The sequence below is a fragment of the Molothrus aeneus genome, chromosome Z, assembly GCF_037042795.1.
Source record: "Molothrus aeneus isolate 106 chromosome Z, BPBGC_Maene_1.0, whole genome shotgun sequence".
Lineage (NCBI taxonomy): Eukaryota > Metazoa > Chordata > Aves > Passeriformes > Icteridae > Molothrus > Molothrus aeneus.
This window is the reverse complement of record NC_089680.1, coordinates 33,723,867-33,934,423: the sequence shown is the minus strand read 5'-3', so window position 1 is coordinate 33,934,423 and position 210,557 is coordinate 33,723,867. Positions and strand designations below refer to the sequence as shown.

Genomic DNA, 210,557 nt, shown 5'->3' with positions numbered 1-210,557 from the left:
AGTTCTCTGGTGGTGACACAGACAATGGGACTCTGCACAGAGAATTAGTGTGGGCTTAAAAACATTAAGTAAATGATGCAGAATGTCTTCAATGCTGAATGGAAAGGGAAAGCTGGGTTGAGGAGTGGTTCTGCTTTAGGGTGTTTTTATGGGTCGTGTTGGTCTGGTCGGTCTCTTCCTCTCCATGGTCAGTAATAGTTGCTCCTGGAAGGCAATTCAGTCTGCATCTCAATGCTGAGTTTTGCAGGAGTGTATGAAAACTGTAGTAGAGTTAGTTTATGTCATTCCTTGCACTGTAGGTTGTCAGTCATCTCACTTGACTTCAGGCATCTTTTCAGGGTAGGATGGATTTGGAATTAACATGAAGTTGCTGCTTCATTCAGTGTCCAAAGTTTAGGGGTCATCCTCCTGTTCTCTACCAGTCCCCTGCCACTCCATAAGTATTTTCAAATATTGTTTGTAGACTTACTGTTTTGATTTTTTCATTTATTACTGAGAGAAATTTTTGGAAAATGCTTCAAAATAAATTGAAATAAAGGCAATTTTGTTAAGTTCTCATTGTAATAAGCTGATATGCTTAAAGTTATGGTAACAAGTCTGAAATTGAGCAATTAATTACTGTTTTATAGGCATAAAGGTATTTTGTGGGACACAGATTGAATGAAATTCTTGATTTTAACATTTTCTAGTTAGCTTCACATATAAAAACAATAGAAACCTAAAGTGTCTACGATACATAATGATAAATGTGTAGATGAAAGGAAATTAATTTGCTCAAATTAATTGGTAAAAAATTTTCACATTTGGCTTTGTCATTGTTTACTGTAAACTCCTGTTATGGACTTTATTGATTTATTGCTTGTTTGGCTGTATGGTGTTTTTTTCGCTAATTAAAAAAATAGTAATCCCTTACTTTAAGGAGCAGGAAGTCTTTCATTTTGTTTATCTGATTTATATAAATTAAAAAAATCCTTTGTGTCACATGAAAGGTTTCTCACAGTCCAGAGAGCTTTCTGAGAGAGCATGTTTCATGAGTACTTTATGTTAATTTGCTCTATGAAATATTCATGTAATAAAAATACTATAACAAAGATTCTCAAATGAAACATGTAGATTGTAATACACTTGGCTTTTAAATTCAGTCAAGACTGGATGTGTGATTTCAGCTTTATGGCAATATTGAGCTTAAGTTGGCTATTCCTTCTGTTGTGTGAGATGAGTATACAGCATGAAGTAGATTAGACTCTGAAAAGCATATGGTTTCTTCATGGAAATAGGAAAGATGCCAATGAAATAACTGTTAGTTTAATAATGGATCATCTTTTAGTACTTGGAAATAATTTCTAGTAACATCAAAACTAGAAAAGCAATAAAACTAGCCTTTGTGAATGGCTTATGCCCTTTCCTACTAAGCAGTGAAGGGATTTTTTGTCTAGGTATGTCTGGAAACATTTGCTACTTTTTAGCACATTACTTACTTTATATTTTACAGAGTTTACCTCTTGATTTCTTCCCCCTCCAAAACAGGCATTCCTCTGCAAACTGCCTTCCCCAAAACAACAGAAGACTGAATTTGCAAACATCTGTACTTTAGTTGCTTTTTATTTCCATTTTGTCAGTGTTAATTTGTAAGAATGGTCTTATGGAAACTGGAGAGGGCTAATTATATAAAGTAGTTATTTATAAGTTGGATTGCTGAAAGGAAGAAACATAAGAAATGTCCAATGTCTATGAAAAATAGTTCTACTTCTTCAGAAAGAGCTTTCCCTCTTCCTCTCTTTTTAATAGTATAATACTGAAAAAGAGTAAGTATGTCTTTGTTAAATATGCCATTAACTTCAGCTAAATTGACATAATGTTGACAGTTATTATGGGAACTGTTTCAAAACTAATTATGCTAATTAGAACTTAACTACCAGTAATTGCATGTATTCAAACAGCACACCAACACCCTTTTGTGTGTTTTATTCCCCAGATGTAAGACAGCCATTTGTTGTCTGAGAAGCTGCAAAATTACTGCATAGATAATAAATGATAGTGAACAAATAAAATACATTCTTTAGAAGCACTAATTGGTTAGATAAGTGAATGACAGTATCAATTGTGCTTAGCCAACCCACGTAATTTAAAAAAGGCTTTTATTTAAATGTTTTGGAATTGTAGGAAATTTTTCAAATCACTAATTGTCTGTGTTCAGTTTTATATAATGAATATCAGGTGTAGCTGAACTTATTTTTAAGTAAACTTCCTTGAAAGCAAAAGGGAACTGCATCTGAAACTTGGGTTTCTTTAAGTTTTAGTTCTTCCTGTCTAGGGATTCAGGTTTTCAATGCTTGAGTGTGAGCAGGTAATTAATACTCTGACAGTTAATGCAGTGCAAGTACAAAGATGGCACTTGTGAGAAGCACAAAAACTATATAATATTGCCAAAGTAGCCAGTCTTGGTTTGTTATCTCTAATCTCCCCAAAATAATTAGCTAGACTTCAGAAACACAGAGTCTGAACTGAGGAAATAGATTGAATGCTAAACCACTGTATAAAGCTGAAAACCATATTCTTATTTAACTTAAAATAAGCTTAACATCTAAGAGTAATTACTGAAAATCTTTTTAAAAGTGAGGTTTTTCATTCCTATGAAATGCTAAAATTGTCAAGTAATGATAGCAGGTTTTCTATGCTTCATTTGCTTCTCACTTTTAAGACTAGAGAGCTGTTGTCCCTTGTGTACTTTATTCCATTTATTCCTTACCCATGAATATGTATTTGCTTTCCTATTTCTTTGTATTTGCCTTTTAACAAATACTTAATTGCAGTTCTAATTCTGTAGATAGATCTAATTTAGTAGTAGCAAGAGGGAGGTGAACATAAATCTTCATAGAAATGCCTATGTGCTTTGTATTTGTACAGAACAAAAGGCCAGAGTAGACGTGGTCCAGAGCTGTGAAACTATAATACTTTGATGAGCTGATGCAAGAAGTTGGTGACTGGGTAGTCTCTTCCATAAATACAAGTATATCTCTACTTGGCTCTATCATTGTTTTCAAAATAGTCATGGTGTACTTGAATTTACAACAAAACTGTAGATTCAGCTGCTTGACAGAATTCGAGATACTGAATCCTTTCCTAAGTCATCTGTTTAAAATTAGTGGCTTTATTAATTCTTATACTTTCTTGCTTGTTCTTGGGTGTGGATAAAATACAGATGTAGTGCCAGCTGGGGTTAACATTTCTCCCAGAGAGAGCTTGTGATTTCTCAGAATTGAGAACACAGCTTCTTTGTGCTGCAAATTGCCATTAGTTAAATAATAATGGGAAAAGTAAGTAAAATAATAATCTCTCAGAGAAGACTATCCTAGGTTAAAAAGTCCTGTGAGCATATGCAGTGTGTTTTTCAAAAATACCCCCTTTGTGGTGAAGTAGGTCACTTCCCATCAGCCTCAGTTAGCTTCCAGCTGTCAGGATGTACTGAGCACGAGAGAGAACTGAAAGGAGATATTGCACAGTTTATTAGAGGTGAATGTAGGTATAACCCTCTTCTGTATCCTGTTAATGATACAGAATGAATAGAGAATAAATACATGTAGGAGCTAAGCAGGACATCCCTGTTTTGCATGAGTACCGTGCTTCTGTTTTCCGGGTGTCCCAATAGTCCCAATATAATAGTCTTCTTCCTTCATGAGAGACTGAATGGTGAAAAGGCTCACTGGGACCAGTTTCTAGTTTTAGATAATCAAGAATCTAGGGCTGTTAAAATTTTTGTTGGCTGAGGATGTCTTTGTTCTTCTAATGTAGGACCCACATGGTTGAGATAGTAAGCTAGGTTAAATATAATGCATCACCTCTGGAACTGAAGCATCTGACTGTGTGTCTGTAGTAGTGGCTCTGGATAAGGGCTTATTCTTGTCTGCTGTAATATTTGAGTTGTCTGTGTGTGGTGTTAGGGATGGTTATCTTAAATCTAGAATTGTGTTGCCACTATCACTTAGAAAGTGGGAAAAGTGGGAAGTGTTAGGAAAGTGAGGCTGTGAACTTTTCACCCAGGTAGAATTGGCCACATGAGAGACAAAGGAGTAGTGGTGTTTTGCAGTAAACTATATAACCAGAAGAAATCAATGTGTAATCATTTATAGTATTTGAAGTTTAGATGCCTTTCTGGGAATAAAACTTCCTTGGCTTGTTGTTGGACTTAGGGGATAACTGTGTAAAATGATAATCTGTGATTAACAAGGGATAAAACTCAAGAATATAGCAAACTTCTTTGGCCTTAGACCAAAAGGTTCTGCAGCTCCTTAGAAGGTTTATAGATGTGGAAATGGAAGGGGGATAAAGAGGTTGGAAAGGACATGAAGAGCAGGAAGAAACTGGAAGAATGACTGACATTTGGGAGGATTGAGGAAAATTTAACCGTAATACTGTCTCGGGTTCCATGCTGTCTTCTGTTCCCTCTGGTCACAAAAATCAGACTATTGTGAATTCATTGTCTGTCAGTTAGCATTTTAATTGAAACACTGATACATCTACAGTTTGTAACATTTGATGAGAAAATAGTAAACAACAAGTTGCAAGGAGATCTTCCTTTGCTTGAGGAGTTCTGTGCTCATGTAGGAATCTAATTTGATTGGTCCATTTTCCAGTCTCAGAAGTATATAATGGAAGTTTAAACAAATTTCAATCACAGCTCTATCTTTAAAATAAACTGAGACAAAGTGGGCATGGGGAATAATGTGATGAGTGTAGGAAAACTGCTGTCTATACTTCTGTCTGCATTCAGGATATGAAGTGAGAGGTGTTGGTAACCTGAGAGTTCCCTGTGTGGTGTGGGTGAGTGTAGTAGGTTAGGATATTGTTTGGCATTCTTACAAGGCAATTACAATATCTTTGACTTTCTTAGCAGTCTTAGGAATTTGGTACTCATGCATAATTAGAATAGGTTGATTAATTAAAAAAAAAAGGGGCAGAGGACAAGATACTGTTCCACTGACCTGAATTTTAATAGCGATACTCTATATTGTTAAGAAACTTAATTTTTAGCATTGTAAAAACTTTATTGCTAGTGCTGCTACTGCTATAAAACCTGATGCCTGTTTTGCAGTTTCAGTTAGCTAAAATGCAAATACTAAAATTCTTTGAGCTTCCTAGTAAAGTTTGGCCTTTTAAAATGATGGGATTGTTTGGAAGCTGATGAGATGTATTCCTGTCTGCTAATTTTTTTTTGCTGTGGGGCAGCATCCTTATATTAAAGGATAACGAAATAGGACACAATTCTAAATTGGTTAAGTAACATTTTTATTTTCCTTCCTGTAAGCTGACATGTTCTTATGCCTGTGGTGCTTGCAAAGTGACTGTAATATAGCAGAGGATGGAAGCAAACAGTTTGGAAACAATATCTCTCATTCCTCAAGCTGAAGTACTCCCATGGTTCTGATGATGGCTGTAAGTCTCAAAACAAAGAGACTCAAACTGAGTTGAATGACATTGCTGACTTACAGGCACTGGAGCAGGGTGGGGAAATGTAATTTTTCCAGATCTCTGGTGGGAATGAACATTCCTCCACATTTATTTATTTAGTTAGTGTTTTTTAAGTTCCACAAAGGTATCTAGCAAGAATTTTTCTGAACACACAACAGAGTACTTTTGTGTTGGATGGTGCATTGCTACTTTTGATCTCTTACAGTTTTAGGTTTAACAGCAACTGCTGTTTTACTGACCTGAAACTTTAAGTGGGTTGACCAAAACAGTTGGCTTTGACACATGCTGCTGGGTATTTGTAACTCTGGTTTTTAGTCAGACTTTCTTGTACATTCATGTGAAACCAGATGTGCTACTGTAAAATGCACTTTTGTCCTGTGGAGGCAGATGGGAATGTGGACTTCGGTATTTTTTACCACACCTTACCTGTTAGTGTTCTTGCAGTCTCTCCCTTGTTCTGGTAAATGGTGATTTAATTGTTCTGGCTTCACTGGTGTGATGCAGTCACTGTGTTTGCTACCTCTTCTATACCCTGCCACAATAGTCTGAAGGTTTTTAGCATGAAATATGTTGTCACCTCAGTAAAACTAGAAAGTATTGTTTGGGGTTCTTTTTCCTTTTATCACAGTATGCCCAATTGTGGTGCATATGTCTCTATCCAATTTAATCAGATTTTTAATAAAGCAATAGTACAGTAAGATCATTGCGTCTATTAAGAATTTTCTTTCATGGTGTTGTGGAGATTAAGAAACTAGGTAAGTGCTCAAGTTGACCCGATGTCACTTGAGTAAAATATACAATAATCAGCAGGAGATTGGTTAACTGCTGCTCTCTCATGGATACATTTAACCTCTTGATCATTGTGAAATAGCTGCAATTATGGAAGATACTTCATATTTGGTCAGTTAAATTCAGAAATGATGGTTGGCTTTGTAAGCATGGAATAATTTTAAAGTAATAATATATACTTGGCTGAACACAGATTCCTTTTGCTGTCTGTTGAGTTGTCTATTTGAGAGAGGATGAAGGTGGTAAGAAATGAAGTTGAATTATGAGATTGCCTGCTGTAAATGAGGGAGAAAAAATCAAATTAAGTAAGAGAACTAGCCTACAGTGAAGTTGGATCTCAGTGTATTTCATTATTCTCATAAAAATTTTTCTTTCCAGTAAGAGCATATCCTGAACAAACATTCCTAGCATGAAGTTGCTTTCCCAGAAAGTTGTAACTGTGAATAAATCTTTTTGGTATGCTTGTTATATGTCCTCTGCCTATTAAATATGGGATTGCAACTAGTGATCATTAGGAGAAATTCCCTTTTATTCCAGACTCCCTTACTTTGCTGATTTGTAATGGAACTTCTGTCCATAGGGAGTCAAGACTTCAGCAACATAAACTATTTTCTGAATTAATTTGAATGTTGAAAAGCCTAACTATTGCTCTCTAATGAAGGAGAGTGTTTTTGTGAAGCAGCTGGACCATGTATAGTGGAAAGTATTGAATCTTATAGTGGAAGAAACAGCCAAAGCACACTAAGAAAAATTATGTGTCCTTAAGAGAAAGTACATCAATATATTATCTCATTGAGAAAATGCTGCATTATTACAAGTGTTGAGATTAAATACTACTAAAAATGAAAAAGGGACGTCAAAATAAGGGAGACTAGATGCATCATTGTTCAGAGTGATCTCAGAACAAGAACTGACACCTTTCCAAAGTTTGATAATTTTGATAATTTTGGTTGGAGTGGAACTTGCCTACTACTGATTTCACTTGAGAATCAAACTTCTGAGTGTCTTACAGGTATTATTCTGAATGTAGTTGCTATTACTGTTTTGCCGTGAGTTTTTTTTAAGAATTTGTTTCCTTTTCCATTTACAGAATGTGAAATATTCCACTGAGATGATTGTTAGAAAAGGCTCAGCTCAGAGGGGTTTTTATTCTCTGAAAGCATAGCTATATGTGTGGCACTTCAAATTCTAAGATTAAAAATGGCATAGCTTCTGTATGTTTGATGTTAGTTTTTTTTTTTGGGGAGATACTGAGACAAATAGTTCAGCAATTTTTGAAAAAAAGAGAGAACATTGTATGTGTATTTCAGTTCTTGCTGAAAGGAGACCCATGAGAGATGAGTACCCATGAATACCCAGACTGTACTTATGATGTGCTTGTCTTTTCAGAAAGAAATTTCTTTTATGTTATTGTGTAATTATGGAAGATATAGAGAATTGGAGGGCTGACTCCCTTTTTGAAATTAACAATCTAGCTATGCCTTTTGATGGAGTAAGAAATACAGTATTTGATGGAAGAGGCAAAATGGATGAAGCTGGCATGTCTGTTGTGAACTGTCTTCTTGTATATGTTCTGTCACTGAAAGAGGAATTGATTAACTTCTTTCAGTAACTTGTTTGAAAAATTGGTTTTCTTCTGCAAAAGTTATTTTTCTTGTAATATTTTCATGAGGGATTGATTACATGAGGTAACAAATCAGCCCCCTCCGAGTGAGTGAGCCCAGAACAAGTTGGTGCAAGGAGGATTTTGTCCGGCAGGTGGCAGAGGACACGGTGCGTACCTGCTCTCCATCGAGCGTGTCTCTTCCTGCATGTGTAATGGGGAATGTTGGCAAGGCACACCTGCTTTCATGGGATAAAGTACTTTATTTTCAAGAACGTTAAAATACAAGTAACAGAATCAGTAATGTTTTCTTTTATTAAGAAACAGCAGCAGTCAAACCTACTTCCTTAAAAGTAATAAATTGTTGCGCACATCTGCTGTGGTTTGCAAGTTGTGTAGGTTTATCAGCTCTAGAAAAAGAGAATTAGTGTCTTGCTAATTGAGGAATCTTGAATTTTTCCCTGCTTGTGATATGTATCCTTAGTAATATACAGTGAGAATAATGAACTGTCTATTAATGGAGACATGAACCTGGTAATTGGGGTGCATCTTGGACACTCAGGAAGCCAGCCTGGCTTACCTGAATGTGTGTTTGTGTAATGTGTTGAAGTGGAGCACAAATTAAATGGTGCTCTTTCAATCCATGCAGTGATTATTGCCCAAATGTCTTTACTTCTGAAGTATAGAAGAGATGTAAATGGAATAATGCACTTTGTGTGTGTGGGTAGGATTGTAATACTGAAGGAGGATAGAGGAAAAACTGGTGAGAACTTGTGGTTTTATTGTCAGGTCAGCAATGCCTTCTCCGTGCTGTAGCTGCGGACTCAGAGGTGCCTTGAAAACATTTGGCTGGTGGAGCATGTCTGTTTTCTTCTAGGAAGTAGTGGGTTAACATGTTGCACCCTGAAAGGGAGCTGTTGGTTTCACATGGAGCATTTATTCTTTACTTTTTATAGGCCCTCAGAAGGAACATCAGGCAAATGTATACAGGAGCAAAAATGGCTATATAGATTAAATAGTGTAACCTTTCAACTTTAAATAGTCAAAATATGTATTGCTCACAGTGTCTAAAATTGTATATGAATTACTGGGCCTTCTTAGAGTTGATTGTGATGTTGGGAATGTAACTTGATTCATTAGTTAAATTCATTAGTTTCTCAGAATTTCAATGTATGTTACTAATTATTAATAAATTTGCTTTATCAATCTCAAATTTAGGCATGGCAACTTTACCTCCTAACATTCTAAAGTGTGAGAATTGCTTTCTCAATTTCTTAAAGCAATGCGCAACTTCATATGATATTATTGTATAGCTTCTATGGGTAAATAAAGTATTGGAAAATAAATAATGAAAACTGAATGGTGGATTTTCTTTACCCCATTCAAGTAGTTTGTGATAAAGCTGGCCTATATTCCTGCACTGATTGAATATCTTAAATACGCTTTCCTGTTAATACTGAAACAACAACTTTTCCTGTGGTTGTATGAGAAAATTCTTGAAAAATAAATGGCAGAGCTACAGTTGTTTTCTAGTTTAGATGTACAGACTGAGAAGGTATCTGTGGCTTCGGGTGGATTTCAGCATTGCTTGTCTTGGTGATGGTGTTAAGTGTTGGTCTGTCAATTTTTGCTGCTAATTTTGATTAAATGTCTCACTTCTGGTGCTGTAGCCAATTTTAGTGACAGTTCAGAGATAATAAAACTTCCAAAACTTGAAGGAACAAGAGGCAGATGGATAGAATTGTTTCCATAACCCTTTTCTCCTCAGATAACATTAAAAACATTGCATTAAAGAAAACTCATGGGTTGTGTAGATGTACAGAGTGACACTATAATCCTTTGACTTACTTAAGATGGCTAGATGTTGATCTGTATAAAATTCTTTAAAGGTAATCTTCATTTTGTTTCACCTCCCTTTTGTTTCTCTTCTATCAGATCGATTTAAAAAAATATATGTTCATCTCCCATCTCCCAGCACCACACATGGATTTTGCTTTCATGCTTCTGTGACATCCTGTGATGATGATCTGGTATCCATTAAGATTCTAATGAAATCCCTTTTCCCCAAAGCATTGTGGAGTGACAGCATGGATGGTTTGGTGTGGATATATATGTATGGGACAGTTGAAAACTTCTGGGTGATGCTTTTAGAGATTTTTTTTGTGTGTGTAATAGAAAAAAAATGTCCTGTGTCTGCATAAGGTGTTTAAAATTCAGTGTAAAATACTCAGTGTAAAATTCCTTTAGGAACTGAAACTGTTTTCAGAATACTACAGAACAGGAATGTTATCTAGATTATTGCTTAATCATATGCAGAGTATGATTGTGGAACACAAAAGTGGCTCAATTTTTTTTATGACCATTCAGAAAAATAAACTTGAGCTCCTTTGTGGAACTGTTATGTTGTCTTCCCTTGACAGTTTATTCTTTAAACTAGTACAGAAGCACAGAATAACGTGGCTGGGAAGGGACACACAAGGATAATTGAATCCAACTCCTGATCTTGTGCAGAACACTCCAAGAGTCACACCATGTGCCTGAGTGCATTGTCCAAACTCTGTCAGGCTGGTGCTGTGACCACTTTCCTGGGGATACTGTTCCAGTGCCTAGCTACCCTCTGGGTGAAGAAACTTTTTCTAATATCCATCCTAAACCCTCCCTGACAGCTTCATGCCTTTCCCTCAAGTCCCTCACTGGTCTTGAGACTGAAGAGATTGGTACTTTTCCCTCTGCTTCCTCTTGTGAGGACGTTGTAGACTCTCTCCTCAATCTCCTTCAGGCTGAACAGACCAAGTGACCTCAGCTGCTCTGGCTTTCCCTCCAGACTCTTCACCATCTTTGTTACCCTCCTTTGGACACTCTCTAGTGGCATTCTGTCCTTCTTACACTGGAGCACCCAGAGCTGCCCCCAGCACTGGAGGTGAGGCTGCCCCAGTGCAGAGCAGAGCAGGACAATCCCCTCCCTTGCCTGGCTGGTGATGCTGTCCCTGATGCCCCACAGGCCCCTCCTGGCTGCCAGGGCACTGCTGGCTCATGTTCAGCTTGCCATGGACCAGGGCTCCCAGGTCCATTACTGTGGGGCTGCTCTCCATTTAAAACCACAAAAGCAGTGTTTGCAGGAGTTTGTTTCAAACCCATTGTAACTATAACACCCAGGGGAACATGCTATGGTATACTCTAATAGTTCTCTCATCTCTAATGTGCTTAGAAAAAGGCTGCATAAGAATTAATGTTAATCACTTCCAGGTATCTGTAGTTGTAGTTCCCTTACCTTGACTTGTGAAATTATGGCGGTTGAAATACTTTAATTTTTCTAGTAAGTTAGTTGAATAGCTTATCAGTGGACAAAAATATGATAAAAAGCTCCCTTTTTACCTGTGGTGGAAAAAAGTTCCTGTTACTTTGGGTAGCAGGTTATCAGAATATAAGGCAATTATTTCATTGCTTGTTATCTATTCTAAGCATATGAATTCTCACATTTAGGAAGAAAATAATTATTTTTAAAACTCAGTGATGGTGACTGGATGCTGTAGAATATTTAAGGTATAGGAAATAGCCCTGACAGAGATAGATTTAGAGGCAGAGTACGGATGAGTTTTTTCATGGTGCATAATTAATATGATTTATCATATGCTACCACCATGTGTAGTATGAGAGTGGCAGCCACACATGGGATATGTGTATGCATAAAATTAAATTAAATCTGCATTGTAAAACTCTAGTTACATATTCATATATAGTTTTGCATGCTTAGGTTTTATCTGGTTGATTGGCTGATTTCAGTAATTACATCGATTTCTAAATTCTCTTGTTTTGTCAATCAGTATTATTTTTAAAGTGAAGCTTTATGATTAATGCAAAAAAATGGCAGTTGAATGAAGATAAAAACTTACTGGATTTATGTAATTGTCCTGAAAACTATCTTCTACCATGTTTCTTTGCAGCTTTAAATAAACATGGGCTTAGGAGTATGTGTCTAAATTAATTCTGAAACATCTTTCACATTTAATCAGGTCAAATGCTTCATTTATAGGGGAGAAAAAATTTTGGCAAAATTGGAGGTTCGTTACTGTTGTCCTAAAATGATTTTGCCTTCCCTGATGGGGGGAAGGAAAAATGTTTTTTTCATTCACTGTATGCATTTTATTTTGTGGTGGATGTACAACTGAATTGTGCCTTTCTGCTACAAGTGATGTGAAAGAATATGTGAGGTATTTTGCTGTATTTCGTATATATAAATATTAGGATAATTATATTAAAACATTTCAAACAGCATGGATTTTTCTTCTAAAACACAAATTCTTATATACCACAGTCTTACCTGCCATGGTTTTGATGGTGAATATAACTGAAATAATAAATAAAACTGAAAATAATGAAAGCCTCCAGAAAAAAATGTGCTATATGCATTTTTAAACATGAAAATGCACTTTTGGCAATAACTAAAGATATTTATAAATTGTGAGAAAATTCAGTGGATGCTTTCCTTCTTGTGTGCAAACATCTGCTTTTCAGTTCCTTCCAGTACACCTTTATAAAATGCAGCACAAGCCTAGGAAAATGCCACTTCTAGAATTGATAGTGAACGCACTTCTCACTGAAAGATAGTTTTATACTCTTCTATTTGGGATTTATCTCATCTTTCACTGGAAGGCAGTCTTCTCTTTGTTTCATTCTTCTGCCTTCCAGTATTACTTAGGCAGCTATACCAATGACCTTCAGCATATTGCAAAACATGTTACACTTGCACTCTGTAGTTCATGCATGCACATCTGTGCTCTTTGTCTGCCTATAACACTTTCTGTAAATTGTTCTGCTATGAAATTATAGCTTCAGTGATACTTGAGGGGTTTTGTTAGGTTGTGGACTTTTTGCATCTGTGCCTGTCAGTGACACATTACTTGATCGTATGACTTTCTTATGCTGTTGTGCCAGTACTGACCTCTGAGCTAGATGGCATGGGGTACTTTTAATTCATACATACACAGTTAAATACACAGTTAGGCTGAAATGATGGCTTCAGTACTTCAGTATTACTTAACTTTAAAGGAACTGATAAATTGACCATTGAGAGATTTTATATTTCAGTGATTAAAATAAAACTTGTGCAATATGAATAAAGATTGGGTGTAAAAATGCAAACAACCTTGCAGCTGAAACTTGCAGTGTGCCATGAGAGACAAATGGTAAGATTTTGCCTCTCATCCTTGAAACTTCACAGTCTTTGGTTAATTAATTTTTGCCACCCTTACTGGAAGCATGCAACAGCATTTAGATTTTCATTCATTTGCCTGTGTTGTTTTTGGAAACAGAAACACAGAACAGATCCTATGTGAGGACAGCATGGATGCAAATGATTTGGACAAAGTTTTAAAGTGTTATAAGAAGAAGGAAGATGATATTTTGAAATGGAAAAGGGTAAACAGGAATATTGGGTGGAATCCACAGCAGATAATGTAACATTTTTTCCCCTCTGTTTCAAGCAGGTGAGGGGATCTAGTCACTTTTCAGTTTGATTCTGTAAAGCAAAAAAGTTTTCACTAGGGTCAGCATGCTGCTTAAAGAGATACTACTCTTGAACAATGAATTCAGGATGGATGAGTAGCATTTGTTACAGAGGAAGGCAGGATGGTTGCATATCCCCTTCTGGCCTACAGATTTGTAAATCTATCAGTGTGTTTGAGTTTCCTTGTCTCCCTCTTGTGGAACCGGAGTTTTGGTCAGTATGAGTATCTCGTTTCTTAACTAAAGTACTGCTCTAAGCCTGTAACTGAAGTCTGTGGCAGCTGAGTTTTAAGCCATTGACCAAATATGATGGATGCACTTGGAGCTGGAGACATGGAGGGACAGGGAAAAAGAAACATGTTCACTTAATGTCACTGTGTAACTTAGATAAAAATTGACTGCTTTTTAGAATGATACAGAGAAATGTAGCTTAATAGCAGAAGTTATATATTTTTTAATTGTAATAAGTGTAAAACAATAACTTTAATGCATTTCAGTTGCATGAAGAAGAGTTGAGGGTTGGGGGCAGGGATACAGCAGCCTTTTCTTTTGCTGTTCTTCAGATGAGCTGTTACTGCTCAGCATTATCCTTTCAGCAGTCCTTCAATTTTTTTTGTTCTAAATGCCTTTGCTCCTGGCAGGTTTTACCACTATGGAATGTACATGGACTACTTCTCAAAATGATGCAATATGACAGGAAATCAATATTTCTTTTTCGTACTAGATTTAAGGGTGTGATTGTCGTAGCCTCATCTTAGAGTGTTAATGGATGAATAGCTAATAGTATGGTGACAGCCTTTGGGGGGAAAAAAAAATAAATCAGTGATCTGTTTAACCAGCAGCTTGGCAAATAGGAAAACTCCCACTGCCTTAAAATCTGCGCCTTAAAATCTGTGCTTTCAGACATAACCTTTAAGGATCTAGCACCTAGTTTTTGACGGAGACGAGTTTTTCTTGCACTAGTCGGGTCAGCTGAGCTGATGAGAGGCCCTCGGGCGACAAGCCCAAGGTCACAGCCGGACCTGCTAGCCGCGGTGCCTGCACCCCTGAGACAATCCGTCCTCTCTCCGCGGGTTCTCCGCAGCCGCACTTGGGAATCCAGTGGGGCGCGGCTTCTCACACGGTGCCGTTATAGCCCTGCTGCCGTTCCAGCCTGCAAGGAAAGGGAAGCTCGTTCCCCGTGGCTCGGCGGTGCCCGAGCGGCCGCGGGCGCGGCGCGGGCGCTGCGGAGCGGCCCCGGACTGCGCCCCGAAGTTGCCGGGCGCGCACCTCGCGCGGTCACGTGCGGCGGCGGCGCCAATCGGCGCGGGCGTGATGTCAGCGCTCGGCAGCTGCGGGGATGCGGAGCGGGCTCCGGGCGGTCCGGCATGGCCAGGCGGCGCCGCGCGGCGTGAGGGCGGCGGAGCGCCGGCATGGACGAGCCGGGCATCCTGCGGAGGCGCGGGCTGCAGGTGGGGCGGGGCGTGGCGGGGCGGTGCGCGCTCCCCGCAGTTGGGAAGTTGCCCTCCTCACCTGCGGCGGGGCGCGGTGCCGGCGGGGGGACACCTGTGGGCGGGCGGCGGCGGCGGCGGCCGGGCTGCTGGGGGCGGGCGGCGGGCTCGTCCGCGGAGCCGGCGGTGCAGCCCGTGCCCGGGCGCTTCCCGAGGAGCCGAGAGCGGCGGCGGCGGCGGCGGCGGCGGCGTGGTTCTCCCCGCCAGCCGCGCTCCGGGCCGGGCAGCGGACGGGCATTACCGGGGGGTGAAAGTTTGGCGGGGCTCGGCGCTCCGGGCGGCTGCGGCGCACTTTGTTGAACGGCGGAGCGGGCGCGTCTTCCTTTCCCGGGCGGCTTTGGGCTGACTTTTCTGCTGGCGTCCCTTAACTCTAGAAAAACCCGTATCCCAAATAGAGCGAGGGTTATGACACAGTGTTGATACCGTATGTTGTTTGAAGCCAAGACTCAAAGGGTATATCCTTCTAGGATAATGCATAAGCCGCTCAAATAATTAAAATGTGTGCAGTTATATATCTATTGGCAGAAAGTGTATTAATAAAGAATATGTGACTGGAGGCGAATAGACGGTGTAGTTACTTTTTTAATGTTTCACCAAAATGGAGCACCACCTCAAACTACATCATTACGGCCCATTGTTCAGAAAGCCCCTTTTCTCAAGTAGCTCTCATCGATGAATGTACTTCCTTTCTTTTGTTTTCCTCCACATCTGCAATTTCAATGGGAGGAGGGTGAAAAGGAAAGTCTCCATACATTTGGGATCGTTATTCTTAAGTAATATAAACCCCCATAAAACGTTTAACATGCACTGAACTTGCACAGTTCTGAACTTTTTAGTAAGACGCCGTTTTTGATCAGTGCTTTCAACTTGGTGCTGATCCAGTGCGACAATTTTTGTTAGATAGAGGCGTACAAGTCGAATCTCTAGCATGTTGTTATGTAGGATATGGAAGTCCTCAAATCCTCTTGGGCCTTTTAAAGAATCCAATAACTTTTCTTTAACTTTTTGTACGATAACGCTTGCCTGCGGAAAGTAATTTTCATTAAAAAGTTAATTTAGTCAGTCCTTATGTCTTAAATATTTTCTGTCATTGATAGCCAAGTAGGGGGGAGAATCTCTGCTGCAGGTTGAGACCGCGGATGACAGCTTTTAAAGGATATAAGAGTTTAAAGAGGTATATCTTCATAGTGAAACCGGATTTCCTTCTCTTAAACCTGCTCTAATCCATTTAGTAGTGTAAACCGGATTTCTTCCTTTTGAATTGAACTGCAGTCTGGTCTGATTAAGTTAAAACTTAAACCTTTGTGTGAAAGAAATGTGTTGAGCTCTGCAGATGTTATTTTTATTTTATTTTCTGTAACTTTAACAAAACAATTTTGACTGAATACCAAAAATATTTTACAGCTATTTACAGTCACCTAAGAATATTGAGAGTTATACAGTGACTAAACCAAGTAGCAGAGGGGCCTATTCACACTAGCAGTGCCTGCAGTTTTTGAAGATGTGTACTTTATGACTGTCCTTAACACCTGGTCCTAGAATGGAGAAAATCAGCCAGTGGTCAGAAGTGTTAAAATTGACGTATTGTCATTTAGAAAAAGATCGGAGGGATAGAAATGCTGTTTACACTTAAGTTGTATTCATTAAACCATTAAAGTGAATCTGTCTTTATATTGTCCTCTTGCTCTCCTTATGTTCTTCTGTTGCTTTGTTTCTGTCTTCATCTGTGTTCATGCAACTAGCCTAGAGACTGGTATGATGATCTTGTGAGCTGGAAAGGAGGTTATATGACAAAGGGTGTAGCTGCTGTTTTAAGTTTTGTTAATAAATATTAAGTGTCTGAGTTGTTTACTTTGCTGACCTTTTGATATTATAGTACATTCCAAAATAGTGACTTGGTTATTTTATAGTCATAGTATATGCTTTTACCATAAAAAAACACCAACCCTAAATAACTCTCCACTCATTGTTTTCTGTGGGACTAATCCATGTATTTTGTCCCTTCTTCTTTTTTCATATGTTATTGATACTCTCGTGTAGACTATTGAGTATATTCTGAAAGAAATTAACAAAAAAACCCCAAGAGAATAAAAAAACCCCAAAACACCCAAAAACCTCAAAATGAAAAAACACCAAACCCAAACAGACAAAGCCTCCCGCAACAAAACACCCACCTCCCCCTCCAAATAGCAAAACAGTGACCCCCAAAAATCAATGGAGGAAAAGAAAAGGAAATTTTGTGAGTTAAGACTGTTCTGAAATACCTGTGGTCTTCAATATAAGGTCAGATAACTTCATGTAACTTTGTCAGTTCTCTTGGTTAGAAGTAGAAATGTTAAAAGCAGGTGAATATGCTTAAAAGCTGTGTGCTTTCTTAGGTGAAGGTGCATTTAAATTAAACTGAGGATACAATGATAAATAGCATATGAGTAAATTAAAAATGAAGTTGGTATAACTGCTGGTTTTCTTTTTGCTTTGTACACAGTTTGCTTCAAAGCTTGATTTACAGGACACACAAACCATTTCCTTTTAGATGGGAACCTGATGTAGTTGTGTTTAGTGCCTTGTACCATCGTGCTGTGTTTAAAAAAAAGCCAGGAAGTAGCTTGAATTGAATCTCAAAATACAAGACTTAAGTAAATATGTAGACTTGAATAAATCTTGTTTCAGCTTGATATGTAAAAGATTTCCTGTTGAGGCTTCTGAGAGAAAGAGAGCCTTTAATTGGTTGCAACCTGAGTACACATACCTACTTAATCTTACTGCAACCTCTTTCTTGTGTCTAGCTGTGTATTTGTATTCATAGAAGAATAAAGGCATCTGAATCTGTAGTATATCCTCCTTTTCAATGAGCAGATTCTGAAGATTTAATTGCAAAGAACACTTTTTTTGTACGAAACATCAGGATAAAATTGATAATTTCTTTCAACTTCTAAGTTTTTAAAGTGCAGTTTAGTATGGATTGAAATAACAATTTCTTGCAAATAAATTTGAAAAAGGTGAAAACAGCTAATTACTTCTTGCACATTATTAATTACATTCTTAGTTGCAGTATGCTAACAGCCTGTTTGTAGTTGTTTGACTAAGTAGTGTACTTCCTATTGCCTTAAACTAACGACTCTGAACCCAGACATGGATGGTAAAGGTAGCACATATTTCCCTGAATCTGTAAGATATGGGAATGTGGGAGAAAACTTAATGTCAGAAGCAGCCAGCTTCAGTCATGCTTCCAAGTGCTGATTAAGCTTTCACTTTGTCAGAGAGATGCTTTGGACCTTCACTTTTCCTTTTGCTAATTTCAGTTCTCCCTTAAGTGGTTCATAAACAGTGTCTTGTAAATCTTTGGGTAATTACATGAGCTTTTTTAATTAGACTTGCAGAGAAATTGACCAACAGCAGAGAAAGCAGATGTACATGAAACCTCTCAAATGTCAAAGAAAATGCTGTGTTTATTTCTTTTCTTCTCTCTAGGTATATAAACACTTTTTTTTTTCAACGCTGGAAAATTTTCATAGGGAATCTTCTTTAAATTCAGGATGACTGCACTGCATTGTTTGCAGTGATATGATTATAGTCAACATGGAAAATTCCACTTGGAAATCTAATACATGCATTGATTTGAGGGGGCAATGGGTATGAAGTAAAAATAATTTAATCACAAAATTCAGACTTACTGCTGTAGAAATGGAAGTAGGCAATGTAAAGGAAAATGTGGTGTAAATAGAAAGTTGCTATTTTTGTGGATTTGAGAAAATCAATTTATACCAATTCCATGTGTTTCTAGAAAGGATGGCAAGGGGCACAGTCATTATGTAGCCTTGACTACTCCTTTCTTCTGTCTTCAGTACAGGAAAACAGTTATTTTTGCAGATAGATGTTTTGAAATGTGGTGCATAAATTGTTGAGACCTTTGCAAAAAGTCATACTTACAGACTTTTCTAAGTGCTTGCTTATTGGCTCAACGGGAAATGCTTTTACTGAGAAATCAGAAAGAAAGGAAAGAACTTCATGGAAAAAATGGCCTTACTCACAACTCCTAAGCAGGTGATATTTCTTTGGAGAAGAAGGTTTACTGAAAAGAATTCTTTCTGAAATACTGAAAATTGATGTGTGAAGTAAAAGGGTTATCTTGGAAGCCACACTCTACAGGAGAGGAAAGGAAAGAGGTAGGCCGTAACTATCTCTTCTCTAAATGCAGTTTGTGTTTGGGTGCTCTGCTGAGGAAAAGAAAGATAAAAGTTGAAGATCATTAGTTGGAATTTGGCCTGGTGTCTCTTGCAAAGTGAAGAAAAAAGGGTGTAAAAGTCAGTCTTACAGATGAGGTTCTGGCAGGGTTCTTAATTTTCACTGGTTTGAATACTGTATATGTCAGTGTTCTTCTGTAGCCAAGAGAGACCTTACCCATTGTTTCTGCTGGTGTTTCTGTATTAGTGGAAATGGTTTTACAGTATCAAAGATGAGTTGTGTAACTGTGAATCAGGTTTCATGTATCCCTCTGCCTCTCAATGTGTGTGTGTAAGAAAAATTTTGTGGAGGGCATGGAACCAGAGAAGGATTTAAAACAAACAAACTAACAAAAATTGCAGTTTGCAGTGGATTCAGATTAGTCAGTTAAGAAGCAGACAGATGTAACACTTCCAGTGTGGTATGGGAATAGCTGTGTGTCTGCACGCTGCATTAATGCCCTGCTTAGTAGTTGTGCCCAGACCTGCCTGAAAGGGGCCACACTTGCAAACTAAACTTTTCTACATTTACTAAAACCTCAAAAATTTTGGAGTAATTGAGCTACTCAGAACTACTTAAATTGTGATACTTGCTCTTTCATTTTATGAGTGCATTGCATGAGCAACATACATAGATGTAAAATGTAAAAAAACCCTAAATTTTTTTGGTGGTTTTTTTAGAGCCATATTTATTTTTGAGTCGTTCTATACACACTGTTATAGAAAACAGGGCATCTTAGGTACCTAAAGTTTGAATAGATGGTTTCATGGCTTAAATAGTGATAGGCAGTGATAGCTGCCGTTAGAAAGCTAAAGACCAACCTTCTAAGAGAAGAGATACTGAGATAAAGAACGTATTTCCTCTCCTTCTTAGCTGTCACTTGTGCAGGCCTAATAGAGTGTGCAATCTCTTCATCAGTTTATTCACCTCTACTTTCCAGACATTCATGCATTGTTATGTTTGTCAGGCCCTCTAAAAAACTTTGTGCCAGACGTATTTTGCTGTTATTGAGCTGTGAAAGCTTTTCTGAAAGGGTTAATCTTTCAGATTAACACCCCCACCCCCTCACTCTGTCTTTGCTTTTCTGTGTATTGTGGTCACTTTATTTCGGAGTCCAATATCAAAAAAGGAAAGAGAGCACCATGCTGCATTCAGAGCTAAAATATTTGGTGTGGGGCCAAACTTGGTGCCTGTAGTCCATATCACACTTCTTACTAATGCCTTCTGATAATTGTAGCAACATTTCTTGATAAAGTCTGCAATATGTCACAAAGCTGACTGACTGTTTTGTATTAAGTTTAGAAGGCGAAACATAAACTTAACATTTCTTTGTGTCAAATCCTTCGGTGAGCTCAGTGGTAGAGTCTCTAATGATTTGAACTGGTCACAGTTGTGTTCTAAGGGTCATAAAATCAAGCAGTTTTGGCATCCTCTGTGTACTCGTTAGCTCCTATTTCTGAGTCATTTGGCTTATCTCCAAAATCTACTTGTGTGGATTTTTAAAATTTATTTTTTTCTTTGCCTGTTTTGTTGGTAACAGTAGGAATAATAGCTCCATGAAGGACAGTAGCTTATTGAAACAGGATTTTTTAAATAAAGTTCCATGAAATGTCCTTGGTTTGACAAATGGTTTTACTTACTTTGTCACAACTAAGGAAACTAGTAATTATCTGTATTTTCTTTTCAAATCTTTTGTAAGTTGCTTCCTTTCAATTTGATGCAGTTTTGATTATGATGCTGGTTCATGTGTCATATTTTACATAGTGATTTTAGATTTGCTTTAACCAACTGATAAAGTACATTTGCTTTAAAAGTCAAAAGTTTTAGATTTGTTAAGTTAGCGGTTTTCTCAAAATTGCCCACAGGCTTTCAGATGCTAATAATTCCTTCTATTAGATTGAGGCAATATTTGCTTCAAATTGCTTGTAACAGTACCAATTATTCATTTGAACATTAAAATTACATAAAAATCTGTAAGTTACTGCTATGATTTCAAAGCAGAGCATTCAATACCGCAATTTCATAATTGTTTTTGATCTCGTTTTTCTTGGCTTTACTTTTCCTCTTATACATGTAGCACTAACTTCTGCAATGCTAACCTTATTCTCTGTAGGATCCTTGCTTCATCCAATGTAAATCAGAACATCATTGTCTTCTGTCAGCAACTCTTGCTTTCTGTAATCTTATTCAATTACTTTGTCTCAGTTTGTAACTCGTGTTCCTCTTGGATTCCCTTCATTCAAGTCCCCCTTGATTTTAGGTCTAAAAGTTTAGTGCTTCTCAGTGGCATACAATAGCTGGGATTAGAGACAGAAAGGATACTTGCACTCACTGTCTGTGCCCTTGATAAAAAACAAGCTCTTCAGAGACTTTAGCAGCTAAATTCCAGGTTTTTACAGTGCATGTTTTATTTGGAGTACTTTGTCCTTTATGAAATTCCTTTGTTTTGTGTATATACGCTTGGCTTAGTTTCATAAGGATGTTACGTAACACTTCTATGACATCTGATTACCCTCCCCAACCAAGACATTATTTCAAAGCTATGAACATGCACATTGAAAAATGTTACAAGTTTAAGCTTTACTATCAGAAATAGGAGATCCGGTTTTAGCAGCACAATGTGAAATATTCCATCCTTGTCTGGGTTCTGTAAAAAAAATGTTGCAAGTGATCAAATCTGAAGAAAATGTTTTAGTAATCAAACTTACAGGATGGTCTGTGATTAGAAGATGAGCTTGTGGTAACTGGTAGTTACTGTTGTGAAGCAATACATGTTTTTTGAATTTCACTTTCAGCTGTCTGGAATCTGGAAATAGTTCAGCATATCTGCCCTGTAAAATTGACTGGAGTGTATTGTTTTGTGGAAATAATGTCATGTCTTCTGATAGTATTTTAGTCCTATAAAGCTACAGCTTGAAGTGTGCATGTTTCCGCATGTGTTTTGTGTATTTGAATATTTTTGCTATTCTCTACAGATTAATCATGTTATATCAAATACAGAAACATATCTGGAGATGTTTTTCAGCTAATGTAGATTCTCTCCTGTTCCTCAGTGTAACTTTCTATGTGAAAACTGAGGAAAATGTGCTAATTGTATGAAAGTGTGTGCTTGCTTTAACTTCTGAGTTCTTTTGACGTGAAAAGGGTTTTTTAAGGTGTTTTACCACTTTGCTTTAAATTATGCCACTAGAAGAATACCATTTCAGTTGCTTTAAAAAAAGCCTCGTGGTATGTACCCAAGTTGTGCAGATACATTAGGGGAATTCAGCAGTCAGAATTTGTGTGCAGAAGAACCTGGAAGTATTCCCCAAACTCTTATCTTTTATGAATACAACACTCATGAGCACAGCTGGAAAATTTAGGTTATGAGTGGAAAATTGATTTTAGGACTTCAGTGCCCCTTGGGAACCCAGCTTTTTAGTTTTAAATTACTTTTTTTTTTTTTTTGAGATTTTAGTAAATGTCGAGAAGTTCAATAAGGAAGGAATAATATAAATGAAAAATTAGAGCAAATGTTTGTGACAAGAGTAAGAGCTACATTTCATGTTACTCTGATTCTATATTCATGTGCTCGTCTCTTTCAGTTTTTCAAGGCAGAGGGATGTAGTTGTGTTTTAACATTGAAGAATATCACAGTTTATTTGGTGTAAGCAAAGTAGTAGTCAGGTATGGTGTATTATTAGACTGACAATGATAAATAGAAGGCTTTAACATTCAAGCATTAAGAACATTTTAATATTTGTTACTTTAGTCATGAGTATTTGCTACTGTCTGGAGGCAACAGTTCAAAATTGTTTTCAGGACAGGGTAGCCAAAATCTACAAATTTTTTGGGTTGATTGGCAGCAGAGAAGAGCATATCACATCTATGACTTGAGTAGGGGGTATTACTGCATTTACATGCTTTGTTTTGTGGTTGTGATAAGAGATTTAATCCTTAACAAATGTATTTGTATGAGGTAACTGCAAAGACCTCATTGCATATGACTGTGATCTTCTGAAGAGACTAGTGCCTGCTAGACTGGAGCAGCATCTTGACTGACTGTTGCTTCAGTGTAATTTCTCAGATAGTGGTTGTCTTTCTTGCTCTTAGGACTTTGCATTGCTTTACTCCTCATATTTCAGCACAATTTTTTTTCATGAGTCTTTGGAATTTGTTTTATGTTGCATGCAATTTGCCTAAACAGCAATGCCAACTTTGTTTTTCTCCGTTTTGTCTTCTGGCATTCTTTCTTACATTCTCCTTATGGTCACAGGAAAATGCTAGTCTTATCTAATTGAGATTGAAGATCAGGACTTGAATATTTTTGAGCATTTGTGAGAAGACTTCGGAACTGATTTTTTTGTCTGATTTTTTATGGTGTTCAGGGGTTTTAGAGTAGAATAACAAGAGAACAACCACCTTTTCCGTGCATGCATTTTGTTTTCTACATTTCTGTTCCTGTGTATTTATTTTTGTATGCTTAAGGCTGATGTCTTTTAATGGTTCCTGTAGCACCTTATGCCTCTTCCTTTATTTTAAGAGGAAGAACGGAAGCTTCCAGTTAGTTTTTTAGCACTACTGCAAAATGTAGTAGTGTATGCTTTTTGATTGCCTGTTTCACCCTAAAGACACCTTCAATTATTTCAATATGATTTCTTTCTGATGTGAAGTCTATCTTACAAATCAATACTAACCTCTTCTGATGCTGAATCCAGTAAAGCTGGTCTGGCTTATAGGTTTGTGAGGTGTGTTTTCCAGTCTTCAGGCTCTCAGGAGATACATGGGGAAGATTCAGTCACTTTTAAATGGATGAGTTTCTGCAAAGGAGCTGTTCTAGAAAAAAGGTCTTATTTAAAGCACCCATTTTTCTTGTGTGTTCTCTCTAGTACCAGTGAAGAAATGAAGTAATCAATGAGGATCCTGTCAAAAATTAGTTCTTGCCCTTTTCTCCTTCAAAATGGCCCAATGTTCTTTGTTCAAATGCTGTAATGATTGTCTGCATAGAACCGGATGTGGTTAGGGAGAAGAGGGGAGTGCCATAACTAGGAGTGCTAATGGGAGAGTGTCTGGCACACTGATGTGTTAGACTGCCAAGCAATTTCAGCAAACACGTTACTTACACATTTTTGTTACTCAGAATTTAACATCTGTTGCTGTGCTGCAAGAATGGGATACAGAAATTTACCTGAGATGGTTTTTTTGTCTGCCAGTACTTTCTGTTGCTAACAGCTTAATTGCTGCAAGATGCATTCCTGGCCTTTGGTTCGTGTTCTGTTTGGGAGATAGCTTTCAAGGGTTTGTTTTCTTACTGTTCAAAATTGAAACTGCACATGTGTGTTGTTTTTTATTGACATGATATTTTCCCTTGGCTGTAAGGATTGTCAGTTGTGCCATAATGTGACATTGTTTGTCAAATAACTGACAAACAGTTATGACTGGTTTTTAAATTCCCTAACTATGTCGAAATCTTTCTTATTTAGCTGTGCTTTTTTTCTGCTGTGAGATGCCTCTGAAGCAGAAAGAGCTTTCCTGATCAGCCTATAAAGCTTGGCTCAGAGCCTAGTCAAGTATTACACCAAAATTCAAATTCTGGGGCAGTGGACATCAGCAGGAAATGAACATCTTAGTAGTTAAAAACCAAGCCACACCAATGAACCCCTCCCCCCCCAGTAAATCTCAAAACATTTCGCACTTGCTTGAATCTAAAGCTGAGAGAAAAGGACTGTGTGTTACAATTTATAACATGGTCCTGCCCCCACACTTGGCATGCTGATTTGCCTACTGTCTGCTGCTCTGTTTTATAAAAATGAGTAATTTGAAATTGGCATATTTTGAAGTCATGGAGACTACGATGCAGGGTTATACTGCATTGTTTGTTACCTCTTGCACCAGCAGAAGGGCTTGGAGACATTTTTGGTTTATAGTATGTTATCAGAAGAGTAAGTTCCAAGCTTCTGAACACTTGCTGGTCTGTCTTTGCCTAAATTGATTCTCATAGTTTCATCATCAATCTGTTGCATTATTTGCATGTCACCTTGAGTAATTCAGCTTTTCCACACTGTATACCCTTTAAGTGTTGGTGAATTTTCAGTATCATGGCCTGTAAGCAGAGTATATTCTGCTGTCTAGTTTTGTGAATTTTTGTGAGAGCAAAATGTGTACAGCCTCCCTCCCTCTGTGCACATCCCTGCTACCTCTATCTCTCATGAAGTATCAAATTGTTCTAATAAGTTGAATTAATCTCTGTGAGAAAAAGGCCCCAGTGCCTGTAAGGACTACTCTTTTTCCCTCCTTTTTCATTATGAAAAGCTGATTCACCAATCTGCACCCATAACACTCAAAATTTGAATAATTTACCTTTTGAGTCTCCCTAGATCTTTTGTTTTTTCCTCTTTCCTAGTCTCGTGTTATTGCTGAAACAGGAATAGCATTTCATTATCTCTGGTAAGTTGAAACAGAGAGAAATTTATTTGTACAAGACTGCAAGGCTACTGGTGACCTTACAGCAGATAAGACATAACCTTATAACAGATAGAACGTAATAGAATAAAACAGATGTCAAAATTTTATCTACTAAAACACTTCAAGGATTAAGTATGAGATGATCATAACTGGATGGACCCAGTCTAATCACCAGTAGCTTTTACCAAGCAGATATCTGATAGAGATGGCCTTGGTGTTGTTCACAGATCCCTTCAGCAGGTAACCTGTGCCCAGAAGCTGTGTAGAAAGAAATACTAATGCTGATGTAGCATGCTGACTTTCTGAATTGTGTCATATAATTAATAAAAACATAACTGGGTAATATGGTAAATTAGTGTTGCAGTGCTGCTGTTGAAGGTTTTAGTAATGTGAAATTACTTGATTATGTAGCCATCCCACAATATTTACTGCTTCCTGTGCTATATCCTAAAACTACTGAGCTATCAGAAGTTGAATGGCATTCTTTGTTGCTGATATCTTGGCCCTTTTAAGGCAAGAAAGAAAGAAAGAGAAAAATCAGACTAAACACATCACATTCTAACACATAATTTTTGTTCCTAATTTTCTTATTTACTTTGTCCTTTCTTGTATTTTTGCTGTACCCTCACAGCTGTGTTTACATAGCCCTTCTAAAGAGATGAATTGTAACAGAGTAACATTTTAACATTGCAGTAGAAAGAAAGAAAAAAGGAATCTTCAGAGCAGTTAAAAATATACAGTGTAGTGGTTTGGTAGTTGAATAGAACAGCTGCATCTAGTGTGAGACACTATACAACAGGAGGTAGATTGCCATGTAAAGGAAAGTAAAAAAAGGTTTAGATACAGTCTTGGCTATGACAGCAGGTCTTGGCCATAAGTTTTTGCTGTAGCTGTTGCTAAACTCAAATGTAGGATGCTCAGTCGTTTCTGTAGCACACCTCTATGTATCAGTCACCTCTATAAGACACTTAAAGATGTGGCAGGGACTTGATGGGGCTTGTGCGCAGATGTATCTTGAGATAGTCCAGGGCTAGTCTTGGGGAAGGAAGCATGTTTAGAACAATCATGGTTTGAGGGCACGTGAGGAGGTATTCTTCAGTATGACACTCATTAATGTAAAAACATCGAAATAGCCTTGTCAGCATAAGGATTTGCCCAGCTTGATGTGGATGGAATTGTGTCTGTGAATTATTTTTACTTCAGTGCTAAATACTTGCAGATCTATCAGAGACCAGCTGAGGTGTTTGTTGGTGAATTCAACTCCTCTGTGTGGAATTTTTTGCCACTCTTATTTCAGATCTTGGTCTCGCAGTTAATAAAAATGGAGAGGAAAAAAAGAGGTCTGTGGCCACTTCATTCTGGAGGTAGAAATCTCTTCAGATAAGACCACATGCTTGTGTCACTTGCTATTTTTGCTTTTCTCTTGATACTGCTGTTTTCATGAGAACTGCCACACAGTGAATGGTAGCTGCTCTTAATGGAAACTGCTTTTGGTATCTGTATTAGAGCCTATACATAGCTGAATTAGCTACCAGCCTCTTCAGCCAAAAGCATATTTTCTCCTCACAGCTATTTTCAGGCTTCTGTGACTTCGAAATAAACTACGTGCAATACTTGTTGCCCCTGTCTGTGTTGCCTTTTTTTTTTTTTTTTTTGTGGGGTGTGTGTTTTTGGTTTTATGTAGTTTTTTTTGTTTTGTTTTGTTTTTTCTTACCGCAAGTCATGTGTTTCCCACAAGATTATTTCTTGGATTACTCACCTGTTAAATGAAATAAGCCTCTGTCTCTCTGTTCCCATGCCGATTTTTTGCATGCCACCTAACTAAAATACTAAAACACCTTACCACAGAATTATTTAGGATCCTTCGGTTTTTCCTTTAGCTGTCCTTGTTGATGTGAATCGTGTTGGCTTTTGCAAGGATTTAGCTTTCTGACAGTAGTTTTATTATATCAATTTATAATTGCAGCTGACTGCTTCCTCTCTAAAGGACATTCATCCTTCAAGGGTATCATGGATCCACTGTATGTGCTTTACTGGTAATAACTGCAGTGACTCTGAATGCTTAAGTCTTTTCAGCATGTAGGTTTTATTTTGGTGTGGGTATTTTTGTTGTTGTTGTTGTTGTTGTTGTTGTTGTTGTTTTCTAAAGATTGTTGTGTCTTTGTGACATTGACTCTGGCTTGTCTGCCCTTATTAGACAACCCTTTATGGAAGAGTACCTACTGCTGACATTGGCAGAAGGTTTCTGTTTTTATCAGCTGAAATGCAATACTAAGGAACATGACATTATGATGCAAAACTTGTATGCATACAGTCTAATGTCTCTAATGCCTTCAAATGCTCTATATCTAATTTTTCCATAGTGAAAGAACCAACTTCTTTCCAGCTTTTTTTAATCTCTTGTTGATCTTAGTTGAACCTTCACATATCCTGATGATAAACTATCATCCCTACATGGGATGGTATTGCATGAAGTCTACCCTGACTGTTTTGGGCTAAAAAGTGAACTGTTAATATATTCTGATTCAGGATATTGTACTGGATGGCATGGTTGAAGGAACAGCCCACATAAACATTTAATAGTCTGAACTCTGACTTTCCTTTTTCATAGGAGTAATCACATCAATTTAGGTACACATTTTTGCTTCTGAAATTGTATTGGCGCTGTATTGGGTTTTTTCCTGTGTTCATGCCAGCTCTCAACTGCTTCTGGAAAGCATTCTGAAGGAGAGACAGGAAAGAAAGAAAAATGTGAATAAGGGAAGAAGAATTCCATGTTTCTCAGTTAAGTACAGGATCCCATGTTAGAATAGCTAATAACCATAATATGGGAGAAGATAGGGCCACTGAAATTCAGCACTTTTGCTAGCTTATGTCCAGGTTAAGCTGACTCTACCATTGTTTCCAAACTGTGATGGAAAGGAGACCCTTTTCAGGCATCTGTTGGTAATTATATAAAATTTGATGTTAGATTATAATGGCAAGGGCATTGACAATTTTTAAAAGAAATTGTTAAAGAAGAAATGTAAAGGTCTTCCTTACTGTCTTCTTTACCTTCTGGCCATTGTACTTACTGCTGATTTTAGTCCATTACACCAGTAATGGAATGTTACCAAAGTACATTGCCATCAGCAGAACAGTTTTCTGTAATTGTAACCAAGTGTTAGGCAAGTGTTGGGTAATTACTTTTTCTGTAATGCTGGTTCCATTGATTAAAGCTAGTTTGCACTACTTCTGTTGTAGATTTGGTGAATTGTGACGTTATCCTCCTATGGTGGCTGTAATCTTTGATTATTTCCACTGGATCTTTTTGAGCTACAGGGCTGGTTCTGTTCTGTGATGTCATGCCAGAAGTTGAAGCCTTTTTGTTAAGGAGGTGTAAAAAACTACTTTTATAAAAATGCTTTTTGAAAAACAAGTCTTGAGATGTTGAAAAATATTTGAGTAGCATTGTATTTTCATTTAAAAACACTGTGAATATCTTTTCAGAAATAGGAGCAGGTCTGTCTTATATTTTTAAAATACTGTGACTTTTTTTTCCCAGGGAAGACTCTTAAGAGAACTGTGTATTGGTTCCGAAAGAAAAAGGAAAAAAAAGAAAGAAAAAATAAGTCTTATAAATTTTCATCCTCTGATTCCTGTGATTAGAAGAAGGCTCTTCACCCATATCTTCTCCCATTCAGACACATACTGGAAATAACGGACTGTAGAGTTTGTACTTACTACAGCAATGAGGGGCTTTCAAAATTGGAAAGTTTCTGGAGAGATTGACGCAGCGTATTTGAAGTTTCTTAGGGAAGACACTAAATGTTGCGCTTTTGACTCTTGGATATTAAGCAGGTAGAGGATTTGGAACCAGTATCTCATATCCTGGAAAAATCTCTTGTTGTATTGCACATGTAATGAAGACTATCAGTTTCAGGTTATTTTTCAGATGAATGCTCTTTCAGGTTTTGCTTTCTAAGAGAAAATACTTACCTTTCACCTGTGTGTGCCTGGTCTTTCTCAGTTTTCTCAGGCAAGGACATTAATCTCTGTAAGGTGAAAGTCTCTAGAATTTAAGGTGATTATTGCAGGTCTGGGTAGAGAATATGAATCTAAAAAAATCTTATTTTGCTAGAGGAGATTTTGATGTTTGTGTTGAAACATAAATCCAGTTGGATGGGGTTTTTGTGTTTAACTGTGTAAGTTGATACAGAAAATGTAAGATAATGTGTGTACTTTGGGAAAGTGAAATGAATGTTTAACTTTAATATGTGTATCTGAAAATGAAGTAGGCATGTGTACATGTGTATATATGTGGATTTATAGGAGACAGCATTATTAAATGTGTGTGAATAATACATCTAGAAAAGCCTTGAGAGGCTGCTTTTTAAAGAAGATGCTTAATTTTCTTTCTGATATTTGTACAGTGGTATTACTTAAATCGATGTAATAAAACTTTTTCAAAGTTAGTGAAAATACAGTTCAGTTAAATACTCTTCCTCTCCCTTCTCCAACATCTTCCATTCCATCCCCTCCACCATCCATTGCTCCCCTTTCCTCTGTTCTTCCTCTCCTTTCTTCATTCACTGTCAGGAAGGGACGCCTCAGAAGAGTCATTTCAGCTCAGCACGCCACCGTCAGAGACTAGTGGAACCATCAGCTACAAAAGTGAGTGCCTTTATTGAAGGACCATTTCTAAAATGGAATGTTGTGTCATCAGAGGGTTTGTTGCTAGAGAGAAGCTCTATGTACTTGGTGGGGGATTTAGTTATTTTTACTCATCTGCAAGTAATATAATCACTATATCTAAAGGTGAACTGCAGCACTGAATTGATTCCTCCTGAAGTGCAGCAGTTGTTTCTTTAACTTAAAAAAGTTGTGGGGAGATTTTGTTTGTATCTGCAAACTGTATGAAAAGTTCCACTTCACTTTTATCAGTTTGTGTGGTGTCTTTTTGTAAATCCTTGTGCAGTTCATTTGTCTCATTCTTAAACTGCAGAAGGCTTTCATTGAATAAAAACTTGGCAAGGATATGGAAGTAATCAAACACTTCTATCAAGCACTATGAAGCAATACGAAGTTTCAGTGTAAAAAAAATAGACTGGCATCAAAAGATGATATGAGCAGATGCAATAGCAGTACTTGCTAGTTCATAAGGCTGTTCCACTTTTTTAGAGTTGTACTCAGAAAACTTGATAGGTTCACTGAGGTTGATTTTACTATGTAACTTTTAATGAAATAAACTATAGTGCACATTTTAGAGCATCAGTGTTCACCTGTATTTATTTTGTGCTACTTTTTTGTGATACTTCAGCAAATATGAAACTGTGTATCCATTACTATCACTGCCTGGAAATCCCATTTTTCACTTTATTTGAGATACTGCAGAATTGATTGCAGTATTTACATACAACTTGTGATACAGGTTGAAGTAAGTCTGTGATAGCAGTCCTGGTTATGAAAGAAAAGCCCTGGTTCTATGTTTTGTCTTATATTTTAATTAGGATTCCAAGTACTGTTGTCATACTGATTCCTTCTGTTTTTATATGTGTTAATTCATTAGGTACTAGTAATGTTGACTTTTGCCATTTCTTTCAGCATGTAGCAATGTTATCAATACTAAGATATCCTTTTAAGGGATAGGGCTTTTTGAGGTTTAAAGAGGCAAAAGTAGGTCAAACACACACACATACCCCAAAAAAAACTACCTCAAACCATATCTATCTATCTATCTATCTATCTATCTATCTATCTATCTATCTATCTATCTATCTATCTATCTATCTATCCACACACACACAGGTATCAGCCTATAGTCTTGACAAGCCACTTTCTGTGTGCATTACTGTTCACTAGAGTCAGGTAATTTCTGCAATTTGTAGAGCCTCGATGTGTAAAGGAAAAATGTCTACTGAAGTGCAATTCTGTGGACATATGTGTGCTAGGTTTTGCTCCCTCCTCTTACCTAGTTTACCTGCATTTTTTCACCATTTTCACCAGTACACTACTGTCTGAATATACACTGTCAAATGTATGTGTGCTGTCAAAACCTCACTGTGGTAGCTAAGAGTAACCTTAGTATTTGCTCTTCTATTTTGTTTGGGAAGGAAGGACCAGAAAGGGTCTTGCTTGGTGTTTATAGAGTCCTAAGCCAGTGTCCTTTATTTTCTTTGCTGCTGGGAGAACATCCTGATGCACTGGGAGCATGTCAGCAGCTCAGCTCTGCTAAATATCAGCCAGCATCCAGAGGGGGGCTGTTACCACAGACCACATCAGCTCCACCTCTCCCCCTACAATGACTGCCAGCAGTTTCAGCATGACCAGCTGCTTAGAAAAAACTTCTCAGCACATAGTAAGAACACTGCTCTGGTTTAGTGCTTTGTTTTGATTAAAATATGTCAGAGAGAAGGAAGGAGAAGAGAAAAGAGGAAAGAAGAGGGAGAGGAAGAGAAAAGAGAAGGCAAATATGAAGCACTTTTTTAGTGCCAGTGGGAGCGAAGAGAAAAATTGCAAGTTCATAGTTCTCTGTGATCTGCAGGTCACTCACATAATCTCCCTCGCTGTCCAGGCAAGAGACTGGTGAAAATCTGGAACAGTGGTCTTCTGAGTCCCGTTCTTTGGTAACATTTCACTGAGTGGGCAGTACTTAGACATGGCAAGCCTATAAAACTAACAGGTACCTGTACCCATCTGTGCTACCAGCCATGCCTTCTCTTCCTCTTCTCTGGTGCACATTTCTCAGTGAAGAATAGATGCCAAGCTTTATGTCCTAGGTATCTCTGCTTTTCTTCTCACCCACCCACACCCCTTGCTGTGTTCTTGAAATCAACAGTTGAAAGTACTGTACATCCCAGGTCTGGCTGAGGTAATTTGAGCTATTAATTTCTTTGTTTCCTCTTTCTTCCTGCATGCTTTCTCCCTTCTTTTGTGCATGGGTCACATGCAGGGGCTTGAATGATTTGTTTTGGGCTCATGGAATCATAGAATTGTCAAAGTTGGAAAAGGCCTCAAAGATCATCAAGTCCAGTTGTTAACCCAGCACCATATTCACCATTAAACCATGTCCCGAAGTGCTGTATCTACACATCTTTTAAACACTTCCAGGGATGGTGATTCTGCCACTTCCCTGGGAACCTTGTTCCAGTGCCTGACCATCCTTTCAGTGGAGAAATTGCTCCTAATACTCAATCTAAACCTCTTGTGACATAACTTGTGTCTAATACTTCTCTGGGTTTTGGATCTGGGAGACGTCATGTTAACCTGTGGCCAGACCCCACTCAGGTGGGCCCAGCTGATGGAATGTAGAATCTGGATTTGGCCTTGGCAGCTCACCAGAAAGTTTTGGAGTAGGGATATTGCCTGGTGATTATAGGACAAGGTGGCATAGTTTGCTGCTCTACATGGGACATGTCCTGGAAGTGGACATGAGAAGTGTGAAAAGGTGATTTTCAACACCTTTTTCAGGACTGTTGGGGCTGTACTGCATTTCTACTCTATGGGCTGAGACTACTCAAGAAAAGGAAGGAAGACAAATTGTCTTTAAGCAGGTATTGCAGCTGATTACGTGCTGGTTGGAGGAGAAACCCTGAGCAGATTTGGCTGGCCAAAGTATGGCAAGTGCACGGTTAATCTGATTAACTGATTAAGACTGATTAACAAAAGGGGGGAATATGGTGTTCTCCAAAGGCTCATCTGTGTTCCAAAGACATGCTTCAGGCAGTGTGTAATCCTCAGTACTTACAATTCAGGTCACTATGAAAGTAAAGTAGAGAAGTGCTGTTAGCACAGGGCTTCAGAGAGACAAACTATGTCTCTCCTTTGTATTCCTGTTGCACTTAGAGAACTACTGTTGTCTGTCAGCCACCTTCAAACTGCTGCAAGTCAGTAGGAGTGTCATCAGAATTCATCTTTCCTGTTGTGTGGCAAGATTGCCCTTACCAGTTGTTGCTGTGACAACCTGACCAGAAAGCACTCTGCCTCAAGGAATCCATTTGCAAAGCAGCTGGTGAAGAAAGCCCACAACTTTCCCTCATGAAGTTGTAACTCAGCTGGAAAAGTTGAACTCCAGTAATTTCAAATGGCAACATCAGTGCAGCCTATCTCCCAGTCCTACCAATGACTTAAGCTGCATCCTTGTGTCTCTGCAGACACATCTGCTGCAGTGCCTTTTGGCAGCCTCCTCTACTGCTTGGGCCTACAGATCATTATCATTCATTCTTGGGCTATGGGGGAGTGAGGATGCTCTCCTGATCAAGACTAGGAATATGGTTGAGAGTCAGTTTACAGGTAGTTCCAGAGCAGGAAGCTGTAGAAGGGCAAGTCTGGCAAAACTTCTCCAGCTGTTTGTTTTGTCACACTCATTTGTTGCCTCAGGAAGAGCTACCAGTTGTTCCTGGTGGTACAGGTGTACAGAAGACTCATGGTCTTGTTATGCCAAACCAAGGACTATTTTGCCTGCTTTTGGACCAAAGATGGCAAGTTGCCATCAACAAATCTCACATGCTTTTCTTTAAGCTAGTTATTTCAGCTCTCCTAGTTTAAAAAAACACACTACCCACGCTCACACACACACATGCACACACACACACACACACACACACACAAAATCCCCCCCAAAAACAAAGAAAAAAATTGAAACCAAACAAACTTGTTACTTTGAAAATGTTGTTTTGTATCTTGGCACTGTAAAGACTGGTGGGATCCTTTTTATTCCTTTTCCCTTCCTGTGCAGCAGCTGTTTGCCCAGGTGGCAGGATGTAGTGGAAGCTCAGCCTGCACAGCTTGCAGGGACTGTTGCCTGTATCAGGGATGCTATTTGGGCTTGGGGCAAGATCATCACAAACTTGTAAAGGAATACTGGTTTTGTGCCTACATTCTGCTGGGCTTTGTTCTGGCATTTAATTCTGCATGTCCTGAGTTTCCTGCATCTGCCTCCTAATCTCATGGTTACGGGAGAATAGTTGTATTTGGGAGACTTGGAGGCAAGGCAGTGTGTCTCATGAGAGCAGCAGCAGTGCTGTGTGAGTCAGAGGACTCTGAGTTACAAATTACCCAGAAGATCTTTCATCTGTGGTCATCTGATTGCAGTGATTCACTTGTGTCTGCTTGTCCTGGACCCTGATGAAGTGCATTTCTGGGTCAGTGATTTGGGTGACCCAAAGCAGCAAGGAACATGCTATATTGACTTAGTGAGAGTAGTGTTTCCTGAGGGGAGAGGATCTTGGCCTGTCCTGTCAAAAGAGAGTAGAACTGTTAGGTTATGGTGCTGTGAACTTCGACAGCTATGAGCTCATGTTTGATCTAATGCAAATCAGGGAAAGCCAAACTTCAAACAATTACACAGTGATAGAATGGTATGGATTGGAAAGGACCTTAAGATCACTAGTTCCAATTGTCCTGCCATAGGCAAGCACGTCTTCTGCTAGACCAGAGCTCCATTCAGCTTGGCCTTGAACATGTCCAGGGATGGGACATCTACAGGTTCTACAGGCCAGCCTGTTCCAGTGCCTCACCAGCCTCCCAGGAAAAACTCTTTTCCTAATTGTAGGAGCATCGGGGGTAGGATGGTTGGGACGGACGGAGGCGAGAGATCTCTGAAGCCTGGTCGTGGGACTTGTGGTTTATTGCAAAGGGCCTGGGTGCAGGGCTCTGCTGGGAGCTGCAGCCTCAGCTTGGATCAGGCACGAGAGAAGAGAGGGGGAGAGAGGATGAGAAGGTAAGAGAGTAGGAGAGTGAAGTTCCCGTTACAATACAATAAATCTTCTTCTGTGCTGAATATTCTATTTCTCACTAACCAGTCTAGTACAAATCCTATAGCATTTACATACAGCCTATAAGAATCATTACATTACCATACTGTGTTACATTTTAAACCCTAACAACTCCTCTTTGGACCCCTTCTGCCAAGCTGGCAGGGTCTGCTCTGACCCTTGGACCTGCCTGCAAGCAGAGGGTCTTGTTTCATCAAAAGGGGATTACCTTCAGTCTGGCCACACCATTGTTTTCCAGTTGTTCAGTAACTAAGGTATCTCAAAGCTTGCTTTCATTTCAATCTTGCTTATAGTTTCTATATTCTCAAAATCTTTTGCCAGACAATCATATTTATAAGGCTTTCCTGTTTCATCTTCCCCAACACCTACTACCCAATCTAAACCTGCCCCCTTTCAGTTTGAAGGCATTACTCTTTTTCCTCTCAGTACATGCCCTTGTAAAAAGGTGTCTTCATTGTTTTTAGACTCTGTTCAGGTACTGAGTACCTGAAATCTTCTGTTCTCGAAAATGGACAATCCCAATTCTCTCAGCCTTTTTTTCATAGGAGATGTGCTCCATCCTTCTTGTCATTTTGATGGCTTCCTCTGGACTCGTTTCAACAAGTGAGTATCTTCACTGTGCTGAGGACCTCAGAAGTGAACACAGTATTCCAGGTGGGGTCTCACCAGAGCAGAGTAGAGGGACGGAATCCTCTCCCTGGCCTTGCTGGCCATGTTGCTTTGGATGCAGTCCAGGACACGCTTTCTGGGGTATGTGTGCACATGGCTGGGTCATGTCCAGCCTCTCAGCCACCAGCACCCCCAAGTGCTTTTCAGCAGAGCTGCTCTCAGTGTGTTCATCTTGAAGCTTCATACTGGGAGTTGCCCCACCTTAGGTGCAGGACCTTGCATTTTGTCTTGTTAAAACTCATGAGATTCCCACGGTCCCACTTCTTCAGCCTGTCCAGGTCTGTCTTGATGGCTTCCTGTTCTTCAGGTGTGTCAGCTGCACCACTCAGCTTGAGGAAATCTGCAAATTTGCTGAGGGTTCACTTGATTCCTTTATCTGTTTTCATTAAGGATGATATTATATAATGCTTAAGGACCCCTGAGGGACATTGCTTGTCACTGTATGTTGGGATTCTGAACCATTGATCACTGCCTCTGCATGCGACTGTCCCAGCCAATTCTTTATCCACATAACTGTCCACCCACTGCACCCAATAAATCCATCTGTCTCCACTTTAGAGAGATGGATGTTGTAGGGGACTGTGTCATAGGCCTTAGAGAAGTGCAGATAAATGATACTTGTAACCCTGTCCTTGTCCATTGATGTAGTCACACCATTAAAAAAATGTGAAGTATAAAAGATGCTGAGACACTGGGGATTCTGACTTGTCTGCTTGATCTACAAAGCAGAGTTGGTTCTCAGATATACATGGAAGCAATATAGATGTAATCTCTAAATAGCTTTTGCTGTATTACAGTGCATTAATATATTTACATTAGCTGGTGGTACCTTGAAACAGAAGCTTAATATAAAGGGTTGCTGGTTAATTTGTTTGCTGGAGCTTTTTAGTGTGTCACAAATGTGGACACAGGTAGACAAAATTAAAGAAAGTGCTCTAGTAGTTATGATCTGTAAGACAAAATAAAACATGCATTTATAAAGCTGTGAAAGTTAACAGTTAAATAAAAGCCAATTTGATATGGGAGCATGGAATTGAGAAAGAGTTACAAGGGAAAGCATTCAGACAATTTTCAAGCTTTTTTGTGTTTCAGTGCATAAATAAAGCTGTATTCAGATTAGGCTGCAGGTGTAAATTAGGAACATCTGTCTAAAAATTATGAAGGATACTGAGAATTTTGTTAGCTTGGAAAAAACCACTGTAGAAGAGTGTATTTAATAAACTCCAAACTGTGAAGAGAGAAGACATTTCAGCACAGATAGTTTGCTTTTGCACTCATTCTGGTGTGAGTACCCTATCAATTAGTTACGCAGCCAAGTAATCCCTCAACTCCCACTGAACAATTTCTGCAGAACATTTTTTAAAAAAATCTGATACTTGCTTGTTTATAAAGTAATTTCTGAATTTAAACCAGTAATTTATTGTACTTTTTGAACTGATAAAATTTTTCTACAACTGTTTTCTCTGTCTTAATGGCTCATGATTTGTAATTGTAAAGAAATAGTTTGCTGCTGAGAACCATGTTTCTACCTGTTAAACCTAGACTGAAGGTCTTAAATAGTTGAGAGGTCTCATTAAAAATAATGATTTATATATGGATGGTGATAATAAATAGGTAGATGGATCAGCTGCTATTTTGTATCATTTTAGGCTCCACCTTAAGCATGTTTTAAAACTACACTCCTAAAATTTTACTGCTTTTTACCATAAAATTAACACAAATCAGAGAGTCTTATTGTTAGAGTAGAATATTAGTGCATTGTGTTCATCATAGGATCTGCTCATATAAAAAAGAAATCATTTAGTAGACAGGGGAGTGCAGAGAATGAAGCACTATTCCGTAGCACTACTCTGTGGCAACAGCTGACAGAAGGTTGATTTGATGGCCAATTGATTGCTAGAAAGTTATGTTTACCAAAGGTTAGAGAGTCTGGTAGATGTATAAATAGAAACAGAAGATATGTTACAGTCAAATATTATGGATGGGTCCTCCCTGGCAAGTTAAAATTGTCTTCCTTATAAAATGATTCTCCTGGCCAAGTCAGTGTGTCAGTAGTGTAATACTCATTGCACTAGATAGGTTTTGTAACATTCTACACCAAACTGGGGAAAAAAATCCACAGTACTCCCTTTTCTCCTTACTAAAACTTTAATTCTATACAAGGCAATACCAAGTTATAATTAGATATTTTCAGCTGTTACTTCAGATGTGTGATCTCCATCTCAGTGTTGCTTGCATGCTTCCCAGTTGATTAAAAATAGAAGTAGCTGTGGCAGAAATAGTATTATAAATAGTTTGGCTAGAATAAATGCTAGTATGTATGCAAAAATATATTACAGAAATTTAAAGTCAGTCTTAAAATATGATTAAATTAGTCAGCATGCAACCTCATTTATGTGTGGAATGCATAGTACAGACACAAAAAAAGTGGTGAAGTGGGACCAAATAGTGATCTATATTTTGAAATGTCAGCCTAGAACTGGGGTTGGGGAAATGTTGGGTCATACCAGAGTTGGGAAGTATTTCAGCCATGCTGAGGTCAGGTTTGTGTCTTCAAAAAGACAGGTGTGGTGGTTTTTTTTTTTTTTTTTGTTTGTTAGTTTGGTGGGTTTTTTTTTTTTTTATTTTTGGTTTTTTTTGGTTTTTTTTTTTCACAGAGAGAACTGTGTTATTCACAGAATCATGTAGTTTAGAAAAGACCTTTAGTGCAAGTCTTTGACCTGCTGACCGACTGGTGCTATGTCCAGTCATTTCTTGAACACCTCCAGGGATGTTGGTTCCACCACCTCCCTGGGCAGCCCATTCCAGTGCTTAGGAACCCGTTTCTTTCTGATGTCCAGCTCGAGCCTTCTCTGGTGCAGCTTGAGGCCATTTCCTCTCATCCTGTCTGTTGTTGCCTGGGAGAAGACGCTGACCTCCACTTGGCTATACCCACTTGTCAGGCAGTTGTGGAGAGTGATAAAGTCACCCCTGAGCCTCCTTTTCTCCAGGATAAACAATCCCAGCTCCCTCAGTGGCTCCTCATAGGACTCACTCTGTAGATGCATCACCAGCTTTGTTGCTCTTTCCTGGATACACTCCAGTACCTCAATGTCCTTCTTGAATTGAGGAGCTCAGAACAGCACAGGATTCAGGGTGAGGCCTCAGCAGTGCCCAGCACAGGGGGACAATCCCTGCCCTGGCCCTGCTGGCCACAGCATTGCTGATCCAGGCCAGGATGCCATTGGCCTTCTTGGCCACCTGGGCACAGCCTGGCTCATGTTCAGCTGCTCTCACCAGCACCCCCAGGTCCTTTCCAGCCACTCTGCCCCAGCCTGTGGAGCTGCCTGGGGTTGTTGTGACCCCAGGGCAGGACCCAGCACTGGGCCTTGTTGAACCTCACACCATTGGCCTCAGCCATGATCCAGCCTGTCCAGATCCCTCTGCAGAGCCTTCCTGCCCTCCAGCAGATCAACACTCCCACTTAATTAGTCTTATCCATGAACTTACTGAGGGTACACTTGGTTCCCTCATCCAAATAATGGGTAAAGATTTAAACAGCATTGGGTCCAGTACTGAGCATTTGGGAACCTCACTAATGACTGTCTACCAATTGGTTGTGGCACCATTGTCCCTAAAAGTGTTGTCACCTCACACGCAGTAGGCCTGTTTACACATGGAGCTGAGGTATTTGTTTCTTTCATATTTGTGCTTAGATGAGAGCTTTGTGGTAAATCTGAGAAACACCAATTCTTGAAATTTTACACTGTGTATCCACTTTGGGAAACAGTGGGATGTTGGCTACAAGATACCTACTTCTTGCATTAATTAGTTTTCTAAGTTCTATTGGTTGAATTATTCCCTTGCTTCTCATGCTGATTAGCCTGCATGCTCAGTCTTGCCCTTCTTTTTAGTCAGTGGGTTTCTTGATCCCTGAGTCGAAGGTCACAATCCCCCCCCTGCTGAATTGCGTTTTACCCTGTTGTCTCAGTGTACAGCTGCTGATTGAGCTCAAGTTCCCCGGAGCCTGAGGACAAGATGCTGTGAACTGGCACCAGTCCTTTGCACTACAAAGTGCACGAGGCTCTGGCACAGCCAGGTGACAGCAGAGAACAGCAGGAGCTGATGTCTCAGCTCAGAAAGGCCCCAGACTTGCACAGGGTATAAAAGCCCAGGTGGTCCTTTGTTCAGTGTCCTTCCTTGTGAGGCTGTGAGGCCTGTTTCAGGGGTAAGCCAAAACCTGTTCTACAACCCTTTTCTTATTCCATGTAACCCTCTGAGTAAAGCATTATTTCTGACCCCTGCGATATCAGCACCATTCATCACTACTCTCTGGGCCCAGCCAGCCAGCTGGTTTTTAACCCAGTGAAGAGTGCACTTGTCCAAGGTGTGGGCTGACAGCTTCTCCAGCAGAATGCCTCAGGAGACAGTAGGCTCCAAAGACTTTGCTGAAGGGAGACTGCATCCACAAACTTTTTGTCATCCCCCCAGGCAGGTCACCTGATCATGAGAGGAGATCAGGTTGGCCATGCAGGAGCTGCAGTTGCTAAATATATGCTGTCTGATCCCTTAGATGTCCTGTGTGTGCCATGTGATAAGGTCATCCCATAAGGTCATTCAAGGTCATCTGATAAGCTTCCTGGTCACTGAGGTACGTCACTATAGATGTACTTATTTTACCTACTTACTGTTGGTAAGCATGGGAAATGTGGTTTAGATGAATGGACAGTGGGGTGGACCAAGGACTGGCTGAATGGCAGAGCTCAGAGGGTCAGGATCAGGGCAGCAGAATCCAGTCGGAGGCCTGTAGTCAGTGGTGTTCCCCAGGCATCAATACTGGGCCCAGTCTCACTCAACTTGTTTATCACTGGCCTGGGTGAAGGGATCCAAGGTACCCTCAGCAGGTTTGCTGATGATCCAAACTGGGGATGGCTGATACACCTGAAGGCTCTGCTGCCTTTGGGCTGGGCCTTGGTGGGCTGGAGAGTTGGACAGAGAGAACCCTAACGAGGTTCAACAAGGGCAAGTGCAGGGTCCTGCAGCTGGGGAGGAATAACCCCAAGGACCAGCACAGGCTGGGGCTGCCCCACTGAAGAGCAGCTGTGCAGAGAAGGACCTGGGAGTCTTGGTGGATCACAGGGTGGCAATGAGCCAGCAGTGTGGCCCTGTGGCCAGGAGGCCCAGTGGGATCCTGGGCTGCACTGGGAAGAGCGTGGCCAGCAGGTCAAAGGAGCTGATCCTCCCCCTCTACTGGGCCCTGGTGAGGCCACATCTGGAGTGCTGTGTCCAGCTCTGGGCTCCTCAGTACCACAGAGACAAGGAGCTCCTGGAGAGGGTCCAGCAAAGGGGCACAAAGATGATGAGGGGTCTGGAGCATCTCTCTTAACGAGGAGAGACTGAGAGAGCTGGGCCTGTTTAGTCTAGAGAAGAGAAGACTGAGAGGGGATCTCATCAATGCATATAAATGTCTCAGAGGTGAGTGCCAAGAGGATGGTGCCAGACTCTTTTCAGAGGTGCCCAGTGCTGTGACAAGGAGAAATTACACAAGCAGTTTAACCTCAACATGAGGCAGGACTTCTTTATGTTGAGGATAGCAGAACAGTGGAACTGACTGCCCAGGAATGTCCTGAAGATGTTAAAAATTCAGCTGGACACGATGACTGGACCAGATGATCTCTGGAGTCCATCCAACCCTAGCTGTTCTGTGATTCTATTATCTTCACTAATGAAATTAGTATGGAAGATACACTGGTGCTTTCCCTGACTCAGATAGCTTGGTGGTGTGACTGCAGAAAAAGGTGAAAGCTGATATATTAGCCTGCCAGTTTAATCATATAAATCAGTATATGAACTGGGAGGAATTTTTTATACTATTCCCTCTTGCAGACTTACTTTTGGACTTGCTTGTCTCCTTCTGGTTTAAAACCATCTAGTAAGTGCAGATAAAAACTATTGTTGTCTTTCCTTTGCTTTTGTTTCATGTTGAATAGATACAAATCTGAAGGTGTATCTTCTATTCTTTTTTTATCTTTATATTTTGTGAGGGTCTTTTGGACTAGTTGCACAAGAAATCTGTGCCTTTGGAAAGTTCTTCCCATTAATTAGCAGATATTTCATGGTAGAAACTTGCAGACAAAGATATTTGACAGAGATACGAATTTGAGTAACAGTCACTGATCCTGTTAGACCTTATTAAGCTGGTGTAAATAGGATTATCAGTCAAAGGTAAAAGGAAATTTAAGAAATGTAATGCTTGCAAAACTTAATACAGTTGCTGATATGATTTACTGTAGTTTCACTTGAAACAATCATTTTGCCATATTGAACAAGGAGGGGAATGGAACTGTCTATAAAATGGCAATAAACCAAAAAGACTATCTGGGTCCTAATCTCATTTGATCTAGAGTGTTAGTAGTCCAAATAAAAACTATAAAATATACCTGACTTTATTGCTAGCACATAGAGAGGGACCAGGTAATGATATAAATTGTGGAAAAAGATTTATCACAGTTACATGTTTGCTTTTTTTATGGAAGAACAATTGTCTTTCCACTGTGTTTTTTAGCTGAAAACTGTGTTTAGGGTGAAACAGTGCTTTATGTCAAGAGTTCAGAAATTCTTACACACAGTGGTACAGCACTAGCCTAATAATTAATATTGTTTTATCAATTATTATTCCAGTGAAATTGTCAGTATTAGGAAGTTGGGGTTGGGCCTCAAGATAGTTGCTGCTAGACATCAGCTTCGTCTCTGCATGAGAGATTTTAGACCTAAGATTGATACAGATTGGTACAGGAGATTTGTGTGTTGTTGAACACATTTTGATGCTTTCAGATAAAAATAAAAACAGCAGACTCATAAGGGTTGTATTATGTTCCCTTTCTGATAGGGAAATGAATATTTAAAAAAAGCACTGAAATTCCCAAATTACATTTTTTCCTGTCTTCCTGTGGTGGATACTCAAAATTGAGATTGCAGCTAATTAGAGAACTTGGATATATCAGCAGGGAGAGCAATGTAATATCAATATGGATCATAGGATTTTTGTTCTATTATCTTTGGAGCGGTTGAAATAAATTTTTCTTGTTTTGGAGTGTGTGTTGATTAGTATTTGAATATTTGTCAAACAGTTCATGCTGGTGGTGTCCTCTTGCCTACCATATAGGAAGAGGAATAGTGACAATAGCCTTCTGCAGTTCAGTAGCAAACAAGTGTGGCAAACAGACAGGACAAGGCAGGACATGTAGAAAAGGCCCATGAGTAACTATGTTTAGATTGATCTGGTTTAGGGGATCTCCAGATTTTTCAGGGCATTTAAAGCTCTGTAAGAAACCAAGCTTCAGCTGAAATTGAACAAGCTGAAAAATCAAATGTTAGGAGAAACGTGTGACTAGAGTTTTGAAGTGAAAAAAAAGAGTGTGCATTACGACTAACCCGTTTTCAGAAACGAGATTAATATTTACCTAGTTCGTCTCCAGACAGTCTCACTTTTTCCAGTCTAGCCCTTGCTTGAGAACTTGAAACTTTCTTTCACATCAGTGGAGTATATTGCTAATAAGTTGTGTGGAATCAGCTGAACTGATCAAATGTGAATTTATAAAAACTGATTAAAATGTCAACACTAAGCAAAATCTCTAATTTTGATACTTCTAGTTGCATAAGGGGCAGAAAATCTGGTATCATAAGCAGAGCAAATATAAACTATCCTTTTTCTGCAAAAGATATCTCTTTTGAAAGTGAAAATATAATGTTTTGTCATTGCTGTTCCATGTGATTTTTCTGGGTGAAAAAGTGAGTTACTTGTGCCCTTTATTTTTGGTTTTCCCCAAGTATTTCCCTTATGTGTGAAGAGCAGCTGCAGAGCTCAGTCCTGCAGGTCTGAGGGTGGGCATTGTGGGCACAGTACTGCTTTGACTAAACACCCTGATTCAATTCTGCTGAGCTTAAAGCTTAGTTCCAGTGAACTTTCCTCTTCTGGCTTGGTCTCCTCCAACTGATGATTGTGAACATGTTAAGGTAGAGCAAGGCCTGTATTTTGCTAGTGCTAATCAGTCCTGGCAGAAAGAACAAATGTATTTTGACATTTTTTTGCCCCTTCCATCCTGTGCAAAATGACTAACAAAAACCATTGCAACCAAAGCCTGAGCGTAGGCAAGTCTCTTCTGCTGAAGGCAAGCTTAGTCATTTTATCATCTAGTTACTGATTTCAACAAAAGTCGGCAGGAGTTTCTGAATTGTATAATGCAAAACATGATTTGCATCTGGGGAAAGGAAGGCATCCAGATTCTTGTGGGCATAATGGTCTAAAGCAACCATGTCAAGAAATTCATGCTGGCCCACTGTGTGCTGTAGTAGTTTTTTTTTCTTTTGCTTTTTAATAGTAGGCAAAATCCTTTGTGGGTAAGCACTGCTTTTGGTTTGATGAAAGATTCAAACAAAACTTAGAGAAATCACTGGCTTTAGTTAAACCATGGATTTACGGTTTTCCTGTTCTGGTTATCCGTAAAATTGTTTATATTTGTTCAGGTGAACACTTGTACCATTAGCTGGGATTTATGTCTTGTCCAACTTTTTTTTCCTTTTTAATCTCCTTTTCCCTTAATATATGGTAACACTTTTAAACTTTGTTGATGGGAATATTCATGTGAACTTGGCAGCTGGAATCTGTTGAGTATTGGTGTTTCAAACACTTCACAGTCCGTGCATTTTCTCAATTAGTCATGTGGTGATGTACTTTGCCAAGGGGTGAAATAAAGTGTAGGACAGCAGGTCAGAATCGAGCATAGATTTTCTAACACTGTGTTAGATGAAATGATTTTGTGCACTTGGAGGTGGAGAGTTCATTCAGAATTTTCACATGTTTTTCTTAAAGAAACATGGTTTTTTATTTTTTTAAATTGAGCTGACAGTGCAACATAGCGGGCAACAATCTCTTAAATAACATTTTTCTACTATGTTTTAGTGTGAATTATTTGAAATAAGGAAAGATCACACCACTAGAAAATGAATGCAGAGATTTACAGAGTTAATGTTGGAACAGTCAAATTGCTCTCTTTTCAGAAAGGCTTGTGCTTCTCATTGAAAGGGGTTTTTCACCTTTTACTATTTATGGTAGCTACTCTTAAATAAGCTGTGCTGCATTGTTGTCATAAGGTAGTTGATGTGTTCTGCCACTTCTGCTTTTCATGGAGAAAACATGAGATCCAGCAGAGATAATATGCATAGTTTGCATAATTCCTAAATGCATTCCTGCTTCTCATTTGGGCAGGAGGTTACTGATTTGGTAGGGCTTTTTTTGTGATGATTTGGTATGTCCTTGAAGCATTGAGTATTATGGACTCCACTGGGGTAAACTAGGCTTGCCACATTTTCTCTGTTGATGGATTTTATTGCCATAAACGGTATGTTTGTAGCACTTCTGATTTACTTATTTGTTTACTAACTTTCTTTTTATTTTTTTCCCCTGCCCATGTCAGTTTGGTTATTTTTTCTCTTTCTAACATTGAAAAATGATACTCAAAACTACTTCGAGTTTAGGTTACTACTTCTTTTCAGGTTTTTTTACTTTCTCTGAATAAACTGTTGTAGTTCTTTGTCTTCTGCAAAAAAACTGCAAAAAACCTCTTAATTGTTCTTCTTTGTTTTCTGTTAATTTATTTCAAAATCTAGTTGGGAGTGTTATTGTATTGTATCCCTAAACAATATTTAACAAGGTAAACAAAGTTCTTTTGCTTACTAAATGTTATTACCTATCCCACAGTTGAAGAGTCTTCAGACTATAGTGTATTTCATAGGAAAATCCTTACTTTTAACTTGTGGAATCCTTCTGAAATGTTTCATCTTCCGTATGATCCGTATGGATCAGTGTTTTTAATGCTTTATGAGAATTTCTAGAATACTACGCAAAACAAAACACATTTAAGTGCTATTTACTTAGTTGAGTCTAGTTTATTATAAATCTTAATGTTGTATCCGGTTCATCTGTAGGAAAATAGATTATTCAAATTGCTCTTGTACATGATAAAGTGATGGCTTTCTTTTTGTTATATGGTTTTTATATATAGCCAGTTTGGCATTCTTTTTGATCCAGTTAATTTGCATTTAAATTGATAATTTGCCTAGCACCTGAATGTTGCTTTTACATCACATCTCAGAATACACAACTGACACAAAGATATGTTTCTCCTTTGAAGGATACAGTCAGCAGTGCCTGTAACAAAAGCAGGGAAAGTTAACTAAGGAGATAAAAATGAATTGCATAGAACACACAATATTGAATTAGATAAAATGTGGTTCTCCCTGGCCAAGTTGGAGCTTAAGTGCCTCTTCACTTCTACAGTATATTCCGATTACAATCTGTGGTGGTGTTGCTAATTTTCAACTTGAAGTTTGGGGATGTGAGGGGAATAAGTTATCATGCAGAATAGCATCTTTAAATTTTGAAACGCACAATTAAGAATGTGCAGGATTAAGAATTAAGAAGCATTGTTTTGTCTCAAGGAGTGTTTTACTGAATGGAGTCTTCCTTGAGTAGTGATAACGACCTTCCAGAGCTTGCCAGTGCAGAAGTGGCAATTTCTGTTCATGGAAATGCTTGTGAAGGGATTATCTGTGATTTCAGTTGGTGAGAGTGAACTATAAGCAAGCAAAAACCCTGGTAAACTGGTGGCTGTGTCTGAATGAGTGGAAAGAATCTGTAAGCCTTCAGCTAAAAGACAGAACATCAGACTTTACTGTAAGGCGTGGATACTGCCAGGTTCCTTGGCAGCAAGTATGGGAAAGGAAAGATAGTGATTTTGACTTAGCCAGTGAAGAAGGTATTTGGTACAGTTGTCCTGAGAAAAATGGATATAGAATTGCATCTTGGACAAGTCTAGAACTCAGACTGCTTAGAAGGAGGTATTGCAAACACAAATTCACTTGGGTCATCTGAAAGGAAGAGCAGTTTTATATTAACATCTGTTTTGAGAGAAATCACATCCAAGTGAAAACACCTTGACTGACAAAGAAAGACCTCAATGTATTTTCAGCATCTTTTTGAAAATTGGTGAATCCTGTGTTCAACTGCAATTTTTAGGGTAAATAGCCACTCCTAAAATTCCAACCTGATGTTAATAGAACACTATTTCTGAGGCAAAGGCTTGCTATTCCTGGAACCAGGAAACACTTAAGGTTGTCATAGAAACAAAGGACAGCTTTGCGAAACAAACTTGGAGCAGAAGATGCACATTTGGTGTGAGACACTACCACTTGTAATTTGTGGTTGATCTGTCACAGACATTGCTGCTCTGTGATCCAAAAGAACCAAATGCTGGCAAAGTTGGAAGCAATAAAATAAAAAGCATAACCTGCCACTGCCTTGCTTAGGAGGTATTTAGAATGGATTAGTGCAATGACTTGATATATTAATCTTATAAAGAGGTCAAGATTAGTTTGTAAAAAGCTCTTGCACAGTGTAATACCTTTCTCTGATAGATCGAAACAATACTTTACTTTGTCACTTGCACTGTTTTATATTCTTATGCCACATCCAAATGCAAGATCTGCTGTCATCCCCCAGTTTATCTTCAGCAAAAACATAGTAATTACTTACGAAGAAATCCTTCAAATTCATTCCTCAAAGCACTAAGTCTTGCTGTCATTGATGATGATAAGAAGGTGAATTGTGTGCCATTGCTGATTTCTTTCCTTCCTGCTGTTACTAATGCAGTGAAATGTTACAATTTTAAGCTGTTAAGATCTAACACAGGTTACCAGAAAGCTGTCAGATATTTAAAATTTATGATGGATGGGGTAGAGCAACAGTGTTTAAAAAAAACAAAAACAACTCCTTTTATTAATTTTATTATACTTAACACCTCACCAGCTGAAGAATGCAACTGAAATTTGTTTTGAAAGGTGCACTTTTCCAGACTACTTTTATGAGCAACTCGAAACTCTGAAAAACTTCTTGAATATTTGAAGATTGCAGTTGTTGGAAGATGAAGCAGATTTACTGTGATTGCAAAATCAACCTTGTATTAACAATATGAGCTGTGTCTTTGGTAGTTTATGAATGTTGCAACTTTTTACTGGTTGTTTAAAATTGAACCAGTAACAAGCAGTAAGTTAATGACATTTTTTCTTCCTTGCATATAGGAGACAAAATTCAATATTTTAAATTTTCTCTAACTTGCTGGTAATCTTTACAAGGAATGTGAAGAAGTTAGTGTTTTCTAAGTCTAACCTCTTTTGTTCAGATCTATTTATGTTGGTTTTTTTTTTTTTTCTAAAGGTAGTGGGATGGAGGCTTTGACCCAAAATATGTTTTATTTGTTTAGTGTGATGTGTTTATAAGGCTGAATATCTGCACTGTGGTGAAGATACTGAACTTGTGCATACTGAAGTACCTTAGAGGTGTGTAGGACCAGGGGAAGAATCATTATTATTGAAATAATCAAAAAGCATTATTCTTGTCAAAACATGTTATTGATAGTAAAATGCTCAGAGTAGAGAGTTTGAACTGATTGACAGCTGCAATTACATTCAGTATACCTGGTTCTTAATGCTACATCACAGCAATTTAGCACAGCTTGCACAGATCTCTTAAACTGGAGGCAAGGTTTATTATATTTTGTGACAATAGTTTTTGAGACACACAGGTCCTCAAGGGCAAGAGTCTCTGGTCCATTAAATCTGCTGTATTTTATTGCAGTGGAATGGAACAGCCCTAAAACCAGCCCAACTTGAACTGCCCAGAGGAGGATTCCATGTAGGGCAAGGGCAGAAGAGAACAGTGGGATCCTCTGGGGCAGAGCTGGTGACTGAGAACCATGCGGAGTTGTAGCGAAGGCATCTTATTCTCTTTCTAATGCCCCAGGCCCTTGCCTGCTAAGTATGTGATCCAAAGGTCCTGACCCTGCTAAGTTTTACCTTCAGCAGTCTGCATGCTTTGGATGCTGAGCAGTGGAACTAGGGCAGACAGGTCTTCTGGGTCTTCTGCTGAGGCTTTCAGAAATGAAATACTGATGTACCAGAAAACTGAAGTTGATGCAGGTCATTTGGAGTTTAACTGAGATCTGAACTGGAGCCTTGCAAGGCTGAAGAACTGAGTGACTTTTGGTTTGGTATCATTTGTCCCTCATTAAAGTGGCTGTGACAAAAGTAAAAGTGTTGTCTTTAACTTTTTAGTACAAATAATGTTTTGTATACCTAGGAAATAAATGATTTCTCTAATCTAAGTTATAAGCTAGACCTAAGTCCCATGTAGAGTGTGTTTATACTTTTCCCACCTGTTTTGCATAGACCCAGTTGTGGAACTGTGTTGTACTGTTGCAAAGCTACCACCATGTTGGTGACCCTTCTCAGGAGGGAGAAAGTCTGTAGTGACACAGTCAGTAATCTCTTAATTCCTTCAGGCTGTGGAAAAATCTTTGGGGTGGATGAGTCCTAAGTAACACCAAAAAATCATGTAGGAGCTGTAATAATTTAGTGTGATCTGAGCGTGAAAAACATGCTTCAGTTTACTACATTTTAGTTTACTTTTTTTTTCTTGGAGGTACTCCAGCTGGAGAAGCATGAGAGAAGTGACCTTTCATTTTAACATCATGGTTGTAATAGATAGGAAAAATGAGGATAGAAATATTATCCAGGAAGGATATTTGTTTTATTTCAGTACTTCTTTTGTTTATATGTATATTGTTTTAAAATCCAGCCTTAGAAATGCAACGTTTTGTAAATTGTCTTGTATGAATTATGTACAAGTGGTTTTGCTTTATTTTTTCTGTTTTACAGGGGGTGGTCTTGGCACTTTTAACATCTTTAACAGTGAGCCACTATTCTTCTGGAGCTTCATTTGATAGTCAAAAGTAGTGCTTCATCATGGCGTGCATGAGAATGTGCCAAGAGACTAATGTGACTTCAGGTGTCTACAGAAGCCAGTGTCTCTTATTTGCACTGCTGTAATAATGATAAACTACAACCAAAACACTCCGATTGAATCAAACAAACAAAAAAAAACCCACACAGATTCGTAGGAAACAAATTTAAAGTACACGTTGCAACTCAAACCCCCATATACGACTCTTGCTCATACCATTTGGCAGCTTTCCCACAAGCATTGTCTATTACAGTATGACAGTGCCTACCATTACAAGTTACATGTTAGAAATAGAACACAATGACATTGTAAATATTAAAGAAAAAAACACAAAGGGAAGTACGTGGGTTCTAACTTGCAGTAACATTTTGTTCATGATGAATGTGACATTTTAAATTGAGGGGAATTACTCAGCTTCATAATGCAATATTGTATGCAGGTGTAACTGTTCTTTTGTATGTAAGCACATGTTATGCTAGAAGATTTTGTTTTAAAATGCAAATTCTGAACAGTTGCTGGAACTTCCTAGGAAGTACGAGAATTTGATACCGAGGCCCCTAATCCTGCTCTCCTGTGCCTTTGCATTACGATGTCTAATTGCATTGTTTCACACTATTTTTTCCTTCCTCATTCAATGAACAGGATGGGCGGTACTCAGGAATTGAGCTGCTACTTGATATTTTAGTCCTTATCATTTAGTTAGCAGCCCAGGCTTTATTTACTGCACACCATTTAAAACTCTCTAAAGAATACATAATTATTCATTCCCTTATGGCCTTTTATCTAAGGTGCCTGGCTGGACTATTTTTGTCCATTTGATTGTATTCTCATATGTGTTTTCTGGTCAATACCTATAGCTTTATCAAACCACAGAAGTTGAACCATTCTCATTGTCCTGATTAGAGCATATCTGGGAGAAAACCTCCAGAAGGGGTTCCTCTAGTAAGCACATTTAAGCAGGCCCTCCACCAGCTGGTTTGGGAAGATTTCCTGGGAGAAAAGTGGAAAAAACGTGTTTATTTAACAGGCAGAGCATTCAGCAGCACAAAAATTGAACAGTATTAAACAATAAAACCTCTTGCCAATCTGAAGATATGACAAACTCAGAAAGCCTCCTTTGTGGGCTGTAGCTCAGCTCACTCAGTCTCTTATCAATCCCTCTGGTGCTGGAAATGCCTCAGCCCCGGCTTGGCCCAGTGGGCCACAGGTGCTCTTCTGGGTATTCAGTCCAGAGCAGGTTTAAATGGTTCCAAGAAGAAAAAAAACCACAGTCCAGGGAACTTGTCTACCTCAGCTAGCTAAGAACTAACTAAAAGCAAAGGAAGGCTTTGTCCCGCCATCTGTCCGTGCACAGACAACACAGTCCAGGAGCAGAATGTGGAGGAGTGAGTGCAGTGTCTGAAAACAAACAGACGAATGGGGATACAATTCAGCATCATAAAGTCACCCCAGGACACACATATGCAACCTCATCTTTCAACAAGGATGATGTCCTTCAAATGTATCTTGACTGTGTATCCTCTAGGTCAGATAAGTTGTCCTTTTATTTGAATGCAGTTGATTCTCTCTGCTGGGCATGATTGGAAAGATAATGCTTGACTAACGTAGCATTCAGGTTCATGTGAGAAATAAAAAAAAAAAAAGAGGGTAATTGAACAATGGAACAGATTGCCTGGAGAGGTTGTGGGTGTCCATCTTTGCAAAATGTTCAAAATGATGTTCAAAATCCAGCTGGGTGTAGTTGTGATTAATTTGTTGCAATTGCCTCTGCTGTGAGTAGGTTGAACCAGAGGATCTCCAGAGATGCCTTCCAGCCTCAGCTATTCTGTGATTTATGCAATAGATGATAATATATACTTGTAGTATATATATTTTGCTTGTTTCTGATAGGCAAAACTTTATGGATCTTGTGGCTTTCTTCTACACTAAAATAACAGAAAAACGTTTGTTTTGCAGTTTCTGTTTGACTAGGAGGCTATCTTGTCAATACCGTAAGAAATTGTTTAACTGTTAAACCATAGTCTGACTGACTATATAACTGTTCTCAGCAAAAGCTGTAGAAAAGTTTGTTGTTATGCTAGTACTTTGCAGGAGATTGTAATAAATTGTAATTATTTGTTGTGGACCAAACTACGTATTTAATCTTTCTTGGGTTTAAGACTATAGTGTAGAAAGCCTGGTGGCAATGGTCTCCTGTTCAGCTTGTGATCATGTAATTAACAACTTTTGAGTATTGGAAAGAACTTAGTTTATCTTTGTCAGTGACTCTTACAAATTTTAGTAGTGTCACCAGTGCATCATAGCTGACTGTAAGGCTTGTCCATAAAATCTGTCTATTGCTTGAAATACTTTATTATTGCTGCTGCAAAAAGGTACAGACTTTTCCAAATGCTAACGTTAATATTTCAAATAAGAAAGGAAAGTGGTACATGTAACATCTTTTAGTGTCCCAATATACCACTTTTGTCTCTCTGCTACTGATGGGATGAGAGGATTGTGGTACTTGTCTCAAAAAGACTACTTCAAATGAAAACATTTTATTGTTAATACACTGTAACTTTTTTCTGTTGCAGAAAGAGTTGAGCCTTCCAAGAAGAGGAAGTTTGTAAGTATATGAAGTTTTCTGCTGTTGTGTTTAGATTGTAGTATGTATTTTTGACAGTTTTAGAGTAGACTAGTTTTCTTTTCAGGGCAGTTAAAATGGCGGTTAAATGTGGCAGTTGTTCTGCCTGAGAATACATACAAAGAAATGAAAATTGTAAATGAAAACCTATGGGTTATGCAGATCCACCATTTTTATGCTGATCTTTTAGAGAAGCTATTGGGATTTTAGAGAAGCTATATGAGAGATTTCCAAAGGGATGCAAAGTTTTTAAGTTCAGAGTTTTGTTTTCTATTAAAGATTTTTCTTGTTAAAAATCAAGGAAGAAACATGTTTTCTTTGTGAATGATATAAAAGAAACTTGTCATGCTTATGGAACTCCATGAACAGTCTTGTTGAGAAGGTAGGATAAAAGAATAGATGAGTTTACTAAATATATAGGATTGTTAAGCTACTATTTTGATTATGGAAAGACCATATATTCTTGTATAAATTGTTACTTATAATAATATGTACTCAGATGCTGTGTTCATTTGTGCTTTGCTTAGATTTCTATACCTTGGCTTTGATTCTCCAGTGGTTTTGAGCTGTTTGTTTTTAAAACTTGTATTTTTTATTTGAATCTGTGTAATTTCTTATTCTGTATTAGTAACTTGTTGAGAAAGGATTGGTATAAGAACATCACAAAATATCTTAAGAAGCAAACTCTGTTCACTTACTGCTTTCTTTCAAAAATGATACTATAAGATGATCTGTAGCTTATTGGTGACAATTTTGATTAAAACCCTGTGCCCTTGCACAAGAGGCCAGTTATTGGTTTCAACTTGATAGTGCTGTGTAGGTTTTAATGATAGCAGGTGAGATATGTGAATAACTGAAACTGTAACTTCTGGGAAAGTGCAGTGAAGTGCTTTGTTGTTCTGACTCAAAGAGCATACCAGAAGTCTGTACTTAATAGGATATCTGCTGTGTTGGAAAAGACTCTTATTTTAGGTTTGGATGCATGAGAAGTTTTATGGTATACAGTAAGCAAGCCCATTATGTAAGAAAAATCAAGAAAATAGAAAACTAATTTCTTGACAAGTATTTAATTATTTAAGTATTTCAGTGACAGAGAGAAAAACAGTTAAAGAAAATGATTTTTGGTGCATTCTTCTGGTGTCCTTCGTGCTTTATGTTAACCTGAAACTGTTGTGTGGGTACAAGACTGCCTCTGTTTAACTCTGTTAAAGTTAATGGCTAAACTGCTGTTCACTTCAGCCAGAGCAAAAAGTGGCTCTTGGAACTTGACCTTGCTTATTCTTGCTAGGATGTTTGACATTAAATGTTATTAGTTTACTCCAAATCTGAAAAATGACTGCATCTCAATCACCTCAGTTGCATTCACATACATACTGGTTTAGCTGATCACTGAGATACTAGTGTGCTTTTTGTGATGTTGCTGAGACTTTATTAAACTGTAGTAGAGAACAGCATCTTGTCAGCATAATCATATCCAGTTATTGAAGTGCTTAGGTTTCTGCAAATGGTTGTAGTGAGTTCACCCTGGCTGGGTGCCTGGCACGTACCAAAGCTTCTCTGTCACTCCCCTCTGCAACTGGACATAAGTGAGAAAATGCAGTGAAGGGTTCATGTGTAAAGTAAGGTAAGGACCGGGAGAGATCAGTCACCAAATACTGTCACAGGCCAAACAGACTTGAATTTGGAATAGTGATTGAATTTATTACTAAAAGAACCAGGATAATGAGAAGTAAAATAAATGCTAAGAGCACCTTCTCACACCAATCCATCCTTCTCAGGCTCTGCCTTTCCCCTCTCAGTGGCACAGAGAGACAGTGAATGGAGGTTATGGACAGTTCATCACATTGTCTCTGCTGCTGCTCAGGGAGAAGAGTTCTTCCTCTGCTCTAGTCTGGGGTCTCCTCCATGTTCTCCATGAACTTCTTCAGCATGAGTCCATCCCATAAGCAACAATTCTGCATGAACTGCTCCAGTGTGGGTCTCTTTCCACAAGGTGCTATCCTTCAGGCACAGTCTGTTCCAGACTGTGAGTCCCCCCACAGGATCACAAGTCCCACCAGGACCCTTCTCCAGCATGGGCTCCTCTCTCCATGGAGGTCCCTGTCAGGACCCTGCTCCAGCCCAGGCCTCCCACAGGGTCACAGCCTTGTCTCAGGCATCCACCTGCTCTGGCCTGGGTCTCCTCCAGGGGCTGCAGGTGGATCTCTGCATCCCCTGGGACCTCCATGGCTGCAGGGCCACAGCTGCCTCACCATGGTCTCACCACAGCTGCAGGGGAACCTCAGCTCTGGCGCCTGGAGCACCTCCTGTCCCTCCTTCACCAACCTTGGTGTCTGCAGCGCTGTGAACAGGGTGACCCCAACGTCTGGGAATGATTGGCATCTGACTACATTGATTCAGAAGGCTGAACAATTGCTTTATTAAACTGTATTATATTACATTATACTACACTATACTGTACGGTACTGTACTGTACTATACTTTACTATACTAAAGATACATACTAAAGAAAAGCTTGTGACTGTCTCCAGAGAGTCAGGACACAGCTTCGAGTGATTGGTTAACTAACATAATCAACCATCACCAGAATCCAATTACCAAATCCCTTCAGGTAAACAATTTTCCTAACACGTTCCACATGCGCAAAAACAACTGGAGCAAAGAATAGCAATAAGAATTGTTTTCTCTTTCTCTGAGGTTCCTCACTGCAATTTGCAGGAAATAGAATTATCCTTTGGAAGTTGTTCCTGCCTGTTTCTATGAAGAGAGCTGCAGCTACATATTGTCGCTCTGCTCTTTTCTGGCTGCAATTATACCTGTGCAATAACTTTTTTTTTCCTTCTTAAATCTGTTACCACAGAACTGTTTACATAATTTCATTTGCGCAGCCTTGGTGAGCGGCAGGTCTGTTCTGGAGTTGCCTGGCATTGGATCTGCCAGACACAGAGAAAGCTTCTAGCAGCTTCTCCCAGTAGCCACCTTCTAGCTCCCCTACTACTAAAACCTGGCCATGCCAACCCAAACAATGGTATTTTAAAATTACTTTAATAGTGCTTAATTAAAAGGGCTCACACTGCTGAGGTTAGCAATAGCTGTGGGGTTATGTGCATGGGCTATGATGACCGCTGTATTTGTATATTATATAAATGTTGACATGAAGGTTGAATTTCAAAATGTGAAAAGTCCTATGTTTTCCTTTATGTAGACATCTAGAGGTCTTGAACAGTTCCAGGCAGGGACATCTCATACTGTCTTTTGGTGCTTCAGGCCCAGTGTCATGCCGAGGACGCAGCTTTAAACAGGACAGGGAGAGCTATTTCAGGGGTGAGGAATCTTAGCATAGTTGGCTAATCTGAGATGAAGAGTTGTGGTTGGCTGAGAAGTGAGCTTCTCCATGCTTGGAGCACCCTCTGGCTGTGTTGGCTCAACTCTTTCTCTGGACACAGGCAGAATTGATCCAGGTTGCAACTTGCTTCATGCAGTTTCTTTAGCATGTTAAATTGCCCAACTGCACAAATGCTTCTTTCTGGCAGCAGGATGTGGTGGCTTGGAGGCCAGATGAATGGATGGGAGCTTTCTCTCAGGCTGACTCCAGCAGCAAAAAGACTTTATATAAGCTTAGCCTGATTGTAAATCTGCGTGGCTGTTAGTATCCCACTTTGCAAGTCCATTGGAAAACTGAATAGGAGTATATTTTTGCACACTGCTACAATAGGGATGGGTTATTTATGTCTTGATGGAATATTTTTATTGATTTTTTTATTTTCACCTAAGACTTCCAACCCTAACCCTAGCTCAGTTGGTTAGATCATGGTGCTAATAACACCAAGGTTGTGGGTTTGATCCCTGTATGGGCTGTTCACTTAAGAGTTGATGTGATGATCCTTGTGGGTCCCTTCTAGCTCAGACTATTCTGTGATTCTGAAATATCAAGGAAGATACTTATGCTTAATGTAAAGCCAGACTCAGAAATACAGATTTAATTTGATCAGAATTGTGTTGCTGTTTGTGAAGCACACAGATCCTCTTATGAACCAGGGAATGCCTGATGGCATTTGCACATCCCTATCCAAGGATGTACACATGCACACACACAAAAATAGGTGAGCATAAATTTACCAGTAAAAAGGTACTATAAAGCTTTAAAATACTCTCAACATAGTACACATAATTTTTCACTGAAAAGGGACATGATGAATTACATTAAAACAGATCATTCCTTTTTCTAACACATGATGTGATAAATCATAAAAGAGGATGTAAGTGGGTAAAATCCATAGATTGTGTGTATTAGGGTGGGGTCTAGGGGTGACTTAGTGTGAGTGCAGTAATTGTGTAATTAATGGTTGTCTGGCATTGGCAAAAGTGATCGATGTATATAAGCATTTTTAAACCAGCTTTGGCTGTGTCTTCTTGTTCGTTTTGTGAACAGAAGTTGCATTCTCAGCGAGTGGCATTATTTGTCTTTGATTTTGTTTCGGTAAAGTTTCAAAACTGTATCACATACACAAAAAGAACAAATGACCATATAACCACCTGTTTTATTCTACTGCCTGAGAAAGTTCTTACGCATTGAGAAAACTGGCAGAAGAACATCATGTGGGTAATCACTACTAGTCAGCATAGCTTGAATTTCTAATACTAAACCTTGAAAACCTGATATCCTGAGGCAGCTTCTTGTTCATTGTTTTTTCCACAGTGTCATTAATTTCAGGAAGTTCAGTTTTCTTCAGTTAAGGAATGTCTGAAATTTGTTAAGAAAAAATGTTAATCACAAAAGGAGTTGCAATGTCCCGATGAATTGTATGATCTAGGCTGCTGTATGCTGTATTGATGAATTGATTTCAATTTGGCAATGATGCTACAAAGTTTTGAATAATTTCTTAATTTAGAGAGGGAGCTTCTTGAGGCTGTGCAATTCCTAGTGTGCACACAGTTACTAAGGATCTGTAGGACTGGAGTCTTGGTGGGGCTCTGGGTGGAGTACATGATGGCTTGATGAATCTGTGCTTAAAGAATTGTAATGAGAGGCTGTTTTATGTTTGTCTCTTTTTTTTAAATTTTTTTTCCTTCTTTTTTTTCTGTTTCTTTGTTTTGTTTGTTTGTTTTTTGATGGGGGTTAAAGGTGACTTGACTACAAATAAATGTATGCTTTTACCTTAAGAAAAGAAGCACTCAGCTTTTTCTGGACAATATATTTTTTCCTCTCTTGCTAATAGTATCACCTGTATTCTAAATATCTGCCCTCAGAAGAAAAGAGGCAGTTGCTGAACATCAGGGATCTGCCAGCATTTCATCTTCAGTTAGGCATTCTGCCATTACAGATTTTCCCCCTGAAATTTTCAATATTACTGCCATTCCATTATGTAGAGTATAGGCTGACTTTCTATGGATGTCATGAAGAGCAATCATGAAATCCCAGTGAAACACCTCTGTTTTGTCTCAGAGGAGGAGGGAAGTATTTTTTCCCCTAACTCTTTCCTATGAAATACAGACTTGAACGTATTTTACTGCTGTCAGTATTCTAAACCTGTACTGTTGCTCATCATAAAGGACATTAGTGTATTTGTTACCTACAGTTATGTGCCTATAGACAGACTTGAAAGTTTTAAAGGAGACATATGTCAGCGTGGCAGCGGGGCCTCTGTTGGCCATAGCTGGGAGTGTACCTGCTCTATAGTTAGGTTGTACTGGCTGTGTCTTTTGTATTTTGTGAACATAATGTTTGTGGCTGTGGCCATTCTTTCCCCTACCACCACTTCTGTCCCTGTCTAAAACTTCTGGATCCTATTAATTTCCTTTCACCCTACTATCTGCTGCCTCCCTTCCCCCTGGGAGTTATGCATCATGCTAACTGTGTTTCAAATTTTTGTTGACTGAATGCAGTCCTTTGCATGCTCTGTTTTGCTGGAGGTTTTCTGCTTGTTTTTTCAGCCTTTGTGTTAAGCCAAGTGCCTTCCTTGCAGGCATGTCCTCTGGGATAGAGCAGTGGAGAGCTCGGGCAGAGGTCCTAACAGAGGTTCAGGCTTGCAGAATTCACTCTGTAATTGTCGTTTTCATATGGGGATAGGCATGCCAAGAACCTGGTTGCCAAATGCTTCGTGTATAGGAGGATGAGTGATGGCTCCTGGGAGTAAGCTGAGGGGCAGGCAGCACATGCAGTTTTTGAGAGGGGTTGATGGCTCACCGGAAGACTGGAGCTTGCAGAAACTGAGTAGGTTACTTCAGCCAAAAGCATAGGTGGCAGGAAGGTGGGTGGCTTCTGTGGCAGTCTGAAAAGGAAAGTGGAGGTTAAATAGCAGCAGGACAGAGATCTTCTTTTGTAGGTATGGAGAAGGAAAATATCTCATTGGCATGATACCATTTTGTTCCATAAGGGCTAACCAATGAGCTCTGCCTCTGTGTACTCTTTAACCAGTCTTTGCTCACTGAGTCAAGGCAGCAGCCAACCTGGCATTCGCGCACATTCCCTCCGTCTATTTGCTCTTCTCTGCCATCTCTGTCCTCTTGTTTTTTCTCCTAAACATTGTAGGATTTCTGCTTCTCTGTCATATTTTTTCCTAGCAAGCCAGTCAAGCTTAGACCTGTGAGGCTTAATGAGGTGTGTTGCAGCAGATCTCACAGGCATGTGAAAAGGTCAGAAAGGGTGCTGGGGATAAGTGGATCTGCATTATTGTCGTGCTTGCCTGAAAAGGGTAGCAGATAACTGCCACAGGGAGCAAGTGAGTCTAAAAGGCTGACACAGGGAGTTTCTTACTTTATATTCATTGTTTGTTAACTGCCACAGTGCAAAAGGCAGCGTAATTGCATATAATCACATTTCCTCAAATCCCAGTGGCTTCACTCATGAATGTTTAGTGTGGTCATGCCCCTGAGCAGTGAAGGCAAGCATGGTATTTGAGACAAACATGCTATCACAGGTGCTCCTGACACAGGGCTAAGTGTGCTGCTGTAAACAAGCAAGTTCCTGCTGTTCTAGCCTGAATGGAAAAGCTCTCTTGTGCCTTTGTAAACGTTGTGCAGGGAATATGGACATTGGGAATGCTTTTTTCCCCTCTGCTACATGGTACTACTTTGCCATCAGGTGACTGGACACATACCAGACTTCAACACAATATGTCATGGAAAGATTTTAGGTTCTTGCTCTATAAATCATAACTTTGCTGGCTTTTTTTAAAAGTCAAATTTTACCAGTAAGCCATACCAGCAAATGTGTCTTGGTGGGGTGGAGGCATGGGCTGGGGATATTGTGACTTTCAAGAGCCTTTTGCTTTGTTTCTTGTAGGGTAGAAACACTAACAGGAGATAGCACTGGGCTGCAGGTGTAATAATCCTGGACAACTGGTTGTAGTCATTATTTTCCATTAGTGACCTAGGTGATAGACTAGATGATGTTCATGAAGTTTGCAGCAGCCAACAAGCTGGGAAGGATGCAAGTATGTTGAAATATAGTATGGGGTTTCAGAATCATTCTGACAGCCTGGAGAAAATATACCAAGTAAAGTAGAAATTCTACTCCGGCAGAAAATTCTGCAGATATGCAAGACAGTTGAATAGGAGTTAGTTTTCAGAAGTGATCTGTGAGGTTTAAGATACCACAGTTGCTGTTGGAGAGCAGTGGGTATCTTGTGCTGGGAAGCTGATATTTTGAGCTGCAAAGCATGCAGCATTATTCTGTCCCACACAGAACTTACAAGGCCTTATATTGAAGTGCTGTGTATTGATGTCGATCAGCTGGAAACAGATGACAACTCTCAGCTGCTTGGAAAATTGGACATGGTATATGGAAAAATATTTACTGTGCTGGGGTTATTTATTTTAGAGAGGGGAAGGCTGAGGGGTGTTCATGAAAGTCTTCCAGTATGTGGAACACCTGCCATGAGTAGGAAGTAAAAGTGTTTTCTGTGTTTTTAGGGTGTACAGTAAGATTTAATGTGTTTAAATTGGATCAAGGGGATTCATCTCAGACATGGTTGAAGCAGTGTCTAAACAATGTAGCAGAGGAGTGTGTAGCTGGGAATGTTCTGAAATCACTGTCAGTTTTTAAGAAAGATGAGACAAACATCTGACTGGAGCAACAGGAGTAATATAGGTAAAATGGACCTCTCCTGGGGAAGAATTTGTGACCACTTGACTTTTCTAGCGCCCTTTATAAATGGTCATTATGTCCATGGGATTATTTGCTCAGACTTTCTGCTGAAACCTGATTCCATATAATACATATCTGCTTTGATGGAAGAAAATACTGTCTCATCAAGGACAACATTATTAATTTGTACTTGTCTGTAATGACAGAATTCCCTGTGGAAATGTGTATAGGGCTTTATGTAAGCATAAGACAGATAAGGAAAAAAAAGATGCAAGCTTCGAATTTCTTGAGGTTTTTTTGGTTGTTTTGGTTTTGTTTTTTGAGGGGTTTTTTGTGTTTGTTGTTGTTGTTTTTGGTTTTTTTGTGAAAGACTGATGGTTCTCTTTCAGCTGCTCAACTCCATTTGGAGCACTTGCCTACTTGTTTGTTTAATGACAAAGAGAACCAGAAGGTGAATTAAAAAAAAATAAATAAATTGAAGCATACATGGGGTAGCCTTACAGAATTTTTGGGAAGCTTCTTCTTCAGGCATATATGTATTCATGTGCATGATAAGGTCTTAACAAGGAATCAGTTATCAACCAGCCAAAACAGAGCTTGGTAACTCAGTATTGGTTGTTGGTAGATGGGTATAAGGTTTTGCGAGAATCCAGCTGCAGGCTGGACTGTGGAATCATGAATTTGTGCTTTAACTTTTTGAAGGAGATATTCAGATACGATCATGATCTTAAAAAACAGTTCCATAGATGTTTTTTATGTCTTTGAGGTTTTTTCTGTTTTCATTCTTTTGACGAAAAAATACATACAGGAAAGCTAAATGGCATCAGTTAGCACTGAAATACACCTTAAATGAAGACCAGATGAACAAATGCTTATTAAGAGCCCGGGTTTGGGTTATCCCTGTGTAACAAGGGTCTTGTCTTTAAAAAGAACAACTGTTTAAACCTTGTGTAATGAAGAACTCTTCAAAAAGTAGATCTATTTTTGCCACTAATTTTTAATACTTTTTTTTTAAGAAAGGCAATGCAGACTGAGATCATAATTATTATTAACATGTAATTTCTCAAGCTTTTTACCGTTTTTAGTTTAATGTCTGTTGACAAGAGACTTTATTGGTTGAGCTATTTTTATTGCTTTCTAATTTTTAGAAATTTTTATTGCTTTCTATTTGCTTTTTAGAAATTTTTATTGCTTTCTAATTTTTAGTTTTATTTTTTTTTATTCTTACAGTATAAGAGTGAAATATGGTAGGAGATTGTCCAAATCTGAAGTAGCTGCTCCGGGAGTTTTCCATAAAAAAAAGTTGGCAAAAGGCATGCTGTGCCATTGTATTGACTTAGTATGGGGTGTTGTTTTTGAGCTTGCACAGGTGAAAATGATGCTGCCTACTCAAGGGAGATGGGGCACTGGTTGGTGGAATACGAGGAAGGCTGCCTTAGCAGTTTGCTAACACCTCTAAAACCTCTAACACCTCTTGCTTGTGTCATCTGTAGTAACAGTTAAGATGATATTTAGACAAAGAATAGGGAGCTTTTTCTCTCATTTTTTGGCCACATAACTTCATTATTTTTATATGTCTTCTGAGCTCTCAAAATTGCAGGACCAGTCTGTATGAGTCCGGCTTTATCTAAAATGCATCTGTTCTACACACAAGGAGGCTGTCCTGGCTGTAGGGAAAGTTTAAGAAGTACCTGTTGAAACTCACTGTGGAGGAATGGAAGTGGGTGAGGTTGCAAAGAGATTTTGCCAAATCTTGGCTGGTAGGTGTTTATTGATTCCTTTCGTCTGCAATGTTTTAGGATCAGTGTTTTTAGTTAAGATGTTCAATGTGACAACCAGTTGCTTGGTTAACTTACAGCAGTTTTGTTATTTCTAAAGTTTAATTAACATTCCTAATAAACACATTCTTTAGATCCATTCTGTTTTTTAGCAATACAGACAATACCATAAAGCTCTCAGCAGAATATGCTACTAATTTATAAAAAGTTATTTTAATATATTTGAGTATAATAGAGTCCTTTCTAGAACTGTAATTTCAAAACAAGTCCCTTGCAGAATTGTATGAGTTAGAGCTCTAAATAGACTCTGTCATATTTTGCAAGACCACCTAATCTTTTACTGTGTACTCCAGTGACACATTAATAAAATGTGTTATTGTAAATTGCTTACCTGTATCAGATTTATGGATATGCCTTTAAATGTCAATAGATCCATGATGTTAACAGGACTTGGGGCTGGAAGGAGTTGTCTAGTATGTCCTTCTGTCATGGCATACCAAACAGTCACGGCTGTACCCTGAGAGATCATAGTGCTTTGTGCTGGCATGTATTGAACACAGGGACATGCAGGTTCTACCAAAATCTACCCACTGCCCTGCAGTGACAAGGAATTTATTTCTGCATGCCATGCTGAGCCCATTGTGCAAACTGAGATTTGTGGGTGTGGGTGAATGCAGACATCTTCTGTCATTGGCATCCACTTCCTCCCTTCCCTAGGAAAACTGACAGGACAGCTCACCTCCTTATGTAAGCTGACCAAGATGAAGCACTCCTTGCAATTACAAATTGGGCAATTATTGTGAGTTTGACCATATGAGTGAGACACACCAGACAGGGATCGAAGGAAAAGGATTGCTTTCTCCATCTGGTTTTGCTTCCTTAGCTGTGACCTTTCTCAAATACTAAGGGGAAAAGTAAGAAGTAGCCAAACAATCCTGAATAAACTGGCCAATTAGATCAATATGAAGAATACTTTCTGATGCTTTCTGGCAGATAGCTAAAGCATGAGGTTTGCTTTATACACATTGTGTTGGTCTGTCTCTTGACTTCAGGTAGAGGTAACAAATGGGAAGATTCATATTTCAGACTTTTTTTTGTCTGCAGTTATAATCTGCCCAGGCATGCTGTGTTGAAAGACTGTAAAAAGAGATTGTGTGTGTGTTTTTCATCCCATTCCTCTTGTGCTGTGTTTTGCATCTCACTGATGCCAAGAAGCAGTGTTGCACTTAACTGCAGTGTTGCACTCAGTGCAGGATGCAGACATCATTCCTGCTGGAACTTCTTTATAAACTTCGGTGCTAGCAGTGAAGCAGCTGTGCTTGCTGGAAATGCACGAATGTGTGAATTGGTGTGGTAAACAGATTAGATGACAGAAATTCAGGTCGTTATTCTTTGAGAGTTGATTACTAACCCTAGAATACCTTTGGAAAGCATTAGCCAAGACGCCTGCAGATCCAAAGGATGCATTGACTTGTTAATTGTATTAGTGTAATTGTTGTTAAATGTTACAGAATAATGAAAGCCAGTGGCACCTGCATTGTTAATGGTGTTATTGTGTTACCATTATTTAAGGGGAAAAAGCAAGAATAGTCAACATCTGCAGAAGAGAGGGACTTTGAAAGCATACAAGGTTAATAACTGTGCTATGGAAGTTTGTGTTTCAAGGAAATAAACATTCTCTGTGCTTTTCTGGTTTTGCTTGGTTTTAACCAGATGTCTGAGATTGCTAAACCAGAGGCACCTCAGTAAAGACATAAATGAATAATTTGAGCCATGTTTTCCTACATAATGTTTTATAAATTTGCTCTTGAACTAGCTAAGAGGAGACCAGGGTTTGCATTTGCAAAGGAATAAAATGCTTACAGCCCTTCAGTGCTGTGAGTGACTTTTTGTTTGGAATTCTTTCCAGATGAGACATTTTCTTTACAGAAGTTGTGTCAGTATAGGCAACATCTGTCAGTATTCTCAGGTTAATCTACATTTAGCTTTTGTAGAAACAATAATCTTCCTTGCTAACTTTCGCTTCCTTTCTCAACTCTGTGTTGGTGAGATGAAATCTAAGCAGTGCAAAATTAAGAGCAAACAGATGTTTTGATCAAGCTTGAAGTCAGCTTTCACTTGCAAGGCTTCATCTAATTTAATTGCTGCAGTTTTTTGCCCCCAGGTGCATGAAGCAGATCCTGTTTATTCCTGCAAAAACTGTAAGACTGCAACAGTGAAAAAAAAAATTGATCTTGTACACAGGATTCATCTTTTTTTTTCAGTAAATCACAGTTTTCGAAACTTCTGTCTGGATCATGCAAAATGTATTGAAAAAGAATTTTTGAAGTCAAGCTCTACAGCTCAATCTCAGTTTAGAGTAATTAATCATTGATGTAATGTGAGGTGCTTGCCTGAGTCAGCTGAGGAAAGATTTATCATGGTCACAAAATAGCCCTTGGATGCAATTGTTTATGTTTAAGTGCCTGTACACGACCTCAGTTTCGTTTTAGACAAGACAAGCTGCTGGTATTGTCTTCCTGCAGGTAAAATGCACTAAATGCTAAACTGTTGTGTTTCACGAAGTAGTGTTTAGTAGCGACAGACCATTTCTTTGCATGTGGTGATAAAAAACAAACGAAACAAGTGCCTTTGTTGTGGACTTCTGTTCACTTCAGCAGTAAAATTTGCCTTATGGAAGTAGTGTGTAAAATTTGTATTGCACAGTCTTGGTGGGAGCATACCTTCACCTCCAGAGCGAGGCCTTTTGCTAGTTTCTTTACAGAAATAGTTCTAGTGCCATCCTGATTCACTGGAGTTGGCTGTCCTCCTCGGCATGTTCATGCTGTCTCCTACTCTTTGTGCCTTCAACAAAATGTTAACAGTTTTATAGAACAACAGATAGTACTTTGGTGCAAGCTACATGTGCATGTGCTTACACAGCTAACAGAATGAAGCAGCAAACTAAAGGGTGGTATCCACAAAGTTAAGCCCTTTGAACATCCTTTAAGGCTTAAAACTGTTACATGTCTGTACACAATCACAGTTCACCTGTCAAAATTTTCTTTCTCCATCAGAAACAACTTTCCAGCAACTGAAGAAGTATTTTTATCAAAGACAAAAGATATTTTTATCAAAGGATTTTTAAGGGAACAGATCTTGGTTTGAGAGGTGCTGAGCAATGGGAATAGGAAGCTGCCTGTTCCTGGCAGCTAGGAGAGAGCCAGGAACCTGTGGCTGTAGAACTCCATACTCAGCTGCTCTCTTGTTGAATTTCTGTTCTTAAGTGATTGTCTCCAAACTCAGTAATGAAAAAGCATGGCAGCTTCACCAGCTTCAGTGTCAGAGTTGTTTGACTGTTAGACACTTGATTCTTGTACTGTATTTTTCAAGTTTTAGAATGTCTTCAAAAATTGATGTTTTGCTTGTGTTCTGAGTAAAATTTGAAAAACCTGTCTGAATGTGCTGTTCAGAGTTGGGCACCTAACTGATCTTTATGCCCTTGCAAGTCTGTGCACTCATCCATTGTGGTTAGTGAGATGGAATTTAACTCCTTTGATTTCATTCTTTCTTTTTTTTTTGGAAGGTAGGAGAATTTACAAATTTTTTTTCCAAAACTGTTTACAGGATGTTTGCTGGGACCTCAAGTTAACCTTCACAATCCAGGTGTCTGTTATGTTTTAAAAATTCAAATACATAGCTCTGTGTATCCTTTAAGTTTGTTTTGAATGTCTTTAAATGAAGGCTCCAGATAATATATAACATAAGTTTAAAATACCTTCCAGTAGAAATATGTAGGAGATATAAGAGATGTAATTGAAAATTTCATTATTCTTTTTTACTGTGTGGTTGAAAAAACAATCTAGTTCACCAAATGCAGTTCAGCAGTTTCCATAACTAGAAGATTTCCCTCTGTGTCTAAAACCTAGTACCCGTGAACTTGCTAATGTCTCCCAAAATTAAGCCAAGCACACAAAAAGCAGCAGCTTCATCTGGTCCTGTCTTTTGACTAGTCTGTAGAAGTTGTCCATCCACAGAGCGGGTCCAGAGCTCTAGCAAAAATAAAATCATGTGGTTGACTTTATTACATTATGTACAGGAAAAGTAGGTGGGTGAGATAAAATATTCTAGCTCTAAAATTACTAAAAATAAGTACTCGCACTTTGCTTTTCTTCTCTTTTATAGAGCATTGCAAAAAATGCTACTCCTCATGGAACAGTTCACAGTTTATATTTATTGAAATTGTAATCTCAGAATAAGAGAGAGTACCTAAAAAAGGAATATAATTAAATTATAACCAAAATCCCACATAGCAGCACTGATCTTAAACTGTCTATATGAAGTGTTGTGTAGTGGTTTAAGTGATGCTGCCTTTAATACTGAAATTAATAGACTTTTCTACAATTTCTAGGTTTGGCTTTCAACTTAATATAAACTACAGATGATATCCCTTTAAAATTCAGGTGCAGATGTGACAGAACCAAACGATGACTTCTCCTTTTGTATTAACCTTTGTGTTACAAGAATATATTTGTTCTGAAGAGCCTTGGCAATTAATTTTCTCCATTAAAGAACAGCCTGCTTTTCATTCAGCAGTTTGCTATTCTATTACTGCAGAAACTGTTTACCACGGAAGGGGATAATGTGACTTGAAGAAGATGGCTCAATCCTATTTGGCAGGATTGGAGGGGGTGGCGAACGCTGGACATTTGCCGAGAGAAGCTGTGTGAAGCATAGCATCTGTTTAGCGCGGTGGGCTGGCGTAGCGAGGAGGACCACTGCATCCTCCGAGGTGCAACGTGTGCCTGCGTGTGTGTGTGTGTGTGTGTGTGTGTGTGTGTGTGTGCCGGCGCAGTGGCTGCTGCTGCGGAATTCCGGGGATGAATTACTTGGTGTGCACAACTGAAGGTGCCGTTCGCCCCACTAAAGCGGCGCGGCGTGCACTGCCACTAACCTGAGAGAGGCAGCCTGCGGCTCTGCGTGACAGCTCGAGGTGGAAGGACCCCAACTTGCGGTCCTCCCCCCGCCCCCAAGAGATCCTTAGTCCATTCCTTTATAGTGGTTCATTTGGCTCTCTGTCATCGCCAGAATGCTGCCCGTGAATGTGTGTCATGATTACAATAGAGCGTGGTAACACATAACAGCAATGAAAGCCCAGCGGGAAAGGCTACAAATTCCAGGGCTGACCTTGGAGTAAGTATTGTCTGTCTTTAATATTTTAATGGTTTCTGCATGATGCCGGCTTTTGTGCAGTCAGGAGCTTTTAGCATACGTTTGTGCTGACAGCCTGGGAGCACTGCAGCTCCAGGTTGAAGGAGCACGTTTTCAATGCATTGCAGTTGGTTTCAGCAAATGTGTGAGCCTGGAGCCAGGATATTGCAGTGTGCTTGGAAAGAAAGCATTTCTGTATATATAAAGTTACTGAATCTCACTGCATGAAGGACTGTCAGCTTGTAGGAGAAGAATCTGTCAGTAGGCCATGGTGTCTGTCTTTCTCTTCAGCTCTCCGTTGCTGTTTGTTTATCCCGGTGCTGCCTTTTAGAAAGGCCTCTTTTTGTGCTGAATAAGAGAGCACTGCAAGAGATTAAAGCATTATAAAAATACTGTTTGTGAAAATTCATCAGGAACAAGACATATTTTACATATGTAACTGCACTAATGACCTGTATTGACATTCTGGAGGAATCGTGATAATTTCTGCAGTAAGTATGTTTACCTAATTTAGCAGTGTGTTTACTTATACTTGCTTAAAACTGATTAACTAATTTGTGTGCTTTCAGTTATTTAGAGAGTAGCTAAATGAACATGTGTAATTTTAATGTATAGTGATAGTAAGTGTAGTCTTTTATTCATAAATGCCAGCATATATTTACCCCAGAAATGTTAGTCTAAGCCAAATATATATTTCTATACATATGTACCTGTAGTCTACACTGACATGTCAGGCATGTATGTATGCATGTTACAGCCATGAGAACTTGCTAATTTTATCTAGGTAAATAGATAGGCTACGTCAGATCCTTTAGTATTCCCTGGGACTACCCCATTCTTGCTGGATTAAAAAAACCCAACAAAACCCTGAATGCTGCAGATGCCTGCAGTAAAGTTATTTAGCTATGAAAGGTATTCTCTCTGGCATCTGCCATGTGTTAAAGAGAGGACTATAGGTAAGTGTGCAGCATAGCAAATAATTTATTCTAATAATCTCTTGAAGGTGACAGAGCACTTTAATCCAAGGAACAAATGTAGATGTCATACTGGTTCTCAGAACTACATTTGTGAAATGTCTGAGAAATTCTGGATTTCAGTCAGGCATCTTCTGGTAAGAATAATGTGTGTTAGCTGTGGGCAGGCTAAACTCCAGATATTTTTCTGAAAAAAACAGCATTACTAATTTCTCATGAGTTTTGGAGGAGGGGTCTTATCAAAGATCTCATTAAAATGGTTTCCATGAATAATTGATAATTATACTTCTTTTGAGATGTGGCAATTGAAATATTTTTAAATCAATCTTCACTGAATTATGTAATCATCATGTGAGAGTAGCATCACTAGCTGCAAAGGATGAAAAAGGATTCATGTTTTTCAATGTATGTTTGTGTTTTTATAATATGAAGTATTTGTTTATTTCTTCCTCCTTTTTCACAGTAACCTAACATAATTCCAATTGCTTTACCATATTTTCAAAATACTTAATACTGATAACATTAATAGTTACATTTTAAGTTCAGTATTGATCTTTTTTTTGTTTTTGCTAAAATGTTGTCTGGATATATTTACTTTTACCATATATTTGAATTAATTTTATCATCACACTTGCTACTTTTTGAACTTGATTTACCTGTAGAGAAAAGAAAATGCCATATTTTGGTTGCTGACACATAATGATTTCCATAGAGTCATTCTCTCATGATTTCCAGAGTTGAGTCAATGCAGACTTAAATCATGTCTCCCAAACTGTTAATTGCAATAATTTAAAGAAGAGCATATCTAGGGGGGAAAGAAATCCAATTTATTCCTCTCACCCTGAGTCTCATGAATTTTCTTTCAGTAAAGTTTAAATGTTGGGACTAGAATTATATTGTCTCCCTGAGAAGCAAGTACAGTCTGTCTACTTTATATTCATTACTTGCAAAAAGCTCCTTGAAAGAATATTAAATCCAAAATAAAGCATTCCAAATTTAGTAAGTGTAAGAAGTAGGGTTGTCATGCACTGTGATAATTTGTTTTAACAGGTTTTCTTAGGTCTTAAAAAAGCAAAGCTGAAGAGTGAGTTCTATGGAAGAACTGGATTGACACACCAGTATCATCGTTTAGTGGGAATTTTTAGATCCATAGTACTAGCACATCTGATATTGGATGCTCTCAGATTCTGTGTCATTACTGAGACTCTGATGTGTTACAGTAGTGAAAATGAGGAAGAGTATGAGTAGCTAGCTACTAGCCAGTGTAGGACTTCTGCTTGCAGTGTGTGAGCTGTCCAGTGGATGAAGTGGAATGCCCTTTGCCTTAGAGTATTTCTAGGATTTCTTCACAGCAAGGTGAATTACGGATCTCAGTCTGGGCTTTGATATTAATATATTCTTCTTATTCAATGCCAGAGCTGGCTTTTTCATCTCTTTTTAGCCATTCTGTCTTTAGTAGATTCCTTGTCCCCAGTGGTTACTCCAGAGCAGTCTCCTTGCTCTCCCTTTGCTGCAGCCCTGTGCTTTTGGCCAGTTGGTTCCAGTTCTCTTCTCCCTCCACCTGGACTATCTTTGGATCAGTTCCAGCTTCCCCTCACTGCTTCTGATCCTGATGGAGGCTGGTGGTGGTCTGCATGGCCTGCCTCCACATCTTACCTTGCAGTGTCCCCAGGAATTGCAGTGCAAGCACTGACTGCAGCACAGGTTCGTTTTCCAGCCTACAGTCAGTCTTGGCCTGAACTGACAGATGGACAAACGGGGGACAACTGAAAACTACCAGCTCTGCTGCAGCAGAGATGAAGAGATGGAGCAGATAAAGTGGAGAAATACAAAAACAGTTTTTACAAGTCTGCACTGCAGTGATCATACAGAAACAACGATCCTTCCAGTGCGTGTTGTTGCAGGTCAGTGCAGTGCAATGCAACAGAGACTGCCCCAGTTGAACAGCCGAAATCTGCCTGTTGATCCACACCTTTTTCTGCAGGCCTGTATGGGCTGCCTGGTATGAACCTGGGTTCACTTTACCCATTTTCAGAGTTATATATTGAGCCATTGGCTCTTAGTGTATTTTGTCAGATCAAAGGTATTGTTGTGCTAGCTCAGGTAGTCTGCAGTTAAAGCCAAACTACCTTGTACTCAGCTGCTAGTGCTCTTCTGTGCACCTCCTTCAGAGATTATGGAAGCAGAGCCAGCAGCCAGAGGAATATACTCATACACAGTAGCCTTGTCAGAAATTACCCTCAGGCCCATCCTTGTCTCAGTGTGCATGTCCCTGCCAAACTTTGTGCCTTCTCCAAGGCATCTCAAAAAGGAAACAGTTACAAAAATGTACATTGTTGAAATTGTATTCCTAATCTGTTCTAGAAGCAGTAGTAATCTTCCTGCTGAAATGTTCAGAAGAAACCTGGATCAGGTGTCCACCTTGAAAGATTTTGAAGGCAGTGTATTAATATCTGGCAAAGTGTTACACAATTGAAAAAATGGACCTTAGCTGTGCATAGCATATTAGCCATCTGCATCTCTACTGAGGACAGGACAGGAGTGCTAGCATTGGCTGCCTGCAAGGGTCTGGTACAAAGCAGAACAAATCTTTATGAAGATGAGCTGAAAAAGTTCCCCATAAGCTTCTGCCTCTTTGCTCAGTCTGCACAGAGTGTTCTTTTTGACAGACAGCTAAAGTGAATTGCCGTGAGAGGCATGCTATGAGCATGTTTTTTAAAAGAAGCTTTCCTGTGAATTTTATGGGGAAATGTGCATATGATAGGATGAGTATATTTTAAAGGAGCATCTCTGAAATCTGGCGGTGGCCGGCTGTTTTTTTGAGAAACCTTTTGAGTGGAGATGGACTTGAGGCAACTTCTTGAGGACACCTTTGAAGTCAAATGCTCAAGTAAGGATTTATGGATTAATTGTTTATATCCATGTTTGATTACCTAGAAGAAGAACTTGACGTTTGTGAGGAAGCATTTCATAATGAAATTGAGGCTAACTGGAGCACTTCTAATTTTCAGTAAGTGAAAATTAGGCTCTCACACTGGAAATTTTTTTTATAATTTTCATATTGCTGGTGGAAGTTTATCATCAGTTCTAGTTTTCCTTTTGTTTTGATAAATCTGGTTTGCATATAAAAAACTTAAACCCCTGCCCCCCAAGATTCTTTAAGAGGGGAAAAACACCCAATCTGTGTATTCTGTTGGGTTAGATGTCTAAAAAAATTTACCATGTTTCACCCCTCTTGAGACTTTGTACACAAGTATTGTACTTGGTGAGGTAGTCAAGCATATGCATCAACGCCAGTTCTCATATTTATTTTTATTTAAATCAATTTCATCTTAAGTCAAAACCTGTGTGGCTACTGTCAATCACTTCATTCAGGAGGATGGTCATGTTTTGGTTCTATCCGAAACTCCTTTCATAACTCCTACACTAAAACATGCAACTCTTGGTAAACCTTCTGTTCACTAGAGATGACATTATTTTAACTTGCAGTCTCACCCCAAGGAGCCTGAGCCCAACCCCAACAAGCCCCTGCAGTCCATGCAGTCCTCTGTTCGCTTTTCATTTTTGGAGGTAAGCAAGTAAACTTCCATTGTTGATGTTTTCTTCTGCATCCAAAACCCAATGATCAAAACATATTGCAAAAGGAAAATTGAAAAATAGTAAAAATTAAGTATGTGTCTGCCAAAATATGTTTTACTTGACCAGCTGCTGTTCTAAAGGTAGGTATTTTATGGAAAAACCCCCAGGATAATCTGTATTTTGAGACTTATTATGCAGACGCAAGATACTAATGTATAATTCTGTGTTGCTTTGACTGCTTAGGAGTGTATCTGAAATTTTATAGTTTGCTTCCTGTGATCATCATGATTGTATTCTGTTATGTGAGAAATTTAGAAGCTTAAGGTGCATTCAGAAATGAGGATGATTCATGAAACACATAGTTATTTTTTGCTTAAGTGAGGGCTAGTAGTGTGCTTAGTGAGTTGAATGATTCAGAAGAACACAAAATCATATTCAGTAATTGGTAGGACTGTTTTGTCCTCAGGACGAGGAGGATTTTAAGCTTCACTTCTATTTCAGTAATGTTCTAGACAAGCCTTGACAGCCACATACAATATCCTTTTCACCCCCTTCTTCCTTCAAATCCCATGTTTGTTCATAATTTTTTTTGGCACTTGTCAGAAAGGTACAGTTATCCTCATGAGATCAGAAAATCATTAAGTGATAGAAAATACTTTGTAATTCTTCCTGTTATGTAAAATTATAATAAATTAAAATTGATGGATGGTTCTGAAACAGAAAACTTTTTTTCCTTCCTTCTTTTCTTTTTAGAGCAGGAAGTTGCTAGTCAGGGATCTCATTGGTGTCAGTCATTGAGATTCTGCTCCATAGGGAAGGGAGTTTTTAAAATGAGTTACTAATAAGTCATCAGTGCCTCATGGATTAAAAAAAACCAAAACCAAACCACTTCTAATTTTGGTCAGAGGTCTCACTTGTTACTGTGAGAATAAGAGCTACCACCTTCTTAAATTACATAATAAAGTATATTTGTGCTTTTTTTTGGTACAACTTCGAACATAGTGTGGCAAAGGTGAGGGTTGCTTGGATGTGTTAACCTGCTTCAGTATACTTTAAAGTTAAGACCAGATTAATAGGTGAGAGCTCTTCTATCAAGGGTTCACATGACACTGAAAAATGGAGCAATAACCTAAAGACTTGATACATGTTTCTGAAGAAATATTGTAGTTTTTAATATATTCTGTTTTGTTAGGTTGAAGACATAACGTGTTGAAGACATGGTATGAGAATTCCTTATTTGTGCAATTTTCAGTATGATTTAAATAAATTTAAAAAAAACCAAACAAACACATTTTTTTCCTCAGTGAAAACACTTTAATAACGTTTGTTTGATAAATTATCAGCAAAATCTTCAGCTGGTATAGAATGCTTGGTGAAAATAGAATTTTCTAATTGGGTCTTTATTTTATACAGCCAGAAAAATCACTTCTCTCTGTGGTGAAGGATGTGCTCTTTTTAAAAATTTCAGTTTTGTGAAATAAAAAAGCTGTATACGAATTTAATATTTTGTATGACCTGGATGACTTGCTGAATGGCCTCTGCAGATGTGTGGATGTGCTGCTGTGCAAACTGTGTGATAGACAAAGCCCTCAGTGTTTTTAGAGCTCAGACCTTTCTCAGACCTGGGTGGCAGCAATTCCCAACAGTGACAAGTTGGAGCTTTTCATCCTATGATGGAGGATGTTGGGAGCAGACTTTTCAGATACTTTTTGAAGAAATAGAGTGGAAATTATTGTTAGTGCTTAATGTGAAGCCTCATCCCCTGTTACGGCTGGAAAATGTCTAAGTTCATAGGGATTTTTCCTTGGTTCTTTTGTCCTGAAATTTATGTAAGGCTGCCAGAATGGTTACTTTTTCCCTGGAGTGAAAATGTTTAAAGTCTGATTAAATCTGAAACAGAGTGCTGTATTTATCTGTAGCTGGAGAGCTGCTGGTGTATTGAACATCAAATGTTTCAGTTATTAGTTACTCTTAAGCTTGGCCTAGCATAGTGGAAAGATGAAATGTGTTGGTTTTTAGGGTATATAAATAATTAGCATTTCCATTAGCTCAGAGTACTCCCGTATGTGGGAGGAGAGGAATTACTTCAGTGACACTACTTTTGCTTATATTCAGAAATGTTAACATGCAGGCCATGCATCCAGAATGAATGGATAGGGTTTTCCTGTGGTATTTCTCTCTCTCTCTAACATGCTGGCTCATCTCCCTCACAGCCTTTGACTTGCACAGCTGCTCCTTGGGCGGTTTTTGTTGAAGTTCTGCTTATAGCATTTGTCACATACAGTAGTAGTCTAAAGGTAACCTCTTGCCAGCTAGATGATGAAGATTTTTGAAATAAACAGTAACATCCTGTGAATGGAAATACCTGCCTGCTGGTACAGTGTGAAGCTCTCCATTCTATACTTCTGGGAGAGGGTGGGGGATGAAGTGGTAATTCAGATCTCAGAAAGATAAGCACACATTTGCCATTATATTTTTATCTTTGGCGTGAGTCACCTGAAAACTTCCAACTTCTGTTTGGGGGAGAAGTATGTGCAGTTCTAGTACTAATAATTATAAGCAGCAGATTTGCAAGGAAAGAGAGAAGATGGTGAAAATAACTGAGCACAGCTACTGAGATATTTAGGATCCTCATGCTTCTAACATAAATTTAGTGTTTTTCTTTAACTTGGACAATTTGAAGTCCTTTGTCACAGTAATGGAGAGTGGAGTGGGGAAAGTATTTGAAAAAGACCAGGAGGGAACACTAAGTGCTAGAAGTTGTAGTGGCTTCTAGTAAAAGCAGTAAAGGAAATCGCAATACTAAATTAAAAAAATATGTAACAGCATGCATTTGAACCTGAAGAGTACAGAATGTTGATTGCCCACAAAAAAATCTTTTTATGCAACATTTTGCTTTCCTGATGTCACTGATACTGAGCTGGGGGAAAAACATCTCTAAGGCAGTTGATAGATAGCTCTTAGTTTCTACAAAAAAGAAAAGATTTTAGTGAATTTTCCAGAAAGCCTTTACTCAGGAGCGTGAGCATTGCACATGTGTCAGGCACAAATGTTTCTACCTGGCTAAGACTGGTGAAGAGGTAGACAGGATTCATTCCGAAGCTTTGAAAAAGAAAGGATCAAGTAAAAAAGCCCATATACTTTTTTTTAAATGGTTAATTTTTCTAATAGACTCTTTAATGAAGAAGATCCAGTTCACCTGACCATATCTACAGCTGAGTTGGCAGGAAGGCAAATCAGGATTATTATCTAAACATTTCAGTAATGTAATCTGCTCTTTTGGGAAGCTTGTGAGGATGCCACTGTAAACACTGCATTTTACATAGGGTCATGGTGTCAAATGATTACGTATGTGTTACCAAAAGCAGCAATTAGAAGTATAACTGGCATGGATTAGACCTCATCCTGTGGCACTGAATTGAAAGAAAAACAAATGTCAGTGTCACAGATAGCTTTGCCACTTTTTCGTATTTAGTAGTAAGTTTTTATATCTGGAAATTGCCAAAAAATGTTGACACTTGTATTTTCTTTAAATGTAACCTGAATCTGTAATATGAATGAGTAATTATTACAAAGGGAGAATTAGTATGAGACTTTAAAATATAATTTTATACAAATAAAAATTCAATTATTAAATTCTATAAGAAACTTTATTTAAGCTGTATAAATTCATATACCAAATTGTTGAATACAGAAATAAAAAGTCAGTGTCCTCCTGTTCTTCCAGTTTCTCTGTCTGCATCCCCTTTTTCCCCCCCGTGACATTCTGTATCTCAGAATCAGATAAAGACAGAAGGCTTAAAATAGCTACATTCTAACAACTGTATTGGCCTGTATTATGAAATCATCAATTAAATAGATGACTTCTGTTGAAAAATGAACAGTAAAGTTTCTAGTTCTAGTGATTTCTTTATTGTTCTGAAAGTGAGTACGTTTAAAGAGCTTTTAAGTGTTTTCTGGCTCTGCGTGATGCTGTGTGGGCATGTGGGGCATATACATTCATATGAATGATGTGATGGACAGTAGGGATTTAATTTGCTGTTTGGTTTTTACAATGCTGAAGGCAATAGTTTGTTTCTAAACTTAGCAATATTCCTGTGTTTCAGGAGGAAAGTGGTGTTGAGAGTGTTGGTGTGTTGCACCGCCTCTGTGGGCTGGCTGGGCTGGGTCTCTCTCGGTGAGTGAGAGCAGGCCTTTGTTGGGAGTGAGGAGGGCGTGGGGAGCGCTTTTCAGCGTGGGGGGACGCAGCGGCAGGGTGTGCTTGGACTGGCACTCCGCTGCCTTTGGCAGCACTCGCTGCCCACTCAGACCTCAGCAGCAGCCAAGGTGACAGCTGTTACACATGCTGGTTAATGATTAAATCTGGTGTAAGCATACAGTCTAGGTAGACAGGGAATACTGTGAAAAAAGAAGGACTAGTACTCACTCCCTGATGAGGAGGGACTTGTGCAGAGACATGACATGATTCTCTCAAGCAAAATTGTCATAGAGGAGTTAGCTATTAAATTTGGACTCTTCTGGTCTCAGAGTAGTTGAACTTCTATGTAATTTTACTATGGAACTGCTACTTCATGGATTCATAAGGCATTATAAAAGACGAGAGGAGTACATCTCAGAGGATACCTCCTTTCTCTCCTCAGTGACATAACCTCCATACCCAAGCAGACACTTTTTTAAAACTTTGTTTCCACCTTCGCTTTCTGATACCAGTGCAAAGTACATTGACCTTAAGGTTATGCTGGAAGATGAAGCTGTGATTTGTTAATTTGTTACCCTGAAAGGGGAAGTTCTTGGGAATGGCTGATGTGGATGAATTAAAGAATCACTTGGCTCAATTTCTTTCTCAAATTTTTCTTTAAAGTGAGGAAAATCTGCTGTTTCATCTCTCAAGGTAATCTGATTAGTATTCATGACCATCAGCCATGAAGCACGAGTTCCTCAAGGTGAAATATATTAATCTTTGGCTTTCTCCTCCAAAAGTCTGTCTGCTGTGAAGTTACTTTCATGTCCTTGCTGTTCTCTTAACTCTTTTTAGGTCTATGTATTTAACCTTCTAAAACACTTTCCTTAGCTCTTTCCCGTTTCTCCCATATTAAAACTTATGACAGGTCAAAGGGAGAGCTGTTTCCATTGGAAATTGAAAATGGAAAGTGAAAAACAATTTTATTGCACATTTAAGTTTTTTATGATGTAGAAATGAGTTTTGAGGATTGGTTAAATAAAAGCAGCCCCTTACTCAGCAGACGTCATCTCTTGTGTGCTCAAGTGTGCTATTCTAGCTTCAGCTTTTGAAATACTTTAAAAAGTTTTCTGTTTTCTGAGCTCTCTGGAGTCACAGCGGAGGAGAAGATTTTTGCTTGTGAGTCATCAGTCTGTTGTTGAGTGCTAGTCTGCTACACGTGCATAAGCATACTGGTATGCAGTGGCATTGCACCAGTGTAAATGAGGGTTCAGCTGAGAACTGCAGGAGCTGCAAAGCTGTCATCAGTGAGCATGGGGTCCCCTGGAGGTTCTCGCTATTGGTTTTCATCCAAGAGGGATATAGGGATGTAAATTTCTGATTCTGTTTGGGTTTTTTTGGGCTGGTGCTAAAGAAGGTGATGTTTTACTTGCCCCCCCACTGATGCAAAGTCAGGGAGTATTGTTACCATGATGCTTTGTAAAGCTTCTGGAGCATGAAACTTAAGTTTTTTTTTATAATGAAGATCAGGCTTTAAGTACATTTTTAAAAGCTCCCAGGACAAACTTAATTCTTCTATATGGCTTTGTCTTATCCACATAACTTTTTCAATTTAATTTGTGGCTTGTACTACTTGATATTGTTCTGGAGGAAGATTTAGGTACGTATTTTTTAGATCACGTAGAGCAAGGAACAGGAGCTTCTGTCTAGTTTTTAGAGACAGATGATGGAATTCTAGAAAGCTTACAAAAATAGAGATCTTTGCTTTAATCCGGTGGTTTTGGGTTGTTTTGTTGGGGATTTTTCTGGGGTTTTTGTTGTTGTTGTTTTTTTGGTGGTTTTTTTGTTTTTTGTTTTTTTTTTTTTTTTTTTTTGGTTTTGTTTTTGGGGTTTTTTTTTAGGTTTTTTCTTTTTTTTTTTTGTTGGGAGGGGGTGGTGTGTGTGTTTGGTTTTTGTTTTGTTTGTTTTGTTGGGGTTTTTTTAGTTCATGTATAAGGTGCATCTTAAGAAAGCAAGGAGGTTCTTTGTGACAGTTATTTTTTTCTGGTAGACTGAAAGCTATAGACACAGAGCTCATCTGAATCATTTTAAATGCCAGTTTGTTGATCTCCTCTCCCTCAACTCTCATAAAAATCCTCCCAAAGTACTTGTGTGCTAGTTTTATTAAATCTTTTGGCCTTTTGGGTTATATTTTATGTTTACCATTGAATGTTAAATTTTGAATTTAGTATGGTAGTCTTTCTAAGCAGGAGGTAACATGAATTTGAATTTTGAGGAGGTAACATGAATTTGAATTTGAAAATTACAGTAATTTTGGAGTTGTGCTGTGATAGGGGAATGCTGAATCTGAAGACAGTTTTTATTTTTAATTCAAAATACTGCTTGAAAAAATGGCTTACAAGTTTGAAGGCTGTGCAGTCATAGAAATGATCTGAATGGAGATTTCTTCTTGAATTGCTTTATTACTTCCTAAAACAGAACTAAAATACTGTAGAAGTATTTCCCACTGAGATATTCCCTCATAATAATACTTTTACCTTAATTTGATGTGCTGCTTAGCTTACTTCGAAAAGTATTCATTGGCTAACCTATGAATGTTTTTGGTCTTAAACATACAGGTCTTAAACACAAATGACCTGGTATAGCCTCATTTTAAATCAAAACCCGACATTACTCTGTAGATTTTTTCCCCCGCGTTTTTAATTAATTGTTAAGCATAAGTTGTTAATACTTACAAAAAATATACCACACCTAAATCCGAAATTGTAGGAATGGAGGGAGGATGACAGGGAGTTCTGTTAGGGCCACACAGAGACTAGAGAGCTGAGTACTGCATGCTGTGGTGTTAGGAAATCAGTGCAGTTCCAGGAGGTGGTTACAATTTGAACAATTGATCTGCATTTCACATATGAAAATAACTCTTTAAGATGTGACTTGAAATGTACTGGAAGATGGACAGTCTGCTCTCTTCCTATGCTGAGTTTCATGTACAGGCAAGTTACCTGCTGCCAGCCATCATAAGTTGCTGTGTGACTGCTCCTGTTGACGTCTTTGCTTTGCCCCTCAGGTGATATATTTGTTAGCAATGACTGAAATGTGCTGCTTTCAGCCTCAGCTGCTCTCAGCCTGTGTGTACAATTCAAACTGTTGTAGTATGGCTTCAAAATTGACTTAATCTGATTTGATAAGAATGCATTGAGTGCATCTTGAATTTGATGTCCACTTACTGTCCAAAATGTGACTGACTGTAATCTGTTGCCAGTCAGTTCTTGCAGATAAGGAGAAATTGCTAGGTTAACCTGCCGATTGTCCTGTATTTTTCTTGGAAAATGTTGTGATAGGGATGTCAGTGGTTCACTTTCAGCAGAAATACCTCCTGAGGTAATTCCACCAAAAATCACAAATTCTGCAGTCTTTTTTCAGTACAGTGACAAATTTCAGCTGGTCCTTGTGTGAGATGCCAGAGAAAAAAATCCTGCAGCTATATTCTTGAGAAGGAAATTCTTAACCTTGCTCAGTGCCAATGCTGCAGCATTATGTTGCATCTGCATCATTTTAATGCACCTTGATAAAAATAGATGCAGAACAGAAGCCAGCGCTGTGTGCATCAGCCCTCCCTACAACACACAGCTCCAGTAGAGGAAATGCTTTGAGACTCTTGAAGATTTAATTGAGGAATGCAGAAGGAGTTGTATATTGAAAACACACTGCTGTCCCTGCAGTGGCCTTTTGTGAGGGCTTCATTATTTCTGTTTGTCCTGGATTGCCAAGCAAATTGTAGTCTATTTGCCATCTGTATGGCAGTTGTCTTCTGTTAAGTGGGCAGTTTTCCTTATCTCTTCTACACCCAATCCTCCCTCTGGGGAGATATCTGCTGATAATAGGCTATTGAATGTCACTGCATGACTGATAAGAACTACAGCATCCCATTGTGAGGGTGGAGCCAAGCATTCCTACCCAGATAGAATCTGGAGATTCTGGAACACCAGCGCAGCTTCTCCACTGGATTCCCAGAGGAACAGCTGCCTCTTCCACTGGATCTTCAGAGGAAGACTGCACCCTTCTACAGGATCCCTGCTCCAACAGAACCACACCTGACACTCCAGGAGGACTGCAGCCACAATTCCAACTGGACTGCTAACAGCACCCTGACCCACAGGGTGTCAGGTTGTGTTCTGACTCTGTCAGTGCTGTTTTAGTTTACTGCATTGTTTATGTTATCTTTTTATTTTCTTCCCTAATAAATAACTGTTATTCCTGCTCCCCTATTTTTGCCTGAGAGCCCCCCTTAATTTTAAATTTATAACAATTTGGAGGGAGGGGGTTTACATTTTTCCATTTCAGGGGAGGCTCCTGCCTTTCTTAGCAGACACCTCTCTTTCCAAACCAAGACACTGTTGTATACAACACAACTTGTTTCCACTGCTGTGCTGGCTGAATTGCTTTGCACTGAAAGTTGGTGATCCCTTAGGGTGTCTTGCTTTGGTAATTGCTTATTCTTGAGTACTATAGAAGTGATAGATTCACAGCTGCAGAGTTCTGAAAACATTTTAAAAATGAATCTTTTAGAAACAAAGTGGTAAATAGGAATGAAAAACATGAGACTGAGCCCCCCAGAAGCAGAAATCTTCTCCGTCCTTTTGTTTTTTAGAGATCTTGTTTCTACTCTTGCTTGCAGCTAACCATTTCAGAAAGAAAGTACATGCGTAGGTTTCTAGAGGCAAAGCCTTGCAGCTGTAAAAAATTGGAGAATGTCACCAAACTGCTGTATTTGAGACTTTACAGTTCTTTCCCTCATGCCAGTTGTGTTTGCTCTTGATCCATGAGATGTGTTAGTGCTCCTTAGTGGAAGACCTGTTCAGCAAATATTCTCATGGCTAGTAACAGCAGAGCGGTTTCCCTGGATGTTGTGGGAGAGGGATACCTCATGGCATGGTTTAGGGACACAGACTGATCAGCTATCCCTGTGTCTCCATCCCCTGGTATGAGATGAGATACAGCTGGGCTCTGGTAGGTGCGCAGAGTGAATCTAGAGAATGTAGTCCTGAGCATCTCTGAGGAAGCATTTCCACCTACTGGTGGGACACCACTTTTCTTAGAAAGTATTGGAAGCTCCTCCTAGGCTAGAATATAGTGATGGGAAGCAGAAAGCAGGATCCTGATGTCAGAACTTGAACATCTCCTGGTATCACCTCTCCAGCTTTCACACACTAGCGTGTTTGTCAGTTTGTGGTAACCATTTCCTGTGTGAGGCGACATTAATGTCAGTTTAATGTGATTTTGTATATCTTGGGTTTATGTTGTCACATATGGCTTTGATAAGCATGATGATCTGCTGAGCTTGTCCTAGAGCAGTCTGATGCTCAAAACCACAGAGCACTCTATGGCAAACTGCTTCTTAATATTACAGACTGAGAGGGAATGACCCAGACCTGTTATATTTTTTTGTAGCAATAAGAAAACTGCTGTCATAGAGCAGAATCATGGCACACCCTCTATTCATGCCAGGAGGCTGCTTTTTCTGCTCTTCAGAAAGAGACCACCAAGACTAGACTGGAAAAGAGAACGTGGTTTGCAGTTAGCAGCCCGAGCACAGTAACACTTGAGCAGAGCAAAACGGTGGGAGGTTAGAGCTTCAGCTTTTAGCTTACCTAGCAAACCATTAGTGTGTCTGACAACCAAAATGTGTACCTTGAAAAAGGAAAGAAGGGTTTGCTCCAAGAGGGGTTCTTGGATGCAAACCCTTCTTGCTCTAAGAGAGGTTCTTGGGAGATGCCATGATACTGCTTGGCTAGGAAGGCAATTTTTCAGATTGATAAAAAAGTAAATGATGACAGAAACAAACCTAAACTTTCATACAACAAAAACACTGTAAAAGACATGTCTGTGGGACTGTGAAGAGCAGCCACACTGGAAGGAGTTCTTGTCATGTTTTAGAAGTTGTAGACTGGTTGCTGTAGTTTTGTTGGCAAGTACATAGGAACACATGTATTGAGTTTGGGAAGGCGATAAATGCTGTGTAACTTCCCCAGCTGATAAAACCTAGAAATATTTCTAAAAGTTGGTGTAATGCCTGGGAGAAGGGGATGATGGCAAATACTGGTTTACATATTTATCAGCTGAAGCCAGTATTTCATTATGAGCAGCCTGGTATGTTCCTCCTTCACCTTCAGCTTCATACTGCTGTTCCTTTGCCAAGAGAACATTTAGGCTCTCCCCGTGCAGTCTGCCACTGGACCGATGAAATCTGCTCCTCTTGTGAGTATGCAGAAGTGTGCAAGCGTGGCTGCTGAGGAACAACAGAATACAGAGTAGGCTGAGATAATCCTTTGTCAACATTAAGCATGGTTATTACTAAGTTTTGCAGACTACAATTGTTGCATAATTTAAAAAAGATCCAAGCTCTCTACCAAAAAAAAAGGCAAAATACTGAGATAAATGAGTATGATGATTTAAAAGAAACAAACCATATACATTTTCATAGTTCAGACTCATTAAAATTCATGGTAAACCATGTCCAGATGTGACTGGAGATGGCCAAAGGAGAGGCTTATTGAATGGTGAAGGGGTTTTGAGATAGGTTTGGGGTTTTTTTATTTTATAGGAAGAGTCTATATTTGCAGTGGTAAATACTTACAAGTCTCTTTTGTATCAGTATATTAATGTTTCCATAAGCTTACATACAATTATAATGGAATAATAAGGTTGTCTGGTATCAGAGAAATTAGGCCACTTAGGGGTTTGAACTGTTTTTTGACGGCTGAGTGGTTTATCACCTCATTTCTACTATGATAGAGTTTTTCAGAATGCTGGAGGCCTCAGACAACTAATGTGGGTTTACTGATCCTCTGCTTCTTGGTTTACATAGTTTTGACAGTCTTGGTGACCATTCAGGTGCTGACTGTAGCTTCCTTGTTAGAGAGAGCTGATGTGCATTCTTAGTCGAACCAAAATAAACCAAAATGTGATTGCCCATCTTAGGAAGTGGAGGGTGAAATTCTGTGACTCACCATGGTGTCCGCCCTGACTCTTCCTGATGTGCATATCAGAAAGATTTAAGACTGTTTCTTAACTCATCTGAATCCCTTTCAACTTATGCATATATGGTCTTAGCTTATAGGGAGGCAGGAATTGTAGAAATCATTCAGTACTTCTGAATCTGCAGAGTGGTCAGCCCAAAGAACATTTCCCTATTACTGTCTGGTTCTATCTTTCCTCTTTTTTTTTAATATCTGAATGTTTGATGCAGGTGTTTCTGGAGTTATCTTCACTGCGCTCCCAAGAAGTAGAAATATCTTTGCTTTACAGGTGGAGAACTGAAGTGCCAGCAGATTAAATAACTAGATGATACAAGGTCTTAGACCCTGAGGCACTTTAGCCATGAGGTAATTTTTAGTATTTTGTCCTTAATTTTGAGAATTTTCTGTCATGTTTTTAAAGTATAACTAACTAAAATAATCTTTACTACTCTTGTAATTCTAGATGCTTGCTTTTAATTTTGTTTCTGTAAAGTTCCCTTCTTTTTGTGTAGTTAATTCTACTGCTGCCAGTGGTCTGTTTGGCAGCTGTATCACCTGCATGTCTGATAGTTAACTGTTTAGTAAACCCCACAGACATAAGAGTATGTGCTGAGTGTAATTATGGTTGTTCAGAAATTCAGATTTAAACCAGAGGTGTGCGCTGAAGCACACGTATGATTATTATTTAGCCCTTTGAGGAGGAGAGCATTAAGGGTGACCTGTAAAGTGATTTAAGGATATTGTAAACTTGCAGTGCAGTGTCAGGTCATTGAAATACCAAGGGTAGCGTTAATGGATAGTGCACATAGTATTCTTTTAAATATGATGTTTTCCCTTTCTGAAGCGGTCCAGCTGGAGAAAGATTGTCCTTCTCAGATGTTCTGGCTAGCTATCCAGCACCGCTAGCAGTACGGGGGCGCTGTCCCCATCTCCGTGGTTCGGGACAGCACCTGAGGCAAACGCTCTGTGCTGTGACAGCAGCGCTACCTTGTGGTAGGATGTGGCTTGGCTTGTGGCTACAGTCAGCAGAAGTAAGAAGAGAGCGCTCTCCATCTGTGGTGAATCCAGGTTTATTGGGTCCCAGGGGAAACCAACAACCGAAGAGGACGAGGGAGGGGTTGCAGCAGCTTATAAGGAGGGAGGGACACAGGGGAGGAGTCAGTCTTTGGACGAATAGGGTTTCAGAGGGGAGCGGGATACAAAAGATTGACTTAGGGAGAACACCAATGGGGATAACTTGAGCATGGGGCCCCGGACCCTGAGCCAATTATTTGACACTCTAGCTGGAAGTTTCTAGAGAGTTCTAGAGAGAAGGGTGGGAGCGCTGAGTGACGGACAGCGCACCAGGGAGGGATTTGAGAAAGGGTACATTAATCTCCAAGGCAACTGGGGAGGAGTTGGGATAACTGGCAGCATAAAGGAGGGAAGGGAGAACCAGGGCAGAACCATTGCATGATAGGGGGAACAGAACAGTCCAATTTATACAGACACAACAAAGCACCTTTCAACTTCCTGTGCACTTGAGTTCCAGTTTGCCAGCTTGCACTGCATGGAGTGCTCTATCTCACTCACACTGTTATGCTGACAACAGATCCATCACAAGGGTTAACTGAAGCATGAAGCCAGATGGGTGCAGGGAAGACTCAGGAAATGCTTGGGTGTATATGTATTGCAAAGCTCTGAATTCTTGGCACCTGGTTTTTATTCACTGTCATTTAAATAATGATATTAAAGAAAATTGTGTGTTTAAAATACAGGAAGTAAACAGAATACTTGCCAGTTCTGGGGAGGAGTGTGTAATGTCCTTGCTGTGACAGAGACCTGCTAATTGGGTGATTAATTTAGAAAATTCAGCATGTAAATATTACAGTGGATGAAGTTTTCCGTCTCACTGAAGTCATCATTTATACTGAATAAATGCTTTTCAATTCAGTATCACAGGAGTAAATTTGTTTAGACTTTGATCACTGTGCTGACTTCCATTAAACCTCCCCTGTACCCCAAAAGGTGTTTTAAGAATAATGAAAATTACAATTTAGGATGATGTCTTTCCCAAACCTATCAGGATTAAAAGCTATCAAACAAAACTTGAGTTTGATTTATTTCTGTAGTTTATTTGACTAAAAATAGAGAATCCCTGAAGTCTGTTACCCAGATCTATGAGTATGGCACTGTGGTGTCCCAAGGAGGAGTTGAACGTGAGAAAATGGCATTTCTGTTAGAGGAGCTGTGGTGGCAGGATAAAATGCTCGGCTTAATTGCCTTTTAAAGATTGTGGGTTTTGGACTCTGTTTTCCACAATTAGAAATTTATGAAAATAAAGCAAAACCAGAGAAACTTAAAAGGGCTGAAGAGTATTTTTTTGACGTATGTATTTCAAACTCTATTTTATGTAGTCTGTTTCCTGTAATAAAGAGAAATTGTTTATGAATATTTTAATCTTTAAAAGGTAAAGAAAGAATGTGTGCTTTAAGTCTGATTTATACAGATTTATGTTATTTCAAAATATCAGAAAGAAAATTTTAACTTTCCAGTGGAAAAACCAAAAAAAGCTTTTCTATTAAAAAAGGGTATTTTCTGCAATTGAATTAATAAACATTTTTTTCTCAAAAAATATGACTTAGTTGACCATAGCTGTGATCTGGAATGGATAGCAATAGCTAAGTACATAACTGTTTTAGAAGAATGATTGTGTCTAACTTTTCTTAAGAAATACTTAGGAATTGCATTGACCCTTTATAATGCCATTTGCCACGTAGGCTGTTGCTGTTGGCTTAAAAAGATGCTTGGTAAAATACAGCTGGATGTGTGTGACATCAGGAGAACGTCTAAGTGTGTAGAGTGGTCTAAACCAATGCATAAGTCTTAAGTGGTGATTGTTTCACATGAGTGCCCAGAACCATGGAAAACTTCATTATGACTTTTTACAGATCTGTTGGATAACATGGTGCCTTCACGTCACACAGTGGTACTGCAGCCACAAAAATTGTTAATTATGACTTGAAAAGATGCTGTGATCCTCTTGGGATGCTGTTAAGTGCTGGCAAAAACATACTTGAAGAACAATCAAAGTAGGATAGAATAATACTTCTTAATACAGTATTCCTCTCCCCACCGCCTGGCATTTGTGGTAATGAAGCCAAAGTTCAAGCATCATGGTTTCTGGAAAATTACAGCATTTTTATTAGGTGTTTTCTGACTTGCTTACCATGCAATGTAGTAATGCTGCTCTGTTTGCCAAGATGAATGAAAATTCAGTGATAAGAACTGGGAGATGGTTCTTCTACACTTTCTCATTAGCTGGTTTGCTAAATAAACTCAGAAGGAGAAGCTAATCTCTAGGCCCGAGTAAATAGGCAGCATAGCTGTGAGCATGGTTGGCTCATTCCACTACAGACAGCAAAATGCTGGATTAAAAATAGTGTTGCCTGATGTGAATTCTGATGCCTGATGCAGATGATTGACAATATCTTAAACTTCCAAATATATTGTGCATAATCTTAGAGTCTTTCAGTAATGGAAGGAGATGCTGGGGCCATTGCGTTTCCTAAATGTGTTTATGTTAGATGAGCTATAATAAACTAGATCAGTGGGAGATTTTTTAAAAATATTTTGCACATTACTTCAAAACTTGTTAGAGTAATAGTGTTTATGTGTATTTATAAACATAGCTAAGAAAACTTGGAAGCTTGGCAGACATATATTGTACACCCACAAAATATTATTTTGTACTATGATTTCTTTAACATATTTTTACACTGAACATCCCAGCGAAAATCCTGTGCAGTCACCAGATGGTAATAAGCATCAACCTCAACCACTAGGGGGAGCAAGAGTTTAATTATTCTAATTAAGTGTCGTGATACTAATTAATTAGTACATCTTAAGCGCTGAATATACCAGTGAGATCTTTTAGCTTGACAACCTTTATAAAACAGTCTGTAGACTATCTACCGCCTAGGGCTTTTTTGTCCATCCTTTAGTGCTTGTCTGAAGTGTGATTATTTTTTTAGTTAGAAAGGCATATAACATACAGGATTTACAGTGATGGAAAATCCCTGTGTTATGATCAATAAAAGAATTTAGAACTTCTTTTCTGCCTGCCTCTTGCAGATTGAACCCATAACTCTGTATGTGAGGGGAGGACATGACAGAATTTGCTGTTCTTACACTCTGATTCCTCATTCAAATCTCTTCCTGTTGTCGAAATGCATACTGAATGATGAAGGTTCTCCAAAAGACTTGACCAAGTAAAAGAAATAATTTTTTTCAAGCTGTACACTGTATTTCAGGTTAAAATTTATTTTCTTGAATTTCTCATATCTTTTTTGCAGCCTTTGGGAAATGCCTCAACTAGCTGCATTTGAGTCCCTCAGTGCTCAGTTATATCATCTCCTTGCTCACATGAGAGATTTTCCTGCTTGTAGAACTGAGGGACATTTATTCTTGTGTCTATAGCTCACATTAAAAACCTCTTATTTGGCTATTTATCTATGATAATAGCTAAATTGTTTGCCTGATACCTGCCTTCCAGATTCTGCAATATATATGTATATTATGACTGGAGGGTGGTTTTGTCCTTTGGTATAACTTGATGGCTAGCAAGGTTGTAATGCAAATAAGGCTGCTTTATCCAATGATAAATTAACCTGTTCCTGTGGTTACTTACCTCTTATGTCTTCTTTGCTAGAAAGGGTATATTTTTTTCCAGCTCATTGATAGCAGTTTTACTTGTGTTAGATGAAAAACATAACCCTGTATGGTCTAGTAGAAATGTTTAATGTGCAGTTACTTTTTCAAATCTCTAGGCGAGTTTTAATGTTTCCCTTACACATAAATTTTTCTGTTGTGGTAGTGAACTTATTACAATATTGTTAGGAGATAGGTGGAATATTTTACAAATGTCTTGATACATAGTCAGCTGAGATGGTTATTGACCAGATTTGAAATCTCACTTGAAATGCTTTTTAGACAAACTGTTTCATGTCATACTAAGTAAAGCTTCTGTACCTGAACTCAGTACTGGTAGCAGCTGATATCCTGTTTGTCCTTTTCAAGGAGCGTTATGGCATGACAGCTTTGTTCAGCCATTGTAATAACTTCCAGCTATTTCAAGACACTTGGAAAATAGCAATAATTGAATGAGCAGCTTCACCAGTTCCTTTGTTAGTCATTGGATAATAATTATCTGACTAAAGAGACTCAAGTAAACCAAAACAAACTCCTCTCAAGTGATGTGTTAGCTCAGTTCTAATGTACCATTCTTCTAAGATGTTGATGAAGCATTTCTTTGTTGCTAAAAGATGTGATTTCATAATCTTTCTAGACCATGAAAACAGAGAAGGTGCCTCAAAGTGACCTGGTTTTTTTCCTGGTTCACAAATTTACTCATCTTTTTTCAGTATGAGGCCTATGCTTTTAAGATTTTACTAGTCTTAGTATCACTAAGGAACTCTTTATTTTCTGTATTGTTGCTGGTGACCTGCATTCAGTGTACATTGTCCTATAAAATTGATGAGACTTGAGCATTCTGTAATGCCTTTGGGCAGTGACTTCTCAAGATTTTCATATGTTTTGAAAAATGCCAGTGTTTATTTGTGTAATTATCCATCAGCATGAAGATAGTAGATAACCTTTGCATTGGAATATTATGTGCAAAATATTGATTTAGTATTGGTATGGCATTGTGGTTTTATATATGCACTTTCAACTTCCTAAGTAGTATTTTATGGTGATACTTAAAATCATTAATCAGAGTTAGACAATTAAAAAGTTACTGGGGAAGAATTTTTATTGCTGTTAATTACTGCAGTAAATGTTGACATTTTGAATTTTTTTTCCCCTTATATATTGAATGAGACTTTGCTAAGGATGCTTTTTATAAATTTGCTTTTGGAAATGTAATCTTCTTCAAAGCAAGCTTTTCTGCTTTCTGACTTGAGTGATATGATGTTTTTTGACTTCAAGTGAATATAAAAGGGAAAACTTAATGATCCTTATCACTTGTTTTGTTACATGCTAGCTTATGTAACTCTTTGTGATGAACAAAAGTCGTCACCCAAGTTCTGCAGTAAAGCATCTCCTAAGAGATGAAGTTGCAAGCTGCTTGTTTTTTTGCAAGTTGCTGTTCAGAGGACAACTTAAGCAATTAATGCTGTTAAGAACATACTTGCAGGTTCTTAACTTTGTTATTTTATTTATTTTTGACAACTGCAGAATTCTGTTTTAGTTGGATACTGAAGGAAAGTTGCTGAACATGCCAGTAACATTTTGTTGCAAGAAAGTTACAGCTAATTGTCAACTATGCATTTCTCAATATGACATAGATCTGTTCCTAATAATTTGGAGTTTTCATATTTTTAAGATGTTACCATATTTATTGGTCAGGTTTTTTTGTCCAGTCCTACATGACAGAGGTAAGTAAATTGCAGTGGCTTACGGAACACAGCAAAATACATCTCTTGATCCCATGTTTGTAAAGGATAAGCAGCATTATCAGTACTGATAGTGAAAGAGGCTTCAATTTTAGCAACAACTGCTGAAAAAAAAGTGGTCCTGCTGCCCCTGTCTCTCTACCTGACCCTTTATTCCATCTGTATCCCTTGTATTGGTCCTGGGATTTCCTTCATTGAGCTGATTCAACTCACTAAATTGGGAGAGAAGATGTACTCTTAGATGCCCTGTGTAATACTAATAAGCTTGCAAAACCTCACTGTCCCTTGAGGTCTTTGCTTTGAAATCAGGCATTTCTGTGTCATGGAAAGTCACAAACTGCAGGCACCACTCTGGAAGCTATGTCATTTATTGTCAGGCATTGCAAAAGTCTTCACCACATTTACATGTTTGGCTCTTAAAGGATAAGGCCTCTGCTTTGCTTTATGAAGCATATAATTTGTCTAAGGTAGTTGTGGGATGATGCTGGACTTCTTACAGCTCTGCTCTTCATTTTCATACCTTTGTCAAAGTCTCTGTAGTGCTTTAATATGCATGTGTCCAGCAAGCACTTCAGAAAAATAATTACTAAAGTCTACTTGCTTTCAAGCCCATGCTACAAACAACAAGACTGATTAGCAGGACTGTGTGTGCATGTAATTGTGCACAGAAAGCCAAGATGAAGTTATGTTTGGATCTACAGGTCAGGGAATATGGGAAGCTATTGCTTGTGAATAGTCTGTACAGGATCTAGAGACTGAGTTGCAAGGGATTTGACCATCACTGTTGGAAGTGCAGTGTTCACCGTGGATTGATATGTATCCTGGTTCTGGCCAGTGTTAAATTTTGCAGTAGCCAGACGGGGGCATGGCTAGGACGTGAAGGTCCACGTCATGTAGCTTTCTGGGGATGGGGGAAAGGGTTGGTGGAGGGAGTAATCAGATGTTCTCAGGAGTGTGAGAACTCAGATGCAAATAGTTCTTTTTTTGTACACTCTTTTATGATTAGCACTGTTACTGTTCATTTTAAATCTTGTTTCCAGTAAATTGTTTTTATCTAAACCTGTGATCTTTATGCTTTGCATCTTCAATTCTTGCTTCCATCCTGCCTCAAGGGAATGGGGAGGAGGAGGAGGAGGAGGAGGAGAGGGAAGTGAGTGTCTATGGTTTGTAGAGTCTCAGTGAGAGCACTAAGTTGGGGAACACTATTCCTAAAACCATGACCCTCTGTTGCTATATATGTGGACAGAAACAGTTGCCTAGAATTTATCCTTTCTTCTATCCTATTTTTTCGCCTTTCTGTTTTTGCAAAAATCCAGCTTTTCAGATAGTGAAATCTGTGTAAGGCTTTTGTATAATCATATCTGGTTGTACACAGAAGGGTTAAACTTTTTTTCCATCAGAATTTGTCTACTTGCAGCAATCTTATCTTTTTTCTGGTGGGTCTTTGCCAACATTATGATAGGCTAGTCTTGCTTAATTTTTAAAAGCTTTTAGGGTATGTTTCAGATTTGGAGACTTCACATCATTTTGATGAAGTGGTAGAGATTTTCACCAAGAAATTATGAGTTCAGTTTCAGTCCTGGGCTTGGAACAGAAAAGATTGGCAAAAAATGTGTATATGTAGCAGAGAAGATAAAGTTATGGAGTTCGTGGAGGAGGAGCTGTTTCTTGGTACTTACGTAGAGATTTGAGAATTTCCTTCTTATGCAGTTTTAAGGAAGGAGTGTTGGCAGCCATGCTTGCCCTCATGTGAACCTTTAAAACTTCATGCTCAGTATGCTCAGGCATGCTTCAAAGTGAAAATAAATGGATGAGAGTTTTCCTTTTACTGGTTGCTGTAGATGTGAATACTCAGTGCTAATGGAGAGGTATAAAAAGAGCAGTCATGCTGGGAAGTGCCCTCCTGTAGGGCACAAATGGACATCAGCCCAAGTACCAGCTTCTGCACCTATTTCAACCTTTCTTGTACAAGAAAATCTGACCTGAGACCTAGATGAGGTTGTTTTCCCTTCTTACATGGAAATGGTCTCTTCTAAAATTATTATGTCTTTAAAGAAGTGTTTAATATTCTTTTGTGTTTGATCAGTGTTACCCTGATGTTTTCTGTGTCATGAGAGTAAATGGTGTTTGCTGGGGATTTGTACTAAAGCCTTTGGTGCTAAGTAGAGTGTGAGCTGTCTTATGAGAGTTGTCTCATCCCAAGTGTCATGTGAACCCTGCCAGCTCTGCTCTGTGGCTCTCAGATAAACAAAAAGGCAAGTGGAAATTTTAAAGTACATTAAAAGAAACCTCCTAGTTTTTGAACCCACAGTATCTTTGTCTATACCTGACCATCATTGTTTTCAACATCTGGAGTTAAGACATTATGGAATGACAAGGTAGTAGAGTAGTAATTTTAAAAATGCTTTTATTTGTGTACTGCTGAGATGTGAGGAAAAATGCTAGTCTAGACAGAGTTGCAGAGGGAGAGAGGAGAGGGCTAGACAGTGGTGCTGGAGTTAGGTGTGAAAAGACTGAGGACAGCAGTCAGCAGAGGCTAAAACAAGGAGTGAAGGTGGAATTTTGGGTGGTGGGAGTCAAGAAAGCAAACCAGCTGACTTGGGAGGCAGCTGGCGAATGGCAAAGAAGGAAGCAAAGGAAGAAAGTGGGAAGGAAGAAGGGGAAGAAATGAGTCAAAGTACCTGACGGATTAGGTCATTGTTATGAGTGGGAAAGGTACTCAGAGCCTTTCTGTACCCTTCTCTTGCCAGCCCGTGCTTCAGGGTAGCTTTCTCAAAAGAGGTAGCTGGCAATGGAGAGAGGCGGGTGTCCCAGCTTTCCGTGGCAAACGCCTGATGTCTGGAGTGGCAGGTAGCCAGTGTGACAAACGGTAATTAAGTACCTGTACCGTCAGTTCTCCCGGGAGAGGCAGAGGCCCCGGCCGTAACACACGTTCACCGTGAGAGCCACTGGTCCTTGACTTACAGTTCCCAGCCCGTCCGAGCGCGGCCGGCGGGCGGCTCCGACCCGCGGGGGCTCTGTGGGTGTCGGGCGGGGGCTGTGCCGCGTCGGGCCGGCCCGCGGGGGATGTGCCGGGTGCGGGCTCACCCGCGGGGGCTGTGCCGTGCCGTCCCATGCCGTGCTGGGCTCACCCGCGGGGGCTGTGCCGTGCCGTCCCATGCCGTGCTGGGCTCACCCGCGGGGGCTGTGCCGTGCCGTGCCGTGCCGGGCTCACCCGCGGGGGCTGTGCCGTGCCGTGTCGGGCTCACCCGCGGGGGCTGTGCCGTGCCGTGCCGTGCTAGGCTCACCCGCGGGCGTTGTGCCGTGCCGGGCCGGGCTCACCCGCGGGCGTTGTGCCGTGCCGGGCCGGGCTCACCCGCGGGGGCTGTGCTGTGCTGGGCTGGGCTCACCCGCGGGGGCTGTGGCGTGCTGGGTTCACCCGCGGGGGCTGTGCTGTGCCGTGCCGTGCTGGGCTCACCCGCGGGCGTTGTGCCGTGCCGGGCCGGGCCGGCCCGCGGGGCACGGGCGGGGGGCTCTGACCCGCGGTGGGCGGGCAGAGCGGGAGCGGCGCGGCCTCTGCGCGGCCGCCAATGGCCGGGGCGGGGCGGCACCCGTGAGCAGCCGCACGGAAAAGTTTCTGTCGGTTCGGGTTGCTGCTATCTCTGCTCTCCTTCCGCCCCCTCGGAGGCTGGCTGCCTTCTCGCTCTCTTTCCCAGGGCTGCTGTCCCTTCCTCCTCTTCCTCGTCATACTATGGCACTGAGTTATTAAGCTTTCAAACGCAGAGAAATGGATATGTCGGACCCCAGTTTTTGGACGCTCGTTTCCAACTTCACGCTGCCCCACCTGCGGCGAGGCAGCCGGCTCCGCCGGACTCAGAGGTGAGGCAGGCCGCTCCAGGTGCGCGGGAGCGGGCGCTGGATTTTCCCGGCAGAAGGGCCCTGGGAAGGGTCGGGACCCGCGGCCTCCTGGCTTCTGCTGGTCTGGAGCTGTGAGAGCTGAGAGCCTCTCCTTGCGAGGCCCTTAGTGGTGGTTTGTTCTAACCAGACGCTGCATAGTACTCTGCCTCCATTTATAAGATCTTTTGTTTTGTCCAGCCTTCTACCCTCCTCTTTTTTTCCGTCTTAAAGACATTTCCAGCTTGCTCTCAAGTATTCGACCTTTTATTGGAAACAGATACTCTTTTTATGGGCAACTCAAGATAGCCTATTTTGTTCGGTGTTCTTAAAGGGACAGGTTTGCATAAGTACCTTTTTAAAAACAGGCTAGCTTAATATTTGTTAGTATAGGAATGGCCTTTTTTGGGTTTGTAGCATTTTCATTATTGTCAGGAGGAGGGGAAAAGGCTTGGAAATAGTAAATGCTGAGTAAAAGTTAAAGGGTTGTGCCATCAGTAGGCAGAAGACTGACAGGCTGTCATGTCATGGTAATTTTTTGTGCCATGGTAGCCCTTTCAGTTAAATATGTCCCTATAACAAGAATAAGAAAAAATGTATAGAAATTTGTAACTTCGGTACACTAGTACCCCGTATGCCATTTTGAGACATACCAGGTGTCGTGTTAAATCATGACAAGCTTCTGACTGTGAAACTACCTTGAGTATTGGCTTATGTATTATCTTTGGAGAGCGTGTGTAGAATGTTTCTTCTGCTGGCTAAAAAGATGGCACAAAGCAAGCCGGATAGAGGCTTAGCAAAGTTGGCTTTTACTAAGCTTTCAGTACTTACAGTTGATTTTTTGTTTTTCAAAAGAAAGAAAACTACTCTCTGTTTAATGGCAGAAAGTTTAAAATAGGAAAAACAAGTGTCCTGTTTGATATAGATATTTACTGCAGGAATAGTTTTTTCATCTATTATTTGTGTCTCCTACTTGGAGTAGCTGAAAATACTGAGTTATTTTATCATTATTATCCCTCTCTTGTAAATAATTTTTCACGATTACACAGCATTAACTGAGAATTGCAATAGGCCATAAAGATTTTTCTGCTGAGAAATGTTAAGGTTTGTTATTCAAATTATCTTTACTGTTCTTACTCAAATTGGGTTTGTAACCTGTGTTACAAACCCAATCTGTGTGAAGACCTACAAATACTTTTTATAAATGTATGGCTATGGGGCAGGTTGAGGAGGAGAGAATCTTCCTAGTTCTCACAAGAAGCATGAAATAAATACGTACGATTGGTTTGTTTGTTTTATGTATTTGGATGCTTTCCTGCTTTTCAGGCATATTCAGTTCTGTACTGGGTTTGTTGAAATACTTGAAAGACTTTTTAAAGTGGCCCTGGATATTGTCTCAGCATATCACATATGTGGTATGTCAGTACATGCCATATATGCACTTACATTTCAGGTATTATAGTGATATTAAATACTTAATGCCCTCTCTGTAGCCAAATCAGTGTGTCACAGCACTGTGAAGTTAAAAAGTCAGCAGTAGAATTTCAAGGCTGCTTCCTCCTAATGGGCCCAGATATCCCTGCTTTGTCAGGTTGGTTCTGTCTTCTGAGTGGTGGGAAGTCACAATCTGCTCTGTTAATGTCTCCTGGGGAATGCTGTCCACACACTTCTTCAGCTCTCTTAAAGGTGGACCTGCCCTCTGCCCCCTTTTACTCATAGTTCATTTACTGATGTAAGATATAAAACTTAAGGAGGAATAGAACTGTCAGAAGCATAAACCCCAGCATGGGCAGCACAGATTCTCCTAACTCTGCTGTAGAAATGGGTTTGGATTAATTAAGGTACGAGCCAGGTTTATGTGTTCTGTGCTGTGGCTCACCTGCATTATCTTAACAGGCTCAATCAGCTGTAGCTGCAGCTGCATGTAAAAACTGGACAGACTAAGCTTACTTAGCTTAACTTGCCACGGGATGCCTTCCCCTTCTTTCTAAGGGAGCTACTGGTAACCACTCATGTGTTGTGTAGTTTCCCAGGCATTTCAGATGCCTGAAGAGTAGGTTAAGGAGTGAGATTTGAAGGGAGTTTAGTTTCTGTCATCTGAATCTCCTGCTGGGCATAAGTGAAAGTTTTGGGTCCACTGATTCAAGAGAGGTTTTTTCTTAATAGTTACATTGTCTATGAAACTTTTCTAGCCTGGTGCATGCCTAGGTGCTTCAAGAAAACTTCTGAAGAAGCATTTCTTTCTGGTTGTATCTGCAGTTCCCAATTTAAGAGCAAACATTTTATTGTTCACTTGGGCATTTTTGCCTCTCAGTTATGTTCCTTTTGCCTCTTCAATTATTTTTACCTCTGCTACTAGATTTTTTGTGGCCTGCTAGACCTTGTTGTTTCTGTGAGCACTACTCTACTTGCTTAACACCTGGGATAATGAGAATTGTCTGCTAGTACTACAAATTTTGTGTCTTTGTACAGATTTACTTGATGTAATTATGTTTCTCTCTGAGGTTCTAAGAAGTAAAGAATGAAGAGATAGCATCCTTCAGGAGTTTTCCAACAGTTGACTTAACTGAATTTCAATTGCAGCAGCTCTTTGGGAAGTGATGCCTGAATAAGAAGTATCACAGCCTGACTTTCAAGTGGAGTGGGTTTTGAGGACTGATGGGTAGAAAAATTATCTTCAATTATAAATTGGAGGCATTTGTTTTTCAAATCACTGAGACTATAAGTGCCATGGATTATTCCATCTGCTTTTACATGAAGAAATACGTGTATCACCACATAGAGAACTAGAGTGAGCGAGAGAGGGTCTCTAAGTGTAGACATCTACTTATAGAAATTGCTGTCTAGGTTTACAGATGGATAAGTGTGTACAGATACACTTCTTTTCACATGGAAAAATCACTACTTTCTGCTTTGCTTTATGATATGTATTTGGTTCTCTCTGACACACCCTTTGTGTCTGATTTTCTCTGTGTATCTTTCACAAAACCGACACACCAGTGATTCTTTTTGTGTGTGTCCTTTTCTCTTGCTTTTTTTTTTTTATGGTAGTTGCACTGGAATAATGTTAGTGCAATGTGTTCTTCCTTTGAGTCGGAGTGGGTTTTTTTTTCCTCAAAGGCATGAAATTCATGAATGCTTGTCCAGTTGCCTCTGAACCAAAGTAGACTCATAGATGATTTGTGTTGAAACTTCATTTTATTTGTTTGCAGTCACTGAAGTGGTAGTGAGTCTTTCATGACATGAGAATAAAATATTCATCAGTCATCAAATATGTGTTATGACAGTTCATAACCTTTCTGAAACCTTAGAAACAGTGGAAAATTATAACTTTGGAAACAGAACTGAGTACTCAAACTTCGTTGTAGTTCTGTTAGTTTTGGGACAGCATGCTGCCTGGAAAAGCAGGTCTTTTGAATGTCTCTTGCTTCATAGTTCAAATAGGCACAGTGGTGTTAAAATTACGATGTAAATTCTTGCTGTTGGTTTTTATGTAGATCTTGGTTTTTAACATAGTCAACGCAGTATACTAAAAGTATATTATAAACGGATTATTTTATTTACTAACAGGTATTCAAAGTAGTCCTGTTGATTTTAGAAGAAAACCAATGTTTAATTATGTTGATGTCAGCTGAAACTCTCTACTAGCAGAGTTATTTTACTTCTGCATAAGAGTAAATATCAGTTCAAACTTTGTTAAAAAAGTTTCTTTTTGATATATATGTATTGTTTTTAATGTGTGTTTGGGGGTGTGGTAATTTGAAGAGCTTCACCATTTCTTGACTTTCAACTCCCTTCATTTGCCTTAGTTCCTACATGCAAGAGAGAGGAGCTATTATTCTAATAGAGGTTGAGTAAGTTTAGAGAAGATTGTTGTCCCATAACTGGGGGGATTAAGAAGTACGTTTGTGCAGACTATATGTGCTTCCAAACACGCTCTCATTGAATATGTTTTGTTAGAAGTTAATTCGCTGGACCAGTGATCGCATTGTTTCCTCTACTACCTAGTGAAGTGTTAATATCTTGGTAATTGTATTTCCTTTCATTCACAGTAAAGGCTGTCTGTTAAGGGGATAGTTTTACAGTCTCACAGTCAAATTGAACGTGTTGTTCTTATTTTGGTTGGTGTAATTGACCAATCTTTTTCTTCAGGCAATTAATGTATTTCAAGTTCTGCTTACAGTCTGAATGAGCCAACATTATTTCTTAGCTTCAGCCAGACTGGTAAGGATTCATCTGGTCATACTGCTATTTTTTGCTTCATTTTCACTCTTGATATTTTATTAGAATTATGTCAAGATCATTAAGAAGTGACTGAAGGGTCTTATTTTAGAAAGTCTGAGGAAAGTTGATACATGAACAAAATAAAAAGAAGCTTAGGAAAATGCTGGAATATGCTGAAAGAAGCTGTAATTGGTTTTGTCGGGGTTTTTTTCTTTTTTTTTTCCTTTTTTTCCTTTTTTTTCTTTTTTTTTCTTTTTTTTTTTCTTTTTTTTTTCTTTTTTTCTTTTTTTTTCTTTTTTCTTTTTTTTTCTTTTTTTTCCTTTTTTTTTCTTTTTTTTTTCTTTTTTTTCTTTTTTTTTCTTTTTTTTTTCTTTTTTTTTCTTTTTTTTTTCCACTGTCATGGTTAATAGCTGCTGTGACATGGTAGGAGACAGTCTTTGTTTTTCTTACTCAGAGAATTTAAAGGATAGTAGTTCAGACATCCTTTCATGAGCTGTGGTTGGTTGGACATGCCATGTGGTCTAGGCACGGCACACAGAGATTCACTCTGTTGTATTTGGCTTACATCTGCTACTGATGTTCTGCAGTCATTACAGTTCTTGCTGTATTAGACTTGCTAGTAGTTGCCTCTTCTGCTGTGACTCTTGTCAAAGAGCTTCGAATTTTTGTCAGTGATAAGCTGAGTACCAACTTGTGCAGCTGCACATACTGATTGATGGGCTTGCCTCTAGTAGCTCTTCGTCAAAGTTGGAAATGGTGGTCAGAAAAGTGGATTTCAAGGGAAGTTTCTGATGACTTTGGGCAGAGAAGAACCATCTGAAATTCAGCAAGGGCAAGTGCAGGGTCCTGCACCTGGGGAGGAACAGCCCCAGGCATCAGCACAGGATGGGGCTGCCCTGCTGGGGAGCAGCTCTGTGGAGAAGGACCTGGGGGTCCTGGTGGACAAGAAGCTTCCATGAGCCAGAGTGTGTCCTGGTGGCCAAGAAGGCCAATGGTATCCTGGGGGCATTGGGAAGAGCATTGCCAGCAGGTGGAGGGAGGTGATCCTGCCCCTGTACTCAGCCCTGGTGAGGCCTCACCTGGAGTGCTGTGTCCAGTTCTGGGCTCCTCAGGACAGCAGAGACATGGAACTGCTGGAGTGGGTCGCGTGGAGGCTACAAAGACAGTGAGGGGTCTGGAACATCTCTCTTGTGAGGAATGGCAGGGAGAGCTGGGGCTGTTCGGCCTTGAGAAGAAACAACTGAGAGGGGACCGTCATTAATATCTAAAGGATAGGTTTCAAGAGGATGGATCAGCCTCTTCTCAGAGGTGCTGAGCAGTGGAACAAGAGGGAATGGGCAGATATTGATGCCCAGGAAGTTCCACCTGGACATGAGGAAGAACTTCTTTACTGTGCAGATGACCATGCTGTGGAACAGATTTCCCAAAGAGGTTGTGGAGTTTCCCTCCCTGGAGATACTCAAGAACTGCCTGGACACAATCCTGTGTCATGTGCTCTCAGACTACCCTGCTTGACGAGGCTGGACCACATGAGCCACTGTGGTCCTCAGGTTCCAATTTTCCCCCTTCTGTGATTCTGTAAATTTGTTACATGTTACTATGCAGGAATGGTAATGATTTTATTAGTTGGAGGTGGAGGTGGAATCACTCATTATTTTGTGCCACTGTGTTTAGAATATGAAGATACTGATAACTGGTTTAGGTTGAACATTATAAATGAAGTGTATTAAATGGACCACACTGAAAATTATGTAAAACTGATTGTTGCATGCAGTAGTTCTGTGTATTCACATTATCTATAGGCTGTGATGTTACATGTCATTAGAAGAGGTTTAGTAGGAATTAGATTTGTTTGGAGGAACACTGGGATGGCACGAGGAGAGGTGCATATCTGAGGAGAATCAGAAGGTTCACATATCTTTGCTTCAGCCGTATTCAACAGGCCATGTTGCATTCAGTGATGGCTCCTGGCTTTTCTCTTGAGAACCTTTCTGAGGATTTTTTTCCTTTGAACCTCTGCAAATTCACTAATTGTGGTCATTGTGACATTTTAAAACTTTTGATCTCAATTGTTTGACTTTGCCCTATATTTAAAATAAGGTATGAAAGAAAAATTTATAAAAGGCTACCCACTGTGAATTTTGTTTTCCTCCCTCAAAAAAAAAAAGTTGAAAATGAGGCACTGCTTACAGCTTTATAAATGGCTTTATATGTGTCTATAGATAGATATAATCAAAGATTCTGCCTCTTCTAACTAGACTGGTTTAAAACATAATTATTAACATTGAAGTAAATATGGAAAAATCAAAACCACATATAATCTATTTTATTAAATGATGGGTAGACTAACATAGTCCTGTGTAAAGTCAAGGGTGTTGACTGAAGGAACACCATTCCTGTTGCTGCCTAGTTTACTGAAACAAGCAATGTGAAGTGTTAAGCATTGAAATAATTTAGTTGAATAAAAATGTATATACCAGTTCTCTTAGTACTTGATTATAGTATTCCAGAATGTGTTCCAGAATTTAAAAAAATATTATTTCTCTCAAGGCAGTGAGGTGGTGGGTTGTAGAACAAATACAGTTTATTTTTTTGTCAACAAGGAAGAAGCTAGATTAGTCAATGATTTTTATGTATCTGACAAAATTGTTATCTTTTGGTTTGGCAGATATACATGAATATAAACTTGCCTTCTTTCTCTCTTTCGGAGAGAAAATGTCAATATTTTTGTTTCTTTTTGATTTTTGTGTGTATCAGTATATATGGTGTCCCTGCCCATGGCAAGGGGGTTGGAACTAGAAAAAAATTTGGACTAGACTAATTCAAACTAGTGTAGGGTTTACATTTTGAAATACTATATAATCTTTTTTCTCTTAAGTAATAGAGGAAGGATTCAATTTTTTGAATTAATTGTGTGGATTTTGGTTTGGCCTGGAAGCTCACCTTGAGAGAGCTGATAAATTAAAAGTTACTTTGGTGAATGCTGGTACTAACCACCTTTGGTTGTTTTAAGAGGCACTCAAGATATGCAAAACTGAAGCGGTAGTAGGTAAATTTCTTTATTTTTCCCTGGTTGCTTTCTTGCATGCATTTGGGAACAGTGCCTTGTCAGTCTTTCCTCTCTGGGCTGCTGGGCCCAATTCCTGTATGGTATTTGTACTAGGCTTATGAACAGAATCCCACTTCTCACAGGAGATAGATTTGATATGTGAAACAACTTGCAGTGCTTTTATTGTTGGGTTTGTTGGCATTTTCTTTTCATGCATGCTTGGAAGAGAGGAGTTTATATGATAATTAATTGTTTTATTAAAGCTATTCATCAGATATGGATTTCTGTAAGAAGTGTTTACTTTGTTTTTGAAATAAACTTAAAAATTATGGTTTTAAACATCAATTCTAAGTCCTAAAGTAATTCAAGGGAAGATGGGTATAGTAATTTGAACTTCCTTTAATAAATCTGAGTATAATGAATTGGCTTCTAATTTAAGTTCTTCCTACTCTTTAAATCCTTTTGAAGCTACTGATATTATCACTTCTTGGATGAGATGGTAGAATGTTCTGGAAAGATATTCCTACATAAAAGTATGGGTTTCCTACAGAAACCTCAACAGTAGAAAACAAAAGAAAAATAGTCCCGAGAATACCATATTTTTTAATAATGTGCCTTAACCATGAAACCTTTTCTCTTCAAACCGAAACTGAGCTCTAATGAAACATTAGAAGTTAAATGGTGTGCCTGATGGGCACAGAGAGGTTTGTGTAACTGGAGGCCAGGACCTTCTTCCAGCGAAGTTGTGACATGCTGCCTAGAAGTGCCACCAGTGCCTCCCAGAGATGGCTTATCAGTGGCCCATGAAGCATCTCTTGCACTACAGATAGCTAAAAGACAGTGAGGGAAGCTGGCCCCAAAGGGAGTTGGGAGAGAAAATGGAGTATGAGAGATGAAAATTTCACAGGAGCATTGTAGAAGATGTAGTGTTGTGATTCAACCAGAGGACGTGGATCCATATAATATGTAGGTTCCCTGGTTATTCTCTTGACAGAATTATTTGTAACAGATATATGTCATTTAGTTAAACAGTGTATTGGTTAATATCAACGAGCCTAGCCATCCAGAGTGAAGTTCCACTGAAGTTCTGAAATGGGCTGTTTTCTGTTGATTACAGTCCATGCTGACTGAAAAAAAAGGAAAAACCTTTATTAGAATTTCCAGTTGATAAATATATCTTTACAGATTCTGCATAGTTCAAACATAAACCTAACAATCCGGTCCTTGATGAAACAGAAGTTATTACTGATGATAAGAATAAATCAGACATGTTTCTTTCAACAGCTGTCTTGATGTTTACCAGAATTTGTCTTCAGCATGGTTTTCATTGTAAATCAATACATGGCTTTTTTTAATTCCCTTTTTGGGAAACTGGAAGGAGAGTGCTTGATTAGTATCTCCTTCATCAGACAGTGTTCAGTGAGAAGTTGTAATTAACAAATAACCTTTGTATTAATACTGATAACCCTCTTGGAGTTATAAAAAGTATACGTTTGTTTTACAAATTTGCCTTTTCAGTGACTCTAGGCCTGTCTAGCTTGTTTTTATGCGTGGGTATGTCAAGGGAATTTCCATATGTGCTGTAACAGTAGAAGCAAAAGCAGTCAGACAAGTGCAGTATGCTCTATTCACCTTGTCTACAAACACGCCAAGCAAAAGGATGATTATGTCAGTTCACTGCACCATCAGGTCTTACCAGAGCATCTCTTGCATTACCCGAATAATGAACACAGAAAGCACATAACACTTTGTTAAAGTAAGCTTGCATTATGTAGTTTTTTTTCTTACATGAGGCTTGGTGATTTGGCTTCATCCCTGGCCTTTCTGCCATGTTTTGATGATTGAACTGTTGTGTTTAGAGGCATTTCCTCCCCATCTCTGACCTATGAGTAACTGGAGAACAGTTCTTTTGGGAAATACACTTGTGTCTGTTTTTTGTTTGCTGCTCACTTGTGTCTTAGATGTGTTATTCTGTCTTCTCAAATGTCAAAATATTATCATTTTTTGCAAGCCTTTGATTTCTATCTATGGGAAAAAATTCAAAACAGATAAATGAAACTTCTTCCTGTTTGGTTGTTTTTGTTTTGTTTTGTTTTTCTTAAGTTTGAAAATTATATCTTCACATTATTTCTTCTGTGTCTTCTTCAATCTTCAAAGAGCAAGACCCTTTTTTTTCTTTTTTTTTCCCTTTTCTGTAAAGGAAATACAAAACATACTAGTGTATATGAATATACTAGGTTACTTTTTAAAATATGCAGATTGTTTGTGTGGGTCAGACCTAAGCATTCAGCATTATCTACAAATTAATACCTTTTAGCAATCATGTGTTTCCTTCTTCTGATTCATAAATTATAAGGCAAGAAGAAACCAGTAGGATCACCTACTCTGTCAGTCTACAGGAAACAAAACAAAGACTTAATAGTGTTAGAGATTTAGTAATTTGGCTCTCCCAGATAAGGTAACCTGTTTGTTTAATCATTGATGAGTTTAGTAAAATCTGAAAGATTTAACACTGCTCAGGACAATTTTCTTTTGTTTTCTTGTTCCTTAAGTGAGCTGTCTTTTACCATTACTAATTTATTGCCATGATACTGTTTTTCACACTAACTTTAGTAATAACCTCAGAGATATTAGGCCAGTCTCTTCATAAATGCTGAAAGTGTTCAGTACATTCTTTGTGACTGTGCCTGCCTAAATCCAGTACAAGGGTCACCAGATGGAGATTAATAGAAGGAAACAATCTAAAGAGAGGTCCAAAGGACTGCTGGCATTTTCTGCCTCAGGTGATACGGAAAAATTAATTTTCCCTTCAAGTGATACTGAGGGAAAACAACATTGTGTTTTCCAGAGGACACCTGCCCTGGGAAGTTGGCTGAGCAGCTGGCAGCGTGGTCTGGCCTCTGTGTGGTGGGTCTGCTTGGCTCAGCTCCCTGTGGGAGGGCAGGGTGTCTATAAGGACTTGGAGGAGGAAGTTGCGCGCTGCTTTTCTCTGTTAGGTGTGACAGGCTCTCTGAAAAGATGGGAGGGTGTGAGATTTGTATGGACTGTGTTCTGCTGAGGTGTTGTTGGAAGATCGTAGTGCAGCAGGAGGCAAAAGTGTCCCGTTGGTCTTGTTAATGGAGACTCCTAAGTTATTTAGAGCTGCTCCCAGGTTTATCTTGTAGGTAAATCAGGTAGATCATTGCAAAAAAAAAAGATGAAGGAATGAAGTAAACCTTATGCAGTATGAACAGGAACATGTGGCAGGAACACCCACCCAGTGCCTGTTAGAAATCCAGCACCCTAATAAAATGACTTGTTGCTGAACATTGTTTTGGTATTGGGGTAGCATATGCCTGTAGAATAAGAGCATCTGTCAAGTTTCAGATGATTTGAAGTTACAAATTAAGCTTTTTTTTCGTTTGTTTTAAATTTACACAAGGTGTTGCTATTCTTATATAAATAGGCATATTAAACATGCATGTAACAGAAGATAAAGAATTATGAAAGTGCATTGCCCAGTATATATGTGGAAAAACAGCATGTTTTAGTTACAGACATTTTTAATATAGAGGAAGGATTAGAGTTTGAGATCTGGTTTGTTGTTCTGCATTACAGAGTGGCCTCTTTGAAGTCACAGCAGGAAGGCACATAATGCTGCACAACCAAAACCAAGGATGGAGGCATAGTTTTCATTCTAGTTTTCATATATTTATAGATATTTCACCTGAACAATTTGTGCTGTAGGATTATTTTCCTACAAAATTTGTATTATTTTATAAAACCACTTTTCTAATAGATACCAAGATTCTGTAAATATGAAACTCATAAACCAAGAGTTGATGATTTCACTTTACATTAACCATCCTTAGGGTAAAGGCAGCAAATATTATCAATACAGCTACTCAAGATAAGTGAAGAGATACTAGGACTTGAAGTTCAAGTAGTTAAAAGGCAATTCATTACATTATAATTTAGAAGGAATTTCCAAAGTGCTTTTTGTTCTTTGGATAAGATATATGCAGTATCAGATTTTTTGCTTTTAAGGCATTTGCTTTTTAATTGTCTTTTTTTATGATAACAACTCCCATTAATTTACTACCTTCTGCCTTTATTAGGCAATGCATTCTTCCAGGTCCTGTCAAAAGTAAGAGTTTCTGTTGCCTCGTAAAAAACTTAGAGAACAAAGGAAACTCATGTAGAAGGTGAATTTATTCTGTCTTTGTGACTTGACTGTGACTATAAGATACTGAAGTAGTTTTTTGACCAGTGTCACATTTTTTTCCTTTTTCTCTAACCCTCTGTGGTATTCATAAAACGGGACATGTTCTCTGAACAAAACAAAGGCCGCAGAAATGGTGGTTTTATGCTTTATGGACATTTCTTCTTAAAGCATCTTTCTGCTGTGATGCAAATAGAAACCTTAAATTAGCTAATGAGCTAATGGGCTGGATGAGTAGTGAGGTGATTACTCTTCCTGATGGCCAAAAATTGTATCACACCCTTTTCTGTCACCTTACCTCATCCACACCCTATTCTAACCTGTTGGAGATGTTTGTCTTGTCTGTGCATTGAGCCTCAGTTTTTGGGCTTGTGTAAGCTCTTCGGATCAGAGGCTGTCCTTTGTTGTGTTCTGTGATGTGGAGAACAATGGAGACTCGTAGCACAATTGCATATATAAGAATTAATAATGCTTCTGAATATATAAGAAATAATAATGCTTTGCTTTGCTAGGCTCTGTTGCTTTAGAGACCCCAATGGTTTTGTTCTTGACAGTAGAAAATGTCTCAAGATGCTTTTCTTGAAGAAGTCTTGGGACAAAGATGGCTGTTTTTTCAGAGTTTCCTCAAATTCACTCCATTGCAGCCTAAAGAAGGGATGCTACAATCTGAAATCATTGTACAGTGTTGAAGAACAAAGAAAATAATGCAAAGAAAATAATTTTATTTTAGATAAAATATTGAGTAAAAGCATCTGCAACCTGTTATCATTTATTGCAAGGACTTTTTCAACTAAAAAGCACCTTTATTTCTACCTTTACTAGCATAATTGGGTTTTTTTTGGCTGTGAGTGATAATCACATGGCTGTAGAGTCATGCATAGGAGCACCTACAATTTTCTGTTTTCGTATGCCCTTGTAGAAGATAAAATGTGTAGAAAACAAAACTGGAGATTATTTTTTTCACACATTTTCTGCATGTTAAGTCTGGAATAGAAAATGTGCAATAGTGTTAATGTACTTGGTGAATTTAGTGGTTGCCAAGGTTTTCAAGCATGTATGATTTCAAGCATAATGTATGATTAATTTCTATTGATTTTGTGTTTGAACTTAGCTGGAAGGTACCTCCTGTTACACTGTAAGGCAGTAGTCTCAATGCTTAAGGCTCATTTTTGTTTTCTTTCTGTTCTGCCAGCACATGGAATTTATAAAATGACCGTATTGAACTATACTGAGTACTTTATAAAAACAACATTCGTATGTATCTTGAGGATATGATTTAGTTGCTTGTATATGAAAAACTGACTTCTAATCTTTAATGTGGCCACAGACTGCTTGATCCCCTTAACAGATGAACTTCCATGCTTCTCCTCACATCCTCAGTAATAACCTTTTAACGAGATTATCAATATAATTTTATTATATTGATAATATAATAAAACTGTGACCTTTTATACTTGACCTGTGATTTGATAGCTATGTAATGATAAATTTAATCTGAAACCATACTCATCGCAGTTTATTGTCAGAGATGCTAAGTTCTCTTGATTGGTGAATTCTACATACATATTGTGTGTACAGTAAAAACTTATTTTTATTAGTTTGGGAAAGTGTCTTAGTGGGTTTTTTTGGTTTTGTTGTGGTTTTTTGTTGTTTTTGTTTTTTGTTGTTGTTTGGTCGGTTGTTTGGTTTGGTTTTGGGGGTTTTTTTTGTTCTTTTTTTTTACTTTTTTTCCCATCAAAACACATTGTTGATTTTAAATTAAGCATTGGCAGACAAATGTTTAAGGTAGTCAGGGGGTTGCTTAACACAAATATACTGTCTAAATAGTTGGATTTTTTCTTTAATTAGCTTGTTGAGAGTTGAGGAGCAGCCCAGGACTGCTGGACTGAGGAAAACACATTCAGTTGATTTGGTTTCAGAATGTTCAGTAAGTCTCTTCACAAGTGTGTGTGCTTCACTGCATTTACGTTTCCTCAAAGCAATGATCTCTAATGATCTCATGTGCTTGGCAGCCCAGATTCATCTGCAAAACAGCACTGTGCCCTGCAGCACCATGCTGGGGTGTGTGCTTAGCTCTGACTCGGAGGTGATCATCATTTCCTGCAGCAGCTAGTTAGCCCAGTGCTGCATCGCCCAAGATGTGAAAAAATCGCAGCGTGGCTGCAGGCACTTGGACTATTAAAGCTAGACTTGTAAAGAATGTGACGTGTGGCTTTGTATCACACTGCAGCATGATTCCTCTCTCCAACATTGGTGAATGACATGCTTCTACTCTTCTACTTGTGGTAAAAGTGTGCTGGGAGACATTAGTGAATAGGAAGATGAGAATTTGCCCTTTGGAGAGAGTGACTATATTATCTTTCAAAAATATGGCTGGTATAACATACTGAGTAGTCAGAATTTAAAAACAGAATATTATTTTCTGGTATTGTTATTACTATAACTTCTTTTTAGAGCTCAGAATGGGAAATGCTTCAGTGACTAAGATGTAATATCAAACACAGAACTATCAGTGAAGTAATGTTAGTCCAGCTTCAGTCTTATAGAAACTTTTGGGAGTTTAGCAGATTTTTGCAGAATGATACTGTACCTCTCCTATGTTAAATAGGTGTGAAACTGTTATTCTAGTGTTGGAGATTATTTTCTGGAAAGAAAGAAACAGTAAAAAATTAGGCACACAAGGTATTATGTTTCTCTGTAATATATGAAGAGTAAAAGAATCCTTCTCACTCAATAAATACTCTCTATGATTGTGTGGAACCTAATTAAGCACTTTGGAAGGAGGAGATGATGAGGTTGCATTTGTTTTTCACCAAATTGTTGTATGCCATTTTGCCAGTTACAACCTTGGGTTTGTTTTTTTTTTTTTTTTAATTGGTCTTTTTTTCAGTATTTCATTGTCACTGTTTTCCTGTATCAGCTAAATTTATGCTAGTCACAGTGAGGCAAGAGATTATATTTACCCGTAAAAACAAGTCAGAACTCTATAAGCTAGGTTGAGAAAACAATCAGTCACTTTTTAATTGGTTGCACACCCATATGTACATCCAGCTAGTTGTCCAGCCCTTCTGAACCTGTATGGCACCATTACCTGCCTGCACAGACTTTCTCGAGTCTTTTGAAGGATTGAAATATCACTTTGATTTAATGTTTAGTTAAGGATTTATGGAAGGGAGATGATTAAGAAGCATATGATTATGTTAAAATTGAGTTGTCTATGCTTTATCATCAAATTTATATCTTCAAGGTGGTAGTTTTCGTGGTTAGGATTCGAAGAAAGGATAATACCAACAGATGTCTCAATTCTTTTATACTGAAGACATTTAAGAAAATAGCTTTTGCTGACAATTTGTCTTTCAGAGGTATGCCTACATTTGGTTTTCAAGATGAATGTAGTCTGAGGTCATCTGTAATGATTATTTGAAAAGCTGAGCTAGGGCTTATGCTAATTGAAAATCTAATGTTTGATTAAACCACTGAACCAAATTAGAGGTTTCGGGCTTCTATTTTACAAAAAACAGGAAAGGAAGAATTAGTGTTCAAACTCTCAGCGCATTCTTTCTTACTACTAGGGTTAGGAGATCACAGAATGTCAGGTGTTGTAGTTCTACTTGAGCCCATCTACATTATGTCAAACAGATAGTGTGTGGAAATTATTTTCAGCAGAACAGGGTATTCCTCTGTTAAAACTAGTGAATTTATCTTAAACTGGAGGTTCAGCTTTCTCTTCTCTTCAGCCATGCTGCGTAAGATGACAGGTAATCTGCAAGACAACTTTCTGTGGTGGAATCATGGATGTGAATCTCAGAATAGTAATGATGGCACTAACCTTACGGCAGTACAGAGTGTGTGGAAACTCTTGATTTTAGATGTCCACGTAAGAGTTACTTCTTAGCATAGTAATGTGTCTTAGAGAGTTTGTGAAGTACGACGTGATCCAGTGGTACTTCAAGTTATAGTTGAGGAAAGGGTGAAATTTGCTCATTATGGATCCTATTATTACTTTTCTCATGTACCCATTGAAGAATAATATGTAATTTTTTCCCCAGGTTTTTCATGTAAGTTTCATGGTTCTTGTTCAAGTTAACAGCTTTTGTGTAATGAATTGCTTATGTGCAGCAAGACTTAAAGTAAAATTGCCTTTTGTGGGAGGATTTCAGCTCTCCTCTGAGAGAGGAGACAATTAACAACTTTGAGACGAATTCCCTTTCCAATTTACTTCTACTGCCATGTTTCTGCTGCCCCAGACATTGCTGCTTCAATGTGGAATTTTAGTAAAAGTTTAAAAGCCTATACAGATCTGATCTTGCAGGATTATGAAATCTTGAGATATTTTTAACTACGTGATAAAATTTCCAAAATTCTTAAGAAGATTGATGTGTAAAGAAGAAAGACTGTACACTGGATTGCCCTGTTCAACTTCATATGCATCCAAGCTAGTGTTCCTTTTTATTTGGAATTCATTACTTCTATGTAGAGTTTAGCAGAAGTTAATTTTGTCTGGTTTTAGATACTTACCATTCATCTTGAAACTCCCCATTGCCAAAATACAGCTTGAAATATGAACTTCCAAGAAAAACTGTCAAACCACAAAGCAAAAAACCAAACCCAACAATAATAAACCCCTACCTTCAAACACTGAAAACTTGGACTGTTTGAGTCACTGTATGAATCCAGAAGATGTAACTTGAAGACTGCTCATACTACATTATGTAATTTAAGACTTGGTGGCAATGCACTGACTTTGGTTTCCTCTCCTTTGTCACCAATTCCCCTTGTATTGGAGCAGATATTGTTTCATCAGCTAAGTTTAAAAGCAGATGTTAACTGTCTGGTGTTGCATGGTTCAACAAGCAGAATTTCCTGCAGCATCTCAGGTGGCTCTGGTTGCTGCCAGTAGCACTGCTAGATCTGGCACTGAGCTGTTGCAGCAGTTACATCACATGGGCTGTGGGCTGTTGTGGCTGTGGACAGTAAGTTAACTGATGTGTGCAAAATTAGAATGTTTACTATAATTACCACTTCTTGTCTCTAATAGTGGATGTTGCTTTACTAGTCATTTTATGTGATACTTCATTCTTGACACATCAGGGTGAATTAAACACATCTTCATCATGAAATTATTCCTCTTCACACTATTAGCTCATACCTATTTACACACTATAAATCATATCCTTTCTTCATTTTCTTCCTTCTATGCTGAGTCACTGACATCTGCTTTCATGGATCTTCTGTGACCTACTTCTGTTTGTGAGCAATTAGTACATTGCTTTGGTGGTAAAATAGTCCTTTACCTGTATGAGTGTTTTTACAGGGCGAAGTACATGCAAAAGTTGTTTTCATAAATTGCTTATGTACTCTGTAATGTGTTTAAAATGGTCTTAGCCTTTTCCCTGTATTCTTGTATTGATATATAGATTTAAGTCTAGTATAGAAAGTATACACGTTAATTATATTTTTTTTTTGTGTGTTTCTGTGTTCTTGGATTTTCATGAGAGAATAAGGTGTTACTGACCATTGAAGTGGTCAGGAGAGATGTAAATGAGAAATCTGACTTTATTCTGGAAATTCCATTTTTTTCTGTAAAACTTCACTAGCAGTAAGAAATCCTGTTTAAGATATACTATAAATGGGTTTTGTGGGCCAGATTCATTCATGTTGATATGCTTCATTCTGCTTGGAAACATCTAGTGTTGAATGTGTACTAGGGTTTTTTGCTAAAATGATGCTACTAATTTTCCAGTTTCAGTCACTGGATTTTCATTAGGCATAACTGAGTGGATAAACTTAAAGTCATATTGTTTTCTAGTTGTGGAAGGGAGCTTGAAGTATATCATTGCGGAGAAAGATTTCCCTTTCCCTCGGTAATGCATCATTTTTTCTCAGAGCTTGTATGAGAGGTCACAACCCAGCACTATGGTGTTTTGATCTGCAGAAAACCTATCTTAGATACGCTAAAGGGATTCTAAAATTGAACAATTGTTTATGATTTAGAGACTTGGATTACTAAAGTGGCACAGCATGTCAGAAGGAAGGGATGTTTGATGACATGACATGAATGCATTATCAGTACTTTATTTGCAATGACCTAGATAATTTGTTTCTGACCTCACTGAGTAATCCAGTCACTTGAAACATGAAGCATATGCCACTGAAACTTTTTTCAATACCATGCCACACTATTTTTAATACTATAAATGTGCATGGATATATTGTGCAGGTCTGTGGCAGCACACTGAAACACATAAATCATCTGATCTTTCCTGGCTTCTGTGGTGCTTGATGATTAAGCATTACTATTAAAAAAAAAATAGTGAGTGGATGTCAGAGGCCTTGTGTCATCCCCACTTGTGACTGTACCTGGAGATGTTAAAAATTGCTTCACTAGAGATTATTCAGATGTTTCCAGTTACCTCACTGTGACTATGCAGTGTGATGAGCTGCATGTGTAATAGGTTCCCTTCCTCAGTAGCTATATTGCCATGTGGAGCTGAAGTTTGCTCCCAGACTTAGTCTGGGTGCTGGGTTTTATACAGGGATGATAATTTGAGCCGTAGCTAGTGTCAAGTTAATCTTGCTGACACAACTTACTTAGCACACAATTGCAGTTGAAAAAGGCAGTTTGTATTCTCATGGTTAAAATAAAAATTTTTATTTTCTAATGGAGAAATTCTGAACCAGTAAAAGACTTATCTATGGTGTAACTTTGTCTTTAGAAGGGAGATCGCTTATGTGACTGTACCAGTTTAGATACACAGCTAACTTTTTAAGTGTGTTTACTGTATATCTAATACAAATCTGTGGAGAGAAGAAATAATTTATGTACGTTTGTAAATGGTGTCAACTATGTGCCAGCACGTGTTTAATTTTTTTCCTGTTAAATTTCTCATGAGGCATTGTTAAATGAAAAGTAATGATCAGTAGTTATGTCTGTTACATAAGCTCAGTTTTAATCTTGGAAAAAAGCTAGATCAGACATACCCTTTTTTATAACTATATTTTATATAGTTATTTATTGTTTTGCTACAAAAGGGATATCACTGTGTTTGGAAACTCCAACACAAACAGACTTTAATTTGTTATTGCTCCATAAATCTTATGGGGAATGGCACCTTGCTGGCTGCAGATAAGTGTGTAGCGGTGTCTTAAGATCATGACACTGTGGAGTGTTTGGTCACTTACCTTTTAGCATAACTTTGCAGATGTCTGGTTTCTGCAGAACAAACACCCTCTTCATGAAAGCTGCCATAGCTGGCATTAATTGATGCCCTCTGTCACAGGCTCGACAGAGATCAACAGCTGAATGGGTGCAGTGAATGGATTTTTTTTTTCACCTTCCTCTGGGAAAATAATGCTTCTAGATGCTTAATTATCATTTAATTAGAGAAACTTTTGGTCAGCTGTCAGTGGGAGGGAAAGAGAATGTGGGTCTCACTAAAGAGAGGAGGGTCTTTTGTTTGCAAACTGAATTTCTGAAGTGCAGTCAATGTGTGCATGCTCAAATGTGGGACACTGATGGTGCTGCCAGAGGTCTTGTGGGAACAGACATAGTTTTGAGTTGAATGCTTTCCACTTAATTGTTCATATTCAATCTCCTAACCCGTAAAGGGCATAGTTTTCAAACACCCATATTTTGCCCTAAATAATGATTTTAATTTTTTAAAAAGTTTTTTGGTTTTTTTTCCTTAAGTCCAGCGCATTAACTGCTTAAGCATTACTGACTCCTTATGTCCAAACAAAAAGCAAGACAGAATATTAATTGCAAAGTGTTTATATTTCTTACATAGAAAGTGTGACACTTCAGTTGCATAATATTTCCTCTTGTGTTTTTTAAAACCTGAGAAGGGAAAAGAAACAGGACCACTTTTCTTGTTACTTGCATTGATTCCCTTAAAAAAAAGATGGAAATTTGCATCACGTTGTTGAAGATTAGGCATTTATTGTGAATTTTTGGCAACTCTCATGTTTGGATGAAGAATGAAGATAAACCTCAGCAATTAGTGCGACAGTGCTGCTGAAAGAATGCAGCTTATTTCCCTCACATGTCAAATGTTCAGTAGGTAGCTGTGCTTCATCACTGTACTGCTTTCCATTCTGTAGATGTGTATCCCCACTTCTGGTTCTCCAGAGGTTAAAAGGTAACTTTATGTTCTTAGTAGGAGCATGTGTCTCCTGGGGACTATCCTCCTTAAATGATTTTCCCTCCTTTGTTTTTCTTGTTGCCCAAGTGGGAAGCTTGCACAAGTAGGAGTAAAAGAATTCAGACTCTTGTCCTGCTGGGTGTGATAATATAAGAATTCAGACTCCTCTGCTACTGTATTTATCTGCAGTATAGTTTTTCTTCAGTCAGGTGCATTGTTCTGACACTGTCTTAGCTGTTCATTTCTTAAATCTTGGGTAGTATTGCTAAAGGTTTGAAGACAACACACTTAATCAGCAGCCTCATAGTTTTGAGAGAATGGGAGCTACCAGATTTATTAAAGAAGGAAAGAAGCAGTCCTGTCCTGTCTGGACTTACTGCTCTTCTGAGTGAAAATGAATTGTTTCTATTGTTAATTATAGGAGAAAGGAGTCAAGTTTAATTATAATTAGAGGTTAAACCAGAAGAGAACTACTGAATTAGAGAGTAAAACCATGTAAAATCTGTCTCCTTCAAGCAGCTCCCAACCTCCTACCCTTGAATTTTAGGATGTGATTACTTTACCTCTACTACTTGAAGACTATTAGGAGAAAAAAAGTTGGGGGACGGGTGTGGAAAACAAAGGGGAACAAAAATCATAAAGCTATCTTAAAAATATTGTAAAATAATGTAGGAAAAAGTATTTCTAGGACTTTGTCTCTTAGAGGCTTTTCTCCTGGGCAAGTCTCTGTAGTACAGTGCAATGCAGACTGTGTTTCATGTGATGTAGACTTCTGTTTTAATAAGCTTCTGATTCTTTTTATGTGAAAGTCACTGTGGCAACATAAAATTTTTAATGGATACCAACAAATAGAGGAGGTTGAAAGGAAGATGAAGCACAACTTCCATAACAAGAAGCAGGGCAAACAAAATAGTTTCTTGTTTTCTTCCCCCAGTTGAAAATGGATTAGTCATTTTTGCAGTGTCTCTTAGACATCTACCAAGGAAGTAGGCTTTTTTAGGCTGGCTGCATATAACTACCTAATTTCAAAACATGACAGTCTTTAACCCACTGGGATGTTTTGGATATTGATGCCATGCAGACACTTTGAACCAAGAGAAGCACTCCTTAAAGTCCTTTCCATGCTTTTTGAGGAATGTGATTACTGTTATGAAGAGGCCTGTATGGCTTATCATCCTGGCCTGGTACATGGTAGGTTAGGAACAGTGCTCTTCTGAGCAAATAAGAAGGAAAGAAGCCCAAGAGGAGGTAGTTCTAAGGGGAAAATGGAATGAGAAAACTGGAGAGAAGGTGAACAGGGTTTCACTGTGGTAGGTAACTGGACAAACAGGTCTTTGGTCTGTAATCTGGAGACACTCCCATGTTTTATCTAAATTCTGAACTCTGGTGGCCTCAGTTTCAACCGGAGTTACAGAAAACTCAGAATATGTGCTTGGCTCCCTGGCAGTATTAAAATGTCCTTGGGAATTGGCTGTGGTTAGTCCTTGATTCTGGATGGATGTTGTTCAAAGGATGTATGGCTGGAACAGGACTCATTTGTTTATTGGTTTTGTTTGGGGTTATTTTTTGAAAGGGCTGACTGGGTAAAAGTTGTCTTTATATTGACTGCTTGTTGAATGTAAATGTGGAAAAGGCTACTATTCCCCATGGAGGAGGTAGAAGGGTGGTCCCTCAGTTGAGGGCGTCCCTTGACTGAGTCTGACTGCTTGTGTTGTGAGCAGCAGCAACAGGGCTCCAGCCTAGCTCCTGAACCAGGGACAGAGCCACTGGAAGAATTGCCTGTGACAGTGTCTGTGCTACAGCCTTGCAGACAGCATGCCAGCCTGAGGTGAAGTGGTGGCTCCAGAGGAAGTGGCATCCAAGATCCTGACTCACCTCCATCTGCTCTGCCAGTTTCTCCCAAGCTGTTAACAACCAGCAGTGGGGCAGAGTGAGAAACATCCTGCCCCCAGCCTTTCCTCTGCAACTTGGTAGGAAATGTCTGGCTGCATTCTCAGCACAGGAGATGCACCAGGAAATTGTAGTCAGAATATGGAGTGATAAGGGTTAATGTAAATAGTAGAGGATGGCCCAAAAGCACAAGGAGGCCTCTTTTTTGAACCTCCTGTCTGCAGCCTAGATAGGCATGCCTTCTGGTAAATAGGTATTAATAATTTCCTGTCTAATCCAAACAGTTTCTGCAAGATTATCTACTGTGCAAGTCAAGGCACTACTTCATTTGGTTAACGTGTCCAAACTAGTGATGCTGTGATCTTAATAGGTGTGATGTATGACTTTTTTTTTTTTTTTAAGATAAAACTTGTTATATATTATAAACCCCTCAGAGTGGCTACTGATTTTGGCTTTTTTTCAGTTAGGCTTTTTTTTTTGTTGTTGTTTGTTTGTTTGTTTGATTTGGGTAGGTTTTTTTCTTTGTTTGTTTTTGGGGTTTTTTGCATGTTCTGAATTATGTAGCATGCAGATAATCATACATAGCAGTAATTTAGGCCAGCCCTGCATGTTTTTCCTCTACATTTGGTGCTAGCTTCCTAATTACCCTTCTATTTTGAATGAATAACACTTTTGTGTCAAGGAATTTAGTTAAATTTCTCAATATGATAGGAGATACCTAGTAACTTGGTTTTTTTCCCTTCTCAGAATACAAAATAAACTATAAATTCAAGAAACAGTGGGATTTAAATGATCCCATCATCATGTTCTCAATAGGTTGTATGATGTGAAGATGCAAAAATGTAATTTTGGATATAATAAAGCAGAATTGCTCAGTGGTCCAGGGGTTTGTGATCCTGAGCATTCTTTTTGTATGTCCTCCTCTGCATACTCACTTTGGTTGTAGTACAGACATTAACTTTTGTGCAGCTATTTTATGAATATTGTACAACTATGGAGTTAGTAGTTAGCTTAATACTCTTTTTTTGTTACTGTAGAGGTGAATGTTTAATTATGTTAGTTAAATGTGAATCAGTGGGTTTAGGAAGGTTCAGGACAGACAGAATTATGCCGTTTTAAATCTGTAGAAGAAATTTGGATTTCTTGTAACTACTGATTATTCTCCTGTGCAAGAAGAAGAAAAATTATGGATCGAAATTGACTAGAGTAAAAGTGAGAGCAGTCAGTGAAGCTGAAGACGCTGAACACATCGAACTAGCAAGTTCAGTTGAGAAGGCATAATGACCTTATTACTTGTATTGTAAGACTCTGGTTCAAAGGAGATTGAGAAGCCCTTCTCAGTGAAAGTAGCCTTTGTTTCAGTCTCCCTCAGATCTGGTTATTAGAGATTTGGCAGATATTTTTACAATTCTGTGATTTTTCCTGGTGTCTGCTTTTGCAGTGATGCTGTCATGCTTGCATTTGAATCCTTTAGGCTGTCTATGGAAAAGGTGATCATACATCTAGTTGATTGCATTTGATGTTTTATTTTCCCTGTAGATTTTTCCTTGTTAGAAATACAAAGACAAAGTCTCTTCTTTTGTACGATTGAGGAAAGGTGAAGTTCTGATGGCATGGTGGCATGCTGGTTATTGGTATTAATGGTAGGGAGAGAAGGGAGTTTCATGCACATTTTTCAGTATTCAGAGAGGACTTGTAGCTTACTGCCCATGTTTATCTGGCCAATAGCCAAAGCCAAAGCACTCAGTGTAGTGTTGCAAAGGTTCAAGACAGACCACCAAACCAGGGCAGCAAGCAGCTGCATCTTGGTGGGCTGTTTTCATGATGTTTTGACAGCACTCTTGTTTCTTCAGACTAAAGCTCACCTTACTTAAGTTGACTAAACCTCACATACAAAAGAGGAAAATCTGAATCCTTCCCTACATTATAACACTTAAAATTTAAATCCCAGTAGCCTATTTTCTGCAGCACATTACAGAATGATGTAGAATAATTCCTCTCAGAAAGAGTATACATAGTAAGTAGAACGTTTGACTGTATGTGCAATGTTGTAAAGGTAGAATGTTAGAGATACATATATATTTATCTAAATATATGCATACATTTTAGGCATATGAATATGAACGTGTGTCTGTATATGCATATATACACATCTGTATACGCATACCAAATTTGGAGAGTGTATATGCAGACATACAGTCTAGGTAAAATATATCAGAAAATACTGCTAGATAATAAATTGATATGAATGTGAAATACTGACAGCCTTTAAAAGTGTAACTCTAATTCTGCAGCATTCATTGAGGAATATTCTTGGCCAATTTGTTTCCTTGCATAAAGTGATCTAGGTGTGAACGGGTGCTAAGTGTGGGCTGTGTTTTACTTTGACTTTCTGGGTCTGGAGATGCTTCATCAAATACAAGCTTCAAGGCTACTTTCGACAAGGAAGCTGCTTGCAGTATCGATGTGCGTCATCTCTTCAGGGCAGCTGGTTTTTGCATTTATTCCAGTTAATATCCCCGCAGAACTTGTCTGGGTTCTGGAGCACATGGAAGTACTCACTGAACTGCTTTTTAATATAGAAGGCTTCTTCTTTAAAAACAAAATAAACCGAACCAACCAGACAAAATAGCCAAGACAAACTAAACTAAATTCCTCACTTCAAATGTTCTGGGTTTTTTTAAGTTCAGTGTCGTCTGTTCAATGCCTCTTCAGTGTTGATGTTGCTGAAGAAAATAACTGTGAAGTCATACCTTAGCTACCTTCATTACAAGTTAAATATAACTGAGATAGAACTTAAATTTAACTTTTCTGTATAACCAAAGTCACAACATCTCAAGTCTTGCTAGAGACAGCATGTTCCTGCTGGGGTAGTTTTCAACTATGCAGTTTTAACACCTGAGAAATTATAACCCCTTTTTCTATCCCTGGAGCCTTTTATAGGCAGGCTGGTCTTGCATTATTAGTGTCTCATGTGTACCTGGTTGGGCTTCACATTCTGGATATGGCACTAACTTAATTTCATTGTGCTTGTATTGGCAACTAAAGCCATTTGTTTGTAGCCTCTTTTTAGAATGGGAGAAATCCCTTCTAATCTTTGCCTCGAACTAATCTGCTATATATTACACTAATACCAGAATTAAGATGGTGTGGGGCAGTGCTGTGCTCAGCATAGCCTGTGAGAGATGGTGACCTGTCAAAATAGCTTAGACTCCAAATACATCTTCATTGCAAGTGTAAATATAATGATTGAGGATAGTGAAATGAATTAATTATCAATTATAAAGGCTGATGCCATATTTCCATGAAAAGCCTGGCAAGCCTGGCTCTGACAGAACAGCCTGCTTTCCATACTTCTTTTGAATAAATAAAAGTGATTAACTTTCATTGCCAGTAATTTGTTAATCTTTTAGCCCTCATTCACAAGAAGAAGTTTCCACTTCAGTGCAAATCTTTCACAACTATTACCATTTCTTGATTACTCTATCAGGAAACCTGTTTCAGCTCTGGATGAAATATTGTCTGTCCTAGAAGCACTGCATTTCTGCTTCACCTTTTTATTCTGTTTAATATTTTCAGGAGATTGTGGAATGTAGCTGTATTTTAACAACCATACTCTTACTCGAGTCTCAGGCTTTGCTGATTTCAGTCTTAACTGTTCTCCTCATTTCTACCCAAATAGCTTTTGCCTGATATGGGAAGAATTGTGGCTATTTAAGGAGCAAAGTAATCAAGCTTGATGCAACTGGATTGCATCTTTCAGCAGCTACTGTTCACCCTGGGTTTGTTACAATAGAAGTTCAGCAAAAGCACTTTCTGTGTAGTGTCTTCTGTTTGTTTTATCATGAGTGCTTCTCATCAGAAACCTTGATTGTCTGTAGCAGCTGGAGAAGTGACTTGGAGTTAGTGCATTGAGAATGATACTGGAGCTGAGGTGAAGGAGGAATTCCCCCACAGTGACACATGCTGAGAAGTCAGGATAGGGAAGAGTAGAGTGAGTGGGCAGGAGTGTCAGTGACAGAGAGCAGGAGCTATGACAGAACCTGTCTTGAGGGGGTGGATTTGGGAAACAAAGAAGAAATGATGAATTGGATTCTAAGATAAGGAGTAGTGCCATTTGTCCAAGGCACTGCTGATACAGTGTGAGGTCAATGACTTCCAGATAGGTAGTCACCCAGGAAGAATAAAGTCCAGGAAGGATATTTATGGGGCAGAGAAGAAGGCAAAAGGCAACAAATGTAAACTTTCTGTTCTGCTCGAGTTTTCTGCACACACCAAAGTGTAATTATTGTTAAAAGTGACTGATTTTTTTTTTTTCTGTGCTCTCTCCTGTTCTTTTTCATCTTGTAAAAAGATTTTCTTTTTTTTTTTAAAAGTATTCTAAGCTTTGCATCTTACCTGCTGCCTAGCTTGTTAGTCTGTCCTTGGCATGCAACCTGATCACAGCATGAAATTCAAGGCTTAGAGAATTGCATTTTGGGGATTAGTGCTCTGTGGTTTACCAAGGTTTATATTTCCCTAAGTTACAATCCCTGTAGAGTATTCCTGCATGGCTATAACTTTACTGCAGACAAAGAAGCTTTATTTCAGGTCTGCCTCTTATCAGTTGGTTTATCTTGTCAGATTTGAATGGGAGAAGAATGGTTTTATGAAAACAATAGAAGGGGAAAGTTGATGTGTTCAGAGACCTAGGAAAAAACTATTTTGTTTTAAAATGGTTTTAACTTCTGAGATTCTTTTGTATAAGGAAAATAGCTGTTTCAATGCTAAATATAGTTCAGTAAGTAATGTTTTGATACTTCCTTTGTGCCACCCTGCTTCCCATTTGTGGAGTTCTGGCAGCTTAGATCATCTTTCAAGGTTCCCTGAAGTTTATTTTTTTTTCATCCACAAAATGCCTCTTTTATAATAGCATTATTTTGGGGAAGGAATTGTGTTTCACAGATTATACAGGATGGATTACATTGTTTCAAAATCTTTGTGAAGCGCAACTGAAAAACGAAACTTACAGCGAGAGCTCTAAGGTGGAATTGTTCTTCCATGCAGTGAGTTGCATCTTACCTTACTGGTAAGGCAAATAGAGGAGAACTTCATATCTTTTATTTTTTATTTCTCAGTAGAACATTTCATTTGAGTATGATAGAAGATAAATTCTCTCTGCAGCCACATCTGAGCAAGTAGGAAACGTGTTTTTGAAATGGCAGCAGGGGGGAAAGATTACTCTTTGTGTAAGATCTTGATATTGAAGGTAATGCCATCATACTCTCCAGAGTGTTAAAAATACACAGCCTCAAAAAAAAACCCCAAAACCCAAATATGAGTTTAATTAGGTGTTTTTGATAATGATCTGTGAAAGACATTGCAGATTCAACTGAGAAATGTAAAGTTTGGATATTAATGTAAAAGTGAATACGAGGCATTTGTTTATTTACATAGGAATTTCTGGTGAAAGTGATAAAAGTCTCAATTTCTACAAGTAAGGGCAAGTGACAGGTAAGTGCAAGGAATCATCCATGTAGCAAAATCTGTGAAGGGTATCTAAAATTTTTGTGCTTTAAATGTATTACTTTCTTTTGCCAGAATTTGTGGTCGTCCTTTAAATCCTAGACTTCAGCCATGAAAAATTTGCTTTTAAGTCACATCATGTATGCTCTGAGCCCCAGCCTGCATCACAGATGTTGGCAGTGATACCGTCGCATCATCATGGAGAGATGCAATCTCTGTGTCTTTAAATGAATGTCTGATAAATACCAGAAGTTTTTCCTGGGTTCAATTTTAGATTGGAGAATTGCAAAGAAACAATTATTCGAGCTTTTAAAACAAGAGTAGCAGATAAAGGGAAGAAAGTTAGCAAACATATGGTAATGTTGCAGGAAGCCAGAAGGAAAATTTTGAACCATTCTTTGATAAGAAAGGAATTCAATGACTCTTTACCTGGAAAAAATTTAAAGAAGAGGGGAAACAATTAGGACTTTGTTGTCTGATGGAATACAGAATATTTGCTCAGGTTTTGTGATGTAAAAAGTAGAAATTGATCTAGACAGATTACTAAAAACTTGTGCTTATAATTTCACATTTTAAAAGTTCATCCTTTATTTTTGGCTTAAAAATGGCAGTATATGTTTTAAATAAGTTTTGACTTTTCCAGTACTCCACATGTGAAACTTGGAATAATTTTGTACATTCTTTTCTTAAAAAGGTCTACAGTAATGATACACTTGAAGGTTAAATCACTGTAATAATTATGTAATAAATAGGCTTTGCATTAACCTATTAGAGATTTGGAAGTGACACTCTTGCTGCTTCACAAAGCATTTTTGAAGGGGAGAGTACTCTTAGTATTTGACTTCTTTTGAATTTTGCAGATACTGTCTATACTGATTTCATACTCAACTTTTAATCTACGGTTTTTTTCTTTATTTTCCTTGTCTTCTGTATTACTTCGGAGTACTTCTGCACCTGTTTTGCTTTATGCTGTTAAACTCCATCCTTTCTTTTACACTTTATTCAGTTTAGCTATATCTAGACTAATTAGTCTTGGTTTCTGGCTGTTACATAATGCGAGATGATCATAGTGTTACAAAATTCATTTTTTGAGATGTCTACAAATAAGATCTGAATCTGCTTCTCTTGCAGTCTGCTTTGATAATTAAATGCTTTTGTGTATAAACTTTTTCCATTTTAGACATTTTGGAGTTTTTCTAAACTTTTACAGAAAAATTCTGATTGAAGTGGTGTAAACATTAGCATATGCACTCCAGTTTATACACAGCTAAGGTCTCTTAGTTCAGGATAATATTTTCCTTCTGCATGAATGTTTGGAGTGTTGGGGATTTATGTTTATGAGAATATTTATTATAGTAGAATGAAGGAAGAAGGAAACTACTTCTGCCAACTAATATATAAAAACTGTATGATATATTTAAGAAAAATACCTCCTTTCCCAAGTTTAATCCATGTCTTAATTTACTTTTAATCTTGTTTAATGATCTTGTGGTATGGGAAATTAGTGGCTTTGCAGATGAAAAATGTATGAGTAAAAAAAATGCATTCATCTTCTAAGTTATCATCTGTTCCATTGACAAAAAGCACAGATGTGAAATTTATCTCAATAATTAGATTTATAATTATTACATCATTCTCAGATTGATAAATCTTGCTCTCTTTGGCATGTGATTTCAAGCTGCAGTTCATGCAAGGAATAGTTTTAGTCATTGAATGGTGATTGTAAACCTGAGATTGTGTTTCACATTACATTTATTTTTATATCTTATAAAAAGTGTATGGCAGAGAAATAAGCTTTAGTTGGAGAAGAATATTTTGTTAATGACTCTACAGGGAAGTGCTGGTCGTTGCACAGAACAGCAAACGTGCAAGCCTGAAAAGTATCCATGGTGTATTTTCTTTGAAAACTTCTGGTTTTGCCATTATCCGTTATAATCATAGACTTCCTGGACATGCCTACAAAACAACAATAGATCTGATTTTTAATAGGAAACTGGGAAGTCAGGGAACTCAGTAGCAGAATCTCAAAACGCCCATATGTGCTACATGCTGTATTTCTGATGCTAATGTCTTCTTTCCTCTCTTTTTGCCCACAGCTGTAGAACAAGTAACAGGAAGAGTTTGATGGGCAGTAGCCAGTCTCCAGCTCTGCCTCGGCCTCATTCACCACTCTCAGCTCATACAGGTGATTTTATAACTATGCTACTACTGCTATTATGAAATTCTTATGGTGTCTCTATAACTGAAGGAAAACATACTCTGCTGTTCTGTAATAGCACTGTAATAGCAAAAAGTTGGATTTTGTCCTATCCGAATTTCTGTTTTTAGATCCATAAATCCTACGTTATGATCAGTCCAAAAATATCATTTGTCTATTTTTTATTTCTCCACCTTGCATTCTGGTAGATTTTCTCTCCCCGTCCTACCATTGCTCTTCCTATAGCTTGCACCACATAACGAAGGTAGTGGAGTCTGTATTACATTCTGATCCTGGAACTTCTGCTCCCGAGGATTTATAGTTTCAGGCACTTTGGTGGTAGTTGCTGTACTTATTGTTGTATTTATTGTTGTAGTTGCTGTATTTATTGCTGTGCATGGCAATAAATTGATGATAATTTTGTTTTTCTTTTAAAACATCTGCAACACTTAAAGCTTGAATGAATGTCCATAAATAAATATTTAATTTATAATAATTGCCTTAATTTTTTAAAGTAACATTTTTAGCATATCACCTCACATTTACACAAATATTTATTGTCTTTTTATTTTTGAGGGTGCATTGGCAATAACTACAGGCCAAAATGAAAGCACCACACTAATCCTTGTGTAATGAATGACTCTGAATACTCTGGAGAACTTCTTGCAGGGAGATGCTAAACAAGAAGGTGCAGAGCTTCACATGAGTTTTTGAAGTATATTAAGGCATCTCCAGTTTTCTTATGGAAGCAACATTGTTAGAGAAAACCTGGTGGTGATTTTTGCTCTTAGATTTTTGCTGCCACAAGTAGGAATCCAGGCAACATGAAAATTTGTAAAGAGTTCAACGCAGTAGAGCATTTAAAACAACAAAGTAAAACATGGTGCAGACTGTTTTTAAACTGAAAAATTAAATTTTGAAATGTTTGGAATGCCATTGTGGGTCTCCCAAACACAGAAATTTCCATTTGGAAGCGGAGATTGTGGTCACCATAAAAAGTGTCCTTGGTTGTGCTGTGCTGACTTGAGGAAAGCGTAACAATGCTTGCTCTAGCATGTCTGCTGCTGTAAATGACTATACCATCTGTTTTGAAATGGAAACCTTGGGCCAGTGATGCCTAATGAACTCTGAAGTATGGACTGACCAGCACATGTTACTTGGGATTTGGATATAGGTTGTGTATTTGATAAATGGTGGAAAGTTCCTGTCTGGCAGTGGACTCAGGCTTTCATCAAGTTGCTTCATCTTTTGAATTGATTTCTCAAACAGCAAAAGTGAAATAATATTTCTGATGTCACAACTATTGTCAAGTGGCTGAGAAGGTTGAAAACCAATTCTATAACTAAAAGGATTAAGTGTAAGTGGTTCTTCTCCATAAACTCAGCAGTATGTACTGTTTATTCAAAAGCATATTACAGAAATCTGACAGCTTCTCCCATTACACGGGATACAGTAGGTTCTCTTACTTGGCTACTTCCAAAGGCATGTGTGCTAGGCACTTGAGCAGCACTGGTAAATCTCATAGTAAGTCTCATCACATATATGAGATTAACATTTGCATGTGCATGTCCAGCTGTGTTATTAGCTTGTTTCTGTAAATGGGTAATTATAGTAAATATTCACACAACTATTGGATCTTAGCTCAGCTGGGTAGTGTACCTAGACATGTCTGTACATCAGATCCCTGTGAATGTCATCCTAATCCACACAAATAAAATATATGCAAATTTGGTAAGCTAAATACTTTTCTCTACACAGGCAGTAGGAGTTCAGTGTTTCAAGTGTTTAATGTCTATAAATCTGTGAGAATGTCAGGCTTGGGAGGCTGGATTTATAGTGATCCTGTGATTTCTGTGTTGTCAGAGCTGCCAGGTGTTAAACTGCACTAGCTTCTGCACACTCACATTGCCTTCCTCCTCTCTGTGGTGGCATGTACTGGAGGCCTGTTTCCTTGCAAAGTGTGGTAGAGGGATGTGACAAGAGACTGTGTGTGCTGTACAGCTTGCTGGGTTTATTCTTCTTGGCTCTCCTTGGCTGAGAGGAATTGATCCAAGTCAGAGAGGCCTCCTTGACTCCACAGAGAGAACCTGGTATATCTCCTGTCCAGCTATAGATGATTTTAGGGTCTTTTTTGAAGTTGAGATTCTCTTAGGAAAGTTCTTTAAATTGGAAGTTTTTACTTTACAGCTAGATCATCTGCCTGGAGCATGTACCTCAAGCTTAAGTTTCAGAGAGACTGAAGATGATCCTCTAAAACCTTCGCATATTTCTTACTAACGTTTGCTGTTGGAAGAGGAAACAATAGAAGAGGGAGAGGCAGACAAGAGTTTCCAGACCTTGGGGAGCATGTAGCAAGCTGAATGTGCAGCAGAGTGCTTGCATTTACTGAAAACAGGTTTATTCATTAGTCTGTTCTTGGCTGAAGTGTGGTAATAACATGCATTTTTGACAAATGTGTTCTAGTGAGATTGTGCAGAATTTGGAGGACATTGAAGAGCACATGCTCTGGAGAAGTTTTCCTTGTGTGTTTTTAGAGTTCTGTTTCATTCATGCAATCTGCCCACATGAGTTCAGGCTGAGGATCAGGTTGCATGGATGCTAATATCTGATTTAACTTTGTGAGACCATTGCACAGTTTCTTGTCACTGGGTTGTCAAAAGAAAATACTGATTCTTGCATCACTTGCCTTTTTTAAGGGACTCAGTTTAACTGAGGAGAAAGCCAGGAACTTTAGACATTGAGGAGTCTTTTTGTATCACCTATCCTAGAAATCTTTAGCTTCCTCACATTGCATGTTAGGCTTTTTCTTCTACTGGATCCCACTCCTGTACTCCCTACTCTCAGGTGCTCCATCCGTCTCTGGGGAGAGCCTGCTGTTGCCCTTACTGAGAAGTTCCATTCATTGCTCTTATTTAAGTGGACTATATTCTTAATGTTTTTACCATCTTAGTTGCCAGCTGGGATTAAAGCACAACAAAGGGATAAAGACCTGCAATAAAAGCTAAGTACCATGCAGCTGCTCACCCACCCATCCCCCCTACAGGAGGAAGAAAAATTAGAAAAAAAAATTAAAAGTTAAACTTGTGAGTTGAGATTAGAACAGTTTAATAACTGAAACAAAACAAAAAAATACAATATTACTACTGAAGATAATAATAACAACAATAACAATTGTAATGAAAAGGAGAGAGTGGTGTATCATATCCAAGAGAAACAAGTGACCCACAATACAATTGCTTACAAGATGCTGACCAATGCCCAGCCCAGCCCCCAGCAGCAGCCAGCCCCTCCTGGCCAGCTCCCTGCAGTTTACATCCTGGACACGATGTTCTGTGCTGTGGAACGTCCCTTTGGCCTGTTCAGGTCAGCTGTCCCGGCCGTGCTCCCTTCCAGTGCCTTGTGCATGTGGTCACTGTCAGGGAATGGGACACTGAAAGTCCTTGGCTAAGGGTAAACACTGCTCAGCAGCAGCTAAAACATCAGTGTGCTGCCAGCATTAGTCTCATGCTGACTCCAAACACAGCGCTGAACCAGTGACTAAGAAGAAAATTCTATCCCAGCCGAAATCAGCATGCCCTTGACTCTAGACTATTCTAGTTGAGTGGAATCAAAATTGTCACACTCTTGAAAATCCACCCGGGATCAATTTCTTTTAGTTATCATCTTAATAGTCTTTAGTGTTATCCTTGGCTTTGTGTGCAGTCCTAATGAGATGGTTGGCATTGCTTAGGAATTCGTTGCCCCAGAGGCATCTGAAGTGAGTATTTTCATTCTTTGTGAGGACACCCTTGGATTCCCTAACAAGCTTTTCCCTTCAGCGTTAATTCATTGCTTGTTGAGAGCAAGCCAGATACATTCTCAGTTAACTCTGCATGGCATACTTGAGATGATTTTATTTGGACCACTAGTTTAAGCTACTTGGGTTTGTTTCCCCAAAGGCCTCCCATCTCTGAGAACAGAAAAGTGCTGCGAGTCCTCTGTGTCAAATGTAGCAAAGTGAGTGAAGGTGTGTTCTGGAATCTCAAGGTGGAGCTCTCTTAGAGTGCTCTGCATAACCACTCCTGCCAGTACCTGTGACTTTGCTCAAGAACATTTTCATCTTTGGTATCTGCAGACCAATCATTTAGAGGTCTGGCTGCACCTTTGGAAGCAATGTGCTATTACTTCAGATCTGCTGAAGAGCTCAGGTAGCTACTGTTTAGTCATAAACTGGATTTGAACTAGATTGGATGTGAATAGGATTGCTCTATTTTAGAGGACGAGCATCTTGAATGTAAGCATAGTTCTTCAACTGCATTTTATACCTATGTTCTTTCTTATAGTCCTGTTTTTCATCCAGATGCAGTCTGAACTGGAGGTATCAGCTATTCTCTAGTTTAGATAGATGTTCATTGAGGAGGACCAGTGGCCCAAGTTAAGGGTAATAATAATTGCCCCATATGAGAAAGTCTAATATAGAGATCTCAGGCAAATTATCCCCTCACTCTCCCCCCACAGTTTTCACTGCTTGCTCTGGAGATAACAGAAGATTTTTCCTACAAGGGAGTTTGTTGTTAATCTTTACAGATGCAAGCTGATTGGGACAAACACTGAATACTTACATGGAGATTTTAACTGTTAGCCTTGCCATCCCAGTCATACTCAGATTCATGTCAGATGGGAGGGAGAGGCAGTGAGACAGCACCACACTTATGAAGTAAGTAGATTGTGCAGAGTGCAAGTAGTCCATGAGTGGCACCTGTCAGGGAAGGGGTAGATTTGTTTGTAAGCAACAATGACCATAAAAGCTCCTGGGATACACCAAAGTGTTATTAGAGCAGTAAGTAGTTCAAGGATTGGGACCCCATGGGGTAAGGATGATAAATGAGATATGAAAAAGATAGTATGTACAGCAGATACTGTATGTCTGTTAATGTATGTTAATTGCCAATACAATATATACTAATTAGTTTTTCTCTATGCAGGACCTGTAGCTGCTTGCAAAGATAATTTCTGTCTGGAAAGTCAGACTTTAGTTTGCACCTGAAGCCTCTTGCCATGCCTCATGCATCCATGTAAAGATCACACAGTATCAGCTTTCACTACATAAAGTGTTTCTATTTCTTGCAAAAATAGAAAACATGCTAGGTTATACCTTTAGGCTCATTAGCAACTGTCTTAGGTTAGTGGTGAGGACATCCTTTGCCTTTAGTATTTGGGCTGAAAGGTGTTAAACCTGCTGAAAAGTACTTACAAGTTTTCCATGAGCTGTTGAATACATACAGAATTGTTGGAAGCTAAGAGTTGCAGCATTAGCTTGGATGGTACCTGGTGCCTGTGTCATTAATGGGCTTTTCTAGCTGACTGTCTGATGCTGTGTAGGCAGGTCATCTGCACCACCCAGCCTGCAGAGTGAATGATTATAATCTCAGCAAGTCAGGGCATTCAGGTGTCCCCACCTCAGAAATCACAGGAGCTTCTTCATGTGGTTGATACTAACCCCTAATGATTAATAGTCACAGGTGGTGCTTCTTAATTGTATCTGCTGAAGGAGCAAGATTTAGCTATTAGGAGCAATGCTGTACATTTTATTTGTCTGTATTTTAAGAATATTCCATGTGGTACCACTGAGATGACTAGGACAGGAATTGTAAGATAAGTAGGAAATTGTTTAAGGGTATAAAGAGGCTTGTGCTAAAATGAGGATTATATAAAGTGTGAGTGGAGGTTATCAGTCAAGTCATCAGGTTTTGTTTTTGTGGCCAAACACTTTATTCTTCTTATAAGTGGCAATGGCATAAAATTACTGTAGCTTACACAAATTTGGAAGACATCCAGTATGACATAGCATCGGGGAACTATTTTGAAGTGAGTGAATGACTGGAATAAAAAAATATGAAATTGCAATATGCAACATTTTGTATTGGAGGACCTGTAACAGAAATGTCTATGATGAACTGTGAACTCACCTATTACAGGGAGTTTAGTTTAGGATCTGACTGCATTTTCTGTATAACATGATGTTTGCAAGGACCAGTCTAGTGCAGCTTTGAAAATGAAATCTCAGAAGATGTATAAAGAATGTAATTTTCATTTTAATTTGGAAAGATTTTATGCCGCTGCACAGTGTCCTGGTTAGATTTATACATTTATTGTCATACATATTCAGGTGAGATCATGTGGGAAGAAGGGCTGGTGGGATAGAATGTGGGAGATTTCTGTATAAGACTGAAAGATATTGCTTGCTTTTCTTAGTAACGGAAGACTGGAAGATGGTATTCTAATCCAAACCAGTCAGAATTGCCTTTCTCCCTCCTCCCCCCCCCCCGCCACAGAGTGGGAAGAGAAACACATGCTGGTCATATACACTGATACTGGAACATGAGGGGTCTTAAAGAATTTTCCACCCAAGTATGGCAGGGACAAACCTGACTTTCTCTAGGAGATTAGATAAATAGGTGTAAGGCCCCAAACAGCTCACTCAATGAAGTTTTTAAATTACTTACTGTTGTTCATGTACCTCAAGTTGCATGCACAGGGGAAATACTGACAAGATATTCTCAAGAGGCCAAGCAACAAAAACAACTTCACTGGCAGCTTCAGAATATCAAAGAACTTGGGCAAAAGTTTTAGTGCAACATTCAGTCAGCACAGAACATTTCTCAAAGATTTGACTTGGCCCATTGAACTTAGCAAACACTAAGCAGGATTGATTTTAAGTTACTCAGAAATTCTAAGAAGAGGTGATTAGGAGAAGGAGAAGGGGGGGAAAGACAGAAAAGATATAGAAGAGCCCACATACAGTAACAACTCCTGAGTTCCAGCAGCATTCAGGGAGAACTTCCCCAAGGAGGTGAGGTCTAGACAATGCCATGGCCTTGTGTTCGGCCTTAAATACCCCTGGCCTTCCTGGGCCCTTTCCCCAGGTGGGTTTTCCAGTCATTTGGCCACTCAGGAGCTGGGTTAGGGGCTCCAGAGGGGCATTGCCTCCCCTATGCCAATGAGGGGCATCTCTGTTGGTCTGGGATACAGGCTTTAGGGCACTGGGATTGTACAGGGCAGGGCACTGCCTTGTCAGACCAGGGTAAGGTCTGACCTGCCCCTTTCCTTAGCACACATTTATCCCAAAATGCCTCAAGACATCAGTCTTTCACAATGAGATTACATGATGCAATTCCCTAAAGCAAAATTAAAGTTCAACAAGGTTTTACCTCCTCTTGAAATCCTATTTCTAGGACTTTTCAGACTTTTAGGTGGACATTGGTATAGTGCTGGCTGTTAATAGTGTGGTCTCACTATGTCAGGGCTCACTGCTTGCATGAGAAAATTCTGTTTGAGAGATGTACTTCAGTTAGCAACATTGAAGCATAGTAATCAAAGTTGTTTGCACCATATATTTTAAGGGAAAGAAAGACTATGCTTGTAAATAAATGAGGCCTCATAGTGTGTTTCTGTGGTGAAGTATTGAAATGCTAAAAGATGGGATGTAAAGCAGGGCTCTGAATGTCAGATTTTGAAAGAAAACTCATGCAGTATATCAATTACTCTGACTACTGTCATATATAGAATTACAAAAACAGATTTGCTAAAACAAAACTTTTTATTTAGCATTTCTTTTGGGTGCAGTTAATGGTTATAGAAATTTCAAATCATCTACTAGTTTAAGGAGAAGAAACTCTAAATAGTAAGTTACGTGCAGATAGAAATTAAATCCTGTAAAAAAAGCACTCTCAATATTTAAATAATGGTTGGAACATGTAGAGCTTTTTTGTAGATGGATTTAAGGATCATACAGACCTTCCTTGCCATAGCTGGGGCAAATTTTTTGCTGGTTTCAGGTATAATTAATCCAGATTTTTAAATAGCCTGACCTCCTTACATGAAAATAATAGCCTGAGCTCCTCACTTTTGCAGAAGTATTCAGAATGATTCTACTGCCCAGCTGTATGTTCTACTGACTGATGCTGTTTGTTATGGTAAGAAAGGCCTGTAACTGCAGGTGAATGATGTCTTGTGTATTACTCAGTTCACAGTCAGAGCTCATCACCATGTAAACTGACACAGAGGAATGTACAACTCATCGTTGTATCAATGGAGCACTGATGTACTGTGGTATATTGTAAAAAAATTCAAACTGGATTTGTCTTTGATCCATCAGGAATTTGGGATAACAGTTATCATTAATCTGGTATTCCCTCCATACTAACAGAAAATCATTGCATTTGAAACTCTTGGTTTTGTAGGTAGACAGCTATTAAAAGTACATTACAATATGCAGTGACTGTAACATGCTTTTTAAAAAATACTTGAAGTATCTTCCCTTAGTGGCAAAGACATAGGATTTCTTGAAGCTACTTGCAAAACAACCACAGTTTAATTGTCTTGATACAGTTTTCTTAACAATAGGTGCTTGCAAAATGAGCCACCCTGTGTATTGTTATGAAGCAGAGTATTGTTTTGTTACATTAATTGCCTATTCATTCTGTCTCCCAGAGGATGCTGGAGTTAATTATCTAATGCCTGACCACCAGTCCAGTTTACTTTACTAAATCAAACACTTGGGCAGTAATCCCCGTCACATAGAGATACTGTAGAATTAAAGCATACAATGCAAGCAGATTTCAAAGACTCCTCAGCAAGCCCTGCACATATGAACAGAGAAGTAACTGGCACTAGATTTTATTTGAAAGTCTCCCAGGTGTTGACTTGCAGATGGGTGGGTGAATACCTTGATGGATGGAGGTCACATGTGGGACTCTGCTTCCAGCCTGTCCTGCTCCTCTGGAATACTACACCTTATACCTGTAATAGCACTAGCTGTTTCTCCAGTCATTAGAGGTTTGTATTCTCATTCTTTGTTTCCAGGTTTGTCTGAGTTCTTACAATTTCTAGATAAACCTTCAGGATTTAGTATCCAGGTATTATGTGTATGGCGTCACCGGTCTTGTTATTTTAAAAGCTGATTTGCTATTGAAAGTAATGCTTGCAAGTTGATTTTCCTAATAACAGGATCTGATGCTCTTCCTGAGTAAGACTTTGACTTCTTAAGGTTTTGCCTGTAAGGAAGTGATCTGTGTTGATTCTAGCAACATAGTTTGCAGCATTGTGACTCCACAAATCCAAATCCACACCGATAGCTGCATTATTTAATCATAATTTTTTCTTCTTTATGAAGTTTTTGTGTATATTTTAACGCATGGACAGTAAGGTATGTCCTTGATGTGTGTTAAAAACTTGTTTATATCTATATATAACTTCAGCTAGCGAAAAAAAAGGAATTGGTTTACAAAGCCCCATATTCTGATTTGTGAAACTGTTTCCTGTCAGAAGGTGTTTGTCTCACTATGTTAAGGCTAGTTCTATGCTCTTCTGCCAGAGTTCAAGGTAGCTTCTTTGTCTTTTTTACTTATCTAAGCCACAACACACTCCAGATTACAGCTGATGTTTTTCTAGTGCGGCAGTTAATGTTTGTGACTGTGTTTTATCTGCACAATGTTAATTTATTTTTTTTAGCTTATCTTTGTTAAATAATTTCTGGTAGCAGAAAAAGAAATTCAGTTAGCTGTTAAATTGAATAAACTGTTGCTCTCAGTAATTTGGTGTTTACAGTTGATACAGGGTAAGAATAATTTTTTTTTGGTCCCCAAGTAAAGATGGGAATTTATGGCTTCAGATTCCCTCTGCTCCAGCCCATTGAGGGAATGAAAATCCTTGCCACCTTGAAATTGTTGAGGCCCTCAGCAGTGTCTGAGGGTAATGAAGAACCTGGGGTCTTGAGGGGATGCAGAGAGTGTAGGAAGGACATAATTCTGCCATGATAGATTAATGGCTAAAAAAAACTTGTGGGTATTGGCCAGTGAGAGTAGAATCCATGTCTCTTGAGGCTGTGGAAAGAGCAGCTGCAAAAGCTGCTCAGCACAGCTCAAAAAGCATCTTGCATCTGCTTCTAGACAAAATGGGGAGGGGAGTAGTGTGGGGATGTGTGTTGATTGCTGTGTTTGCTACCTAATCACTCAAGGATTATGCTTTTCCATATAGAATTAATGCAATCTCTTATGGGTATCACTGTGATAAATGCAATGTTAATTCAAACATTTGGATAGCAGTCAAGGCCACTTGAAACCCTTTAAGGACTCAGTTTTTTATACTGGCCTTTTTACGCATATGTAGTGATTTTCCCCTCAGAAATTTCATGTTGTTTCTAGCTGGCTACATAGGAGCTATTTTTAATCAATTGCTTTTGTTTCAGTCTCGTTTATGTCCAAAAATAAAATGCTTCAACAAATGCATTATTTTTTTTCTATTTTCATGTGTTGCTGCTACAGTTATTTTAAAGAAAAGTTTAAGGAAAGATTGATTGTTAGATGTATGCCAGTAATACTTTATATTGGATCCTTTTGGGTTTTTTTTGTGGGCGGGGGGGAAGTTGGGGAGGGGTTGTTTGGGATTTTTATTTGGGGTTTGGGTTTTTTTGTGTATGTTTAGGGGTTTATTTTGTAGGTTTGGGGGTTATTTTAGAGGTCATTTTTATTCCTTCTAAAGGAAGGAATACAGTTTCTCCTTTAACTGGACAGGCTGGGGGGTGGAGCAGCTCTCAGCAGCTGCTGCCTTTCTGTACTCATGCTGGTACACAGGAGATCAGGTGTTCTAATAGAAAGGAGTAACAAACCTCAAAGCTGAAACCTGTTCACAAAATGCAGGTAAGGGTAAAAAAGTTCAGTTCAGTGTGTTGTCTGCTTGTTTGTTTTGGAGATAGAAAAAAATGAGCAATAAAAAAAAATTGCAAGGAAGCCTGTGAAAATGCTTTAGAGACTTCACATATGAGCTAAATCTGTTCAGTAATGATATTTCTATCTTTCTTTGTTTTGTATGATATTTTAAAAAAACAATATTTTTTGTGACATTAAAAACCTATTCTTTCAAGCTAATGTACTGGTTTCTTTAAACAATTATTGAATTGTTTTGAGAATTTTCAAATTAAAAGGCTTAATGAACAGTTCTCTATGAATTACAAAATCCAGGCACTAAAACTCAGTATAAATGAAACATGAGTCAAAATAAGGTTCTGTTTCAGAATTTATTTTCAGAGAGGCTGTGAAAGAAAAAATTCTGAAATTCATTTCTAACCCACTGGAAATGCATGCTTTAATGCATCTGAATGTTTTTAGTGACTTCTGTTCACCCCACCATCTAATAGTAACTTTTTTTGTGTACCATCTCCAACAGGAAACAGTCCTCAAGATAGCCCTAGGAATTTCTCTCCCAGTGCCTCAGCCCACTTTTCTTTTGCACGAAGGTAAGAGGTTGTTCGTAGTATTCAACACACATTTTGCATAAAGGAAATGCTGTATGCAGATACAAAAGGTGATTTGCAAACACATCTGTCAGGTCTATCACTTAGAATAATAAGTATTAGCTCATTTTTGTAAACCATTTTAAACCTCAGTGGCAACAAACTACTGAATGTGTGATGCAATGCAAGCATATCTTTTTAATTTTAAAAAATAGAATAATGATTTAATTGTAATTAATCTGATTCAGACATTATCGTCTTACCTACTGAAATGTGGGTAAATTTTAAACTACTTGAAGGTTTCTTCCTCTATTTTTTTAATGATGTAAGAAGTGCATTGCTTATAAGTTCACTCTAATACAGGTCCTAATGTTACTGACAGCAGCAATACCATTACCATACCTTAAATACCTGTCATTGACCTGTTTCAATATCTGTACCAATGTCTGTGAGACAATAAGCATTGTCACAGGAGTGTTGTGAGGATTAATTAATGGTAGTAGAATTTTTGAAGATCTAAAAGTGAGTTTGAAGTGATTTATGAAGTAAATTAAAATTGAATGAACCATAACCAAAGTTGATAGCATGTCATGGGAGACTGCCTGTTTGTGCCAGTGTGGTTCCCCATCACTTAACACATTGTCATCCTACTGCAAATATGTTCATTAACTCTTATATCTGTAAAGATAAGCAGAATTTATATGTTTAGCCAGGAGTATATATATATATATGAAAAATGAAATTGGAATGCTTAAGCAGTGTCAGGCATCTAACTGATGGGTTTACACTGAGCTATAACTTGCCTGTGAAGTTTTAGTCACTTTATTTTCGGAGATCAGTTAAGTAGCACACAAAAATTCTCATAAGTGTGTGCAAGAAAATGGCTTAACTTTTTTTTTTAAAGCTGTGAAGGGGTGAAAGCTTGCATAATTTTTTAATCTGAATCTAGTTAATTTGTGACAGTAGATCTTGTCAATCTTTCTAGTAGCTTATGATGCTGCTTTTTAAATTATCTTAGGAAAGTTGAATATTTCTTTTGAATCTACTTCCTCTTGATAGTTTTTCTTTTGTCAGAGATACTATCTCTTTAGAGATTGCATTTGTTTGTGAGCATATTTTTAGAAAGATTCATTAAATCCAGAAATAGATTATAACGGAAAAAGCAGATGTGAAAGATCGAGCATTGCTTAGAAATACAGCAGCCGAGAAATAGTTTCTCTTCCCCACCCATAATCAACAGAAAGTTTAAAATATTATACTTTTGCAAACCTTAGAATTCAGAATTCATGAAAAAAAAAGGATTTGTTTTCCAGTATTTCATTTGGATTTTGACCTCTCTAGAGCCCTGCAATGAACTTTAAATAGATTCTTTAACTGAAGAAAATTTCTCTGATTTAAAAATATCTCACTACTTCAATGGGACTCAAGAAACATTCAGAGCAATTTTCTGTGGAAACTGATTTTGTTCTGTTTATATCAAAAATGTTTGATGGCAATGAAGTTTAAAACTGCATTGATGCAACTTTTTTTCTTATTAATTTGGTATGTCTGTTGTAGTTATTTTCATATAAGTAAGGTAGGATGAGTTTTCATTGTAAAATGCACTGTGATTAATGAGAGCAGACTTCTGACTTTATGCCTTTTCTGTTCTATTTTGTAAATTCAATAGGTGTACAAAGGAGGGGAAGGACAAGGGTGAATAGAGCAGGTTGAAGGAGCAGGGGCAAAGGTGTTAGGGGTATGGATACTTTTTTATCCATTGCCACTGAGTCAGTGGGGATACCAAAAAGCTGGAACAGTGTGAGGAAGGGAGAGAGAGGAAAAGGAAATTATTTGAGACCTTCTGTGAAGCTGCTTCCTTAGTGTAGCCACTTCTCATCAGGCGCTGGCCCTGCCTGCAGCAGCCACAGGAAAGGGACCTGCCTCGGGGATGCCCCTTTGCTGCGCTTCCAGCCAGTGGGCAGAGCTGGAGGTAGCCTTCCCAGCACCTCGAAACCGAGCTGGAGAGCCACCTTCCTCTGCCTATGTCTGGTGGGGTGATCAGTGCCCAGGCACAGCCTGTGCCTCTGGAAGTCAGCACTGCTGTTGTACGTACAAATCCAGCATCTACGAACCTGTGGGTGGGTGACAGACTGCCCTTTCTAGAGCTGCTGGAAAGTGAGCAAAGCCATACTTTAGGACAGAAGCAAGTAGTGTAGAAAGAGTCCAGGGAAAAATGTTGTAGGGGCTTTTTTCCCATAATCCCTTGTGAATGCCTTCTGTTTGCCCATGTTTGCCTCCCAGATAACTTTCTGGGGTAGCTTGTCTGCACCCTTGACAGCCTTTCTGTGTGATTCAAATACCCTGTTCACTATGAGTTACTCAATTAAGAAATACTTTCTTTCTCACAGATGCAGAATACATGGGTCTCGCCCATGTTTAAATACTGCATAAGTTATTTCAATTGTGAGCAGCTAAGCCAATGAAGAGAAAACTACTTTTAGAATGGTGCTTTCGTCTGGAGGTATCTCTTACATACCTGGGTGAAGAGGAGAATGTGAAAGAATGAATTAAGAACAAGATTATGGCAGAGGTGGAAGCTTTTTCCAGAGTTCAATATTTGACACAATTAGCAGTCTCTAGCACATGTGCTCTTCATATTTTAATACTAATAATGTACTGTAGGTCCTTTTCTTAAGCTTTATGTATACAAAGTCCCAGAGTTTTGATCGTAGTTTGTGGATGAACAAGTGGATATATTGGAAAGAAGCAAGAGGCTTCTTAGACTATTAGTTTGAAGGAAGGGACCTCTTAAACCTCTGCATCAATAGGTTTAAGATTGCTGATTTGACTTCATGACTTCAGTTCTTCGAAAATACACTTCAGTTAATCTTCAGTTCTTCAGAATTTCACTTTTTGTGTCAATCAGACTTGGGAGATGATCTTTGTAAAACTGATCTACAGATCTTCAGTTCTCCTTTCCTAACTGTCATACCATTTGTTAATAAAAATTTGGCCTGTTTTGTTATTTATATATTATTTTGCCTTTTTTTTTAACACACTTGATTCAATTGTATTGCAGTCATGGGCATCGAAATGACAGGTAAATTCTACCTTTTCAAGAATCCAAACACTTCTCTCATAATTGTTTTTTTCTTTGCCACTTTGAATGTTGAAGTTTCATGTTGTGTTTGTCACCTCAGACAATGAAGAACATAAATCGTGTTTTGGTTATAATCTATGTATTTATTTTATTTCTTTATTTGGAGTGAGCATGATTTTTTCTTGAAGCTTTGTTTTTCCTGTTTCATGTATGTAACATTTAACATTTAGGTTTGGTTTTACCTAATCATTAGCCTGCTAGTTTGCTGATACCCTCTGCTGATGCCACTGAAGAATGCACTACCCTTTTATATCAATCAAAATGTGATGGTTATTCTGTGGCTCAGAGCACAGTGGTCTGCATTTGTTCACAATTTTTTTAATTTGCTTCTCATTAATTTTTATGGGATGGACCTAAAAGTTGTGAGCTTCTTGTCCTTTTCTGTTTGTATTAGATACCAGTTCTGTAGACTTGTTCATTCTCTTTGTGGTTGTTCCATCTCATAGATTTTTAACTATAAATAAAACCACAGTAAAAATAATTCATCCTTGGTGAATGCTTGTTTACTGTAGTGCCCTGTGAAAGTATACTGTTTGTTAAATCCCCTATTTTTATCATGCTTTTGGGATGCAATTTTACCCAGAAATACTTAACAGATGTTACTGCATTAGGACACTGCAGCGTTCATTTGACTGACCTCCATTTCATAATTTACAGGACTGATGGTCGCCGCTGGTCTTTGGCTTCTCTCCCTTCTTCTGGCTATGGTACAAATACACCCAGCTCGACTGTTTCTGTAAGTATCTGTTTGGCTGTGCTGATGGATGTCGTCTGCATGCTTTAGCTTCTCAAATGTAGCATGCTTCTCTTAGGAGAAGACAATGTAGGTTTTGTTGTGTTTGATAGACTTAGAACTAACATGTGATAGGAAACTGCTTTACTTCCCTGAAATAGAAGAAAACTTTACACAGGTGTACTTTGCTTTGAGATACTTTTTGGTAGTGAATAGTGTTCAGCTGCTCCCTTTTGATCTGCCTTATTTTAACCATATAATAGTTAGGTATCAAGTCTTAACTGAGGGTGCCTTGATGACAAGAAAGAGAAACTGTCTATGGCATGATTCATCTGTCCTGGGTTAGACTGCTGTCTTAGGATGAGATGAATCACACATTAGCCTTTGTTTTCCTTTCGCAATTGTGAGATGTTCGTGCATGATGATAGGTTAGATACATAGCCTTTCAGATGGCTATAATCAGAATAAAAGGAATCCTTTGGGATGCATAATACAGTAAGTTTAACTTACTAATTTTTACCTTTTGGACCAGTTGTTTCAGTGCAAATTGTGGTGGTTTAAAAAAAACAACTGGGAATTAAACTCCAAGTAGGCCACCCCCATTTTCCCCTCCAGTGAGAGGGGGATAAATGCAGAGACCATGGGTTGAGATAACAACAGCAGAGAATATGGGTTGAGGTAACAACAGAAAACCAGCAGCTAAGGAGTAGGAAATGTAGGAAATGCATGGTAATGGCAAGAATATTGATAACAAAATTTACGAGAGGAGGTGCTTTACACACAAAAGGTGTTCAGCACCTCAGCTCAGTTCTGTGTGGCTGCTGAGACAAAGACAAGATGGCATTTGCTCTTTGTGGCTTGTGTTCCCCATCCGTGAGGCTGGAAAAAGAAACAATGAGGGATAAATCCCCAAAAAAGCTGGGCTGTCCATGTCTTGCTGTCTGCTGCCAGACTGCTGGGCTTAGCTCTGGTTGTCAGTATTCAGCTGGGTTCGCCTTGACTCCCCTCAGGCTTGCTTCTGCCAGTGTTGTGTCAGCCCCCCCGCCATACCTGTGCATCTCATATGCTACAGCAGCGCCTTGGATCCTGCTCCAGAGCTCAGGAGCCAGCTGTGGCAGAAGTACCAGCCTCTGCTTTGTGCATCTGCACATCCCTGTACTGGAGAGGAACGACTGTCTCATGTTACAACCTGGAGCAGAGCTCTTGGTTGTGGTAGTCACACCTACAGGCTGTGGAGGTAGATCTATAGAGAAAGCCTGCTTTGAAAATAGCAAATAGTAGACATTTTGACAGTTAGAACACATCACTGCAGTGGAAGCAATGGTCTGTGTAGATCCAACTATGGCTCTTCAATGTTTTATACCTTATATGGCTATGAAAGGTGTTTTACCTTTTATGAGTAGCACATTTTACTGAATGGGTAATAATTAGTTTTTTTAAGCTGTTTCTTTGACAATTAAAGTAGGCTTTCTCTTCCTACTTCCAGTGGATTTGTTCAGATTCTCTTGTGAAACAGTAGAGTTCCAGTTTCACGTTCTGTACAATCATGAAATACAACTATTTTGTGTTATGGTCAACTCTTATTTTATTTTTGCCCACAGAGATTTCTGGAAGGACAATTATATCTGTCTTTAAACCATGTTGAGTAATTTCATATATCTTAAGAACTTGTTCTCTAAAGCCCTACTTTTGACCTCTGCTTTCTTTTCTGTGTAGATGTTACTTTTGCCAAGTAAATTCCTTGGTTTCACATTAATTCTGTGAGCAGTTTCGATTAGGGCATGTTTGTATACCTCTTATTGGAACTAGATCAGATATGCTATGCTCTTCTCCTAAAATATATTGACATAAAGGAGTTTATATCAAATAAAGGAATTGCCATAAAAACAATGTCACTGTTGGAAGAAACAGACTTGTGCTAGAAAGGAGATTAAAGGCTGTGTCAAAACCAGATCAAAATACAGTTTTAATTTTCAGTCCATATTAATTTCTTCAATAGCTCAAGTTTTAAAATGGTAATTCTAATTAATATCCTTTCTTCCCCACTTAAGTTCACTAGCTGCTGTAGGCATCCTGGAACGTGGAGCAATTTTACATGGTATTTGCATCTGCTGTCCATACATTTATGGACTTAGATGTCTTAACTTCTGTAATACATCATTGTTGACCTAGCCCATGATAATTTCTGACTAGAATATATAAATAATAACATACTTAGATGTCTTTCCTACCATTGAGTAAACAGATTCTTACTTGTGGAAATAAACGCGTTTTTCCAATAAATACATTTTAATTTTGTTGAAGAAAGCAGCAGTAGAGAATTCATGCCATAAATATCAATGGTGTCCCACCCTTAAGAGTAAGGGATCACCCAAGATTGGTAAATACTTGTGGTCAAAAGAAATTACAGAATTCAAATGATCCACAAAAAGTCACTAAGTTACATTTGTAAATTACACTCTTGGCATAGAAATTGGTGTATTAGTCTCTGACCTGCTGTATAAGCACATGTCAGTGTGTTTTGCATAAAGGGGTGGCATGGGAAGGAAAGAAAAAAAGAAGAAAAAGGGGAGGAATAAGGGGGGAGGAAGAGATCACTGGTCCTAACTCCAGCATTAGTCCAGCTGCTGGGATATCTCAGGATCTTGGGGATGCCTGAGGCTTGGGGTGGGGGGTGTACCATTTTGTAGAGAAGCTGTGGCCACCCTGAAGATGGGTTTCTCAGTTTCAATGCAAATTAGTGATCACTCACAGTCTAGTCTTTCGGGTCCTTGTGGAAATGGATCAGAGGGTTTTGGGGGTCTTTGGCAGTCTTGATTCTATGCCTACTTCTCCACCTCATTTCTCTGTGCTGTACTGAACTGTGCTTATCTCCAGGAGGCAAATCAAAGACCTTTGTCCCAGAGGAGTGCTGTCCTACCTCTGTGTGGCCCCTTGTCCAGTCACATCTTGTTCTTTCTCACAGCATGTTATTGCCAACAGTCCTTGGCTGTTGTTACCTAAAGTCCTTGGTTGGTGCCACAGCCACCCTGCTACTGGTGTCTTGAGACAAACACATTAGGCTTTATTGTTTTGGCTTCTGCAGTATCTCGTGGTTAGTTTCTTGAGAATTTGCTATTGCTGAAAAGCCCTGCAAAAGCACTTAGATAGCCTTGGGATTCTAAAACTAGTGACTATTTCTTTACTTCTTGGAGATGTTCTTCATTTTTGTCTTTTAGCTCCTGGATGATACATGTGAATCACAAAACCAAAACTAGAAGTGTACTCATCTAATTGATTTCGTGTACTTTTTCAGAATCTGAAAGAGCTAGCACAGTTCAGCCTTCTCAACTACATTACTTATTCTTAGAGGAAATGAGAGACCAGTTCATACAACACTGTAAATGTACATATAGAACACTCCCTTTTCAGTGATGAATAAATAAAATTCACATTAATCTAGACATGTATCAGCCAGCGAGCAGAAGGAGTTTTTACACATTGCAATAGATCACAACTTTGTTCTTCACAAGCAAGTGAAAGTCAAAGTAGGGGCCAAAGTGTCTGTAGTTACCACAGTTATGCTGAGGTGAGTGTATCTCACTCATTTGTTGAGTGTTTTGTTTGTTTGTTTGTTTTTTAATTTTGAAAGTGATGGGATGGATAGAATTACCTATTTAATGGAAGGTCGTGGGTTTAGAAGTGGTGCAAGTACCACAAATACTGCTTATCACAATAAAATCAAAATTAAAATACCTTCTGCTTGATTTTTCAGTTGGAAAGAAGCTGGTGGTTTATCTTACTCTAGCACAGTAGGATCAAATCTTGGCAGTTAGACAATGCAGTTGAGATGATTGAGTCTTTTACTGGGAGACAAGCTGTGTATTTTTCAAACCCGTATTTCTGTTTCAGAAGAACGTTTGCATTTCCATAATGCACTGCAGTTGAACATATTAAAAAAATTAGCTCTTGTGTGATTTTTGGAGCATTACTTGTAGAATGCCAGGAGAACTATTTTGTTTAAGAATTTTGCTGTAAGAATTTGGATTTGTACTGAAATAAGAATTTAGATCACCAAAAAAATGTACTTTGTGCCTTTGATGGTCCTGATACAACTGAGAGTGGTTAGCATAGGAAGATCCTCTCTTCAGTCATGTTGGATCTAAACTCTGTGGCACCTTGTATGAGGAGAAGTGTGATATGAGTTACTTTCACACTGATCTTCCTATAATCCCCTGAAACCAAAGAGATAGAGAGAATAGCCACCTGTGCTATTCTTCATTCTCCAATGCTCTGTATTGGGAAATTCTCCTGTACTACAGTATCATTTATTTTACAGAGCATGGCTGTGGGATAACTGGTTAACTGCAACTAACTGCTATAGTATGAGATAAGAAAGAACTTACCTTTCCTATGCTATATGCTGAATTATGCATGGTAATATGCTAAGGCAGAATTTCATGCATGAGTTACTGTAACTCAGCAAGTTACTACCTATCCAGTGAGCTGTGGTAAATTCTCAGTGTGCATGCCTCTTAGCCTGCAGCAAAGGTAACACAGTCTTGCAAACTTCAGCTTATTGTGATGTGGTGTGGCATTCCCATGTAGAGCAGTCCTTGTTAGCCTTTTCTGCTAGTGGGTTTTATTCTTTTTTGCTTTTAGGAGATGAGATTTCATGAGATCTAGCGTGATAAGAAAACTTTTCTTTTGCTTCTGATCTAGGATATTAGCCTTTACCACACAAGTTGCCAGGAGATTAAAAAGACTTCCTAGCTTCTGTGCTTAATAGCCTGGTTATTATCTGCTGACCTTAGCAATGCAGGGGTAATATTTGTGCAGTACAAAAGTTTATTGATTTCCCTCACTAGAAATGATGTAGCAAAGAAACTCTTTACTGCCTCCATTAAAAGAGCACCTAGGCGGGGGCCTTGGTGTTCAATATGAGAAGTCAGATAAGCAGTAATGGGCACATGTAAATTGATACACAGAAGAAATTCATTTTATTGAGAAATACAGCTGGAATCTGAAGAGCTCCAGAAAGATATCCAGGTTTTTCAACTTCTTCCCTTCTGCTGGTAAAATATAGGGGATGTCTGCATGGTAGTGAGCAGCTTTGTGCAGTCATACAAGAATATTTATGAATCAGCTGACTTGGAAACTGATTTTGGTACCAGAAACAGTAGAACATTTCTCTGTGTTTGGCAGTCCATGTTAGCAAGACTGGTTGTTAGTGATTTTAACTATGTATGTGTTCTATAAAATGTGTACAAGATTCAGGTTTACGGAAAAGTTCAAAGTTCTACCTCTAGGCGTCTAACATGGTTAAGGTAGAGCTGCATAAAAACCCTTAAAATACATAGTTTGGTCATTTGGACTGCTTATGTAATGCAGCTTTGTACATGAAATGTTGCAAGGGTGGTTTTGGTGCCATTTTCATACCTGTCCATATCTTCCAGTTTGATACTAAATGGACGGTTTTATTGTAATTCTGTTTGCTTTCTGTGGTCATATAACTGGTCTTGATAAATGTATTGAGTTCTCTCATTCTGTTTTCAGAGTACAGTTTTTTAGAAGATATTAACATATTAATTTTTTCAGCAAAATTTTAGCTAGAATTTGATTTTATTTTTAAGAGCATTAGTAATGTCTTAAATATGGATAATGAAGTACCTTTATTATGAAGATTTACAATTGGCACTGTGACAATAAGTTGTACTTTATGGTTACCATACTTAGGCTGTCCTATTCCAATAATTAATTTTCAGCAGAATCCATTTTAGCTATTCTTATGTATCATTGACATCAGACATCACCTTTGCCTTAGGAAATTTAAATTTTTGAAATGCAGCGTGTCTTCTGAACTGAAGTGGTTCTTATTTTTAATATTTACTCTATATTTAGCTCATTAGATTGAGAGTAATTATTTCTTCTTTAAATTGGTAGTTCAGGTATGAGAAACAGTAACTATAATTTTTTAACTTAAATTACATTATTCATTACTTGTGAGCACCAAATATGGTCTTGAAAATGATGTTTTTCCGCTCTGATGGAATGCTTGTGTTTTCTTGTGCTCTCTTAGTCATCCTGCTCATCCCAAGAGAAGCTACACCAGTTACCATACCAACCAACACCTGATGAACTACATTTTTTGTCTAAACATTTCTGTACCACTGAGAGCATTGCCAGTGATAACAGGTGCAGGACGACTGCAATGCGCCCTCGGTCCCGAAGTCTCAGGTGAGTTTGTGTATCTGAAAAGAGGGGATGGATCTAAATTCACATATTGTGGGTAGCATCATGGTGTGTTACACTGGGGATGTGTACTGGTTTTGAAATGGCTGAAATACATATGTAAGTGAGGCTGAATGAAGAGTAGTTTTTAAATACTTGTTCTGGTTTTGGTCATGACTTACTTCAGTGGTAAATATCGTTAAGATAAGTCTTAATGTGAAGGCAACTAATCTGCACAGAGTGTCTTGATGACCTAGTCATTAATGATATAATTGTAGTATTCCCTTTCTGAATCTGAGTACTTGCTCTGTTCTCAGTAGTAGCCTGTGAATGTCTGTAACAGGCTGCCTGTATCAATTCAAGGACTCGTCATTGTGATATCCCTGACAAAGTTTAATATTCAGTTTTCATCTTTAAGAATACCAAAAGCCAGATTTAGATCCACAGAATGATTTAAGTTGGAAGGGACCTTAAAAGATCATCTCATTTCAACCCCGCTGCTCTGAGCAGGGACATTTCCACTAGACCAGACCTTCTAGACAGATTGAATGGGCCAGAATCACCAGTACCAAGAAATCTGTATTGAGATTTTTTTAAAGGGCTTTCTAGTGGACAGTGAGACTCATAATAGCAAAAAGTAATTTTGTAGGTTTCTGAGGTCTGTGGGTATTTTTTATGAATTCTTTTCCTCAAAGTCTTGTGCTTTTTTTTACAGGCACAGTGCTTCATCTTTGTTCGACATGTGCATATATATATGACATTATTTGTAGAAAGTTAATGCCTTTATCTGCTGGTCAGATTGAAAATAGGTTGTTTTGATATATTTTTTCAAATTATCCATTTAGAAAAACAACAAAACTGAAACAAACTTATTTTGTACTTTTTCACTTGCAGCTACCAGAGTTCTTGGTCAGATCTTGCTATTTTGATTGTATCTAATCTTCAAAGGTACAGGTATAAGACCAGTTAAAAAGATCTCTGTTGCCCTTCTGAAGAAAAGATAATGTTCACAAGGCTTCATCTGCCTTGAAATACAGGTACAAACTAGGAGAATAACGTGGTTAGCAATTAGATGTCAAGTGCATTAAATGATCATGAGGACTTGAACAGAAATAGCAGAAAGGAACTTAAGTGTACTATTGATTGCAGACTACCTTTCCATTGAAGTCTGTGCTGAATTTTTGTTGCAAATAAGTCATACAAAAATGTTAAGAACTAACTGTAGTTCACGCTGGGACAAGTGTAAAGGGATAATTTGCTTTGCTTGCAGCCCTGGACGTTCTCCTGCTTGCTGTGACAATGAAATAATTATGATGAACCATGTCTACAAAGAAAGGTTCCCAAAGGTAATGAATTATATTTAAGATACCCAGTATCTAAATTGGTAGGCAACATAGGTTTTAAGTAAGTGGTGCTTTTGTTATGGGAAGTAATGATCCAGCCCTATAATGGCTTCCATAAAGCATCACTGATCTCCTACTGCGAATGATAAAGTCATGATAAAGAAAACTCTGGCTGAGTACTGGACATTCATTTGGCAATGCTGCCAAACTGGTTTTGAAATTAGTCATGCTGGTAGAATATTCTGCTGATTGGAATCTGATGATACATTGGATTTCAATAGGTGGTGTACTGGGGGCAAATGCATACTGCATTAGTAAATTGAAACCAGTTTTCAGTGCTAAGTCTTGAGAAGCATCTGCTCTGGTGATATACCAGCAGATTCCTTTGGTTAGTCCATTTCTTCATTTTTCCAAACACTTGCTATATACTTTACATGCATTATATGCACTGATATATATTATATACTGTATATTATATACTGATCTAATGCACTTAATGAGATCAGTACACAGATGTGGGGGTTTGACTATGAGGTAGGAGGATGTTTTGCTTTCCTGTCCAGAGATCTTGAACACAGATGAATTCCTAGGTGCAGGTGTGTGTGCATAACTCGAAGCACTATACTCTCAGTTGCTCCTAGGATTTTAGTTACCTCTGGAAAATAAGACAAGGTATTGTTCCTAAAATGTGAGTTAAAAAGGGAGAAATTTCTTTGCATTTCTTTATATAAAGAAAGTTTTGTTAGTATTTGCAGAGTAATTGAGCAACAATATGAAGTGTGCAGAACTCACTCATCTTACTGTTTGAGATATGAACTAAGGTGTGTGGGATTACTGTTTAATAATAATAGTAATAGTAATAATGATATCTTCAAAGGTTTTTTTTTAAGCATCTGCATTTCTGTGAGAACCAGACAGTTGGTTCTGTAAAACAAATGCATCTGGGAACCTGCAGACATGTTTGGCAGGACCTGTGAGCCTGTGGTGCTTCTAATTAGTCAAATGAGCCTCATTCAAACTCTGCTCAGTGAAATATTTTTGGGGAGTAACCTTTGTGAAAGTAGTGACTATATTCTGCTGTCTAGTATCTGCATTTTTAGCAGAGAAAAGTAGACCCCCTATGAGTTCTCTTTTTTCTTTTTATATATTTCCACTTTGGCTTTGACATAAAAGCTTTTTAGTTCTGTTAGTGATTATCACAAGATTAGTGCACAGTTAATCACCATGGGCAGACAAAGTGGGGAACTGCTAGGAGAACAACGAGGCTGTTGTTTTTCTGTACTGGTAATGTGGGGAAGTGTCATCTCTCACTTTGCCTTTGTGTACTTGCCTTTTGTCTTCAGTCATTTCATGCATTCCAGCTAGGTAAATTCTTAGGCAGTAGAGAAATGTTCTAGAGTCAGAAATAACTTTTAAGGCTGTTAGTTTCACATAGAGCTGATTTAATGTGTTCAACAACTACTTTTCTATAGGCCACAGCTCAGATGGAAGAGAGACTTCAGGATATTATAACAAATCATTCTCCAGAGAACACCCTTCCTCTGGCGGATGGAGTGCTCAGTTTTACCCACCATCAGATCACAGAATTGGCTCGAGATTGTTTGGATAAATCTCACCAGGGCCTCATCACATCACGATACTTCCTTGAATTACAGCAGAAATTAGACAAATTGCTACAGGAGGTATGATCCGTGAGACTGCTTTATGTTTGCCTGAAAAACTGTTTAAATCTGTTTGCCCTAGAGTTTTTTTTCAATATTGTCTTGAATTACGAACCTTTACCCAAGTACTTGTCAAAGTGGTATTCTTAAGATGAATTAGTCTACATAATGACTCCTACAAAAACTATAAGGCACCCTGGCATATTGGTCTGGAATAGATGTGTTGTAAAGATTCCAGAAACAACAGGATTATGTCTTGCAGTGCAAATTGTAGATTACTTACAGAAGTGTGTGCATAAGCCCCAGACAGGGCTGGCTATTTCATTTACTTTAAAATAAATGAGGTAACATACATGTTTTCCTTTTATCAGCCCTACTGTGTCAAGAAAGCAGACAGCAATCTTTAGCTTTCCATTAGTGAGAGATTATTTATTTTTAAATTATTTGTAACATTCCTCTCATAGCTGAAATGTTGATTAACAGCAAAAATGTCTTTTCTAAATGTGTTGAAACATTAATAGAATAATCAGCTAAATTAATTAAGAAGAACTCAAAACTTGACAAACGTGCTGTTACGTAAGTTTCTGTAGTTTATTCATGTATCATTTTCAAAAGAATGAGTGCAACATGTAATGTACTCATTCATTTATTTGTGTGGGCTTTGATAGTATGTTATGAGTCAAAATTAATGTGATAGAGCAGGAGATGTGAAATTAATTTGAAATTCTTTCCAGCTGATATCTTAAGATGCCATGCCTGTCTTAATTGGTCTTTTACTTTCTTTGGAATACACAAGCAGTTTTGGTTGAGTTTTCGTGGGGTTTTTTGATTTTTTTGTTGTTGTTTGTTTGTTTGTATGTGTTGTTTTGTTTTTCCTATGCTGCTTTTTTGTTAATTTCTATTTTGCAAATAGGATTTCTGAAACTACTGTTTTTTGAACTTTTTCTCTTCATACAGCCAAAACAAGATGTAAGACATCAATAAATTTACTCTGGATTGTTGAAAGCATATTTTTTAAACATTGAAAATACTTGGAGTTTGCTTACTAGTCAAGAGAAGGTTTTGAACCAGTAACTTTCTTATGAAATGGTCATAGTTCTGCCATGCCAAAGTGCAGGCAGAATTGGCCAGTTGATAATGTCAGAATACCAGAAAACATGTCGAAGCCAGGATTTGCTGAACCACTGTTAAAAATATATATCTTAAAATGGCTACACATTAAGTAGAGTTTAGAATATGTGTTCACTAACACCTCTCCCAAAACCTGCTAAAAAAACATGCCACGACATTATTCTTCAACCTGCATATAAAGGAAAAAATCACAAAGCCACTCATTTTGTCATATTCTATGATGTTAGTTCTTTATTATGAAAAAGATTCCTGTTCTGCAAAGACATACCTTAAAAAATTCAGACTTAACTTTTGAGTCCACTGCTTGCTTCTTGTTAATAGCATGATATGACAGTATGAAAACATTTTCTTTGCACAACTTTGTTATGGACATTTAGTTGTGCTTTGGTTTCATGTGATTCATTTGTTGTTAATTCCCAGCTGCAATCTTCAGTAGAAAGCTGCATTTCATGCTGCTGCTTGGCACTGTGCAGTTACTTTAACTAGGGGAAGATTCCTGTGAGGTCAAAGCAGCTTGGTTCACGCAAAACCTTTAGAATTTTAAGGTCAAGTGGACCTGAATGCTTTCCTACTTCATCCTCCTTAAATGTAATATGTGTTGAATCTTTTGTTCACCTAGGCACCTGAGTGTTCATAAAACTCTACAAAGATGCTTTAAATTTTGTGGGTAGTTAAAATAGGTGGTGTTTTGTTTATAAAAGAGTTTTATTTGGGCTAAATTGATAATGTTTAGAATTACGCTTCTGTCCAGTTAAGGTACTTCTGAAACTTTTTGCAGGTGGCTAGATTATATTTGTACAGCTTTCCTTTTTTAAACTCCGTAAATTAATTCCTCTCATATATTTGGTGATTTTTAAAATTGTGGTATTTACATTAAGAGCAATATGCATAGTTTCCTTTTTTCTTACAGTTTTTTTTTCAAAAATGTAATGTTTTATAGGAAAAATTACTTACTGGTCTGTAGTAATCATTTTTAAGTGTTAGTTTATTAATTTTCTTTGTGGTTTTGAATAAGCAAGAGATGCTGAGAAACTTAAGTCTGTGAGTTCTGCTGTTCAGAGTAAGGAAATGCTTTGATATTTAAGGCAAGGGCTATTAATGCATTCTAATCAGAAGGAGAATTTTACAGTTGCTTTGCATTCACTAGCATCCCTTAATATTGTAGTTTGTTCTTAGAGGGGAACATTTAAAAGAAACTTGAAATGCAGCTCAGACCATTGTGCAGGTGTTGTCAATCTTCTAGAAGTATATTTTCTGTATATATTCTTCTATAGCACTTCCCCCTCTCTTTTGTATTTTCATTGTCATCCTTTCTACATGTACCTTTAGATGAAGCCTCTCTACAAGTAAAGGTTTTTTATATGTATATATGCATATAAATTGTCATTTTCCTATGACTGACTGAAAGACAGTATAAATTTGGGATGGATGTTGCTTATATCTATTACTATTATTTATGTTCGTTTTCATTTCAGCCTAACATTGTTAAGAAATTGAGGCACAACTTGCATGTATAGATCAGTGTTGAGCTGTATTGATAGATTGTATCTATTTCCAAAAATGGTGGTAATAACACTGGGAAAGCTTAAGAAACAAGAAACAAAAGAAGGTGGCACTTTTGTAGTTACAGTGTTAGAGTTTTAAAGCTGGGATTATTTGAACAGAAGTTACAGTGTTACTCAGATCATTTTAATCTCTGCTGGCATCTTGAAATTGATGTGCGGTTCGTATCAAGTACATGCTTCAGACCCTACGGATATCCTCAATATCGCTGCTTTCCTAAGCAGTGCATTGAATGTGATTTGGTTCAATATGACTTTATTTTTTATCTTTCAGGCTCAAGAGCGATCAGAGAGTGGAGAAATGGCATTTATTAAACAACTTGTTCGCAAAATCTTGATAGTTATTGCTCGTCCTGCTCGCTTACTGGAATGCCTGGTAAGGTCATGCTTACTATGTTTTCACTTAGTAGGTAGTGTTTTTCACTTAGTAGTGCAGGCAATTCTCTGATTTACTATTCAAGGTTCTTTATAATTGATTTTTGAACATGTCAAACAGTGTGGTAGGGCTTCATTGTTAGTGAGATCCTTTCCACTTCTATTATTGGATATAGTGTACTGGCAGGACCCTCCTGCGGTTTTGTTTCATTCCCTCCTATTGCAGATAGTATGGTATGGAATCCCTTTCATCAACTGAGGAAACTGCTGTTTAAAACCAGTTGGCTTTTTCTGTTGTTTTGTTAGACTTCTCCATTTCTAGGGAAGACTGCTCCAGAATTGTAATTGCTTAGTGGTTTTCTCATCTCTTAATAGTTTCATAATTTTGTTGCACTCAACAGCTGCCAGAACTATAAACAGCTTGAGGTCAGTTCTGCAGTACCTGATCTGGCGATAAGAGCAGCAGAGGGATTAGGCTGTCTGGAAACACAGGTAGTTGGTGTTTTAGTGGGGACCAGAAGGAGCAGAAGAGTTGATTTATTTATGCATGAGCATAGCAGCAAAGTTGCCACACTGGGTTAGACTGTGTGTGCTGTGTGGGCATGTTTCTGCTTCTCTTGCCCATGCTGTGGGAGCTGGGATCGCTCAGGTGCGGGAAGTTGCACACATGGAGCCAGTGTGCTTCAGTTGTTCAGTTGAACTAATAAACACTTGCAGAACACAGTGTACACAGGAGGATGGTGTAGACACCCAAATACCATGCCAGAGGCAGCCCGATTCCAAAAGGCCTGGCAGGCAGCCTGAGCTGATTTTGAGCCACTATGCTTGCCAATATAAGATCAGTGTTGATGCTGCATACAGCTATTTGAGGCTGGCAGGCCTTATGTGGAAGCCAGCCGGCTGCTAGACTCAAGTTATGCCTGAAATTGTCATAACTCCATTTGCGTCACACTGAATCTGAGCTAGTAAGCTATCTAGTAAGTATTTCCAACCTGATTTTGGCTTTGTGCTGAGTCCCTTCATCTGTGGCACAGTTAATCCACACCCTGGCTCGTTCAGCCATGGGCATTCTGAGAGCTGCCTCTATTTTGTTTTGGAAACACAAAGTCTCAGTGCTCCCACTTGCTTTTTTGTTTGTGATTTGCAGTTCAGAAGGAAAGTAAAAATAAGATATGTGCTCTGAATCAGCATGAAAGAGATGTGAGATGTTTAAAAAAAACAACCAAAACAAACAAAAAGGAAGACTTTAGAGAGAAGGACATCTTAGCATGTCCTGCTTCTGCTGTTGAATCCAAACTTGTTTTACTCCTCTCCCTGAGTTCATTCCATGTCTAGTGTATTGTTCCCTGCTCTGTTTACAGGGTTTATATATTTCTCCACATCATCCAGTTTCTCTTATCCTTGTTTTTTTGGTTTGCATTCTTGTCTATTATCATACATCCAGAAATGCTCTTAAATATGTCTTGTAGGCAGTCAGGACTTCTTAATAATGCTTTACACCTGCCATTACAGGCTTGCTAGCTTTCTCCCATCAGCCCTTGCACCCAGCATCATCATTCTGTATTAGCTTTCTAACTGAGGTGCTGGAGTGCGTCCAGTGAAGGGCAGCAAGACTCACGAAGAGTCTAGAAAATACATTTAGGAACAGCTGAGGGAGCTGGGTTTGTTTGGTCTCAAGAAGAGAAGGTTCAGGGGGCACCTTATCACTCTTACAGCTCCCTGAAAGGAAGGTGCCAGGTGGGAGCTGTTCTCTCATGTGGTGTGTGCAGAACTACAGGAAGTAGCCTTAAATTCAGAGAGGGGAGATTCAGATGACATATTTGAAATTTTTTTCCCCTATTAGATTGGTCAGGCATTGGAATAGGTTGTGTAGGAGGTGGTGGAGTTACCTGGAGTGTTCAAGAGGTGTTTGGATCTCACGCTGGGTGATGGTTCAGTGGTTTAGAGGTTACAGTGGTGGTGCTGGGTGGATGGTTGGACTGAATTATCTTAAAGGTTTCTTTGAACTATGATGATTCTGTGGTTCCAATTCAAGTTCTCTCTTGATGGTCTATTTGCCTATTAGTTTATTCTCCCTAAGTACTAAACTTTAATGGGATCTAGTCCAAATCTTTGTTCACTTAGTTCCCACTTTCTGCCACTGGGATTTTATCCTAGCCTACTTGCTGTGCCTTATCCTTCAAGTAGAGTGATGTGCATCCTGCACCCCTCCTTTTGCTGGGCATGCTGAAGTGAGTGGAAGAACAGTGGTGCAAAGTCCAGTTGTGACTGTGTCTCATAACTGAGTTTCAGAGCAGCAGTGGCAGGGAAAGCCAGCACAGCTTGCTACTAGTGTTCTCACTTAAAACAGGATATTCAAGAGGCTTAAACTGGATTGTGACAACCCTGCATTGTATGTTTCTACAGATACAGAGAGCTTGAACAAATTTTGGCATACAGTCAAGGAACAATACATTTTTCATGCCAGAAGATGTTAAGCCTAGATCATAAACATAATTGTAAACTTACAGAGACAGTATTTTTTTCTGTAGCATCTCTCTAGAAACTTTCAAATATTACTGTTTGGCATTTTAGAATATCTGTGTGAAATAGATAATAGGTGTGGAAAACTTCAGCCTCTCTAAGAAAGTTCATAAAATTGTAAGAAAAAATTCTAGCTTTTTGGTCATCAGACAGATACCATGCAGTAAAGCTGGTAAAGTTTCCTGATGGTGGTCTTGTCTCAGGTGTTCATAGCATGTGAAATCCTATATCAGTTTACTTGATATTCATATGAATAAAGGTTTTACAGTTTCATATGTGGTAAGAGCTACTGCCAATTATTTAAATATTCTTTTTCCATTTATATATGGAAAATGAAATACAGAGTTGGAAGTGAAGATCAGAAAATAAATTCATTGCTTCTCATTATTTGCACCTGTGTTTGTATATGTGTGTCTTTAGATCATTGCACACACAAACACACTTACACATTCATATGATTAAAATTACCTGTTTTGAAATTGCCTTGTCTTGCTAGTAAGTGGAGGAGAAGCTGTTTATCTGTCACTGCAGCAGGTCAGGAGATGATAATGTTTTCATGACAAAAGTAAATAGAAATCTTGGCACACAACATCATGCTGTTGGCTGCTTTAGTGCCAAAGAATAACATGTAAGAGATACAGCTGGGGATGGCGTGATGAGGAGAGTTAAGCCTGAAATAGCATGTACTGTTTAGGTTCAGGTTTTTGGGCAGGTGTGCAGCATCCTGTGACTTTGGGCTAATAAAGTGAGGCAGCTTGGACTGTTCATGGGTTCACGGTTAAGTCCTTTGCAGTAGGTTGTACATGATGAAGATTGTTTCATGACACATTTAAAACTAAGATTGTTTCCATAAGACTGGAAATTCTAAAGATACTTTATTTAAGACATGCTGCAGCTGCTCATTTTAGCTGCAGCAGTTTTGATGCTTGCAGAATGAAGCATGGTACCAAATTTCTCAAGCTGCCTTCTGGGTCGGGATGTTGACTTTACAAGTTCTGAGTAGCCTGAGGATTTAGGACAGGAGTCTTGTGACTCAACATGTAGTCTAAAATTCCATGGAGTTCTGTTTGGTTGCAAAACAGTCAGGAAATTAGCTATCTCAGCAGTCTGCCTGGCTTCTGCAGATATTTGTGACAGAGCTGACCTACTGGAGGAAAAAGTCTATTCCTTTTGTTCATTTTTGTCCCTTGTTGAGGCTTGCCTTTTTGGTATGTTATAAGTGATAGTTGTAATATAGTTAGTTCCCACATGAGAATGTTTAATTTCTGAATTTGAAACAGTTGGATCAATGAAGCTCAGATTTTTAAAATTGAATTTCAATTTTATCTTCATTCTAAAGTTAGTGATTTTTTAAATTGTATTTTCCATAAAACACAGTACATATATATTGATTAGAAATACTTGAAATTAATACTTCAGAAGTAAAAAGTGTAGTGCAATATATTTACGTGGTTGTAGTAGATTTTTATAAGCAAATGCATGCAGGAAGATAGTCTTCTCTCTGAAATCCTATTTTTGCTGCTTATAGGTAATTTCACTCAGTATTACATGAAGTTTTGATGGCAAAGAATATAATATTTATATAAATTATTGCTCCAAAATAGTGACATGCAGTTCCATTGCTTACATTGTGTTACGCTGTATAAGAATCAGAACAGATTAATAGACTACTATTAGTAGAAGAGAGGGGTACTGTTTTTAGTAGGAACATGCCATATATGTGGAGTTAGAAGAAGCAAAGGAACTTTTTATGTTATTAGACCCTAAGGAACCAGTTTCAACAGAGAAAATGATGACAATTATTTTTCCTCTAGGAATTTGATCCCGAAGAGTTTTACTATCTTTTGGAAGCAGCTGAAGGCCATGCTAAAGAGGGGCAAGGCATTAAAACAGACATCCCTCGATACATTATTAGCCAACTGGGCTTAAATAAAGATCCTCTGGAGGGTAAGTGAATCTTCTGGTATAGCTATAGGTTTCTAGGTTCTTCCTTCTCAACGTGTTCTATCATTCTGATAATCTGTGTGTACCTGAAAAGGGTCAAGTTAAAGATGGTAGCAGAGCAAGTGTTTTCTGACATCAACTGTACTCTCCCAAGCTCAAACAAACACATATAAAAGGCTATTTCTTCTGAAAAGGATTTTTTTTTTTTTGCAAATATCATTAACAAATACACAGTACCGATTATATCTCTCATCTTCTTCCAGCCTGACAATGCAACTTCCTCATAGCTGGAATTTACTGGGATAATTTGATGGTGACTGTCATCTAAGCACAGTTATAAAGGACCCTTGGTTGAGCTGTTGTTTGCCTTTCAGTGCTCCCAGGTTCCTTCATCTTGGAGGAGTCTCTGAGAAGACTATCCCATTAATTTTCTGTGTAATATGAGTCCATGTTGGGGGCTTTTGTTGGGAGAACTTAGGTTCCAGTGGAGGGATTGTCACTGCAGAATTTTTCTTTACTGTGAAAGTGGTGAGACACTGGAACATGGTGCCCAAAGAAGTGGTGGTGCCCCATCCTTTGAAGTGTTTAAGACCGGATGGAATGTGGCTCTGAGCAGTGTGGTCTAGTGGAAGGTGCATGGTAACACACCTAGCTGGTAAAGGGAAGCCAATTGGTGTCATCATCTTGGATTTCAGTAAAGCTTTCAGTAGTGTCTCTCACAGTGTCCTACTGGACAAAATGTCCAGCACACAGCCGGATAAACACATCATGATATGCGAGAGCAGCTGGTTCATGGGTCAGGCACAAGGGGTTACAGTGAATGGGGTTACATCAGAGTGGTGACTCGTCACTGGGGGGGTTCCATGGGGCTCCACCTTAGGTTCTGTGCTCTTCAGCATCTTCAGAAATGATTGGGTGCAGAACTGGGAGGGATACAAAGCCAGTTTGCAGATGATAAAAGACTGAGAGCAGCTGTTGACTCTCTCGAGGGCAGGGAGGCCCTGCAGAGAGACCTTGAAAATTAGAAGGCTGGGCAATCATCAACCATATGAAATTCAACAAGAGAAAGTGCCAGATTCTGCACCTGGGATGGAGCAACCCTGGATGTACAGACAGACTGGGGAATGAGAGGCTGGAGAGCAGTGCCATGGAAAGGAGCCCTGGGCAAGCTGATGGCAAGCTGAACATGAGCCAGCAGTGCCCTGGCAGCCAGGAGGGGCCTGTGGGGCATCAGGGACAGCATCACCAGCCAGGCAAGGGAGGGGATTGTCCTGCTCTGCTCTGCACTGGGGCAGCCTCACCTCCAGTGCTGGGGGCAGCTCTGGGTGCTCCAGTGTAAGAAGGACAGTACTGGAGAGGGTCCAGCGAGGGCATGGAGGGGTGAAGGGCACTGAGGGGAAGCAGGATGAGGAGTGGCTGAGGTCACTTGGTCTGTTCAGCCTGGAGGGGACTGAGGATAGACCTCCTTGCAGTCACAACTTCTTCATGAGGGAAAGCAGAAGGGCAGACACTGATCTGGTGACCAATGATAGGACCAGTCTCTGGTGACCAGTGACAGGATCTGTCTGAAGGAAATGGCCTGAAGTTGTGTTGGGGTGGGGGGGGTTAGGTTGCATATCAGGAAAGGTTTTTCACCCAGAGGGTGGCTGGACACTGGAAGAGGCTCCCCTCGGAAGTGGTCACAGCACCAGCTTGACAGGGTTCAAGAAGCATTGGACAATGCTCTCAGGCACATGGTATGACGCTTGGGGGTGGTCCTGGGTAGGGCCAGGAGCTTCATCATCCTCTTGGGTCCCTTCCAGCTCAACTGATAGTGTGATTCTGTGTCCCAGGCCCTGGTGGAAGGCTTAGAGCAAGATGATCTTCAGAGTCTTTTCTAACCCAAGGCATTCTATGGTTTTTTGAAGGACAGCATTGAAAAAACTAGAATTACTTCTCTGTCCTAGCCAGATCATCTTCTTTGCCACCCTGAGACCAGGTTCTAACAGTGATGACAAATAGAAATCGGTTCATTGTATTCAGTGCTAGTTCTGCAACTTGGAAGAAATTAGCAGAAATGCCATAATGGAAAAATGATCCTAGCTGGTGCCAATTAGCTTGTCTGCTGTGTTACCAGCCAGGACTTGGAAAGGGCTTGATAGCACAAATCATAGCAAAAAACTATGATAAACTTTTTTTTGTGCTAGCTTTCATGATGTAAGAACACAGGTTATTAAATTAGAGTAGTATATTGTGTTTTAAAACCCTGCTGCTAAACTAAAGCAAAGTTCAGCACTGCCAGTTGTATCAGGAGTTTGGTTAGTTCTAATTCAGTTAGATTGAGTATTGTTACAGATGACATTAATGTTATATTAACAAATCTAAAGAAAGTCAAGCCTATTATTAGCCCACTTCCTATCTTCACAGAACTTCCTCATTCAAATTTAGAATTATTTTTTTTGTCTGAGATACAGATTAACAGCTTTGATGCTTTTTGTTTATATTTGGACTGCAGCAAAGGAAGCCAGACAAATTGGGAAAATATACATAAATACTTTTTTCCTTTTGGTTTTGGAAAAAATCAAGAAGTATTGAAATTCTCTGCGAGATAAAGCATTGTCTTCAGGATTTGATGAGCTGTTGGTCTGTCCTAAACTGACAATTCATCAATTCTTCATTGATCAAGTATGCAAGATTTAGTTTGGAGTGTGTGTTGAGCGTTTTGTATTATTGACTCTGGTTCTGCTAGTTGAACCTTATCTTTCTCATTGACTCTTCCTGGCCACTTGGATAAAAGTGTTCCTAAGCAGTACTCAAGAATCTGTTGCTACCCATGTTTAATAACAACTTTGAATTGTTTTTTTGACAGTTTATTTTAAGAGAAGTCTAGAAACAAATGCCTATATATAAATAAGGAATACTGCTTTCTTTAACTAAGTATTTGTTTAATGGGAGCATAGTTCACCTAGGACACATCTCACTATATTTCATAAACTGAATATTAATGAATATAAAAACTTCAAAGCATTCAAATGATAATTGAAATGTTGGGGTTTGGGTTTTTTTTTCTGAAGGGAACAATGTTCTGTGTGGTTTGCCAGTAAATACTGAGGAGTGTATGATCTATGGATTACTGATTTTTGGTTCAATTGGAGATACGAGCAATTGAATTATTTAGTGAGTTTTTTTTAAAGATTAATGTATATGAGTATTTGTAATAGGTATTTAGGCCATCTGATTTGTGTTAATGCTTTCCTCCCACACACCAAAAAAAGTAATATTTATAAAGAGTATAAATCACTGTGCAATGACTTCTTAGATGATCTAGTTTTTGTCTCTATATATAGGGATGCTACTTAAGCAACAATGAAAGAGGGGCACCATGGTTTTGTGCCCTGGAATTAATGGTTTACAAAGAGAATTAATGGGAGCACTGCATTCATTACTATAAAAATATTATGGGAAGATCATCCTCAAGAACTTTAAAGCCCTTTAATGTAAAAATAGAAAATTTTTAAAAAGCAGAACCAAATTTTTCAAAACAAAAAAGTGCACCTCAGTTGCACTACTTACTTATCCTGTAACACAGAATTATATTTTCAACCAAGATGTTAATTTGTGTCTTCAATGTTCATGCAAAGGATTTTCTTTCATCTGTAGGAAAAAGCAACCTACTTTAGATCTTTCTCTACTTGCCTCCTTTGTTTGCTGTCATAGCTGTAGTGTCTTTTCTTTGAGTGAAATGATGCTTGTATTATTTGGTGATAATGCTAGATAAATTTATACTATACTGAAAGCAATACCACAACAGATTCATCACTTAGCAGAGAGAGGTGGCTGCATTTCTGAAGAGTTCCCTGGGGAGAAATTTTTCCCCATGTTTTTTAAATTACCATCTTTACGTTTTTGAATCATGAGTCTTCAGAAAAGGTTTAAATCAATGGAAGAAAAAGGACAGATGTTTAATGGTATTTAGATGGGTTTGAAAAATCTCTTCAGGCACTGCAAAATGGTTCCATAGATCCCTGTTTTGAAAGCTGACTTTTGGTTCCATCCCATTAGTACCTACTGTTTGCAAATAATATGGATTTCTCAGATAATTGTTATTTTGCAGAAGTTTTGTTTCAAAAAGGATTGTTTTAATTTGCTATTTATGAAAGTCATTTCAGTTGAGAAGGCTGTCAAAGTATATTACTCCAGCTAGCTTGGTTCTCGCCCATACAATAAAGGTTTCATCAGCTCTTCTATTCTAAAACCCCTGTGTTCACAAAACCATGACTTTTGACTGGAAAATCCACTTCGGGTTCAGCCTCTATAATTTTTTTTCTTAAAGATTTTGTTTGTTCTAGTGAGGATATTTTTCACTGTTTATGGACTTAATTTTTGGAATATTTCTTAGCTTCTTTAACACTTTAAAGATCTGTTCGGATTTTGAAGTGACACTGTAATTTTTCCTGTTTCTTACAGTTGCCACATTTTGGTTTGTATAGTGGTTACAAATGACAGTTACTCCTTAAATCTGTAGCTGTTCCAACAGAAAATTATCTGTGTGCTTAATTTACTTTAAAAATTGCAGAAAGTGTTGCAGAGCATTTCACTTGTAATGATAATTTCTTTTTATACAGAAAAATCCAGTTTAGGTATTCTGTGTGAATATTCAGTTATATTTCGTAGTCATAAATTCAGTTAAGCTGAGATAAAAACTAATCTTGCAAATTTTAGGTAGTCTTATTTCTGATTCGCAGGACATAATTGTGATAGAATTTGCATCTTTGGCTATGTAGGATATATAATTAAATATGTGTATGGTTGCTTTTAGTGACTGGCTGTCCTGTTTGGCTTTTTTTACCCAGATGAATTCTTGGTTATTACCCACCCTGAAGAACAGACTGGGCTTAGGAGCTCTGCAGCATAAGGTTGACAGGGGCAGGGACAATCTGATAAAGTTGTAGGCTTCTAAAATCTTACTTTCCCAGAGAATTCATCTGTGTTAGTGACTGTAAATTATAAGCTTCCATGAAAATTACTTTTAGCTTATTCTGGTAAGCTTAGCAGCATTTCTCTGTAGAAGAAGCAAACTATTTAGAGTCCTGTCTTAGGTCTAAACTAGAAGCTTTTGCTGTAACTGCGAAGGAGCCCAAGGATAGGGCCTACTGTTAACCCCTCAGAGGGTGAAATCCTCAGGAGTTTTAGCAGATTAGTGCTGTCTTTCCCTTAGTGCTCTTGGAATTCCCAGGTCTTAGCAGTGAAAACGGTACTGCTCTTCATTGCTTCATGGCTAATCTTCATTGCTTCAGTGGAAGATTATTACATAGGCACTGAATAGCAAGTCTTCATTTCCTGAGTGGATTTTTTAACATATGCTTGGCGATGCCCTGAAAGTTACTTTTCAAGTGCTACAGGGTTTATTTGTTTGTTTGTTTTGTTGTTGTTGTTGTTTTTTTGTTTTGGCTTTGTTCTTTATTTTTTAAGTTTTTTAAAATTTTCTATTAATTATTCCAGAAAGATGTCACTTCTCATGTTTTCTGTGCTTCATTTAATTTTGTATTTTCCACAGTTTAACATGAAGTTTTTAATTTTTTTTTCCAGAAATAGCTCAGCTAGCTAATTGTGACAGTGGGACAGCAGACGCTCTGGAAACAGAAGAATCAATAAATGTAAGCTTCCCTCTTATGTTGCTGCTTTTGCTGAATGTGAACAAGGAAAATGTGGTGTGTTCCCCCAACCCTGCCTGTTCTGGTTTCTCCTGGTATGTGCGAACAGATTGAGTAAACATTGGTTAATACTCACACTAACTCTGTGAAGCTCTTCAGGCAGAAGGCTTTCAAAAGGTATAATTGAGCTTTCTACCTGTTTTCCTAGACAACTCAGTGTCTTCATCTTCCATAAAGTTAGTGTTTATCATATGGCAATAATTTTACCACAAAAAGAAAAGCAAGTTGGACACATTGATTTTGTGCTTAAATGCAATTATTTTAAATTTTTATTTTTAAAAGTTGGTTCTTACACCTTGGATTTCAGTCAACAGAGTAGGTGAAGTTCCTACAATTCAGTCTTGATTTTCAGTGCAAGTGGATGGTGAAAACAAGAGCAGTTTTAGGGGATGTCTAGGTAATTAAGTGGTGCTTTAACAAGTATTTACAAATGTTAGCAGGCGTGGATTATCTGTTAGACCTGTTCTAATACGAAACAAAAAACATCATTCCCTGGTACATGTCATGTTATATTGGGATATTTTCTAATATTTGGCAAAGTGCCACTTGTGAGGGATTCTGTAATTGACAAAGAAGGTATTTTTGCTGCTTTAATTCGTCTGCATTTGAAATACTTTATTAGACCTGAGCAGCATTTACTGACAAATTGGGGAAAGGACAAAATAACTAAAAAAGGCTTAAGGGAAGTGCTAAAGTACTTAACTGAATCTAAGGTGCAAAGTGGCTTAGTGTTAGCTAAGCAGTTGAAATTGTGAAGTTATTTGTGTTGTGCAGATGCTGAAGAAATTCAGAAAGGATAATGTGGTATAATAAAGGAATGTAAATAGGGGAGATGATGAAATCAGTAAAGAAAACTATAGAGGGTATATTTGGAAACATCTCAAAATGTAGCTGTGGAATAAACACACATGGGGAGTGACAGGAGCCATAACTTTCAAGTACAGGACGGCTCATCATCATAAGTAGTAATTAGAAAGAATCCTGTACTGACAGACAAGTGGGCTGAACAATTACTAAGTCCTCTCTGTCTTTTCCTGTGTAGTTCATTATATTAACATTTCACTAGTCTTGCACTGAATTTTTTTTAGCAAGCACTTAATTGAAAATGTTTAAACCAGCTCTGCTTTCAACTTCCAACTTTTACTAAACTGCCTGGGTAAGGATCATGGAATTTCTTAGAGATTCAAAAGACATTTGAAAAAGATCTTGTGGTTTTGGAAGTCTGCATTTGGAGTCCGGTGCCTTCATCTTTTCCCCCTGAACCCCAATTCTAATTCACACATCTTCAAGATTAATTAAAAATTCAAACTAGAAAAAAGGTTTTGCCATGCTGAGGGCAACTTGGTGTTGAAAAAGTTCTGACAAAGAAGTAGATTAAAATGACCTCTTTAGGGGTAGAACTAATGTATTTTTATTTTCCATCTTCTTCTCTTTCATTTTGTCTCTTTTCACCTTCCTCCGTGTTATATCACGCTCTATCCTAACATTAGTTTGAAGTGTGCCCAGTTTATTTGAGTGAACAAGGGCTCATCAACAGTTTGCTGCTACCAGCTGTAATACAAAAGTCAGATTTACTAGAATGGGAAGGCAGTGTCCAACGAGTGCCATGTGGAATTCACAGAAGTCCATGACTCAAGATAAGAATTGCCACTAACTCCTTTACCAGAAGCCTTGGTGACTGTAACCTGTGCATGGAGAGAAGTGGACAGCTTGCTGCAGTGCAGCAGATACCTGTTTGATGAAAAAGCAGCTCTGTTTCAGGAGCTCCTTGGTCCCTCTCCGTGTTGGCTATGTGGCTGGCTGTCTAGAACTTTTACCTGGTTCATCAGTGTGAGAGCCTGGTGATAGCTGGTTTTTTGTTTGGGTTTTTTCTCCCCAGTTTTGAAAAAAAGTATTTTATTAACTTTGTTCATTCTCATCTCTTACTTTGAAGAGCTCTAATACCTCACTGAAGCTGCAGAGGAAGCCTCGGGAAAGTGATTTTGAAACAATTAAACTGATTAGTAATGGAGCTTATGGGTGAGTAATCTCTGACTGTGACAGCTCTTTTGCATTTTAGTTTTGCTTATTTTCCCATTATTTCTTATTTCAGGGGTCTTTGTGTGAGAGAGTGAGTTTGCGCTCTGCTTTTTGCATTTTGCATTCTTGTTTTGTTATTAGTATTTTAGGTTGACAAGGTATTGGGGAGTTAGCTAGGCAGTAATGAATTACTCTGTGCTGCACTAAATTAAAGTACTGAATAGTACATCAAAAAGATTTTTCAGAATCAGCTAGCATGCCAAAAATGAAGTGTGAATAAATCAAAGGGCAGATTTAAGCTCACCTTTAAAATACTGTGCTTATGCAGATGTGAGAGAGCATTACATGTCATCTACAGGGAGACGGATAAAAATGAATGCTTACTTGACCTAGAAGTATAGAATAGAAATTTGCAATAGAAACAAATTTCCTGAAGTAGGGCAACAGTCTTTTGTTACTTTGTGAATGCTATTCTAGTTCTCAAATTTTAACCAATTAGCTTTTAAAGGAATTGCTATTTCTTGGTTTGTTTCTGGATACTTGGAGAGTGCACAGCTTACTGCCTAGTGATACGTAAGTCATCTGAAGATACCCTGGAAGATCAAGAGAAAATTCTGTATCTCTAAATGAATACAACATATTTTCTGGAAGTACTGTGCAGTGGTACTTCAGTCCCCTTTCTGATCCTGTACTATTGGTTAGATCTTTGTTTGGCTCCTCCTCTGCACTGAAACATGTCAAGACAGGAGCTGCTGTGTGTAACCTGCAGGAACAAGAGGGATGTAAACTGGCTCAAAAAAGAGAGGTTTCCATCTTGAGCTGAGGAGCCCACTGCCAAATCAGCCAATGTCACAGCTTGGCAGAGAAAGAGGGTGGTGCTGCTTTCCAGCACAGACCCCATTAGACTGACTCTGCTTGAGGTGGGAAGTGGCATCAAGCTGCTAGGATGGAGCACTCTGTGAAGGGATCTTTGACATAGGAGAAAAAGCACCTGCAGTCTAGGCACTGGAGTTCTGTGGGCCTGCTGAACGGCCTGAGGCTGTTGGGCTCTCTCTGATGAAGTTTAGTTAAAGGGTAGCCATGAGTTCTGGAACAGGAGGCATTTAGTACTGCCTAGACTGTTGGCCATCGTAGCTTGTATGGAGGCCACTTGTGTCCAAGACATTTTTTCATAACTCAGCAAAAGTCCCAAGCAAAATTTAAAATTAAAATTTTGTATTAAAATGATATAAATATTCAAATGCAATTTCTCACTAGTCAAGCTCTGCTCAATTTTCTCAGAACTTCTTCGCAGACAAACTTGCTGCTTACCATATCTCACCTTCTCCCATTTACCCCAGTATCTCAAAATCCTGCCTCTCAGCAGTTAGCAGTAGATGCTACTCCCCTCCCTAGCTGCACCGCTTTCTCCTTCCCTTGGCAGATGTTAAGTCCCCTCCATTCCTCCATCTCTTTTTCTTACTGGAGGATAAAAGGAACTGTGTGGGATAGGCTCTTGTTGGAGAAAGAGGTTCCAAGAGTCACTGAACCTTTCTCAGTTCGGAGCAGTTTTCAGGTTCTGAGGAGTGGGGCGAGGAGGGAGCAGCTGCAGCTCAGCGTACAGCCATCAGCAGAGCGAGGCTGGCACCTGAAGGCAGAGGTTCAGTAGTGCTGCGTGTGCCTCTTGCTCCATAGGTGTTACAGCCAGAAGGAAGCTCAAAGAGCCATCAAGAAACACAGACTGTCTACGTGAAACCAGAGACAAAAAGGGATCTGCAAAGATGGAAAAGAACAGATGAAAAGCCATGGTCTTCTATGCCACACACGGTTTTTTCTTTGTGTTTGTGGCAGGGAAAATCAAGGCTTATTGATTATCTTTTAAGTGCCAGTAATACACAAAATTGGCAATGCAATGCTGTGGAAATTGGATGAGACCATGGTAAATATTTGAAGAAAAGAAAGGTGCTAGAGAATAACCAGCTTGGAGTATATCCACATTCTTCATGAATCATTATTTTCATTAGCAAGTGTAAAAACAGGAGTATGCTGTCAGATTATAATGCCATAATATTAGTGGAAATTGAAAAGCTCATCACTTTAGTAGAGTGATATTACTTCCATCTTTAAGGAAGTAATTACAAAGTAGATTTTGTTGGTTTTTATTTTTCTTTCAAATGGTTACTTAGAAGAAAAATCAAAAATGAGAAAACAGCCTGTAGTGGGTTGACTCTAGCTGGATTCCTGGCACCTGCCAAAGCTACTCTGTCACTCTCCTCAGCTGGATGTGGGAGACAAAATAGAATGAAGGGTTCATGGGTTGAGATAACGACTGGGAAAGATCATGCATTAAATACCATTATGGGCAAGACAGACTGGAATTGGGGATGTTAATTGAATTTATTGCTAGCAAAATCAGAGCAGAATAATGAGAAGTACAATGAGACCTTAAACCCCCATCCATCCCCCCCTCCCACCACTCCAACGTTCCAGCCCTGCCTCCTCCCTGCAGCAGTGCAGGGACACATGGAATGGGGATTATGGCAAAGGAGAGTCCTTCCTCTGCTTGTGTGGGGTCCTTCCCATGGGAGACAGTTCTCCATACATTTCTTCAATGTGAGTCCATCCCATGAGCAGCAGCCCTCCCCAGAGTGTTGCAATGTGGGATGCAGTTCTTCAGGCACAGCCTGTTGCTGTGGGCCCCTGTCAGGGTCACAAGTTGTACCAGGAAACCAGTTCCACTGTGGGCTCCTGTAGTCCTTCCACTACCAAAACCTTGCTATACAAACCCAATACATGGAGAGGGAAAGGAAAACAGTGAAATGTGAGACAATAAAGGTCTAAAAGTGTTCACTCACTTTTAAAAGTGATTTTAGCACCTGTACAATACTGTAAATTGAGGAGGCTTCTGCTCCTAAGTTCTCTAAGATATGATGTTTTTCAAAACTATCTGTGTGCTTGAAAATCTCTACTATGTCAGACAGACTGTAAAATCAACAGACCATTTTTCTAGTCTTTAATAAAGTAGGGTTTTCTTTTTGCTGTTGGCAACAATGCAGTTGATGGTTTATTTACTCAAAAGTTATGGTCAAGTTTAAAGGAAAACACATCAAGATAACCTAAATGCTGTGTAATCCATCTATGAAATGGAGTGTAATAAACCAGTAATACCTATTTCTTATGAATATAAAGCAAGAAACTATCCTGAAGGCATTGATTGTAGTTTGTTTACAAGTACAAGTAGCTGAAACAAAAGTTATTGTTACGCTACAACAGTTGTATTTTCCCTCCTATGTTTTTCCAGGCTGTTAATTTTTTGAAATAATCTAAGTATATGTGAATTCTGCCTGTGCTTCATTGATTCATTCTCGTCAGTGGGCATACTTTGTGCTCTGACTTACCAAAGTACTATGTTGTAATATTTTACTTATTTTGAGGCTATAATGGAGGATTTAAATCTGAACTAATTAAAGAAAACCCTATAATATTCTTTTCCTTTGCTATGGTGTTTTTCCCTTTATCAGTGAAATGAAAAGCTTTGATTACTTGACAGAGTAATTGTTGGTCTTGGCATGTTATAGCAGAGATTTGTCAGATATGTTAAATTTGATGAGTTTAAATAAAAGCTATTGGTTTTGTGAAGGCTTGAGTAAAAAGCAGTTGTCTGCTTTTTATTGATTGGGTAAACTCATCTGTAGTGCAATTAAATGACTGTATAGTACATGAGGTGTAGTAGATGAGGCTGTTGGGAATGGCTAGGAATATACAAGAAGTTAAACAAGCTGTGAATCAGTAAATGTGTAGGATTCTGGCCAAGTCACTAATGGCTTCACAAGCTGTGTATCTGACTTTCTTCAGCCAGAAAAAAATCTCATTTCCCAAATTTTAAATTTTTACTGCAATCACAACAACATTTTTTTCCACGTTCCGGCTTATGAGAGGTAGCAGGTAGTAGTGTGCATCTCTTCAGGTTAGCATCAGTCTGAAAAAATTCAACAAAAATAAAAATTTCATTTGATTTCAGGGAAGCAAGTGATGTTAGTTCAATATCTCTTTAGTGTATAACTGTATCATTTTAAAGCAAATACATGATACCACTTTTTCTCCTCTCTGGAATGCTTTTAGTTTTGCAGGGATGGTAGTGTCAGTGTGTACATGACATACTGGCTAATGGTGTTGCTTGATAAATTAAAAAACTTGGAAGAAGTGTATCTTGAGCAGCTGCTGCATGTCATTTGTGAGTAGTGCTTCTGTCCCTTCTCCACTCTGTTGATAGTACTTGCTCACGTATAGTTATGTTTGGAGCAGGATTAAGAAAGTTACCAGCTGTAGAATAAAATCCCCTCAGTCAGGTTAATTCATCATCAGCCTGGCAGCCCCTGGTTCAGAAGTAGAAGGGGACAGGTGGAAGTGTAACTTCGTAGGTTCACTAAAATAGCACAAGACAGTTTACCCATCAGAATTTTGGACTGCAGTTTCGTTACTTTGAGTCTGTGTTTACTAGCTGCCATAAAGATAAAAGGCATTGGTGCTTTTAGGTATGCAGAGGTGGTTTTATTACTCAAAATTGATGACATATTAGAACAACTAGCACTAATGCCAGTTGTGAGAGAAGGATCAAAGCCAACATGTTCTCTTTGTCATATGGCCAGCTTCTCATTTCTTTCTAGGCAGACTAGGATAAGTCTGAAATACTGCAAGCAGAAGGCTGGGGTGCATTGTCTGAGAGCTGCAGGGCTTTAGGTAGCATTTCCTTCTGCCCCCAAATAACTCAAATCTGGTCACAGGCATTGCTTTGTTAGGAGGTGTTGCAGTGCTGCTTTTAATTCTGATCTTAAGTAACTATCTATAAACTTCACCAAATAATATAAACCACAGTCTCACAAGCAGTTTCTCTTCACTGGAGGCAACATGAGAAATTATTCCACGGTAGAACAGAATTTAGCAGTCTCTTCTCAGGAAATTGCTGGTAAAAATGAAACTAAGTTCCTGGTCAGCAGGTATAATTTTTAAGCAGTAGGTACAGTACCTGTGTCTCCACAAGGAGTTCAGGCTTCTCTGACAGATTAAAAAATAGTGTCAGCTATATTAGCCTTAAGCACTGAATGCAGACTAGGTTGTAAAATGGCTCTACAAGTTGGAGTTATTGAGAGCTATAAACTAGGCCTGAAACCTGTCCATGTGAATTTTTTTTTGGTAATAGAGATTTTTCAACTTAGAGAAAAAACAGGAATCATGACTATAAGATTGGAGTGATAGATGGCATGATATTTGAGTTGGACTACTTCAGGAACCCAGTTGAATGTTTTAGCTTGTTTTTGTCATGTTACCACTTTTGCAGTGTTTTATAGTTGTACCTAACTAGAGTTATTATAGAGACAGATTTTCAGACTGAGATTTATGTTGAAAGTGAAATAAGATAATGTTTGGACGCTGCCAAATGAATGTTCTTTATTCTTTATGAATGTTCTTATTTCCTTTGAAAACTAAGCTTTTTTGCCATGTTGAGCTACAGCCTCAGAAAAATACAGAGCACTTGCATACCTGTTGAAATTCGCACAGTGAAATCAGGGGATGCTTTGGAAACGCTTGTTGCTGTTAGGAAAACAGAAAGCTGAGGGAAGATAGGAAATCAAATTCTTCATTTGAAACAACAGAAGGATGCAACAGTACCACTCTGGCTGTAGCTTTGCAGGGCGGCAGGGCATGCTGCTGTCAATCAGTCAATTGACAGGACAGCCTGGGTGTTCTCCCTACACTGTTTTTGTGTCACAGAATCCTTAAATTTGAAATTATCTTTAAATATACTGAAGATTATGGGCAGCATTTGATGATCAGCATGCTGCTGGCTGGGGTATAGTTTTCTTCATAAGGCATAAATGTTGTTTGCTGGGGTACCTGTGACAAGAGGATGTGAGGGATGTTAGACATTTTTGTGTGCTGAAGATCATTTGGAAGCACTTTCTGTAGCTTAAACAGTGTATGCATGTGTGAAAATAGGAGAGACTATTGTGTTGCAGTTGTCTCATGAGTCTGGTACATTTGAGCTAAGCAGCTTTTTTTCTAAGAAACAACAGAATCCTAGTGGAAAGTTACCTTCTTGTGACTCCAAGACTGAAGATGCAGTTTAGACAGCTGGGAAAATATAGCAACATGTACCACATATTTACAGGACTAGATAGTTCTTGGAACTTACTCTTTAATAATTTTAAAATATGTTAGTAATGATCTTACAGATGTGTATGATCTGAAAGGAGGATTTATTAAGATGCTGTAATAATACGCTGTGGTTTCTGTTTGCCTTTTAAGAGGCCGTCTTGCACACTGTCTAGTTTGAAACTCTAGAGGAATACTTGTATGCCAAGTCCTCAGTCAGTCCTTAGGTCATTCATGTAACTAGATTTTTTTGAAGGATGGAGACTTCAGGCAATAATTTTCTCCATGCCAGGAATGCAAAGAGGGACTGAAATAGGTAAAAGAAAAGATGATATTATGGGAGATTATGAAGCTGACTGGAGAAAGCAACAAATGAGAGAGGAAAACCAGAATGCAAGGGAAAGAAAAGCATGGGTGGGGCTTTTAAGAGCAAGAGTTGGAGAGAGAAGTGAATATGAGGGGAGCAGTAGGAAGAGTTGCAGGACACAAGGCATGAAGTCAGCAGGGAGGAGTACTGGAGATGAATAACTCAGTCTGTATTCCAGCTTGGGAGGGGCAGAAGGGAGTGAGACTCAGTAGGAGGCACAAAGGGTGGGGTTTGTCATGGGTTTTGCCCAAGGTAGTTTTTACCTACTTTCATGATTGTGTAATGTCTTTTACCTGCCCCATGCTCAGACAAGAATGAGGGATTAATAAAAGCTTTTGGAATCAGTAAGAGAAACTATGCTGTCTAGAAAGTTTTCCTTCACAAAGAAAAGGAGAAGTCCTAATTTTTTCTGTGCCTAAAACTTCAGTAGCTGTGTGAAGATCTTTATAGAAATAGTAAGGCAAGTGTTACTTTTTATGTTTATATAATTAATTGTATGCTGATAGTTGGACCTCAAGGAGATAGTTAATTGAATTTAAAAAGCTTCACAATTGAATCCCATTTCTTTGCCCTTCCCCCTTATCTTCTCCTTTAAGTGCTTTCTTTCCATAAACACTGTGATAGTTATGTACTGGAAATGGTATAAGCATTAAATGCCATAAGGTAGATTTCAAGCAAGGCAAAAATGTTCAGGATTTGCCTCATGGGATTTTGAGAAGTGCAGCTGTGAAGTCCTTCTGAGTGTTTCACAGCAGCGTAGTACCTTCTCCTTAGACCTGAAAGACAGAAGAGTTGCCCAAATGAGGTTTCCTTTTCTTCGCTTCCCTCACTGCATTGACTTTACCTAAACAAATACACAGGAAACCTTGTACCCAGTGCCCCAGTGGAAATTCTGCAAGTCAAAGATACAACACAGCCCCACACTACCATGTAGTTAACACAGTGATCTTTGTTTTGGGTTACCTACTGGTGACCTTCCTCTGATATGGATCAGTACTGAGGTCAGGGACTGAACAAGAGCAGGAGATTTTACACCTGCTAATGAGGAGCCACCCCTTCAAGCAACTTCTAAGCAACCTTCATGAGAGACCTGTGATATGTTTTAAAATTTCCCAGACTGAGTCATAATTTCCCTTCAGCACACCTACAGAATAAGCATTTGTCACAATGATTTATAATACTGTGCCATAGCTGGATTTTGTATGTAATCCTTTGTTGATGGGAATGCCTGAAATCTGCCTGGGCTAAAAGCATTTGCAATTATATCTGCTGTTATATTTGCTGTTGGTTAGAAGGGACAGGGAAGGGCAGAAGAGTTGATTGTTTTAGTTTGAGTACTAGTTTTTAAAAAAATGAGATTTGTAACCATTCTTTAATGTGAAAGACTAGGTTAAATTGAGAACAAATCTTTTTTATAATATATATAGTTTTAAAAAATTGAATGAAAAATGTATTTTCAAATGTATTTTTAGTAGTTAGTCAGATTTCTTTCCTTTTCTCTCCCATTTGAACTTTTCAGCGCGGTTTATTTTGTGAGACACAAAGAAACCAGACAAAGATTTGCCATGAAGAAAATTAATAAGCAGAATCTCATCCTCCGAAACCAGATCCAACAGGCCTTCGTTGAGCGTGATATCCTGACATTTGCAGAAAATCCATTTGTTGTTAGCATGTATTGCTCCTTTGAAACAAGACGTCATTTATGCATGGTCATGGAATATGTAGAAGGTAAAATTGCTCTTCTGTTTTCCAGAGGAAGAGGAGAATTTCCTTATACCACAAAAGAAAAATAACCCATATGGTACTTGAATTAGAAGGGGTCCCCTGTGTGTCCTCTGTACTCTGGCAATTCAGATTTTCAGAACCAGATCCAACAGCAAGGTGGTTCTTTTTTTTCACCACTCATTATCTCCTGGTAAACAGCTTGTAAAACACTCGTGTTCCAGCTATAATGGGAAATAGCTGCTCTTAGAGTAAGTTCCTTATAGATTGTAATCAAAAATGTGCTAGCATTCAAAGTTCATGTGAAAATGTTTGCTTTTTTTCTGGAGCTGAAATTTTCATTAGCAAGTGTTAGGGGATTTGTAGTAGTTATTTTTACAAAGAAACAAGAAAGAGGAAACGCTTTAAAATGATGCTATTGTGGAAGGAGAACAGTGGACAGAAGCATTACTGAAGGGATCCTGAGGTATGGTTGTCTGGGCTTCCACCACTTGCCATCCCCCCAGTTTATTTGTTTGTTTTCTCCTTAGATAGCAGTACGTTATTGATTCTCGGCTGAATCCTTGTAGTGCCCTCTCCCAGCTTCACACTACTTCTAGTAGAGTAGCTGTGGGGCTTACAAGTTTGGTTGAGTCATCTGACTAGAAAATAAAATCTTATGACTGCAGTTTCTGTTCCTTTTAGCATCGTATATGGTTTATACTGTTACACCTCAGAATTTATAGGGTCATCTGGAACATTTTTCCATGTACTGTTTCCACAGGTGGAGACTGTGCTACTTTGATGAAGAATATGGGTCCCTTACCTGTAGACATGGCAAGGATGTACTTTGCAGAGACTGTTCTGGCCTTGGAATACCTTCATAATTATGGAATTGTACACAGGGATTTGAAACCTGACAAGTATGTATATAGAATATAACTGAAAGAGGAGTTTGAAATTGTTAGATAAGATATAAACTTGCTTAGAATTATTTTTTATCCTAAATGTTGCGTAGATGCACAGTTCCTTCAAAATATTTGAATTTTCATTACTTGCGGTTACAGAAAGTGCATTTTTTTTTCCAAAAGAGCTGTTAAGAGTTTTCTGTGTTTAAGATGGAAGAGGCCATCAAAGTAGCTAAAAAGAAAAAGGTATTTATTCTTCGTGTTAGAATGAAGAGAACCACATTTTAGCAATTTAGAATTTTTTTTTCAGAGTGTACTTAAAACACTGAAAACACAAAATATACTCAACTTGCAGGTATTTGTGTTTGAAGGCAAAATTGACCAAATGCAGAAACATCTCTTGTTGCTTGGGTTTTGGGGGTTGCTTTTTTTTTTGAGAGGTTAGGTTTTTTGGTTTCAATATTTAAAAGCACAGTGTTGCTCTGCTACAAGTAAATTGACATTACAGCAAGTAGCTGAAATACAAAGTATGGCCCTTGCAACTTCATTGCTCTTCTTTCTGTTTCACAATTTAAAAAATGGGAAAATAATTGAAGTCATAGGTGTTGACTGACAATAGCTTCATAGTAGGAAGTATTAGTTAGTATAGTATTAGTTACTAACTTAATACCCTGAGGTTTTTTCCAAATACATGACTGACCCAGCCTGTTAGAGATGCAAAATACTTACCTCGCTTCAAAAATGACACATATTCTATTTTAGGTCTTTTACATGATAACTGTTTCTTCAAACCTTTAAGTACTCAGCTCTCAAGACCTCTGTAGTTCTGTAAGATGTTGTTCAGTTGCACATGAAAAGTTTGTTTACTTCTGATAGTAATAGTAACAAATGTAAGACTTAGATTTTTAACCTGCTCATTCTGTACCAGTTAAAGTACATTTTAAATTGTATTTAGAATTCAACAATGCTAATGAAACATTTTCCCCTAAGTATTATAATTGTAATAATAATAACAATGAGAAGCACATGATGTTGAATTATATCACAGTGACTTAAAAACTTTCTGTTTTTCAGTCTGTTGGTAACATCCATGGGCCATATAAAGCTTACAGACTTTGGCCTGTCAAAAGTGGGGCTAATGAGTTTGACTACCAATCTGTACGAGGGTCACATTGAGAAGGATGCCAGAGAATTCCTCGACAAACAAGTAAGAAACAGCCTTTTTCATTTCTACACTGAGTGTTCACATGAAGTAACATTTTGCCAGCAGAACATACTGTAATACTGAATAAACGATAGTTATTCCTGCATTGGTGTTTCAATTGAGTATGTCAGGTACTTTAACTGGTGCCCTGAGGATTATTCTAGACTTTTTCCTTTTTACATTAAGATCTATTAGTAAGATGAACAGCCTAATTCTGTGCAAGTGAATCTGTGAGAGAGACAAATGGAAAACAGTTTTGTAAAGAATTCAGAAGTCTCAGCAGAGTACTTGTGGAGCTCATCATGCTTAGAACAACCAAGGGTGCTAAAATCTGTGCTATGGCCCATTTCCCTTTAAGCATGCCTCATTACCGTTGCTCACAATCTGTTCACTGGAAAAGTTACTTAAGATAAAATCATCATAACTTTCATATAAGGGTAACAATATGTTTTAAGTAAGATACTTGCCATGATGGACTCCTGTGTACAAAGCACAAACTGTCCTTTGCATGACAGATTCACAAATATTGATTATGGTGCCTCTTAATGTAGGTAGGTTGTTCTAAAAATGTGAGTTGTTATGCCGACTCAGCAGACTAAGCCCAAATGAATTCAATTTTTTCCATGTTTTCATATTAATTTACATTTCAAGAATTATAAATTCCTGATCTAGCTCAATTAAGATTTGCTTTACCATCATGCTTGTTTTCTTTCTTTTAGGTCTGTGGTACACCTGAATACATAGCTCCTGAAGTGATACTGAGACAGGGTTATGGAAAACCAGTGGATTGGTGGGCTATGGGAATTATTCTTTATGAATTTCTTGTTGGATGTGTGCCATTCTTTGGAGATACACCAGAAGAGCTCTTTGGACAAGTAATCAGTGGTGAGCATCACTAAAAAAACCCAAAATCTGTTAATAGTAAATATATTAAAATTTTACTGATAGACTACACAATCTGCTATCAAAGCAGTAACAATAATTTAGATTAAAAGCTGAACTTACTCTGCTAAGTACAGAAATTCATTATGTAGAGTCCAGGGGTTAAGCTGCACTGTTGGGAAGACAGAAGCTATGTTAGTTAAAATGTTGTGCCACTATGCACTAGTGATTTCTGTGTTTGTTAAAGAAATTATACCAGAGAAGAAACAGTTAAATAAATTTGCATGGATGGGAAATTCTGCCTCATAACACAATCAAGAAATTAACAAAGATGTAATAAAACTCTAAAACAAATGTCTCCCAAATAATAAATAATGAGAAAAAGAAGGAAACTAATTCAGTTCACAGATTGTTAATGCTTTCATTGGTGATTGTTGGAGTGTAATGTTATTTCTGTAGCAGCTGTTCTTCTTCCATTTAAAATTCAATAACCTTTTGGATCTTAACCTACAAACTGACCCTAAGTATTGTTATGTGTCTTGTGACAAAACTGAAAGATAATTAAACAGAGTTGTTTACTATCCTACCTGCTGTTTCCATAAATTTCCCAAATGCATAGATGTAGAGGGTCACTATTTATGATACAAGGTAAACACAATGGCACCTCTGTTGCTAAGAATTTCCCAGTCTGTTTTATGGTCTGCTTAAAAAGTCCAATAGCTGAGAATACATCTCTGGTTCCTCATTCTGTGAGAATGCAACAAATCCCCTTTTGTACTAAAGGAGACTTTCTGTCATCATCTTTATTTCCTCTATCTCTGAAGCTGAAAGCCAGACTTGTTTGTAAACTATTAAAATGCATGTGACATCCTACGTTTCATGGGTTTATAACTATGTTGTTTTCTGATGTGATATGCAGAAGCCTGAGTGGCAAGAAGAATCAACTGTTTAATTAACACAAGCAGCAAATGCTGTCTGTTTTCTGGGTGCCCCGTGGCTGCAATGCATATTCATGCTTTATTTTCCAAATCAGATTTAAACTGCAGTGGAGCTGTAGGCACGCAAACGTGGAAATAACTAAAGTTTTTATTGCATTTTGAGACACACACACACCTGTGTTTTTATCCTTATACTCCCTGACTGGGAGAAGGGGAGGGAATAGTCTTAAAATTAATGCAAAATTTGTAAATTAGGCTTTTTTTTTTGCATGTGGCATTAATTTTACCTTTTGTAAAACATACTGTCATGTGTTACAGTCTAGCTGAGACCTTAGTAAATATCTTCGTCTGTTTGAATGTGTCAGTTTATCTTACAGAAGTTATTTGTGGAAGTCCTTTTGTAAACATCTATTCCCACTCATCCTACAAGACTGTTGGTTGGCTCAGTTTCTTGTTTTGATGTTGATTTGTCAGTTGTTTCTCTTTGAAATATCCTTGCTTAGTGAAAAAATTCTTAGTATCTCTAGGAGACTCTTGTTGGATATGTTTCCTGTGCTAAAATAAATTATCTCCTTCTATTTGACTGGAAGAGCCATCTTAAAGAACCAAACTGTAGCCTAGATTTTTCTTCCAGTTTCCATGAGCAAAATCTACATTCTGTTCAAAGTTCTACTTTAAAATCTTGCTGCCTCCTTTTGCATTGTAGGTTGCCTTTCCCTGCCCTCAGGTTGTGCAAGGACAGCTGTGGGAGGCCTCAGTGTAAACTTAAATACCTAAAGTGATAAGAATTTAAAATATTGCCTCAGAAGCAGGTTACATTTCATGTCTGTTTTTATCAGTACCTTTCCTTAATCTCTGAAATATGAAGGTTAAACCTGCATGTAGCTTCTGATGATTATTTATCCAGTTATGATTATTTTATGGAAGTCTAGATCATAAAATGACGGCAAAATCCTTGACAGCTTTCTGTGTTTCTGGAGCTCCAAGTGTGCTGTTTCTCTGACGCCAAAATCCTTGTACCTCCCAAGAAACTTCCTCGGAGTTTTATCTAAACCTGCACTATGTTACATTTGTGGAGGCAGCTTCCACTAAAAATCAGGGAAAACTTGCTGTTTGCAGGCTGTTAGAAAGTTCATGTTCATACACAGTGTATCCTGTCTTGATTGGTTTAAGTCCAGCTCGCCATGATATGCAAAAGACATAGTATAAGAGTTAGTAGAGGGAGGTTGTGTAGAAGCATGAGACTCTTGTAAAAAGTCTTCATTGCCATATATATTGCCAGAGTACAGTCTGACACCTTGACCCTTAGTCATGGGAGTATTGACCTCAGGGAGTCTGCTAGCATTAGAGAAAGAACACAGATGTGAGCAGCAGCTGCCAGGTCAGGTCAGCAGTTTCCATCTTAACAACAGTTTCCATAGAACATAACTACAGTTTAAATCTTGATTTGGTGGGGGAAGAGAGAGCATACAAATTGTGCTAATATTTTGAAAGTTTTCCATGAGCCAAGCATTCATGTGTTCTGCTGCTAAACACAGTTTTGTGTTAAATGATACTTCCAAAGGAAATTGGAATACAGTATGTTTATGCAGTCTGTATAGAGAGTATAAAAATTAGAAATAATTGGTATGCAGCAGAGTAAGTTGAGAAAGTTGCTTTAACTCTGCTTTGCTGTTAGGTTGCTTTTGAGAGCATTAATGCAATTTGTGCTGGGATCAGACCTCAGCAATATCAAGCAACTTTCTTTTCTTTCAGATGAAATCAACTGGCCTGAAAAGGATGAAGCACCACCTCCAGATGCCCAAGATCTGATTACTCTGCTACTTAGGCAGAATCCTTTGGAAAGACTGGGAACAGGTTAGGAGGCACTAATTTTAAATTGTTAATCTACTAGAAATAGCTTCTGTATTCTGCATTGGGAGTCTTTGTTCACCTGTTTGTTTTGCTTGGGAAACATCTGTCATGACATGCAGTAGCCATGATAATTTATAGATTAAGACCAGTAATAGGAACTTAACATGATGATATCTGTCCTGGGTTTTGTGGGATTTACATGGGCTCATTTGTATTTACTCCTCCCCCAATTTGATAAATATAAATTATCTCACAGAAATTTCTCAAAGACCCTGTTAGTGAATGGGGTTTCTTCATTAATACAGTATTAAATGACTAAATACAGAAATCTAGGAGGGGAATCAATACACAACTTCCTTTTTCAGAAGTATCTTAGCCTGGCATATTAATTCCCCCCCAGTGTTAGGATGGGTGATGAGTACTCAAATCCTTATTCAGTAATGGCTGTCTGAGGTTGTGTGGTGAAAAGTCTTCTCATTCTCATTTATCAAGCACTACTGCCTTGTATGAATGTTAAGGAAGTATTAACACTTCCATAGGCTAATGAAAGTACTGTGCATTTATGTAATAAGAGTTTATTTGTTGGTTGGTAGACCAGGATTTATTTGGGAGTTTCTGTGAGAGGCAGTAATGAATATTGTATGTGATTTTAAGTGTTAATGTATGGGAACCCTAGTCACTGACTGCCATCCCTTTAGGCAAAGCACTAGGTAAACACAGAAAAAAAAAAGCCTCCTGCATAAATGAGCCCAAATATAGAGGTATAATCTTATTTACAGTGAACATTGTATGCCATGAACAGAAATACATTTAGGATGCTAAGGAAACCAAGTGGCAGGTTGAGTCAGCATGAGAGTACTTGGCAAATTGCTCACAAAACTGAGTCCAATTTTGCTACATATTTTTAGCCCTAATTAAAAAGAGGATTTAGGAATCAGTTCATAACTGGTGTTATCACAGCTGCTCAGGGGAAATGTGATTATAACCCAGACCCTCAGAAGTGTTGACATGGTCCCAAATGACATGTGCTTCCTTTGGCTTCCCTCAAGGCATGATGATGTGACTGATATGAATGAGCTGCATTGTCCCTCGCAATGAATGGCTGGGTTCTGTGTGAGCAACCCTTAGACTTCACTGTAACTGGTGGTCTGGACTAAGTGGCACTCAGCAGTTTATTGCTGCCCCTTGCCCCATGTTGAATAAGTTAAGATTGAGGAAGGTGTCGCGCCCCAGTAGCTTCTTCTCTTGCTGCTTGCGTCATCTCCTGCAGAGGGCACCAATGCCAAAGGCAAAATGAAAATCCAGTAGTTTTATTCCCTTGTTTTAAGTACACTCTTCCCAGGTATTGTTTCATTGCCAGGATGATTTTCCTGATAAATACAGTGTTAATTGAAGACTGTTGCCATGTGAGAGACTGGATCAGGAGTGAATTGCAAATTCTGTGTCTGTTGCTACACAGTTGGTGGAGAAAGTGAATGGGGTGAGATGAAGCTGCCTTAAATACTAAATGGTCAGTGCCACAGTATGAAGCACCTGTGGTGCTCAGAGGCTCTTTAAAGCCTCTAGTCTAACAGTTGGCAGTCTGAAGAAGGAAATAAGGCAGCTATTTCTTTGAAGCAGGAGGTTCAGAAACCACAACAAAGTTGTAGGATCTTCAAGTGCTAGAATCAGCTCACAGAAATGGAGGCTGCAATGTGACAGGTCCCACATGGGCACTGAAAAATACCATGGTTTATGCTGGGCTCCACCACGCATTTCAAATTACAGTCTTGTCTGTTTAATATGTATTAGCAAGCTGCATAACACTTTGTGAAAATCATAATATTTACTTGCTCAGGAGACCTGAGTGGCAAAGGCAAGTTGAAAGAAGAGAGGTGGATACTATACTTACTTTGAAGAAGGAAAACAGCAGTAAAAAGACTTCTTGGGCTTGAAGTGTCTGATACCAATCAAGAATAATGCAATTCTGATGTAATATCCCATTACTGTGCTCAGAGAAATATTCACTACTTAGCTATTGACTTATGATGAGATGTGATTTTGACCTGCTTTGGGAAGATCTGGTTTCTTTGAATTTTTCCCTGGTGCAGTATGAAAAGCGAAGAACCTAATCTAGAAATCCTAATGCTGACTTAGAAACCAGTTCTGGAGATTTCATTTTTTCTCTCCATAGCTTTGACATACATGCTATATCAGTGTGCTGAGTTGACCTTTGCTGGCCAGGAGGTACCCAAGTCTCCTCCCCACCTCAGCTGGATGGGAGGAGAAAATATGCCAAAGGCTCGTGTGTTGAGATAAGGTGCTTTGCCATCATGGGCAAAGCATACTAAAACTCAGGGACATTAGTTTAATTTATCACCAATTAACACTACTGCTTTACTTCCTCCCTCCAAGCAGTGTGGGAGGACAGGAAATGGGGGTAGTGGTCAGTGCATCACATGCTGCCCCTGCCACTCCTTCCTCCCCAACGATTCCCCTGGTCCAATGTGGGTCCCTCCCACAGGGTGCAGTCTTCAGGAACAGAGTGCTCCAGCATGGGTTTCCCATGGGGTCACAAGTTCTGACAGCAACCATGCTACAGCTTGGGCTCCTCTCTGCCACAGGTCCTACCTGTGCTCCAGCACAGGCCTTTGCACGGGATCGCAGTCTACTTCAGGGATCCACCTTGCTCCGCTGTGGGGTCCTCCATGGGCTGCAGGTGGATCTCTGCACCACCGTGGTCTGGCTGCTGTTGGGCAGCAGTCTTTCCCCTTCTTTAATACATTATCCAAGATAATGCTGATGGGCTGACATCTTGCAGCCAGCTGGCAGTGGCTGTGTTGGATATATAGAGGAAGGCAGCTTCTCACAGAAGCATGCCTGTAGCCTCCCCACTGGCAAAACCATGCAACATAAACCCAAAACAAGCTGGCAACAGGTCTTGCTGCTGCACATTACTTTTTCAGGTTTTAGAATTAGATGTATGTTTATTAGAAATACCATCTTCCACCTGGGCAAAGGGCAGAATTTCCAGTATTTCATTGTGTTCTTACAGTAGTTTTCTGACTTTAAAGTAGTGTAACCATTTAATGCACATTAAATGAGCAGGCAGTAATAAATAAGAGAAATTATAGGGTATTTCCTATAGAATTGTGTATTGCTGTCATAAAACACTGAAAGGATCTCTTAAATTAGCAATAGCATTTATATTGAGCACCTATTAAGAATCATTCTGAATTACTTTATAACTTGTACTTACTCACCTGGTGCACATATTTATATTTGTGGAACTACATATGATGATTCAGACTAATATGTAGCTAACAGATTAGTACATCTGGAAGAATAAAAATCTTAAAAGGGGAAGATGATAAAGCAGTAAACTGTTAAAAGAAATGGCCACAAGAAAACAGGGGCAGGGACTATTTCTGACAGGTTTGGAATTTCTAATTACCCATGGGAATGGGTAGTAGATGTTCATGCATACAGCAATGACTATGCCTTTCCATGCTATTTGCATTGTTGGCTGGGGGTTTAGTTCATTTACTGTTAGAGGATTTGGTACAGTTTGCTCAATGTTTTCCTCTGGCTCCTCCAGGTGGTGCATATGAAGTAAAGCAGCATCAGTTCTTCAGGAGCCTTGACTGGAATAGTCTGCTGAGGCAGAAAGCAGAGTTTATTCCACAGTTGGAGTCTGAAGATGACACAAGTTACTTTGACAGTAGGTGTTTTATGGTATCAAAAAAAAGTTATGAGCACCTTGTTTAAAGTAATCACTGTCTTTGACTCTTGCTTACTGCTTTTTAAATCTCCTTTATCAGAATTACTGGCAGTTTGCAGTTTTACCAATGAATTGACACTTCAGCAAAAATAATCTTAAGGATAGAACTAGATTTTTATTTAATATTAAAACATAGTATCCGTTCTTCCTGATAAATTCAGATATTTTATTGCCCTTGTCTGTAGCTCGTTCTGAGAAATACCACCATATGGAAACTGAGGAAGAAGATGATACCAATGATGAAGATTTTAATTTAGAGATAAGACAGTTCTCCTCATGTTCACACAGATTTTCAAAAGTAAGTAAAAATTTCTGTCATCTTAGTATGTATTGTTCTACTTTTGCAAATTTTGGAAATGTTAAATATAGAGGAGATATATAGGGCCTTATTTTCTCAAGAAACTATGAAGATAACTGAAATTGAGCAAGAATACAATGAATACCATTAAATCAAAATATGGGAAGATTGTGTAGAAAAGTTACTTTTTGAATCTTTAATATACTAATGGAAACTTATATAAATATGATGATATTTTCTGTAGAAGACTCATTATTGCATAACAGAAAGTGTCAAGGAAGCATTCTGTTAAATGATAATATGTGTTCTTTGCATTGGTTTCTTTATACATAGTTTTCATGTTGCTCCAGTTGTGTCCTGGGTATCTTGTAGGTGTGTAACTAGTATTACAGTACTACCATGTAGCAGGTGTTAATTTAGTGACATTTGACCAAAGGAAAAAGCAAGGTAATGGTTAGCATGTGTTATAGTAATGGAGAAATGTAGATTTGAGGGAGTTATCTGAATGCTCTGAATCAAAGGTAAAACTGGCCAAAAGGTAGTATTTCTCTAGTAGCTGAGATGAGAGCTAATTATTGCTGATCAGAGTGGACATGCTCAGGCAATAAATACAGTGGAGGTGAATTGGCAGGAAATAATAATGGAATAAACACCTAGGATTTTGGCTTTACTGTCTTGGTTCGCACTTTGAAATTAGGAGAAAACTAATAAATACATAATGAGAAGAGGCTCTATTTGTATACCTATGCATGAGGAATCAAGAGAGCATTTTAAGAAAATGAAGTGATGGAAATTTGAAAAGCTTCAAGAAATTTGAAGTTTGAAATCTGAAATACTATATAAGCATTTAAAATCATAGAACTGTAGATCCCACATACCTTTTTTTTAATATCAAATGTGTCAGTGATACTCAATTTTTTTGTGGTTTTTTTTCTTTAATAGGTTTTTAGTAGTATAGATCGAGTCACTCAAATTCAAGGTGAAGAAAAGGAAGATGCAGGAGACAAAACAAAAAGTGTAGCATTGCCTTCTGTGGAATCTTTAAGCTGGAGTTCAGAATATTCTGAAATGTAAGTAGAAGGATGTACAGCAAGTCATCTACATCCTGTCTGCCAGATAGCAGGCCTCTTCATTTATTAACTGAATGAGAGTTTGCTTATTTGTTATGCAGACAGCAAATATCTACATCCATCTCATCTGAGACTGACAGTAGCCGGCAGCAGCGCAGTTCTGGTTTGCTTCCAAAATTGTCTGTGTCAGCTGAAGGAGAACAGGATGATTCCACCAGCTCACGGGGACCCCGGGAGGATCAGGAAAAGTCTGCATTTGTGAGCGATGAAACAGTGCAAGACGAACCTGAAGTAACTACTCCAGCAAGTACAATCAGCAGCTCCACACTATCAGGTAGTTCTCAGGGGGTGTTTTGACTGATGATACTACCAACAGCTGCAGGCCACCTTTTTGTGGCAGTAGCATTCATAGATGTAGAAGTGATGCATTTCAGAACTGCTTTCAAAAACAGCTGTCCCAACAGGGATCGGGTTTGTGTCCTACCCATTGTGTGTTTTTAATTGACTTCACTACTATGTACACCTTTCAGAATTGAGAGGATTTTCTTTCACTTGTGGAAGTCACTTTGGTGATTACAAATCTAGGAGAAAGTGTTGCAAACCATTCTCTGCTTAATTAATTTTGAGCGTTGTCTCCCTGCTCAAATACTTGTTGCATTTCAGTAGACTCCGGGCCCTTAGTTTCATATCTACACATCTACCAGTTTTCAGCTTCCTTCTCTTCTGTACCTCACTGAGTTTTTTCAAGATGCACCCTTCTATTCTCAAGCCCTTGATTTCCCATGTAGTCCACATTTTCCTCCCCCTCCCTCCTTTCTAATCATGGAGGAAAAAATTTCTTCAGGGTCATCCATCTCTATCCTTGTCTAAAACCTTGATGTTGATTGTGCTGTATCTCAAGCTTGCTATCCCCCTGTGTAATGGTGTTGGCATTAATAGAGCAACTGCAGTGATAACTCCAACTGTGTGATCCTCTTCTTACACTTAACCAGTTACACTTGAGAGTAGTTTATTTTTTCTGTGGTCCATTAGCAAAAGGATATTCCCTCAATGCAAAGTTTAGCAAAGTTTTCCCTCAGTGTCTTTATCCCTTCTTCTTTTTACAGTTGGCAGTTTCTCAGAACACTTAGATCAAATAAACGGAAGAAGTGAGAGTGTGGACAGTACAGATAACTCCTCAAAGCCAGCTGGTGAAGTTGCATCGCACATGGCTCGACAGCGATTGGAAAGCACAGAGAAAAAGAAGATCTCTGGAAAAGTCACAAAGTCCCTTTCTGCAAGTGCTTTGTCCCTCATGATCCCAGGAGGTAGAGATAAATACTTTTAGTTGAAATGTTAATGATTTATGCAATGCTATGAAGGCTTATGATGCAAATGCAAGGTTCTGTATAGTCCAGAATTGATTCCATGGCACTCATTTTTGTTTCTCTTGTTTACTTGCATGACTAGTCAGTGCAATCTTGTCAGCAAGACATGGTGCTCGCAGCTGAGGGTCCTTCTCTGACAGGCAAAAATGCAACTTAATGGTGTTTGATCTTGAGCATGTACAGCAGGATGCAACTTCATTCCTTGGTCCATCTGACCAGTAGGGTTGTAGATTCAGTTTTAATTAGCCCTCAAAAACAGATGTTTGTTAAGGCATCACAGGACTAGTTCTCTCTCATCCCCCGTAAGAAAAGCTGATAAACAGGAGAGCAGTGTCAAAAAATAGTAATAGCATGTAGCCTCCTACTTGTAGTAGTCTGAGTTAGTGCTCAAAATTTGGAGCCAGAAATAATGCTGTAAGTGAACATATAACAGTAATACTGAGTGTTTTCGTATGAAGGATTGGTACTTCGCTTTCTTGTTGGCCAGAACTGAAGTCCAAACTGCTGCAATTGTATTCACATTTGCACAAGCTTGAGCAAATAGTGCATTCAAAACAATAACATAAAACAAAGTTGTAATTGGTATTGTTGGAAAAACTCTTGTGTTCTTTACATGATGTAGCAGAATGTAACAATGGAGGCTTCTTACAAACATTGAGTTACTGCCCTAGGTACCCAGTAGATACTGTGATTTAATTGGAGTAGTCTATATCTGTTTTTATATATAACCGAAAGCAAGAAAACAGCTAGCAATTTGTTAAGCATTGCTGGATTACTTGGGGAATGATTTTGGGTGTATTCATAATAATATTTGCTACCCTACTCTGATTTTCTTTTCATCCATGTTTGCTAGGAAGAGGCTGAGAATAGTTCTTGCAAAGTTAGCAATGAGTGTTTTTCCTGTGCAAAAGGAAAAACCAGTCTATATGTCACAAGTTAACCCTTGCATTAAACAATACAGTTTACACTCCAGGGAAAATAATTAAATTCTAGTATCTGGTTGTTGAACTTCTCATTCACTAATGTGCACACTAGGTGAGGAGGAGGAGAGGTTGTTTAGACAAAGACAATGACATATATTAATAGAAAGATATCATTAAGCCAAATGAAATTTGTGTGTGCTCAGAGTGTAATAGGCAGATTTTTTTTCCAGATGTGTTTGGTGTTTCTCCTTTGGGAAGTCCTATGTCTCCTCATTCCCTGTCATCTGACCTTTCATCGTCTCGAGATTCATCTCCCAGCCGTGATTCATCAATTGCTGCTGCAAGTCCTCATCAGCCAATTGTAATTCACAGTTCAGGGAAAAAGTATGGCTTTACCATCCGAGCAATCAGGGTTTATGTGGGTGACAGCGATATCTACACTGTGCACCACATTGTTTGGGTAAGATAATACATGTTTTCTTGCTAATACGTGGCCACAGAATACTGTAATGATGGATTCGCTTTTTTGTACCCATGGCATCTCTTTGTTAACAATTACTGTGTAAATTACAATGATATGCCAAGCAGTTTTTCTTAGAATGAAATTCTGCCTGTATTCAAGAGCAGTGTTGCCTGTAGGGAAGACAACAAGCCATCTTTGGCAGAAGCATTATCTACATGTAGTGTTGAACTTCTGCAACTTCTCTTAAATTCTGGCAAGTTGCTCAGTTTTGAAAAATAGTGTCTTGAGTTCAGAGTATTATGTCTTAGAAAACCAAAGGCTTAGTGCAGACCCTCTTTGATTTGGGTCAGGATTTGCAAATGTAGGAGACTGTAAAGAGAAATTGTTGAAAAATAGGTGGAGTTTATTAAACTGCATAAATTAAGGGATTCATGAAAATCAGCACTATTTTACAAGACACATGTAAGCTGATCTCAAGTACTGATTTTCTGTTGTGTAGAAATGTGCAGATTGTTTGGAATTGTGAATACTTTTGAGGTTTGTATGGCACAGGAAAAAGATTGACTGTCTTGAAAAAATCAGGTATTTTTCATCCTCTCTTCACTACACAGTGGAAGAGAAGCTAAAGCAATTCTTTGGTTGTCAGCCTCCTTAATTGTAAAATAATTGTATACTTAGGTACATATATATGCATTTGTTTATAATTTATGTTGGTAACAAATTATAATTTTATATATGGTTTAAATTACACGTACATAAATAGTATGTGTATATAAATTATTTCAACTATCCTAAAAAAATTATCACAAATTTACCAAAAGACTTCATGTTTTTGGCACTGCTTAGTTTTAAATATGTATGGTAGATTTTGAAGTAGCAGTGCTGATGTAGTGTATTATTCATTTTTTATTCATATTGTTTACCCCTTAGATCTATTAATCCATCAAGAGTATTGAATCTGGAGAACTGGGTACATTTGGTGGATAATGGAATAAATTTTAAAAAATCATTTCTTGCCACTTGTGTGGCAAGAACATCACACCAGTGAAAGGAAGGGGAAAAATGGTACATTGCAGTAAAAGTTAAACCTTGGGCTTTTTAAAAGTATTATAAGTTTGTTGTTCAAGCTCTGTTTGCATTGTAGTCTTCAGTAGTGTCTGCATGACTTAAATACTCATTTAGAAATACAAAAAATTATTTAAACAACCTTCAAAATACTTTTCAATTCTGTTTCTTTTGGTCCTTTGTCACTTTTGTGCTGCACCAACCCCTCTGATGGGAAGCCTGGTGAATTTGAAGGAAATAGAAACAATCCTTAACCATATGGTGGAGTTAATTTTAGTTGTGATTAGAGTATTGCATGTGACCATTACCTTAATTACAAAGTGTTTCTCATTTTCAGATGCTAAAAATCTTCACTTAGTTCTGTAATTTTGCAGTGGGTAGTGAACCACCCCTTCTTACTATGCATGAAAACTCCCTGTTTTACAGAGCTTACTTAATACCCATAGGAACCAGCAGTGTTTCAGTGAGCTTTGAAACCATTCTAGACCCCATATAAAGTTTGAGTAAGTGGGGGAGACTCATACAAAGTTGGAGTAAGTAGGGGATGGTAAAAGAGCTGAAGGTATTTTTCTTCTTTCCTTCCTTTACATAACTTAGTATCTGTAAGTTTCTTCATTGCCAACTGGTTTGGGGTTCATTTTGTGTATATTCTCTTCCTCTCTCTTTTTTAGAATGTGGAAGAAGGAGGTGCAGCTTACCAAGCAGGTTTAAAAGCTGGAGACCTGATTACTCATATCAATGGAGAGCCAGTGCATGGTCTTGTTCATACAGAAGTCATTGAATTGTTGTTAAAGGTAACTCTTGGACAGCTGGGATACTAAAGTGATTGCTGTTTTCACCAGTGATGGTGGGGTAATGTTTGATTTATTGAGATTAGTTACTCAATTTTATTGTTCCTAGAAGTACAAACTCTAAGCTGCTCTTGCCATAGATCTGGAGAAGGGCCAATAACTTTCCTATATCGTGCATGATTTTAGTTTTTCTGCCATAACTGGCATTGTTGAGAGATAGCTGAAGTAAATTCGAGGCAATAGCAAAAATAGATGTCTCTGTCTCTCAAAAAAATTGACCTTCTCAACAATGTTATTGAATGCCCTGCATCTTCTTCAGATAATTCAGACTTCTGACAATGATGATACCTCTCATTTTTCTTCTTTAAAAGTGAAAATCAGTGAGGAAGAGTAAAAACAAAGAATATTAAATATTTGCCTACTATACAGGAGGTTGCCTTTCATATTAGGGCCCAAAAGGTTTTTGTCTCATGTATACCCAGGCATGTCTGACACAGTTTTTCCATGGAAACTAAAAACCACCCAATAAAAAGAAAAAAATCCCTTGTATTTTCTCTGTAGCTCATCATATCTCATTTTTCATGTAATCTTTCCAGTGTAAGCTAATGTAGGTCAGAATTACTTTAGACAGCTGTATATTTGCTTTCTATATTATTAACAATTTATGGTGTTATGTGCAGAGCTCAAAGTGAGTAGTCAGTTTTAAAAGAAGTCCAAAAAAAGCACTGGAAGGCAGTGAGGTGATGGGAAAATATAAAAAGCTAAAGAAAGATGAAAAATAGCTTTTTCTTCAGTCTTTATTTTATTTCTCTGTAACCAGGAAGAACTTCCAAGTTTTTCAATTTTGAAAGAAATATATAAGAGAAAATTCTGTGACTTATGGCAGTCAGCTATGCACTCATTGTCTAGGTCAGATGCAGAAAAAGAGACATGACAACCCTGCTCACTACTTAGAAGAGTAAACACAAAACAAGAGATCATTGTTTATCTACAACTTAATTTGTTGCACTTTATCATAAATTAATTTGGGCTATTGCAATTTCTTTGAAAGGAAGTTCACTGTAGGGATATACAGTGCTGAGCAGAAGCTACAGATTCCTAAAACTAGCAGTAAATGCTTTTTTTCTTTGACTCATCTCTTTTTGCAATCAGTGCTAAAAAGCTTAGGTTAATCATACTTGTTAACCCTTTTGGACAAGATAAAAATGTGGTTTGGGATTGCCAGTGAAGATTTAATTTTTCTCCTCTGTTTCATCATTGTAACAGTTGGTGTCTTGAGATGTGAGTGGACCACTGTGCAGTTACAGCTGTTCTTTGTGGGAAAATCAGGTTTTTCTGTAGAAGCTTCTATCTTGAAGTTTTCAGTCTTGGTCAATCCTTGGTGTCCTTCTGTCTGGCTACAATTACTGGAATTACTCCTTGTCATGGAGCTCAAATGGAGGAAGTTGGGAAATACGGCCGAATTTGAGAACTTCCCAATCCTCATTTACTAACTATGCATGCTAATGTCTGCATAGGGTTTCCTGCAGAAATACCTCTTATTCTGGAGTTGATTCTCATTGCATTTGCGTGTATGGTGTAGATTCAGTGTAAGGCAAAGTTGTCTTGTGTTATTTGTATTACTCACACTTAAGGCATCTTCTTTCATTTTGGCAGAGTGGCAACAAAGTCTCAGTAATGACAACTCCTTTTGAAAACACTTCCATCAAGACAGGACCTGCCAGGCGGAACAGCTACAGGAGCCGAATGGTTAGGCGCAGTAAGAAGACCAAGAAGAAGGAGAGTTTAGAGAGGTGAGTAGTCCTTTGCTTTCACAGTGTGTCTGTCTATACATAGCAATAAATTTAAAATATGAAGCTAATACAGTTTTTTCTCATCTTCTGTATTGCTACCTTCATTCTGAGCTTGTGGCCTTCCAAATCTTGTTTTGTCTAAACTAGATCTGCTAAATAACTAAAAATAGTGAATAACTGAGGTTACATCTTAATTTGGTTTAACTATATCATTTTGCACTTGTTTAATTAAACTTCTTAGTGCAGTGCTTATCAGTGTTTTTAATATGATACATTCATGTGTATTTTATAAATATGTTGCTAGTACTTTATAGATATTTCTTCAGTTTTGATAGGTTGCTAAATTTAGAAAATAAAGATCTATACTCATAAGGAGATAGATGTTCTTCTGAAATATAGTAAATTTTAGTATGAATAAAATTAGTTACAGTGTCTATCTCACCTATTAGTGAATCAGGATGCTTTCTAAACTTCCCAGTCTGCAGTGTGGTTTGCTTTCATGTAAAGATAGATTTACTATTTTCATAGTGTCAGCTTGCAAGAATTTTGCCTGTGCTAATAGTATCTTCTGTGCACCTTAATTTACGATTATTGCTGTGTTTTTCTCACACAAGGAGAAGATCTCTCTTTAAAAAGCTGGCAAAGCAACCCTCACCTCTTCTTCATACAAGCAGAAGCTTTTCCTGCCTGAACCGATCACTTTCTTCAGGGGAGAGCTTGCCTGGGTCTCCAACCCACAGCTTATCTCCTAGATCTCCTACCCCAAGCTACCGTTCCACTCCTGATTTTCCATCAGGTGAGTGTGAAGCAGTGGAGAACAGAGGAAAAAGACTGGAAGAGTACTGTGCATTTTGTGAGCCCCCACAGATCTGATATGCTCTCCTAAGAGCAATCAGCTCTGACAAGTATAATCATAGAGCAGCTGTTTTCTGTCTGGAAAAGGGAAACAGATTCCTGATGCAAAATAAAAGGTGTTTTTATGATACAGAAGCACCTAAAAAGCAATTGTCTCTTAAGTTTGTCCTAGTTTAAAGCTCAGTCCAGTGGCTGAAAGTTGAATAATAAAAAGTCCATATTTGCAGCAAAAGAGAGGATTTTGCCTAAGAGATAAAAGAGTGAAAGTGAGATAAAAGTTGCCTCATAAAGGAACTAGGATGGCACTCATGAATGCAGATTTATTGCTGAAAAGATTAGCTGAGTGCTAAAATACGCATCTCTCTGACTCCTAAAGGCCTGCCCCTTTTTTCTTCTTGAACTTCTGTCACAACTGTAGTGTGTACTGGAATTGACTGCTATTGTACAATCCCTTGGCAAAGATAAATTATCTGGAAAGCCTTGATCATTGCTTTGAAGTGTCAGAAAGCATTAGTTATTCTATTTAAGTAAAAGCAAGAGATAACTTAAAGGGGATGATGGAAGAGAGAGAAAGGGAGAAACAGCATGTGTAATTGGAATGATGCAGGTTTTGCAGCCTAAAACCTTTTCCACTTAAAACCTTCCAGATTTTGGAACACTGTAGTGGGAGACAGCATAGGCTTTTGTTCTGCTTCTCACTGAACATTTAGACAAGATAGAAAAAGTCTTGCTAATCTTATGTTTGTTTGCTTGGTTTTTTGTTCTTTTTGTAGGTACTAACTCTTCTCAGAGTAGCTCCCCTAGTTCCAGTGCTCCCAATTCTCCAGCTGGTTCAGGGCACATAAGACCCAGCACTCTTCATGGCTTGGGTCCAAAGCTTGGTGGGCAAAGATACAGATCAGGAAGGCGCAAATCAGCTGGCAGCATTCCCCTTTCTCCTCTCGCACGGACACCTTCTCCAACACCCCAGCCAACATCTCCTCAGCGATCCCCATCACCATTGCTGGGACATTCGATTGGAAATACGAAAATAGCTCAGTCCTTTCCTAGCAAAATGCACTCACCTCCAACTATTGTGAGGCATATTGTCAGGCCAAAGAGTGCAGAGCCACCAAGATCTCCACTGTTGAAGAGAGTTCAGTCTGAAGAGAAACTTGCACCCTCTTACGGCAGTGATAAAAAACACTTATGTTCACGAAAACACAGTCTGGAAGTGACCCAGGAAGAAGTGAATAGAGAGTTGTCTCAAAGAGAGGTAACTCTTCAGAGCTTGGAGGAGAATGTTTGTGACGTGCCATCGCTCACACGAGTCAGGCCTGCAGAGCAGGGCTGCTTGAAACGACCCATCTCCCGAAAATTGGGTAGACAGGAATCCATTGATGAGCTAGACAGGGAGAAGCTGAAGGTCAAGGTGGTTATGAAAAAGCAAGATTTTGCTGAAAAAGCAAATGCTGCTATACATGAACCTAGCAGTGAACCAGAAAATCCCAATACCTTGAGACTGGAAGAAAGAGACAAAAAAGCATTCCAGAAGGTATTAGAAAGATCAAACCAGTTTGAAACTAAAATTGTTACTGCAGAGACCCAGTCAGCTGGTGGCATACTCAAAGACACCCTTCAAAAGAATGCAAACTTGAGATCAAATGATGGTGTTGCTTTAGATGGACAGATGTTGTCTCATGGGCCTCCCCCTAATGAACTCAGTCATATTTCTTATGACTTCAAAAGAATTTCCCCTTCATGTACCCTGAAAGATGTGCTACCTCAGTCCTCTGACAAGATACTTAATGGAAAGGGAGAAAACACAGATAAAATTATACCAACGAAAGAATTTGTCAAATTTGAAAGATTAGATGGTAAACTTGCCAATATTGATTATCTCAGAAAGAAAATGTCTATTGAAGAAAAAGATGACAGTGTCTGTCCAGGGCTAAAACCTAAGATGACGTCTAATGTTCATGAATGCCTTCAACTTAGTACAGGCAGACCTGTAAACATACAGCAGGACTCCACTGCAGTTGCAGATGGTAGAGCATTTATTGGCAGTGCACATGCTGCTCAGATGAACTCAGTTTCTTTTGTTCCTCTCAAGACCTTGAGTGGCCGAGCAGACATGAGCATGGAAAAATCAGCCCTTACTCCTTCTGAAGCTCCTGTCAGAAAAAGTCCTTCAGAATACAAGCTTGATGGGAGGTCTGTTTCCTGTCTGAAGCCAATAGAAGGCACGCTAGACATTGCGTTACTTTCTGGGCCACAGGCTTCGAAGACTGAGCTGCCTTTGTGTGTGCTGCCAGAAGGACAGAGCACCAGCAGTGATGGGGGATCTCTTAAACCCCCAGTGCCACAAGGGAGTGGTGGGAAGGCAGAAATGGCCTCTCAGAAAGAGCAGTTGTTAAGTTACCCAAAATCTGGCAAAGTCAACATCGCAGAGCCTCAGGTCCTACAAGTAGGCAAGAGTTGTCCAAATCCACCACTCATCTCTGTGGCTACAGAAGCAGTGACAGAGAAAAAGGTTTCTAGTCCGGCCACTAAAGGCAGTATTTCTGTTGTTGAAGCTGTTCAGAAGAAAGATACCTCCCCTTCAAAACAAAAGGAGTATTCAATGGAGGTAAAGTCTTGTGTTACTCAAAGTCAGAGTTTTAAAACTACTCAGACTTATTCCAAAGCTTTTTCTGGCCAAAGCACTACTGAAAAGGCTGTAGGAAAAGAGAAGCAAATACAGAAAGAGTTGCCTGTCAAACAGTCAGTATCCCAGAGAGGTTGTGAGCCTATCCCTGCAAAGGTGGAAGTGATCAGGGAGTCATCTCTGAAGGTTTCTGTCTCAGACGTCCTGATAACAACCTGCTCCAAGAGCAATGAAAAAAATTGTGCTGATTTTGCCATTCCATCTGAGATGCAAGGAAAAACACAGCCAGCTGGCCCCAAGGCACAACCTAAGGATGGCAGAGAATCACTGAAACAGCTAGGCAAAGATGACAGCAGTGTTTCTAAAAGTTTTGTGGAAAGGGAAATAACCAAGCAGAAAGCTGAGTCCAAGAAAATTGTCACAGAGACGAAGAGTGACTCTCTTCCATCCAAATGGCCTGTGCAACCCTCAAGGGATTATGATCATAAAATTGAGAAGTCTGCACCAGTTTCTTCTGTGCAGAAGGACAGTGCTAAAGACATGGGAAAGAAAGATCAGAAATCACTCACCGATATAAGGCTTCATAGTAGTGAGAGAGAGCAGTCCAGCCAAGTTCCTCGGCAGCAACTTAACCCTTCAGGCTCCCCTGCTGTGAAAGAGGCAGTAAGCAGACACAGCACCATAGAAGTTCATGAAGGCGTTCAAGAACACTTGAAGCCTGCTGCCACCTGTGTGGAAAGCAGCAGCAATAAACCCAGGCCAGCCTCTGATACAAGTTCCTCCAAGTCTAAGTCTTTGGATAAACAGATGTTGTCACAAAAACCATGTGCTCCAGCCGTAAAAGAAAAAGAAATTGTTACTCAGTTGTCTGCCAGCTCCCGGAAGGATGGAAAGCATGCCAGTAAAGGTGTCCTAGATCACCTTTCTCCTGCTCCAGGCTCTTCAAGAAGAATAAACATTGAACATGTGCAGGGTGAAAGGCCTGTGGGTTTGGACCATGGCTCGCTCACCACCCTCCAAATGAGCAGCACAGCCCCTGACACCAAACCCAAATCCTCTGTTGTGGGCCCACTACCAGCAGGCCCAGAGAGTTCTAAGCAGATGCAGAGGCAAGAAGCAGCAGGCTTGGGGGAATCTGCTGATCAAAAGCAACTTAGTTTCAGTGAAAAACAAACCACCACTCCAAAGTTTTCCACTGTGAAAGACTGTCTCTCACTGAACAAAGAAGCAGAGAGAAGTCCTGGTAATGAGATGATCGCTGCAGACAAAAGACCTGAAGGAAAAATATGCACTGACGCACTTTACGTTCAGCTTGACAGTGGGAAAGTGGAGCCTACCCTTTGTCTCACAACCTGTGATGTCAGAGGGAAAGGAGCAGAAAAGGCAACCACAAGTAGCAAAATCTCTCAAGATATAAAAGGGAAGGGACAAGTTAATCAGAAACAGCCAGAGGATGCAAACAAGCAGACTGCAATAAAACATCTGCCGGCTGCCAGTGGGCAAAGTTCTTGTCGTGTGGCTGCAACACCGGGAAAGCCACTGACTTGTTCATCCAATTTCTCTGAATGTAGACAGGAAGTATCTGTTTCATCTGTTTCAGCCAAAAGTGAGGCATCTTCAGCAAAGGTTAAACCAGGCTCATCAGACCTTCCTGCAACTTGCAAGGAACTAAGTAAGAAGAGCACCTCTTCCACAGGGAGCAGCAAGGCAGAAATGACTAAGAGTGTTTCACTGATGGCCTTGCACAGTGCCGCTATTGTAGCAGAAGCCCACCACCCTCCTTCAAACCTTGGGGGGAAACCTGGAAATCAAGAAAAGCCTCCTTTCGTTAACACTGTGGATGTAAAGGGAAAAGATACTGTTCTGACTCAGCAGTCTGCTTCAAGAAAACAGAATGTAGGTAAAGATTTACCGAGGTCAGCAGCCACACCTGACCGCCCTAACGCACTTTCAGATGACAAAGACTCAGCTCGGCAGCGTCGAGGAAAGGAAGTTACACGGAGCAGTGCTCACAAAAAAACGTGTTAACTCTAAGACCTGGCCAAGTGTGTGTTCCACACTAGCTGAAACAATTTCAATATGTTGTACTGCCTTTAAACCAGCACTGTGTCGTGTCTTTGTGCGGCAAAGCTTTCATGTCACTGAAGAAACAATACAAGGGGATATGTAAAGAGAGGACTTTTTTTCAAAATGCCTTTCCAATTGTAACCGGTAAAACTGTTACCACATAGTATTTGTACAAAAATACCTTTACAGCCTAGAGCTTTTGAAAATACTTCTTCTGTAAATACTTAGCAATGTGTTTGGGGTTTGAATGTAGCATATATACTTTGCTGCTGGTTGCGTTGTTTACTCTTTCCCTTTTTAAGATAGTTGCTTTGCCACGTATTTCCCATACTCGAATATGAAACCAAATTACTAAAATTCAGAGCTGGCATGGACATGCACAAGCATTGGTCTGACTGGGAAAAAAGAAAAACAGGCCACATTTTTACTAACTAAAAATCCTAGATAGAGGCTAAAAAATACTAGTACAGAATAATACGGTGACCTATTGTGAGTTTTTACATGTATTTTTAATAATCTGATTTTGATAGTACTGTACTTGGCTGACTGCTTCACCAGATCTAACACAAGAAGTAACTGCATCTCCCTGCTGTACAAAGTCTGAGTAGAGTAGATGTCCTTAAAACTATGGGAAGACCACTTAATTATCAGGGCATCCAAGCAAGAGTTGTGTTCTCTGGTGAAATGATGGTTCTTGCCTTGTCTGTTGGGAGTGTATTGTGTGACTTTCACCTCAGACAAGGCTGAAATTCTGAAGCACATGCCATGTGCTTAGTTTTTTGCTGCAATCCTCTCGAGTTCCTTGAGCTTTTTTAAATTGAGGCCCTTACAGTGTGAGGCTCAAGTATAAGCACATGACTGGTAGTACTAGTATGTTCATCCCTGTTCTTAATACATTTAGTGAATACGTATTATGGCATATAGGTCTGTTTAATTAGTGTCATACAGCTGGTAGCTGATTTCTATTTTATGACAAGTAAGGTAAAAAGAAAAAATACACTTCGGTATCATATCCTCAGAAAAGTTTAGGCTATCTGACACATTTTCATACATAGCTGGGGCCTTATGTTGTAGACCTAACTTGCTGTTTTTAGCAAGTAATCCTGGGTTTCATATTCATTTTGAAATGCATTGAGTAGCTCCATACATTTCATAACATATTCTTTTTATTTGTATGCAAAAAAAATTCAATACTGTAATTATAAAAGAAGCATTTTTTAACAAAGGAACTTGTTGGAGCTATTTGGTGCTAGAATGTTACTGTCTTTTTACTTTTGCTAAGCCTTATTTAAATTTTGTATACAGTGGAACGTGTAGACTTTGATCATTTTTGTGTGGAGTATTTAGCTTGTTTTGAGGGATGAAAGGTAAAATTTGAAACATGTACAGAAGCACTACGAAATACCCTTGCAGGCGCATGGGTTTTAATAATTGGGGATCAATAGAATGGTTGTTTTGCTTATTTCTGTTTTCTGTAGCCACAGTAGAGCTAGGCCCCTACATTTTTCACCAGTGCTTATGGTTTGTCTTTCTGTCTCAAAAGCTAGAACATTTTTTGTAAAAGCACAGTGTAATCTTGACTTGGAGACTTGTGTGACAACAGACAGTGTGCAGAATTCATTTCCCTCTGCTGAAAACGTTATTATACTGATTTGTTTAGTTGGATTACAGCAAACCTGTAAGGAAAAATCCAGTATCACAAACAACTCCTGATTTTACATGTGGCACTAGAACATTAATACTGCCTATGATGCATTCAGAAAGGAGCTAGTAAGCAGTGGATAATAATTTTTGAGAAGTCTTAAAAATAAAATGGTCTCGACATTTACAGTTCATCTGTGCTTTGGCAGTTAATACAAGTGAATGCTAATGCACTTCAAAATAACATTTCTGTCTGGGAGATAATTCCTAGTTTACAGTCTCTGCATTTTTTCAGCTATCCTCTTGTTTCTTTTAAAACCCATCTAGCTTTTGTTTACAGTATACCTTTATGAATATTTTGTATTATCACTTCTGACAAATAAGTTCTTTGCATTTTGGAAGTGTAACAGTGCATAAGCTTGTGTTTATGTAGTAACTGTTTGTTGGTGTTTACCTTATAAGTGAGCTGTTAGAGATCCTCCTGCCTGTGTTCTTCGTGGTCAGTCTTAATGTGATTATAGATCTGATGTGTTCTTTTGTAGACTTCCTGCAGTAGATTTCTCAGCTTACAAAAGAAAATTAAAAGTTAAAAAAAAATCGTTAGGGTCTGTGCAATAAAGTGTTTGCAGTCTTATTTTCTCTGAGAAACTCCTTATGGATGTCATAATTGTTATATATTGAACACAGTTATTTATACTTATGCAGTTGCATAACATTGAAATAAAAATTCAGCATGAAATTGTTGTGTTAGCATTTTTTTCTTGATCTGCTTTCACTGTTGTAATGTAAGGCACATCTCTGCTGTAGAGAGTTGGCAGTTTTGGTGTTTTTTGGGGCCAGCTCAAAAAAAAATGGTGCCTTTAAGGCATGTGCTAGTGGAGTGTTTTGCATGAGGAAATGCAGTTTGGTCTGGGGACAGAGGAGGTGTGCATGGCTGAGCATCTCATCTCAGGCCATGTCTGGATCCTCTTCTCCGCTGTTGGATAGGAGAGTGTGGTGTGGGGGTGGATGACATAGCCTGACTGCTCGCTTCTATGGACAGTAGCCTGTAATGTGACATTTAAATTCTTTCTGCAAAACTCATGTAATCATTTATTAATGTAGGAGCAGCACAAATTAAAGTATACACCTCTTTACTTTTCTGCTGCTCGTAACTCTGCAGAGCTGCCCAGCAGTTGGGAATTTGTGTTCACATGCTATTATTGCATTGTTTTCTCTTTATTTTTCCTCTGTACAGCACTAAGTGCAGCAGTATTACAGCATCAGTTTTGCTGCTTTTCTCTCTTATTTGAAACATATATGTGAGGGGAAGCTGCAGTTCACCCCCAGCTTTTCCAGTTTGCTGCAGCCCACCAGAAGGTAGATTGTCTTGAAAATCCAGTGTGCTGACGGGAGCTGATGGGTTGAGGAGAGAAGAGCAGGATCCAGCAGCTGAGGGAAGGCAAATGACAAGAGCTGAGGGTTGACTGTCTCATGCCTCTGCCAGCTGTGCTATTCCATGGCTGTGGACAGCACAGTTGTCTCTGTCAGGAGAGGCATAGAAACCTGGATGCCCAGAGTGAGCCCCCAGAGTGTGGCCAGCCAGAGCAAAGGGGTGGTGTGTGGAGTTTGTGTTAAGGGGGAAGTTAGGAGAGATGGGTTATCACTGTTATAGCTGGCATGGCCTGTCATCTTCACTTTTTCATCTTAGTTGGGATGGGAATGCTTCCATGGTCTGAAGGGGAACGTGAACTCCCTTCTTCAGCACTGAACTCTCAGATTGCTGAACCCCCTTAGACCCCTTATTGTTGTCTTGCATAGCCTGCAAGACTTCACAGGGACATCCAGCTTGATTTGGATCACAACTGAGAGGGCAGATCAGAAGGAAAAGATCTCAGGACAGGAAGATGGTAGAGGGTGTATGGATGTATGTCCCACTGCCTGCCTTGAGTTAGCAACAGTTTTTCTGTCCATTAACTGTATCTGTAGTATAGTAGCTGATTAGAACTGAGTAGATTAATCTTCCAGGTACCTGCCAAGGATGCATTTGAATGAACTGAGTGTAGGAATCACAGAATGGTTTCAGCTGGAAGGGACCTTAAAGTTACAACCACTATGGTCAGGAAGCAATGCTAAAGGTTATAGTTCAAAAGGGAAAATTTGGGAGCGTCAGGAGGAACTGAGAAGACTGCAGAGTAAGAAGACAGTAACGGTGTAGCTGTGCATATCCAGCCCTAATAAATGTATATCTGAAGGGGAAGAGGATGTCCAAGGGATTTGCTAGGGAAAAATGTCTTCTGCTGCTGGAGGAAAAGAATTCCAAATTCTAATTTGTTTGATATGGGAGGTATAGTATAGATTGTTTGGGAAGGGACCTCACCTGTTCTTTTTCCAGGTACAGACAAGACCAGTGAATGAGGGAGAGAGTTCTTAAAAGATGTTCCATTGACATCAGAGTGTGTATTTTGAAATTAACGTATGTAGAAATTGGCCTACTCAACCATCTTGTTCAGAGTAAAACACCCCTTCAAAAATTGACTTTTGTCTCTACTGAGGGACCTTGCTTAAGCACAGTTAAGGAAAGAAGAACTTGGCTCTGAGTTCTGGTTTGTCCTGGTGAAATAAAGCTAAGGGCTTACCAGTCTGTGAAATAATGAAGATATGCTCAAGTTCCTTCTCTTTGCAAATAGTGATAAATTCTGTGTTGTGGTATTGAGTTGTACTGTGATTTTCAGGGATGTGTAGTCCAGGAGCTTAGGGTGGTGACAAGCTAAATTTTGTTAGGCACCATTCACCTCAAACACTTCTCTTGTTCTCTCTCTGTGCTGGCTTCATAGCCATATTTGGAAAAAACAAGAGATAAAAGGCATGACTGAAAGCCAGAAGAGTGCATCACATCAGAGCTTGACTAGGTACACAGTTCTATAAGAAAAAAAAATCTATTGCCTCTTTCCATGTATATCCTTACTAAGTAATCCCAGAAGATTAAATCTTTGAATTTAACAGTCTAATATGTAATCTAGGACATTTTAGTGTATTACATCCAGAGATAAATTTTCCTTCAGAATAGTCAGTCCCTGTATTTAGGGTTTGTGTATATCTGAAATATACAGCATATGCTGTTCAGCATTGTTAGCACAGTGTCTTACGAATCACATTTTTTCAGGCAAATAGAGCAGAGTAAAACAGGCTGTAAAGAAAAGAGCAAAATTAGAACACCTGAAGATATGGTAATCTAAAACAAGTTGTGTGGGGGGCAAGGGATAGATTGCAAGAAAGCCTTAATATTCTGTGTGCAATATATATGGCACGGGAAACACGTTCTGCCATCTCAAACATCTGAGTTTTAACAGTAAGTGCACACCTGAGTCTACACCGTGACACAGGACAGCATTTCAGAAACTGGTGGTGGTTAAATCCTGTGGTGGGCTCCCCAAACAAAAGGGCATTTCAGAATACCTTCCAGCAGAACATGCAGTTTTCCCTCCAGTCACAGCTATAGGTGGATCTCCCACAGTTATTACCTGATGCTTGAGCAATTTTTTTGTGCCCTTGGAGTGTGTTATGCTCCCTTTTAATGCCAGTATTTGTCTAACACATTCCTGAACCCACCATTCCAAGAGAGAAACAAGTCTTTCTTCGGTGGAACACACTCTGGCAGTCATGCTGGATTTTTAAGATTTTGGAGGTTGCTCATTTAACCAATTGGATTTGCAGAGTGAGAGGAAAATGCACCTTGAACCTTAGGCTGAGCTCAGGAACGTCCCTGCCTTGCTCCCAAGGTGTGCTCAGCTGGGGCAGCATGGTCTGCTCAGGGACAGTTCTGTCCTGCAGCTGAGCCCTTGCAGAAGGGCAGACAGCCCACACAGCTTCATGTTGGGCAGCTGGACCACAGCACCTGCCCATTGCATCAGGAGGAGTCTTCAGCACCCAAGTGAACAGGGAACGGGGACCAGCAATACAGAGGCAACATTTTAGTATGCTAAATCCAGGAGTGTTTGTAGGCAACTGGAGAAGAGCAGCAAATGTTCTCCCTGTATGCCCTTGGGCAGCATGCAGTTGTGAAGGCAGGAGGAGGAGAAACTGGGGGCTAGGGCAGTGATGTATGAGGTGCATGTGGTGCAAAGGCATCTAAAAGCTGCAAAAATGTATATTGCATGAGTCTGGTCTGCTAACAGGTAGTAAAAGGGGCTTTTCAAATGAGAGGTATTTCTTACTGGAGAAGATCAATTTGGGATCTTGTCAGCAGTATCATCAGAAATGAGCAAAAACTTTCTAGTCCAGCAGGAACCTTTGAAATTTTAGCTAGTCAGCTAAAATGTTAGAGAGGAAAATGTTGAGGAAATGCCTTTGGACAGCAGCTGAATCTGAATGGAGTCCTGCATGGGAAGTGTTGGGAGAGAGTTGGCCTTCCACATCTCAGAGAGCAACTCCAGGCTGACACGGCAGGGAGTGATACTGGGCCAGCTCCCCGTGGTGCATGCTCCAGGAGACAGGAAGGTTGTACCACCAGCAAAGTTCTGTCTACCCATCAAGGTAAGCCTGTTACGGAAGTACTAAATAAACATAAATGACTTTATGGTGGTACAGGGCAGATGAGTAGGCCTGGCCAGCTCCTATTAGATCCTGGTCCAATGCACATACTCTGCCTTACTCTGGGTTTATTCACATGTGATGGCAGAGAAAGCAATTTGGCTTTATATAAATAATAAGTCTTTCTTCCTGCCTAGCTGTTGCATATCAATTGCAGTAGGGATCATTGTCTCTGAATTCTCCCCAGGGATGTACACCAGAAGCAGCACAAAGGAGCACCTGTGGGATGAGGCTGTCTAGTGCTCTGCTCCCTTTACAGCCTCTGGTTTTGTCACCTGGGCTGTGGCTGAAAGGAACAGTCCACTCCAGGCTGGCAAAGGCTCATATCTGTCAGCATTGTGGGGGTTTGCCCTGTGCAAGCAAGCAGAGCATTGGACCCACAGATTAGACCCACAAATCTACAGTTTTACAGTGAAAGATCATTCTGTCTTTACTTACTGTTTAGAAAACAGCACAGGAGCAGGGCCTGCCTCAGGCTGAAAGATGGATAGACAGAATTTCAATGACTGGGAATTCCCTAAGGATCAAAAGTATTTTAAAGAAATATTTTTTAAAAACTCACAGAGGTGATGTATGCTGTTTCTGCCAGTCCTGCAGGCATGTCTTGTATAACCATAAATCTGTCTGTTCTTCACAGGTAGTGGTTGTTTTGTTGTTTTTGTGTTTTTTTGCAGAGTGGGATACACTACTGCCAGCTCTTAAAAAACATTGATTTTCAAGGGAATTTGATAGAGGGTGGAATTTGGTTGGGGATTTTGGTTGGGCTTTTTTGTTTGGTGAGTCTTGGTTAGGATATTTGCTTGGGGTTTTTTTTCCCCTTTTTGGGAGTGGTGGTGGTGGTGAGGTTTTCTTTTCTTAAAGAGAGGGAGGTTAGTATTTTGGCTGTTAAATTTTCCAAGTGCATTAGCCACAGTATTGGTACAACAGGGCTACCATTCAGTTGAACAGGGACTTCTCTATAAGATAAGTTATTAATTTTCAAGATTCAGGTCATTATTTATTTATTCTAATTGTTTCATCATTTTTCTAGGTTTTAGTACAGGTGGAGAGGATATTACAAAAGTCAAGAAAATACATGTCACAAATAAAACCAGTGAGGTGTCGTTCAGCTTAATACAGTTGCTGTAGATATTTTCTGTGTCCCCATCCTAGACTTACAGTTGCTGGTAATTTTGCTTGAAACAGTGAACACCCCAAATGAAGATGCCACTACAGGATAAACAACTGCAATGATTCCTGATGTGTCCTTTCCACAGGAGAGTCAGATGGTGGCCAGCTGAACTCAGGTAGAAATTTAAGTTCAGAGCACCTTGTTCCTTCAGGGCCTTCAATTTTATCCAGATGTTGCTTGTACTAAGTAATTAAATCAGTCTTAGAGCAGGAGCAGTCCAGAAGGTCGTAGCTCAAATTGATTATAAAGTGGCCATCTAGGGGCACTAGCTGGACACCTGGTACATTGTGCGTCCTGTTATGCACACAACTGAGATTGATACTCTTGGCATTTGAAAATGCATCTGTGCTGAATGCAGTAAACTTGTTGTAATTCAGATCAACATGCTGTAACTTCCTGAGGTTGTGAAATACTTGGTTACCTACTGATGTTAGTTCACAGGATGCATTACAGGATTAGCACCTCTAAACTGGATAGTTGTAGGAACAGTTTGTCCTTTGGCATGATGCCCAAATCAAAGTTATTTTGACTAAGGTCCAAGAACATGAGGTTTTTCAAGCCTTAAAAGACATGCTGAATGCTGGTATTAATGTGGGATGAGGAAAGATCATCTCTAGCACTTGCTAGAGATGGAGATTTTGGAAAGGGCTCTGTAAGGTGTTGATATAGGGAAGAGTGAAGGGTAAGTCTAGCAGCTCTAGGTTAGCACTGTCCTAAATGAGCATGTCCTGGAGATGGAGGTGTGTGTTGTGGCTCAGATTCTGGTAACAAAGTCTGCTCAAAGCTCTCAGCTGTTTGCTAGAGCATCAGAACTTTCAAAGTGACTCTGGCTTAAATCTAGATGTTGAAGCTTTGCTAGTTTCTCCAAATAGCCAGAGCCTGGCTGCAGAACCTGTGAGTTACCCTGGATGTGGAGGTGGGAAGGGAGGGGAAGGCAGCAGTGCTGGTGTGCAGGGCTGCTCAAAGCAGCTTGCATTGAGAACCATCTCCTCCAGCAAGCTCATGCCACTGATGGCAGGGGGCAGTGCATGGATGTGGGGTTGGGTTAGGTCCAGCTTTTGGAGCTGGTTAAGCTTTGAAATGTGTCAGCATTTAGATTTCTGAGGTGCCATAACTGCAGATGGAGATCCTTGACAGAGACACTACAGAGGCCTTGTGAAATATCTGGGCTTATGTAGGGCTCCTTCTCCATAGTATAAAACGTTCCCAGCCAAAAGGTCTGAGCTGTGGAGTCCCCACCAGGGCCCCAGGGACGTCAGCACAGCTCACTAAGTCCAAACTGTAGAAATGTGACTGAGAAGATCCAGGTTCAGTGTATGGAATGTCTTTGCCTTTAAGGATGAGAGTTACATTGCTGTTCTTCTGCAGAGCTTGGACACCTTCTGCTGAGATTGCTTGTGTGTTGTTAATTGGAAAGTGGAGTGTTTGAGGTGTCATGTGGGAAAGTTGGGAGGAAGCTGCAGTGAGGAGATGTGGTTGCTGCCCAAGATGGAGATACCTAAGCTGCCAAGATTTGTCATTGGAATAAAGAACATACTTGTTATTCCTGTCTGTGTTAAGATGCTCCAGGGAACGTGGGCCAGCAAATGCTGTGTCAGACAGAAACATGAGCAGGTTTCTGGTCAGAATTGCTGTCTTCAGCTGCCTGTTGCTGGGAAAGGCACCATCATACACCCAGCTGATCTGACACCTTGAGAAAACAATAGAAAACTGCATCAGTGGCCTGTCTCACAAACTCTCCTGGTAACGTGATTGCACAAAACTGCACCTCATATCTGTTAAACTCCATTATCTGTTGCCCTCACCAGGGTAAAAGTGTCTTTTTCACTGATGCTTGCCTGGTACTTTTAAGTTCACATTTAATTACAGGGTTCTGCTGAGAAGAAAAACCTGTCCTGAAATGATGGGTGTGAGGAGGCATTTGTGGGAGTCAGGAGACATGAGGTATTTAATGTCTAACTTAACAGGAAAATCTCTTTTGCTATAAAAAAAAGCCAGCCACTTCCAAGGGCCAAACATGTCTTTCTCCAGTTTTAAGGGAACACTATTGAAAACTGTAAATGATTGTCCTTAGAGGAGAAGCCAAGATATTGCCCAAGTGAATCTATCTCTGCTAGCAGAAAAATTCACCATCTGTCTGAAGGTGCTGGTTTCCCTGTGAAGGCAGGAAGATGCTGCTGTAGTGTGATCCAGAAATCTCTGTCTCTGACAGGGACAGGGGGTCCACGATTGTGATGAGCAGAAGGATGCTCCTTCCATACCTTGTTATGTCCAAGTAGAGAAGAGAATTCAGGTCAGAGAAGTTGAATTCTGGAGGGAAGGGACCACATTGAAGCTGCAATTGAGGACTTCTGTTGTGGCAAATAGTCATATGGACCTCTCTCATTCCTCAGCCTTCCCAGGTGTAGCTTTTATTTTCTGTAATCTGTGAAATACACAGTGAATTTGAAAGAGTTATGTACTGTGAATATAAATAGGAAAACATGGTACTTGGAAAATCCATCCCCCCCACCCAAACTAACACAACCCACAAAATTACCCAAAGAGAATTTTGAATTATTTAAAATGCAGCAGCCAAAACCCTAGGAAGCCTCAACACAGGCTTGCAATGCATAGCCCTGGGGTTTTGGGGAGTTTTTTTAAAAAGAATGCCTTGAATCTCTCTTGTGTTAATTTGAAGTGTCTCATCTGCAGTACTTTCTTATCAAATTTAGTACATATGAGGATTGTTTACTCTTCTGGATTAATTATTAATCCTCAAAAAAGGATCCCCACAAGGTAGTTTTAAATTGTGAATGTCATGAGTCTTGTAACAAAACTTACTCTAAGAGAAGTCTTAAGTAAAGTAAAGAAGAGTAAAAAAGAGCATGTCTGGAAAATGTTTCTAGAAGGAATGCGGCCAAATTAACTGGATATTAATTCAGTTACACACTGCAGTGAGGAGACAGCAGGAATGTTTTGCTCAGAGTAGACAAAGATCATGCCTGATATGCTGTCTTCACAATGTCTACAAAGGCTTTTCAGTTTTATGTGAAAATAAATCCATCTATTACATGGAGAAGTCAACTCTGTGGATACCAGGGAAATTCACTGAGCTTGTTTGACCTGCCTTTGCCTGCTGATTTCATGAAAGCCAACCAGACCCAGGTCACTGGCGCCCTGAGACAGCCTGCCACGCTGTGGGAATGCTCTTGGCATTGCCCTGTCCCAGCTGCCAGCTGCAGTGGGGAGCAAAGGCACAGCCAGGGCAGCACCAGCTCCTCCACACCCTCCCAAGGACAGAGGAATGGCCTGTCCTGGGTGTGCCAGGGCCAGCCTAGGAGGGGTGGGCTGCCCAGGGCTGTGGGGGAGCTGCAGCTCCGGCAGTTCCCTGCCCCATAGCCATGCAGATGTTGATCTTGTAACACGTGTATGGAACAGCTGGCCAACATGAGCAGCTTTGACACAAAACTAGCGTGCTAGTGGAAGAAAGCAGGGCAGCAGCTGTGTGTCCAGAGAGAAATGCTCTGGAGCCATGGCCCTGTGTGGAGGGCAGTGCAGGTGTGTGCCCTGCGGGTGGGAGCATGGTCAGGGTCTGCTGAGGTGCACATGTGTGAGCCCTGGGGAACAGTGCATGGGGCTCAGGTCCTTCTGCTGGCACAGCCATGAGATTTTGAGACTAAACCATGTCTCTGCCTGCCTCTGGCTTAGAAGAGTCAGGTGGGCTGTGCCTGCACTCAGTAGCCTCAGGAGAAGGGGAGGACCAGTAGTGTTTGATGCAAACCACAGTCTGCGTTTGGTGAACATTATCTTCCTTTCCTTTAAGCACAAATCCCGTAACTGAAGAGTGCCAGGGAGTGCTGGGGAAGCAATGTGGGCCTGCACTGCTGCAGATGGTGCAGGGTCAGAGAGATGTCAGCAGCAGTGTGGTGGAGTGGGAGGAAGTGGAGAGGGGCTGTCACTGCAGAATTCCCCATCCGGGTGGGGAGCACAGCTCCTCAAGTGTCCAGCTCCCTCTGGCATGCTGGGTCCCAGCTGGAGCTCAGTGCCAGGCACACAGCACACAGGGACAGCATCAGCAAGGAAGGATGAGCCAATGCTGCCCGTGGCTGAGCCCTCCACACGTAGGTGCTTGGCATGACCTGGGGGCAGAAAGCCAGCCCAGTACCTGCTTGTGATAACACTTGTGATAGCACACGGACTTGGGTCCTGCCTAGAAGCACTGATACTGTGTCAGTACCTACAAAAATGACAAAATACTGACCTAGAAAAGGTGATGCTTTCAATACTGGTAAGCAAAGGAGAACCTGTGGAACTGACTGCTGCCATGTGTAGTTTAGACAGATAAAAATAGTTAAACTGTTGCTGTAAATGAGAAGAGTGCCTATGTTTTGCCATTCAAATAAAACAGTGGGTAAGTAAGCTCTCTCCATATGCTTCAGGGTGTGGAGTGGCTCTCGCAGTGAACTGAGGAGAAACTGTCCCAAGGGGGATCCTGTTGTGCAGCTCTGAGTGCTCAGAGATTTGTAGATTTAATTCAATGAGCAATTTGCTACTAGCCCCAGGTGTGCATTTCATGGGGCTGCTTTTCCCTGAATCAAAAGCCTTGCCTTTTTTTCCATTGTCTCCCACTTGGAATAGAAAAAAATAGATAAAAGAAAAAAAGAGAAGAAATACAAAGATAAAAGAAAGTATTAAGGAAAAAGAAAAGCTTGTTGGTCAGTCTTTTCTCCTGCCCCTGGAAAAGCCCTGCTGCTTTCTTGCTATTCTCATGTAGAATTGCAAATAGCAAATAGAGATGTTATCATATCCCCCCTGTATACAAATTCCTGTATGAAGAGCACAGTACAATAGGTAAAATCCTAATACCTCTCCTCTATCTCTCATACATGTTAAACACCTCTGGGAAACTTTCCCATCCTTCAAACTCTCTGTGGAATGAAGTTCAGTGCTGTTTTGAGGGGCTCCCAAAGTCCCCATCTGTGGTGGGCAAGTGTGTGAGGGTGCCCTGATGTGCAGGTGTGAGGAGGTGGAGGGACAGTGCCTAAGCACACCAGCACCGAGACACCTGTCTTATTCCTCTGATAAGGACCTTCTGATTCCCCTAAGATAAATCTTGTGGGAACTAGAAGCTTTCAGACACCAGCAGGCAAGTGTTTACCCCAGATGTGTGCAGTCCATCCCCGGGAAGGATGGGACTGTCACTCCCCTCCATCCCCTGTGGTACTGGGTGCTCTGCAGCTGGCACAGGTGGGCACTGTGAAAATCAGCAGATGGAAATCACAGCACTGCACAGTGTGGGGAGAGGGGGTGGCTGTGCTGCATGACCTCCTGCTGTCTTCTCTGAATGAAGGCTGAGCAGGGGGGTCAGACAAACCAGCAGAGCTGGCTGGAAAGCAGGATGCTCATGCTGAACTCAGTGTGAGCAAAACAGCAGTTTCAGAGTGAAACAGGAACTTGCCTGCTTTAAATATAGTCAGGTTACTGTGCACTGATGCTTTTCTGAGGCAGAACAGATTTTTAAAAAGTGAAAACAGGAAAATTGGTCTTCATGTTCATGTGGACTGGAATGCCTCTGTCACAGGATAGTGCAGATGAGGTTGTAGCACACTACCAAAGTATTTCACGTAATGGGAAATTTGAGTTGAACAAAATTTGATTCATCCTTTAGGAAAGGCACAAAATCTTGTAAACCAGCTGACAGTCAGAGCTCTTCTTTGGGGGCAGATGGCAGTGGTGGATTGGTTTTATTAGCTTTACAGTGGCCTCAATGATCTTACAGATCTTTTCCAGCCTAAACCATTCTATGACTCTAAGACCTCTGCCTACACTTTTGCAAAAAACATTGTGTTGCTGATGCATGACTACTGCAGTACAAACAGTAAAGCTAGAAAGGAATACTTCAATCTGAAAATTAACAGTGTTCCTTTTGTGTTTAGGTTACAGAGAATGATTACTTTTTTGAAAGGGGACAACATTTCTAACTATCTCTAAGACAAGTGTGTGTGTGGCAGCTGCAGGCAGGAGGGGATCTGGTGCCAGGCAGCCAGAGGGGTCAGGGCCTGACTGAGCTCCAACCTCGGCCTAACAGCTCAGCCTGCCTTTCCCTTTCCTTTCTTAAATGACTGGGTTATTAGCCTGACAGCTTTGTTGCCTTAAATGGCACTCTTTGTCCACTAGGAGAAAAAGGCATGAGGAAAACTTACTGGGCTCAGAAAAAGTGTCTCAGCCCGACAGAGCTGATCCAGATCCCGTACTCCATCGGGAAAGCCTCAGGTAATCCAGATGCCACATGGAGTGCATCACAGTCAGCACCCAGGAAGGTGAAGACACCTCAGCTTCTCTGGTGCTAAGGATATGCACAAAATCTGAGCCTTGGGCTCTGAAACAGTGTGTAAAGGCCACAGCTGTGCTGGTAGCTGGAGCTGATTTCAGGGCTCACCTGAGCCGTGCTGAGCTCATTCCTGCAGGCAGCTGGAGAGGGGAGGAGTGAGAAGGGCAGGAGGGAAGCTGCCAGAAGTGCAGAACTTGCTCCATTTTGCACACTTGGCTAAATCTGTTGGGTGGACTCTTGGGGCTGGCAGGCACTGAGAGGCCACAGAGCCAGTGCCCTGCTGCTGTATTTGTTTGCTACCAGGATGCTGCTGTGCCGACCCGATTGGCTGGGTTTTATTCCCTCCTCTTTAATTATAGTATACAAAGGAAATATCTTATCTCAATGACAAGCTGAAAAGCTGACTCCACATTCCACTAATAGCTCTGCCTCTTCCCCAGCCAGTTCTGTGTTTGCTGGAAATCCTGCTTGCCCTGCAGCTGGTCACAAACAGTTCTGAAAGAATTTGATTAGTATGTTTGCTTCTTGTTTAGCTGCCATTTTCCATGTTAACACTCAAAAGCTAAGGCTTGGTGTGTTCCTGTGTATTGGATTTGCACAGACAGGTTTTGGTAGGGAGGGTGCTATAGGGATGGTCTCTGTGAGAAGCTGCTAGAAGCTTCCTTCATGCCCTGCAGATCTAATCCCAACTGGCCCAGAATGGATGTGCTGCTGGCCAGGGCTGAGCCAATTAGAAATGGCTCTGTGATAACAGATTTAAGAAGGAAAAAAAGTTACTCTGCAAATGTAATTGCAGCCAGAGAACAGTAGAATGACAATATGTGAGAGGCACAGCCCTGCAGACACCAAGGTTGGTGAAGGAGGGACAGGAGGTGCTCCAGGTGCCAGAGCTGAGGTTCCCCTGCAGCTGTGGTGAGACCATGGTGGGGCAGCTGTGCCCCTGCAGCCATGGAGGTCCCAGGGGATGCAGAGATCCACCTGCAGCCCCTGGAGGAGACCCAGGCCAGAGCAGGTGGATGCCTGAGACAAGGCTGTGACCCTGTGGGAGGCCTGGGCTGGAGCAGGGTCCTGACAGGGACCTCCATGGAGAGAGGAGCCCATCCTGGAGCAGGGTCCTGGTGGGACTTGTGATCCTGTGGGGGACCCGCACTGGAGCAGACTGTGCCTGAAGGACTACACTCCATGGAAGAGTGACCCACATTGCAGCAGCTCATGGAGCGCTGTGTCTGTGGGTAGGGCTCACGTTGGAGAAGTCAATGAAGAACTGTCTCCTGTGGGAGGAATCCCATGCTGGAGCAGGGGAAGGACTCCCCTCCCTGAGCAGCTGCAAGAACAATCTGATGAACTGACCATAACCCCACTCCCTGTGCCATTGAGGGGGAGGAAACAGAGTCTGAGAAGGAGCGAGTGGTGGGGGGAAGATGTTTTTAAGATTTATTTTACTTCTCATTATCCCACTCTGATTTAGTTGATAATAAATTTACTTAATATCCCCATGTTCAATCTGTTTAGGCAGTAATGGTATTTGTTGAGTGATCTCTCTTGTCATTATGTCAGCTCGTGAACCTTTGTTATATTTTCTCTCCCCTGTCCAGCTGGTGGAGGGGAGTGATAGAGGGAGTGATGGATGCCTGGAATCCAACCAGGATCAAACTTCTCCACCCAGTGATCCCTGCTGTGCTTTCCTGGGGTGAAGCAGCTTGTGCTCACACTTGCACCCCATGACCTATGTTTTTGCAGACTGTGAGCCCTGGTGGCATAGATACTCCCTCAGACCATCCATACCAAAACCCTCAAATTTAAAATGAACGAGATATTTTAGAAGAAAAGTCCTCTGAATCAAGAAGGGCATGAGCCAAAGCTAATCCTGTCTCATGCTGCAGTGCAGTGAAGCCTATTATTATGTCTCATGGAGATAATGTGTCATATAAGAAAGCAGGAATAACTCCAGAGATGATTTTGGTTTTAGTAAGTTTTGCATGGTTTTTTTGTTGTCTGTTCTTGTTATTTGTTTGTTTTGTTTTGTTTTTTGGAAGTGGGCTGGGGGGAAGGAGTGGGACGTTGAGAAAATGGGAAGATATATTATTCAGATAATGAGTTCTAGGGCCTATCTCAATTTCATAGAATCAGAGAATAACCTGAATGAAAAGTGATGCACAAGGACCTTAAAGCCCAACTCTTGGCCAGTCCCAAGGATCTCACCATGTGCCTGACAGCGTTGCCCAAACACTTGTTGAACTCTCTCAGGCTGGTGCTGTCACCACTTCCCTGGGGGGCCTATTCCAGTACCCAGACACCCTTTGGTGAAAAAACGTTTCCTAAAATCTAACCTAAGCCTCCCCTGACACAATTTCAGGTGATTCCCTTGGGTCCTGTCACTGCTCACCACACAGCAGAGATCAGTGCCTGCCCCTCCTCTTCCCCTCAGGAGGAAGCTGTGACTGCAATGGTGTCTCCCCTCAGTCCCCTCCAGGCTGAACAGACCAAGTGAATCCTGCTGCTCCTCATATGGCTTCCCTTCAAGGCCTTTCACCATTTTTGTTACCCTCCTTTGGACTCTTCTTAGTAGGTTTACATCTTGTACTGAGGCTCCCAAAAGAGCAAACTTTGGATAATGAAGAATTCATTATGCAATTAATATTGGGTGACTGAAGTTCCTCTTCTTGACCATGTACTAAAGTAATTGCTGAGCTTAGTAAAACTGATTAATGATTAGGGATATTTAAATTATTCATTATGTATGCCTATCAGATTAATCAAGACCTTTATGCTTTTAAAGCAAAGTGGAGAGGGGTAAGAATTTATGGTAATAGCTAGTGGGAGTAGGTTTTGATGATGGCAGGGGGCTTTGCTACAGATACCCAGCATGGTCTCAGGCAGGTTGCAGATCCTCTCTGACAGCCACAGCTGGGGCTGTTGCAGGCTGGTTCACTTCCCATGCTCAGTTCTGCTCCTCTTCTGCATGCTGGTGTCTGCTGTTCCCAAGTGCTGGGTAGATTTTTTCTCCATCACTGCATTCAGGGTGGCTGTCAGGTCACTGGGGTTGCTGGGACAGTGCCCTCAAGAGTAAGTTGCTGCTCCTAATTAAATTTCCTCTGTGCTTGGTTGAAACTCTTTCCACTATTGGTGATGGGGAAAATTTAGGAGCATGCAAACACCAGCAGTAATAATTGACCTCAGTAGTTGCCACTGAATGTTTGTGAACTGCTGCATGCTGCAGAGGGCTGAGCATACTCTGCCTCCACTCTGCCCCTCCAGTGCTGTGGCACCCCAGCTAGTCTGCCCTGCAGTCAGACAATCCTCCAGAGAGGGTGCTACACCCCAGGTTCCCTATCCTAAACTGGAATCCTGAACTGGATGGGAGCAACAGCTCACAAAAGCCACCAGAATGCACTGAGTCACACACAGGGTCTGCCCACAGGTGATGGATCTTCCCTCACCTAAAACCCATCAGGGA

The 210,557-nt window shown here is 39.1% G+C and overlaps 2 protein-coding genes across 2 annotated transcripts; one reads left to right on the top strand and one right to left on the bottom strand.

Moving 5' to 3' along the window:
• The first annotated feature begins 70,186 nt into the window (after window positions 1–70,186).
• MAST4 (microtubule associated serine/threonine kinase family member 4) lies at window positions 70,187–195,783 on the top strand. The gene is made up of 29 exons (XM_066569760.1): window positions 70,187–70,343; window positions 71,377–71,449; window positions 71,905–72,009; window positions 122,631–122,719; window positions 133,937–134,006; window positions 137,065–137,085; window positions 137,803–137,881; window positions 143,937–144,094; window positions 145,359–145,434; window positions 146,904–147,113; window positions 150,060–150,161; window positions 154,498–154,630; window positions 160,196–160,263; window positions 162,254–162,339; window positions 170,358–170,566; window positions 171,324–171,462; window positions 172,522–172,654; window positions 173,371–173,536; window positions 176,227–176,328; window positions 179,903–180,025; window positions 180,271–180,383; window positions 181,326–181,453; window positions 181,555–181,787; window positions 182,560–182,760; window positions 183,974–184,203; window positions 185,943–186,065; window positions 187,719–187,855; window positions 188,470–188,651; window positions 189,484–195,783. The coding sequence occupies exons 1-29, from the start codon at window positions 70,187–70,189 to the stop codon at window positions 193,362–193,364; spliced, it is 7,527 nt and encodes a 2,508-aa protein (XP_066425857.1). The 3' UTR covers window positions 193,365–195,783.
• A 5,042-nt stretch (window positions 195,784–200,825) lies between these two features.
• On the bottom strand, window positions 200,826–201,979 carry CD180 (CD180 molecule). Its single transcript, XM_066569759.1, is given in 6 exon segments — window positions 200,826–201,236; window positions 201,238–201,399; window positions 201,402–201,595; window positions 201,598–201,722; window positions 201,724–201,862; window positions 201,865–201,979. Coding segments are annotated over 6 exon segments (1,146 nt in total).
• Window positions 201,980–210,557: the final 8,578 nt, after the last annotated feature.

Coding starts and splice junctions, on each gene's coding strand:
- MAST4 (XM_066569760.1), top strand. CDS start 70,187: ATGGACAAACGGGGGACAACTGAAAACTACCAGCTCTGCTGCAGCAGA. Junction 173,537..176,226: donor CTTTGGACAAGTAATCAGTG/GTGAGCATCACT, acceptor CTTTTCTTTCAG/ATGAAATCAACTGGCCTGAA. Junction 180,384..181,325: donor GTTCACACAGATTTTCAAAA/GTAAGTAAAAAT, acceptor TTTCTTTAATAG/GTTTTTAGTAGTATAGATCG.